The 243,793-nt window shown below is 46.6% G+C and overlaps 6 protein-coding genes across 9 annotated transcripts; 4 read left to right on the top strand and 2 right to left on the bottom strand.

Moving 5' to 3' along the window:
- Positions 1 to 339: 339 nt before the first annotated feature.
- ABRAXAS2 (abraxas 2, BRISC complex subunit) lies at positions 340 to 17,968 on the bottom strand. The gene is made up of 9 exons (XM_030453582.1): positions 17,868 to 17,968; positions 16,883 to 16,973; positions 14,178 to 14,214; positions 11,734 to 11,800; positions 9,083 to 9,273; positions 7,963 to 8,082; positions 7,115 to 7,199; positions 4,185 to 4,299; positions 340 to 2,045 (listed from the first exon to the last, which is right to left on the bottom strand). Exons 1-9 carry the CDS (start codon positions 17,937 to 17,939, stop codon positions 1,585 to 1,587), a joined length of 1,239 nt encoding a protein of 412 aa, XP_030309442.1. The 5' UTR covers positions 17,940 to 17,968; the 3' UTR covers positions 340 to 1,584.
- Positions 17,969 to 18,326: 358 nt separating this feature from the next.
- EEF1AKMT2 (EEF1A lysine methyltransferase 2) lies at positions 18,327 to 27,118 on the top strand. Its single transcript, XM_030453584.1, has 6 exons — positions 18,327 to 18,445; positions 18,744 to 18,809; positions 19,799 to 19,913; positions 24,063 to 24,170; positions 24,980 to 25,196; positions 25,941 to 27,118. The coding sequence occupies exons 1-6, from the start codon at positions 18,330 to 18,332 to the stop codon at positions 26,066 to 26,068; spliced, it is 750 nt and encodes a 249-aa protein (XP_030309444.1). The 5' UTR covers positions 18,327 to 18,329; the 3' UTR covers positions 26,069 to 27,118.
- A 5,174-nt stretch (positions 27,119 to 32,292) lies between these two features.
- On the top strand, positions 32,293 to 71,022 carry FAM53B (family with sequence similarity 53 member B). The gene is given in 7 exon segments (XM_030453583.1): positions 32,293 to 32,344; positions 50,374 to 50,558; positions 53,201 to 53,252; positions 59,348 to 59,482; positions 59,484 to 59,690; positions 59,692 to 60,075; positions 70,413 to 71,022. Coding segments are annotated over 4 exon segments (1,035 nt in total). The 5' UTR covers positions 32,293 to 32,344; positions 50,374 to 50,558; positions 53,201 to 53,252; positions 59,348 to 59,350; the 3' UTR covers positions 70,725 to 71,022.
- Positions 71,023 to 74,929: 3,907 nt separating this feature from the next.
- On the bottom strand, positions 74,930 to 148,616 carry LHPP (phospholysine phosphohistidine inorganic pyrophosphate phosphatase). Of its 2 annotated transcripts, XR_003987719.1 has the most exons (8): positions 148,465 to 148,590; positions 136,729 to 136,916; positions 135,576 to 135,729; positions 132,285 to 132,348; positions 131,155 to 131,247; positions 124,737 to 124,828; positions 75,727 to 76,046; positions 74,930 to 75,146 (listed from the first exon to the last, which is right to left on the bottom strand). XR_003987719.1 is itself a non-coding variant. In XM_008491748.2 (7 exons), the coding sequence occupies exons 1-7, from the start codon at positions 148,578 to 148,580 to the stop codon at positions 75,956 to 75,958; spliced, it is 798 nt and encodes a 265-aa protein (XP_008489970.1). In that variant the 5' UTR covers positions 148,581 to 148,616; the 3' UTR covers positions 74,930 to 75,955. The 2 variants fall into 2 exon arrangements, 1 of the variants encoding a protein (XP_008489970.1); XM_008491748.2 differs by having other exon boundaries at positions 74,930 to 76,046; positions 148,465 to 148,616.
- Positions 148,617 to 152,619: 4,003 nt separating this feature from the next.
- On the top strand, positions 152,620 to 154,419 carry NKX1-2 (NK1 homeobox 2). The gene is made up of 2 exons (XM_030453581.1): positions 152,620 to 152,863; positions 153,830 to 154,419. Exons 1-2 carry the CDS (start codon positions 152,620 to 152,622, stop codon positions 154,417 to 154,419), a joined length of 834 nt encoding a protein of 277 aa, XP_030309441.1.
- A 9,662-nt stretch (positions 154,420 to 164,081) lies between these two features.
- On the top strand, positions 164,082 to 180,375 carry OAT (ornithine aminotransferase). Of its 3 annotated transcripts, none has more exons than XM_030453357.1 (10): positions 164,082 to 164,201; positions 167,147 to 167,373; positions 168,844 to 169,068; positions 169,197 to 169,292; positions 170,147 to 170,274; positions 173,874 to 173,996; positions 176,187 to 176,315; positions 177,064 to 177,177; positions 177,948 to 178,092; positions 179,392 to 180,375. In XM_030453357.1, the coding sequence occupies exons 2-10, from the start codon at positions 167,175 to 167,177 to the stop codon at positions 179,550 to 179,552; spliced, it is 1,320 nt and encodes a 439-aa protein (XP_030309217.1). In that variant the 5' UTR covers positions 164,082 to 164,201; positions 167,147 to 167,174; the 3' UTR covers positions 179,553 to 180,375. The 3 variants fall into 3 exon arrangements, with proteins under 3 accessions (XP_030309217.1, XP_030309219.1, XP_030309218.1); XM_030453359.1 differs by lacking the exon at positions 164,082 to 164,201 and adding an exon at positions 164,979 to 165,097 and having other exon boundaries at positions 179,392 to 180,311; XM_030453358.1 differs by lacking the exon at positions 164,082 to 164,201 and adding an exon at positions 164,979 to 165,112 and having other exon boundaries at positions 179,392 to 180,311.
- The last annotated feature ends 63,418 nt before the right edge of the window (positions 180,376 to 243,793 follow it).

The raw sequence follows: 243,793 nt of genomic DNA, 5'->3' as shown, positions 1-243,793 counted from the left end.
ACTGCCCAGGGGATTGCAACACTTGGAGACAGAATGCATCAAGTGAAGGCTAATGAGAAAAAAGAGTTAAAAAAGACAACAGGAAGGTGGAAGCACTCCAGAGAAAAGTGGGAATTGGAGCACCTCACTGCTTCCCCAAGTCATTCTGCTGAACTGGGCACAGGGAGGGTGAGGCTGATGAACAGACTTCTGCCAACCCATCCACCACACACTGAAATCTTAGTTTTTTTGGAAATCTGATCTATTTCAACTCCTAAGCCACTGCTTTGTTCTTCTGTGTCCAAACCAAAGATGTGATTATTGACACCTCCCAGGGATAAAATGCTTCAGATAACCTCATCTTCAAACGTGTATTTTTCTCACAGATCAGGGATAAAGTCCAAAAACACAGCTTCTTAGTGGCACAATTTCACATATTTTGGGCAACGTTAGAATACAAGCAGTACTTAAATAAAAATAAGTGCATCCAAACATGAAATTCGCTAAATATACCACACTTCATTTCTCCCAAATGGCAGTTTTCTGACAAGAGCTGTAATTCAAATTAAAACAATCATTTACACCTTTCACCCAGAGGAAAAGAGGTAATAAACCCAGGGGACCCTCCAAACAATCTTCTACCCTCTCCCCTATTTATTACATAAAATAACTCATCTAGAAGCGTAAATCCAATATTCAGATGCAAATAAAATGCAAAAAGCAGTCTCTGATGTTTGTAATTTGCAGGCTCCACAGTCCAATCATGATGGAATTTACTACTTCTGTCAGTCATTTAACTCTTGTATGTGCACTTTGTATTTATGATAAAATAACAAAGGAGACAATAAATGAGGCTAGTGTGGCATAAAGTCATTGTAAACCCAGTGAAACCAGAAGAATTATATTTATGACATTCATTTGGATGATTTACCAGTCATCCCAAGGACCCCCCCACCCCTAAAACCCTTTACAGAAAAAAAGGCAACCATCATTTTAAGTGATACACACATTCTGCTAGTAAAAAAAGTTGAAACAAACTCCTTCTCTGCTAACAGAGCATGCTGATAGAAGACCACATCTGTTCCAATCAAGGCTTCTCAGAACTATCAAAATTTCTTTGCTTGCAAAGGCTAATTTGGCTTACCAGAGAAAGCTGTTTTGAAGGCTGCTGATAGATTTAATTCCCTTTCAAAAATTAAAATTCAAGGCATGATAGTGCAAGAGGTAAGTTTTGATTTGAGAACATTATTTGTAGACTACCTGTGCTTAGTTACTACATCCCAATTTATTGTCTTAAAGAAAATACGGCAACAAAAAGCTACAAGATCTCTAGAAATTTCCTTTTGCCTAAATTTACCAGTACACCCATGAACCTCATCAGTATTAGTACAACTTGATTATCCTAATGATTCCATTATAAAACTTGCAAAATGTATCACAAGGTGAATAAACCCTCTAGTGCAAGTCTTCTACTTTTTGTGTGCACAGGAACCCCGTGCAGTTCATTTCCTCCAGGTCAAATCCCCAAAATCTTCTCTGCAACGATGATGAGAAAAAAACAAAACCAAAAAACCAGTGTCACGTGGATTTTCCCCCCTTCCCCTGTTAAATCTGAGATGTTTGAGTGTTCCTGGAGTTGCCATCGGGATGTGCTGCAGGTCGTGAATCCCTTGTCTGTGAGTATTCACTGTCAGATGACTCTGTGGGTTCAAGCAAATTTTCATAATCACTGTCTTCTGATTCATCAACAGTGTCACCAACCACTCTTTGGGAAGATGCTCCATTACCAGAATATTTCAATCCTGCACTTGTGGAAACGTAACTGGAAGAACCTACAGCTTGAGGTCGAGGCATGAAAACATTGCTGTCAAGGAGAGCAGGACCCCCACCAGTACTTTCTGGGTTGGTTGCACTGAAATCAGAGTAGGGAGGGGGAGGATCGGAGACATCTGAGTCTTCAAGCGTGCAGCCTTCCACAGCAAACCCAGTGTAGGACATTCGTGGAACAAACAGAGGTTCCAAGTTATCTGTTGGCATTTGCCTGCTTAAAATTGCTTGCTGCATTCCTACAAAAAGCAAAGAAAATGGGGGTACTTAATGCTGACTCCATAACGTGCGCTGTACGTAGGGAGGCTGCACCACACCGGGCCCAGCCCTTGGCTCTTCTTTCTGTTTCTGGTTTTTGGTATTAAAAGTTCATCCCTGGCCTTGCTTTGGAACTCTTTTTTATTTTATTTTTTCATCTTTTTGCCTCTCAGTCTCCACTACTCATCTTCAGCAAGTCTGGTTTTTCTACTCATGACCATGTGTCACACACTATCCCTAGTTGTCATGTCAAGTCTTGCCTATCACTACATCCTGCCCCTTGAGCTTGCCTGAATTCAACAGTACACCCCTAAATTCCCCTATATTTAACAGTGCATCCCTAAATTCCCCTAAATTTAACAATGCACCCCTAAGTTCCCCTAAATTTAACAGTACATCCCTAAATTTAGCAGTACATCCCTGAATTTCCCTAAATTTAACAGTACATCTCTGAATTCCCCTAAATTCAACAGTACATCCCTAAACTTCCCTAAATTTAACAGCACATCCCTAAACTCCCCTAAATTTCTCAGTACACCCCCAAGTTCCCCTAAATTCAACAGTACACCCCTAAGTTCCCCTAAATTTAACAGTACATCCCTAAACTTCCCTGAATCTCACAGTACATCCACGAAACTCAGTGTTAGTGGAACCTTGTCATCTTCCTGACCCTATTTCAAAAATTAAATGTGTTCAGCAAGCAAATAAACTCCATTTTTGTGCTGTCACCCCCTGCAGCTCAGGATTAACTGGAACACTGAACTCCCCAAAACCAGAGCAAGAAAATTCTCCAATATTGAGACAGCAAGAGAACAGGAGGCCAGCTTCAGTATTTAGCTACTCACATCTAAAAATATTAGAGATACAAGCTGTGTGTTTTCTTGTTTCAGCCCTCTGACATGATTATCTGCTCTGGAATACATTTTCAGCCTGGTATTTGTATTTTACTGGTAGTATCTGGAGGACAGCAATGACTGCTCTGCCTCCTCCTCCAGCTTTTGCCATCTGGGCTGGGATCAGCTCCAGTCCCACTAAATACCCATCCCTACTTCTTGTTAACTCAAGTAGTAGCACTCCCTGGGTTTTTTCATCCACAGGAAACAGGAGGGACTTGTGCCACTTGAATGGTGGCTGAGGCTGGCTCCTCACCTTATCTCTGAGGTTTGGAAAGGGGAGAATCTTAGGGAAGTGTCAGATTAAACCTCACTCTAAAATGCTCCTGATATGGCACTTGAAATAGGCAAATTCCAACAAGACCCTGCATTTGAATAACTTCCTCCACTAGCAGGTACTCCTGAGGAGAGGAATGACTTCAAAATGGACTTTTGGGGGAATATTTAGTATAACATTGAAAAGGAGGAACCTCTATGCTGATCACATTTACCACTAAGTCAATAGTGGTAATAATGAAAGAAATGCTGATTAAATTTGGATTCAGTAATGACAAAGTGGGAGAAGAGGATAAAAATGTGGATGGTCTCCTCTAAATCATGTGGTGAAAAACCTGGGACATCCATGAAAAGCTGCAAGATTATTTTTCATCTAAATAACACTTCAGATGATCCACATCCATGTTCACCACTTAAACACTCATTTTCCTTCAGATGTCTTGTCTGGTGTCCAGCAATATCACTGAACTGCAATTTAATTGTTCTGGGCTTGGAACTGGGGATGGGGTTGGGGAGTGGGAAAGGAAATAAAGATTAAAAAAACCCAACATTAATATTTACTGGCCTGCAAACAGTACTCAGTTTCTATTTAATACCTCAAAAAGGAATCTTACCAATGTTTAGATTTGCTTTTTTCCATTCCTGGCTTTGCTCCACTTTTCCCTTCCTATAACTAATCTTTTCCTGGGTTATTTCCCTTTTGATTCATTACCTTTTTCTTCCTCCTATGTTTAAGTTTGCTAACATTGGATGGCTCCTACAAAAATCCCTATGATTCCACAGTTCAGATATCATGCAATATAAATATCCTATCAACCATCATATGGCTCTTCCCAACAGGTGTTTTCTCCTTTTGCCATGAGCTACCAAGAAAACAACTTAAAATAATAACACAGTCATTTTGTTCTTACCACATTTGCTTCTGAAACAAAAAAATAAAAGGGAACTTACTGATTTCTTGTTCTTTTTCATTTTTCTTTTGAGCGATTTGTCTTTTTAACTTGTTTACATCAGCTTGAAAAGATTCAACGACACGTTCACTCTTTTCTACATCTATACATACTGCCTAGGAGAAAAACATCAGATATGCTAAGATTTGGAAAAAAAGAAAAGAACAAATTTCATGACAACATTAACAAAGCTACTACCTGACAAGAGGCCACTAACAGCACAAAACTAAGAGCAACCTGAATTAATTTTCTTTACTGGCTGTTGCTAATTCCCAACTCCTGCATGACTGCAAAAGCATTTCCAAATAATTTATCATTAAAGAAATGATTTGTAGTAAGACCCAAAGATCGTTCTTCCTACTTGATGAAAGAGATTTTTGTTTGTTTGTTTTGAAATTCTAACTACACTGTTGTTAGCACTACAATATTATAGTAGCATGGGTTTAAAATTTAGCATAAAGGGGGATATTTTTGTAAAAACCAAATTCAAACTGGGATATGAACCAGCTGAGTAAAGAGACAACTGTCCCAAGCTGTTCTCCTGACTGGTACCTCTATGCCATAAACAAGACTCATGGATTTTTCAGCAAGATTTCCCTATGTTGGTTAGGAAATAAAGGTTAAACTTCCACAGAATGATATAAGTTTAAAAACAGGATAATACTGTTCAGGATAAAAACAGTTCAGGATAATACTGACTTCTTTTTTAATCTATACATGTTGCAGTGGACACTATTGACCTCTCCAGAAATTACAATGTTGGTCATTATCACTAAACACAACCAGTGTTGAAGAGTGCACACCTCTAAAAGCACTGTTGAGTCATAAGAAGTCACTTGCTATTTATAGTTTTTCTCCAAAAGGTTACTGTTAGTGATCATACCAAAAACATCAACTATGCTTTCAGTTCTATGCCTAATTTTTAGAAGTTTAGAAAGCTTGAACCCTCTTCTCCCAATTAATTGGGGAATAATGCAAGTACCTGACTCAGCTGCTCTACCAGGAAACTTAATTCCAATCCTGTAGCATTCTCTGTGGAACAGTCACAGTTCCTCCAGTGAGCTAACTCCTAAGTTACTTCTAAACTCTGTAAACAATGTACAGCACCATGATTACAAAACAAAGTCATAGCTTTAAGAGGCAGTAAGACAACCCCCCAGGGATGCTACTCTTTCAATCTTTCCAGACAGCAGGAGCACCAAAGGATGTATGTCCCCTTGGCCAAACCAGAATAACACCAGCAGCTAATGGGCTGGACCACTGACAACAAATGTTGATGTCTCCTGAAGCTGGGAGGAAAGCTCTCTGCCTTCCTGATGGAATCATAGGATTGGCTGGGTTGGAAGGGACCTCAGAGACCATCAAGTCCAACCCTTGATCCACTCCTGCTGCAGTTCCCAGCCCATGGCACTCAGTGCCACATCCAGGCTCTTTTGAAATAGCTCCAGACACGGAGAATCCACTACTTCCCTGGGCAGCCCATTCCAATGTCTGATCACCCTCTCCAGAAAGAAATTCTTTCGAATCTCCAACCTAAACCTCCCCTGGCACAACTTGAGACCCTGCCCTCTTGTCTTGCTGAGAGTTGCCTGGGAAAAGAGCCCAACCCCCCCCTGGCTCCAACCTCCTTTCAGGGAGTTGGAGAGAGTGATGAGGTCTCCCCTGAGCCTCCTCTTCTCCAGCCTCAACACCCCCAGCTCCCTCAGCCTCTCCTCACAGGATCTGTGCTCGAGTCCCTTCACCAGCCCAGTTGCCTCCTTTGGACCTGCTCCAGCACCTCAACCTCCTTCCTGAGCTGAGGGGCCCAGAACTGGACACAGGACTCAAGCTGTGGCCTCACCAGGGCTGAGCACAGGGGCAGAATCCCTTCCCTGGACCTGCTGGCCACGCTGTTCCTGATCCAGGCCAGGATGCCATTGGCCTTCTTGGACACCTGGGCACACTGCTGGCTCCTGTTCAGCTTCCTGGCAATCCAGACTCCCAGGTCCCTTTCTGCCACTCTGTCCCCAGCCTGGAGCTCCCCATGGGGTTGTTGTGGCCAAAGTGCAGGACCCGGCACTTGGAATGTTGAACCTCATCCTGTTGGGATCATCCCAACTCTTCAGTCTGTCCAGGTCCCTCTGCAGAGCCCTCCTGCCTTCCTGATGGAAGTTACCCACACCCTGAGGCAGGTTAGAAAGCAGCAACTTCCCCAGAGAAATAACTCCCCTGAGCAAGCAGGGTCAAGGGATGGTCAGAGAGATGACTGCTTTATTCTCTGCTCCCTGTGCCAAGCAGCAGAGCTAAACCCCAGCAGAGACACAAATCCCTCCAGGGCAGATGGAAAGGGAAAGCCTGGGAATGAGCTGTGAGTCCAGCACAATGAGCAGCTGTGTGTGCTGGAGGCAGCAGAGAACTGCACTTCACATGGGACAAGCTGGGATCTGACAAGCTTACACTGAGTAGATGTGGCACTTGAGGCACTCTCAGCTGCTCTGCCACATTTGGAGCAGGATTCACTCCTGCTCTACACAAAATACTCACAAGTTTTACCTGACAGATGGAGCTCTTTGCTGCATGCTACACACCAAGAGCCAGGAGTCATTTTTAAACTCACCCAGGCAAGCCTTTAAACCTCTGCAGATTCCTACAGCCTTCAGAAAGGCTTTTCTTCAACCCTTAAAAAACAGCTGAAGCCTGCCAGAAATCACTGATTAATTCTTCCTTCCAAAAGACAAAGCATTGATGAGATTCCTATCACCACTTTCACTGCAAATGCACAAACTAACCAGAAACTGACACATTATGAAACAGGGTCAAGGCTTTTTTTCCCCCCAATTAGCAATAAATTGCTTCTGAGCTCTACAGATCTCCATCCCCTGCACTCCTGGTTTAAGCAAAGGACAAACCAAAGCTGCCACACACATATGGATCAATAATAAGTGAAGTTACCTGTACTTTTTCCTGAAGTGCATTATAAACCTGATATATAGCCCTGATGTCTTTCATCACTCCATCTTTGTCAAAAAAATCAGTACTAAAAAGAAGAAAAGCAGAAATTATTAGTTACAAAAGAATTAGTAACAGCAGAAGTCTCATGCCCCTGATGTCTTTGTGTAAAGCCCTCTGCCACTAGAGTTCTAAAATGTAGTTGCTTTTTTTAATTTTTCTTTTTTTAATTTTTCTTTTAATTTTTTCTTTAATTTTTTTAAATTTTTCTTTTTTTAAATTTTTCTTTTTTTAAATTTTTTTAATTTTTCTTTAATTTTTTCTTTTTTTAAATTGTTATTTTTTTCTTTTTAAATTTTTTCTTCAATTTCTTCTTTTTTTAATTTTTTGATTTTTCTTTTTAAATTTTTTCTCTAATTTTTTCTCTAATTTTTTCTCTAAATCTTTTTTTTCTTTAATTCTTTTTTAATTCTTTTTTTAATTTTTTCTTTTTTAATTTTTTCTTTTTTAATTTTTTCTTTTTTAATTTTTTCTTCTTTTAATTTTTTAAATGTATTATCTTTTTACCATACAACCAAGAACCAAAATCCTTTCTGGAAGAATAAAGTTCCATTTGAAAGAGATTCAACTTGTGCAGAAATCTTTCCACTTGTGTAACTTTACTGTTAACAGTCAGAAAACCTACTTTGCATTTAAAGCATTCGATTAAAATTACTTTTAAAAACCCAAGCACACCAGGAACAAACCATTCACCTCCAGAATTAGGTTTTTCTTGCTCAGAATCCATATTTGTACTGTTCTTTAAAGGGTGAAGAACAGAGTTTGGTCACTTGCAAAGGAAAAACACTTACCCATGTTCCTTAATAACTTTGGCATAATTCTGAGAAGTATTTGGCACTGAAGAGACTTTGTATTCCTGCTGACTCGTGTTGCCCAGGTTAGGAATAGTTAGTGACACCCTTTGATTATACCTGCAGAGAAAGGTTAGAGAGATTTATTAATTAGTATTCACAGCATTATTTACAACAGTCTTGGCATTACCCCATCACTCTGAGGATCACAACTCAGCCACTATTAAAGCTTCTGGGTTAAGTTTATTACAAAAGCTGCTGAATATTGGAAGTTGTCTTCAAAATAAAGACAATCAAAAACTTCCTGGGGATGTACCTGCCTTACACCTCTTAAAACCTTTTAATTAGGGATTGAAATTAGCACATACACAAGTAGGGTGAAGCTGCAGGTTGTTATAACAAGCATGGGAGTGACTCCTCTTTTCTCTTAAAATATAAGTTTTGTTGTTGTCTGAAGAGTTAGAAACTGAAAGGAACTTTTGCTCACCCCAAAACTTTAATTTATAAATGACTTGCAGAGAAAAAAGAGCTGTCCTCACTAACAACTGTACACCAAGGCATCATCTGACAAACCCAATGCTTTCTTTACCTGGAACAGCACAAACTTCAAAGAAGAGCAACAATGGAAAATAATGTAAAGAACAGAAATAATAATGAGGAAAAGAGAAATAATGAGGAAAAAGGGAAATAATAATGAAAAAAAGAGAAATAATAATGAAAAAAAGAGAAATAATAATGAAAAAAGAGAAATAATAATGAGGAAAGAGAAATAATAATGAAAAAAAGAGAAATAATAATGAGGAAAGAGAAATAATAATGAAAAAAAGAGAAATAATAATGAGGAAAGAGAAATAATAATGAGAAAAAGAGAAATAATAATGAGGAAAAGAGAAATAATAATGAGGAAAAGAGAAATAATAATGAGGAAAAGAGAAATAATAATGAGGAAAAGAGAAATAATAATGAGGAAAAGAGAAATAATAATGAGGAAAAGAGAAATAATGAGGAAAAGAGAAATAATAATGAGAAAAAAGAAATACTAATGAGAAAAAAGAAATAATAATGAGAAAAAAGAGAAATAATGAGAAAAAGAGATTGTTTCTCTACATAAACTGTTTACCTTCGGTTTGGTCTAAAAAGCACATATTCTAGAGCATGGGTTGAGTTATTTGCTGTGGAAATGAAGCTGAAGAGCAGGAAGACAAGATCAGGCACTCCAAGAATGTGTGTCAGCTGTTTGTGGATGATGTGCTCTCTGTATGACATCTGCTGCTGAGTGTTCCTCCTAAATCTGTACCATCCAATAACGTTCTGTAATCAAGTGCAACAGAAGAAAAAAACAAACCAAACCAAAACACAAGAAACAAAGCATTAAGGGAGAGCCACACGTTTATCTCCTGACAATAAAGTTTCTGATATCATGTGAGTTGGCCAACAGCTTTATTGGGACACAACCAGATTGAATTACTGCAGGCCTGAACCTATTAAATAACCTGAAATAGAGACACCCTGTTCCAACAGGAATATTAATTGCTCAACCTTACTGTGCTACAAACACAGCCCCAGAGCCACTCAGGATCCCACCTCCAACCTACTTCAATTGCTTGATTTTAGCCCCAAACTTTGGAGCATCAGCAAATGAGCAGAGGAGAGCAGATGGGGGTTTTCTTTAGCCTAAATATTTCAACTGCTCATTCCCTTCTCTTGATTTCTGAGACATCCCCAGTGCTTCACAAACATGAGAATTCATGTCTGGGCATGTATGGAGCTGATCTGTTCAGAGCAACACAATTATCTCCTATTTAATTGGGAAAGATTCATATGCACATAGGATTAAACATGCATTAAACTCCTTTCCTTCATGTAAAATAATATTTAAGAGATAAGTGAAGAAAAGAAGACACATAATGTACAATTTAAGAAGAGTCCAAGGAATAAGCATTATCATGCAGTGATGCTTGAAGACTGCATGTGTATATTCAGTGGACAGAGCAGATTCTACATATTCAACAATATGATTCCTGTGTTAAATGAAAAACAATGGAGCATTGTTTTCACCCTTTTAGATTAATCTTTAAAATTATTTAGTCTAAATGTAGTGGAATGTGCTTATTTTCTAACAAAAGAGAATACAAGACAGTCTTGGTTCCTGGACAGTAGTATTTTTTTTTTTAACCTTATGAAACTTGATGTCATGGAATTTGTGGTGCTTTAATCTCATTACACTTGCAAGTTTTAATTTCCCCCATTTTGCCTGTTTTCTCACCACATCTTGCCAGAATCTCCCTGCAAGGTGGGCCCTAACCAAGTAAAATTCAACTGAAAGCTGACAAGGGACAAGTATTTTAGGTTATGGTGTTTAAACCCCTTGCCTCCTGAAGGGGAACTTCATGTGCTGGAGCAGAGTTAGAGGGTTACAGAACCCAGGATCTCAGAGGAGTAACTCACTCCATCAGCAGCAGAAAGCTGTCCAGGTCTGCATATATAAATCTACACAAAGTACCCACACACCGAGTGTAAATCCATTTGTATACACAGAGGTGTTTAATCTGAGAGCATTTGCTGGAAGAAACAGACAAGAAAAAATAACCCTGAAATGATCAGTGTTGCAGAAGCTGCACAGATTCAGGCTCCCTGAAGAACCCTCCTCAACCTCAGCCTTCTCTGTAAGGCAAAGTCCACATCTCAGGTGGGTAAGGTGAGCAGAGAGATTGCAAATCCAATCAGCAATAGAGCAACTAAGGTCACACCCTTGGTATAATGATGATTTTTAGGGATTTTTACTCAGACCAGAGCAGTGGGACTTACTCCTGAGTCACCTCCAGAGGACAGAAACCCCCAAAGCCCCACAAGCCACCAGTGACTTGCAACCAGCAGCTCTACAAGCAGCTGGAAGGACATTGGTTTGCTGATTTATTGGAAAATAAATCAAGCAAGAAAAAAAGATCTTGCTTTAAGCACAACAGGCACAAACCAGACCTGGGGAGCCAATTCATGCACTGGTGACACTTTTCTGCCAGGTCTAACAGGGTCCACACTGTCACAGGTTTAACCAAGCCAATCAGTGTCCTTTTGCCAGAGCACTTCTCTACAAAAGGAACTGCACCTTCAGCTCTGCTCTTCAGGATTTCTGACACACTGAGGCACTGGAGGAGTTATCTGATAATGAGAGACAGTGCACTCACATACAGAATGAGATGAAACACTGAAAAAGCCTGAGTTTTCTTCAAACAGATTTCATCTTCTTAATCCTACTTGTGCTGCTGACAACACTGGCATGAGATAAAAGCTGTGACAACTTGTGACATTACTGGCAGAATGGTTTTCCCAGTTTAAAACTGACAGGGTAAAAATTGCAATTACAAGGCTCTATCGTGACAACTCCTAAAATCAGTTTTAAAATTCTGATTTTCAGACCAGCTCCATTTGTGTTGGTTCCAGCAGCAGAGCACACAACCATTATGCTAGATGTTCAGCACAGGAATTCTGAGTGGCTCAATCCTAGCCCTTCACTTCTGGAGACCTGAACTTAAATCTTCTGAATTTTTTCAGGGAATTTAGACCTTGTCCCCAGCTTAGTCTGAGCACCACAAATCCACCAGTTTCTGTACAGGATAAGCACTGGGACAAAACAATGAAAACATAAGATTTGTGATAGAAAAATCTTTCTTCTCCTTGCCTACTTTTTGTTTGTTTGGTTTTTTTCCCAAATTGCTCTCTCTCATTACAGGCTCTCATGTCTAGAAGAGGAGGAAAAGATGGAAAACTTACTTTTCTTCGGTCTTTAAGGATCCTGTCCAAACTCTCCTCATTAACCTTGCCTGCATAGTCATAAAAGCTTGAACCAAAAAAGGAAGAGAGAAAGGTACACAGAATTCACACACACACATTATACAGCAAGTAAAACATTTGTAAAGTAAAAGTAAAACATACTTTGAGTGTTCTTTGAATAGATGGCATTCTGGGCATTATAAAGCAACTTCTACACTTCACTTTTATCAACATCTTGATTATTTAAGATCTCCTACTCAGGTGCTACACAGAGCACAGCCAGAAGCCTGAGTTTGGCTGCACACCTAACAGACAAGAGGCTGCTGCTCAAGGGAAGCTCTTCAATTAGATGTCCAAGACCAGTTGGTGGGAAAACCCTAACCCCTTTTAAACCACTAGCAACAAAACACAGGATTATTAGTTTTAAACTTGCTTTCTTTGCACACATCAGTTTGATGCCTGGTATTTCACTGCCAGCCCCTGCAACAAGGGGTACACACATAAATGAACTCTGTAATTTTATTTTTACTATTGCTCTGTAAAACCCTGCTTTGATAATAACACCTGCCAAAGAAGAGAGGAAAGAAGGGCCTTTTACATGCAACTACAAATCAATTTCTTGAACTCCAGCCCTGTAATTAGACTCAAGTCACTGAACTCTTGAAGCTGCAACAGTTATACTGAGGTCAGCAAGAACCCAAAGTACCATGATCTCTCTGTATGGCTCTGCTTACAGAGCCTGCCCCAACCCTGACAAGTTGGCATTTTCAGGATAGGACAGATTTCTGAATTTATAAATCTACACAGACAGGTTTATAACTTCAAGTAGATCACACTTCATGATAAAAGGGAAAACGCTTGAAAATAGATTCCCCCTTGACTTATCTGCCAAGTCTTTGGTCTCTTTCAAGAGCTGGTATCACTGACACCCAAAGCAGTGCAGGAAAACACTCTGCTTGAGAGGTCTGTGATCTCAGCTCTTGTGAGGGGGTAAACAAAGCACGACAGAAAAACCTGAGCTCAGGACTTGGCTGGTAAATGAAGGTGGAAATAAGATTTGCTTTAAGAGGCAGTTAATTTGAATATTAGGACTATAACTACTGCTTTGAGGTTCTACATAAAATTTGCATATCTGTTTTAATTCCATGCTCACAACATTTATATATTCTTATCAGAGGTGTACATCTCATTCTCTCTTTTTAATATTTGTAAGGTAATTGTCTTACAAGATGAACAAGTGGTACTTTACAGAAAACTTCATTTGAAAACTGCACAGAGAAAGAGAAATCAACCCTCAAAATCCTCTGGAGCCAAGTGCTATCCTTAGGAGTGCCAGCTTCCAGGAACAGAGTGGATGAGCAATAGGCCTCCCTCAGATTGGCTGCACTTCAGGCAAAAAAATAAGGTAAAATGCCTCAAAAATCAGCATCTGCTCCAACTCGTGGGACAGAGCAACCAACAGCACACTGTAGCACTGCTAAAAACTGGGTAAGCTGCAAGAGCTTTCCCTGAGCTCTGAAGGAAATAAATCCATGCAGTGAAATACAGACTTCTTCCCCTCCCATCATCAGCTCAGTTACTAATGACCAATTTCTGGACTGGAGAGAAGCAGTAAAAGGGATCATTTTGATATACACTGTACAGAGCATCACCAGGAACCAGAAAGTGGCTGGGAGATACTGGGATATTATCTTGATGTGTTGAGCTTCTAGCATTTCAGTCTCTGGGTTCTGAGTACCCTCCCTGCAATTACCAGAGAGCAAGTAACAGCAGCATTTCTCTCTAATGTAAATAATATCAATTATAATAGCTCAGATATTCTGTCTTCTTATTGGCTGGAAAGCTCTAAATAAAGAGGAGATTAATTGGGAATTCCACCTAAAAAGAATTTTCAGACAGGGACTCAGAAGCCATCACTCTGTAACAAGTGAAGGCCATAAAAAAAAGCTGCAAGCAAATAGATGGGAGCCAAACAGAACAGACTAGACCTCAATTTATATTAGATTCAGGAGTACAGGTCAGAACTAGTAAGGTGAAAGCTTCAGAGTGATTAGTTGGTGCAAGGCAAGTACAGAACAACTTGGCAGCCCAGCAAATGGCCAAGGTCAGGACACAGAAGGTGTCTCCTGTGACACCCAAAGCTAAACCTACAAACTTTCAACATTCCTCCTAATAATCAGCCATGATTTGCTCTGGCTGCTTTCCCACCTGAGCTGCAAACTCAGAGAGATGAAGGAATAAGCCAAGCTACCTCCTCACCCCTTTTAACTGAAGGGAAGTGCTACTCCAAGTTTAAACTCAAATTTCCATCCTCCTGGCTGCTGCCACTGACACAGATCCCACTAACACCAGATGAGCAAATGGTGGTACATGTGAACTGCCAACACACTTCTGTGAGCTACAGCCTGCAGACAACACCAGAAGACAACAGAAAATGCTCTTACCTAAAGAGTTTTGAACAAGGCTCGTGGTTATGGATTTCTGCAACAACAAACAGAAAGAGACATATGTCCAGCTGCTCAAGGGAAAGAGAAATTACAGGGGTGTCTTGGAGGAACTTTCCACATCACAGGCACTGTGCAAAGAAACATTTCTGTCAGGCCACACACTGCCCTTGATGTCCCAACACCACCTGATGACACAGCAAGAAGCTTCTCTTCTTCATCTGCCATTTTACACTGGGAATTTTATTTAACAAGCAGCAAGACAGAAGCTTGCTCAGATACACACAGATAGACCTGAAAATAAACACACACTTTTGATACTATTTTATGTTTGTAACAGTCTCAAAAAGGTGTTTCTTTTGGTTTTCCTTCTTGATTCAACTTTCCACACCAGTTTACAAGTATTTATATACAATGTTTATTGCAGCACCAATGAATTAAAAAAAAATAAAGGGATGGGGAAGGCAATTGATGAAATGTTACACACTGGAGTACTTAACCAAGTGAGGTAAATAGAATCTATGATGAAAAAAGGGGCTAAACACCACTCCAAAATGGTGGTTGCAATTTATAATTCAGTTATAAGAAGTATTAAAAAGCCACAGCACTATTTTTTTTATTGAAGAGGTTGTAATAAATGCCCAGATGCCCACTGAAACAGCAAAGGTTGTGATGTAATCTAGGAGAGGAGTGAGAAAAGAGCAAAAACACAAAGCACATTAGAACTAACACATTGCATGACTTGGTTTATACTTTAAAACTTTCCTCTGCTCTGACATTTACCAACTACAGCTCATCCTTTAGTCACATTTGTGTCTGACACTGTGCTTGCTCAGCCTGAGCAACACTTCTGCAGCAACACCACTTCAGCCTCCTGTCTCAGAACCCTTCTGCAGTGTTTAGCAACAATCCTGCTCAGACTCTTCCTTCCTGGGCACTGAGTCACCACCCAACTGCTGCTGCTGGCTGCAACCTCAGCAGAGCCAGGAGCAGATCACACTTCCCAAGAAAAACAGATACAGACATTGAGCCACTGTCAACACCAAGCCCTGGACATCCCTAGGAAGGATAATGCCTGAGAATCCCTGCATTTTCCCTGGAGGGAGCTCCTGGGGATGCTGCTGTTACAGCCACTGACCTGGAATGGCTTAGAAGTGGATCAACCCTTTATTTTCACCCTCAGACTGTGAAAATGAACAGCTGAGCTAAGGCAGTGTGTGTAATTCTCCCAGTTTAGACCAGTTCTTCCCAGCAAACACACTGCCTGAGAGGGCTGAGCAACCATACTTGATTCTTGGGTTATTCTGTTGCTCCCCAGACTCTGTCTTATGAAAACCAGGAAGCCACAAGCCCACTGCTGGGAGTGGATGAGGCAATTCCCCTTCTGACTCTGAGTTCTACACAGTGACTTAGTCTGTCTTCAGACAGATATGGATAATTTATACACAGATGTGGATAATTTATACACATACATACACTGAAACAGCAGTCAGAAATGTTACAAAACTGCCAGTCCCAGCTCCTGGGCTGAAAGAGGAGTTCAGGACTTGATGGCAATGAATAAATGTGGAAAGAAAAATTTGGTAGGCAAAGAAACAAAAAAAATAATCCAGAAAATCTGCAGGGGGGGGAGATTAATTTCACTTTGCAGGGACTGCCTGGAAGCAGGAATGTCAGGAGAGAGTTATCTAAGCAGGGAGGAATTTCTAACCCCACAACCACTTGGTTTATAAAACCAGGCTGAGGCTGCAGCTACCCTGTCCCCAACACCCAGAGCAGCCACCACTGAACCCTCAGCTCTGGGTTTGTCCAAACAGAGCCAGCAGTCAGCTGCCTGCTTGCTGCACACACACAAAACCCTAAACCTTTTCCTTTTTATTTTTTAATTTACACCCCAGATGTTCACACTTTTGGGCTGTTAAAAGTTTAGATGGTTTTTTAACTTCATGTCATACACACACACAAAAAATTACAACCCAGATATGTACAGTTCTGTTGTTAAAAGAAGGTTTGGATGGTTTTTTGGCTTCATGTTACATACAGACACAAAAAAGGCATTTTTTTCAGGGATTTCTGAGCTCCTCTAAGCCTCAGAGCTGAACACATGTAACAGCTTCTCCTCTGTGCACAGCAGTGCCTGCTCTGAGCAGCAACACTTCACTGCAAGAGCTCAGACCTGCTTCCACTTCTCCCAACAAAACCAAACTGTGTTTATCAGCAAACTGCTGGGCAAATGTTTATCAGGAAATCTTGCTGGGACAGCTCATGATGTCCCCAGTGACCAAGCATCCACCCCAAACCTCTCCTGGATTTCCTGAGCCTTTCAGGATCAGTAAATCAAGTCATGCATTTATTTTATTTTGAGTTTGTACTTAGAGAACCACACCAAAACCCCAAAGAGGTCATTTCTCCATCATGACATGCAGATAAATCTCTTCCATGAACAAACTTTTGTTCCACAAATGAAAACGCAAAAAAAAAACAACCCAAAACAACCCAAAACCTCCTTTTGTTTCCTTTCCTCACAACTCAGCCACCAACACACAAAACCTGTGGCAAATGTGGTGCTGAGTGACTGGGCCACCACGTGCTGGTCTCACAAGCCAAGTGATTTTTACTCAAAAAAACTGAAAAGAGGTTTCAGGTTTTGGACTGAAAACCTGAACAGGGCTCTTGACAGAATTCCTCAAAGTTCTGTTACTTACCAATCACTTGGAGAAACTCAGTGTTGCTGATCTGGGAATCACTAATGCTAAAGGTCTCTTCTTGTCTCACCTCTCCCAGCAGAAATCCTTCCTGCAAATTTAAAGAGGAATAAAAAATGCTAAAAGTAGGAAACCATCTGTGACATGTATCCCTTTACTGGAACTTTCTGAGCATTAAACAGAAGAATAAAAGCAAATATTTAGCTTTAAACACCTGTCTGTGCTGCAGTAGGTTAAGAGAAGCTGATTTACCAACATCTTTTTGTGACGTTTAGGGAATAAATGATCCCAAAGTAATATTCTACTGAAAGCTGCCACGGGTAAATCCCAATTTATACAAGTCAGAGATAAAGGTACCAGGAACCCAGTCCCGGGGCACAGGCAGATGGGGGAGGAGGGGGAAGAGGAAGCACGACCCAGAGCCTCCAAGCTAAGGGGAAGTGGAGTTTCCATCTGCAGGGACACGGCGGAGATTGGGCCGGACCCTGAGCAACCCCCGCGCTGATACAGCTCAAAACGTAACTTGAAAAGCCTTTGATCCTCCATCCCCGCCCGAAAGGAGGAGGAAGATGAGAATCAAAGAGGTGGTTTGGGGCCTCGGGGGGGGTCACGCACCCTTTCCCGGCGCAGAAATCAACTGCGAGGAGGAATCTGCCAACAGAACCGCGGGAATTCTGACCCCCCCACACCCCTGCCTCGTCACCGACACTGGGGTCCTAACCAGAGCACCCGCGGGAGCCCCGAAACCTTTTTTTAATTAAAAATTAAAAAGAAATAAAGTGATTAACCCCCCCTGAGGCGTATCCCCCCCCTCAGGCAGCGAGGGGCCGAGCGGGGCCCTCACCCCTCAGGCCTGGGCCTGCCCGGCGGCTGTGGGAGGGGGGGAAGGGAGGGAGGGGAGTCCCGTCCCGTCCCGCCCCCCGGGAGGAGGAGGAGGAGGAAAAGGAGGAGGGGAAGGAGCAGTCGGGGGGTGGGGGGCACCTACGTGGTCGGCGCTGCTGTTGGCGCTGCAGTAGCAGACGGCACTGAAGGTGTAGCCGGAGATGGAGGCCGCCATGACGGAGCCGCCGCCGCCGCCGTTACCACAAGGCCCCGCGCGGACACGCCCGCCCTTCCGCACACTTCCGGTCGGGGCCGCGGAGCCTCTTGGGAAATGTAGTCCAGAGCATCACACACACACACACACACACCACCCGCAGCCGGACCCGCGTGGCTGCTCGCTTAAAGGGCTTCAGCGACACCTCGCTGCTTTAAGTTGCTTATAATAAAAACACCCCGAAACCCAACAAGCTATAAACCCGCTTGCGTTAGCTGAGGGAACGGACCCCACTCCCCGCCTCCACAGGGCAGCGAGAGGGAGTCCTCCACGCGCTAGAGAAGCGGCGGCGGGGGGCGGACTCTCTCTGCGCGCTCAGCTCGATGGTGCTGAAGGACTTCCGGGCCCAGCATGGCGGTGGCTGGGGAGGGCCCGGGGCCCCCCGTGGGTTCGGGTTCAGGTTCTGGTTCGGTCCCGGGGAGCGGGGAGGAGCCCTTCAGCCCCTCGGTGCTGGGCACCAGAGAGCAGTGAGTGGCAGCGAGGCGTTTGGGGAGGGTTTGGGGGGCCCAGGGCGGGGAGCGGCTCCTCCCGGGGAGCCTCGGGTCCGAGCTGGGGCTCAGACCCAGTTTGTTCCCCTCAGCCTGACCTCCCCGGGCAGCTCGGGGCCTGGAGAACGTGTGAACGAGGAATCCGTCACTTAAAATAACCAGGGACACACACGGGGACTCTGCTGCTCGCATCCCCTTTCCTCCCCCCCTCACCTTAATTAAATCTTTACCCGTTGTTAATTGAAGCATCTTGTCCTTCCACCCCCCTGCCTTCTAGCTGGGACGCTGCCTATGAGAGAGAGCTGAAAGCTTTTCAAGAGATCGGAGACGCTGGGGAAATTTGGTAAATAAAAAGATTTCCCCCTCCCCAACCTCGTGTCCCTCCGTGTCGTTTTTCCAAGCAGGAGTTGCCAAAACGCAGCCAGGGGTTGCTGGGGGGGTTCAGTCCTGCAGACAGACACCAGTTCTGCAGCCCAGGTTTCCAAGCTGCCTTTGGATGGCTGTCCCAGCACAGACAGTGAGTTTGCAGCTGCTCTGTGGCTCAGTAATAAATCATAGAATCATAGAATGGGCTGGGTTGGAAGGGACCTCAGAGATCATCAAGTCCAACCCTTGATCCACTCCCGCTGCAGTTCCCAGCCCATGGCACTCAGTGCCACATCCAGGCTCTTTTGAAATATCTCCAGACACGGAGAATCCACTACTTCCCTGGGCAGCCCATTCCAATGCCTGATCACCCTCTCCAGAAAGAAATTCTTTCTAATCTCCAACCTAAACCTCCCCTGGCACAACTTGAGACCCTGCCCTCTTGTCTTGCTGAGAGCTGCCTGGGAAAAGAGCCCAACCCTCCCTGGCTCCAACCTCCTTTCAGGGAGTTGTAGAGAGTGATGAGGTCTCCCCTGAGCCTCCTCTTCTCCAGCCTCAACACCCCCAGCTCCCTCAGCCTCTCCTCATAGGATCTGTGCTCGAGTCCCTTCACCAGCCCAGTTGCCTCCTTTGGACCTGCTCCAGCACCTCAATCTCCTTCCTAAAACCAGCATTTTGCCCCTGAGCTTGGTTTAACTCAGCAAGTTGATGGTGTTGCTGTGTTTTTGTATTACCTCAAGGGCTTCCCCTCCCAGAGTTGGTGTTTTTGGGTGAATTTTAAGGCTGTGATTCAGTTTTTAATTCCCAAAAAAGCAACAGTGGAACCTGAGCTCTGGTGGTTGTTACCCAGGTGCCTCAGGAAGAGCCATTTTGTGAGAGCTGACAGAGAGGGGGTGATGAAACAAACCTGGGGTGCCTCTCACATGTCTTGGCTGCCTTGGTCACCTCAGCCCTTCTTTTTCTTAGGTTTGGAGAAGAAAGTATGGCTCGGATAATCAGATGGCTGGAGAAACAAAAGGTGCCCCTTGACAGCCCTCTCCTTGACATTGGGACTGGGAATGGTCTCTTACTGCTGGAGTTGGTTGGTATCTTGTCAAGTTTGGGGGATTTTTTGGGGTCCAGAAGCACCATTTTGATTGGTTTGAGTTCTCTGGCAGCAGTGGCTGAGAGGCAAAAAGGCAGCAACCAAAATGAACATTTACAGAGTGGGCTGGGTGGAATTTTGGGGTGTTTTGGGTATTTTTTTGTGTGTTTTGTTTTGTTTTGTTTTTTCCAGCACACAGGTTCCTGTGCCTCTGCTTTTATATTTTCCTGTGGTTTAAGAGGAATTATCAGGGGAATTATTATCTCATTGCTGTAGAGGCAAGGCAATGATTGGGGATTTGGGGTGTCACAGCTTCCCCCAGCAGAGCTTTTGGGGTTTTAAATCTGCAGAGCCAGCAGCAGACTGGGGGAGTTGTGCTCAAACCTCTGCTTTCTGGGTGCTGCCTGGACTGTCAGTACCTCAGCATTCCAAATGGATGGAATTCCTCTCAGCCAGCCTGATTATCCTTTATTTCAGCCTAACTTTCCACTTTTCCTCCCATTTTTCTCCCCATTTTTTTGTGGAAAGCACCTGCTGGTAAGGAAATGAAGCTGAGTGACACACACAGCACCCCTGTGTGCAAACCCAGAGCCTTTCCCCATGCTCAGGTCTGATAATTATGCTCATTAGCAATGCAGAAATTGGTTAAACCCCAGTTTTTTATGTAAATTACTTAAAAAGTGGTTAACTCTTCAGGAAGGGAGCCCTCTGGCAGGTGTGTTCTGTCTGAGCTGTCCCAGGGATCCAGGTGTTTGGGAGCTGGGGCATTTTGCCCCTGGGTTTGGTTGGATGTCTGGGAGTTGGTGAAGGAGCTGCCAGAGTTTCTGGTCTGCATTCTCCAGTAGTGGATGGAATGGAAAGGGGTCAAAGTCAGATTTAAAATGGAATTTTTTTGAAGATGGACTTAGATTTAGGGGAGTTTAAAGCCTTTGTAGCACAGAAGTCATCTCAAGAGGAGGAATTGCTCATCTCATGAAAATAAATTAATTTTGAAGCCTAATAATGATGTTTGCTGAATGCAAGGTTAGCCAGCTCTATCACTGAACCATCCAAGAGAAAAACTTTCTTTCCAAGACTTCAGGTTTATCCTGGCACCTCCTGCAAACCTGGAATTGATTTGCATTCTGTAAGGGGAGAGCAGCAGCCTGGGAGCTTTTAAAAACACTGAAACTGCCATAAGCACCCTCCCCCCTGGCATTAAACACCTCCAAGTACTGGGGTTTCTCCTGCAGGAAATGTTCCCAGTCCAGTTCCCATTTGGAAATGCCTCAAAAATCACATTGCTTTTTGTTTCTAAATAATTCAGGATCACACTTGAATCCTAGAATCATAGAATTGGCTGGGTTGGAAGGGACCTCAGAGATCATCAAGTCCAACCCTTGATCCACTCCCCCTGCAGTTCCCAGCCCATGGCACTCAGTGCCACATCCAGGCTCTTTTGAAATATCTCCAGACACGGAGAATCCACTACTTCCCTGGGCAGCCCATTCCAATGCCTGATCACCCTCTCCAGAAAGAAATTCTTTCTCATCTCCAACCTAAACCTCCCCTGGCACAACTTGAGACCCTGCCCTCTTGTCTTGCTGAGAGTTGCCTGGGAAAAGAGCCCAACCCCCCCCTGGCTCCAACCTCCTTTCAGGGAGTTGTAGAGAGTGATGAGGTCTCCCCTGAGCCTCCTCTTCTCCAGCCTCAACACCCCCAGCTCCCTCAGCCTCTCCTCATAGGATCTGTGCTCGAGTCCCTTCACCAGCCCAGTTGCCTCCTTTGGACCTGCTCCAGCACCTCAATCTCCTTCCTGAGCTGAGGGGCCCAGAACTGGACACAGGACTCAAGCTGTGGCCTCACCAGGGCTGAGCACAGGGGCAGAATCCCTTCCCTGGACCTGCTGGCCCCAGGATGCCATTGGCCTTCTTGGCCACCTGGGCACACTGCTGGCTCATGTTCAGCTTCCTGTCAATCCAGACTCCCAGGTCCCTTTCTGCCACTCTGTGCCCAGCCTGGAGCTCCCCATGGGGTTGTTGTGGTCAAAGTGCAGGACCCGGCACTTGAATAGTGGATGGAAAGAAAATTCTCTGTGTGTGTGTGTGTGTTAGGTTCTAGGCTTGGAAAGTCAAGTCATGATTCTTTTGGCAAGTATGGGAAAAAGGAGTGAGAAAATTCCCCTGAAATGCAGCTAAGTCTCAGTGAGGTGTTGGCAGCTCCAGCAGGGAATATTGCACAAAAAAGAAGGCAGAGCAGCTGAAAAATAGGGAAGAAATAAAAGAAAAATAAGAAAAGCTGCTGTGTGAACTGGGCTCACTGGGAGGCAAACCATCCAGCATGCTGCTAAGTGGGAAGACACCTCCTGTATCCAGGGATCTGCCCATCCAGAAGCTCCGAGGGAATGTGGCTGGAGGCTCCTCTCTTTCTGGTTGCTCTGAGGATCTCAGGTACAGAACTGGGACCTCTTGCCAGGGTCCAACCCCTGCAGACTCTGTGAGGCTGCTTTGATGACCTAATTCTGTTGCCATCCCAAAATTCCAGCTTTCCTAAGGAAATGTTGCTGCCTATAGAGCTCTGACCTTCTCTGGTTTTTTGTGGGTTTTTTTTCCTGAGTATCATGGGAGGCAAGAGGGCTGAGAAACTTCTCTGAAGTGAAGAGCATTCAGCAGCAGTGCTGCCAACACTGCAGAATTCCTCCTGCTATTTAATCTGCTTTTCCAAACACCAGCAGCTGCAGCAGGGAGCTTTTAACAACCACCTCCAGGACAGGAGTCCAGTTGCAGGACACAGCCAGGTCATGTTTGGCACTTGGGTGCCTGCTCCTCTCCATATCCCTTGTCAGGCCCTACAGGTTGAGCAGCTTTCGTGTTGTTTATCCTTAAAACTTTCCTCTCTGTGCCCCAGAGACTCCAGGAGTGAATGGGAACTCCCTGCAGTGACTCAAGCTCTTCCTTTCCAAACAGAGGAGCTCTTGTGGGAACTGCTCTTCCACCCTCAAACTCTTCAGCTCAGGCATCTCAGGAAGCTTGGTTTGCTCTGGGGAGGGACGTGGGCAGAAGCCTGAGCAAGAAGCTGTTCTTCATCAAGTGCAGACAAACATGCTCTTTGTGTTCAGCTGAAATGAGGCTGCAATTAACAACAGCTGCCTAGCACTGAGCTGCCATGGGCTGGGGGAAAGGCTGGCTTAAAAAACTTCTCCTAGTTTTCCCCTCCACTGAGGTATCAGCCTTTGGGGACAAGGAGATGCCACAGCTTAATGCTGAGGTAAAATCTGCATTGTTCCAAACCAAACCCAACCCAAGGTTCCTCCCCTGTCTCAGCTGTAGGACCAATAACTCCTCCTGTTGGGTTTGGAGCTACCCAGCCCAGTTGTGATAACCAAATCTGGTGACTTCAAACCAAATCTGGTGACTTCAGCTTCTGTCTCAGAGTGAAAAATGTCACACTGCCCCTCTGCCACCTGCTTTGGAAAGGGATTGTTGGGATCTCAGTCCCTGAGTTTGCTGGCCTGGGTTCTGGGTGCCCACTCCAAAGGGAGATGAAGAGAAAGTCTCTTTTATGTGGTACAGAACCTGCCTGAAAAGTGCTGATGCAAAGACCTGGCAGCATGCAAATAATTGCATTCAAATAGACATTAGCATCAATAATTAGAAAAAGGTAAGGGCTTGCCATGGGTTTTATTGGTAAATATCATGGATTAGGTGTGTTGGCAGTTACAGTTTGGGTTATAAACCAAATAATTGCTCAGTCTCAACCGTTAGGGAACTGCCAGTGAGTTTTCCTTCTTCTTTGGGAGCACCTGGCATGGCACATGTTCTCATCCCTGAAAAGAACCCCTGGTTTTTAGGTTACTTTTGGTGCAGATAAGAGAGCCTGTTCCTCCCTGGGGTCTGGACTTTTCACAGTTCTGCTCAAGTTTTCCACTTGTTGACATAAACCAGCTTCCAGTCAACAGCTCTTTCAAGGAGGTAGTAGGCAAAGTGGAGTTATTTCAGATCACTCCCCCATCTGTTTAACTCTTTTAATGGTAAAAGGAGTAAAAATGAGTAAAAGTGTGTGGGTTCATTAAGAGGAGGAGAGATGAGATGGATTATAGATCAGGAATACACTTGCTGGATAATAAAGTTGCTAGGACACTGCTTAAGGCTCTCTGCTTCTGCCTAGGCAAAGTCTGGCTACACTGACCTCACTGGGATTGATTATTCCCCTTCAGCAATACAACTTTCAGAAAAAATAAGAGAGAAAGAAGGGATTTCTAACATTAAACTCAAGGTAAGTTTTAAGAGAGAGTTTTCTGAGGAAATAGAAAGCAGTTAAACCCAAGGCTGAATGACCCAGAGGATATTCAGATGTGCTGGGTGTGTGACATTAATAACCTCATTTGACACTCATTTGTGAGAGAACTCTTACCCCAATAAATCTGTACTTAGAAGAAGATTTTTGGTCTATTTTTTTCCTGTTTCTAACAGTCGTGAGGGCTAAAAAGATTTCCCTGCTGCTGACAGGGAGCAGAACAGTGATTTGCCACTTGGCAAGTTCTGTATTTTTTCCTACTACATTCTGGCTCTCAGATGTGAAATAAAGGATGAAATCTTGAAGGGACAGAATCCTTACCAGTAGCTGTGTGGCAGGGAAATCCGAGAGGCCTTGCTAGAACCAGGTGACCTCCAGAGGTCCCTTCTGACCTCAGCCATCCTCTGACTGCCTTTCAGTGGGAGTCCTCTCCCTCCTACCCTGTGCTCTGCTCCAGCTCTGGACCTGGGGGAAGTTTTTTGTAGGTTGCTTGGAATCTCTCTGTGGCAGACACTCTGTTCTGTCTCTGTACAGAGCCTAGCACCCAGCAGCTGGGAAACCAGGGATCAAAGTACAAATAATGACTTTAGGAGGATGTTTGAGCTTTAGATGGATTGGTTTGCAGCACATCATGTAATATGCAGAGAAGAAAGAAGCTGAGAGGGCTCTGTAAGTGTGAAAACCCCCTGGGTTACCCTAAGCACACCTATTGTCAGGTTTGAGGCTTTTCCTTGTCAAGTATTAGTTTGCTTGAAGATTGTTTTCACAGTTGGAGGCTTATGGTTTAGGTAGAAGACTTCCTGGCTCCCTCCCCTGAGCTGTCAGGGTTTGAGATCTGCATTGACAAGGGGACTTTTGATGCCATCAGCCTCAACCCAGAGGATGCAGTGGGGAAGAGGCAGCAGTACCTGAGGTCTCTCTGCAGCACACTGAAACCAGAGGGCTTTTTCCTCATAACCTCTTGCAACTGGACCAAGGAGGAGCTGCTGAATGAGTTCAGGGAAGGTAAGAAGCTGGCAGAACCACTGCCTGACTCAGGGGGTTGTTGAAAGATGGGATGAGTAAAAATCCTAATGTCTGTGTTAGCTTCTTGACTTCCTCAGATGAGAACTGGACAAGGTAAAGCACAAGTCAGAAATGCCTCAGCCTCTCTGCCCTCTGCTTTCCTCAGGAATTGCAGCTTCTGGGTTTGCCAGTGCCAAGGGGAGGACAGGATTTATTTAGACTGGAGGAGGAGGAGGATTTCAGGGCAGGGAAAGGAGGGGGCTCAGTACCCAGGTGCCACTTTTTCTCTTCGGGTCCTTCACTGCCTGATCCAGTTCTCACCCATTTGCTTTGAAATCCATTTTCTTACCCATTTTTAAGGGGAACCCAAATCTGTGACCAAGACCTTTCATGCCACCTCCTCAGTGACCTGCTGATCCACTGGAATGGGCAGTTTTTACATGCTGGATGCTGAGGCCTGAAACTCAGTGTGGACCTAAACCAACCTCCCCTTCTGGGGGACTAAAATTACTGGCAAGTTCTCATCTTTTCTGCCATTAAAATTTGTGAGTCAGCCAGCTAAGATTTTTTATTGTCCATTGAAGGGTTTCAGCTCCTATAGCAGGGGTGCACTGCAACAATACAGTCCTATAAACTTCCAGAGTAACTGACTTTGTTTTCCAGGCAAATAAAGAATGGTTTGCAAAGGGTTATCCAAGAGGAGAATAAAATGACTTCCTTCTAATTCTGATTTCTCTCTGGCAGGATTTGACATTCTGGAGGAGCTGCCAACACCCAAGTTTTGCTTTGGAGGAAGAATTGGAAACAGTGTAACAGCATTGGTTTTCCAAAGGAAAAAAGTGAGGCCATCCATCTTGGACAAATTAGATTAGTTGAGAAAAGTCTGAACTTTAAACCTGACAGAAAACCTCAGACACGTGTGTAAATAACTGCTCTTTGAGTACACAGTAAAATATTATGCATGGAACTCTAAGGGACTATAAAACATTGCCCTAGAAACATTTCAGCTTTGCATAACTTGCCCATAAATTTTGTCCTTGCTACAACCTCACTTGTTTTAGGGAAGCTGCAGGTTTGTAAATGAGGGAGAAATAAAGCATTCTTAATACTGAGACTAATATAACAATGCTATTTGTGTTTGGAACACACAGATTATCCTGTATTTAATTCCTGTATTGGTATCAGCAAACAAGAGAGGTAAAGGTATTCCACAAAGCAAAAATCTCTTTTTGTTTTTTTTTGTTGGGCAGTGTAACAGGGAACAAGGGTTTGCTGTGTGAGTGCTGAATCTCTTCTTTTTTTCTTAGGTGAGCATGAATGTAGCTGCTAAGGAGAGAAATGAATATAAAAGCCATAGCACTTGCAGAAAAAAGGCCCAGTGAGTGCTTTAAATTCAGATGTGCAGAGGTTCTCAGACTCAGCATCGTTCTGCCTCCACTGAAATAGCTCAAGCCTTGTCCCACAGAGGGACTGCTGAGTGCTTTTGAAACTTGCCTGAATGTGTGTGCCTGCTTTGTCAGTTATTCTCACTGACCTCATAAATATATAAAGGTGTGATGTTACAGTCTCACTAGCATCTCACATATGCCTCCTTCATTATTAATTTGCTGTAGAGTCATGTCTGAAGAGCCTCCAGTGACCTTGTGTTTCCCACTCAGTGTCTCAGGAGAGATTTTAGCTGCAGGAATCCAAAAGAACTGAAAGCATAACTATCAGTTCCTTCTCCCCTTTTTAAAAGTTTTTTTTTTAAGTTTCCCTTGTCTAAATTTTTTTTTTAAAAAAAAACTTCTGAGTGTGATCATTTTCCTTAATTTCTTTGTCTGCCTTTCTTCTGTATTTTCACAGTTACAATACTACTATTGCTTGAAAGGTAGGAAATGGAGTTTTGCAGGTGACAATAAACTTGTTATTTCAAACATAAAGTGAAATGTGTTTTTTCAAACATCAAGGTGTCTCTATCAGGCAACCAGATTGATGAAGCCTAACTCGGAGCCACTGGGTTTGTGTCCAGGTGTCCAAGGCAAAGCCACGTGTGCAAGCTAGAGAGATAACTGTGAAGCTACAAAGCTGGGCTGACACTTATCCCAGCAGCTTCTTTGGAGTTATTTTTATGTGAGGATGAGTTCTTGAAAAGCTTTTCTGGTACATTAGGCCCAGCAAGCTTTTCTTCATCACTGACACTGCCTTTCGTGTATTTCCACCTTCCAGGAATGCACTGGCAGCACTGTAGCCATTGTAAGGAAAATCTGCCTATATATATATTCTGCTGTGTCCATTCTGCTGGGTTCCAGGGTGTCTGGTAAAAGACTGCCAAAATTTATGTTCTTCATACCAGACAAAGTCTTTAAGTATGGTATTTAGCAACACACAGCAAAATTTTCAGTGTTTTGGCACTGGGATCCCTTCCCTAATCTTGGCACTCCTAAAGGTATAGAACATGACTTGCTGCAACAATAACTGCTTTATTTTATGTGCCCTCTAAGCACTGGAAAAGATTGAATTGTCTCCTGTAAAATATGTGGAGAGCACACAGAAAATAAACAGCCCTGCCTTTGCATTCCCAGCACTCACTGCCTTTTCTGGAGGGCTGAGAGGAGGAGAGGGCTGAGCTGGGGGGTGGTGTTACCTGCCCTGGGCTGGATGGGTGGGATGGGAGGATGTAGAGCATGAGCTGATCCTGAACAATTAATGAACACCTTGGGCTTTCATTGGAAAGGGATGAGGTGTTACAGCCTTAAGACAAAGGAGGAAAAGGAACACCAAGGTGTTTTCTTTGACACCAGTAAGGTAAAAGCCAAACGGTGGCTTAATTTCCATTTGTTAGGTAAGAGTATAGCTTGAAATGAGCCCATTTCTAGGTTACTGGAAATTAAATGGAGTGCTGTCAGGCAAATAAATGATGTAGCTGCAAGGCTGCATATAAATTCTGGATAATCACAAGTGCATAAGCCTGTGCTGGAGAGCCAGAGCTTGTAACCACCAGTCAGGGAACAGAAAGGAACTGAAGCTCAGCACAGTTACTCCAGCAGCCAAGTTTTCATGGACAGTCTCACATGTCAAGCAGAGATGGGAAGAACGTGCACTTAGTGAGTAATCTGAAATGCTGATAGGGCTGGGAACTCAAACCTCTCCCTGGCAGCACAGAGATGTGCATGCCTGGTGTGATAAACCTGCACCCAGCCCAAAACACTGACCAGGAAAAGGCAGGGTAAGGTTTGCTGGTTAGCTTTCCTCTAATGCTTCCCCTAAAAAACCCAAATTTTGGTATTTTGAGGGGAAGAATATGGGCTCTTTTGCCCCCATAATTACCTTCACTGGTTGCTGCCCTACTCTGGGGCACCTGAACTCCATGGCTGGTGCATTTCTGCTTATCCTTAGGGTGCTGCCTGGGGTTTTATGAATGATGAACAACAAATTCTTGGCTTACCTTAAATCCATTCAGACACAATCCTGGCTGACAGAGTGAGCAGCGTGTGAGAGGAGGGTTCCCACCTGCATTTCATGGTCCATTTATTTTATCTGTCACCTGTTTCCATTAGATATCACCTGGAGTGGCCCATGGCTCAGCAGCCAAGGCAGGGAGGGAGGCAAGGAGGCAGCAAGCAAAGCAGGGAGCTGAAACACAAAGCTCTTGGATGTCTGCAGCAAACACCCTGTGAAATAAAAGAAGGATTTTTAGGTTTGGTGCAAATCCCATCCTACCCCAGATGTAGTAAGAACTCTGCTGCTCATTACAATCCTCTCTAATGACTTGTTTAGGGTATCAGGTCTCTTTGATTCAGATACTCTCTGGCCTAGAACATGTTGATCATATTACAGAGACATGCTTGTCCCCTGGATATGAACCATTTGTTAAAAAGTATGTCTGCTTGCTGTTAGATTCTGTGAAATTCAGGATTTCCCCTGCAACTGGAGTGTGGCTTCTGAGCCTGATCTCCCTTTTGTGCTGTTGGAAACCTTCAGTGGAGCCAGAATGTCCCTGTGAGTACGGGGTACCCAGCACATCCTCCTGGCACTGGGATGCTCTGACTCCTTCTTTGGCATTCAGCCAGCCCCTTGCCTGTGCTCCTTGCCTGGCAGGAGAAGCAGAAGGATAAACCCATAAATAACCAGGACTCCTCAGGTGCTCGGGACAGTGCAGGGCTGTAGGGTCACCAGGAGAAGGATGCTGCTGAAATTATTCGCAGCCGCGGCGCGGGTGACTCCAATAACAACAACCAGGAGCAGGCAGTGAAGGATTAGAGCACAGATCCTGTGAGGAGAGGCTGAGGGAGCTGGGGGTGTTGAGGCTGGAGAAGAGGAGGCTCAGGGGAGACCTCATCACTCTCTACAACTCCCTGAAAGGAGGTTGGAGCCAGGGGGGGTTGGGCTCTTTTCCCAGGCAACTCTCAGCAAGACAAGAGGGCAGGGTCTCAAGTTGTGCCAGGGGAGGTTTAGGTTGGAGATGAGAAAGAATTTCTTTCTGGAGAGGGTGATCAGGCATTGGAATGGGCTGCCCAGGGAAGTAGTGGATTCTCCGTGTCTGGAGATATTTCAAAAGAGCCTGGATGTGGCACTGAGTGCCATGGGCTGGGAACTGCAGCGGGAGTGGATCAAGGGTTGGACTTGATGAGCTCTGAGGTCCCTTCCAACCCAGTCGATTCTATGATTCTGTGCCAAAAGCAGGTTGTGACTGAGGAGCTGAATCCTCTGCACTGGGAGGCAAGGGAACTGTGCCTACCCACGGGGCTTAGCTCTGTTACAGCAAAATGTTTCAGTGGCTTAGACCCCAGTGTCACTGCAGAAGGACCATGGGGATCGTTTGCTTTCTTCCTGCCCACAGAGTTTCCATCTCCATGAGGAAGGTAGCAAAGGTGCTGACATCCAAGGCAAAACAACAAGTTCAATCAGCTCAGAATTTAACTGAATGAGTTTTCTGCCAGTAGTGACTCAACTCTCAGGGCCAGCTCTAAAATTATTTCCATCTTTTCCCCTTTTGACAAAGATCTGCTGCATTGTCACTAGGGTAGGGACCTCTCTAGGCCAGCCTCTACTTGCTGAAAATCAACATTACTGAAAATACCACCTGTAGGAAACAGGTTTATGCTTCAGTCATGAGTTTTCACACACCCTTAATGCTCAGCTCCTCTGTCTAAAGCACTGAGGATGAGAGGGAGGACATGCTGACAAAAAAATCACTTGATTCTGGGAAACCAAGCCTGCACAAGGCTACCAGGGGAATGGATTCTGTTCCACTGCAAGCTTTATTTCCAAAATATTCAATTGGGAATCTAGAATAAAACATTTTGAAACTCGATTCCCGAGGTTCTGAACAAGACCTCTGCAAGGGTTTTGCTGTCACAAGTCTCAGCATGTTGTGAGAAAAGCAAATACTGAGTGTGATGGAGGAGCTCAATGCAAATGTCCCTCCACATCACCAAGCCCTTCATTCTGCTCACACCAGCCACTCCTGCCTCGTTTCACCTGTCCTGGAGCCAGTGTTGTTGAGATCAGCCCTTGCTCCTTTGGCAGAAGCTGGTCCCTGGTTACATTTGCTCCATCTCCTTCTGCTTATTCACCTCCTTTCTTCTCTATTACATTTAACACCAGCCAAGAGGGTTCCTCCACATCCATTTGGGATCTTGGGCCACGTGTCAGCAGGGCAGGACACCCAAAGCTCTGTTGACTTCTGCAGCTAAAGCCTTGGGTGCTGTTCAGGAGGCACATTCCTTGACTTGTTCTCACTTGCTGTCCCCAGCAGCCTGCCCGGCCACCCAGCCAGGAGGATCAAATTGAGATTCTAAAGCCTCAGATTTGTTCCTGATGACATCTGTGTTGTCTGCCTCTGCGTGTTCAAAATTAATGTTTAGGCTCCATTTGGTAACGAGCTCTAAATCTTCTTTTCAGCTGCTCTGGAGTTTCCCTGTTCACTGATTATGCTTGGCCTCAGAAGGAGCCCACGTGCTGGGCACAGCTCGGATGGATGGATGGAAAACGTTATTGTTAGAGCAGATTACTTCTGAAGGCCATCTCCCATGGAAACACCAGTTGTTTAGGTTGGAAAAGACCTTTAAGAGCATCAAGTCCAACCATTAGCCCAACAGTGCCAGGGCCACCACTGCCTCATGTCCCTCAGCATCTCCACAGCTTTGAGATCCCTCCAGGGATGGGGACTTCACCACTGCCCTGGGCAGCCTGGGACAGAGCCTGACAACCCTTTTTGGTGAAGAAATTGTTCCTAATATCCAATCTCAACCTCCCTGGGCACGACTTGAGGTCATTTCCTCCATTGTTCTAGCTCGCTACTTGGAAGAAGAGACCACCCAACCTCCTTTGAGGTAGCTGTAGTGAGCATGAAGGTCTCCCCTTACCCTCCTTTTCTCCAGGCTGAACACCCCCAGGTTCCTCAGCAGATTTGTCCTCCAGACCCTTCCCCATCTCCGTGGCCCTTCTTTCCTTAGATGAAGCCACACAGATGTGACTTTGAAACACCCATGGCCACCTTCAGCCTGGCAGCATGCGTCCCACCAAATGCCCCTTCACCAAATAGGGGGAAAACGCAGGAAAACGAAGAAGTGGAATTTTTTTTTTCTTTTTCTTTTTTTCCCCTAATCCCACCAGCACAGCGTCTGTCAGCGTCTCTTTAACACTTGAGGAATACCCGGGGCGGGTGGATATGCCACCAGGAGTCACCCTCGGGCTGGGGAAGGAGGAGCCGTGGCAGGAGGAGGGGGTGCTGCCCCTCGGAGCCCCCTCAGTCAACACCCATGTGCCCAGACTCGAGCATTTTTCTTTTAATTTTTTTAATTTATAATTTCCCCACCCTCCCCTTCCCCTCCTCGCCCTTTTATGTGCGATGTTGAACCCTGGGGATGCCCGCACAGGTCGGGGTTGGATGCAGCCTCCTCACCTCCCCTTATCCTCACCCCTCCGTTGCGCGGGTCCCCTCCGCCACCTCCCTCCGCGGGGCGGAGGCTCCGCAGGTGCGGTGCGGGGCCCGTCCTCCCTCCAGCCCCGCTCAGGAAGTGACAAACGCATTTCCTCCTCCCTCCTTCCCTCCGACCGCCCCGCCCGCACCACGGCGGCGGCGGCGGCGGAGGTTGCGCGGCTCGGAGCGGAGCCCACAGCCGGCCCGGCCGGGCCGCGCCGCCGCCACCACCACCACCACGGTAAGAGCCGGGAAGTGTCCGTGTGTGTGTGACTGTATCTGTGTGACTGTGTGTGACTGTGCGTGTGTGTAAGTGTGTAAAGATCCCCTTGTGCCGTCCTCGGGAAAAAGGGACGGCGGACAAAGGGCGGCGGTTCGCCCAGCCCAGGGGATGGGGGGGAAGCGGAGGGGTTACGGTGGTCCCTCCATCCCATCCCGGCAGCCTGGCATCTCTTCCCTGCCAAGGCTGCATCCCCCCGAAGCCTGGCGTATCCCCCATGGAAGGCTGGTTTATCCCCCCCAAGCATGGAAAGCTGGCATCCCCCCCCACCCCCGGAAGGTTGGCATCCCCTGAAAGGCTCCCCAGCACCCCCCAAGACTGGCACCCCCCAAAAGCTGGCACACACACACGCACACACACCTCGGGGTTCTGCCTTGGTGCCGCCGGGAGCGGTGTCGGGGCTCGGTTGGGCTTCCAAGCTCCGGAGGTGCAGCCGGGATGGCTCCTGAGCTGTGTGCGGGGATGCTGAGTTCTTGTCCCGGGAGAAAAACCACTTGAGGATGGGTTCGGGTCGCCTGCCCGAAGTTTAGCGTGGGGGGTGAGAGAGGTTTCTTCTCCCCCCGCTCAGCTTTCTCTGCCCTCGCCTCGGTAATTTCTTCCTCCGAATGGATCAACACGTGCTTTCCTCCCCTGCCTCCGGGCCGGGAGTGATGTTTGACGGGGCTGAAACTTAGATCGGTACAAAACTCCCCGGGGTTTTGAGGGTTGCATCCCGGGGGAGCAGTGGATGTGGCTGAGCATACCCTGCAGAGATGCTTTCCAGCCCGTCTGGGACTATCACTCGTGCCACCCGGGGTGTCCCTGCCAGGGTTTCACGCCTGGCATGTCCGAGGTAGCTCACGGTGCTGAGTGAGGACCCCCGGGGGTCGTGTGGGGGGGGTGGATTTTCCAGTGAAACTTCTCACTGTGCAAAGTACCCTGACAAGCAGAGCCCTCCTGGGAAGTCTTTTGAGTCTCCTCCCTCCACTCGTTGCCGTTCAAGGTGTCCGGTTCGGGAGGGTTTCACCTAAAGATGTACACAAAGGTTTTTGATCAATAAAGGTTTTTCCCTCAAGAAGGGTTTTCCCGGGGTCGTGCCTCTGTCTCTCTCTGCCGTGTGGTCTCCACAGATGCTGGTGTACCTTGGCAGCACACCCCCACCCCCCCCTTTTCCACCTCCTTAGGAAATCCTCTGGAGTGAAAAGTAAGCATAATTTGTTATGAAATAGGCTGATAGACCAAACTTCAGCTGGCGATTGAAACCAGATGTGCATATTTTCCTTTTGAAGCCTCGAAGTGCAGTAAAAGACTATTTTTGACGGATTAAAAACAAACAACAACAACTAAAAAAAAACCCCACCAACCCTGCTTGCAAACTGTGGAGGTGGGGAGCAGCATCTCCTGATAATGCTGTAAAAAACCAGGGAAGGCTGTGAGTGTCTCTGCCCCTCTCTCACCAATACTGGGTGGCTCTGCCAGGCAGCTGCTGCTGCTGCCTTCCCTCCCATGATCACAAAGAACAGATTCCCCCAGCCTGCCTCTAATGCAGGCAGAAATATTTACCAGGGCTTGGCTGAGGGCTGGGGAAAAAAGAACTAAAAGGAGCCTCCAAACAATGTAGATAATGTTTCTAGAGAAATATTTGGGGTGGGTCACGAAGCAGATTAATTAGAGGGATGGTAAGAAAAAAAAACAACACCTGGATTTCAGAGTGGTTGTGGCTCACTGTAGGTTTGAAGAGAGCTTCTGATTTATTTCTTTGGTTTTAAAAGTCTTCCAGAGCCTGAGGATGCTTGTGGTGGTGGGTGTGTTAGACCCCAGCTCAGGGGTGCAGGATTAGGGCTGTTCACCCTATGTTGGGGGCATTTTTCCCAGGGAAGGACACAGCCTCTTTCAGAAGGGGGAGGAAAAACCCCAGCAGAAAAAAAAAAGCCAACCCAAACTTTGTGCTGTGGAATTGTTCCCTTCTCTCCACTTCAAAGGAGGGAAGGACTCCTCATGGAGCACAGCCCTGTGGATCATGGCCACGGGTGCCAGTGGTTTCACAGCAGAATTCCTGGATCCAGACCTTCTCACTTCCAGGTTAAACCTGGAGGAGGGAGGGAAATTTCTGTGACTTCCAGTTCTGCAGAGGGCCAAGGTCTCCAAGAACATCTTCAGTTGTACAGAGCAGATGGGTCTTGGGGAGGAAGAGCAGTAAGAGCTCAGGATGTTGCATCCGAAACTTTGCATGGAAAAGCAGGGCAAATCAATTCAGGAGATAATTGATTTCTGTGGATGGGATCCAGGTTCTTATATATGGAGATCAAGCAGACTGTGGGACAGAGCCAGCTGATTTTCACTTATGGATAGCTGCATAAATAAATACATGTGCATCAATATGCACACATGCAAATAGGGAAACGATAGAAATCCCCAAGTCTGCTTCAGCTGATTGTGTCTAATAAATTTTATTTTTTACTATCAAAGGTTTGCTTCACTTTGAGCAAAGGCTTAGGCAAAAAGAGACATGCAGCTTTTTGATGAAACATCTGTATTTCTGAGCAGAACAGGCACAAAGGACCATGTCCTGAAGGGGTGTGAAAGAGGGATGAGGTTTATCCAATTTGTCTGTTTTATTGTTACTGGTTGACTTCTGATTTCTCAATTGACAGCTGTGTGGTTTGAGGCTGTTCTTCCTTTTTTTTTTTTTGCTTTCTTTCTTTCTTGTGATGTTGTACAGTTTCTTTTCTTGATCTCCATTGGGATGGAGGTAGTTTGTGCTTCCCTTGTAAAATCCCAGGTGGAAAAGTGGACACCCTAGGTTGAAGGGGCCAATTTTGGTTTTATTCTCCCATATCATGCTGTCTGTAGAATGATTTTGCTGGGAAATAGTTCCAATGAACATTCATTTGTGGCAGAGCAGACTTTGGACCAACGGGCTGGGGCAGGGCAAGGAGCCAGAGATGCTCAGGGCTCTTTGGAGAGCTCAGCTGGAAGTGCTCTGCTCTGCTTCCCACATCCCAGGGGAGGGAGAGGCAAGCATAGCCTTTGCATCAGGTCTACCCTCATCAAAACTAGGGTTGAAATAGTTGAAAATGCCTCCAGAAAGACAAGCCCATGGTTTATTCCCCTGGCTCTGGGGGACAAGGCCAGTAGATGAGCTGGTAATGTTGTTCCTCTATAGCTCCCTCAGCTTTGTGGCTGTCTTTTTCAGGTTCTTTCTTTTTTTTTTTTTTTTTCTCCTTTCTCTCCCAAAATGGGAAGGAGGAAGAAGAGGAAGCAAGCCTGCTGACTCAGGGAAACAGAACAAAAAAAAAACCCAACACCCTGGTGTCTGATGGGTAGCAGAGGGCTGTGACTCTGGGAGGTTTCATGAGCCTGGTCTGAGGAGGTGGGGAAGCCAGGTGGCAAGAGCCAGCTCTTGGCAGCCTCCCCCAGCACATTGCAGGGTACCCTGAGGGGCTGTGCAAAAATATCACCAAAACCAACAGCTCCTCCAGCACGTCTGCTCTCCAGAGAGCTAAATATAAACTAACCCAGTGAAGAGAAGGGAATTTTCCACCCTGCTTCTTCCCTGCTGGGTTGTTCCCACCTGGGAAACCCCAGCCCTCTCCCCATCACTGTGTGACATGAGTGCCACTGCTCCCTTCAGAGATGAGACCTCCTGTAAATTCCTCAAAAGCAGGCAGGACAGCAGCAGCCCTGGAGCTCTGGTTCTGCTCTCAAGGATCTCTATGAGCAGTGTTGGAATGATAAAAAAGGACTTTTCCAAGGTCCCACTCTGTGTCCCCAGCCCAGCTCCTTGTGACCCAGCTGTGTGCTCAGGGCAGCAGTGCAGAACGTGGCTGTGGTACAGTGAACCAGGGAGCACATCCTCAGCCTGGTTTGTTTTTCCAAACTTTTATGAGTTGGCTGCCTTTAGAGTGACCAAAAGAACTCCCAGGGAAGAGCTTATTCCTCAAGAGTGACAACAAACTCTCAGGGAAGAGTTTATTCCTTAAGACCTGCCAAGCTCTGAGAGCACAGGCTGGGGATGCCTTGAGCCTCTTGTTATCAACAGGTGAAGTGGGTGTTAAAAATTAAAAATAAAATGGTCATCAGGCAATTAATTTAGAGCCAGAATTTCCCCTGGCTTCAGGTTGGTTGATCCATGAGTTAGGAAGCATTTCTGTGTTTGAAATGTTAGATATCTCATCTTCTGAATCTAACACAGGCTGTGGAGGGTAAATAAGATTTGATATGGTAGGAGTTTTTTGCTGAAATGCACAAAAAAAAAAAAAAAAAAAAAAAAAATAAGGAGAGTGTGTTGGACTGATCTGGAGGAGCCCCAAAGCCTGCATGAAGCATGGCTGCTTGTGGCACCACAACCTGTGGTCCCCATGTCCCCATACAAGGAGGGGGGGGGGATACCCAGGAGAGTTTGGCTGTGGAATCACCATATTTGAGCAATATTTTAAAAATTGGTTGAGTGAGTGTAAAGAAATCTGTTCTGGTGCATTGAGTTTCTGTATTTCCCCCCCTAAAAAATTGCCCCAGGGAGACTTGGTCGTGGTTTTTGCTTTTAGAGGATTAAATATAGCAGCATCATTGGTGTCACTCTTCTGAAATCCATCTGAAGCATCCCTTGGGCTGTATCATTCCCTGTATTTGTGGATCCTGGCTCTAGCTTTTGCTTCCAGCAGCCAAAGTTCAGGGCTTGGGCTGTGCAGTGGGTATGGGGCTGTAGTGAAAGAAGAATTCTGCTTTGTGGCTGTTTTGTGCTTAGGTCTCATTACATATCCTGGGGGTTGTAAAAAATGCAGTCTGGCAAACTGTGATCCAGCAGCTGGAAAACCTGCTCTCCTCTCCCTCTCTTTGCTCAAAGCTGCCCCTCAAAAGGAAGGATCAAAAATCCTTTTGATGGCAGAAGAGGAGCAGAGCTTGGGGGGGTGATGGAGCAGAATTCTGCTGCTCTTGAGGTGCACCAGCAACTTGCTTTGGTCTGGATTAGGGGAGTTGGGGTAACACATCCCTCATTCTGCTCCTAAACTCAACATCTACCCAGGGATGAGTTAAAGGCCATCATTGCATTTAGGAAATTCCTTTCTCTTTGTCCTTGTCCCTTGTGGCAGCTCTCACAGTGACCCAAGACAAGGCTCTGATGCTCTGATCCTCTGCCTCAGTTGCCCCAATTGTGCATCCGCTGCCATCGCTCTTCTGCACCTCTGGGAAATGTAGGAATTTCTGGTAGGAAAAAGATGTCACTGAAGATGAGTGGTTTTGTCCTGTCCAGGACAGCCTGGCAGCTCAGCGAGGCTGGGTCAGGGTAGAAATTTCTTGTTTCAAGTGGTGTGGGGAAGTCACAACAAGTCAGAGTTTGGTAGTTGGGAGTTTACCTTAATGTTATGGCAAATAATCTCCTGGTGTGCTGGGTGATAGTTGTTGTTGTAAAATGACTTCAAGTATGTAACATTATTAATTCTGTCATGGCACACGTTTTGCCCTAGCTGTTACAAATTAATATTGTATAATATTTTTGGAAAGGACAGGTTTTAATACAGCTAAAGAGATGCCAAAAGCTACAGTTGTGTGGCAAAGCTGAAGCTCATCTGTTACAATTACGAAGATAAAGCATTAAAAATATCCACATTTGGGCTTGTAGCCTCTCTGTTAATTCAGAAAAGGATTATTTCTTTATTGGGCTATCAGTTGTGTTATAATTGAAATAGGATGCAATGGATGGTACTCCTCAGAGCGAAAGCATGGTGGTTAATGAAGATCTACAGTCACTGATGGCTTCATTTAGAACCTCTCAGCCCCATTTTCAGCTGCACATGGTTTATGTTGTTGGTAGATTACTTTTCCTGTGGAGGTTTTGGGTGAATTGTTAAGGATTCTATATTTAATCAAAAAAACCCCAAACAAACAAGTCTCCAGTGTGCTGGATTGTGCTGTCGATGCCCTCCCTGTGCCAGTCTCTTCGTGCTCCCATGATATACCAGGTTGAAAAAGGGTTCTAGTTAGAGCTGGAAGAAGAGCCTGCTCAGCAGAGAGGTTGCTTCCCAGCCCTCTTTCCTTGTCCTTGCACAAGCCACCCTGGGGACCAGGCTGGGACACAGGGATATGGGAGTGCAGCAGCTCTCTGCTCTGTGGATCACTGGTTTTAGTCATTTTCTGAATTCATTCTTGCTGGAGCTCACCTTTTAGAAAAACCATCTAGTGCAGAGGTAAAAAGGCAGCGAGGCTTGAGAACCCACTGCTGTTAGTTTATTGCAATGATTATTGTCCATGCTGCTCAGGATAAAAAAAAATACACTTTATCCTTACTCTGAGTCTGCATAGTTCTGATTTCCTGCAGTGCTGGAATGGTCTGCTCCCTCTGAAGAAATTGCTATGCATCTCCTTCCCCTTCTGAAGGACCTGCCTGGCATCTCCTTCCCTTTCTGAAGGACCTGCTTGGCATCTCCTTCCCTCTCTGAAGGAGGCCAGGTTGTTCCTGAGCAGTCACCTCTCCACCTTCCCCCATCCTTGCTCTGTACCTATGTCTTCAAGCCCCTCAGTTACTCCTGGAATCTTCTCCAGACCTTAATCAGACCTGGCAGAAGGCTCCAGGTGCCCGTAGATGTTGTCATTTGCAGAGGACAGAGGCAGTGCCATCACTTTTCCTCCTGGAGAGCCCAAATTTTTCCATCCCCCTTGCCTTGATGAGCCAGAGAGCAGGGCAGGAGCCTGGGGATGTCTCTGCCATCGAGCTGGCTGTCTTTGGAGCAATCCCTTTTTTTGTGGCATATTTTGACACCTCAGTTAAAAATCTGTGCTGGCTGCTTCTCTCCATTCTGTGTTGTCAAGTTGTTGTTTTCTGTGTTTAGTCTGCCAGGCTTGAGTCACAGAGCTCTGATTTTCCTGTTTCCTTCCCAGAGACTGCCAGAAATATTACAGGGTGTGAGGTGGAAGTCTGCTTGGTGCTGAAGCCAGCAGAGCTGGTTTCTGTTTAGATCTGTTTGAGATGGGTCAGTTGGGTTCTTATCAATAACTGCACCCATTTCTGTCTGCTTTCCTTCCCACTGCTCCCTTTCTCCAGCACGAAGCCCCTGGGAAGAGGTGAGAGCTTTTTTCTGGTGGTTGTTAATCCTGGTTCCTGACTTTTCCATCCTTGGACTGAAGCATCACCCTGATAGGGATGGGTTTCCCAAGTGATTCCCACCCCAGTTCATGCCTGTCCTCCAGGAGCATCAGCCATGAGGCACAAATTTACAACAAAAAGTTGAAGGGGTAAATTATTTGGAGCTGCTGTTTAAGAAAGATCTGTATTTAATGCCTGCTCTTTCATATCATTCCGGGTTGCTCTTGACAAATGTGTCTGTATCATTTTCCTTTTTCCTTTTGATGGGGATAAAATACATATTGAGCATTTTTCCTTTTTCTGCATCATGACTGATGTTCCTGCTGCTTTTTCTGAGTCTGGAGCAATGTTGTCAGTTGGAATTGTTGTCCTTAATGTATTTAAAAATCCCTGTATCTTGTTTTCTGACAGAACCTGATTTTTACATGCATTTGAAGGTGGTGCCCTTATTTTTCATCTTGATTTACAAACTTTAGGATTCATTAATACCTTCACTCACCAGTGTAGCAAGATGTGTTTTTCCATGTGATGAAGGTGGGCATTTTTGCTGCCCTGTTTGTAGTGGGCAATTATTTGTATTCTGACAACATACCTGGGGTGATTGATTCCCTTCCCCAGCTTTGGCAGCATTTAGGTCAGTTCTCCTTGGGATGCCTTTTTGGGAGGGGGCTTCATGGCTCACTTGGTACCAGGACAAACCTCTCTGGCAGATGAGCTTCCCATTTCCACAGCTCCAAGGAGGAATCTCCTTCTTCTCATGATTTTCACCTGCGGGGTGGGAAGAAGGGGGACATATGAAGTGTCCAGATGCTGGAGGCTCATGGGGTAGAAATGCAGCTTATTTTATTTTATTTTATTTTATTTTATTTTATTTTATTTTTTTATGTTTTGCTTTATTTTATTTTATTTTCCCCCTTTTACTGCATGTTCACACTGTCATAAATGAGCTCGAGAAGTCTGGGCAGGATGGTGTTTCTGCCAGCCCAAATAAAAGCAAGGACTGTTTTTATTTCCACTTACTGCTGGATAGGGTTGTTTTGGTTTTTTTTTTCCCCTCTCATCTCTGAGGCAAGCTGCAAAATTCAGGGTTTTACCAGTGCCAGACCATAGTGGGGCTCATCCCACCCTGCTCCAGCTGCCTGGGAATTGGGCATCTCCAAGGGGTGAAGCATCTCAGTGCTGGGAAAACTGTCCTCTGTGGCCATTGCTTCTCCATTGGGGTGATTGCTTGGTGGGATTCCTTGCTTGGGAGCTGCACCCCAGATTTTGGGGGAAATATTTCACTGGGGGGGCCTGGGGGAGCCACTGGGGGAGCGGAACTCGTGCGAGGTTTGTGCTTTACGTGCTGCTGACACCTCGCAGGAGCTGTGAGTGTGTTAGGGCAACAGATTCTGTATTATTCCAGCCTCACCAGCTTCTCCCTCCAATATTAAAAACCCCAGCTGAAAGCCAAGTCCATGAATGACTCCGTGGAAAGGCTGTGGGGCACGTTGCAGCACTGCTTGGCTGGGATTTCAGTGGGTAAACACGGTGAGTGGGTGTTTGCTTTGCCTTCTTCCTCCCAGCAAAAGACTTCCTTTGAGGGAAGGCAAAGCCTCCAGCACTTCCCCATCACAAGCATCCCACCCTTCTGCCCATGGCTTGGTGTTGCCCAGGCCCTTGCTGCATTTCCAGCTCCACGTGCTGCCAGCCTGGGTGGGAATCCCTCAGTTTTCCCAAGCATCAGGGATGCCTTGTGCCCAGGGCTCTGCTGCCCCATGCAGATAATCCTGTGCTCATCCCACCCAGCTGGGATGATGTTGCAGGACATCCTTGGCTTTTGGAGACATCTCTGTTGGCTTGGCCCATGCTCTGCTCCCCTCAAAGCTTCCCAAAATCACTTCCAGCTTTGGCCACATCAGTTTGGATGGGTTGGAAATATCCTTGCTGTGCTGAAAGTGGTGGAAGCAGGGTGGCTGCAGCCTGTCCACTCCTTGCTCTGCTGAATTAGGAGGAGACCCCTCTGCTCCCCACACATTCCCCCATCTCCAGGGCTACCCAAACCAGCTTCTTGGCAGCAGGTGCCCGTAGGGACCATCTTCTGGTGGCAGATTGTTGTGTATTTAATGAACCTGAGGAAAACAAGAAATCTGCAGGCTGCGGGGCGACCCGAGCTTGCAGCCAAATTCACACTAATTCAGACAACTCACAGATGTTTGGCTCCTCGTTCCTTAAAGAGATTTATGTGAGATGCAGGGCTTGGGGATTTTATTTCTGGCATGCCAGGGATCTGAGGTGGCAGCGTGGGCAAAAGGTTTTCCAGCTCTGGAGGAGTCCTTCCTTATCTCCGGGGATGCACCCTCCTGTACCTTCCTTTTGCCAGTGCAATGTTGATGGCAACGACTGGCCAAACAACAGGGAAATGTGTTTTTTGGTTGCTAAGAGAATTAATAAAGGCTCTAGGTTTGTCTTTCGGGAGGCCAGAAGCTCTTTGAAATGTTTGTCTCAGCTGAGGAATGAAACCCCGAGGGATTGCCCAAGAGCAGAAGTTTCTTGGTGTGATGCAAACAGGGGGCTCGTGGGGTTTGCAGGTGATGGTGGGCACGTGTCATGCCATGTGTGGGCTCAGAGACTGGGCACTGAAAGCATTTGAAACTCTTAAAATGTTGTCTTCCTATTTTGAGAGGATAATTTCCATTTTGGAAGGTCCTAAGCACTCGATCTGCTGGGGTTCATGTGATGTTCTGCAGCCTTAGATTACTTATCCATAAAGGTGAAGTGGCAGGAGATGATGTGTGATGAGGTGGGGAATTGCTGCATATATCTGGTATTTCCCTGCTTTAAATCCAGCTATTTCTTCAGAAAGCATCAGCCTCTACTGCTTCTTCAGCTTAGCCTCAAAAAGGGGATAAATGTGACTTGCATGCAGCACCCAGCTCTGTTCAGAGAACAGTGATGGTGTTCTGCTGGTGCTTGGCAACTTTTCCTCAATTACACTGAGAGATGTCCCAGATCTTGCTTCTACTTGGTCTGTGTGGTGTTTTTTTGGTGGTCACTGATGAGCAGAAAGCATCACAGCATTGGGGTACTGAGCTCCCCTTGCTCCAAAACTTCTTCTTGCAGAGACCCCAAGAGCTGTGGAGCAAGCAAGAAAGCTCATGTTGGCCAAGAAGCCCCCTCTGATCCTCAGAGCATTACTGTATGGCTGCTTGTAGGGGGATGTTGTATTGGAGGTAGATATTTTATAAATTATTTGTGATTTTTTATGCTTGAGAAGTGAGTCTGAAAATGCCATGGTGGGGCTGTGTTTGCTGTCTCTGTCTCAGCCATCTGTTTCAGGTTGTGTATGGGGAAAAGAATATTAGGAAGAGACAAGAATTGGGTTTTGTGTCTGTTTACTAGAGCAGCATGCTCTGAGCAGTAATTAAAAGTAAACCTGGACTCTGATGGTTTGTTCAGCATCCCTAGTTGTTGAGATTAAGCAGCCAAAGCAATTCTCCATTCAGCAATTCCTCTGCTTTTGGGAGTGTGGCCAACACTCACAGTGTCTCACAGACCGTTGCAAATTCTTGTAATAAATCTCACAATTGGGGAAGAAAAAGAAAAAAAAAAAAAAGAAAAAAAAAGCAGAGGAAAGGTGAGATGGTTTGTTGAACCAGCAGGATGCTGCTGCTTCAGCTGCTCTTCTCCAGAGACAACCCTTGGTCCAACATGTCCAATATTTCTTGGAAATATTGCTCAAAATTAGAAGCAGTCCCCTAATGAGTGTATCACAGGCTTGCTCAAACAGAACATGCCATTTCTACACTTGCTGGGACAAGGAGCATCCTGTAGGGTACATCTGCACCTCCCCTGGGATGCTGAGCAGAGGTGTTGGGAGTGTCTGTCCTTGAGCCAGTGTGGTGGGATGGGTTCCTGTGGGAACCCCTGGACCAGTCCTGCTGGGGGGAGAAAGAGGATGCTGGGCTCCTGGGGCCCTTGGTGGGTCTGGACTAAGCTGGCCCTGGTGTTGCTCCATGGCAGAGCAATGTTCTGGGGATGTGCCCTCAAACTGGAGTCATCCCTGGGAAGGTCTGATGCTGGTCCTCCCCAGACATGTCTGCGTAGCTGGAATGGGCAATCAGGAGAGAGGAAGAAACCCATATTAATGCTCCAAATGTGCACGTTCTTCTCTTTAGCCACCATGCATGAGTTTTGGGCCTGGGGCCCCTGGTGGGTCTGGGCTAAGCTGGCCCTGGTGTTGCTCCATGGCAGAGCAATGTTCTGGGGACGTGCTCTCAAACTGGAGTGGCTCACAGACCAGGAGCCATCCCTGTGAAGCTCTGATGCTGGTCCTTCCCAAACATGTCTGTATAGCTGGAATGGGCAATCAGAAGAGAGGAAGGAACCCTTATTAATGCTCCAAATGTGCACGTTCTTCTCTTCAGCCACCATGCATGAGTTTTTTGGAGAGTGAGCACATCCCTTTGCACCTCTCCTTGGCACCTCTCTGCTGGAGACCTGCAGTCTCCTTGCCCGTGCCTCTCACTTGCTGGGTGCTGTTTTCCCATGACTAATTTTGTTCTCTTTTTTTCCTTTTCAGTTGCCAGGGAGGAAAAGGCAAACTCACTGCCACCACCATTTCCTTCGAGCTAAGATGTTGAGACAAAACACCTCTGCCCTTACCCTGACTTTTCCATTCTTTTCCTCTGGTCCTGTGTCTGGGAGTCTCTGCCCTGCCACTCCTGTTCCCTAAGAGCACGGGGGCAATAAACCTGATGTGTTTTACTCAACTAGATGGTGTGTAATCTTCCTTAATTGCTCTGATTTCCTTTTTTTTGTGAGAGCTTGCACTCAGCAGAGGTCCAATCCAAAGGTTCAGGGCTCTGTGGGAGCTTGGACTTCAGGCTCTTTTGGGAAGCTGGGGGTGTTCTGAATGTGTGGTTTGGAGCTCAGGGTGCTGGGCACCCTCTGCCTTGCAGGGCTTCAGGTTGAGGCCCTTGGAGCCAGGATTTGGAGTGAAATAATAGCTTTTTATTTGCTTAATAATTAATTTAGGGTTGTGGACCCTGTAGATCTGTTTTTTCCTGGTAGCAAGGGGTGACCTCAGACCTCTGGAAACCTCAGCTTGCATGTGGTGGCTGCACTTTGGATTTTCTGTTCCTCACGTGGCCCCTTGAGGTGGGCACTGGTGTGGTGAACCTCGGGTTCCTTCTGGCCATGGGTTTTGTCAGGGTGGCTGCAGAGGTTGGCTCAGCTCTGCAGCACATGGGTTAGAGCATGTTCTGCTCCTGCATGAAGCTCTTGGTTGTAAAGCAATGAGGTGATGTGGTTCCCAAAGCTGTGCAGACCCTACAGAGCAATGCTCATCTTAAACACAACCTCTTCCTGCTCCCCCTTTCCTCTACCATCTGTTTGACACCTTAAGTGTAGGCAAATCTTCTACTTACCAATGAATGCTGAAGGTTTGTCTGTGTCCTGGAGTCCTGTGTCTAGTTCTGGAGCTGCCTGACACAAGAGAGATGTGGAGCTGTTGGAGTGAGTCCAGAAGAGCCCATGAAGATGCTCAGAGGGCTGGAGCCAGGCTGAGAGAGTTTGGGGTTGTTCAGCCTGCAGAAAAAAAGGTTCCAGGGAGACCTTAGAGCACCTTCCAGTGCCTGAAAGGGCTCCAGGAAAGCTGGGGAGGGACTTGGGACAAGGGAATGGAGGGATGGGACGAGAGGAAATGGATTTGAACTGGAAGAGGGGAGATTTAGATGAGATATTGGGAAGAAATTCCTATCTATGAGGGTGCTGAGCCCCTGTGCCAGGTTTCCCAGAGAAGCTGTGGCTGCCCCATCCCTGGCAGTGTCTCAGCCCAGCTGGGATGGGGCTTGGAGCACCCTGGGCTGTGGGAGGTGTCCCTGACCATGGCAGGGGGATGGAACCAGATGATCTTTAAGGTCCCTTCCAACCCAAACCAGTCTGGGATTCCCTGATCTTGTTAGGCCTGGAAAAGACTACTCTAGCTGAAAGAAGCAGGCAGAAGAAGAGATTTGTTTCTTTTTTAGTTTTGACTGTTACTTTCTGAGTACCTGGAGAATGTGGTGAGCACGAGTCCTTGTTGGGCTGGAGGGGAGCACCATGCAGGGTGTGCTGTCTCCTGCAGCAGAGCTCTTTTCCTCTTTTTTGGCTTCTTGGCAGGACTGTGCTGGCCCCTCAAGAGCTGAGCCCATGGAACAGGAGGAGGTGACTGCAGGCTCTGGGCAGGACAGGGCAGTACTGGAGCCTTTCTGCTCCATGGGTTGGGTTGCCTGGGGCAGCTCTTTCCTTTCCCCTGAGTCCCAGGGGATGATCCTGACGTAGCTGCATCCGTGGAAATTTTGTCCTTTGAAGCCATGTGTGCTGATTTGTGATCCTGTTTACTCAGGACAAGTCCATGGGGCATTTTCAGAGGGTCAAGACTTCTTCTCAGGCAGTGAATGGCATCTTTGACATTTAGTGGAGGTTTTAACCCCATAATTAAAATCAATCCTCACTGGTGACAGGGAAGAGCTGCCCAGGGCTGAGCCACCTCTCAGCCCTCCTGCAGAAAGCAGATTATTTCCCATGTGAGGAAATGGGTTAGGCACAAATTATAGGCTTCAAGGATTTCTTCCAAATTTATATTGCAATAAATCAACAAATTGAAGATGCACCTCTGAGTGTTCTCTAAAGCAGTGATGGGGAAACAGGCTGTGCCATGAGTCCATGAAGCCCCAAATCTCTCCTTAGATGGGGAGGGGGTATGTTTGATTTTTAGTTTGGATAAAAATTGCAACTTGATGCTCTGTAGAATGCCAGAAACACCACAGTTTTTGATTGCAGGAACCAAGTTTTAGCTACTTCCCCAAATTCCTCCCAAGTCACCTCTAGTGTCTTGAGGGCACTGGCTGTGGTGTGTCCAGGACCCCAGCAGTTTGTCTGCAGGGAGAAGTGGGAATCTTCCTAGCAAGAGGGGAATTTCTGGTGAATTGGTGTGAGGGTGGTTAAGCCTTAGAAACATGCTCAGAGTTTGGCCTGAGGGATCAGACTTGGTTCATCAAACATGTTAAATAAACCCCGTGGTGCTGATGGTTCTTTGCTCAGCCTGTTGTTTTCCACTTGAAGGAGGCAAAGTTGGTGGGTTTGGTAGCATTTGCAACTTCTAAACCGGCGTTACCCTCCTGGGATAAACCTGGGGGCAGAAGATGCTCTGAGCTGGGAGACTTGGCTTGCTCCAGCATTGCTTCCCAAAGCACCTCGTGCCTTGTTGTGGCACCAGAGTTGGCTCTCCAGAGCTGCATGGCTTAAGTTTTCAGTGTGGTGATGGTGGGAATGTTTTCCATGGAGCCCAAGGAGTGCTCTTGGCTGCACCACATCACTTTGGACCATGCTGGTGGTGGTGATGGAGCCAAATCTGCAGCTATGCTGAGGATGGAGCCTGGGCTCAGGGCTTTGTCCTGCTGCCACTTTCACAGAATCTGGGAGGGACTTGGAAGTGGCTGGAAATCCCCTGCTCTTGGTTTCCTTCAGAAAGTAAATGTCAGGAATGCTTTCCTTTTCTTCTTGCAGGGATTTAAGGAAACTTCTTGGGCAGCCAGAAGGGTGCCTTAGTCCTACACAGGTTGTTGCCTTTTCTCTGAAGGCTTTGGGCAGCAGAGTTTAAAAGTTCAGCAGGGGCAGATGATTTATATTCCATGAGTGACCCCTCCGTGCTGTCTCTGAGATATGTCAGGATGCAAAGCACAGCTCTGGCTCCTGCCTCCCTTTCTGCCTGGAAGTAGGTTTTGTGTCAGAGGATGTGTCTGAAGTTGGCTCACTTGGAGCTGGATGAGAATTTTCCCTGTCCAGAGGGTGATGGTCCCACAGCAAGGTGGAATCTGGGTGATGCTGGTCCTCAGCTGCCCTTATGAAGAGAACTGCTGGGATTAGAACTGTTTGCCCACAGGGAGCAGCTCCAGGGCTCTGCTCCTTGCTGGTAGCTTCTGAGGAGCATCTTTATTCCTAGTGTTACCTTTCAAGCAGGTTAAGAAAGGATCACCTGACTTATTCTTTTTGCAGTGTGGTTTTTTTCCCAAGCCCAACGCTGTGATGTTGTCCAGAGAACAGCTCTTAACAGAAACCTCTCTCCACCTCTACAGCTGCAAAGGTCCCTGAGGCTTCTGCTGTATTTTGAAGCAATACCCACAGAAAAAGCATGATTTGCTAAAATTTGGGGATTTCCCTGTGTTCATGCTGCTCATGGATGCTCTGTACAACTCAGGAGACTGTGTCCATCCCACTGGCCATGGCCCAAGTCTAAGCTTAGCCTTGATGGAGGGATGGAGGTGGTGCCTTTAGCTGCTTGCAAAGGAGGAAATCCACGTCTTAAAATAATGAATGGTCCCTGAAGAGCATCTTTTTATTAGCATGTGTGTCTGTGAAAGCCTCCAGTCTATAAATACCCAGTAGTTTCCTCCTCAGGGTCAACGGGGAGAACATGTCTGGTCTGCAGAAGGATTTGTGGCTCACAGAGCTTGCTTGCACCAGGAGGACAGGACAGGACAGGACAGGGCAGGACTATGCTGGGTCACACCATGCGTCAGGAGCAGGATGAGGAGCCAAAGATCACTTTCCACTGGAAAATGTCTCCTTTTTATTGCAGTTTCTCGGGGTGGGAGGGGATGGACTCAAAACCAGCCTGAGTGATCCTTCCCAGAGCCTAGACCCAAAAGGCATGCCTGGGGCCCAACGTGGGGTGATGCCAGCTTGCAGCATGGCTGGGGGGTGTCTCGTTATCATTAGGGCTGTGTTAATTGCAGGAGATGCAGTGGAGCAGGGAGAGGGGAGGGGATGTGAGTCTGTCCAGCTCGGGCAGGGAGGCTCTGCCTCTACTTGCTGCTGCTCCTGCCTGCTGGCTGCCACACTCCTGGGTGTGTGTAGGAGCCTGCTGCAGCCCCATTAATCATTACCTTAGGGAAAGAGAATTCTTTGTGAAGAAATCCTAACCCTGGTAACCAGGAGCCATGCTTAGCAGCTTGCTGCTGCTCTGAACCCTCCTTTGATCTTTGCTGCCCACCCCAAGTGTCCTCCCAGAGGCAGTGAGGCCAACCCCATGGCACTCATCCCTGTCCCTGGGTTGGGATCAGGCACAGCTGAGGCTGTGGCAGAGAAAAATCCAAACTTTCTGGGGTTGGAGTCACACTCCTGGTGTAAGCAGGATGCAAGCTGCAACACTTTGTTTGCTTCCAGGGCCTTAGCACAGGGCTCGAGGAGCCTCCTGAGCATAACTTTGGGGATCCCTGTGCTCTAACAGAGGGGTCTGAGCTCTCTCCAGCAGCACTGGGGGGTTTGCAGGTCCATGGTTATAAGGAGAAGTTGCTGTGGGAGCCAGCTGGTCCTTCAACCACCTCATCTTCCCTCTCCTTGCACAAACCCAGGCTGCCCAGGGTACAAAGATGTCATCTGAATGACATCTGAAATGCTTTGCTTTTCTATTTGATCATCTCCGTTGCTTCTGTTGGGTTTCCCAGAGGTTTGTGATGAAGGAGCCACTAAATTGCAGATTGTAAGCCCACCAGTGTCCCATAAGAAAGTAGAGATTGTACCCTGTGTCCTTGGGAACAGTAAATCTTTGGAAAAATGTATTGATTCCCAATCCTGGCTTTGCACTCTGGGTGAACTTTGTCCTCACAAAATAATAGAAGGTGATTTTTCTTTGCCAGCCAGCTGGCCTTCAGATGAGCTCCTCACAACCCCATCACAAGCTCTAATCCAAGCAAACATGGGAAAGATGATTTAGGATCTGGGAAGAGAAGAAGCTGTATCAGTTCCTAATGAGGTTTAATGCTTAGTGTCATATTCTCAGATGTTGTGCTTAAGTATTGCAGTTGGGGTTTGTCTGCCTGTTACCAGATCAGTGGTTTTTAAGCTCTTGGGGTGATGCAAATGGTGGTTTTGTTTGTTTGAATTAACTGCAAGGCAACAAAATAGCAAAACAGGATTAGAGGAGGGATTTGGGGAAACAACTGATTTCTGTAATCAGATTTGAATTGCAATCTGTCTGCTTTACATGGGAGTGAGGTTACTGGGAGAGGATGAGAGGAGGTGAGGCAGAGCTGGGTGGTCAACTCATGGTCAGGTCTCAGTGGTGCTACATGAGCCTGGCCATCAGCTTGATTTTTAATGTGTGCTCCTCATTTTGCAGCTTTTAGCTTGTTAAAATCAAAAGACATTGCATGGCTCTTGGGATTTCAGGGTAGGGAGCCATCTCCTTCCTTGCAAGCAGCTCATTGCCTTGCTTTTCACCCCAAAAGGTTCTTCATGGGTTGAGAATCGGGGAGCAGCTGGGGTGGGATTGGGGCATCCAGGGTATTTCACAGCCTGAGTGATGCTGAGGGGGCTTTTTCTTCAGGACATCTGCTGCCCCGTGGTGTAGGGGCAGAGGGTTCTGTAGGATCAATCCTGGGGCTTTATGAGCCCTTCTCACCAAGTGTTGGTGCTTAGGGATGTGGTTTGGCACTGGCCTTGGTGGAGTTGGGTGGATGGTTGGACTCGATGATCCTGGAGGTCTTTTCCAACCAGAACGATTCCGGGATTCTCAGATATATAGGGGATGGGAGTTCTCTTTTTCAAAGGGAGAATTCAGAGGGAAAAATGACTTATTTATGTAGGTATGTCTGTAGCTATTTATTTATTTATTATCTGCCTGAAACACTTCTGTCCCTCTGGATTGCCTTGTGTACCTTACGTGCTTCCAACAGCCCATCCCACACAACACCTCTGCTCTGATGGGCTGCAGAGGAACAGATTTAAGAGTCTAAAATAAATACTCCCCTCGAGTACCTTTCCATCGAGGTGTTTTGTTTTTTTTTTCTCCAGCAGCACTCACCCCTTGGCCAGCACGCCCACCCTCATCCCACCATCTCCAGGCAAATCCCTTAAAGCTCTTCCTCTTTCTGCCTAACAGGGATTTTTTCTGTGCTTGGAGGTTGCTGCTGAGCCTTTCCTGGAGGAACATGGAGTGAGAGAGGAGCTTCAGCAGACCCTGGCTGCCAGTGCCCTTTGCATGGACCCTGATGGACACGGAGGGAGGACTGCATTACCATGGTGATGATCTTAACCAAAACTGGGCAAAACAAAGGTGCTGACTCTGTAACATGCAGGACTGAGCTGGTGAGCTTTGTGAAACCTTCCTTCAAAACTCTTTTGCTGGTGCAAACTTTATAATAAGTTTTGGTTGGTTCTTTTGGTTTTGTTTTTTTTGGGTTTTTTTGTGTTGTGGGGCTGCATCTTAAATGGTTTATAGCACTGGTTTCTATCAAGCTGCAGTCATATCCAAGAAGAGGGCAATTAGTAAATGATTGGAGTGCTGTGGCTTTTGCATATGTGAATTTCAGTAGGTGTGCAATGGAATAAAGAAGAGAGAAAAATAAAATCATTGCTGTGATTAACAGAGATGAGAAGTTGCTTCACCAAGAGGGAACAGATGCTCATCATTAATAGGAGGATGAGCAAGTGGGGAGCAGGGATTAGGTGGGAGATGGGGAAGGGCAGTGCTGTGGGGCTGAACTCTCTTGCTAGCAACCTGGAGAGGTGCACATCCCCCCAGGCAGAACAAGGAGGCAGTGATAAAAATATTAAAAAATAAAAATCAGGGGCATTAAACAGCCCAAATGATGCTAAAAGAGATGAGTGAGACTGAGTGTACTGATGGTAAAGGGAAAGGAGGGGAGGCTTTTTTTATGGGGGCAGTGTTGGAGCAAGTGAGGGAGCTGGAGGAGGAGGTGTGAGGGGATGGAGAGCTGTCTGAGAAGCCTGGAGCAAGGCTGGTCATGGCTCTCTGCTCCTCTGTCCTCCTGGAGAGGTGCTCATGGTCTGAGAAGAAATGAGACTGCAAGGCTGTTCCTCCCAGGGTGTGCTGAGAGCCTCAGATAAGGGCATGCAGGAACAGGGCAGGAAGCATCTGGCAGGATTAGCCATAAATGGGCATTTGGGGCATAAAAGAAATAAAAATGCCAAAGTTTGCTCAGGATGACCAACTGTCCAGCTGGGTTTCCTGGGCAGATAGCAGAGAGTGCTGGGGCAAAGGCAGGCTGCCCTGGCAGTGTATGGTGGAGGAGAAGGAGGGCAAGCCAGAGGCAGCATTAAATCCTGCCTTAAAAGGATGAAATTTGGGAAGGAAGAATATTGACATATTAGAAAAATATCTTTGCTCTGCTGTTGGCTCCTGCTGAGAAGGAGCATCTCCCATGGCTGCTGCTGGGGTGGCAAGGAGGAAACCTGAGCATCCAACACTGGCTGTGCCTGGGACAGGTGGAGGGGAACTTGGTGTGGAGAAGCAGAGGAGAAGTAGTTTCTTCTACTGCCAGGGAAAGGGATGGGCACCTGGGCTGCCTGATGGAGCTGCAGTGAGAAACTTTGTCCCTGTGTGTTTGCTGAGTGCCTCCAGCAGCTCTGGGGCTGTGCCAGTAGTGCAATGATAGTCCTGCTCTTGCACAACTTGAATTGCTGGGTTGTCCCTGGGCTGTTAAACTGGGGCAGATGTTCACAAGAAGAGTGATCCACCAAAGAAAGCAAGAGTTTTTCTGTTGACTTCATGGGAAAAAGGCAAAAAGCAAATCCTAAAGGGAATAAATGTCTGAGGAGCAGGACAGGAGCACCTACCAACTACCAATTGGTTCCATTCCCAGTTAGGTCTTAAGACAAAACTTACAAAATGGTAATTACACTCCTTTTGAGACCTGTGTCACCTAGAGATGTCCCTTGCCCTCTCTGCTTTTGCAGGCAGTGGCTGGTCTCTAGGGTTGGCACACAGATGGGCACTGGCACAACTGCTGCTGTCCCTGGGCCTTGTCCCACTTTCTTGCTCCACTTTGGCCACTCTTGGGAGACAGCTGCCTGTCCTCACTGTCTCCTGATTAATTCTACCTGCTGTTTCATAAGGTGGGGTTTGACAGGTAGAAACAGCTTGGTTCCACCTAGAAAACTGACACAAAAGAAGGTGACCAGCCCTTACCTTCTCCCCATCGTTGGTTTCTGCCTCTGCATCCCTTTATCTTCAATATTTACCATATTCTGTGTGTGAGGTGGGATCCTGTTGTTGGATTGCTCTGGACAGGCAGGTGCCAGCCTTCAGGATGTTATTTTTACTGCTCTTGGATGAGCAGGCAACGTGGAAAACACGGATCAGGAGAGAAGATGTCAGCGTGGTAGCTTAATGCCAGGTGAAACACAGCGCAGCCGAACAGGGAGGTCGTGCTGGTGCTTCCTTCAGATGATGTAAAGATGATGTCAGATGGGATGGTGTTGCCAGGAAAGACACTTCAGGAGCTGAATATGGATATTTTAGGGGACAATAAAAAAGCCATTAGTATGGAAGTGTGTTTTTGCAGACATAGCTGAAATGGTGTGTAGCTGCGGATGACACATTGATTTATTGCATATAAAGCTGTCCATGCCCATTTTTAGAAGTCTGATGATGTCTCATGCTGTCAAAAAGAAAATTCTTGGGAAAAGAGAGTGTAAAAAAACATCCAGTATTTTTTTTAACACATATAATGATGTCTCTCCCCTGTTTTCAGTGCAAATCAGCACAGTCTGAACGCAGACTCCCCAGAAGTGTTGGGATGAGAACACTTGGCCTTAGAAACACATTATATGTTTAAAAAAACCTAAAATAGCTCCTTTGTACCTGAGCAGGAGGCCTTAATGGCCTTGGATGGGGTTCAGATATTGCTGCTGCTTTTGTGCAGAGTGGTTTCTGGTTCCCCCAGTCAAGTCTGTGAGAAGTGAGTAGTTTTTCTGGTTGTTTGCAGCACACTCCAAAGATGAGTCAAGGACCTACCCTCTTCTCCTGTGGCGTCATGGGTAAGTAACAGAAACCTCTCTCCCTATTTACTCCACCTCTGCTCCTTCTTCCCTTATGGGTGGGAAGATGTCCTGACTGGCTGGATCTCTCCAAAAAATGCTCCCCTGCAGACCCTGGGGTGGGCATCTCAGTGGGGACCACAGTGGTGGCCACCACTCCCATGCTGTCCTCGTTCCCAAAGGTGGTTGTCCTGCCCTCTTGCCATTGCTGAGTGAATTCCTTATCTCTTTTCCCCTTCCCTTTGATTTATTTGCTTATTTTTAGAGCAACTTACACAGCTGAACTTCTAAGCATTTTGGGTCTGAGGCTGCTGTTGGGTATCCAACCCCATGATTATAGCTCTTGACTGCTTGCAAGATGCAAGGAATAAATATCAGGATGATCACTACAAAGTTCTACCACTTGGCACAAAGTGTTTGGAGAGACCTCAAAGAATAGGGAAAATGTCTTAATTTTTGCCTTGGACAATACCCATGGTATAGGGTGTTTAATACCTTTTATGTCAGAGCTTGCTGTCAGATTTTGTGCTGAACAGACACCAAAACTCGTGGGGGATTGGTGCCTCAGCTGATGATCTGAAAACCTGGTAGTGCTGGAGGATGTGCTGTTAAATTGTGTTCTGTAGGGGGGAGGCAGTCACCAGGCAAAGTCTCAAAACCCAATTAAAATTGTAGGTCAGGTTTGAGCCAAACTACTTGCTCTGAAAGCCAATCCTTTGCAGACAAAGAGGCTGCCCCTTTTCTTCATGGACACAGTGCTCATTAGTGTTAATGGGAGCTGAGCACATGCATTGACAGGAGACATTTCCCAAGCTCCCTGATAACTCCAGTCGTTGGGGGGCTGGGGGAAGATGGAAAGCACTGGGATTTTTTCAGATGAAAGTCACCAGCTTCAAAGTCAAGAAGGGGTAGAGGCAGCCCCATTCCCTTTCTCCTGCCTGACAAACAGGAGTGGGGAACAAAGAAACCCAATGAGATGGTTTTGTCTTGTGCTGAGGCACTGGCAGGCTCTTTGGCAGATATGAAGAGTCTCTGCCTAATTGAGAAGCAGTTTGTTGTCAAGAGCTTTCACAAAGCCTTCTGTGTCTTCCTAGAACTGTGCTGCTCTTCCTTGGCTGCCAAATTATCCTCTGTCTCAGGGGACTGGATGTCACCTCCTTGACCACAGTTTGCCACGTTATGGTCTTTATCATGGCCAGTCAAGAGGAGCCAAGCTCTCCAGCATGCAAGTTGGCTTTGCTTTAATTTTTGATGTCTTTCCTGAGCATTCCTCTTAACATCTCCAAACAAGGGAGACATCACAGACCATTCCAGTGTCAAAACTTACTTAGCTCTTTAAATCAGTCCCATCATTGTAATGGGGGAATATTTTAGGTCAAAGGGCCAAGTCCCTGTTGGTGGAAAGCTCTGAGATGAATAACCACAGTGATGTTTGGGCTGGTAGAGGTTGATACTCTTGGTTCCATGGACAATGATGAAGGGGATGGAGGGAAGTTGGCTGAATTTTCTGGGGTTTTTTAGCCTGAAGTTGCTGAGGGTCTTAGTAAAGGATCTGCCCTGTTGCCAGCTCATGGCTGGTCCTGGTGGCCATGGGACAGCAGGGCAGAAGGAAGCCCAGCCTTGGCCAGGCTGCCAGAGAGACCATCACCCAAACCCTGGAGCATCCCATGGAGGTTGGATCAGGAGCATTTATCTCCAGGAAGGAGAAGGAAGAAGTTGGGGTCTGGCTTAGAAGATTCAAGATGAAATGCCTAAAACTGTAAACTCAACAATTTTATTTTGATGGGCCCCTGAAACACCCAGTAATTGTGTGATTGTTGCATAGAGGTTTTTCTACCTTTTTTTCCCCTTTTCTCCCCCCAGTGAAAATACCAATGACTGTGCTAGAGAATGAATGCAACCTATTAGGAAGGTGGGGTATTATTTTTCACCTACTATCTTGAAATTTTTCTGTCTTGGGGTGGACAGCAGAAGGAAATCTACAGTATTTTTAAGATGCTGACAGCTACAGCCTCCTGTTTTCTGTATAAGCAAGAAATTACCTTTGGGGCCAACTGCAGACAGGGTTTTGTTGAGGTTGTGCCATTGCTCTGCTTTCAGGACCAGAGTCCAGGCCTGGTGATTTTTTGCATGTTGTTTTCATTTCCCATCAAAGCACAAGATCCATGCATTGTATTTTAATCTTATTTCTGCAGTGGGAAGGCTCAATGGCACTGCTGTCAGTTAATTGTGACCATTAAATTTGTTCCACATTTAGAAATCCTCTCTAGAACATAAACAAGGGGCAGTGGAAAATGCAGGCTGCTTCTTCCCCTGTGCACAGGGAGCAGGAGACCAAAATTTGACTTGAATAATGTAGGAAAAAAAGGAATTGGATGTGCACCCGTGTGAAGGGAAATGTTTGGGTTAGGATCCAAACAGAATTTATCTGCCAGAAAGGAGAAGAAAAACTGATTGAAACCCATAATTGCATTACAAGTTGCCATAATAAATTATGTATTAATGTAAATTATTTCACGGGAGAAGAACGTAGAGGAAACTTGAGCAGAAGGATCATGCATTATGTATAAAAAGGAACTGTAAAATTATTATAGCAGCACATTTGTGTCGCTGTAGTTAAAGTTGTGTCAGCGTTTTGGTTTTACACCCTTCTCTGTGGTTATGAACGTGGTTGTTAAAATTTACTCTTGTGTCACCAGAGGAGCACATCAGTCGTTTTCAAAGCCTTCAGCCTTCCCAAAGCTGCAAGCTCCTGGTGTATCCATGCACTACTCACTCAAAACCTGGAGCTCATCATTTGGAAACCTGCCTGTGGTGGATCTCCATGGGGCTGTGTAAGAGCTCTCAGGGATGTTTGGAGGGGAACATCCATCTCCTTGATTTTGGGATGTGACTTCAGCCCGTGAGTGCCCTGAACCACTGAGGTTGCACAGAGAAAAGATGGGTGTTGTTAAGGTGGATGTTTCACTAAAAAAGTGAAGGTTTTGCTTCAGGAAGCAGGAATAGTTTGGGTTTTGGGTCCCCCTGAGGCAGGGCTGCCTGTGAGCTCACAGCTGGAACCTGAATTTCTCACTGCTTCACGTGTGGCTTGCAGGAAGGCTCAAGCTCCTGCTGCCCCTGCCAGAGAGGGCAGGATGAGAAACTGATCCTCCCCAGGCTGCTGATAACAACCCTCAGTGTCCTAGGAGCTGGGAAGCTATTTGACAACCAAAGAGATGCCAGGAAATTCACTTGGTGCTGCCTCACCCTTGGAAAGGCAGATTTGTGGATCAAAATGTCTCGAAAGAAATCTGCTGGAAGTGCTCACCGAGTGACTCAAAGTGTTTTGCAGTTTTGAGTGAAAATCCAAAAGGAAGATGCTGTTCCATCCAAGGACAACTACTGGCCAAGAAGGACCTGTTTCACCCAGGGAAGAGCTTCTCGTGCCACACTTCCATCCTGCTCTGGCTGGAAATGTTCTTCTATCACTTTTTCCAATAAGCAAAGGAAGCTCTTCCAGCCAACCTCCTCAGTTGGGAACCAAGAGGTTCTCATGGTGGGTTTTCTCCTGGAACAAATTACTGCCTCAGGGTAAACCAGGCTGAGGTTTGTAATGTAGGAAAATTAATACACACTTAACTGCAGCAGCATTAATGGTTCTGCTGCAATTACCATTGTCAGCGTGCTCAGGATGGGAATCATAGCCTTAAAAAACAGAACACAACCAGCTGCTTTCCCTCAGTAAAGCTTCCCAGGGTCCTTTAATTACACCCCCTTTTCAGCTGGGGGAAGTTTTCTGTTTGTTTGAAGTGGAAAAAACAATTTTTTTGGGTTATCCTGTAGTTTAGGACAAGGTGGAGGGGGAGATGTTGTGCCAGGGTCTCCTCCCTGCCCTGCCAAATAGAGAGGAGTACAAGGGGAAGAGCAGATCACCCCCAGCTGAGAATAATGGTGCAATTACCATTTTCTCTGCAAGGTTTGGAAGATTTATAGCTGTTTGTGCTGAAGCAGGGGGTGAAAGAGGAAGGTGTCCCATATCCTCCTCACCAGGACCTTTTGTACAACGTGACATCTCCGGCTGGAGGATTCTGGCAGCTTGCCATGAAAAAAAATCAGCTTCTATTTCTGTTTCTTTTGCCTGCTGACCTGACCCAAGAAACCTCGCTGCTGGCAGCGTAATAAGGAGGGGAAAATAATAAAGATCTGAGCTGAGATGTAGTTGTTTAGTGCAGATTTCTCACTTTCCATTGTGTTTAGTAAAATGAGGACGGCGACAGTTCAAATGCTGTGTGGTTCTTGAGGGCAGAGCCAGGCTGCTGGCAGCTGGAGCTGTCACAGCAGCAGCTGGATGTGGGGAGAAATGGGAAAACTGGTGGAAGGGACCCCAAATCTCACCTCTGGACATGAAACCAAGCCTTGGTCAGAAGTGTTCTGCACTGTTGCATCTTCCCTCTCAGGCTGGTGCTAACAGCTGTGGGTTGGGTATGGCTTTTAGGTCATCCTCCAGTTGTCTGAGTGGAAAACCCCCTAAAAAATATTGCATGATTTAGATATGATCATATGAAACTTCCCCGCCGTGGTTAGCCTGCAGGGTTTTGCCTCTGCTTGCAGCAGCTGACAGCAAAAACAGTCACCAGAGGTCTGTTGGGTGATGGCTTTTTTCCACTGCAGCAGCACTGTTGTCCTACCATGATTTTCCTCTTGAACACCAACAGCAATTCTGTAGTCACCAGTGGGATTCCTGATTTTTATCTTTTTTAAAAAGTGTGAACCCATAAATTGAGTTGTTCCTCCAAAGAGTTGTGTCCTCCTCCAAAGAAATGCTTCAGCATTATGTTTGTTACAGAAATGCTGTGCTAGGTACAACTGGGAATTCCAAGGCATCCCAAGAGATGCCATGACACCCAGGTGGCCCTGGATCTGGGGAATGGAGGGGAGATGGGCAATGAACCTTACAACAGGGACCTGGGCAGAGCATCCTGCAAAGAGCTACCAGGGGTTTATCATGGATCTGTTCCAGCATCAGCCATCCTAGAGCCTATGATGTGCACCTTATTAAGGTTTCATTAGGATCTTTGGGTCGGTTTGGGAAAGATGTTCAGAGCATTTGTTGAGGGACAGTTTTATTGCTTAATTTTTTAATGTTTGGGATGGCTGAGAGGATAGCCCAAGGGGTGTTGGGATGGCTTTTGTTTCCCTTTGATGACCTGGTTGGTGTTTCCTTGCTATTACAGGCTCCTCAGTGCCTGGGTGCCCTTCCCTTTCTGCCAGAACCCTCCCATCTGCTCTCTCTGAGCTCCTATCTGGTGTTTCATCCCTCTCACCCCAGCTTTCTGCTCTTCATTTCCAGTTGTTGTGAACCTTTCAGACAGCTGTGAAACCCAGGACAAACCACGAGCACCTGAGCCATGATTTAGCACAGAGGCAGTGGCTGTGTTTTATAATGCTTACCTGTGGCACTCTGGGTGTTCCAAGGCATGTTCTTATCTTCTTGGAACTGCTCTGCTCCTGCTGCCATTCTCATTTTGTCTCTCTCTCTCCATCCACCCTGCAGCAATCGTTCTGCTGGCAGTTCAAAAAAACCCCCATATTCCAAGAGTTAATTAATTTGTACTGGGAGCTGCCCTGTATGCTCCTCTTTTTGTTTATGAACGTGGAAAGCGAAGCACAGAATTAATTAATGCTTGTGTGCATGTCTTCCTTCCTTCCTTCCTTCCTTCCTTCCTTCCTTCCTTCCTTCCTTCCTTCCTTCCTTCCCTTCCTTCCTTCCCTTCCTTCCTTCCTTCCTCTTCCTTCCTTCCTTCCTTCCTTCTTCCTTTCCTTCCTCCTCCTTCCTTCCTTCCTTCCTTCCTTCCTTCCTTCCTTCCTTCCTTCCTTCCTTCCCTTCCTTCCTCCTTCCTTCCTTCCCTTCCTTCTTCCTTCCTTCCTTCCTTCCTCCTTCCTTCCTTCCTTCCTTCCTTCCTTCCTCCTTCCCTTCCCTTCCTTCTTCCTTCCTCCCTCCCTCCCTCCCTCCCTCCCTCCCTCCCCTCCCTCCCTCCCTCCCTCCTCCCCCTCTCTCCCCATCTTCTGTCTTTGTCTCTTCTTCCTCTTTATTTCTCTCTCTCTTTCCACATCAGAAAATGAACAGATGGAGAGACCTCAGGCAGAAATGCCCTCTCCAGCTGGAGCAGCGGGCGGCATCATGGGACTGTTAGTCGGACAAGGGCGAGGAGGGCTCTCGTGGCCAAGGGACGCGGCCACCCACCTGCTCGGGTCACCAACCTGATCAAAGACCTCAGCCTCAGCGACCCCCATGGCCACCCCACCGCCCCCCAAGCAAACGCCCAGTGCGTTCCTCTCCTTTTTCTGACGAGATGGTCGGCCTGCGGGACCTCCCTGGAGGCCCTTGGGCTCCCGGGTTTGGAACGCCGGTGGGAGAAGCGGCGGTGCTACAGCGGGGGCAGCGTCCAGCGTTACTCCCAATGGCTTCGCCCCCATGCAGAGGAGCTCCAGCTTCAGCCTCCCCGCCCGATCCAACCTTTTTTCCAGTGACCATCCTGCCCTCCTCAGCCGGCCGGGATGCCAGCCCGGGAAAGGGAAGGGCGGCGGGGGAGAGCGGGCGGACATGCAGAGATCCCTCTCCTGCTCGCACGACCGCTTCTCCTCCTCCTCGGAGTATGGCCCTCCCTCAGCCTGCAGCACCCCGGCTTCCACCCCAGAGCTGGGACGGAGAGCTGGGGGGCTGTCCCGGAGCCGCTCCCAACCCTGTGTCCTCAACGATAAAAAAGTTGGGGTGAAGAGGAGGAGGCCTGAGGAGGTGGTTCAGGAGCAGCGGCCCTCGCTGGACCTCGCCAAGATGACCCAGGTATGAGGCGGCGGAGCTGTCCCGCTGAGGTGAGGGGAGGTGACGTGAGGTGAGGGGCGGTGAGGTGGTTCTGTGACGGAAAATCCGTCAGGTGGGTGTTGGAGCAGCTCTGGTCTGGGGAAAGGATGAGGGATGTGGGGTTGTTCAGCCTGGAGAAGAGAAGGCTGCAATGGGGAGACCTTAGAGCACCTTCCAGTGCCTGAAGGGGCTCCAGGAAAGCTGGGGAGGGGCTTGGGACAAGGGCATGGAGGGATGGGGTGAGGGGGAATGGCTTTAAGCTGAAAGAGAGGAGATATTGGTATGGGATATTAGGAAGAAATTCTTTGGTGTGAGGGTGCTGAGCCCCAGGTTTCCCAGAGAAGCTGTGGCTGCCCCATCCCTGGCAGTGTCTCAGCCCAGGTTGGATGGAGCTGGTGGGAGGTGTCCCTATGGGATAGAAACTAGATGAACTTTAAGGTCCCTTCCAACCCAAACTATTCTGCGATTCTGGTTTTCCTCTCCTTTTCTTATGGATGGCACTGGCAACATCTTAGGACAATGACTGAATTCCTGGAGTTGTGGCTGAGGTTGTCTGCCTGCAACATGGCTGACAGAGGGATTTTAGGGTTCCCAACACTGACCCTGCAGGACTGGATGAGCTTTAGGATCCCTCCCCACCCAAAGCATTCTGGGGTTCTGGAGTCCTCCTGCCAGGGCACACATCTTTCTGTCTGAGTGGCAAACCCCTTCCAGATGGGTTTAATAAATTCCCACATTCCTGTTCTGCACTGACTTTTGTTGTTGTTTCCCCTTGGCACATTTCAGCTGGGCTACATTAAACCCCATGGGTTTGGGTTCAGAAGAGGGGAGCCCTGGGCCTGCCATGAGGAGGTGAAGGCAGCAGCCCTCAGGAGCCATATTCACCCTGCTGTGGGCTTTACTTGCCCTTGGCCTTTGTCATTTTTCCCCTCTGGAGGTGTTAACACCTTTCATTTTCAGTGGCAAACACAGCCAACCCTCCCTCCTCGAGCTGCCATGCAGGACATTCACAGTCCTGACACCTGAGCACCCTGTGTTACTTGGAGACCCTCAAGCATGAGGTTAGATAAAAAGAGTTGTTGGGGTGGTTCCTCCTGTGCAAGATGCCATAAGGGAAGGGTCCCAAAGCTCCACGCTGTGAGGCAGGAACACTGCAGGAACAGGGAAATGGTTTCCTGGGTGCAGCATCTCTCTGGGTGCTGCTGGCACCATCCCTTCCTTGCCCACCAGTCCATACTGGGTGGCTGGGACCACTGCCCAACAACCAACCACCACCACCATCATCAGGGAGCACCATCAACAACCACTTCCCATCCCAAGGCACATCCCATGGAGAGCATCACTGCTTTCCAGGGAGGAAACCCAGCCAGGTCCAGGTGCCCATGGCAGCGTGTGGATTCCTGAGGCAGGGATGGGTTTGGAGCAGCAGAATGGGAAAAAAGCAAATCCTGGAGATGTGTAAGGGCCATTTTTTGGGTTTTTTTTTTTTGGAAGTTATTCCATTCTATAAATCAGCCCTGGCAGGCTGCTCTCCACGTGGGAGGACTGGCACAGAGGGATGAGCAGGATTCTGCAAGTCAGGGTGAGCATTCTTGCCTTTGGTGGGGCGAGCTCTCAGGGTGTGGGGCACAGTCAGCAACACCCCCCTGGGATGGGAATGCTGTGGAAATCAACTAATTCCTGGTGGGCAGTAGGAAATGGGGGATAAGTGTCTTTCAGAAAACTCTGAAATTTTGGGTATTGCCCCAGGCTGCTTTTAATGCCTCTCCAGGGATGAGACAGGGAAGTTGGGTGAGTTCAGAGCTGGAACACAGCTGAGGTGTTGGCATGGCTGCACCTGCCCTGGAGTCTGGGGTAAAAATGGCTCCTGTGCAATGGTCTTTGGGATTCAAAGCAAAGGAAAGCCAGTGGCCAGGCTGGGATTTCCACTAGCCCTCAAAATATTTGCTTTACAGATAGGGAAAGTGAGGCACAGGTTGTATTCTGAGTCTCTGGGAACTGGAGACTGACCCTGGGGTGCTCAGCACCCAGCTCTGGCAGTGGATTGGTTAATTTTTCTCTCCTGCTGGTAACCACTTGTGTTTATAGGCCAGAAACTTGGTACCATAGTCAAAATAAAAATAATTTGACCTGAAAGAAATGTTTTCTTCATACCAGGAGGGATATTTAGGCCAGGGGAGGGACCCGCTCCTGGAAGCAATTACATGGCCACATAACTGGGCTAATTAAGAGTCCTAAATGTTAAAGTTCTGGGAGAGAAACTACTTGAGAAAACACTGCCTTTAGTTCTGCAAAATCCCATTTTTGTCTCTTTTCTCTGAGCTGTGGGAATTGCAGGGAGGGGAGGTGGGCCTGGGTCAGTCCCCTTCCTCTTTACTCCAACTGCACCAAAGCAGAGAGGCTTCAGCTTTGGGCAGAAACCAAACCATGGAGGACGTGGTTATCCTCAAAATAGCAACAAATTTGAAAAGCCACAGGGCTGTGAAAATCCTCCTGCTCTTTTCTAAATGCACCCATGCTCCTCCTTGTGCCTCGTGGCCTCCCAACTGGGCAGGAGCCCAGAGGGTCATCCTTGAGCAAGTGGGTGGCAATGATGCCATTTAATTATCAACCCCTGTCCTGGGGCAGGTGAGGTGCAGAAGGGTGGTTCCTGTCCTTCACCCTAAGCAAGGAGGGTTTGGGTACTGGGGAGCTGCCTGGCATCTCCAGCCCCCCTCATGCCCTTTGAAATGAGGGGCATGACTTCAACCATCTTCTTTTTGAAGTTGCTTTCCAGCTTCAGTTGTTTGGGTTTTTTCCCTCTTCCCACTTGAAGCCCAAGCCCAAGGAGGACAAGATTCACCCTCCCAAATCCCATTATGTGAACCAAGCTCATGGCAGCATCTCCTTCCTTCCTTCCTTGTTTCCTTCCTTCCTTGTTTCCTTCCTTCCTTGTTTCCTTCCTTCCTTCCTTCCTTCCTTCCTTCCTTCCTTCCTTCCTTCCTTCCTTCCTTCCTTCCAGTCCTCAGGGTCCTGCAGCTCCAGACACCATGGTCATACCTGCAGGCTGTGATCTGATATGGTCAGGATCAGATTTTTCCATGAGTTGGGATGTTGCTTACAGAGCTTTTTCTGATGTGCTTGGGCTTAAAGTAATTGGGGGATGAACAGTGTTGGAAGGGGGATAAGAGGTGGCTTGGACCTTTGCTGTCCTCCTAGTTGGGCTTGTTTAGGTGGGAAGGGGTGGTTTCATCCTCTGCAGGACACCAGGGGAAGGTGTCTGGGCATATTAGGTGAGAAAAATTGATTTTTTCCAAAACCTTGAGCCTGGCAGAGATGCTGTGTGGTAGAGAGACAGCTGTTTGCTTTTCCTCAGCCATGGTCTGGTGGGGTTCTTCTCCAAAGGCCACCTTGCTGTGTGGTGACCTGGGGACCTGCCATCTCCCACCTCCACACCTGTTTCTGACTTTTCCAGGTCAGCATTTCCCACAGGATTTGGGGTGCTGGGTGCTGAAACCCCCCATGGCAACCTCAACTCTGGGTTGGGTGACTTGGCTGTGTCATTTATGGGGAGCTGAGCCATGGGCCAACCCTGATGGTGGCATCTGTGTGCTGGCTGAGTAGACTGCTTCCCTTCAGCCAGGTTCTGGGGGACATGACACAGCTGTCAGGATGGTGACAGCCACCCCCAGTGAGAACTTGAGATCTTCTGCAGCACTGGCAGGAGGAGCCCTCCCTATCTCTCATCCATTCTGTTTCCTGCCTGGTAAAATTTTGATATAGTTGTTACTGAGAGATTTTAATTTGTGTTAGCACATTTTCAAACACAGCTCTCCTTCTGGCAGGTTTTTTAAAAAGGAAATAGTTTATACTGATATATTTAAAAATATATTTACACATTTATTTATTGAAGCCCAGCCATGGGCCCTGCAGCACTAACCCCAAGCAGGGGTAGCCCTGGATGGATATTGAGGACCATCTGGTAGGGTTTGGAAAGACAACTTCCCATGGAAAACCAGGCACAAACAACCTTGTGGCCTGTAATTCATAGCTCTGCTGCTGCTAATTGTCAGATGTGGTAGAAGATAGGGGTTCTTATCAGTTGGAAGTGCCCTGGTAGGATCCATGCACTGGAAAGGACTTGGGGGTGGTACCTGTGTCCCATTGCTGATGGCTCCACGAGGTTTTGAATTCTTTGTGCTCCTCTGAAGCATTTGCAGTTTGAAGAGCTCATAACAAATCCTGTACTGCTGATAGGAAAGCCAGTGGCCAGGCTGGGATTTCCACTAGCCCTCAAAATATTTGCTTTACAGATGGGGAAAGTGAGGCACAGGTTGTGCTCTGAGTCTCTGGGAACTGGAGACTGACCCCGGGGTGCTCAGCACCCAGCTCTCTGCTGCTTCTCCTGATGGTGGATGGGGCTTGGAGCAACCTGGACTGGTGAGAAGTGTCCCTGCTCATGGCAGGGGGGTTGGAATTAGGTGATCTTCAAGGTCCCTTCCCACCCAAACCAGTCTGGGATCTTGGGATTCTCCTTCTGAGTTTTCTCTGACATCCATTTGCTTCCCTGCAAGGTACCCATGGGTGCTTGGGGATCCCAGACACCTGGCACACTGCTTCTCCTCCACGAAGGTCCTTACTATGCAGCCTGGCATGTAGGATGTGGGACAGGGAGAAGTTGCTATGGGACAAATTAAAATCCAACAACTCCCTTGCATCTCCCTGGGGTTATGGAGAGCTTTCTGGAGTCATGAATTCACCACAAAGAGCTCTCCAGCCCCTGGAGAAGGCTGGAAGGATGGAGCAGAGTGTACTGAGGGCTGTGGCCAGCAGCTCAGAAGGTGGTGATGATGGAGCACTGGGGGGGTTTGATCAGGAAGAGCTACAGAAAAGACTCTGTGTGTGAAAGCTGCTGGGACAGGAAGGGTGCTGGGGTACAAAGGGAGCAGTCACATTGCTTGGTGGCTGCCATGGACAGATGGTGACATCCATGGGGTGACTTCACTCTCCTCCCAGCAGCACATCTGCTCCACTCATCTGCATCCCAAAACGTGGCTGGGTGGTTCTTCTCTTCTTACCCAAATCAGCTTCAACCTTGGCTGGAGATCCAAAGGAGTGGGGTGTGTAATGGGGCTTTCCTGATGTGTGGTAGCCAGGGCTGTGCCCTGCCTGGTTTTCCCTTTCCAAACTAAGGAATAATGGCAGTTTCTATGAGGATCTGTGCCTGAAGGAACTTATCCAGTCCCAAAGCTGAAGTGAGCAGCCCACCAGCTTGGAAATGTTTCAGGCTGGCCTTGGTGCTGAGTGGGGAGAAGGTTCAAAGCAAAGGAGGGGAGAAGTGGCCTCACCTCTCCAGCCACCCAGCTCTTTCCTCAAGGGGTAAAATTCTCTGCATTTTCACCTAAGAAGATTTTCTGTTCAAATTTTGGCAGCTTTCAGGCTCTCTGGTGAGGGTAGGAGGGGTGGTAGAGATCTCAGCTGGCGTCAGCACCCACTCGACCCGCTGGCAAATACTGCCAAAAGGGAGTGACAGGCCAAAAAACCTGGAGGTTTTAAATTCCAGACGTATCCCAGGAAATAGTTTGCTGTTGATGTAACTTCTGAGACAGATTCCAGCTTCCAAGCCCCAGTGCTTTTTAAATAAACACGAAGGAGAGCCTGCAAAGGTCACTGTGTGGCTTGGTGGGAAAAAGCTTTTGGTTCAGGATCAAAAGAAAATGGTTTGGAGGGCACAGAGGACCTGGGAAGCCAGTTGCTTTTAGCTTTGGTCAGACCATTACACATGCCACCATCATTATTCATTACTCTGGTATTTATTTTTTTTTAAGTTAAAGCCACGAGTAGTTGAAAAAAAATCAAGTCAATATTAGAAATCAGGTTTGTAATGATGTTTACTCCTGGTATGAGCTGTTAATGTGTTGGGTTTTTTTTGTTTGTTTGTTTTCCTGGTTCCCTGGACAAACAAGCCTCTATATTTGTTGAAGTGTAGCAAACCTCACCTTGGCTGGTGTCCCCAAGGCAAGTGGCACTTGTTGGGGTTGCCCAGTGGTGTAAGCCCATGGTGATGGTGTCTTCCTGCCTGTGACACCAGGGAGGATGCTTGTACACTGTGAGGAACTGAAATATTCCTGTTTTCTGAGATGTTTGCACCAGTTTTTCCCTATACTGTACTAAGATGTAAATCTTTTGTCGAGCATCATCGTTGAACCTAAAGAGTTTATCAGGTCCTCAGGTGGGATGTAATCTGGGTGCTCCCCAAAAGGAACAAACCTTTGCTCTTGGGGACCAGCTCATCTCACTGCCAGGAGAAAAGGCTCCATCTCCCTATAAAAGGCTGATGTGTTGGTGCAGCTCTGGAGTGACCATTTCAGGCAAGGACCTTCAGTGTAGTCACAGGACTCTGGTAGGAGGTGATTTATTGGAGCTGGATCTATTTTAGTTCCCCAGCAAGAGCTTTTAATAGCAAGAACGTGTAGCACAATGACATCCATTGTTTTGATTTTACAGTTGAAATGGGACCATCTGCCTCAGTTACAAATTTGGGACTCACCAAACACAATAGGCTGGAAATAAATTCAGCTGTGGAAGCAGAAATGGGCTGGGCCCAGGGATGGGGGCTTTTATGTCATTATATCATTTTTCCAGCATGGGCTGGACTTGTCTGTGTGGATGGGCTCCTCCAGCAGCATCCCTCACCCGTGCAAGGGGGATCCAAGTGCCAAAGGGCCCCGTGGTATCCATGTCCTGGCACCTCCTGCCCCTGGCTCCATCCCCCTGCAGCATCCAAGGGAAGGAGGTTGGGTGTTGCATCCTTGTTCACCCTCACGTGGGAGGACAGGGCTGGAAACACAAACAAAGCTGAGCAGTGTCTGTCCCAAAGACACACAAAATCCAATTGTATCCCCAGGATGGGCATCTGATTCCCCATGTGCTGTTTAACCCTCTGGGGTCTGGGCTCAGACCCTGCACCAACCTGAAGAGCAGTTTTTATAAAGCACAGAGATTCATCCTTGAATTAATGGATATCCTTAGAGGATCCAAGGACTGGAGCCCCTCTCCTGTGAGGACAGGCTGAGAGAGTTGGGATTGTTTGACCTGGAGAAGACAAAGCTCCAGGGAGACCTTAGAGCACCTTCCAGTGCCTGAAGGGGCTCCAGGAAAGCTGAGGAAGGACTCTGGACAAAGGACTGGAGTGATGGGATGAGAGGAAATGGGTTTGAACTGGAAGAGGGGAGATTTAGATGAGATACTGGGAAGAAATTCTTGACTGTGGGGATGGTGCTGAGCCCCTGGCCCAGGTTTCCCAGAGAAGCTGTGGCTGCCCCATCCCTGGCAGTGTTGAATTCCAGGCTGGATGGGGCTTGGGGCAACCTGGGCTGTGGGAGGTGTCCCTGCCCACGGCAGGGGGTTGGAACTGGGTGAGCTTTAAGGTCCCTTCCAAACCAGTCTGGGATCCCCTTCCCATTTGCTGCAAAACCAAACTGGGGACAGAGCTGGAAAGGCTGTGGTGTCCTCAGTCAGTGGAGGGTGTTGCCCCTGAGTGCTGTGTGTGTGTGCCTGGCTCCAGCAACAGCTGCTGCTCTGGTGAAGTTGTGCAGAGCTTTGAACCCCAAGCACAGGAGCATCATCCCTGCACACAGCTCACTGCTCACTGCCTGCTCCCCCCTCTCCCCCTGGCACTGGGTTATTCCCAGCTTTATGGAGTGACTGCAGCCTGGTGTGGGAACAGGAGGTGATGACAGCTTGGGAGGTAGGGAGAGGAGTGCTGACAGCTCCTAGGGTTACACCTTCCCTGGGAAAATTGCAGCAATCACCTGGAGGGCTGGGGGGAAAAGAAATGGTGTTTGTGCAGAAGTCAGGATCACTGTGGGGGCTCACGGTCCTGCTGAGAGGGGTTTTTGAGCAGATCCACCATGCTTGTAGGGATGGGTTTTAGGGAGAAGCTTGTAGCTGGGTGCTGGATGAAGGGGAGGAGTTTTATGGAGTGATGTTGCTGAGGGATTTCTCCAGCTCGCTCCCTTGCAGGGCAGCCAGATCATCCAGATGATCCTGAAGGTGTCTGCTAACCCAAACCAGTCCGTTGCAGGGCAGCCAGATCATCCAGATGATCTTGAAGGTCTCTTCTCACCCAAACCAGTCTGTTCTGTGATTCCCCAGCCTGCTGGATCCGTGCAGGTTCAGGGAGAGTTGGGGGGAGATAAAGCAGCAGCTTGGATGGTCAGAAAGTTGTTGTGGTTGTGGGCAGAATGTTCTGGGTGGAAGGCACATTACTGCTGCTCACTGGGAGAAGTCAGGATGACCACAAAGATCTTCCACCTATGTCAGGGCCAGGAGGGTGCCTGGATTCCCAGTTTCCTTGAGACCAAGAGGAGTTGGGATGCCTGAGTGCTGAAGGAGAAGGTTGTGGAGAGGCTGGGAGGAGGCCCGGGGCTGCCTGGCCACGGGGAACAAGCTCTGTATTGTGCCACCAAAACTGCTCTTTTGGCCAACATCAACAGAGGACTTGACTGCCCAGTTTTGCAAGCTCAGCACTTCAGCACACTCTAAATTCACCCCATAAATAAAAAATTAAAAAAAATGGAGCAAAAAAGCCTCCTGATGGATGGAGAACAGAGGCTGCATTGATGATGATGATGATGATGGTGGCTGATCCACCGCAGCTCTGCGGTGATGCTGCCTGGGTTCTCACCATCCTGGGGGGACCCTTTCCCCCACGGTGTCCCTCCCAGCACCCATCCCTGCTGCTGGGAAAGTGAGGTGTGGGATTTGGCAGCAGGCAGTGCCTGTGAGAACTTGCTTCTCCAGCTGAGCTCCTGCAAACCTGCGTCAGAGGGAGTGCCTGCACCCAGCCCCAGCACGTGGCTCTCCTCCTCCAGCCACCTCCTCCGGAGGGTTTTTCCATCCTCATGAAGGGAAGATAAAAATATTCCCCTGGAACCACTCAAGGCTGCAGGTGGGAAACGTTGGGTGGCAGCATGTGTGGGTTGGAGCAGGGAAAATTGCTGCTGTTGGCTTCATCCTCCTGCTCAAGTCCAAGAAAATGCAAAAGTTCCCTGGAACAAAACATTCGTGGCTGTTCTCTGAGATGTGTCCCAGCCTGGGAACACTTTTAGTTTGGCTGAAAGGAGTGTGCTGTGGGCCTGTTGAGTTGTTCTCCAGGTTGCATCCTCCTTCATTCATCATTACCAGCATTGTCCATCTCCTTCTCTAAAGTGCTGTAGAGCATCTTCCATCCTTGCAGGATGCTCTGGTCCAATCAAGTCATGGAGGGGGATTCTCAGAAGTGCCAGAGCTTTGTTTGTAGAAGAATTTTGCACTTCTGAGAGGACTGTTGACTTTCTGCAGGCTTGGGCTTTCAAGTGCCTAAATTGCTGTTGGAAATATGCTTGCAAAGTGTTGTAAGTACTTAGAAAATATTTCTCCTGTGTCCTCGGGCCTTCTCCAAGTGCAGTGGTAATTACAAGTTGTCCATTAACCACCATGTGCAGATCTCTGCTTGAAGCTGTGATGTGGTCAGCACCTAGAGGACAGACCACATGGAGAGGCACAGCTTGTGTTTCAGCAACAGGATGAGGTGGGGACTGGGAGCAGTTGGGTTTTTAAAGACAAATAGCTGTTTTTTTTCACAGGGGCTGGTGGGGTTTTGGAAGGTTTCAGAGACTAAAGGCTGTGTGAAATGTAGCCCTCCAGCTTGGGCAGTGGCCACCTCCTCCTTGGCCAGCAGGAACTTCTCCTGTCAGACACAGTAGTGGCCTTTGTGCCATCTCCTGCAATGACCCGTTTTACCAGGGTGTGTCTTCCTAACAGCTCTTCTAAATTTGCCCTGAAAGAGGGGAGGTTTAGATGAGGTCTTAGGAGGAAATTCTTTGCTGTGAGGGTGCTGAGCCCCCGTCCCAGGTTTCCCAGAGAAGCTGTGGCTGCCCCATCCCTGGCAGTGTCTCAGCCCAGGCTGGATGGGGCTTGGAGCACCCTGGGCTGTGGGAGGTGTCCCTGACCATGGCAGGGGGGTGGCACTGGATGAGCTTTAAGGTCCCTTCCAACCCAACCCAGACTGGAATTCTGTGAGTTTTAGCAAACAGCTCTGTCCTGCCTTCCATGTGAGGTGGAGGTGGTGGTGGGAACACTCTGGAAGGGGGTGTGGGGGTGTTTTTGATGCCATCACCCACTGCGGGAGCTGCACGGATGGGAGGTGGGGATCTGCAGCAGCTGCCAGTGGAATGTTTCTGCTTGCTGCTTGTCAAGCTGACAGGCTGGGGGGGAGGTCAGGAGACCTCTTGGTGTAGCTTTTCCCTCCTCTCCCCCTCCCCACATCTCTCTCAGCTGCCTCTCTCCCTTTACAGAACCGCCAGACCTTCAACAGCCTCACCTGCCTTAGCTCCGGGGCTGTCCCCGGCCCCCACCCATGGACCTCCACCCCCTGCTCCCCAGAGGTGATGCCTGGCAGGACCCCCGCCTGCACCCCAGTACCGGACCCACCGGGTTCTCGGGCCCAGGAACGCCAGCCCGGCCGGGATGAGCTCTCCTGTGAGGAGGAGGAGGAAGGAGGTGGGAAGGAGGAGGATGGGACGGCGTGGCGGAGCGGGGGGACGGGCACCGAGAGCCTCTTCCAGCTGGATGGTGAGATAGACATCGAGCAGATCGAGAACAACTGAGGAGGGAGTGGATCCTCTCACCCCAGGTTTTGGATGGAGGGGTGTGTGTGTGTGTGTGTCCTGCCCACTGCTCTCACAGCTGGAGGGGGACGAAGCAGCTTTGCCAAAATTCCGTCAGGTATTCCCAGCAATCCGTGTGCATGCGCGTTGTAAACCTTGAAATCCTTTGTGAACTACTGTAGCCAGAGCTCAGCTGGTGGGAGGGAAGTGGGGCTGCCAGGCTGCCCCCTGGGTCCTGCCTGCCCTTCTTTATGTGGGGATGCATGAGGAGAACCCATCACCCATGGGACTGGAAAAATTTTTTTGAGGAAAAAAAAAACCCACCAAAATTCTGAGATGAAACAAGCTGGGGGTTGGGCAGTAGCTCCCATGCTCCAGCACCCACCTGGCTCCCCATATCCAGGGGGAAATGACAAGTGAAGTGCTGTGCTTCAATGGAATAATGGTAAGAGCTGGATTTTTCCTTTTTTTTTTGTTGTTTTCTTGGTTTTGATTTTCCTTTTCCTGACGAGGAACCAAAGGGACCCCCTTGTCCTGCACAGCTCCAGAACGGGGCAGCACCCACAGCAGCACTCAGCGGGTGCTCCTTGAGGATCCTCAAATCTGCCCTATTTTTTTTTTCTTTCCAACCCTTTCTCTCAGCCCCAATTGGGCTCGGTACCGCCCTCCCTCGGGTTCCCAGCACCCAGTCTGGACCGGGGTCAGGCTGTTCACCCGTTTACCAGCAGCTCTGCCCTCTCTGCTACCCGGGGCACAGCTGCCACCCTCTTATTTTATTTTGGGTTTTTTTGGCTCTGCCTTACTGTGAAGGGGCTGCAGGCCCAAGGCACGCCGTGGGGTTACTTGACAAAAATAATAAAAACCAAACCCCAGGTAGCAGCACTGAAAGCTTTTCCTGTGCCTTTTCTTAAGCACAGATAAAGTGGTGACCATTACATTTGTACAATAAGAACTCTTTTTGGTAGAAATAAGCTGTCCACTTACTAGCAGGTTTAGAAGGACACGTATATTTTCTTTTCCTCCCTCTTGCTTTTACTTTTTTTTTTTGTTTCAAGCTCTAGGAAAGCTGTATGAGTAGCTCCTGACATCTTCTGCAGGTTCTCTCAAGCTCAGGGTTTACTCCCTGAGCTCTGCAAAGGCGAGAAAGGGAAAGAAAAAAAAAAAAAAGTCAGTGATGGCAACAGCAACTGAAGATGATGTTTTTAGCAGGGTTTGGTACCTCCCTTGGCAAAGCTTTAGGAGTCTGTAACTCAGAAAGGGCTGAGAGCCACCTGTACAGCTTTTATTCATCATTTCTGGTTATGTTGTTGCACTTTTTCCTGCAGTGGTTTGGGATGCGTGTGGCGTCTCCCATGGCAGTGGAACCCCTCAGCTGTTATATAGCTTTACCCCTGTCCTGGCACCCCAGTGGCCACCTCAGCTCCCTCCAGCCTGGGTGCTGGCAGGCAAAGCCAGCCCCAAATATCTGGGAAAGGGACAACAGGGATGTCTTTTCATTTTGGAGAACCCTCCAGCTCTTCTTGATGCATCGCTTAAGAGAAGATCCATCCTGGCTTCATTTTTAGCTCTCCTCTAGTGGGGGGCACTGCCTGAACCAGACATTTTTTGAGGGGGGTCCATCCAGGGCAGTGTTTGCCCCCCCTGCTCCAGGTCTCAGCTTTGAGTCTTCCTGATAATCCCTTCTCCACCCCCCCAACACCTCCCAGCTCTCAGAGCACTCACTCCCGCTGGCCACAGCCCCCTCCAGACTGACTGAAACCCAGGAAAATTCACCCAAATCCATGTCCAGCTCCTGATGCAGCCCTCCAGGGTGGGATGGGGCTGATCACCAGGGCTGTAATTCCTAAGGGCTTCTGTTTTCTTTCCAAGGGCTGCTGTCAGTGCCATGCCAACCCCCCCGGGCAGGCAGGTGGCCACTGGCCCACTCCCCAGCTCTCCTCGCCGTAGCCGTAGCGTTGAGTTTACACACAGCACAACCCGTTTGCCTTACTACAGATGCTTCTCCAAGGAGTCATGGCCTTACACTGGGCACGTTAGCATAGCTGCAGACCACAGTTAGCCACGGTTCTGAGGCCATGGTGGGGTTCTGTTGGGTTTTTGGTTGTTGGGTTGTTGTATGATTTCATGTACTTACTCCTCAGTTAAGAAAGCCTTACTTTAAAAAAGATTTTCTTCCCCTCCTCTCTCTCTCTCTCTCTCTCTCTCTTAGAGGTAAAACATTTGTGGGTTTATATATATATATAAATATATATATAAATAAAGTAATTAAAAATATTAAATATAATATAGTATGTGCCTCAGATTCAGGGGACATCCTGTTGATTGTAAAGTCAGAAGCTGTGTTGCTCCCTGGCAGCAGGAGATCTCTGCCCTGTGGCTGCAGCAGGGAGGGTGTCCCTGCTCTTGGTGTGCAAAGGACTTTACCTGCTACACAGATGCTTTGGTTAAGAAAAAGTCCTGCCAGCTGCCAGAATGTGATATTAAAGTCATATGCAGCCAAGGGATGTTACTCCTTGCTAGGTAGCTAAACCAGGCTCAGTGTTGTGAAGGGACTCGGTGGTTGGTCCTAGCCCTGAGCTGTGCCAGCAGCCTGAAAAAAAAAAAAAAAAAAAGAAAGGATTTTAATAGGAAAAGTCTCAGCAGACACACGGGGAGTTTGCTGTCTGTTTGCAGATGCAGCTCTTTGAGCCCACTCTGTGAAAGACTGCGTTGCAAAAAGACAAAAGGAAGTATTTGTAAAATAGATTGTAATTTTTCCACGTTCTAGCATAGCCTGTTTGGCCAAATACAGTTGTGTTTTTCAAGTGCATTGTTTTTAAAAGCTCCTGGCCAAACAGACTGGCGTAGGATGGCCTAGGATTGTAGCAGTGCTTTACGGCGTTTCTATGGGTTTGATGTTCAAGAAATCAAAAGGATGGCCAAAAATGGATAAAAAAAAAACAACAAAAAAATAAAATAAAATAAAAATTAAAAAAAAAAACAAACCAGAGACAGCCTTCTGAAGCTATGACCTGTAGTAGCCCCGTGTCTCGCTGGCAATTGCACAAGCGCCGCGGGACGCGCGTGTCCCCGGGGAGGGGCTGCCCGAGGTGCCCCCCACCCGTGCAGGCTGCCCCCTGGTCCCCCCCTCCATGACTTGATTGCACTAGAGCAGCTCAGTCTCAGGAAATTGCTTGTTACTTTTACTGTGTAAATAAAGCTTCCTGGTTCCCTAACCCCCCACCCGTGTCTGGCCTCTCTGTGCTCTCCCTGTGGCTGCGGGATCCAGGTCGGGGGGGGGGGGGGGATGTGGAGGGGTTGGGGACACTGCTGCCACCCCTTGGGGACACAGCCTGGTTGTGGCACCCCTCAGGGTTTTTGGATGGGGAAGAGTGGGGTGTGGGTGCAGGAGCCCTACGTGCTTCCTGGAGGGGATCTGGCTGTACCTCTTTGGTGTCTCCATGGGTGCTGGAGGTGTCAGGGGGTCCCAGGAATGGGCTGGGAAAGCCCTTTGGCTGGGATCCTAAGTCACAATGTCACTGTTGGAGATTCCAGCCTTGGGTTGTAGGAGAAAAACGGGTGTTTTGTGCTGGACACATGCAGGCAGATGTGATGCTTCTCCCTGTAGTGGGGGGACATCTCCTGTGGCCTCCCTAGCCTGACCCTGGCAGGTATTTACCTGTCATGCAGCCAAAGAGGTAACAGCAAAGCACCAATCAACATCCAAGTGGCACCTTATGCTTTGTGCTTGAGGACAAAATCCCACCCTTAAAAGTCCAACTGAAACCTGAGCAAGGCAGGAGTCCCCAGCAGAGCAGGGGGACACAGGGGGGTGGGGGTTTAAAATAAATTTTTGGGGAAATGGGGTGATATCTCCCTACAGCCATGGTGAACCAGAAAGGAAACCGTCTGCGTTTCCTCGAGTGAGCAACAGTTTAAAAAAGTTTCATGACAGATGGCAGGATGTTTATCTGCCATAACTTAATCAGATTGAAGCGATAGGCTTAGTGTGCCAGAACAAAAAAGAAGAATTAGAGGATAAAAAAGAAATTCACAGTGATCCAGCACAGCCCTGACATCCCACCAGGGTTTACAGCACCTCTGCCTGTGCACGGATGCACACAGTGCTGTAGACTTTGGCTGAACTGCTACCCAGAGGAGGAAAAGATACAAAACCAGACATCCCCTCCCCCCCCCCAAAAAAGTAAAATATTGCACTAAGGTTATTTTCCCAGATGTGGTTTGTTTTATTAGAATTTAATTCCCAGCCCATTTTCCCCAAGGGGTGCTGTGGTAGCTCTGAAAAAGAAGGGTTTCCAACACTCAAAGGCTGCTCCAGGACCATGGAACATCACTTAGGTGTCCCTCAGGACTGGGGTAAGCTTCAGCTAGGGAAGGGGTAGGAAACCCACGTGTGTCCCCAGCCACACTGCCTACAAGACCCTTCATGGAGAGAAGGGAAAGTCCATCAGTCCCACTACCCCTCACCTGCTTATTCCATCCAGGAAAAAAGCATTCTGAGTCCTCAGAGCATCCATCCCTGCCAGCACTGATGTGACAACACAGTGACAGCTCTTCCAACTCTGCAGAATGAGGTTTATTCCTGGCAGGATGGGGCCAAAACCCCATGATGTGCTGCAGCATCACTGGATTCCCAAGCCTTAACCAGAGGAGGTGCCAGGCAGGGGCTGAACGTGGCAGAAACGTGGTCACCAGCTTAACAAGGGTACAGATCCAGCCCCCCTCCCCAGGGGTTTTGTGCCCCCCACAGCCAGAGGCACACACAAGACCCCACAGAGGGTTTGGTGGCCACCATCACCTCTCAAGAACACCCCCCATGCCACCTCATGCACCCCAAAAGGCACAGAAAGGGTGAGTTAAACAGCAAAGGAGTAGCAGCTCCCCCCCAGTTTCCCACCCAGGGCTGGGCAAAGGGTTAAAGGGGGTACAGCCCCCTCCTCAGGGTGGGACAGACCTTAAGACAGACAAGGCTCAGCCCTACTTTTAGATGAACTGATGTCACCTGTGCTGTTTGGGGCAGGCCACCAAGGGGATGATGTTCAAGCAGGGCTGCAGGTTGGATGCTCCCTTGGTGAGTTCTGTGGATCAGGTCAGTCCCAGCACATCACAGGGTGAGGAAGGCAGAATTCAGCATCCTGGGCAAAGCTGGGAGAGGATGAAGTGTCCTCCTGAGGGGCTGCAGGTGAGGCTTTCCCCTCCTTCCTCTTCCTCCTCCTCCTCCATGCTCTGCTTTACAGCTGCTGCAGGATGATGTCAACAGCTTCAGCCAGGTTGGTGACATAGGCATCGGGTGTCACCTGGGGGTGGTTTTCATCAGAAGGCCTGGGAAGGAGACAGAAGGGAATGGCTGAGCAGGGACAGGCTCCAGACCAGGTCTCATGTCCCCCATCCTGCTGCTGCCTTCAGAGCCCAGGGCAGGTGAGCTGGGGTCTCACATTCCTCCTTTTTCTACTTTTTCCCTCTCCACCTCCCCCAGACCAAAGCCTTTCCATGGTGCTCTGGTGGATCCCAGGTGGATCTTGTGCAACTGGGCTGGGGGAAACTTTGCAAAGCCTCCTGTGGAAGCCAATTATTCACTAATTAATCCAAATTAATTCACTGCCTTTGCCAGGGCACTTCTTCATTCAGGCAACAGCAGTACCAGGCAGGGAGCACTGGAAGGGTTTTTCCTGTTCAAGCCCTACAAAACTCAGCAAAGAATCATGGAATCATTTTGGCTGGGAAAGAAAGACCTTCAAGATCATCAAGGCCTATTGTTAAAATATTTATAAATAATTATTCTGCCACGTTTTTTCTCTAGAAATAGGCTAAGGAACAGAGGAGTTCAGGTCGGACCTGGAGACATGGAATGTCCATGGAGCTTCAGTGAGAGGGAAGGCTCTGCCTTTGTAGGATCCTCTGTAGGATCACCATCTTCCTGGGGATCTAACAGTGGTGGTTTCAGACATGACCACAAAAAGGGTCAGACTCCACCACAAGTCACTGCCCCGAGATGCTTGAAGCCATTTTTCCCAGTGATTTAATTAGAGGTCCTGGCCTAACGAGGCACAGATGCTCAGCACTGTTTTCCTGATTCAGCAGCTCTGCTGGGGGGGAAGGAGGGGCAGATGTGGGAGGCAGAATTTTTCCAAACCTTGTCGTCCTGTTATGGTTTTTGGGCTGAGAAACCCAACAGCTGCTGCAGAGCAAACATATGTATTTAATACACTTAATGGCTTTCCTATGGGAAAGGGATGAGAGTCCTGATGGCCACCTCCCACCTTTCACTCCCTATAAAGGACAAACCTTGATTTAACATGAGATGCACAGGAGGCAGAGAAACTATTATTTATTGTTACTTCTGACATCCAGGATTGGGTGAGCACTTGTCTGTACAAGCACCAGATTATTCAGTTTCCAGCACTAAAGCTCCCCAAGGCTATTTCCTTTTTTCCTCATCTTTTCAGCAATGCTCTTCATGTCCAAGTGCAGGAGCTCCTTGCAAAAGACCCCCTGAGATGCTGCCTGAGATCCTACTGGCAGCAAAATTCCATTATTCAGTTAGGAAAACTAAAAGCCACTGATATTCAGCTTGCCTTGGGTCACCTACAAAGCCACCAGGAAGGTGGCTCCATGAAATGGCCTCTACATTGGTGCTGGCTGTCATAAAAGCATTTTGTTTATTTATGTGAAAGGTGGAAAGTTATTCCATGGGTTTGTCTTTAATTATCTATCTTGTTACAGAGCTAGGCTGCAATTAGTGCAGTAATTATGATGGGGTTTTTTAGGTTTTCCCCCAACTGAAAAATTTAGATTACTAAAGCAAGCTAAGCTATCCAACAGAGAAAAAAACCTTCAGATATAAAGCAAGTCAAAACCCAGTATGTGTCCATCCCTTGGGTGGTGGTTATTGCTGATTTAACCAAGAGGCTTTTATGAATACAGAAAAACCTTCAGGGGGTGGTGGTAAAATATCCATTTCTTGGCAATAATCCTTAAGTGGGGTTCAGAAAAAAGAAGGGATGAACAAAACTTTCCATTTTACAGCCTGAAAAATGTTTCCTTCCCAGCTTATACGTTAGGAGCAAAGTTTAAGAACTGCTTGAAAGGAACACTTCTACAAGGAAATTTCAATTCCACAGCACTCTTTGGTCTATTAAAAGCATTTTGTAACTGATATCTGTGCTGACTCTACAGAAAGCCACCTGTAACTCAGCTCCTACGTGCCAGTTGTCCAGGAAATACACTTGCTGTGTGCTGGGGAAGGAGTGGGTATGGTGTGTGTACTGCAGTAAAAAACCTCAGCAATTGGGGTATTTTTACCTTTTCTCCAAATAATTCACGAGGACAACACCCAGACTGGCCAGCAAACACCTCCAGTGAGGTTAAAACCCATCTTTGCTCCATGAGATCTGAAAATTCACCCCTGTGTGATTCCCTGCTATCCCATGGGAACCCTGGGGTGGCCAAGGCTTCGTGTTGACCTCCTGCACCTCTGGTTTTCATCCGAGCCTGACTATTGCTCTTCTGCTGTGCTGGGAACCCTAAAATCCCTCTGTCAGCCATGCTGCAGGCAGACAACCTCAGCCACAACTCCAGGAATTCAGTCATTGTCCTAAGATGTTGCCAGTGGCATCCATAAGAAACGGAGAGGAAAAGCAGAATCGCAGAATAGTTTGGGTTGGAAGGGACCTAAAGTTCATCTAGTTTCTATCCCATAGGGACACCTCCCACCAGCTCCATCCAACCTGGGCTGAGACACTGCCAGGGATGGGGCAGCCACAGCTTCTCTGGGAAACCTGGGCCAGGGGCTCAGCACCCTCACACCACAGAATTTCTTCCTAATATCACATATCAATATCTCCTCCCTTTCAGCTTAAAGCCATTCCCCCTCACCCCATCCCTCCATTCCCTTGTCCAAAGTCCCTCCCCAGCTTTCCTGGAGCCCCTTCAGGCACTGGAAGGTGCTCTAAGGTCTCCCTGGAGCCTTTTCTTCTCCAGGCTGAACAACCCCAACACTCCCAGCCTGGCTCCATCCCTCCCCAGAGATGATGCAGCACATCCCTGTGTTCAGCAGGTGCCTCCCCTCCCTGGCCCAGCTCCAGCCAGGACCCTCTGATGAGAGGAGCATCCCTGTGACACCATGCTGTCCCCACAGCAGCCATCCCTCCCCTTGGGCTGGGAGTGTGCCCATGGCACATTTATTGGAGTTTTAAGACATGTCATATGCCTTGGATTAAAGAAAATGGTCTGAACTCTGTAGGAAAGCAGAGAACTGGATGAAAACCCACTTCCCTGCTTTCTTGCCTTTTCCTAGGGCCCTGCCAAGGAGCTTTCATTCCTGCCAGTGCCACTCTGAGAGCTGTTTCATGTGGCCTCTCCCTTTGTCTCACAGAAGTCTTTGTAACTTCCCCCAGCTGCCCCCCAAGAGCCAAGGGATGGTTTCCCCCCACCCCTTGCTCAGCGTTTCTCTTTTAAGCATCTCTCAGAAGGACCCTGCAAGTAATAATCCCCAACACTAATGCCAAGAAGCAAACGCTCCAAAAGCAGCCAAACAATTCAGGAGCCCAAGTCCGGGTGCCAGAAATGAGGTAGGAACAAGAATTCTGCTATAAAACCTCCAGGCAAAGCCAAAAGGATGGAGGATGAGCCCTTCTTCTGCCGTTGGGAGGGAGCAGGGGCCGTGGCACCACTCCAGCCTCTCCCCTGGAGGGTTTGGGCTTTTTCCCAGGAGAAATTCCCAGTTACTGAGAGCTTTAAGTTACCTTCAGTGGAGCACTGAGCTCTGGAGCTTGGCCCTGATGGCCTGGAGGCTGCTTGAGGGTGTGTCAGAACCTGGATAGAGCCACCAGGTTCAGGTGGAGCAGACCTGCATTGAGTTAAATTGAAGATAAACCCCTGATTTTTTTTTTTTTTTATGTGGGACTCTGGTTGCAGAGAAGAACATAAATCAAAATGACAGAAAATTATATTCTGTAGCTGAATATTGAGCTGTCAGCAGTCTTGGCCAGTGCACAGACTTGCCTGTGAAAAAAACCTACAGCATCTCTCCAGTAAAGCTTGGACTCCTTGGAGCAGTTGAACATCACAGCCTGAGTGTGGACCACAAGGAATGTTTTCCAGCCCAAGTTGGGCCATGAGAGTCTCCTGTTCTGTCTGGGAAACGTGGCACTTCATTTCTGCATCCTCCCTTCATTCCTACATCCTCTCTTCATTCCTACATCCTCTCTTCATTCCTACATCCTCCCTTCATTTCTCCATCCTCCCTTCATTTCTCCATCCTCCCTCCATTCCTACATCCTCCCTTCATTCCTACATCCTCCCTTCATTCCTACATCCTCTCTTCATTCCTACATCCTCCCTTCATTTCTCCATCCTCCCTTCATTTCTCCATCCTCTCTTCATGGCACCTTGCTGGTAGATGAGGCAGGCAGGGAAAGAAGTGGCTTAAGACAGGGACCTTCTGAAATCCAGGGTGTCCCATCGTGGTCCCTACTGTGTTGTAGGGAACCCATAATGTGTGGCAGCCCCTCTGTGCAGAGGGCAGTGTTAGGAAAAGGTGTTCTTCAAAAGAAAAAGCCACCCAAAACGAGGAGTGCAGCACAACCCATGAAAGGTATGAACTATCTTTAGCATGATGCAATCTAGAGAGATGTCTTGAGGCTGGGGAGTTACTCCTGTCCATCAAATCCTCCTTGGGAGATGACAAAACATCCTCCTCTCCCAGGGACTATTGATCACTGCTCATCTGAAGTAAGAAAGAAGCAGGAAGAAATGCAGGGCCAGGGATGGGGAGACGTGATGCTGGGTGCTGCCACCAGGACAGGGGTTACTGCTGGCTGAAAGCTCTCCTGATTACACCAGAGCACGAGACTTCACTGAACTGCCTGCCTTCCCTCACCTCCAAACCCCCTCGTGCAAAAAGGCACTGGCACCTCAAGCTGCCTTGGACAAATATTTAAACAAGCAGAGCACTGGTGTTCAGGCATCTGGGCAGCAATTTTCCTTGTCAGAACTGCAGAGCTCTCTCATCTTGTGAAGCAAAAGCAGCTCAGCAGGGGCCAGGAGGTAAATGCAGCATGAGGGTGGCAGACAAGGAGCAGCACACATGTGCCTGTTCTGGTTCCCAAACTTGGTTCTCAACCTGCTTGTCCCTAAGCAGAGGTGGCCTGGGGACTGCTGGTGTTGCAGGAAGAGCTGGAATCTAATGGACATCAGGATGGGGTCACTCAACCCCCATGGGGCTGTGGTCAAAGGCATCATGTGGGCTCTGAGCTGGGACCTGCTGTGCTCCCATCCATCCCTGAATCCAAAGGTTAAGCCACTATGGCTCAAAATCCAGCTCTGCTCCATGCTTGGGATGATGGATACTTGATTGGAGCCCTCAGAGAAGCCTCAGGTGGGATGGGGAAGGTCACTGCATTTGTGATTGCCACCCTCAGCCTCACAGAACCCTTTTCCATTGGGCTCATGCAGGCAGGACAGGTAGTGGCAATATTTGTGCAGCAGACTCTGGGGGGCCAGCGAGAGGAAACTGATGAACTTCTGAGAACACAAAATGCTTCTGTCTCTGCAGAGGTGCACATTCACCCCTTGGTCACCTTGGTTCCCCTTGGCATGCTGGCCCAGGCTCATTCCACACAGAGTTTCTGAGCAAGGCTGGTCACCTGGACCTCTTCAGGAAACTCCTCCTCAGGACAGAGAGGTCCCTCTGAGGGGAAATGGAAGTAGATTCATCCCATGTTCATCCCATCTTCTTAGATACAAGTCCAAATAGGAAATATTCTCTTGAAGAGATGATCTATTGTTTTTTCCCTACTGACTCTGTGTAAAATAGGTGACAAGCTCATATCCCAGATCCAGTTCTTCCCAGCCAGGGTCAGGTGTAGAGAGTCTGGTCTAAATTTTAGCTCAAGTTTAGGTAAAATGAAAGGAGATAAATCCTACCCCTTGCACTACTGCAGCCTGCAAGCACAGGGGGGTAACAAACCATCAGTGCCAGATGGTTTTTGTCTAAGTGCCCCAGGGGTGAGCTGGGGGTGAGCTGGACATATGGATGCACCTACAGCTACCATGCAAAGCCAGCACCTCTGCTTTCAAGGCCAGCAAATCTCCCTCTCCAAAGTTAAATGCACTTTAGCTGCCTGCTGAGAGAACCTGAGAACTGCCCCTGTTTTGCCAAACTATCCAGGCTGACAGGGTGTTTGCAAGCACCCTGAGACTCAGCTCTGCCTGCTTGGATTAATTATTGATGACCTGCACAGCTCTGCCAAATGACCTTACTCAATTTAGTGGAAAATAATTTCAAGCAGCCCTGAGAAAGCATTGGGACACAAATATTTTCTTTGTGCATCTATGCAAACAGATGTGCATCTTAGAAGCAACTGATGCATTAGGTATAATTTAAACCCCTTAACCTAAGGGAGCACTTCAGTGCTTTCCTTTAATACATTGCTTACAAAATCCATATGAAACGTGTAAAAAATGAATGCTTGGCTTCTGCCTTTGCAAAGCATGGCAGGGAAATTTAATTCCTAGAACTCTGGTGGATCCAGGTACCAGTAAGAAAGGAGCTTTCCAGATTATAAAGGAAAGAAGTCTTAATTTCAGGCTTTAAAGACTGTTGGGGGAAGCTTAATTGAAAAAATAGCAAGCCAAAGTTGCACAGATACTGTAAATCTCTAAGACCCAGCATTCAGAGACTGTTTCTCACCAACCAAGAATGTGAGCTAACCTAAGGAGAATAATATTTGTCTTCAGATGGTGCTCACTGCATCAGCCTCAACTTTAAATGAGAATGAAACTCTGAGATACCTGTGCCACTCCCAGGAAACCCAAGCAGACAGACACACAGCCAGCTCTCCTTCCAAAGGGCAGGAACAGCCAATTCTTGCACATGTTGGGAACCAGCACCTCCCTGCTCCAAAACCTTTCTCATCTCAAAAAAAAAAAAAAAAAAAAAAAATCACCTACAGTGGAAAATGAAGCCATGCTCTACATCTTTGGCTCCAAAGTTGCTCAGAACAGGAGAAGGCAGCAAGCCCAGCACAGCAGGACCTCTCCAGGGGGTCTCTGCCTGACTTCTCCTCCTCCCAGACCAGACAGGAATATTACATCCAACCTCACTAAGCTCCTGTGTGTCAGGAACCCACCTGTTTCTGAACATGTTCATGCTATTAACTCATGTAACCAAAGGGAAGACATTTCTGGTCTGGCTGGCAAGAGACTCAGAGCATTATTTATGCCTTCTGAAAGAGCCACCTGAGCATGCAAAGCCCACCCAAACAACTCAGGGATACTCCTCAGAAACTCCTGGCCCTTCCAAAGCAGAAACTTTGCTACAGTTATTCCAAATTACAGCTCATTTGCTTAAGCCACTCCACAAATGAGATTTTCATAATCTTTTTGGAAGTTTGCATACTGTGAGTGTTTGCCAACCTTTGCTTCCATGACTGCAGTGCCCAAGAGATGAAAGTTCATTTGCCTAAGAAATTCCTTCACCAGCACCTGCACACCTATAGATGTATCCATACAGCACCTTTTGAACTAAAAGAAGGAGCTTTTGGACAAAGGATTATCCTTTATTATCTGTACAGCACCTACAGCAACACAGCCTTCACTTGGTGACTCTAAACTTCTACAACAGTATAATTTTCTTCCTTTAAATCCCTGATTTCCATGGATTATTCTGAACTCTTTCCAGCCTTTACTGGTGGCTGTTAGGAAAGATGGGATTGCATGAGGAAGGAAAACTTCACTGTGCACATCACCCAGACAGCAGCTCTGAGGGGTCCTCTGGCATCTGAATCCCCAGAGGTGGGAGATTCTTCTAAAGCTGCTTCTTTTTCAGAGCCTGTGTCAGCAGCCCAAAGTCAGGGAGCCCATCAGCAGCTTTGTTTCAGCCAGGAGGAAGCCAGCTCTGCCTGGCAGCTGAGAGGGGAATGAAGCAAACCTCGTGCCATGTGCCTGTGCCTCTGGGTTACTGCATGGGGCTGTTGGGAAGCTCCTAAATCCAACACAAAGAGATCCAGTCCTGGAGAGACCAGTGATAGGAAGCTCACATTGGATCCCTTTTCTTTTTTCAATTGGCACTAGAAACCTTAAGCTGGGCTCCCTCCCTTTGGAAAATGCAGGATGTCCTCTGATTACATCCACAAAGATGGGAAAGTGTTCAGAGAATGATGACATGGACCCTGCTCCTTCCAAGCATCCCAAGCCCTTCGGAAGAGGAAACGTGCAACAGGGCTGTCCTGGAAACAGCTTCACTGCAGCCTCCTGGGGAGCCAGCAGGGATGGCTCTGGAGTCTTCCTCCTCCTCCTGGCTTTCATCCACCTGGACCCTGCATCAGGCAGGACACAGAGGGGGGGGGGGGAAGAGCTGAGGGAAGCAAGCAAGCACATTTTTCAAGGTGTCAAACCACATCAACATTTGCGCTTAAGAATGGATTATGGAAAGTATGCTAAGCTAACATTGTTAGTGTAAGGATTAAATCCCCAGCACTCCTGGCACTCAGCCCTCTGCTTGGACCAGCAGAGCAGTGCAAGGTTTATACCCACTTCCTTCCAGCTTTGAGTTACAGCTCCTCAGCTGAAGGCTGCTGCTGTGTCCAACTCGCTTCGTGCAGACTCAGCACAAACCCTTGGCCCTGCTGAAGTCTTCCAAGAGTGCTGTCAAATGCCTAGCTCCAGTCAAGTCAGCAGGGATGTTGCTCTACATTGCCAAATAAATAATCCTAGATTTGAAACAACTGATTGAGGTAAGTAAAGCATTTGGGACGTGTGGCTCTGCAGAGGTAAAGTCTGTGTCCTGCACTGGGCTTGCACAGCCTCCAGCATCATCTTCCCCGTTAGTCCCTGGCTGCCAATTGCATAAATAGAATGGCTAATAAATACTGTGGCCACTTCCAAACACCTCCTTTAAATTAAACTGTGTGGGATTGACTAGACAGTTCCCATTGCAGTTTATCCACATGTGCAAACCACAGCCTGAACCCACAAAATGATCAGGACTCCAACATCACCAGTTCTGTACCGCACCCGGCACGCTCAGAGCACCGGGCACCACCCTGACACTGCTTTGTTTTCAGAGCCTGCCACACTCTTCCTCCAGAGCTAAGATGGTTTCTGAGATAGCTCTTCATGAGCTCCAAGACTCAGAAACCAATGATCAGACTGTGCAAGGTGGCCAGAAGAGCTGTGAGCCAAAGGAGGGCTCAGAGGGGGTGGCACCTCCACCACCAGAGCAGTGCCCGAGGCAAGATCTTCCCACTGCAGGTATCTGACCTCTCCCAAGAGAAAGGAGAGGAATTTGCAAGTCATGGGAGAGCACAGAACTGCATTTCTAATGATGGCCTCAAAGCACCGGTGAGGATATTGCAGCAGCTCAGTTCACATTGCTGTACAACCTCCTCAGGGACAGGACTTGGTGTTTTTTAGCACCGGACGGAACTTGGTACATTTCTTAAACATTGAATCAATAAAACAGAATGGCAGTTATAAAAGAGAGGAGATAAAACAAAACAAAATACATATAAACAAGAAGAGTGGCTTTAAGACTGCTTCACCTTCTTGAAATCTGCAGTTTTTGCTTTTATCTGAGCTCTTCTGTTGAGACGAGCTTCCTCCCTTCAGAGCAGCTTCAGATGAAGAGGAATGCTTTAGAGACTGAAAGGCCAACAATTCTGGTTTTAGCTGGGGACCAGCTGCTTCTGTAACCTCAACTGGCACGAACTAAAGTTTATTTACATAGCGTGCTTGATACCTTTGAGAAAATCTACTCCTTACAATACCTCAAAGGGTCACTTTGTACTGGAGGTGGAACAGCCAAGAGGACTGTATTCTCTGCACACATTGCTGAATTCTTGCAGGGCATTTCAGGGTGGAGATATTTGTCTATCAAGTGGAAAACAACCCAACAAACCCAACCCCTTTCAAACTGGGTTCAAGACAGCACAGAGAAATCTCTGGAGGGCTACTCAATCCTTTTGGCTGCTTTTCCAAGCCTACGACGAAGCAGTAGCTTGAAATGTGGGTTTGGTGTATGTGCTTTGTGGGTATAAAAATAAAATCAAGAAATTTGTGAAGCAAACCACTCATGCCCTTGTGTGCAAAGGACTTTGCTAGATCATAAAGAGAGAGACTTCATCTTCATTAAGTAAAACATTACAGGAGATGTTCTAACTTACACTACTACACATTAATGCTCAGCAATGTAAGGGGTTTAATTGCCTGTTGTTTTCCCACCATAAATTACTACCTGCAGCTAATGGAAAACCTTCTTCCAGACCTGCTTGTGCACCTGACTCCCATTTCATACATTCGTAGAATCATAGAATCATAGAACTGGCTGGGTTGGAAGGGACCTCAGAGATCATCAAGTCCAACCCTTGATCCACTCCTGCTGCAGTTCCCAGCCCATGGCACTCAGTGCCACATCCAGGCTCTTTGGAAAGATCTCCAGACACAGAGAATCCACTACTTCCCTGGGCAGCCCATTCCAATGCCTGATCACCCTCTCCAGAAAGAAATTCTTTCTCATCTCCAACCTAAACTTCCCCTGGCACAACTTGAGACCCTGCCCTCTTGTCTTGCTGAGAGTTGCCTAGGAAAAGAGCCCAACCCCCCCCTGGCTCCAACCTCCTTTCAGGGGGTTGTAGAGAGTGATTCCTGCTGGATGGAAACACCAATGCAGCCTGGAGTTGCCCAAAGTCCATACAAATGGAGATGTCTGCAGGAACCAATGAGCATTTAAGAATATTACAGGTGTTTCTCATGAGCTCTTTGAGTAACTCACAACATATGCAATACTCTGCAGGTTTTATGAGTCCATATATCTGAATTTAATACAGGTTGAAGATGTCCTGTAGTGTCCTAGTACAACAGTGGGAGAGGACATGAACCCTCCTTGGTTGCAGCTGAACAATATCCAGATCCAAAATACACACGTGAACATTTTTCACTCCTAAACACAAGGTGTTTCCTCCAACCTTCCAACCCCACCCGTGTCTCCTTTCTACATCCTCTTGAATTTTTCAGTCTCACTTTAAAAATAGAGAAGAAGAAGATGTGTGTGTGCCCACAGAGCAGCTACAACCTGGTGCCCATGGGGAGGCATGGAGGGGAAAGGAGCTTTTTCTCCTTAAAGTCCAAACCCTGATTGGAACAAAGTCCACTGGGCAGCTTGGCTGCTCTCTGAAGTCTCCTGTGGGTCACAAGAGTGGGTAAATTCCAAGGAAGAGAGTTAACTCCAACTTCAGCCAAGCTGAAGAGGAAGAAAAAGCACAGAAAAACCACTGGCTCGGCATCCTTCTGCTGCAAAACCTAACAAAATATTGATTCAGCTTCCAAAGAGGAGGCTAAAATCCACAGGCTGTGCAAATCCTAAAACCCACAGGGCTGGCAGCTGCCACCAGCATGACCCTTCGTGGTGGTTACACTTCAAGAAGTCATTTTCCAACCTTCCCTGATGGGGATCTACAACATCAAGGTAAAACCAAAGTGAAAACATCTATACCTTAAGATAGCCCCTTCAAGGTCACCAGGGGGATAAGCTGAGTTTTCTCCAACATTTAAGAGGGTCCCTTGATACTTTGGGTATCCTGGTGGACAAGTATTTTCCTCTGCACCTGCCTTCATTCTATTGCTATCAAACCTCCTTTTTAAAATACTTTTACCTTTTTTTGGCCCCATTTAACATCACAAAAACCAACTCCAGGCTGATTTGGACTTCAGGCTTCCACAACTGTGCTGCTCTCAGCATGGAGACAATATTTATTTGCCTCTTCTCCCTCAGGCAGCATTGGGTTGCTGTTCCTGGGTGCCCCATGGGTGTGTATTTGCTCCATGCCTGTACTCAGAGCCCTGGATTTCTGGATCATTTACATTTGATATGGACTCTTGATAAGATTTGGTTGGTAGTTACCTGAACTTGATTATTCATTAATACTGAGTAAGAGGAGACAAGATCCTGAGGCACCAGGGGCAAGGACATCCAGGCTGGTGCTTGCTGGTTCTCACCTGATGGAGCCCACAGGGTTTAACACCCACGAGTGAAATGTGGAATAAAACTGAGCTGGCTTCCAAACAGCTTAAAAATCATAACAAAGATTAGCCTTAAAACCTTCACAAACAAGCAAGCAAAACCCCCCTACACTTCTCAGTCGAGGCGTTCATCCTACCTACCCAGTAGCCACCACCATGCATTGTTTCACAGGAGGAATAAAACATTATTTTAGCTGTCCCACAGATATCTGTAGAGTGCTGATTGCTCTGGCATGCTGTCAGGGGCAGGCTTCAGAGCCTGGCAACAGCTTCACCCAGGGTAACAAGGCAGGTCACTTGGAGGAGAATGAAAATGTACCACTGGAGAGATGCAGAAAGGCAAAGGGAGGACTTGGGGAGCTGAGTTTCACTACCCCGAATCTGGGAAATATTATTGAGATATAAACCTGAAACTACAAGGGTATCCCAACCACTTTCCCCAGTGATTAATTAAAGCATCCTCCTCCCACCCACAGGCTCAGAAAAAAAAAAAAAAATCTGGCTGGAAATTAAGGAGCAGCAAGTGTTTACCCCAGGCAAGCCATGCAGCAAGAAAAGCTGCATGGGGATCCTCCTGGAGCTCCCCAATAACTCAGGGGGGGATAAACGTCTTGGTTATAAAGCATGAGCCTCTCCAGTCTTATTGACAGAGGCAGAAAGTGTTGGAGCAGGGGAGCTGCTGAATCCAGCCCCTGATTAGCAATTAAAACCTTGAAGAGAAGCGAGCCTCTGGGCAGCAGTGCTCTCCCCATTGATTCCCAGTAAAACTTCTCACATAAATTACCCATCCCCGTGATTTTAATGCTTGGGTATGCCCTTGACAAAGGAGCCCTCACAGGGCTCTGCACATCACAAACCTGGCAGGAGCCCAGAGGGGTGAAGATAGATCTGTGTGTGTGTGTCCCAAACCCTCACCCCACACACGTCCTCCCTTGGGGACAAACCCCTGGGGTCACCCACACAGCCCCAGTGCTCCAATGTCACATTGGGAGCCTTGAATCCCACCACCTGCAAACACCTCCTGGTTTTACAAGGATGGAAAACACACAGGGACCCACTCGTGGGTGCCTCCCAGCTCCACAGCTTGGCCTTGTGCTATGGGCTGGGGTCCAGCCTCATGCACCCCCAGGGAGCAGCACCCACCCGGGTGGGAGATGCTGTGATTTATGCTGGAGGGTGGAGGTCGAGATGGGAATAGGGTGCTCTCTACCTAAAAGAAGGGATTACAGAAAAAAAAAAAAAAAAAAAAAAAAAAAAAAATAAAAAAAATCACATCACCCCCCCATCTCCCTAATTAAAAGCTGCATGACTCCCAGGAGGGTCAGAGCCAAGTGATCAATCCTCCCCACAGAAAGTAGCCCCAGAGATGTTTGCAGAACACGTCTGAGGCCACCAAGGGCTTTGTTTCCCTTGCCACCTCCTTCCCCCAGCATCAAAAGCTGCTCTTGAAAAGCCCTGGTCCTTGGAGGGGAGCCCTGGTTTTTATCAGATGGCAATGATGAGTCCATCCTGAAATCATTTAATAGTTCTCATTAAATGCATTGCTGGAGAGCAGGGCTGATTTATGAAGGGAAGGCCGTGCTGTGTATAAATAAGCTGCACTTTGCTTGTAACACAGCTGGTGGAGAAAATTAATGTTTTGTTTTCCATAACCTTTGTACTCCCCTTCCCTCCTCTACTACGGCAAAGCTCAGGGTGTGTAACTCCAGCGTGCTCAGGGACAGGACATGGAGCTGACTGCCTCACCCTGGCAGCAGAGAGGTGGCTGCCCAGACACAGCCCTGCTCTCCTGCCTCCCCAGAACCCCCCTCCTTCCCTGGGGAGATCCCTCCCAAACCCCAAAGTGCATCCCAGCAGACTTGCCTCTGATGCATCTGTGCTGGAAGCGTGGCTGGAACAGCGTTATCCTGGGAAGTCCAGGTCCAAGAAGCAGTGATATATTTAGCACTGCTGCATAACTTTCCATCCTTAAAAGCCCAGTTTTCCTTTTCCTTTTGTGCCCAGGGAATAGGACAAAAGCCACACAAACCAGATGAACAGAGCAGAGGAAACATGAGCCCCTTGCGCCACAGGACAAGTGGCCAGAGACACTTTTTTTAATGCTTATATTAACCATGGCACCTAATCCTCTGCAAACACTTCATCAGTTGCATAATGTCCTTTTTTCAAAAGACCTTTTATTCCCAGCACAAGGTGTGCACTGTGCATGAGCACAGGGGACAACTACACTTTCAGGGCAGACAGATGTCGAGGCGGCTTAGGAGAGGGTGGATTTGGACAAGGACAGAGAGAAGGGCTCTGCAATCATCTGGTTCACATCTGGAATTTACAGGCATGCTAATTTTATAACCCTCTCCTTAGGGTTTTGAAGCCAGGCAATATTCTCCCCTCGCTTCCCAGCCTAAGCAAGAAACAGCTTCATGCATCTGACAGCTTCAGGTGCTCCTGAGACTGCTCACCAAGTCGTAAAAAAAAGGTAGTGGGAAGCTAGCAGAACCAGGGAGGTGTGTACAGGCACTTGCATTGCTCAGGTATTAAAACATCAAGTCTGAAAATCAAAGAGGAAGACTCGTTTCAGTTTATTTCTGCTCACAGCAAGTCCCTTTATGCCTCATTCAGAGACCTTTCTGGCTGTTTTTATGGTATATATGAGCCTCTTTTCATAAAAGCCACTTGCTGCTGGCTTTATGGGTGTCTTTTCTGCTTGAAACCAAGAAACCATTTTTCACATGTACATAATACATGAGGCTATAAAATCACTGCAAGGAGAGATCCTCAGGCACCAGCAGACAAAGCACTGAGACAGCTGAGAACAAAACAATGTGGAAATCACCTCCAACCACAGCAGGAAATGTGGAAAAGATTAATCTCTTTTCAAACTAATAATATTTGGACATTTCCACAGACACAGCCCCAGCATGGTCACAGCTGTGTACATATCCCAGGCCCTGACTTTCTGTGTGGACTCACAATCTGCCTAAATCCAGAGCTTCACTATCTTTACCAGGCTTACTGTAGCCACATAGTTGGAATCTAAACTCCAAGGAAATGAAGAGCATTTCTCTGGGAGGCAGCACAGGTTTTGGCAACTGCTGCTGAGCTTTAAACATGTGAAAATAATTGCTCATGCACAACAAAACTGGAATCAGAGGAGAATTTTCCCCAGGTTGGAGAGCAGTATCTGTCTCCAGCATCCCAAGAGGCAGGCTCAAGTCTCAATATTCCCTGTGCAGATGTCAGCACCATCCCCAAAACATCAGTACATGCAGACACATAGATTATCAGCATCTACGTTACTCATTTTGAATGTCTGTTTCTCTGTAGGTGAAGAAAAATTCCTCTCCAATTATCTTCCTTTAAAATGATACATAAAGCAGGAAGGCAACTTATTTCAATAGGAAAAAAAAATGTCTTGGACTGATTTCTAGGGTATATTTATTCATAAGACAGATTTTTGCTAGGCTTAGTGATGCATTAAGATGTATCTGACCTAATGACTCTGGCTCTTCTCTTCTGCTAGTTCCTGTCTCAATAATTAAGAGGGATTTAATTATTTCTTGGAATTTAGTTATGCAAAAAAAATATCAATTTTGCAGAGGTCATTAACTCCAGGGTTTCTGCTGCCTCCAAGGCTGATAGAGAGCTCAAGAAGCTCCACATCTCATTTTTCCTGGTATGAACCTGTGCTTCATTTTATTGCAATTTGGGTTGGTGAGAGAAGCTGGGAAGGAGTGGGGGACACACAGAACAGACTCCAGCCTCTGACCTGGCCTGGTGTGTGACCTCAGGAATGTCCCTTCCCCTCTCTGGGTAATGTTTTCCCCAGCTGTGACATGAGAATAACAATAGTGAGTTCCTTTGTGTGAGCTCTGTGAAACTTCACTATGAAAAAGGCAGATGCAGAAGAGGGAGGTGTGCCCAGTCCCTTCCAGATTAAGAGGGGATAAAATCCAGTGATGGAGGAATCTGTGTCCAAACCTAAGTCACAAACTGCCTGGGATGGGGTCCTGTTCAGCTGGGAATCATCAAGAGGTTTTGGTACTGGCTTCAAGAACATCAGAGCTTCATCTACATTGCAAGGTCCCATCTATAAACTGGAAATAATGGGATTTCTGTCTTTCCATGCTCTCTCCCCAGTGCAGATCTTCAAGCACAGGCCGTGTCTTACCTAAACTGTTAAACTCAGCTTTGGGAGGAACCTGGAGGAATTACTCAGAGGCAAGGAAATAATCCTATGAGCAGTAAGAATGAGAGAGCAGGAAGGAGAAGTTGTTTGGGAATCTGAGCCCTTTGGCTCTGGGGGGCACTCAGTGCAGGCACAGCAACTCCAGGGATAAATCTGTCCATAAAGTCTGGGCCAAATTCTGGTCCCTACCATCCGTGAGCTGTGCCTCTGACTGGAGTGGGAACTGGTCCCAGACAGCTGAGAGCAGGATTTATCTCTCTGTGTGTAATGTCTTGCACATAAATAAAAGGGGGAGGAAGAGACCTCTTAGATAATCATCACAGAAAGGATCTTGGCTTTTCTAACATCAATGCCAAGAATGTAACTGATAAAAAACCCTCTACAGCTGACCTCTGCCTCCTGATTGGATTTCTGCCAGCAGAAATTGGGAATTTTGAGTTCTTTGCTTGTATGCAAGGAGCATGCTCTGAGCATCACCTAATTGGACCCTGAGTCCCCCTTTCCCACCTCGACATCATCTGCATCTACTCTGAGGGCTCCAATGTGCTTCAGAGATGCCTGAAGCATCAGGATTATGCTCACACAAACCACACTCCTTCCTTCTGCTTCATCTCCTCCTGTGCAAATCCCTGGGGCAGGAAGAAATCAGTTACTTGCCCCTGGCCAGTTGGATGGGAGCAGCTACTCCTGAGAGTAAGTACTTACAGTCATTGCCCCCAAGGAACTGAGCTGGTGCCAGGAATTAAAGGTAGCCAGACGTTCCTTGCTTACTGTAAATATTTTGCAGCCAGTAATTAAAGTCTATTTCACTCCTCCACCCTGGAAAAAGCTCTCTGGATGATAGTCCAGGATGTGATGATGAAAGTCTCTCTTGCACTTGTAAGTACACTTTGTACACCTGGAGAGGGATGGAGTGAGACTGCTCCATCCCCAGGACCCCCAAATTGTCTTTCCTGGTCAAAACTGTCCCCTTTCTCAGTGGAAATGGGGAACAAAAATAAGGGATCCCTGATGGAGGCAATCCCTGAGCTTTCTCTTATGCCACAAAGCTCCTGCACACCCCAGTCCTGCCCAAACTCTCCCGACCTTGTTTCTGTTACAGAGTGAGGATTGGAGAAGTGGATCAGGTTTCCCACATGGAATGCCCTGAGCATTTTGTCCTACCAGACAGAGAAGACTGGCAGAGTGACCCCAGATTTCCACACCTCTTCCTTCTGAGTAGGAACACAGTTTTTTCCCTGGTGTTTTCTGCCTGCAGCTTCACCTGGTTCAGGCTTTAACTGAGTGAGAAGACACAGCAAGGAACTGCAAGGCAAAGCAAAGGAGAGCAATGGGATGGGGATACGGAAGATCCTCAGCCTCCTTCAGCAGCAACAGTGTCCCACTTGGTACATCAAAACCCAAATTCTGAGGAGCCACCACCACCTGTGTCTTCCCTTGTCTCACAGATAGGAGGAGATGAGGCTAAGGGAAACTCAGTAGCTCTGGTTTGCTCCCAGGCGTAACTCAGTCAGGTTAACTGAGGATACTGGGCCAACTGGTGGTTCTCATCAGGCAGACTAAGAAGTAAGCAATGGCCAGTAAGGCAGCATATGGAGCATGGAAGGACAGACCAAGATTTGGCAGGGGTTATGGAAAAAAATGCAGATTCTTGTTGATCATTTAGAGGTAGAGAGAAGCAGGAGGCATGAAAGCTCTCAGGATGCCCACAAACACTCCTACAACCCACCCTGGCATCTCCTCGGGACTTGAAAGAATTCTGCAAAGCAAAAAAAAATGCTGTGGTCAGCTGTGAGTGGGCTCCTGGCTGAAGAGCTAGCAAAGAAACCCCCTCTGTGTTCAGGCTGGAATGAAGAAAATTCAAAGACAAATATGTGAAAGTAGCACTTGAGTTCCCCAGGGAGCAGCAGAACAAACGACTGCCAACACGGTGACTTCTGGGGGGGCAAACACGTGCCCAAAGGAGAGCCAAGTGATGCCACCAACCCAAGGATGGCCACCAAAGCCTGAAATGGACCACAAGCTCAGAGATGACAACGCTCTGTACCACGTGAAGAAGAGCAGGGCCAGAACTCCATCGCTTTTCCCATCTTGATTTATTCCTGCTTCCTCAGCTGTGAAACAGCTTAACTCCACTCACCTACAGCAGAAAGGTTTCATCTGCCACGTATCTCATCAACTGGGCTGCAAGGAGGAGGAGGAGGAGCTGGCCCCGTGGTCAGGGACAGCAGACTTGGTAAAGGAGGAGCAGCATCCTGGGGTGAAGCCATCCAGGAGCAATCTATCATCTGGATGGGAGTGTGGAGGATACAAGTGTGGGCTGGAAGTCAACTATTGTGTGGATGCACCTACAGAGGGACATTTGGTGGAAGAAGGGTAATGAGGAAAACAGGAAGCCTGAGCCTGTTTGTCCAAGGACAGTGATAATAATAGGGACTATCTTTATAGCATACAATGGATGTTCCTGCAAGGCTGTCACGTGCCACAGGGAGGAACATCTGGAGAAATCCCTTCCTGTGGATACCTGGGAGGGTGAGGAACCCTCATCCCATCAGGTATGAGGTGAACACCCGGATGGAGAAGCAAAGTTGAGGACAAGAGGGAGTGGGGAGAGCCAGGAGCCAGTTTTGGCAGAGGTGCTGCCCGAGATATCAGGAAGGTCACTTCCCTTCCATGCCTCCCAGGGGAAAAACTCTTTGTCAAACAACATTCAGGGAATGACCACTGATCCCTTCCAGAAGTTCTGAGTGATGGATCAGTACCAAGAACTATCATGAAGAATTCAGTCTGTGCAGGACCTGGTGTTGGTTACAGAACCTCCAAGAGCAGGAGCTCTTTAACATGACATTTTTGCCAAGGATAAAGCTAAGCTGCTGCAGTACTGAGCTCCTTGGGTAAAGCCCATGCTTGGGTGCCCTGCAGAAACCTGCTCCTTTCCTTGTTGAGTTCCAGCCCATCAGCTCCCATGGTCCCACTTGTTCCCTGGGAGGCTGAAGGTATTTCCAGCCCTGGTCTGTGTCAACCTGAGCACTGGAAGAAAAAAAGAAACTTGACCATTGTGCAGCAGCCAGAGGTGCAAAACTGCAGTGAAAACTTGTGGATACTGAAGGCAGGCCCAGCCCTGAGCAATCTGTTTTGTTTGGAGACACCCTGGCAGTGGCTGCAGAAAGAATACATGGCCACTAATGTGGAACGTGTTTGGGGAGAGTAATAAAGGACCTGAGCAGGAAAGTCTGCCCACTGAGCTGTCTTCCCTCTTTCAGCAGCCTCCAAATCACTTTCTGGTTGATGACATTGAAGATGAGAGCAGGACCAAACTGGTGGGCTGGGAGGTGTGGAGGTTTTACCTGTTCCCAGAAAGCAGATGCCAAAAATAAAAAGGATGGGTGGGAAAATGACCTTCAGCACCAGGATTCAGAAACATCAGCAGAGCTGTGACCAGGTCCAAGCTGGTGCTTGCTGGGTTTGATTTAATCCCCTAAAATTGGTGGTTTCTAACCCCTGGGTATCCTGCCACAGCAGCATTTTTGGATTCTGTGAAACACTGGGATCCCCTTCAAGCATCCTATGCGCTGGCTGGCCAGCACACAAGGGAAGGGTTAAGGTAACCACAGTCCTATTTACCCTGCACATTAGAGAGGGATAGTTTGCTGTGAACATGCTGATCAATATCTCCCAGCTGCCAGTTTAATCAGGATTAAGTGAGCAGCTATTATTTTTGCTCTTTTCCAACAACATTTAGCCACCGTGTGAAAATGTTTTGCCTATCACAAACAAATGAACCTGGATATCATCTAGCCCAGACGTTTCAAAGGGACTGAAAAAATGAAAACCCCAAACCAAAACACTAACAAGAATGGCCAAGACCAATAATAATCTGGCTTTAATTAAAAAGTTTTTCAGCAAATGGCTCACAGGAGGAGGACGAAGCTGCAGCAGGGGTGTTTGCTCAGAGCCCAAGCTCACGGAGATGGGTGTTGAGATGAAAGGAGGGACACCTCCAAAGCCACCTTTGAAGTGGCAAACACAGCACCATGGAGGAGCAGCAAGGAGGTCCCCAATGCCCCTTCCAAGCCCACAGTGGTTCCAAGACCAATGTCAGAGCAGTGTCTGAGGGCTGAGACACCTCCTCAGCCTGCAGAGATACGGGCGGATGCAGAGATGCCACCACGGCAGGAGAGCTTGGACTCCTCAGCGTGCAGTTTTACTGCTTCCCAGGCAAACCCTCCACCCTCCTCAGCAAATTGCAGTTTTGCAGCTCACCCACAGGCACTGAATATTCCTCTAGGTGCAAAGTGCTTCACTTCTGAAAGTTGCCCACCTCAGGTGAGAGGTGGCCAGCACCCGGCACCGCGTGCGGCTACACATAAAAAACCCTTTGGGATAATTCAGTTTGGATGAAACACCCCAGCTAGAGATGACAGATGCTTGCAGATCTATGTACAAACAACCATGGCACACCAGCTTCTGCTCTTTTGCCCTCTTTGCCCTGAAAAGTCTCTTGTTCTCCTCCACAGGGTGACTCACGGAGGAAGAGGACACGTCCCAGGAAGATGGGAAGCAGGACACACAGAAGCCCAGCTCTGAGCTCTGTTAAAGCTCTTTCTCTTGGCTGTTCTGCCCATCACAAAGGCACCAGAAGTTCTCCAAAGAAAAGACAACAGACAGGGCTAGACATTCTTTCCAAGCTTCCTCTGAAATCACACTTGGCAGAGCTGCCCCAGCCTGCTGGAAGTGCAGGGAAACGTGCATGGCAAGAGCTGCTCTCAGGTTGGAGCTCTCTGGGTTTTTCTAAGCCATCTGGGCTCTAATTTAGCTTGCAGAATAAGGCCCTGTGAGTCCCACATGAAAAGTCAGGTCCTAAAGAAAGGTTCATCTTGGGGTCACTGGCAGAGCAGGGGCTGAAGAACGTGCTCATTAAATCCTCCTGTTAACAACTGCAGGGAAGGCCTTTTTGCCACCCCAAAGGAAAATGCACCCCATCCTTTCCCATTCCCCTGATTCCCTGAGTCCACTGCCTCATCCAGCTGGAAAATTTCTGCTGCTATATCCCATCTGCTGGAAAAGAAGCCACGGACCACGGACCCAGTGCAGGCAGAGCTCAGGCAGCTGATGAGTTTCCCAGTGCTGGGTTACACAACCCTTCCCCTTGCCAGCATAGAAAGGTGGTGTCTGAAACCCTACATCCATCCCTGACCTCCAGGTTCCACCTGGATTAAGTTCCCCACCACCATACCCAAGTGGTGATGGTGACCCTGGTGCAAACCCCATCCACTGCAAACCCCTCATCCTTTATGTCTGTGGGATGCTATGGACCCCCCTCTCTCTCTCTCATGTTCTTCATGTGGAACCAGAGAGGTCCTTGAAGAAGGGGAAAAAAATCTGGCCATAACTCACCAGCTGGTGGGAATTCTGTCCTCTCAGACATGCTACATAAGCCACAAAGCCATGGTCATAGGGTGGGGGAACTCTTTTCAGAGCAAACCCCCAACACTTTTGGTTGCAGAGCTCTGCTCCCTTCCCCTCTTGTCCCCACAACCCAGCTGGGAATTGCAAAGTGACACATCCAGCTCTGATTAATGGCTGTGTGGCACTGGGCCTCCACCCTCCCCACTTATGTCAGGAACTCTGTCAAGAGCAATTAAACTGAAGAGCTACCCCTCCAATCGGGCCAAATCAAGGCATATTTGGGCCAGAAAAGCAGCAAATTGAAGGAGGCTGCACTGGAGCAGAGCAGCTTCAGATAGCACTGAAGACACAGCCAACCCCAACAGGGAGGGAGAAAGGTTTTTGGTGCCAGGTAGGACCTTGGATAAAATTCTGTTCTTCTTCCAAGGCTGGATATCATCCAGGGGACAGCAGCTACCCAGCACTGCCCTGGGAATGTTAAAATAAGATTTTGCACTCTCTCTTTAAAGATCTTAGAGAGTTTTACAAACATTAGGGAACTAAATCTCCTGGTGCTCCCAGGGTACAATACAACCCAGCTGGGATAACCACTGAGGCAGGTTTAAATGTCTCAAGGACTCTTTCATTTGTTTTACTGAAAGGGAAACTGAGGCCCCGAGGGAACCGAGCCAACGTTTCCTAATTTGAATGCCTGATGTTAGGCAACTCATCAGCATGAAGAAATCATTTACAATTTTTACAATTTTTTTTTTTTCTCTCTCAGATTAAAGTATTACAAGGTTGATCCCCAACCAGACAGCCTGGTTGGCTGCATTATGTTTCAGCCCTTGGATTTTTCCCCACAAAAACACACTGCAGCAATTCAATCGGATGCCTGCTCGTGCTTATACACACAGGGACCTGAAAATGGCAACACCAAACAAGTATTTCCCACAAAACCAAGAATTCCCTGGGAATATTAGAGCTGTTATATAAAATATATACTTACTACTGCATAATTTAAAAAGCCTCTGCAACTTTAATGCATATTGCCCTTGATCATGTGGAAGCAAGAAAGAACAAAATCATTAGGAGCTAAATTATTCTAGTAGCCTATTATCACAGTGTAATCTTATTAAAGAAAATTCATGCTGGTATAGCCTCTTATCTTCTCCACTTACAGAAGAGCCATGTGGTGTATTTCTGAGTGCACAGAGATAATAAAATTACAGTGAATTATGCAGCCTGCATATGGAAAAAAGGAGCATAATTCTACCCCTTCGTGGAGGGATGCTGCTTTTTCTCAGGGAGGTGAAACCAGCACTACCCAGTCACTAAATATAAAGGGATTATTCATTATTTTCTGCAGACAGCCACTCTGGAGGAGACCAAGGGGTTGCCACTCCAAAGGGCACAGTTTGCTGCCACGGCTCGGCCAACAGTCGGTGCCACTCCTTGTGCCATGGGCTGTACCTGGACACCCAAACACAGGACCTGGAGAACTGTACCACCACCAGTTGTTGTGTCCCTTGATACCCCTGCACTCATGTTGTTGTCCCTCTGGTGATCCTTTGCCCACACTGGGGGACCCAAGTGGATGAAGTATTTTGGTGCCTCATCCCTGTGATGGATCCTGGATCTGCTTGGCTGGGGGCACTGATGGAATTCAGAGCCCTCATGAAGGTGGCCACCTGGGCAGGGAAGGGTGGCCACTGCCCTGGCTTCCCTGTGGCTCAGGGTTTGGTTGTGTCCCTGTGAGCTTTGGCTCCAGGATGCTGGAGTGAAGCAGGGGGTGGAAATCCTACCTGAGAGAACGGGATAATGATGAGGACAAAGGATGCTCCAGGAGTAATAGAAGGCCAAAAGAGCAGACAGAGAGGCAACAGGTCTGGTCCTACCACTCCACTTTCCACCCAAAAACCCATTGCACATCTGGCCATCATGGTCTGGACCAGCCCACCATGATGCTCTCACAGCCCTGTTCTACTCTTCCAGCTGTTTGGGGAGAGGATGAAGCACACCATGAAGCCCTCTGGGCTTTGGGGTCTTTGGGCCACTGCCCTGGCTTCCCTGTGGCTCAGGGTTTGGTTGTGTCCCTGTGAGTTTTGGCTCCAGGATGCTGGAGTGAAGCAGGGCGTGGAAATCCCACCTGAGAGAACGGGATAATGATGAGGACAAAGGATGCTCCAGGAGTAACAGAAGGCCAAAAGAGCAGACAGAGAGGCAACAGGTCTGGTCCTACCACTCCACTTTCCACCCAAAAACCCATTGTGCACATCTGGCTAGAGCTGAGCACCATCATGGTCTGGACCAGCTCACCTCAATGCTCTCACAGCCCTGTTCTGCTCTTGCAGCTGTTTGGGGAGAGGATGGAGCACAGCATGAAGCCCTCTGGGTTTTGGGGTCTTTGGGCAGCTGCTGTCTGTCCTAAGCAGCCTTTACAGATAAAGTTTAACTGGTTGGGAGTCAGGGACCCCCAACACAGAGCTTGTAACCTGATTTACTCATCAGCAGGGGAAGGGAGAAAGGCCTTGCTTCCCTCATCACCTGCTGTGGGGGACAAGCACACAATTAAAAGTTTTCTGGAAATGTTAATTACAATGGACTTACTTACCTAATGACCAATTGATCTTTTGATTGCATTAAGTTAAGAAGTGGAATGAACTTAACTGAGGTATGGATTACAATCTTGCTCTAATTAAAACAAAAATGTGCAATATCTATTAGCCATCAGAAAGAGGTTTAATGGCTGTTTGGGGTCAAACTGATGAAAATATTCATGTGTTGTCCAAAGCCTGCAGCACTTCATTAGCTTCTTCACCCAAGTGAAATTTATGTTCCTCTAAATGATGCTCCCAGATAAGATTTTCCTGTGCACTCAGAAATAGCTGGAAGATAAATCTGGCCTGTTACTCCCATGCCACCCCTCCTAGGCACTCCAGATGGAAATCCTAATAACCTCAGTCCCCTCCAATCCAGCAGCCTGGGGAGGAGATGAGGAGAGATTGTATTTCTCAACCCCCCAGTGCATCTGCGTTTTGTGTGTCACTGCAGTAAGAGCTCTGCCATTTCCTGCCCTCCTCTTGGGCACAAAGCACAGGGTGGGGAGGTCTTCATTACCCTGCAAGATGCTGATGGGGAGCAAACAACACTTTTTGGTACCAGCAACCATGGGAAGAAGGTGTGCAGTGTTCACACATCTGAGGTGGCCAAGCAAAGAGCTGATCAGAAAAGCAAAGCAGAGCTCCAGGGATGAAATTCCAGGAGTCCTGGAGGTCAGGACTGGGAGGGAAGGGCTCACATCTCTTGTCAGTGCCATGCTACAGCTCTGCCTCTCACCTTTGCAGTGCTGGGAGGAACTGACCTACTTACACCCAAATTTTTAGTGCCAAATGAAGAGGGGATTGGAAACAGGATATTCTTCCTGGAAAGTGTTGGGCTGAATTTCTTCCACTTCTTTGGCAGTACCTGTTTCTGCACTTCTTTAAGACAAAACACACAGCCCTCTCCTTTTTTTCTGGATGCTGCCCAAGGCAGGAGAATGCTGTTAGCTGTAGGTGATGTCTCCACCGAGTTTCTACATCTGCAAAGTCAGAAAGCCACCACTCCTGAGGTCTCTCCAACCACCAAAAACCTATTTTAAAATCTTCCCTTTTTTTTTCCAGCCATGACCTTTGTCTGTCTTCAGTATCCCTTCCTGCAAGAGCTTTGCTTCTAAACCACTGGGAGATGCTTGGAAGGAAGAATGGGAGATGCATCTCTGAAAAGGGGAACAAGGTCCCAAAACTTGGGGACAACTTGATCCCCAAGACTTGGACAGCCAAAGCACCACCAGGCTGGTGCATCATTGGTTTAAATTTAGGATCAGGGCTTGATTTTTTGAGAAATACCTGGTGTTACTGCTCCTAGCATCACCAGGGTGTTGGAAACCAGGCTGCTTCCTCCAGCAGAAGAACGATGGGCTGGAGGGTGAGGGATGAGAGCTGCTCCCTAACCTGCCTTTGTGTGGACAGACTGTGGAAAAACTGGAAAAATGCAGCTCCCTTCAGGTCTCCTGGCCCAGGAGGAGGGGGAGAGAAGCTTTGTAAGAGCAGCAGCTGCTCAAAGACAGGGCTGGGGAGGGAAATGTGTGAGCTCAGGAAGAGCTTGTGGTTATGAGTCAAGGTGTCACAAAGCGAGGTGACACTTAGACCACTCTGTACCCAAGGCTTCCTGCCATCAAAATGCCTCTCTCAGGTCACACTTGAAGCAAACAGTGCTCACCACAGGCATGCAGTGATGCCTCCAGCACACGAGGGAGATGTGTGAGACTTGTTGCAACAAGTCTGATGGTGCAAAACCCTCTGATCTTGGTGCCACAGCACCTACAACACCTTACCCATAACCACGCACAGACAGCTTCCCCCAGATGGTGATACAGCAGCTCACTGGCATTTTTGTGACTGCTCTGGTCACCTATTTCAACCCAAACCACTGCCTGGGATCAGCAGAGCCCTTCTCAGCCCCCCTGTCACCACCTGAGCTCCCCACCCCTGTGAACTTTTCAGTGCTGCAATAATCTCATTTTAGACAGCCTTAACTGGCCGTGTTAACCCAGTTAGTAGCTGGTGTTTACCCAGTCTGTGGAGTCATTAGTTGTGTGAACCTGGGTGTGCCCTGCACTGACTGAGGGAGGAGAGTTTACACTGGAATTTGGAAGCTGATTTCAAAATCCTCCTGGCCTGGGTTTCAAGTCCATGCTATGAATTCACATGCAAGACAAGGGAGGGTTTGAGCCCAGTCAGGGCTGCAGTGCAACCATTGCCTCTGAGAAAAGAGATACCCAACTATCCAAGCAGAGAGGGGAATACTACAGGGAGGAAACCTAATTATTTGCTTATTAGGTTGCCAAAAGCTGGAGGGACAGAAGATGCTCTGAGGTGAACACATTAGCATAAGATAACATCCTTTATGTTGGCAGCCCCAGAAGGGAGTCAGCCTGAAGCCAGATGTAGCCATGTCCATACCAAAACACCCTGCAGGTTCATGGAGAAATAAAGAGGAGTTTAAGGAGCAGATGATTCAATTTAATTCAAGGACAGAAGATGCCCATGAAGAAGAGGTCCCAGCCCCACTAGTCCAGCTTTGACTTGGAAATGCAATTGGGAGAGGCATGGTGGGGAAAAAGCCACAAGAGGGGATGCAAACATGGGGGACAGGCTGGGGACACCAGTGCCACCAGGATGGGAGGAAGGCTGATGGTGAGGGTATGAAGCAGTGGTTGCTCTGCCTTGTAATGGAGCAAACAAACACACCCAAGACTTTTAGCTAAAGAAAGCTGCTGGGAATTTCTCCCCCCAGTCAGCCCATCAGACAACCTCCCTTTGCTGGGCTCCTTGAGATGCAGAAGGAGAAGCCACAAATGCATCTGGGGACACAAACATTGCCAAAGAACTCTGGGCAGAGCTGGGGAAGGCAACAGGCAAGTGACTGCACACTGTAGCTGAGCACCCTGAAGAGAGGTGATATGATTTACTGAGAAAACTGAGCTCCACGTTCCTCCCAAAGCCCCAGATTTTGCTCCTGAGGTTTCTGTGCCATAAATCCCTCCCACCATTGGACTGACACGTGGAGATAAGGAGAGGTGAAGTGGGGTGAAGAAAAAGATAACACAGATGCTACTTCACCAGCCCCAGCTAATTTCTCTCCAGTTCTGCTTCTAGATAAAGAGCCTTCCACTGTTTTGGGTTTGTTTTTTGGTTTTTTTTTTTTTTGTATGAGAACAGTAATTCAAAAGGGCTGTAATCCACAGCCTGGAACATAGATCCTCAAGGAGCACAGCAGGGAGCAGGGATGTCTGCTCAACAACTCTGCTACCAGACTAAATCTCTTCCCTGAGACCTTTCCTGGCTCGGGGCAGACAAGAGGACAAAATGATTCTGAGGGAAGCCCTGACTTGCTAATTGCATTTGGTACCAGCAATAGATGAGGCTGAGAACTGAGCAGGGGCAGACACATTTATTCTGCAGGATGGGTGTTTCAGGGAATGCTGAACTCTGCAGAGATTCAGCAAATCTTTCCTTTTTCAACAAGATACTTGAACTTGCCCTTATCTCAAGGGACAAGATTAAGCCTTTTGTTAGAGCTGACCAAATGCTTAAGTGCTTCACTGAAAACAGATTAGCTGAAAAAATATCTTAAAGTGTTTAACAGAACTGCAGCAGAATGCTTTCACAGCCCCATAAACTAGATAGTAAAAAAACAATCATACATGAAGAATAAAACATGGAAAATTAAATCCACTTCAGCTGGGATAACACTGAACCTGGGCACGTGCACAACCCCAAAAAGCAAGTTCAGCTATCTCACAAGCTAAAATGAGCTGCTCTTTCCTAAGAGTGTCAACTACCTGTGAAAGAGGCCTGTGAGCTGATGTTTCCTCTACTCAAACGATGAAATTAAATGCTATTTTTTAAAAATTCATATGAAGCTAAGAGAGCAGGATAAGCCCAGCCCCTTACAAGGAACCTCTGACATTTCACACTGCAAGAAGGGAGGTGTCACCTCTCTGAGCACAGCCCTGTCCTCACACATCCTTGTGCACTGGATGTTCCCCCATCCACTGCCCCTCACTGAACATCCCTGCCACAAAACTTTGGGCTAAATCTCTGCAAAATCTGAAACACAAAGGAGGTTGGCTCAGATAAGGCTGTAAAGCAGCATCCTCCCAGGGTCCAGAGCTCCAGCCAGGTAAGGAGCTGCCTTCACTGACACAAGCAGGTGGATTTTCCCTTTCTCTGAAACCAGCAGCCAAGCCTATGAAACATGAGAGGTGTCAGCCTGTGAGACAGCAGCTGAGTCGTTTTGTGAACCAAAAAAAAAACCAAACCAAACCAAACCAAACCAAACCAAACCAAACCAGCCTCTCCTGCTGCCCTTCTGTAGCCTCAGCTCAAACCCAAGCCCTTCTGGCCTTTCTTTTCATCTGCACATGGGTGATGTGGAAACCAGACATGGAGAACTCCAAGTGGAGCTGCTGTTGGATGGTTTCCCTCTGCCTTTTCCAGAGCCTGGGCTCCTTTTAGCTTTTCCCAGCAGACACACATTGCCCTGTGCCTGGGACAAGACTTCTGCCCCAGTGATGGAGAGGATCCCCCTCACCCTGCTCCCAGCTCTCTTGTTAACCAGAAAGCAGGATTTTGTTGCATGACTATAAATGGTGACTTGCAGAGGCCAGGAAGGAGTATTTATTTGTTTCCTTCATTCCTCAGCCCATGCAAAGCCAAATTCTGCCTGTCTCCTGGGACTACATGCAAGAGCTGAGGGCTGTGGACTGCTCACTGGGGTGAAGTCCCCCAGGTAATGTCAAGTGGGTCATTTGCTTGTGCAAATAAACCTTCCTCGAGCTACAAATGAAAAATATGGTTGGGACAGAGGGTTTTCCATTGCACAGCAGCATCCTGAAAAACTGCCCACCCGACCCTGCTGAACCCAACCAGTGTGAGTGAGACTTCAGGTGCTTGCATGGCTTTCTGCAACATGTCATAAAGTGCCATCAGGATTGGTCCCTGCTCACTGCACTGCTCATCCTGGAGGGTGATGTGTTCTTCCCACCCAAGATCTGTGCCAGGGAAGCTGCCAGGAGGTCCCTGCAGCCCTGAAGGTCCCCCCAAGGCACCAGCACCCAGTAAAAGGTCCCACCAGGGCCAAGAGGACATCTAAGAGTGCAATGTGACCACCCTGAACTGGCCTGGCTCAGCTTTCTCTTTGCCATCTCAAAGCCCTCTGGAAGGCTTAATCCTGTTTTCAGCTCTAATCCATGAAACAAATACATTCTCTCTATGCAGATTTGTTGCTTGTTTTGTTTTGTTTTGTTTTTTTTCTGAGCTCCAGCAAAGCTCTGTGTCAATTCTCTCTCTGTTGGGCAAGATTTTTGCAGTGCCCTTACTCTAAACACAGATCCTGGGTCAGACAAACCCTCTGCCCTCCAGCAGGCAGGTTTGGCAACTGACTCCAGGAAAACACACCAAAAAATGACTTTTGGACTTCTGGACCATGCTCTGCCTGTCTTGACCAGTGCAGCAGCCACCAGACCTTCTCAAGGATATGCAGCATCACCCCTTGATTCTCCATCCTGGAGCACTTTGTTATCTCCCCAGGGTGAGAAACTCCAATAACATCCATGACCACGCAACAACCCATGGTCTGGTGAAAATGAAAAGGGAAGACAGTCCATGAGGAGTCTTTTTCTAGTTGCTCAAAGCAGAAGTCTCCAGAAAAAAGTTAGGAATCACCTCAGTCCCTTCTCTACTGTGCTTCCAGCTTGGGTTCAGTCCTGGCTGGAAATGTCTGCAAGAGGCCAGAGTTTGGCAACAGAATCAGTTCCAGTTCAAAGCCAGAAGCAGTAATTGCAGCTGGGGGGTCAGAGCACAGGGTTATGCTATGATTCTTAGAGTTAAAAATCACTGGGCTCCACGTTTATAAATAAAAATCACATGTATGTTCCCTCCTCTCAACCTTCATGTAGCCACCTGCTCCTCCTGCTAACGTAGGGAACCTGAGTTTGGAAACACACCCAAAGAAAAGAGAAATCCTAATGGTGAGTCAGTGATCAGATTTGCTCTGTGATGTCTCAGCTTTGGTGCAGTGAAGTCTCCTGGTGTGCTAAAGCTGCTGATCACAGGAATTCCTACAGGTGGGAGTCAAGAAGAAGGATTTCTTCCCATCCAGCAGATCAGTAATTACCAGGTCTATTCATGGTTTAGAAAGAAAGAGAGAAAAAGATGATGAAATGCCCTCAATCTTCCTACTATGCAGGGCACTGCATATGCAAAAACTCTGTTATATACACACAAAAGGTAAACTGAATTCAGACAGGAAAACCTGCACCTAAAGGCCTGACATTTATTTTTTGGTCACACATTTTCAATGAACTTTTCAGGTGGAAAGGCTCAAACATGAGTGAAAAGGCAGGGAGCCCCAGACACCCCACTCCTGCCATGGGGCATGGGGCAGGGCTGTTAAGGGTGAATAAGAAAGAAAAGCAACATATAGTTTGCTTTTTCAAGGCTCAGCTGATTTAAGGAACTTGTGGGGTTGTTTGTTGTTTGTTTTTTTTCAAGGAAATGACTTCTCCAGTTGCTGTTGGGCATGGGACTTCAGGGACACAGAAGAACTGACTGTCTTTGATGCCATCTACTGGAAAGGTGGCCCCATGACCTGATGCTCTGCTGATGACCAGAAAATGATGGCTTGGAGTTAGGTGGCCTGGCCAAAACCATGGCCCCCAGGACTGACAGATGCAGTGTGACTTCCAACAGGGCAACTGAGGTTTTCAGAAAGGTGGTGAAAGCCCAGAGATGTCCAGGAGAACCAGGCAGCAAGGCAGAGGCCAAGGAATGAGCAGTGCCATGGGAAAAGCAATGAAGGAGGAGTCCCCTGGCTGTCAACTTCAATCCCCAGGAGATGATGGATCTTCTGGGAGGGGAGAGGAGGGGTAGAGCATCCATTTAAGGGAGGAAAAGCTTCCTTCACTTCCAGCTACAGCCCTGTGCAGGTACCAGTCTCAGAAACAGGATTAAGCTTCACATGAGAAGTGAGAGCTGGACAGTGTCTGGAATCTCTGGGATTTTCCCATCAGGATGGAACAAACTTCAGCAAGTCACTGCATGACCCTGGGGGTTTGCCTCCCCATCCATGTGCCTCTCAGTGCACAGGGTTATTATTAGAGGAAAAGCAAGTCTGATCTCTCTGCTTATTTCCCATTTCAGCTTTTCTAATGCTGACACTTCCCCCTAACATCCCAGTCAGATGCCACACTCTGCAACAGCCCTGACACTGCCTTCAGTACCCAAATTGCTGGAAGATTCCTTATGCAAACACTCTGCAAGACACAGAAACAACACTGGCTGCTTTTTTGAGTTCTAGCTATTTTAGGAAGGCATTAAATACCATATTTCATCTCCTGGGGGGATTATCTGGGAGGGTGAAGGGTTGTGCCTTTTCTTTAAAAATCCCAGTAGACAGGACCAAGACTGGCCTGAGGTTATTATTATTTTTTTTTTTCCTCTCCCAGTAATTATGATTTCAGATAGAAAATCCCTGCCAAGTGTCCCAACTACATGGCATGTGCTGGCTCCAGATGTTGGAAAGCAGACATGGCAATCTCAGCCTAAAGGACACTTGTGCCACACTTGTCTTCTTGTCCCCAACAAGCCTGGCAACACAACAGCAGCAACGTGGCCTTCTGGAGACAGTGGCTTCTCTGCTCTGTAAGAGGATGGACACTTGAGGGAATAGATCTCCTTCTCCTGTGGTTTTACACTCCTAGTGCTGTGCTTTTGGCAAGGTTCTCTTCCCTGTGAAAGATCCAGAAAATAAAGAGAGGAAAAGAACAAGCTCCCCAGTGAAGGCAGGAAAAGTGATGGCAAACAACATGCAGTTGAACCACAACCTGCAAACTCTGAATAGATAAAAGAAGAAACTTTTCTCCTATCTCCCAGAATTACATGAAGCTTCCATGCTATTTGTAGGGGCAGCAGGCTGGGTAAGACAGAGGGAAAGCATCAGCAGAACTTCATATTTTCATGTTGCCTGTATCTCCAGTCCAATAAATACCCAATCCAACCAGCTGGCCTGGGCATCACTGGGCCAATACCTTGTTCTTTATCACTAGTGAATACTTGTGCACAGCTTGCACACACAGCAGAACCAAGAGGTTCCAAAGGGAGTGATAAACATGCCTGAGAAAGTCACTATTTGGAAATAAAAAACCCTGAAAACCACCCGGATTGTTAGGAACTTACTTAGGATTTGTGGAAATGGTGTGATTCCAAATCTGGGACCCACCTTCTGGAAAACACCAATGGCTGGGATGGGGGGGACTCATTCCACAGGGCAGCTCCCCCCTGAGTGCTCCAAAAGGGACATCAGAGGGAAAAGCATCCCCAGGGTAGTGGAAGGAGCCCACCAGGACCCCCAGCACATTCCCAGGCTTTGGCTGGGATCTGCACAACAGCCCCAACACATGGAATTGCCTCTTGCCCCTGAGCACAGAAGGAAGCACAAGAAGAAAGCAAGGCAGGCAAAAAAAAAAAAAAAAAATAAAGAAACAAATAAATATAAACAGGAATCTGGGGTAAAGAGACAAAGAAGAAGCAAAAAAAAAAAGGAGGAAAATCAAAGTATGAGCAAAGAGTGACTGCACTAAAGGGGAAGAGCTGATAGAGGGAAATAGAAGCAGATTTAGTGTGTTCTGTTCACAGGGCCACACGTATCTTTGTTTAACAGGTTATGCTGCCTCCAGCATTCCCTGGGTGTCTGCCAGGGATCTGGGCTGCTTCTCCACACAAACAAATGGGATTGATTAAATTCTATTGCACTCTCCAGGATTTCTATAGGCACACGTCCTCTGTGTTTACAATGCAGAGATCTGGCCCAGTTCCTCCTAGAATAACTAACACAAAAACCCAAGGTTTTTACAGCCTGGTCAATCTTCTAGGAGTTTCCTCCAAAGACAGCAGCTCCTGGATTTGCTTGGCAATTAGCCCCTGGATCAGGTGAGTTTGCCCTCCAATCCAGTACAAAAATACTCAGGCAAGACTGTGACACTGGGGGTTGCTTTTTCCTTCTTCTTTTTTTTTTTTTCTTTTCTTCTTTTTCATCCCTTTCTTCTTTTTCCTTCTTTTCTTTTTCCTTCTTCTTTTTCCTTCATTTTCATCGACCAGGCTGCCTTGGAGAGGAATGGTTGGTCCTGGAGCTAGAGAGCACGGAAAAGCTCAGGCAGAAGGGAAGAGGATGCTGCCAATGAATCCCTTAAATCAGTAATTTCATGGCCCCACTGTTGGCATTCCCTTTGCAAAGGGCTGTGGGATGAGGTTTCCCTCCAGCCACTCTCCATGAGCCTGTGGGCTTTTCTGTCTAGAAAACATCAGTGCAGAGGAGCTGGAACAAGCACTGCAGCTTTTCTGGATGTTCTTCCTTGATATCTTTCTCTTGGATAAAACCCACCTGAATAAAAACCCACCCAGCTGGATATGGGGGATGTTTGCTGGGGGTGTAGCAGGGCCCTGGAGCACCAGCTGGGCTGCTCCAGCCCCAGAACCCTGGGATGGTTTGGTTTGCTTTTCCCCCAGATCTCTCCCTACACCTTTCCCTCAAGCTCATCCCACAGCCTCAGCTCTCAGATCAAGTCAGGAGGGCCAGGACAGCTCCTGCTCAGGCTTCTCCTGGAAAGGGATCCCTGTGAGATGTCCCCTCACCATCCCAAGGGTTAGGCAGCAAGGAGATCCTTGCTCAGCAACTTCACCCTGTGCAGCACAGGAGCTGGGAAGAGGGAGAGAAGGGTGGGAGAAGTGCACTCATGGGAGTGATGCCAGCATCACAGAGGGGATGAAGAGAAGTTTTGGATCATCCTGGTTTGCCCAGAGATGATTTCTGCCCCCCAGGACAAGGAGACACAATGCTGGGAGCTGCCTAAGAGCAGGCAGGCAGCATCATGGCAGTGCCAGGAGGCAGCTGGAGCTGCTGGCACTCGTGTGCACCCTCACTGACCCTGGCAGAAGCAGCACCCACACTGGGGTCAGGAGAGAGGTTTCCCCACCTCAGAGCCCTCAGCAACCAGGAGTGGGGTTGCTCATGAAGCCCCCACCCTGTGTGACAGTGCTGTGACCCCTGGCCAGGCAGGGACAGCTGCTGGGACAGGACTGGGGAGAAGGACCTGGGAGCTACAAAAGTTCCTTATCCCTTCCCATCAAATCCAGTTGCTCTTTCTGATCCAGGAAGCATCTGTCTGGATGAAAATGACACTCTGGGTTATTATTCTTCTTCTGCATGGGTAAGTTTTCAAGGTTTATATGGCAAACCCCACTGCTTCCTCCTCATTGTCTATTTTCTTTTTGGTAACAGGCTGTGCTTTGGCAGGGATAAAGCCCTTGAGAATGGCCATATTAGTACAGAAATGTGTGGGAGGAGGGTGCCAGAAGAAGCAATTTTGAGCTAAATACACACTGCAGCTTCAGCAGAGGGTCCAAAGCACTGATGAAAGACAAGGAGGTCACTCCATCCCCTCCCTCTGCCACCATCCTATTTAACATCATCTGTGACATGCTTCCCAAAACTTTCCAAGAGCCTCCTTGAGCAATTCCAGAGGAAGTCTGTGTGTAGGCAACATGAACAGAGACATGGTGCTGAGACTGGTGCTGAAAGGGTTTTGTAGCTGAAAGCAACCCCAGGTCAGGATTTCAAGAACTCCTCTGCCTCTTGTGACTGGGGTGTGCAATGTTTCCAAACCAGTAAGTTAAAAAAAAACAACAACCCATGAAGAAAGTGATGCATGTGGGATTTGCAAGCCCTTTTCCAGATCTTTGGGATGGGAAAAGCTCCCACAGGATTCAGCTGCAGAGGGACCAGACCTGCACATGGTACAGATGGCAATTCCCTCATCCACAGCAGCACCAGGGCTGGGAGCAGGAGCCAGAAGCCTCTCCTAAACCTGCCTCCCATTGCCAGATCCCCAGCTGCTGGAATTTTTGCCCATGCTGCAGCAGGAATCTGGTGAGATCCAAAGCCCTCAGGAAGCTGCTTTGATTCCCTGACCCCTGGAGCAGCTCTCAGGTTCAAGGAGCTGCCTCCAGAAGAGATAAATACGGAGCAGAGCTGGCACTGAGGGCACCACCTCTCCTCAGGACATGTGGCAGAGGGGACATTTTTTGTTGCTGTCTCACCATTTTCCTAAGAACATGCCAAGATTTCTTCCTCCCCTTTGCTCAGACCAACTGTTCCACAGCTCCCAGGCTGAGAAGTACTGATGTTCCCTAATAAATCAGCAATCCCACATCACTCCACACCTGACCCAGACTCTTCAGGATGGGGATGTAAGCAAAAATCTGAAACAGCCATCAAGAGGAGGGGCAGGCAGGGGACACAGGACATTAAAGACACTGCTTTAGCAACCAAAGCTTCCTGAAACACCCCCAAACACACACTCAATCCCTTCTTCCCCTCCTCCTTCCTCAGTTTTCCAAGCTGTCTGGAGCTTGTGGCCTTCCTGGTGACACTGCAGGAGTCCTGGTGACAAGGCAGCCTGATTTAATGTGCATTCTGCTTTCAAGAGTGGGCTTTGGGAAAACGTAGGAGATCTGATATTAGAGTTTGTGCCCTGGAGGGAAATTGCTTTTAAAATTTTATTACTGAGAATTTGGCTTGTGTCTTTGAAGCACTGAGGCTTCCAATGCTACTGAACCCCTTGGACCAAAACTCTGCCTCGGAAGGAGTCAAAGGCTGGGAACCACGGGGGGAGTGGATCAAGGGTTGGACTTGATGATCTCTGAGGTCCCTTCCAACCCAGCCAATTCTATGATTCTATGAAAGGCAATTTTCTTTCTGTCTTCTCTGGATGAACACATTCATCTTTTAGGGATTGTTGTTTGGGTTTTCTGTCTGTGCTTATACCAAGCCTAAAATCCCACAGTGCTTTAGAGTTGAATGGGAAATGAGGGTTATGGGTTTCTGCTCCTGCAAGGCATGCAGGACTGGGAATGACAGCTGCTTTCATGGTAAGAAAAGGAGAAATATTCAGCCAAAAGGCAGCACAGCTCATAAACTCACAAATGCAGACAGGCTCAGCAATTATGAACTTGCTACAAAAAACATCAGCAAGTTATTAAACCCCAGGTCCAGGCATTTTCTCCTAATATTAAATGATGGAAGCAAAAGGGCTTCCAGGCTCATAGTTCTGCTCCCTTGCCTGTCTTATTTCCATGGATTCTGGATAACCTCTCCTCTTCTTTTAACAAACCCTGTATTGTCCCAAAGGGATTTTCTCTCCTCCTGCTGCTATTTCAGCTTCTAGTTCAGGTTTTGACAGGACTCTGCAAGGACAGGTGATAACCATGGCTTGTCATCAGGAAACTGCAGCCAGCTCTCCAGCTCAAAGATGCATTTGCTACTATGACCTTCCATGCAGAGGGAATTTCTGAATAAATATTATGTGCAGGGGAAAAAAAAAAAAATCCTTAAGTGCAGGGAAAATAAGACAGATACACCAGAAAAAGGACAAAAAGAGGCAGCTCCTGAAGAGGTGATGGAAGGAGCTTTTTTCCCTTCCCTTCTCTCTCTGCCTGGGCTGGCCACGTATTTCTCACCTGCACAGCAAGTGGAAGGAGATGATTTGGAGAGATTCTGGTGGATTTTTGGTCCCTGTGCTCCCATCCTCATCCCCAGTTCCCACGGCCTCCAAGCAGTGACACTGAAAATAACCAGAGCAGCCCAAGGGCCACGGAGATGAACTCCTAAGTATTTAGATTATTAAACTGCACCTCCATAAATCTCTCTGATCCTCTGCCACAGGAGAGGGTCTGGGGTGTTAAATAAATAGTAAATTTCAGAGGATTTGGTAAAATCAGGATTGTTGTTACTTTTCCATTCCAAGAAGACTGATCTTGGTTATAATTATCCCAGCTACATCCCCTCTTTTCTCATACACTGATAAATGAAGCATTTGCTCTCACAAATGCCTCTCCTTGCCCTGATGTATGCAAATGTGTTCCAGATGGATGGAGAAACCTTTTTCTTTTTTTTTTTTTTCTTTTTTTTCTTTTTTTTTTAACACTTGGTAAGCTATTTCCAGGCAGCCAGTGGGCCAGAGCACCAGCAGGTGTAAAGCAGCAGAGCTCTGCCAATTTACTCCACTCCTTAGAGCAGGTGAGAACCTATTCCCCTGCTTTCTCAGCTTCAAATAACATCTTGCATATAGGTGATCTTCCTTGAGAAGTGTCCCATAAATGAGTGATGTAAGAAAACAAAAACCCAGCAGACAAACACAAAGAGAGTAATTGCACAAATCACTTAGGGCAGGCAAGGCAGCTCCTGCCTGCCAGCTCCTGGAAAAAGCCACTTTAATTAGGCTGATTTAAATGCAGACAGGTTTGGTTGTGTTGTGTTTTGCTCTTCTTTTAATTTCAACCAAGGTCTTTGTACCAACCAGAGTTGACCTCCAAGAGTCCTCATCCAAAACCTGTCCTTTTCCTCCACTTATAGAGCAAGGAGAGAGGGAAGAGCAAGCAGAGGAGAGCCCAAAGGAACCCTGCACTTCCAATGCTTGATGAAGGGAGCCAGGGATGCTGTCAAGATGGAAAAGGTCAGTGCAGCCCTCTGGAGGAATAAATCCCCCCCCTGCCTTGCTGTCCTTTTCCCCCTCTGATCCCATTTTCCTTGCCTGGGAGCTGTGTCCCTTCCCAACATCTGTTCCCATGAGATGCTCAAGCACTTTCACATGGAGGATGCAAACAAGAGACCCTCTGGCCAGCATCAGTTTTAACCTCTCTGCCTCCCATCCCTGTCAGCACAGACAAGGCAGGATCTCAGAGCTCCTCTCTGGAAATAAAATGGATTAATGCTTGTTTTTAACTGCCAGAAAGACACAGTAGAAAAAGCCACGTGGGTAGCAGTGACTGGCAAGGGGAAGAAGTTGCTTTCTAAGCCCCAGCACATTTCAGGCTGCTCTGTGCAAGGGGGAGATGAGGACTGGTCATGGGGAAGGAGGTGTAAGTATTTCATTAAGGATGGCTCCCCAGGAAGCTGAATGGTCCTGGAATGGTCTTCCAGCACCTATTATTATTTGACATTTTTAATCTGAATATTATTTGACAGCTTGTGCTACCTGCACATCACCTTGTGTCCACCAGCACCTCTGGCCACCACCTCCCAGCCCCCAAACCTGCTCCCTCTTCCCAGCAAAGTCCTCTGCACCCATGTGCTGTATGTCAAACCAGAAGATGACTGTCTCAGGACATGATTCCAAAGCCTTAAAAACTTGTGTGCATAAAAAAATACAGCTTTGTGCAGAACTACTGTATTGTGAAGCCCTGAGACTGTTGTGAGCAGGGTGATCAGTCATGCCAAAAACTGCAGGAAGAGGCTTTGCAAAGCAAAAGCCAACTCCCCACCTCTCTACATACTTTAAAGATGACAAGCAAGTCAAGTGTTTGCTCCAACATCTCAACCAGCAAGCAAAACTAAGGAGCTCTGTCTGCAGGAATAAAAGGCAGCTCTTCTAGTGTGTGCCTTGCTTGCCTTTGTGTCAGCTCCATTAATTCCCCATGAAATGATGGCTCTGTGACACAGCAGCTGCCCTCCAGCAGGACTCCCATTCACTGCTGCCCCACAGGAGATTTATTCCAGCTGTTTAGGTTTAGGTCCTTACCTTTCCCATGATCAGTCCAGTGAGGCTGCACTGAATAAAAAGTAGCGGGGATCACAAGTTTCCCAGTCTAACTGCAAATAAAGATTCATCTCTCAGACAAAAAGGCTTCAACCTTTCCCCTGAAAAATGAGCAAAACGTGGAAAAACTGTGCAAGCTCCTCTCTACTTAATTTTAGAAGAGGATGCCAACTCCTGACCCTGCCTGGGCTATCATCTGCCTTCCTTGGGCTCAGCTGATGCCAATGAAACACCTTGGCAACCTCAACCAGATCATTTCCCAGCAGACAACCAGAAACATCCTGGTGCTGAGTCAGAAAAACCCTGCCCAGAGGCTGCTGCTGAGTGAAAAGCAGCTCACCTGGGGCTGCTGCTGGGGTAGGTGGCTCTGAGCTGGCTTGTCTGCAGGAAAAGTTTCACTGCTGGGATGATCCAAGAACATCAAAACCCCCAAAGAAAGGCTGGGCATGCCTGAACACTCCTCAGTTTGCAGCCAAATCAATTGGTTTCATATTAGATGAGACATGGCTATGGGAAAACTCTTCCCCTCTTCTCATTCTTGGGTTAAAAATGCCCAGCACTATGCATGAAATCAGCTCTTGCCACAGTGTTTACACAGCAACAGCAGTTTTTTCAGCTTCATTTGGGACTCAAGAGACCAAAGACTGCCCAGAGTTGTGCTCTGGGCATCTCTGCTCTAACAGCATCATAAATATGTGATGAGAATTTAAAAGGCAGAAGGAAAACAGATCATGGAGCCACCCTGTCTAAATATCACACCCAGTTCTCACCCTCTGAAAAGAGCTCCAGATTCCAGTGTGGCCTCTTCAATGCCAAGGTAAAGGTGTTGTCTTTAGAGGATGAGCACAGGAGTGGCCTGGAAGTATCCAGAAGGAAAAACCCATCAAGTTTCAGAAGGAAAAGTGCCTACTGCACTGATAACAGCCCAGCATTTTTGGAAAGAAGACAATGAAGCTTAGCACAGAAAGACAAGGAAACTTGGTTCAAGCAATCTGAAATCAGAACAACACCACCAAGGTCATCCCTGCCACTTGAGCATAGATTTTGATCCAATTCCAGAAGGTCAGCCTGCACAAAGCTGCTGTTAAGCATCACAGCTGAAACCAAGGGAGGTCCTTCAGTTCCTGGACACCTCGGATGCTTCCATGGCCACCAGGAGCAGTATCCCTGCATTTCCAAGGCTAAATCAGGCAGATTCAAACCATAACTGTGACTCATTGCGTGGTCTGATGCTCACAACCTTGACTGTAACTCAGTACCTTTCAGCACACCTAAAACCACCCCAAAATTGTCATCTTTAGGGAACATGCTCTGCCTGAATGGGACCTTTCCTGCTCCAACCATCTCCCCTCAAATTATACACAATGTGTTCTCTTTCCAACATCCACGTCCTTCTCCATTTTGGGGTCTTGTCTTCCCCATTCCCTCCTTCCCTGATCCATGGCCACCGTGGATGTGCTGCCTGCTCACCCATAGCCACACACATTTAACACTCCTGCCCAGAAAGCAACAAATTTGGAAGCTTTTCCAACTTCCCCTCCAGATGATGTCACCCTGGGCGGGTGCCAAGCTGGGGAGTGAGAATCCTTCACTTCAGGGTCAGACATCCTCCTATTTTTAGGCTTGATTTCAGTGTCAGGCAGCCAGCAGCCCAGCTGAACACTTCATGTTATTCAGCTGCAAAGCCCTGCTGGGGTCTGAACAAAGCTCAGCTGGGTGGCAGGTGAAGGGGCTCTGCAGCACAGGACATCCCTCTGAAGGCCACCAGCAGCTGCTCTGCTTGACATGGTGCTTCAGCAGCTCACACCAAGATAAAAAAGCCCACTCCAGGCTCCCTCCCATCCTCCCCTAAGTGCAGCTGTAATCCCATAACCAGGGTCTGAATCCGATCTCACGCTGCAGGGAGCTGTGTCCTGCCTTGTGTAGCCCTCTGGAAATCTGCACTGAGAAACCCATCTCCTCCAGTACAAACTGGGAACAGGCAGGCTCCCAGGGGATGGGGAAGGAGGCCCTGCAGATGCATTGTGCAAAGCACAGGGTGTTGTGCAGCCTCTGAGCTAACGCACACTCGGAGCTGTGCAATAAAATGCACACAGTGGGGTAAGCACCATGCAACAAACCTGGCCAAGAAACCCTTCCATAATGACTGGAGGGAGTCCCTGAAGGTGCCACAGAAGTTGTGTTCACACAGGAATACGTCTATGGAGTGGGAACACCATTTAGCAGAGTATCACTGGCCCAGGTTTCCCAGAGAAGCTGTGGCTGCCCCATCCCTGGCAGTGTCTCAGCCCAGCTGGGATTTTCTTGGAGCAACCTGGGCTCTGGGAGGTGTCCCTGCCCATGGTGTTTTCTAAGCCAAACCAGTCTGGATTCCATCAGCTGATCTCACAGGCCCATTTTAGACCTAAGTCAGAGGAGAGTCAAGAAGGGGAAAGCTTTTGAGATGCTCACCCCAGAGGGACAGCGTGTGCAGTGGGTGCAGCTGGCAGGCAGTGGGTCTCCCCAGCCCTGCTCCCCACAGCCCTGAGACTCATCCTTGCTTTTAAGGAGGACGAGGGCTCAAGCTGAAAGCCCTGGCAGAGGACACAGACCCCATGCACTAACCCTTCGTGGGGTTTTACAGCTGCCTGTGAACACGCAGGGAAACCGAGGAGGCAACGTGGACGCTGTCGACAGTGACTGAAACCCCCAGATGAGTGAGAATTGTCATTGTTTCAGGGCTAAGTGTGAACCTGACTCATGTCCCAGCACCAGCAGCAAGCTGTCCCTATTCCCTTTTCTCACATGAAGCTTGCCCATGAACACTGACACGCAGAAGACCCAAAGCTGGCACTGCTGGCTGCTTTATTTTTAACACCAAGCAAGCCACATCATGCTTCCCAAAGGGGATAAAAAGCAGCCACCAGCCCAAGCCTGGCAGGGACAGGAGGGACAGCAGTCCCTGTGTCCAGCACCACAGCTCCCCAGCATGTTTATGGTGTGAGCAAGAGAGGCCAAGGCAGCAGATTAAATTTCAGACAGATAGGAAACCATTTGCTCCGAGGGAGTTACATCAGCAGCTGACTTGGCCTGCCTCTCTCTTGTTTGCTTCTCTCTGCTTTGGAAAACAACACTCTGCTTTGGTTTTATCAATCAGAGCAGCCTGTCCTTCTGCTGAGAAGACTCCATCCACCAAGTGAGCTGGGATGACATTTAACCACAGGAGGAAAAAAAAAATAAAAAAGATGCAGAGAAGAGGAACCCCTGTTTTAAAAAAGGAAATCTCCAGTGAAACCACAATTACCCATTTGTCCCAGCTCTGCCACTTCTGCAGCACATTTCAACACACTCATTAGCATTTTTTATGGAAATAAAGTAGTTAGCCATTGGTATGGCATTCATCATGGCTGTCAAGTGTTGGACAAACTCATACAGCTCAGCATTCTGCAAGTGACAAGTGTTGAAAAACAGTGCTGGGCTCTGCTGGCTCCCAGGACTGCTTTGCTGTTGAATTCTACTGCAGGAATTATGCTGGCACTGAGAAGAAGTCTCTGAAGATAAAAAATAGGCAAGGAGCTGCTTTCTGTCTTGTCTCATAGACTGGGAGGGAGGCTGGGGGTCTGGCAGGAGCCAGAGGTGGTCTGTGAGCCTGCAGGTCCCCTGGGACAGGGAGCTGAGGGGAGGGCAGGGGGGTCTGCAGGGACAGTGGGTGCTGTGCAGGAGGTGAACACCCTCTGGAGAAACCCTGGAGAGTCCCTGAGCTGTCTCCTTGCAGGCAGTGCAGACACCACCACCTGAGGTTATAAGTGATGTTATCTTCAGGGAGGAGAGAAACACAGATGCCTTGGACCAGCCACAGGCTCTGGGGTTACTTGGGAAGATGCAGGAATGAACACGACTGTGTCAGGTGGAGAAAAGCTGCCAGCTCAGCCTGGCATGAATAAAAGAAGAAAAAAAAATGGCCATTAACTTTGGATGCCTTTCAGAGAGGCTCTGGAAGTGGTTTAGTCCCATGGACCTCACCTGAGCCAGGTGCCCTCCCAGCTCCCACTGCCTCTTGCTTCTGGTGGCTGACACTGGGGCCACCTCCTGCTCCTCCTCCTGTAGCCCTTTATTTATTTATTTACTTATTTGTTATTTTAGCAGCTTCAGAGGAGGAGAAATGGAAACCTTTCAGGCAGCTGTCTCTGCTCCTGCGCGTGTTGTGGGGATGCAAAGCAAGAGGGGAAGCAAAACTGCAGCAGCAGAGGTTGATGTGGTCACTACCAGCCTGATCTGCAGAATAATGCAAACTGCTTTCTTCCAAGGGGTTTAGGATGGGATGAGACCAGGGCTGAAGATGAGAGTCAGGCATTAGGCAGATAGAGAGAAGGACTGGCAGGACTGTGGGGTAATCCTGTATTTCCTCACTGACCTGATCCATTCCTCTCTTATTCACCCTTGCCCCTATTCTCATCACAGACTGATCTCTTTTGGGATATTCAGACTGATTTTTTCAGAGCAGCAATGAGCATATGTACAGCACTCACCATGGCTCTGGCTGGAGCACATTCTGCCCCCTCAAGGTTCCTTATGGTACCAGCAAATAAATTAATATGCTACTAAAAAGCAAATAAACTCCCATTTCTCTTTGGGACTGAAGAGAGTTAAATTTATAGATTAGCTACAACATAGCAGAACTCTCTATCCCTTCTTGCTCCTGTTGTAAGTGTTTATAGCTGAGTGATAATCTGCATTTAGAATGAAACAGAATAGTTCAGCTGGAAGGGACCTAAAACAGTCATGTAGTTCAACTGGTATTTCTAATATAAATCAGTAACTTCACTGGGAAGCAAACACTTAGCTATGCTCAGTTAAGGAAAGTGAAATACTCAAGACACACCAAAGATGATTCTTTAGAGTCAGAGGATTAAATCTCCTGCTTCCCAAGTTCACCACTTGTAGCTCAACAACTTGTATTTCCACTGCAATTTATTTTATGTTGGGATTGGTGATACCCTGAAAAGTGGATGGTTGGATTGTACCAGCACACCATGGCAGCAAGAAATTAAACCTTCTCATAGGCCAAAGCACCAGGCACTAAAATTGTTATTTCTGTGTCTGGATATTTGAATATATTGGGAAAACTTAATGCTGTCATCAGGTGATTATGTGAGTGTGTCTCCTTTGAACCTCCTCTACAAAGCCTGTTCAAAGATTACAGTTACCAAATTGTGGCCAAGAAATTGATGAACACGTGTGAAGAAGATCCTCACGTGGACAGAAAACTGTGATTTGGATGTGCAATAAATAGTGAGTAAGGCTGTGCCTTAAGATTGACTGCAACCAGCTAAAATGAGAACCAACTTGCTGACACTAGGTTTTAATAAGCATTTCTGAAGCTATTAACTAATGTGAATTATAACACAACTTTTTACAATAGAAATATGGTTTGGGAGTCTTTCCACTTAATATTTGAAACAGGCTTAATTATCAGGACCAGGAGGCCATTGAAATGTCTCTGATTCTGTTTCAGCACAAAGGGAGTGTCTCTGTCAGTCCTCACTACACACTTCTGGTATGTTCCATCAAGACCCAGGAGATGTGAACAAACCAATAAAATTGTTCTTCTTGGCTGGGGTTAGTAACACAGTGAGCAAGAAAGTGAGGGTGGGGGGATGCTGCTTCCCTGCAGAGCAGTAGGATGTGACTATTCCCTTGCAGAAGATGTCATGAGGGTTCATGTCCCATGACAGTGACAGCTGTGAATTTATTAATGGGTGGGAACTTTAAGAATAATTTTATAAATTCATTGAGGAAGTTATTACAAAGACCCACCCTGTTTTTCTCAATCCTTAATCAGCTGACAATGGCAGCCTGCAAGACCTTCCTTCTGTCACAACTTTTGTCTTGGCCACATCTGGATTTTTCTCTTGGCAAGCTGATTTTCTAGAAATCTATACAAATTCTGTCTTTTGTCTTCAGTCAGATAAGAGGAAAAGATCACAAGCCACTTTATTATTCTCAGAGGATAATTATGAAGTGGGGAAACTGAAAAATGGCTACATGAAGTAACTTGACCTGAAGAACAGTGGCAGAGCTGGAGAGAGATGGATGCTCTGGTGGAACCCTGGCCTTTTATCCTCCATCCCTGGGTGATCCTTTATGTCCATAACAAAGGAGCTCAGGGATGTTGCTGTATCAGCCATGGGATGGAGATAAATCCCCAATGAAATGAAGAAAACCTCATGTGGATACTCAGGTTTTCTTACAAAGCAAAGCCTGCAAATCACAGCAAGGAGAAAGGGGTAGGTAGGGAGTTTTTCTTGCCATCACCTGCAATTTGATGAGCTGACACACCTGAAAGCTGATTCCAATTTTGAAGAGAGACAGCTGGAAGAGCCACAAAGTAATTTCTCTCTGCTCTGACTTGCATGAAACGAAAGAGGAACAAGGGCATTATGCAGCATTGCAGAATCAATAGTTATTGTGGAAATTATTGGTTTGATGTCAAGGCCAATTAGCTGCAAGTGGAATTAGCACATACCCTGTGCAAGTTCTTCCCAGCTGGGAAAGGTGTTGGCTGTGAAGGGCCTCCACACACACACACACACACACACACACACACACACACACACACACAGGTGTGACACAGAAACTTGGTAATCAGCATCAGATTTCCCAATGCTGGAAAACCCCACACCAGTTTCTTCTCTTGGCACACAAGTCTGCAGCAATGGCTTCATCTGTCCTGTAAAAGGGACAAAGTGAGAGAAGGGACAATCCTATGGACCAGACTGACCCTCTGTATTTGGATTTTACACCAAATAAAGGCTACACTTGGCCAACCCAACCACTCAGCCCATGCTGGAGAGCCATGCTGAGACCAACTCAGAACATCACCTTCTCTCCACACCTTTCCCCTGCAGCCATGACTTGTGCCAACAGAAGTTTTATTCCATGTTGCAGCTGGGATTTATGACATTCCATGGACTGATCTACACCATGCCTGGTTGAAAAGAGCTCAACATTTGAGATGAAATCCTGATGGAGGATTAAGTGCTTTAGAGAAGACAAGCACAGATGCAGGAGTGAGGAGCATGCAAAGCTTGTCATACTAAAGGAAATCTACAGCTACATCTCTACAGTTTTTCATACATTTTCGTTTTAATGCACAAAAGAAGTGAGACAAAGGAGCTGATTTTCAGGACCTCTGTGCACAGTGGTGTAAAACAATGTTTTTGCAGCTTACCCCACACTTTGAACCCACCCTGGGAGCAGCCAGCACTGCAGAAACCCTTGCAGATGTCAGCTGGAGGTTGCCTGCCCTACAGAAAACCTCTCCACCCCTGCCTGCTGCTGAAATCTCCATCAGCAGATCCACAGATTCTTCCCATAAAAAGCTTTCAGGGCCAAAGGGGACTTTTCCTTCTAGGTTATTAAAGCAAGTAAAATGCACCAAGTTGCTCTGCAGCCTGTGATTGCTGAAGTGCCTTTGAAACACCAACAAGCAGGACAGTAAACCATGATTCAAGCCATCTTTCCTGCTGGGATGCATAAACCTTTGGTGGGACACAGGCTTCAAAGATGTTCCTACAAACTGCACTGACCCCTGAAAGAAGAGACAGAGAAGGAGGAGAGAAGGTGACAATCTCTGCCAGGAAGGGACAGCATTTAGGTGAGACCAGAGGGGTCCAACAGAGCTGCTTGGATGAGCAGCAGAACAACATGCAGAATGTCTTCACTGGTATAACTTGTGCAAATAATGTCATTTCCACAGAAAATGCTGTGAAATGCACCTGCAGCAGTTCCTGGGGGTAGTTCCTCTTTTCTTTGTTATTTGATTCTCAAATCAGCTGAAGCAAGGCAGCACCCTTAGGGTGGCAATGGAAAAAATTGTTCATGGGTGAAGAAACCCAGAGAGAACTCATCTGGGGTGATCACCCATGTCCTGAGCTGCAGGATGGACTCTCAGAACTGAAACCTTTGGAAATCCCACTGCAACAAACCCAACAACCTGAGCCTTTTGTGCTTTCCTTCTGCAAAAGCAGCCTCAAGCCTCGAGGACCCGAAGCTGTGGCTAAGGCTGAGGTGATGGTGCCATCCAGAGGTCCTTGGGTGTAGAACAACAAGAGAGGATGTGTGCATCATTTTATACTTGAAACCAGCCATGGAATAATTAAATTTGCTGTTATTCCTCATTTCATTCATTTGTTTGGGTTTGGCTGAGGTTTTGATTTTTTTCCCCATCTCTCTCAATATTCACTGCTTCAATTTTCCACGTGTACAAAAATCAGTCATTCTCAAAACCAGCTACAGCTCTGACCTCTCTTGGCAAACAGGAGTTACTTCACTTGACTCACAATTGCTAACACCAGGACTGGCTTAATCTCAAGAGACACTCATCTGTGTTTCACTCCCACACCATCAGATTTGGTTTCAGGTAACAACCACCACAGGCTGCAACAGGAAATGGAACAGTGGAAAACAATCTTGTTCCCCATCTAGAACAGCTGAGGACTCCCTTTCAACTCTGAAACTGTGACTCAGACTTGATAGAAGAAAATGTTTTTTCCAGCATCGGATTCTACCTATTTTTATGTGTGTGTGTATAGAGTTTATGTCAGTCACCTTAATAATGTGGATGCAGCATCACCTGGGACCTTCCTTGGGATGTCACAGGAGACGTTTGTTGAGTAGCAAAGGTGTAATTCACCCTTGTGAGCAGAGCTGTTTCCCTCCCTGACACCTGGATCCGTGTGTCATTAAGATGTAGATTCACAAAAAGGTCCCCTTAATATCAGAATAAATTCAGCCATTAAATCCTTGTTTTCTCCTTTAGGAAATTAATGGGATGACACAGGTTACAGACAACTCCAAGAGCACAAAGTATATAGCTGCTTTTTAAATCTTTGGGGTTTTTTGTGCTTTATTCAACTAGATAACTGATTTTGAGATGTAATATCTTAAAGGTGCAAAAATACCCCAAATGCAACACACTTATACCTGTCTTTTTTTTTTTTTTTTCATAAAGCATCACTTGCTGGCCCACTAGAACTGAGGCACTGGGTATTACTCTATCACCTTACATAAACCAAAAGCAGAACTGAGAAACAGCCTGACTTGAAAGCTAACAAAACAGCTTTTCATTTAACCTATGGAAAGCACCATTCTCACTTGCTGTATCCCTTCCAAAAAGCAGGTCCTTCTTTTACAGTCTCACGATCTGAAAATCAAGGAATAGATGGTGCTGCTGGACCATGCCCAGTGCCATGAGGCTTGGTCAGGTTGAAGAGGTGAAGGTTCAGGGGAGCTTTAGAGTGTTATGGAACCCAAATGTTAAATGTAGGGACCAACATCTGCTCTGCCTCAGGAGCTGACCTCAAACCTAACCTGGCCTGAGCATCAGATGATGGCTTCATTTTGCTTCATTTTCCACCAAGCAACCCTGCACCATGCCCTGGTTGTAAGTGCTCTCAGGTCACCTCTCTGCAGCTCTTGGCTCAGGGAAAGCAGACATGGAGACACCTCCATGGAGAAGGTTTTGGAAGGTCATTTGGAAGAGGTGAGTGAGGCTGGAAAAGCTCCCTGGAAAGACAGGAAGCAGAGAAACAGCTCTTGCATCCCAGGCATCTGAGTGTTGAATACGTGTCTGGGGGAAATAGCAGACATATGGAGTCCATCACAAAGCTGTGAGATATGACCCTCAGAGAGCACTGAATTGACAGTCTCATTTTATCATCTTAACCCTGCTAGAAGTTTCAGACATGTCTTCTATCAAGTGTAGAACACTTCCACGCAGCAGCAAAACAAAAATAAAGAAGCAAAACCCAAGAAACACACCAGTTCTGTGCACTGGGATGAAAAAATTACAGCAGTAATTCAACAGAAAATATTTCTTTAAGAGATCAAAGACACTATGTCCTCCCCTTCCTGCCACTTTTATACACAAAAATGCTCTCTGCAAATCCAAACTACTGCACAAGGTGTTTGTTCAGACAAGTAGAGGGGTATCCTGATGATAAATTTGTGCCATCAACAGCAAAAAGATCTGCAAAAGCAGGAGAAAAAAAACCTGCCCTTGCCCATTGACTCTGAACGCAAACCAGCTTCCAAAGCACAACTCCATTTCTTCCAGAAATTAAGATGTTGCAAGAAAATTAGAGCACGGTGTGGCAAAGAGAGAAGGGCAAAAATCATTATTTCCACTTATTTCACCTTTTTTTCCATGATTCCTGCAGGGTGTAGGTTGTGCACTGACCTGTACTTCCCTGTCCGCACCTGCAGAGCTCTCATCCCGCAGCGCTGGGCCCCGCCGACATCATTCAGGATATCATCTCCAATCATGATGGCCTGTCAGAACCAGGAAATACAGAAACATTGGCATTGAGTGGATTTTATTTCCCGCATACATCACACTCCTCTGACATCACAAATAGCTTGATTTGGGGTTTAATGCTGCCATCAGACAAATTAAACGAGACAACGTTGTCATCGCATTGATTACAAGTCACCCTCCCTTGAATGTAATTCATGCTGGGGCTCCTCGAGCAATGTGCTGGTGCAGTAAACATCTGCACAACTTGTAATCAATCCCAAAAAATCGAAGAATCAAAGTGATTTGGCACAGTTCAGAGGAAATGCTGAATTTTATGAAGTTAGTCCTACTCCGTTCCTAATGATGCATTTATGTTGTGCTCCAAGTGGTTTTAAGCTTAACTTCTAAACATTGCCTAAAAATTGTTCTTCTAAAAGCCAGCCAAAAGATTAAGCTTGTGATCCTACCCCACACTCTGGCTGATACAGAAATTTGGGAAATTACTAGAGAATCTAATTGATGTCTTTTGGCACAACGTGATATGGATGAGCACGGTTTGCGTTACACCCAGCTCAAGTCTACGCCAATGTTAATAAACTCAACTGAGTAGATCCAAAAAATAACTGAGAAAAGACCTTCAGGCTGTGCTAAAATTTGTCTGAGTGTCTGATGAAAACGTGCAGCACACTTGCTCACCTCAGAGCCCCTGTCAGTGTTAAAGATCTCTGTTAAATTGAAGCGTATCAGCCATGGGGTCTTATTAACAACTGCATCTTCAAAATTTCAAGTGCTTACTATACCCTGCATTAAAAAGTTTTACACTTCAAAGTTAAAAATGGTTGGTGGGGACTCATGTCATAGTTTGAACAAAAAACAGCATCTACACAAAGCAGTAATCTCTAAAAAATAAGCAAAAAACCAGCTTTCAACCTTCCAACCTTACACTGGAGAGAATGGAGGCAGCACCTAACACCAGGGAAACACACCAGCCTTGAAAATATATATTCATGTTCATCATGAAGTAGCTCCATCTTTAGCTACTTGATCTTCATCTTGTTTGCCTCCAACTCCCTGAGGGGGAAAAAGGCTGTGGGGAAGGAAGGAACCCTGGAAAATCCATGGGGGCACCCCAGGAGCAGACCTGCTCCCTAGCAGTAATTACAGCACTGGGTTCCCAAAAGCCTAAAAATTAATTTCCCCTTCTGAAAATGGGAACAAAAAGGACAGGACTTGTCAACCCACCAAGCAGTCCCTGTATTTTCTCCTGTCCAGGCAAGTTTTCCTGCAAGACACTCAGCAGCTCTGGAAGTGCAGGTGCAGCTGAGCAGTGATGCCTGTCCAGGCCAGCTTGTGGCACAGGCATACAAAAAATGTACTCCAGCCCCTGGGGATTGCACAGATTTACTATCAGTGAAGGGCAATAATCACTAGAGGAGGAGCAATTATTCCCAAATCATTTAGGATTTAAAAAATCATTGGCAAGAAGATAGAGGTCAAAAGGTGCCCTGCCGAGGGAAATAAAAAAACTCTACCTGTCAAACCTGGGTTTAACTTCCTCCCTGACTGCAATATGGTAAGAAGAGAGAGAAAGATTTAAAACTGAAAGGTCACTTATCCACTGAAAGCAAGAATTAGGAGATCCCTGTTCATGCTCAGATTTCACACAGGGATCATGCTGTTAATCTGGTCAATTATTCCATGGAAGTTACTTTTGTTTTTTAGATTGGCTAAAAATTTACTAAAAAGAAAGGCAAAAGGCAGTGAGACAGTCTCTCTGGTTTTAAGGCAAATCATCACAGAATTCAGGCTGTAATTTCTATTCCCTAAACCTGAAAGCTGGGGGGAGATGGAGTGTGTAGCTGTACACATGCAATGATCACAGAACAGTTTGGGTTGGAAGATCACCCAGCTCCAATCCCTTAGTAAAAAAAACACAGTGAAAGTTGAGTGAAGTTACTGCACCTGAAGAGTGCCCATCAAACTCAAGCCAGATAGGCTGGCATAATGGAGGAGATGACCATGACCTTCAAGAATTTTTGGGTGAGAAGGCATCATACAATCCCCACTGGATAAGATCACTGTCATGGTCAGGAACCTCACTGGTTCCTCACCAAGAAGCCTTCAGAGGTGCTAGTAGGGTGGTGAACAGAAACCTAAACCTCCCCTGGCACAACTTGAGACCCTGCCCTCTTGTCTTGCTGAGAGTTGCCTGGGAAAAGAGCCCAACCCCCCCTGGCTCCAACCTCCTTTCAGGGAGTTGGAGAGAGTGATGAGGTCTCCCCTGAGCCTCCTCTTCTCCAGCCTCAACACCCCCAGCTCCCTCAGCCTCTCCTCATAGGATCTGTGCTCGAGTCCCTTCACCAGCCCAGTTGCCTCCTTTGGACCTGCTCCAGCACCTCAATCTCCTTCCTGAGCTGAGGGGCCCAGAACTGGACACAGGACTCAAGCTGTGGCCTCAACAGAGCTGAGCACAGGGGCAGAATCCCTTCCCTGGACCTGCTGGCCACGCTGTTCCTGAACCCAGTGAATGCTCCTAGAGTCAAACAGATTTATGCCTAACTTAAGCTAAATGTGCCAGGGATGTAAGTAAATAAAGCTTACACACAATCTTGATTAACTTATTAACTCCTTAAGAAATACAATGTATTTACTTTTCTCCCTATTCTCCTAGGCCTGGTAATCTCCAAGGCTTCAGGATCCCATAGTACTTTTAATTAAAAGTTTATACCTTGGAACTACTAGCTCTGCAAGCACCAAAGTGCATCTCACGTCCAGCAGGACAGGTGACACAAAAGGTGACACCCAACCCCCAGGGCAGGTTTCCACAGGCTCCAAGGTTTCAGCAGGATTTGCAGCCTGAAATTTCACTTGGCCACTCGACTCCTCTTTCTGAGATGGCAAATCTTGGTGGGGGGGACAGCAGGAGGGTGGTAAATCCCTTGTGCCAGTCTGGGGGTGACCTGTGCCTGCTCTCACGCATCACTAAATCCCAGCTGAGCTTTGCAGGTGGCAGAAATGGGAACTGGTTAACTACTGGTGCTTTATGCACTCCGGTGTGACCTGCTGGAACTCCCATTAATGCAGGACAATTTGCTACACAGAGAACTTTTTTTTTATGATTATATAAAACCAGCAGAACCTTAACATTATTGAGGGTTTTATTGTAAAGCTGTAAAAATCATCCACTGTTACAGCTGCCTTAAAACCTGTGAATCAGGCATTTCAGTAACCTTTAAGAAGTGTTATTCTTTGTCATATTACTGAATCATAAGATAGGTCTGGCTACCTCTAAGAGGTTTAAATTTCCAATCTATTAAAGTAATACTGGCAATCTGTTATTTCTAGGCCATTGAGGAAAGGTTAAAATGAAAATGGGGCTGTGGGGAGTTCTTTCTGTTCTAAGTGCAGGTTGAAAACATCTCAGCAGCAGAAGGCAAAGTCAGGGTCTCAGTCAGAAGGGAAAGGACTGGTGATAACTTTATTGATTAAAGCAGCTTGAGAAATGTAAGATTTGCCAGTGTCTAGCATTAGTGGGGTGAGACAGCTTTATCTGAAAGGTATTTTTCATTAAAAGTCAGGTGAAAGAAAATTGTAAGATGTTTTCAGAAGCACAGCTCATTTCAAATGCTGGAATTCATTGTATGGATCAAACCCATTCCACGGGTGGGATGAATTCCTGGCAAACATTTTGCAGGAGTAAAGGCAACTAAAACCAGCCCTTGTCATGTCATGACAAAAGCAGAGAAATACAGCTCATTCAGGAGCCAGAATTACACCTAATAAATACAGTGAGGTACTAAGGAACTCACTGAACTGTATATACTGAGTTTTTATGACTATATAGGATTAACTAAAACAATTTGCAAATCATCTTCAAAAGAACATTGAAGTTATAAGGTCAAGCACTCAAAAGTTGGGAAAATATGTCAGAAATAGATTGCTCCTCCTCTGCATGTGTCTGAGCCAGGTTTTAAGGCCAGCACCACAGAGTGCCTTTCTGCAGGGTGTTTCCTGGGTTCCTCCTTCAGTAGGCACAGAGTCCCTCCACCTCAAATCTCAGTACAAAAAATTATACCTACAGACCAGACATAGGACTACAACAAATTGATGGAATTTATCATTAGGAACTATACAGCAAAAAAATCTGTGTCAAAACACAAAGTGAGTCACTAGGAGCACTAGGAGAATCCCCAGCCAAGACCAGAGAGTAAGGAGTAGACTCTGCTGAGGACTATTATTATATTATATATTATAAATTATATTATTATTATTATTATTTTATTACTGATTTTCTGTACCCAAACCAAATCCTCCTGAAGCTGATGGGAACCACTCACCCAGGATCTCCCTATGGGACTGTTTTTTGCTAGCTTGGTGAAGCTTGAAATCAAGTTTTATTCCCTGAAGCACCATTTTTGAGACAGGATCTCTGGGGTCCTGTTTCACCCCTGCAATGTTACCCACTACACAAGGAGAGAAAAAAAAAACAAACAAACCCTCTTCTGCCTGCTATTTGTTTCACCCAAACCTTATTGCCTCTGACTTAAACAGTTATCCAAGGGCTGAGCTCTGAGGTTTGGCTTTTTCTTCTGTTTTTTTGTTTTATTGGGTTTTTTTGCTTGATTCTTTTTGGTTTTTGTTTTTTTTTTTCCCAGCTACTTTCCCTTAAATGTCATTCTGCCAATCCTGAAATGGATTTTTGGGTTTTCTTTGGGTACAGCTGTGGCTGTACCTGGGATATTGTGGTTCAGGACTGAAAAAAGCATCACAGTGGGGTAGAGGGACCAAACCAAGAGGGAGCTGAACAGTTTCAGCAGGAAACAACAACTGGAATGATAACAGGAGTGGAGGTAACTGGAAGAAGAAAATATTCAGGAAAGCAAACAGTGATTTTGGCTGCTACTTGGAATAAAACTAATTTAAAAGGGAAGCACCCAGATGGATCTCAGGAAAAGCTGCCTGCAAGACCTATTCAGCTGTCAACACTACCCTGGGGTTCTTACAGAACTCCAGTTGTTTGGCTCACTCAAAACTGGAAAACCATTAATAAAATGGAAGCAGGGAACACTCCTGCACAGGGCAGGAGATGGATTAGCCTACGAGGTCTTTTCCATCTCCCCACTCTATCATAAAGTAAAACCCAAGCACATACTGATTTACAGGGTCATAATTTCATCTCCAGGCTCTAGGGACCTACAAGCCACCCCAAACTTCACTCCTGTTGTTTATAATGTCACCCAAACCCTCTGATGGAATTATTAGGTTGTAATTCCCTGCTGTCTGGGAGGCATCTCATACTCATCCTTATGTCCTGTGTGACACCACAACAAATCAACAAGAAGGATCTGGGCACAGCTACAGAGAGGGTAGAAAATGGGCTGTGCAAGCAGGGAGCAGACATTCAGGATGTGTCTGGAAAACACGATGAATGCAATAACAGCAGAGGAGTTTTTGGGTCAGTCAGTGCTTCCCATTCACCTGAATTAGTTAATATCCTACTTCTGCCTTTCCCTTTTACTGAAAAAAAAAATAATAGTGAGGGTGACACCAAAAAATGTGACATTTTGGCTGCCATTCCTCCACTCTGCAGCCTCCAGTTGCCAAGTGGACTGCCAGGCACTGGGCACCTCTCATCTTGTGAGGCACAAGCATCTTCCTCAGAAAACTGAATTTTTATTCTCTTGTTTCTTTGTTTTATTTTTTTTCTTTCCCTTATCCTCCAAATAAAGGGATTTCACAAGAGAAGTCCATGCTCTTCCAAACGATATGGTTGGGGAGGAAGGTGAACAAGAAAGCACAACCCAACAGGACAAGGAGAAAGCAGAGCAGAGAATGGAGGGATGGATGGAAGAGTCCAGATTGGGGAGAGGTGAGGATGGCACAGGTCAGAGCAAAAAAAAAAAGAGAGGAATGAGAAGGGAAACAAGAAGTCAAAAAGAACTATCAGGAAAGCAAAGAGTAATGGGATGCTTTCTAGATGGGTAACAAGGATGTACAGGGCAGAAGAAATTCAACAGGTCCTCATGCCATTTGCTCTCTTCACTCTCAGTCCTCTTTTGTCTATTTGTGTGATAAAATGGGTAAATGGGAGTTTTTTCCCCTCTGAAACATTTTTTCAACAATTTGTCTTTTCTTTTTTAAATAACTCATAAGAATATCCTGAACAGGAGTATTTCTTTGCACCATATATAATACATTGAGTCTGGGGAAAAGTATTTACCATCTCCTCCTGGCCACATGCCTTTCAACCCCTTCTATAATTATCAGTGAAAGACAGTAAATAATAAAAAAAATAATTAAAAAAGCATCAGTGGGCACAACTATATGGCACAGCCAGTGGTCACAGCATCAGAAACCTTACCTGCTGGGGTGGAACTCCCAGTTCTGCTAAGGCTGATTCAAAAAATGCTTTTGCTGGTTTTCCCACTACCTCAGCTTCAACATCACAGGCATACTGGAAAAAAAAACCAGAAGAGGGGTGGACAGACAAAAAGCTGATTAGAAAGGACTTCTTCAACTCTATAACTTACAGAAAGTATGTGATTATTGGGTTTTGCCCATAAAATAATACAGCAAGTAAGGGGGTGAAGCTGAATATCAGAGATTTTGGATTATTAATGTTCTCTGGCAGGAGAAAGTCCTCCCAAAACATCTCAAATTACACCTTTTGCATTCTCCATCATGAGAGCAGATCTCAGACTCAGCTTCACTGTCACTCATTTTTTTAAGAGCACCACTCTTAAAGATATTCTTAAGGAAATACCCATCCTAGGAAATGATCACAAGTACTGGAGGACCCTAAAGACATAGAGAGTTTCTTCAACCACTTGGCATATTTCTAAAGATGCAAGTTTTCTTTAACTAAATGCTATGCAGGACAAGGTGCTTCTGCATTTCTCCACTACCCTACTTTGCTTTATTCTCTGCATTCACTATTTATGCTTTTTTAAATTCTCTGCAAGCCTATAAAAGGGAGAACACTTAGGCTGGCTCATATGTTGGGTTCCAGTTCTGCACAAACTTAATTAAGATTACAATCAGGACTGCACTTAAGTATCTTGCTAAATATACTAATATTTACTAATATATGTATACTAATATATTAAATATGGCCTTTTGCTATAAACTCTTAGGGGCAAGGGCTGTGTTAACAACACTCCAAACATAAACTGGGTTTTTCCTTTTTCCCAGTATCTTGCAGACAGCATTCCATGTTTTTTTTTTCTTTTCTGACTGCTTCTCTCAAGAGACACACTTCCAATAAAGCAGCCACAATAGTAAAAGTTCACATTTTAAAGAGAATTTTAAAAACCTGAATGAAGCCAGAAAACAAATCAATCCACCTGTCTTAAGGCTGCAGCAAAAGAGTTTCAATCTGTGGAAACTTCCTCCACCAAGGTGAGTAATTACAGAAGATGACCTGTATTTATACAAGTTACTCTTTTAACAAGGTGCACAGAGTGAGTAAGCATAATGCAAGCTATAAAATACCTCTAATGCCTTCATATATGCTCCAACATCAAGTTTCAGACCATCAGTTTCTTTATAGTAGCGTCTGGAAATGAAAGTGATAAAGTTCCAGTGAAATGAAAACGTTGGCAGTTAAACACAAAGAAACCACATTTTATTATTTCTGCCCCTACACAGATGTCCATATGGCTGCAACAAAAAGTCAAGTCATCAGAAACTCTGGGACCTTAATTTAACACTGGGAATTAAGGAAAGGACAGGCTCAGCACTGTGCAATGCCTGGGGAAAAGATCTCAGGCTGGATGCCCATCTGGCAGCTGGGACACAACTCCACTGGTTCAAAGGGATTTGAACTCCTATCAAGGATGATTTTACTGCATTTTACTGCACAGAGTCCCAGCTGCTCACAAAGAACAAGAGTTACTTTGCTCTTCCTTTAATCAGCAGCAGACACAGGATGGGAGCTGGCACAGAGCAGCACCTGAATATCAGAATGTCTGGGAGGGGACCACAACCAGTTGAGCATCACTGCTTGTCCCACGTGAGGAAAGCCAAGGCACTGTGTAGCAGGACACAGCAAGCTCTCCAAGCTAAGTTTTATCCCTTCTAAAAATGGTCCTGTTGCTACAGAGCTCATAAAATTAGGATGCTCATCCCAGTGCTCCTCCAGAATAGAAATTCAAACTAACACAGGGCTTCCAAGCTTTCCTGCTCAGAGCAAAGACAGCTTTCTACATGAAAGGGAAAAAAGGTAGGATGAGCAGTCAGCTAAGATTTTATGCCTTCTCCTTCCTGCCATTTTCAATTATTCAGCACAGCCTCCCTTTAGAATGACCACTTGACCTTTGCTAGAACAGCCATTAACCTTCCATAGTCCAGTGTAAACAGCTTAATTTTCTGACAGTGGCATGACAGAAGAAATTACAAAGCCAATTCCCACTCTCAGCCCCAAACAGATGCTAAATGTAAATCACTCCATTTTCAGGAGGAGGGCATTCTGCTTCAGTGACTCCAACACTTCAGTTTTCTATAGAATGAACTAAAACTTCAACCAAAATCAACCCACTCACCCAAGGCCCAACTAATGGCACTGATTCTGTGTTAAAAACCAACTGGTTTATGGCTGGGTTTTGTATATGGCCCTTTGCAATGAGACTTCTCTAAATTTCTCTTTGAGTCAGAGAACTAATACCAGGGTAATGAATTCTGAACTTTTTTTTACATTGCCTAAATCATCAATCTTAGAAAAAAAAATTAAAAATGCTCATGGTCAAAACTGAGCCCAGAATATCCCAAAGTCTAAATTTTAAAATGAAAAATAACAAAAATAAACCAAGTAATAAAACCAAATAATAAGAATAAATCAAATAAGAGCAGGGCTGCTTTAGAGCTGTCTGCATCAATGAATGAACAGATCAATAAACACTTCCACGTGCATTTTTGCATGGCTCTCATTGCAAACCTTACATAAAGGTTGATTTTAGACTTCATTTGGAAAGGTAACATCCTAACACAAAACTCCTCTATTTCCTGTACATCAGCAATCCTGCTCTTGGCTCAACATTCTCTCCTTATCCTGACTGAGAAAGCAGCAAGGATTTTTTTGCTCGTGTTGTAGGATCAGAGGATGTCAGGTCCAACAACACAATGGATTTAACTGCTTCCTCCCACTGACAAGTCCTGCCCAGCTGGATCAATAACCCACAAACTAAGAAGGCTTTTCAAAGCCATTATGGTCTATTGAACCACAGGAAAAAGTTGTCACTACAGTTTCCTCAAGCTAAACATGCAGAGGCTTTTCTTAAGCCCATACATTGCACAACAGATAAGAATAACTCCAGGAAGGCCACTGGGATTTGTTATTATTCAGCTCTGGAATTATTAACCTCGTGTTTAAAATCTCAGAATACACCTAAATAAATTGGTTTTAGAATTAGAATTCACTGACTGGGTTTTCTATGCATGTGGAAGTAAGAGGTCAAAAGTTTCCTTTAATATCCATAGAATAATTAATAATTATCTTCTGATATTCTATCATAACAATTGACCTGGTACTTCAAAAATATGGTTTTGTTTGCAAATCTTTGCCATACACACCAGCCCAGCCTTGATTGGTAGGGTTTTGTACTAGCTTATAAAAACTTTTGCCTTCTTATTCCTCCTGTATAGGAATTCCCAAGCCACCAGCATGAAAATGCTCTCTCATGCAGGACATTTCCATACGTATGGATCAACACACAGATGCTAAATCAACTTTCAGCCAAGGCAAGGAGTCATTTCTGTCACCCAGGCCATCAGCCCCAGCCAGCATCACATCTCAACCACTAGAAATGTGGGAAGGATTTGAACCTGGAGGAGGAAACCTGGCTGATTGTTGGCTGAAACACTGAATTTTTGGACCACCTGATCCACCACACACCATTAGCAATTCCAGGATGCTGGCAGATCAAACTGCATCACAAACTTACACAAACAGCCCTTTATCCAAGCACAGCCTGTTGGATTTTTGTATTTGATTTGGGTTTCTTTCACTATTAAAAATCATTTTTTCATCTCTGAGGTCTTGTAAAGGCAGAGACAAAAAGACAAGCAGTGCCTGCCATCTTGCTGGCCCCTTCCAATACTCACCCACACAAAATCTAAACTCCCCCAGATTTCTGTGGGGTTTTGAAGAGGCTCTCACACTTCCTTCTGGAGAAACAAAGGATGTTTTCCTAGGGGATTATGAAACAACAGCCATTGAACCCTCCCCCTGCCACCTGCAAACATGTGGATTGTGTCAAGGTCTGAACCCTGACTTTTTCTCCTCTGAGCAGCTACAACTTGATTAAACACACCCACACAAGGGGCTCATCTGCACTGCCAACTGAAAAAAGGGTCACTGACAGCTGAAATGAAAGGGATGGGTCTGAGGACTTCCAAACTGGAGGGTTTGGCATGGTGAGTTCAGTGGCTTCCAATGCCCTCTGCAACCCTACATCAGCACAGGGCTCAGTTGTGGCTCCTGGGCAGCATCACTACCACCTTTTTATAGAGAGATGTTGCAGTGCAACCACCTCAGTTTCCCCCTGTGCCCATGGAAAGGCTCCAAGGAAAGGACTCAGGACAGGAGACCAAGTTACGTGACTGAATTACCCACTGGAAACTCTTCACTGACAGGTATCTGAGCAGATCAGCCTCCCAGTCCAGATTCACTACTTAAAAGTTGGCAGTGTGGATGTCCCCACTGTTACCTGACCTCCACGAAGCACAAAGACACTGGAGGAAATTAAAAAATGTAGAAAGTTGTGGAAGAAACAGTGCTGAACTCACCCTCTCCCAAGGGAGATCAAAACAGGCTTCTCCAACCCCATCAGAACTCTGAAAGCTTCATTGAGGTTTGCATAAGTGAAGTTTTCTGCTGCATCTCCTAGAACCACACAGTTTGGGTTTCCTTTATCAATCTCATCAAATTCAGGGAGAAGATCTACAGGAGGAAAGAAAAAAAAAATCCAGAAACCCCTTAACATTTCTGATTCATTCAGAAATGAATCTGAATGAATTCACACAGAACACAGGAAAAAAAAATTAAGAAATACAAGTCTGAATCATCTGGTTTTTCCTGACTGGATCCTTCTATTCATCTGTCCTATAACAAAGAGCAAAATAAACCATTTCCTACCCTGGCCACCCATGACTTAGTGGCTCATTATACCCAAGCACCAGGACCAGAGGCAAACTCCTGGGTAGTTGAATGAAATGTGTAACAGTGAGGGCAGGATCCACCCACATCCTACAGGAGAAAAACCTTTAAACTTCAAATCTCTGTCATGACAACAAAGACAACTTAACCCCAGACTGACTTAGGCTGGAAGGGACCTGGGATGCTTCTCATCCAACCTGACCTTGAGCAGGTCCAGGGAGGGGGCAGCCACAGCTTCCCTGGGCACTCTGTTCCTGAGTCTCAGCACCCTCCTATTAAAGTCCTTCTTCCTAACACCCAGTCTAAACCTATTTTCCTTCAGTTTCAATCCATTTCCCTTTGTCCTATCTCTGGACACTCTTATGAAAATCTCCAGCCTCCCTGTAGGTTCCCTTCAGGTACTGGAAGGCAGATCTAAGGTATCCCTGGACTCTTCTCTTCTTCGGGCTGAACAATCCCAGCTCCTCCATCCTCTCCTGTTAACGTCCTGCAGAAGCCCTCCCCTACCTCCTAATGTCTGTGGTTGAGCAGCAGACTCCTCTGTGCCCTTTCTGACCCCAAATCCAACCCTCTGCCTTCCCTTCAACACTGCCATAAGTGACACAAGTGACACCTTGCCCAGACTACCCCCCGAGGTCTATCCCACAGTCTCGCGCTAAGGAAAAGCCCTGTAGGACAACAGCAGCTGGGAGGAGCATTTCCCCACAGGTGCTATGTTGGCCACATCCCTTTGGGCTGTGTCCCAAGGTGTCCCTGGATCTGCTGCAGCTCTTCCTTCCTCACCATCATGGACGAGCAAGTGTGGTCTGAGGCTGCGTTCCTTCAGGAGGCGGCAGGCAGCTGGTGCTGGGGCAGTCACTTCAGCCACAGAGATGTCAAAGCCCATGCCCTGGAGCTTCTTCACAAAATTCTCCCTGGTGGCTTGGGTTTCATTTGTGCAGAACTGGAGCTTCAGCCCGGATGCTTTGATCCTGTTGAGTTCAAAACAGCAAAGGGGTGAGAACCAGAGATGGAAAATGAGCTCCGCGCAGAGGGTTTGCTGCTCCACTTGGACAAGTGCAATAAAAATGTAAAGTTTATGTTACCAAGCAGGATCCCTTTTCTGTGAGCAAGACACACCTAAAATGATTGATTCTGGCCAGTCCAGTTGCAGTTTTCAAGTGCAGATCCCCTGCCATAGCCCATAACTCTAACTCCAGAGCAAAGCTGACCATGGCAGCAGAGGTGGTGTCCACCATCCCGTGGGTACCACAGTCTGGGAGACACACACACTCCCTCCACACCTCAAAAACTCCCAAACTGAGTTCCTTTTCTTTGGATTGCTCTCTGGATGTAGACCCAAGATGACCTGAAAGCACTGCTCAGCCAGGAGGTGCAGAACCTGTGTGTGAGATGACTGGGAATCCACGTTTTAACTTGGATTTCCACCTTTCCACTCCCTGCTCACCTGCTGCAGGGATCTGCTGGAGGAAACAGCTCCAGGTAAGAGCCAGAGAGTTGTAATAATCCCTGTACCAACACTGGGGTGGTTTAAGTTACATTTATCACTTATTCTCTCATAAAACACCAGTGCTGTTACTTGGTGGGTAATTCTGAGAAATACAGTACTTCAACTGATTCATTAATAAATGTTTACATGTAAATGGCTTCTTGGGGAAAAAAAAAGCATGGTCCCAAGTGCCTACAGCCAAGGACATGGTTTCCTTGAAGTAATAATCTGCAATCCTGTGCTCTGCCTCTGAGCAGCTTTGTTTCCTGACTTCAAGCTGTGGTCACCTTCTAGGGATGTGACAAAAAGGACTCCTCTCCCAGGATGAGTTGTCAGCTCTCTGGAGAACCAAAGCATTTCAACATAACCATGGAAAATGAGAAGGTATCATGATTTAAAAATAAAAGAATTGCCAAGAGGACTGTCACTCAGCCCCTCACAGAAATTAAAATGCCTAATTTTTGTCACTTTAGAGTGAATTTGTACATAACTCTCCTAGAGGACCTAAGCTAACAGAGGTTTAGAAACCTAGGTAATATTTGGGCTATGTTTATAAGTCATATTAAAATATTATTACATTTCTTTGTATTAGGATAAAAAAGAGACTTTTCTATTAAGAAAACCCTTGCACTAGAGACAGCAAAATGTGGTGAGTTCCTTTCCTAACACAGATAACCTCAGCTGGCTGCCATAAACCCCAAAGGCACCTCAAGGTGATGCACCTGACCATGAACTTTCCACCAAAGGATTCTCAGAAACCTGGTCCTGACCCAGAGAGCCCCTTCCACTCTTTAAAACTGCACTGTCTTTTCCAATGCTGCAGGTGATTCATTTCTTTCTTCTTATTTGTCTTTCCTAATCATAGGTATGTGAATTATCAATTACAGTTAGTGGTTAATTGCCCTTCATAAAGATAGCTTTTCTATTTTAAATTAGGCAGTTAATATATTGTAACTAATAGCATCCACTTGTACATTATAAATATATCTTCATTGATTGGAGCAGTGAATGTGAGATTCACTCACAAGTTAATGAAGCAATTGAGTGAAGAAGTGCAGGGTGTACCCAGGGAATAATTATTGTTAATGGATTATGATGTGACCTTCTCAGAACAATGAGCAATTGGTGTGACAGTGGGATGACAGTATCCCACATCTGTTATTCCAAACACGGGCTCAGACATTGTTAAACAGCAAAGCAGGGTAATTTGGAGGCAAAACAAACTTGAGCAGAGCGTGTCCTGGTTAAAAAGAAAAGGAAAAAAAATTCTGATTCTAAATGCAAAGTCTATCTGCACACTTTCAGGGAAATAATCTGGTGATTTGGCACTGCCTGGAAGCAGATATTTGGTGAGTAAGAATTTATTCTTTCCCTTCCTAAAGGTCAATGAAATGAAGCCAGGGAAAACAGGAACCATCTTGCAGAGCCAAACAAATGTGCCCTCCCAGGTCAGACTTGGCTTTTTCTGCACCACACACTGGAGTTCTCAGAACTTGACGTGAAAAGTCTGGACACATCCTGCACTGCTTCATGCCTTCATGCCCAGCTGCAATTACCACCTCAAAAAAACAAGCTCAGTAAATGCTGATTAGGATCAGGTGAAGGCTACAAAGAGGCCAAGCTGGCCAGAAAATGGGAGTCTTCAAACATGAAAAGACCTCTCAAAAGTATCCTGGAGCACTGAAGAAACATCAAGAATCCCAGAGAAGATTAATTTCTACAGAAAACAAAACAACCAAACTGTTTTCATTGAAAAGCCACTTTTTCCTCCAAAGTTAGCATCTCCAAAAAACCCCCTCTCCTAGCTTTCCACCAAATCCTTGTCCAGCCCAGTCACACTCACTGGGATGAGCATGAGGATACACACACTAGGACCAACCCACCCTTCAGTGGCCAGCACAGGGACCATGGGCAGAGCCTGCAAGCCAGCACCCATCACCAAACAGATGTTAACTCAGAGCTTAAATAATTAGGGGGAGCTTTTAACAACAGGGAATACCCTGGCTCTGTTCATCTTTACAGCAAAACTCTCCTTCAATTTAAATCCTGGTTCTGCTCGTGTTTACAGCAAAACTCTCCTTCAATTTAAATCCTGGTTCTGCTCATATTTAAAGCAAAATTCTCCTTCAGTTTTCATGGGGTTTGCACCAGGAGGACCAAAGAGATGCCCGAGATGCTTTGCCCAGTGAGTCACTGGGTAAGAGTGAAGCACTGCTGAGAAACTTCCCAGCTCCATGGGAAACCTCAAGCTCCCAAGCTCACCCAGCCACCAGCATCCACATTTTAAGCAGCACATGCAGAGCAAGTCACTGCAGTTTCTAGTGCCAGCAAACAGGGGGGAAGTTAGGAGAAGAAAAAAAGAACAAAACTTGTGATGTGAGGCATTGTAAAATAAAGAGCAATGGATGAGATACCTGCAAGTGGAGAAGAATGAAGCAAGAGCTGATGGAATACACCCACATTTTATCAAGATCTCCAGAGTATTACAGATTTGTTGGCACCTACACTGTGCAGGCAGCCCCAGGAAACCTGGTGAGGGCTCCAGCCAACATCCAAAGAGTGCAGCTGTGATAAAATCCCAGCAGGAGCAGGAATCAATCCTGATTTGAGCAGAATTCAGGCACTGGGGCAGGCAGCACTCTGCTCCATGCTGCAGGGACTCTGTGTGGGGCTGGTGGCTGAGGACATCCCAAAGCCACCACGTTATCCTCTGTGGGAACCATCAGCAGGCTCATCCCCAGACAAATCCAAATTTCCTGAAGCAAACGAACAACTCGGAAAAGACACTTCCAAGCCCCAGATTGTAAGCAGAGGGATGAGCACTGAACTCACACGCCAACTGGTGGGTGAGGAGCCTTCTGACCCTCACCAGAGGAGGGACTGAAACCCACTCCAGACTGAAACCACCACTCAGTACCCCTGTACTCAGCCCTGGTGAGGCCACAGCTTGAGTCCTGTGTCCAGTTCTGAGCCCCTCAGCTCAGGAAGGAGATTGAGGTGCTGGAGCAGGTCCAAAGGAGGCAACTGGGCTGGTGAAGGGACTCGAGCACAGATCCTGTGAGGAGAGGCTGAGGGAGCTGGGGGTGTTGAGGCTGGAGAAGAGGAGGCTCAGGGGAGACCTCATCACTCTCTACAACTCCCTGAAAGGAGGTTGGAGCCAGGGGGGGATTGGGCTCTTTTGCCAGACGACTTTCAACAAGACAAGAGGGCAGGGTCTCAAGTTGTGGCAGGGGAGGTTTAGGTTGGAGATTAGAAAGAATTTCTTTCTGGAGAGGGTGATCAGGCATTGGAATGGGCTGCCCAGGGAAGTAGTGGATTCTCCGTGTCTGGAGATATTTCAAAAGAGCCTGGATGTGGCACTGAGTGCCATGGGCTGGGAACTGCAGCGGGAGTGGATCAAGGGTTGGACTTGATGATCTCTGAGGTCCCTTCTAACCCAGCCAATTCTATGATTCTATGATTCAAGTCACCCAAACCATCCCTAAATCTACAACTGGGACACCCAGTCAGCTGTGAGCACATTCAGAGAGGAGAGATGGAAATGAGGTTTTTCATTTCAGGCCTGAGCTTGCCCCTCAGACTTCAGCAGCTCTTTGAACTGACCTTTACCTCGTTCTGTGGAGCAGGACAGGATGCTGAGTGACAATGTCCCAGGATGCAATTACCGGGCGTCAGATGAGCCGGTCCCTTACAAATCACCTCGAACTTTACACATCTGCTGGCTGTCAGCATCTGCCAGGTTCACTCACCCGAAAATAATGAAAAAAACCCTCTCATTATTGTTCCATAACAGGTAAAGTGTTAGGACAATTATTAGACATCCTGACTGACCTTGTGCAGACTTAACCAACTGCCCCTGCCAACCTTTATGGGCAGCCTTTGGGCAGATAGAACACACACACACACAAAAATAAAATAAAATTGTTCTTGCAGATGATGTAAAGGTTGCCACACCAGCAGGAAAAGAAATGGCCCAGGAATCTAGGCTGGAAGCCATCAGTCCTTCTTGAGTTCACATTGTCCTGCACGTGGCAGAAGCAACTCAGGACTCGGTATAACGCTCACCTTCAGACTTCCCATCTTTGACCACTCTTCTTTGCAAAGGTTTTTCCTAACACGGGAGGAAAAGGAGAGTTCTGTACAGGGGGGACAGAAAGCAAAACCCTGGAAGAGGCAGCAAGCCTGAGCTTGGAGATTGTCCAACACCAACTTCAAAGGGGTTTGAATGAGCTCTGGTTATGAGATTTCCAGAGCGGGCTTTGTATCCTGATTTTGGTTTTTCAGAGAGGGGCTTTTCTGTTGTTGTTTAGGGGTTTTTTTTGTTTGTCCTCTTGTTTTTTTTTAATTTAAAATAAAATCATAGAATCATAGAATTGGCTGGGTTGGAAGGGACCTCCAACCTAAATCACCCCTGGCACAACTTGAGACCCTGCCCTCTTGTCTTGCTGAGAGTTGCCTGGGAAAAGAGCCCAACCCCCCCCTGGCTCCAACCTCCTTTCAGGGAGTTGGAGAGAGTGATGAGGTCTCCCCTGAGCCTCCTCTTCTCCAGCCTCAACACCCCCAGCTCCCTCAGCCTCTCCTCACAGGATCTGTGCTCGAGTCCCTTCACCAGCCCAGTTGCCTCCTTTGGACCTGCTCCAGCACCTCAATCTCCTTCCTGAGCTGAGGGGCTCAGAACTGGACACAGGACTCAAGCTGTGGCCTCACCAGGGCTGAGCACAGGGGCAGAATCCCTTCCCTGGACCTGCTGGCCATGCTGTTCCTGATCCAGCCCAGGATGCCATTGGCCTTCTTGGCCACCTGGGCACACTGCTGGCTCATGTTCAGCTTCCTGGCAATCCAGACTCCCAGGTCCCTTTCTGCCACTCTGTCCCCAGCCTGGAGCTCCCCATGGGGTTGTTGTGGCCAAAGTGCAGGACCCGGCACTTGGCCGTGTTGAACCTCATCCCATTGGAATCAGCCCAACTCTCCAGTCTGTCCAGGTCCCTCTGCAGAGCCCTCCTGCCTTCCAGCTGATCCACACTCCCCCCCATCTTAGTGTCATCTGCAAACTTGCTGATGATGGACTCAATTCCCTTTTTGGCCCTGTTCCCCCTTGCATTCTTAGGCAGAATCTGATCTCTACATCTGCTACCTCATGAGCACAATTTCCTCTCCAGACCCATATGGCTCAGCTTTCTCTTCTATAGGGACATGGATAATTTGGGTGGAATCCAAAGGATGGGTTGCAAAAGGGATTAAAAAACAGGAGGGTATTACCTTTGAAGAGGAATGAAGTGAGATTAATAGACACACATGAAGGAGCCACAAGAAAAGAGGCCAATGCTATTTAAGAGCAGGGAAGGATGAAATAAGAATGGGTACTTTTATAAATCTGAAGACTCTGGAAGTACCACATTGAGACACTGTTTGATAGGAAAAACTGAAAAAAAAAATCACTAAATAGTAGTTCTAGGTAAACTTTAAAAACCTACCAACACCTTGATTAAGGTATTCCAACCATATGGAATTTTTCAGAGGTAGAGATAAATACTGGAAGTTGCACATCAAAACACACACCAAGTCTGTCTTGTCCTGGACTCTCCACAAAAGCTCCCACCAAGGCATCTAGCTGGATACCAGAATTACTGAGCAAATTACTGAGATTACCATAAATCCCATTCCACCTGCCTGAACAGAAAAGTAGACAACAGATTTGTCTACAGATTTAATGAAAATATTGAAGTGGATCACCACCAGAAAGGAAGCACCAAGAGTAACATAAGAAAAATCTTTTTTGTCCATCACATTCAGACATTAAATCTCTGAGGATTACCAAATTAGTTTGAAGTGTTAAACCCTGCAGTCCCTGAGCTAAACCACACTGGAGGGACTGAATTAGGGGTTTTTCAGCTTTTCTTGTAGGGCTCACAGATTCCTCTATCACAGCAAACCAACAACGAGGATGATGCAAACATCAGGGAGTACTTTGAAACAAAAGTAAACTCTGGTAGAGCTGAAATACTTGCTAACTCTCCACTTGAGAGCTGTCAAAGAGAAAAACTTGAATCTGGGGAATTCAGTTAGCATGAACAGCTCTGGGGTGTATTTATTGGCACCAAGTAAAACATTTTTATGGACAATATAATGAATCATATCCCAATCACTTTCATTCTGGGCTGAAAGCAGCTGGGGTTTTGGTTTGTTAGTTTGGTTTGGTTCTTTCTTTTTCCTCTCCTCTGAAGTTACTAAGTATTCCAATAAAATTTCAGTCAAAACCACGTTATCACTGTCAAGTTATTTTCTATCCAAACACCACCTGTTTGTAAAGAATGAACTATTTCCCAGAAAGTACATTGCCAAAAATTCACATTTAGCCTATTTTCTACAGAAAGAATTCACTTTTGTGTGCTTAGCTTACTCACTTTAGAAAGCAGATTATTATTTAATTGCATTACCTCAAAGACCAAGCTGTGTTCCAGCAAACACAGTGGGATTTTATTCTGCAAGCAACTGACAGCTACTTCCAGTGCATCACTTGCAAAAGACAGCACAGAATCTGAAAGGTGACCCTGATGAGGATTTACCAAAAAAAAAACAGATTTGATTCTAAATTTCCAGACTGAGTTCACCAAACTCAAAAGATCGGGGGGAAAAAAATGACTGCTCTAGTGGGAACCTGAGCCAAATCTCAAGTTCTAAAGCACTGGATGAGGCAAAGTGCTGCTCATCCACTCCAGGGATTTATCAGGAGTGGACAAACGAGTACCGTTAGGTAGTAGGTATCACTGTGGTATCTTTTATTACTCTTTATTGGTAAATATTTGCATTGCAAATAATCGTGCTGATGGACAGTAAGTAGTTTGAGACCCTAAAGGTTAATGATGTTTAAATTCCACAGTGTAAGCACTTGCTCATGCAATTTGTGTAGACAGCACTTGATGTACTCACAACTTCAGGGACACGGATCCTTTTAAAATAATAATGAGCACTGCTGATGAGGAAAGCAAACAAGAGTTAGGAAGGTCCAGTGCCCTCAGCAAACTGAGGCCAGAGCTGATGCTACAGCCCCGAGCAGAGCTGTGATGAGGGAGGATCAATTCCTGGATCTCTCTCTGGCTCTGCTTCGGGACCATGCAGAACTGCTTCACCTTTTTGTCTCTCTGCTGCTTCAGCTGGGGTCACAGAGGAGCTTCTCCCCCTTTTTTTGTGGCACACAGGCTTTCAGATGGCTCTTTGGAAACTCCCAAATGCCCCACTCCTCACACCCCCCCTTGCGCCAAATTGCTTTACGGTTCCAGTTCCCCTTGTTCTCCTCTCCTTCTTAGACTCTCCAGGTATTTTACTTCCACAGGAGTGTCCAGCTGCTCCCCAGCCTCCCTGCTCCCCAGGTTTCCGCTGCTCTTTTAAAGGGCTGGGTGGAAAGTTGTGCTAACAGATGCACTATCCCTGCCAAACAACAGGATGTTGTAAATGTCCAGCCCCTGCCTGCTTTTCATATGGATATGCTAATGGGGCACACTATCAGCACACAGCTGTAAATGCAAATAACAGGGCACAGCCTGAGCATCTTTTATTGGATGTTAAACCACCTTCTGCCTTGTAAGAGACCAGTTCCCTGCTATTTGGGAGATAAAAAGGGAATAGGTCACCTCCTGTCAATGCTGTGTAAATCAATTAAGACAATAACAGGAGTACAGGGGCACTCTTTAAGGTTGGCTCCAGGAGAAGCCTTTAAGTCACCGATGGGCTTTCTGATCTTGTCCATGGGCTTTCTGATCTGCTCCCCAGAGTCTGCCAGTTAAACAGACACACTGGGAAGAGATCTCTTTTATTTAACTCTGCTATGAGGATCTTTAAAAAAAAAAAAAAAAATCAAACGTCTGCCAGGGGAAACTGATCGATCAAGAAATGTTACAGGGCCAAATTATCTTACCAAGCTGCTACTGGATTTTCTCCAATATCCTCACTTAAAGTTAACACTAATGGTCCCTGGAGGTTTTAATGCACCCTGTCTTATGGGTTAAACCAAGGATGCCAGAGCCCTCAGGAATATGGGTGCCTGTTTCCCATAGTGCAGCTGAGGATCAGGAAGGACCCAGATTCACCTTGTCCTTCCTTAGGCCCAGAGCTCTGCTCTGTACAACAAATACTTGGGGGGTTCACCCCTTCTGGCCTCTGATCCAGCAGCTCCCTTCCAGGGCACACTGAACCCTAAGATATTTCAGAGGTGACATTTATATTTATATTTAATTTATATTTAGCAATAACTAATCCCAGCTGTAACACTGAGTGTTTCATCACAAGTTAAACCAACTTGGACAACAACTACTGATGCTTTCCTCAGGAGGGTCTTTAAGGCACAGAGAAGTGTGTTAGTGAATGTCATCCTGGTCAGGATGTTTCAGTGCCTATATCAGCCTCTTTGGTCACTTTTTTTCCTCCCCTTCAGTGTACTGCTAGCTAAAAACAAACAAAAAACAGAACCACCTCCCTGCAGCCATCATAAACACAAAAAGGGCCAAATTCTGCTGAGGAAATTACATTGCAAGTCTCACAAGTACTAACTCTAATAACTGCATAGCAGCATTTGACTGAAAACAAGAAAAAGAATGCAGCAAATATAGCTTTATAGAGGAGCTGAAATGGCTTCAGTCATATGAAATCCAGAGCAAGAGAAAATGTTTACTTATGCTTTTTTTCTTTTTTTTTTTGGTGTGTGCTGTATGATGTTACACAAAGTTAATTGCTGTAACCATGTGGGAGATGATGGAGCAAGACAATCTGAAGAGAACAGGTCAGCTCTCATATTAGGAGAGTCCATATCTTAGTAGGAATTATCAGAATGGGACTTAAGGCTCCTATTGGACATATATATGCACCAAGAGATTTTAGATGGATCTCTCAGCAAAAGATAATATCGATTTCAATTAGTGATAGAGGTCCTTGCTATCTGCAATTATGACTCTTTAATTGATACAAAAATGAATTAATTAGAAAAAAAGGAGCCACTTTCAGCTTTAATCCATCTGCCTGAAACCACTGAGCTATGCTGTGACGCAGATACAAATATTAATGACCAACTGGCAATAGGATAATGAGTCAATAAAGATTTTAAATGGTGTGAGCTAGCACCATTACCAACCTAATAGGCAGATAAATATGGCTACTTGACTTTACCCAAGGAAAATTATTATTCTTAACCACTTACACTGAATGACCTCAACAAAATATTTTGGGTTTTTTTTTAAATTTCCTTTGTGCCACTTCTCCATGCTCACTTTTGCTGTCCCCAGTTCCCACAGCTATGACCACTGCTTCTCCATTGCTGGCTGAAAACCTGTAGAGCTCACACACACTGACACCCATCATATTCCCATCATGTTCCCTTGGATACCAGCCTCGTGCATGGAGCTGCAGAGAAGCCCCAGAGTTACTGGAAGCAGTTCCAGTATTTCAAGATAAAACCCATAATACCAGAGATTTAGCCCAGAGTTTTGTGGTTGTTTCACAGGTGTATTTCTGACAGTGCCACAAATTAAATTGCAGTTTGTTCCCTCCATATGGGAGGTTTCAGGAAATTCAGTGACAAAAGTTATTGAGTAACAGCCTGGAACTTGGCTGAAAAGAAAGTTAGAAAACTTAGAATCAACAAACAATATGACAAAAACACATGGCAAGCTGCAATGCAGGAATTATTGAATATGTCCTGGGTTTTTAAAGGAATTATCTCAACTCCAACGTTCGATTTGTAGCTGTTGTTATTTATATTTGACACTTTATGTGCCCACTATAAGTGCTTCAAGATATACAAACGCAGTTATAATAAAATAATAAATAAATAAATAAGCTACCAAAGACTTTTTTATGACCTTGTCCATGGGGTTTCTGATCTGCTCCCCAGCATCTGCCTATCTAGGTCTTCTCCAGTGCTGCCTTCTCCATGGTGGTCCTACCAACATTTCAGCACATATTTAACTTGACCTCTTCTGATTAATTAATTTTAGTCATTCCCAGCTGGAATAAATCATTTGTCCCAGGTGTGTCTGTGCTGGGTGTCCTCAGGGGCCAGAAGCCACAGAGGTAACAGCCAAGCAGGATGCCAATGTCTGACACAGGTTCAGTGTTCTGATGTTCTAATTCCAAGTGGGGTACAGACTGCAGCCCTCACTGGATGAAACAAACCTGGATTTTCTGCCTTGGGTCAGTGAAACATCACATGGAGTCAAAAGGCTTTCCTGGAAACCCAGGACCTCCTCCAGCAACCCCCCAAATCAATATCTGTCCTTACACAAAGGTGACCCTGCAGCCACTGCTCTCCTCTGGCTCAGCAGGGCCAATACAGACATGCTGACTAGTTAACCTAGTTAATGACAACTAGTTAAGTTAAAGAAATGAAATCACAGAGTTTAGCAGAGGTTCCTTAGCTTGTGTTCACTGGATTGCATTCCCCAGCCCAAAGCCAGGCAGGTCACAGCCTGGGGGTGCTGGGGAGCTCCTCACCACTTTGCTTTAATGTCACCTATAGCCTGGGCAACCTCTGGCTGCAGCCCTGAGGTTTTCCATTGCTGGAGAAATGGGGAATTTCCGCTGGGCTGCAAGAAGTCCCAGCTCATTGGAACAGCAGAGCTAATCAATATACAGAAGAACCACACCAGCGCAAGCAAGATTTTTAAGATTATTACCATAGCAATGCACATAGCTCCTTTTAACCACCCGCTCTTGATGTCCATGAAAAGATGAAAAGGAAAAACCCCAAACCAGCGCCATGTGATCTCTCTGGGATGCTCCGGGGGAGCGGCTCTGCCACCCCCTCAGCCCCCTTCCCCTTCAAGAATCTTAAAACCCCCCCAAAGCGAACCTAAAACTCCCCGTTTGCCGTCTTGTCCCGCTCAGCTTTGGGGGCTGCACAGCCTTTCAAACCCTTCACCATCACTCCCCCTCAGGCCCACACTGGGGGTACCGAATCCTCACCGCCATCTTGCGGGGTGTCCCCCCCCCACATACACAGCCCCTCCTCTTCCCTTTCCAGAGGGATGTCCCGAACCCACCTGCGTACCGCCTCCACCGACCCGGCGATGGGCACTCCTCCATCCCCACCGCTGTCGTACAGGACGCCGCTGACATCCAGCAACAACCCCCGCACCGCCCGTGCCCAGGACGCCATTTCCTTCCTTCCTTCTCCCCTTCCCTTCCCCTCCCCAAACTCCGCTCCGCACCGCCCCGCCGCGGGGGCTGCCGGGGAGTGTGGTCTGAGGAGCTCCGCTGCCTTCCCCACCACCTCTTCTCTCGTTTAGTGATGGTTTGGTTGGGTTTTTGTGTTGTTTTTTTTAAACACCTGCGTAGGGCAAGTTGGGTTTCCCCTGAGCCCCTCCGCCCGCCCCAAACCCAACTGCTGCGTCCCGACCCAAGCACCCAGCAGCAGGACCCAAGTTCTGCCCTCACTCACAAGTATCTGCCCCTGGTGCTGCCTGATGCCAGCAGCCCAGCACACGGCACCAGACATGAAAAGCCACGAAAAATCTCCATCCCTGGAGGTTTTTAGGAAGAGACTGAAGGTGGCACCCAGTGCCATAGTCCGGGATCCACGGGGGGAGTGGATCCAGAGTTGGAGTTGGTGGTCTCAGAGGTCCTATCCAACCCAGCTGATTCTGTGATTCCATGATTGATTCTATGATTCTGGCCCAGATTGTGCCAGGGCCCTTTCCCTGAAGCTCCCTCAGGCACCGCATTCCCTGGGAAGGAAGAACCTCCATGCTCTGAAGCACCCACCTCACCTGAGCCAGGTGCTGGAAATAAAGGTTCTCTGAAAAATTAACACTGCTTTTGTTATCCCTGGATAAGGGATATCCCTGGAAGGGCTGCAGACACTCAGAGGTACCTTCACAGGGGCATCCTAGGTCTGGATTTGGGTCAGGCTTTTCCAAAGTGACAACAAGCTCGTTGTGTTTTCCATCTTGAGGTTTCCCTCAGGACAATAGAGTGGTGGGATGACCCCTGGTGTGAGGGCACAGTCCCCTGGCACCCCAGAGCTTGGCTTTGCCCTCAGCACACACCACCCCGGGGGGTTCTGCAGGTCCCGAGGAGCTGAAGCCAGGATTAGACCCTTGGGGCAGCAGAAGAAGCAGAAGCCTGATGAGACCCTGGTCAGCTCAGCCCAAAGGAGGGGTTCTTCAGCTTGGAGCTGATTTTTTGGAAGCTCGTTTTGGGAGCTCTGAGGTGACCTTAGAGCAACCTTCCAATATCTGAAGGGGGTCTGCAAGAAAGCTGGGGGAGTGTTTTTTACATGGGTGTGTAGGGAGGCGACAAGGGAAAATGGTTTCAGACTTGAAGAGGGAAGATTTAGATTTGACATGAGGATGAAATTCTTTAATTTGAGGGTGGTGAGACACTGGAACAGTTTTCCCAATGAAGCTGTGGCTGCCCCATCCCTGGAGGTGTTCAAGCCCAGGTTGGATGGGGCTTGGAGCAACCTGGGCTGGTGTGAGGTGTCCCTGCCCATGCAGGGGGGTTGGAACTGGATGAGCTTTAAGGTCTCTTCCAACCCAAACCATTCTATGGTTCTATAAAACCTTGACATCTTGCCCTGCCTCTGGTATCTTCTCGTGCATGCCCAGTGCTTCATACACAGAAAAAAAACCACTGGTTAGTCATGTGAAGAACTGAACTGATCCCCTGCCTTTTACAATCATGGATAAGATTTTATCTGCTGTGTTCCAGCTTTACAGATAATATCATTTTCTCCCTCAATAAAGTCCAAATACTTACTTACTGCTAATACTGTCAATACCATGCTGCGAGTCCCAGAATATCTAAGGAGCTGTGGTGGAATTATAGTCCACTTTGTTTTCAGAAAAGCAGAGGAACCTTGGCAGCATTGATTTGCATCAAGGCTTCTCCTTCAAGATAATATCCAAACCGTGAAATTCATTAAATAGACCCAGAAATGGATCAGGTTATTTAAAACAACATCACTAATGGCCCAGCATCCCAGCTGTCTCCACCGATAGTGAACATTGTCTTGGATAGTGTTATCAGTCCAGGACACCCGCTATGAATATTGATCTGTGGTTTGTTACAGCCATCACTTGCCGTCAGGACAGGTCAGGGTTGAAACCCACCTAGCATCAAAGCAATTTAAAGGCAGCACTCGGCCTGAATTTTAATGCTTGAGCTGGCAAGGGGACCAACTTCAAACAGACTGATCCGTGAACGTCTGCTTTCTCGTGGGTGCTTTCCTGTGGACGTGTGTGTGCTCGTGTTTGGAGGGGAATGGGCATGCACGGGTTAAACTGGTGATACCTGAAGGTGTCTCTTAGCTCACCAATTAATCCCAGCACTACAAATTACCTCCTCAGCTCCTGCAGACACAACTCCAACAAAAGTATTTGTAGTGTGGCATATATCAGATTAAATTTTTTTTCATCTCATAACAACTCAAACAAAAGTATTGTAGTCTTGCATATATCATATAGATTTTTTTTTTCCTTTCAAACATAAAAAAATCTGCTCTGCTGAGGTTTGCCAACACCCTACAGTAATGATCCATGAGCCAATTTGCCATATGGCAATACCTATGATTTTAGGTTTTAAACTAGTTATTCCGTGCCACAGAATCTTGTTTTAAAAGCACTAATAAGATATGCATTAGGATTTTATATCCATTTTCTTGATTTGATTTCTCTCCTGAAGCAAGCTGTCCAGCACCTGCACCCTTCCTCCTTCTTCTGCACTTCAAGGAACTTCAGCTACATAAGCAATACTTAACCAGCACACAGCAGTGTTTTCCAGCTCACCAACATCTTAACTTTCATACCAGGTTGCACCCCCAAAATTCAGCTTTTTTGCTCTGTAGCTTTAGTGTGTGAAGTGCTCAGGACAGAGCTTCCTTCTCTTCCACACCTTGTGACCCACTCAAGCAACCAGTGCCAAATGGGCCCTTGGGTGCTGCCAGCAGGTAGCTGATAATGACAATTCCTTGTCATCACAGCACACCTTCTTCTCACCTCCTTGCTCTGCTGTTACCTTTGCCATGGCAAATAGAAAACCCACTTTTTCTGAGGCTGAAACACCTGTAAAGAGGGAGAGAACTGTGCTCTGCACCTCTTCCTAGGAATAAAACCAGGTGGAGCAGTGGATTCCCACCAACAGCTGCCTTCCCTGGCCTCATGCCCTTCTGTCTACACCCCAGCTGGATTCCCAGGACCAACAAAACTCAGAATGTCTAAGGAGAGGGGAAAGCATCCTCCTGAGCAGACACAGACCCACAGAAACACTTGGCTGGCAAGTTTGTAACAAGCACAGCTGGCTAGAAGTGGTCATGGTGGCCATGGGGCTGGTGCAGGGTGGAGAGCACTGACCTGCTGCTGCCTACCCTGTCCCAGCTGTAGGTGTGCCTCAGTTTCCCTGCCTATGAAGTGGGAACAGTGGGAACAGCATGGATGGAGCCCTTGGGGGAAGAGCCTGAACCAAAGTCACGCTGTGCTGACCCAAAATAAGAAGCTGTGTGGACATGTGAACCAAACAGCAGCTTCACCTCTGGAACAGCCGCCTCTGGCAGCAGGAATGCTCCGAGCCTGGAGCCTGCTCTGCGCAGTGGGGGGATGCAGGAGCCGTCCCCCCCCCTTCGCTGGTCCCTCTGAGACGTGATGCTCGCCCTGCTAGACCCTCAGAAACCCAGAGGACCTGCAGGTGTGTCAGCAGAGCCGGAGGGGACACACACCGGGGGACAGCAGCCGTCTTGTGCAGTCTCCTCCATTGCACCGACGCATCTCCCGGTGTGGTGCCCAAGGCTTCCCGGCCTCCCCCCATCCCACCTCTCCGCGCATCCCCCCTCCCCAATCCGGGGCCAGGTAACGGGAAAGCCTCATCTCCGGGAGGTTGGGATGAAGGGATGGAGCCGGCGCGGCGGGCGGCGGGGAGGGGGCTGGGGGGCGGTGTGCCAATGGCTGCGCTGCCCCCTCCTCTGCCCCCACCCCGCCGCCGGCCCCTCCGCCCTTCCCGACCGACCCTCCTCCTCCTCCCCGCTCCTCACTCCGAGCCTCCAGCGCCGAGGCGTGCGGCTCGGGAGGCGGCCCGGATCCGCACTCCCCGGCTCCACATCCCTCCCGGCTCCGCATCCCCCCGGCTCCGCACCCCCCCGGCTCCGCATCCCGGCGCTGAGAGCCATCAGGTCTCCGTGAAGCGTTGGAAGGTGGGGAGGGGGAATGCCGGAATGCCCGGACCGCGGGGCCAAGGCGGCCCCCATCCATCATAAAATCTCCTTCTCCATCTTAGACATCCTGGATCCCCAGAAATTCAGCAAGAGACGCGAAGCGGCCGAGGGGAGCTGGGGTTCGGCCGTCCCCGGCACGGGCGAGCGGGAGAAAAGTTTGGGAAGAGTTGAAGTAGGAAAAGACGCTGCTGCTGCTGCTTCTCCCGGCAGCGGGAGGAATAAACTAGAGGCACATGGTAGGAACGCGCTCGAGTTTCTCCGGCCGGTGCTGGCAGGGCGAGCAGGTGGAAGCGGCGGCAGAGGGGGCTCCCCGGCCCCCCATTCCCTCGGGGTGCCCTCCCCCAAGGTGGAAGAGGCAGCGCGGGGGACGGGGGGAGGCTGGAGATGTATTTGAAGTCTCGGTGATGCCAAGGGAAAAGTTCTCGGCGTGTGTATCCCCCCGCCCCCATCCCGCTGCCGGTGTGCGGATGGACTGGGCATCCCAGGGCGGGCCGCTTCCCCATCCCGGCTCCAAACGGGCCGCGGCTCTCGGCAAAGCACCGCACCGGGGATTTTACCCCTTTTCCGTGGGGTGGGAGGGATCGGCTGCCCCCGGCCCCCCCCAGGCCTGCAGCGGGACGGCCGGCTGGGTAATTGTTCAGCCCGTCCCCACCGGAGGATGCCTTAGCTCCCGGTGATCGATATCCTATTACCGACTCCCGCCTATCTCCTGCCCGCAGCTTGCAGGTGCCCACTTCAAACCTCCTTCCCCCGGCCTGATCCTAATATTGTTCGATTAAAACTTACCTTTAATAGATGACATCTATCGATCTGGCCCTCGCAAATCTGAAACTCCATTAGCGAGGGGATGGGGAAAGAGGGAGGGGGGAGGGGATTTATTTCGCTTCAGAAGGGGACTTTAATATCTTCTTTTTTAATTGGTAAGAAATCCATATCGACGCCTCCTTCTCCACCCCTCACCTCCCCCCCTTCCTCTTTTCCCCTCGGCAGAGGCGATGGCACCGAGGGGCTCTCGCAAAGCGGGCGGGTTTTTTCCCCCTCTTCCCTTTTATTTTATTTTAACGGTTTGCCGTTATTTTATCACACTGGGAGGGGGGGGATCGAGGAGAAGAGCCGGGTTCGGAGGGCTGGCAGGCGGCTGGGTGAGGGGCGGGAGGAGGGACCCCGGCCTCCCCCTGACCGACGCTGCCATCTCCCCCCAGATGCGGAGAACAACCCCGAGGCAGCGGGACAGGACCGCGACGAGGAAGGTCCTCCCGGGGACAGCACCGGCACCGGGTCAGAGACCGAAGCCGGGTCCCAGCCCGCCTCCCGCTCGCTCGGTACCGAGGAACCGGGCTCTCCCCGGGGCTCCCGGAGGCGGCGGGCCGAGACGGGCTGCGGCAAGCCCCGTCGGGCTCGGACGGCTTTTACCTATGAGCAGCTGGTGGCCCTGGAGAACAAGTTCCGAGCCACGCGGTACCTGTCGGTCTGCGAGCGCCTCAGCCTGGCCCTCTCCCTCAGCCTCACCGAGACGCAGGTGAAGATCTGGTTCCAGAACCGTCGCACCAAATGGAAGAAACAACACCCGGGAGCGGACGGGGCGGCCGCCGCTCCATCCCCGGCGGCGGCAGCGGGGAGCGGCAGCCCCAGCCCGCCGGGTCCCGGAGCTTTGCCCTTCCAGACTTTCCCTTCTTACGCCGCCGCCAACGTCCTCGTCCCGTCCGCCGCCCCCTTCCCGCTGGGCAGCGGCCCCTTCGCCCCCTTCCTCGGCCCCGCGTACCTCGGCCCCTTCTACGCCCCGCACCTCTGAGAGGGCAGAGCCGCGGGACCTGGCGGAGAGACCCCTCCGACCCCCCCCGAGAGCCCTGCGCCCCAAGCTGGGCACCACATCTTCACTGCTGGGGGTTGCATGGCGATTGGAAGCATAAGAAAGGTGATTTTTTTCCCCCTAGTCGTCGCAGCAGCATGTTTAAGGTACATACTTTGACCAAGAGACAAAAAAACACAGCAAACCAACAAAAAAAACCACCAAAAAACACCCAAACCAACCACTATAAGCACTGGATTTTATTAGCATGTTTGAGATGTAATTACAGGCACTGGAGATGGGAAAACTCACTCTCTTGACACATGCCTGACACTAATTCCCTCCAGATTCTTCTCAAAGTTCCTTTTTCAAACACTCCTCGCTGTTGTTCGGCTTGCCAGTGCATGCCTCAAACCTGGAGAGCCCGGGAGCTGTGGCACTTGTTCCTGCTGCTGTTATCCTGCTGCTGGGGATGGAGCACGAAGCTGCTGTAAATCCCAGGGATGCTCACCAGCAAAAACCTCCCCAGCCTCTGCTTTTGCTCCTGGGACTTGGTCTTACCCTGTCTGACCAACTTTTTATTATGATTTCTGACTCCTGACCTGCAAACTGCAAGCTGTGCACTTGGTGGCCTGCCTGGAAGAGAGTTTTTCTTCTTGTCTGAGAAGGTTTAGGAAGCTGCAGCTCCGTGTCATCAGGTGATGAGCAGAGAACCTGCTTGGTCAGTGGAAAGTCTTCAATTGCTGCTAACTTACATGGCCCCCCTGCCTTTCTTCTCAGTTCTTTCCTAGTGACTTCAAAGGTTTTGGATGAGATGTCTAAAGATCATTCTTTTTTGCAGAGAAGAGTTCTTGTAATAACACAGCATTAGTGCCAAATGAGGCAGAAAAGAAAACATAAATCAGAGAGAATGGTTACATTATTCATTTTGTTAAAAATGGGGCATTTATAGTAGAAAATAAGTAAAAAAAAAAAGAGAATTTCCAGCATGCCAAGACCTATTTTCCATACCAGAGAAACATATGCTTTTTCTTTTTTTTTTTGCTGTTTGGAGCATTTGTTAGCTAGGAAAATCACATTTCATCTTCATCGTTACAAGCACCAGCATGAAAAGGAATTGTAGCTGGGGGCTTATCCATCCCTGAACGGATGGGAAGTAATTGGTTTCAAAAAAGAATAAAAATCTGTCCTATGCAGTTTCACCAATTATTATAACACTGTTCAAGACTGTATCCCCTTTACACATTGGCTCTCCAACCAAAAAACTAAGCTCATAAATCCTATCTAGCTCTTCTTGTGTTGGTCTAAATAAAAAGCTGTTTGTTTTGTTTTGTTTTTCCCTTTATTTATATTTTTTTTAATTATTCCACGTTGAATTGTTTTTATCTGTATTTGCATCAATCAGTGTTTGCTTCCTGGACTTCTTCCCCACTGGGTGTGGGTCCCAGCAGTGCCCTGTGCTGCGTGGGGGTGATGGTGGGTGGTACCCCCCTTTTCCAGGCTGGCTGCAAGGAGAGGCTTCACAGGACCCCCCTCTCTTACAGACATCACCTTCCTGATTAAAACTCCTCTCAGCTCAAGTCCCTCAGGAAGATAAAGGCATTCCACAGGCTCATCTAGTCTGTTTTCCCTGCTTCAGCTTAGGACCAACTGGACCTAAAACCTCTTGACTTGTCTGTGGCTTTCTGCTGGTTGTCATCACTGTGCACAAACTGGTTCTTGGTTTTATTTGGCTGTCACTCTCTCTGAGAACCTGAAGCAGTTGGTCAGCTGCAGTGTGCTGAAATCTCTGGTGGAAAAAAAAAGAAAACAAAAAAAAGCTTGGTGCTGTCATTTGTCATCTGATTACTTGTTTTCCTGAAGAAGTGTAAATTGTAGCAAAAAAATAGGGAATGGTACAAACCCAAATAACTGAAATAGTATAAATTGTCTCCTCCTCTGTTGCTGTTCATGAAGCTTTCCAAGGCTCTGTGGTTTGCCAGCAATTTTGCCTTTGGCAGAACTACTCGAGGTTTATAGGAAATTTGAAGGCTTGATTCCTAGAGAATGCCAGCCCCTTTCCCAACACTCCCTTTAGTCACTTCCACAGCCTTGGATTTACAATATTTACAATTAATTCCAGAAAACATGACATCCTCTGTTTCCCCTTTGTGCAGCCTTGGGAGGGGGAGGTATAGAAATGGGAGTGCAGGTTTTCTGCCACTGATCCCAAGCCACCAAAGTCTTTTTGGCTAAATACTTCCAAGCCTTTTGGACAGACACATCCCCTCCTGCTTGGTCGAGGGGGTGGCTGCTTGAGTGGGTGACCTCTTTGGTTTCTAGTTAGGGATGGGGTGAGTGGCCATACAGAACATCTGTAATTCCAAGCAGTCCTGGAAATAGCAGTTTCAAACACTGCAGCATCCAGATGATGCTATTTGCACTGCTAACACTTTTGGAAATGCCCTGCTGAGTGTCCATTATCTTTAACAATCCTGGGTTGCAAGCACAGACAAAAATGGACTTTATTCACAGCTGAATATAAATGTTAAAGAGAATCACAAGTCAGCCTCACGTGTTAAAAAAAAAAAACACACAACCCAAATCAACAAATATTTAAATAAATAAATGCATCTCTTTTCAATTAAAGAGAGTTTTCAACTCAAATGCTCCAAGAAGAGCAGGGAAGTTAGTACCCACCTCATTCCCACCATGTTGTCCATGATAACAGTGCCTGCAGTGCACCCAGAGCTGAGTTTCAGCCTGCTCCCACTTCCATTATTCTGGGCCATGCAACCCCAGGTGGAGCTTTCCTTCCATCCTCACTTCATTCCTTCTCCAGAACACAAAGTGGCAGCTGGGGCAGTGGTTCTGGACCCTCACCTCCAGGGTGGCAAGAGCTCAGACAGCCAGAAAGCACAGGTTGTGCTTCAGCTGTAGGAAGAGAAAGCTCCTGATTCATACAGGTCTGGATAAAAAACCTTAATCCTTAACCTACCTCTGGATAAAACCCCTTAATTCTTGTTTTGTACCCTCTCTCTTCACAGGAACTACTAGTGGTCCATGAACCACAAAAACTCTGGAAATAAACTTTATTTAATAGTATAATTAGGGAAGTACATGGGGAAACACCAGGATGGCACAGTTAGGGAAATGTTAAAAATGTCAGTTTAGCTGTATTAAAAAAACCCAACAGCCTGGTACAGTTGGGTTTGCAAAGTCAAGAGTACACTGAGCAAGTAAGTACATCCAGGAGTAAAAGACAGAATACATGCATCTAAATATCAGTGACCAAGAATTTTCCCTTGGAAACCAACATGATTTGTTGTTTAACACATAAATGGAAAATTAAACCAAAGACTTTTTCTTCCCTCCCACATTCCCTCCTTCCAACCTTCTCCCCCCAGTATTATTTGCTAGAATAACTGTAATAAAATAAATGCTATCTACACACAGGGGTTCCTGAGCTGAGAATAGAATGCACTGGTTTCTACCTGTGGAGCTTTTCCTTCTGGAGATCAAGCAGGAGCATTTAGAGAGAGGCAGTGATGGTCCAAGGCAAGGAGCAGGCAGATGGAGAGCTCAAGAGCCCTTCTACTGCTCCCTGAACTTTTCCTTCAGAAGAAAGAGGAATGTTTATTTTTGTCATTGCTGTGGAGTGCATCAGTCCCATCTCCTGATGGCAGCACAGGTGTCAGCCAGGAAGGTCTGCAGTAGGAAATGCCATGAAGTGTTTCAAAATTAAGTTACTGTGGGCTGGATTCCAGCCATCAGATTTTCCTCTTCCTCTTCCTCTTCCCCTTCCCCTTCCCTTCCCTTCCCCTCCCTTTCCCTTTCCCTTTCCCTTTCCCTTTCCCTTTCCCTTTCCCTTTCCCTTTCCCTTTCCCTTTCCCTTTCCCTTTCCCTTTCCCTTTCCCTTTCCCTTTCCCTTTCCCTTTCCCTTTCCCTTTCCCTTTCCCTTTCCCTTTCCCTTTCCCTTTCCCTTTCCCTTTCCCTTTCCCTTTCCCTTTCCCTTTCCCTTTCCCTTCTCTTCTCTTCTCTTCTCTTCTCTTCTCTTCTCTTCTCTTCTCTTCTCTTCTCTTCTCTTCTCTTCTCTTCTCTTCCCTCTCCTCTCCTCTCCTCTCCTCTCCTCTCCTCTCCTCTCCTCTCCTCTCCTCTCCTCTCCTCTCCTCTCCTCTCCTCTCCTCTCCTCTCCTCTCCTCTCCTCTCACCCCAGACACCACCTGTAGCAGTTTTACCACTTCAGTGCCACATTCAGAACCCCCATGAGAGGCAAGGTACCCACGTGTCAAGGTTGGACTGGATGATCTTGGAGGTCTCCTCCAACCTAAACCATTCTGTGTTTATCAGAAGCCTCACAAAATGGAGCAGCTGATCTCTGAAGTGGTCACTCAGTGGTCAGGTGAGTCAGGAATGACTGAGCAGTGTTGCTTTGCTCCCACATACCTGTTATGAGTGAGATCAAAGTCTGATTTCCAGCAGCTTTACAGCTCCCAGGTAGACCAGACGTCTGGCAAAATATTTGGTGGGTGAGATCCTCCTGAAGAAAAACTGATAACAGGGTTCTTGCATCACCAGACCTGAACACATTTTTTTTTTGTTTGTTTTCTAGTGTGGCCCCGTGGCAGCTGAAGTCACCTCAAATTCCAGCACTTTCTTGACATGGAAAAACTCAGGGTCTGGACCCCATTTCTGATGGTGTACACAGTAGAAGTTTCTGGGAAGATAATGATGCATGCAAATAATTTATGAGCTGCACACTGCAGGTTTGCTTTAGCCTCTTGGTTGGCATCTTTGTTGTTCTACTCACAGGAGCTCTTTTGTGGTTCCTGACTCACAATATGTGTAACAACCCTGCCTTTGCTCACTACTGTAGCACAACCATTAAAGCTCAATTCCCCTTAGATTTTTCCTCTCAAACACTGTTCCCAAGTTAGCTTCTTTCTCAAGCTGATCATCTCAGCAGGTCCAGGGAAGGGATTCTGCCCCTGTTCTCAGCCCTGGTGAGGCCACAGCTTGAGTCCTGTGTCCAGTTCTGGGCCCCTCAGCTCAGGAAAGAGATTGAGGTGCTGGAGCAGGTCCAAAGGAGGCAACTGGGCTGGTGAAGGGACTCGAGCACAGATCCTATGAGAAGAGGCTGAGGGAGCTGGGGGTGTTGAGGCTGGAGAAGAGGAGGCTCAGGGGAGACCTCATCACTCTCTACAACTCCCTGAAAGGAGGTTGGAGCCAGGGGGGGGGTTGGGCTCTTTTCCCAGGCAACTCTCAGCAAGACAAGAGGGCAGGGTCTCAAGTTGTGCCAGGGGAGGTTTAGGTTGGAGATGAGAAAGAATTTCTTTCTGGAGAGGGTGATCAGGCATTGGAATGGGCTGCCCACGGAAGTAGTGGATTCTCTGTGTCTGGAGATATTTCAAAAGAGCCTGGATGTGGCACTGAGTGCCATGGGCTGGGAACTGCAGTGGGAGTGGATCAAGGGTTGGACTTGATGATCTCTGAGGTCCCTTCCAACCCAGCCCATTCTATGATTCTATGATCCTATGATCTCGTTTTCTAGGTTCTGTGTAATGCCACACATCAAATGTAATTAAAAAATGTGGCATTCCATGGGGGTTAGGCACATGGGAACACTGCAGAGGTATTCAAGATCCATGGTTTTTCCCTGAGCAGCCTCTGAAAGACCTTCAGAGATACCAGCTCCATGGACAAGATCAATACAAATAACAGCTTTTACTCCTTTCTACACACACTGATTTGCTGGGGTAGTTTTCACCATGGAAGTGTATTTCACTGCTATTATTTCAAGAAAGAAGCCTTAGACATTGATTATATTTTAAAAGAGAGGATATACAGATACACAGCCTTTGCCAAATGGGAATCTTAAAAGCTGTCAGGTTTAGAATCTGGGGATCTTTAAGCACCCCACATAACAAGTGGAGAATCAGCTGAGTTGGAGCCTTATTTCAGGTTAGGTCAGTTCTGATGAGGTCCCAACACCCAATGCCTGTGCTGACACCTCCTGTTTGGTGTTTGTGGGTGCCCACCAGTCTGACAGCTTTTCTTGTCACTCACTCCCTTCCTTTGAATTGACCTGAAAGTCATGGGTGGCTTTCCTAGAGGTGGGAAGAGGGCTGGGACAGCCTTTTTGCCAGCTCTGGAGACTTGTGTTGGTTTTAGCTAATTATGAATCTGAACCTTGGATGAACTCCCCAGCCAAGCTGCTGACTGCTCTGGTTCTGCCTCTGAGCTGAGGAACTCTTCTTGTGAGCAGGGTAAGAAGCAACCCTGACATCAAAGGCTCAGCCACCTCTGCCCTGTGCCCAGACATCACTTTGGGCACTCACTGCATCAGACCTGACCCAGTTTTCATGCCAATAAAGGGCACTGCAACCCTGCTCCTGCACCAGGGCCTCCAGCATCTCCCAGGAGCAGCAGAGGAATCCCAGGAGCACACAAGGAGGAGGTCAGGACTGTGGTTCCCTTGTGCTGGCCCTACCTCTAAATAACCACAGTATTAATGGGATGCAATTCCTCAGTCTCCTCACATGCCTAATTCCCCACCACTTCACTGAGCATTCCTGCCAGAGACAGAGCTGAAGAATTGCTCCTAACAACTGGCATGACTTAACTTGTTCCTTCTTATAATATGATGGTTTTCTTACATGTCACACTGTATTTTCTGGGTAAGCAGAATGAATATAATAACCCTCTTTCCTCAAGTAGGTCAAGATTTTCTTCTTTTCTGCAGGGCAAATGACTGTAAATGTGAAGATTTCATGTCTTTTGTTTCCCATGTTTCAGTCACTGTCACGTGGAGCCTTTCAGGTAGCTGCAGGTGACTTAATATTCCACATTAAGCTTCTGCTTTCCTTTTTTAAAAAAATCACAGCTTTTAAATACCCCTTCTAGCTGAGAGCAACAGCTCCAAGATCTGTGGTAGTGTCTGTCCCTGTGCACAATGTGAACAACTTAAAATTCCAACTTGTTAGCACTTGAAGAAGAAAAGTCAGGGTTTTCTGTGTCTTGACCATAACTGCTGAAAATAAAGGAGGAAAGAAAGGGAGCCACAAAAGGGCTGCACTGTTGCTGTATAAAATGTGATCACTCTCTCTGGAGTGTTGAATGACCACATTGCAGCTGAGACTTATTTCATACTCCTCATTTTTTAAGTCTCAAAACCAGCTCACAGCAGCTATCAAAAATACATTTATGTGTAGCATCAAGACACTCCTTACTATGTTTGCATTTGAGAACATAGACCTCTTTTTAAATTATTTCTTCTCCTTGCAGGACCCAAAAGAAAGCAAGCCCTTTCTTGCTTGAGGGTTTTTTGTTTGTTTTTGAAACTCTGCATTTCAGCCCCAAATCTGCAGTGTTTACTTGGGCACATGCTGGCTGTTTTTCCTGGAGGAAAATCCAGGCTGGATGCCTGGCTTCTGAAATCACCTCTCAGGGCAGGATGGCTCTGGCTCCACATAGCAGAGCCTGAACCCAAGATTCAGCCCTTCAACAACTGATCTTGGTTGCCCTTAGTTTAATTTTTCAGGTAATTGCAGATGGGATACTTATTTTCCTCACAAGCTGTGCTCTGTGTGATCCTCTGGACAAGTTCTGTCCTTTCTACATTTTTCTGTTTCCTCTGAAAAAGTGGTGGCTGGGTGGAGCTAAACCAGCTGGAAGTGTCCTTGAGACAAACAGAATCTCACAGCAGGTAAAAAGCTGCTCTGGAGCTGAGTGAGAATTCAGCCCACAAAAGATGAAGAGAATGTAGCTCCAAGTATCCCATTTTTGTGGCTAAACAGGTAGGAGACATCACTAGTATGACTTCAGCAAACTGAGAAGCTATCTACCACAATAATTAAATACCAAAGTTAAAAAAAAATAAAAGGAAGCTCAAACCTGTATTTCTTGCCCAGGAAAATCCCACTGAGCTCATTCATAGATTGCCACTCCTGGCCCATGTCCACCCAGGCTGTTTTTTCCTTACATCAGAGATGAACTGGGACCAAATATAACACCCAAAACAGAAGGGTCAGTGCTTATTATCAGCCTTCACATTTCAGGCCTTTCACAAAACAAAAAAATAGATCCTACCCTTAGTTAGAAATAAAGGGGTTTCAGTAGCTCCCAGATAATAACTGGACTCAACTTGGCACAGCCCAACCATGTATTTGTTCCACAGGCACCACTGTGCAATGTCCTTTCCAGTTTAGCACCCAGGGCACAGCCTTTTGGTGCTTTATTCCTTCAGCTTTGGCAGCAGATGTAAGGCACACATTGGCAGCATCAGCCTAATAAGAGACATTAATATATTAGCATTAATATATTAGCTCTGTGGGTGTTCATAAAGAGCACAGTGTCATCTGCTCTGCTCCCAACCCTTTTATGCATCAAGCTGACTGCACACTGGGAAGGTTTTCTCTGAGGACACTGATCTCCAAATGCATAAGCAGTGCCACATCCAAAGTTTGAGCAATTTGCTTAGAAGATATGACAAGATTCAGGAGTATTTTCAAGCGTGTGGGGAAGATATGCAAATTCTCTGTGCTGTCAACCTAGGATGCTGTGTTTTCCTTGTGGAAAAAATAAATTATTTTCCAGCATTGATAAGGTTGTTGGGCCAGCTCATGAGTAAAAAGAGGCACCCAGAAGCGTTGCTGCTGATTTTTTGGGTGTATTTTCCCCCCTTCCTAGTGATGTGGGTAAGATAAAAAGTGAAATACTCTCAGTGTTTGCCTTTTGGATGAGAACTGGTGGGGATGCCTCAACCCCACCTCATGCTTCCTTGTGAATATCCAGATTTTCTGGTTAAAAACCTGCTGTCCAAGTGTAATTCAGCCTGAGGAAAGGTCAGGGTTGTGCTGGTTACAGCCTGGTCCTCCTCACCTCCCTGCTCCCAGCTCCAGCTCCAGCTGGGAGCACCCCAGGGCCTCTCTCACACCTCTCTGTGTCTCCAGAAGGCAGGAGCAGATCCGAACTCCAGCGATGCCATCCCACGGGTGAGACCATTCCACGGAGGAACCACGGAGCTGAATTCTACACACAGGGCTGCACAGCTGGCACAGGAGCCCTGTGAGGAATCAATCCATGAGAGAACGCCGTGAATCCCTATTATTTTTATATATATTTTATTTTTTGGGTAAGCTTCAGACTGGCTCCCCACATCCCCACCTCTCCTAAAACTCCCAGCACCAAGGACCCACAGCCACCTCCGCCCTCCATGGAGGCCACGGGACAGCATTCCCAGTACCTACCCATTTTATTATTTTATTTTTTTTTTACAGCCATTTCCCAGAAGGAGCAAAAGTGCGGCCGAGGGCGGGCTGCTGCCACGCAGGACAGCCGCGGGGCTCGACCCGCTGAACCGGCTTCGGCCCGGACAGGGGAGGGCGTTGATACAGCTGCAAAAATTGTCCCCCCGGTCCCGACCCGGTCCCGACCCGGTCCCGACCCGGTCCCGACCCGGTCCCGACCCGGTCCCGAGGGAAGCGCTGAGGCTGAGGCGAGAGCGGGGCGGTGCTGAGGGAAGCGAGCCAAAGCCCGGAGGGCGGGGCTTGATGGAGAGGCTCCATTTTGATTGGTTGAGCGGCGGGGTGTGCCGCCGAAGGGGAGCGTTATGACCAATGGGAGAAGGGGGCATGGGCGGCGGAGGCGATCCCCTTGCGGAGGCAGCCAATCGGCGGCGAGGGGCGGGGCGAGACGGGGAGCGGTGACAGCAGCGGCGGGGCCCCCCCCGCCTTTTCGCCGCGGGCTCCGGGCCGGGAAGCAGCAGCAGCAGCAGCAGAGGCGGCAGCGGAGGCGGTGACCGGCGGGTACAGAGCGATGGGGACAGCCAGGACGGGCCTTGGGGGAGCTTCTTGCCTCCGACGGGATCGCCTTGCCCCGGGTTTTCTCCCGCGGCTGTGAGGGCGCGGCCCCGCCCCGCGGGCAAGGCCTCAGCCAGGCCCCGTTGCCAAGGCAACGGGAGGGGTCGGGCTGCCCCGCACGGCGGCTGCTTCTCGGGATAAGGGGAGGTGGAGGGATACGGAACCGCAAAAGGGGATGGAGTCCCTGAGAGGCCGGGGCTCGGTCACCGTCTGCCCTCGTTGTGCGGGGAGCCGGGGCTGGGACAGCCGCTCCCCGGGGGCTCTGGAGGCCGAGAGGCGCCTTCCCCTCTGTGCCCCTCCGTGGTGGTGGCCCGAGGGTGGCATCTGTGCCTTGGGATGGTAAGAAGGTTCCTGGGTTTTATCCCTGGGATTCTGGGTCACTCTTCTCTGCCAGTCTCGGTCCTGAGCCGTTTCTGATGTGGGAAGGTGGTTTGGCACGTCCAGACTGGCATCCCTCCTGCTGTAGTTTGTCCTCTTGTCCTCTTCCTCCCCTTCGTGTTCAGGTGGCACAGGGTGGCAGGGTTCTTGTGTGCTCTATCAGCAGGACCCTGAGTGGTTTTCATCTGTATGACAATATCCCCCATTTACCTCGGGGTCTGTTTCAGTGTATGCCAGGAACTGGCTCCCTATAACCACTGAGTTTAGCTGTGGGGTCTGCAGGGACAGTGCTCTGGGCTTGCTTAGCAGCTGAGTGAAGTTATTCAAATCTGTTTCACAGCTGTGCTTTGAGTAGCTCTTCTATGCTGATGCAAGACCTTTTCCACTGGGGAAAAAGCCCTGCCTTCTGATTCCAGCACTGCATGCTGCAGGGCATGGTCATATTTCTCACTTCCTCAAGGCTGGTAATAAGCTTTCAGGTTTGAGTTTGTTTGTTTTGTCTTTGTGGCTTTTTTTTTTTCCCTGCTCCTTTCTGAAATTTCTGTTCACCTTGTCTTGCTCATCAAAACCAAGTTTTTCTTCATCTTATAACTCCAGATCCATCCATAATTCCCAGCTTCACTCAGCCCTATTCCATGTAACCTCCCATGCCTCAGTTAACATGATGTCTCCTCAGTAGCATAATTTGCAGGACATTTCTCCTCATGGATGGCTTTTAAAAGCTTCTAGTGAAGATATTCCAGCTTGAAAGAAGTAAAAGAAGACCCTCAAACTAGGGGTTTGTAATTCTTCATGCAGAAAAGTAGGAGAGTTTCATTTCTTTACAGCTTTCATTTCTGGAATGTCTGGAAAGTTTCCAGCAACACAGAAGCTCGTGATAGAATTAGCTGCTCTGCCATGAGGTGTGTCAGGGGACAGGGTATCAAAAACTCAGTGAATTGGAGGAGTTCAGCAAGCTGTAATCTCGAGTGATGCAGCTGAGCTGAGTTTCTGTGAAAAGCTGTTCTCAAACAGAGAAGGATTTTGTCTTTTTTACTTGCAAAATCTTGGAATAATGGTCTTGAAAATTATCAACACCAGTGACTAATTTTTAACAGCATTGATGATAGCTGGCAAAATGCCCAGAGTTAAGAAGTTTTCCATCACCTTTTGCTGGAACAAGATCCAAAGGACTTGTGTGGCCCGGGTGGTTTCAGTGGTGTTGCTGAGAAGTGAGGAGCAGCAGTGAAACATCTGAGGAGTCTGTGGAAAGAAATGCCTCTCTGTTTAAGGTGTCCCATCCCCTCTGCAGACCTTTTCCAAAAGAAATGAAAAACAAATCCATGACTTAATACTTCTGCCTCTGCAAGCAGCTTGAGATGAGAGCAGCACCTCTGTGTAAACCATCCCTGCCTCCCCCTGTTGGTATTTCAGGGGTATATTTTAAGTTTTGCTTTTCTTGTGTTGAGGTTACTCAGCTTTTTGGAGTAGGTTACAAAGGAGGCTGCACCTGGTGATCAGAGTACTTGTCATTGCAGTCTGTGTCCTTTCTTTTTGGTCCTTTTATACATGGGATGTTCTGCAAAGTCAGGGCTGGAGAACTCTTGCTAAAGCCCTCGTGTGGCTTTCTGCTGTCCCCACTTTTCTGTGCTCTCAGGAAAGTTTGTTCCAGCTGCTTTGGAAATCCCAGCTCAGTTTCCCTGCTCAGGAGTATTGCAGAGCTTTGTGTTGACTGAGGTGAAGCCACAGGGAGGAAACACAAGTGCATTTGTCTCACAAAATTCTACCTTCAGCTTTTCCTTAGATTTTTAGCAGAATTTGTACATTCAGGGGAAATTTTGACTAAAAGAAGACAGGGTTCTATAAGGATCATTAACATGGTATAGTGTTACTGTTAATGTTTATTTTTTTAATGGTCTTAAAATGCTACTAACAGTGAAAGCTTCCTGTGGGGCTGGCAACATTATATAAAGAATGCAATTTATACAAAAAGTCACAGATTTTGCTTCTTAAAGCTGACCTCAGTTAAAACTACCCAAATCTGATAATATTCTTTAACTAACATCATTTGGGTCAGGTGCTTCTTTCTGGTTTTGTATTATTTGCTTTCTGATTTTGTGGTAAGATTTGTCTTCTGGACATCTTTGTGAGAGGAAAGGTAATTTAATAGCACCAGAAGTTTGATAAGTTTATTGTAGTTTATATGAATTTATCTAGACATGCTAGGCACAATGAAAGAAGAGCCCTTAGAGGAAAAATTGTGTGACTAGTTCAGAGACTTGGCAAGTCACACATTTGAATTTTCTATTCATTACTGTGAATATATGCTAAAATAGGAAAAAACCACTTATTTGAGGTTAAAACCATATTCATTTCTACTTCTTGTATACAGGCTCCTTGACTGAATTGCAGAGTTGAGTAATCTGTAATCTTGGCAGGAAAACCACTTCATTTGTGTCATGCATTTCTTCTGAAGTATTCTTAGTGCTCATGATTAACTTTTTTTTTGCTTTTTTTGCTTTTTCCTCCCCTAGATCTGCAGCAGCTTCCCTGAAGTCAGCCATGTTCTCCAAGCTCACCCACCCTCAGAGCCTTGCTGCTCTCTGTCGAGGTGCTCAGGCTTCCCTGAGTTCTGCTGCCTCAGTTGCTCCAAAGAAAACCCTTCAGGGCTCTGCCTCCTCTGAATACATATTTGAACGTGAGGCTAAATATGGTGCCCACAACTACCACCCCCTGCCTGTGGCTCTGGAAAGAGGAAAAGGTATTTTATTTAGGTTTCCCTGGGTGTGTGTTTTTACATGGAATCATGACATAGTGATCTTGACCCAAGTAATTTCTGAACCTCTGGGATTTTGTTTTTTCTTTGGGGGGTGGGGTTGAGATAATTGATGAAATAAAGACTAATTTGCTGGTCAGAGAACTAGATTGGTATTTATAAGGCTACCTGATAAAATTGTCCTCTCTCTAAAATGATTTATCTGGAAGAGTACTAAGTTCTGATTATCTTAATAATTCAGAGTAACTCAGTAAGAAAATTCCAAGCAACTTTGCTTCTTCTGTTACCTTTTGTGCAGAGGTTTAATGTTAATGTGACCATGAAAAGGTGCACTGAAGCCCTATTTAAGTCCACCTGTACTGTTGCTGTGTTGTTTAATTTACATTTATTCTGATCTCTGAGGATGTTGGAGGGTCCTTTGTGCTCTGCAGATTTAATTCTATGAGTTTATATTGAAACCAGCATAGTGATCCTCTAGTTTTTCTACATCAGTTTGACATAATGTCAGTCTCTCAAGTTTTGAGACTATTTGGGTTTACTTGGTTTTGTTCTTTCTTTTATGACCTACAGTTCTTTTCAGTTCTCTTACAACATTATTCTTCTCCATCTACTTCTTAGAACCCAAAGGAGGGATTTGAAGGGGCAGTATTATTCTCATATTACTTACAAACTTAGTGGAATGGCAGGTTTATATGAGAAGTGCTTCTTCATTCCTCCTTGGGCATTTATTTGTGCTGTACCCTCCTTGCCACCTGATTATTTCCAAATCATTGGGTCTTCCAGGTGTTCCCTAAGGAGCAGTGAGAATAGCATTTATATCTGACCATGTTGTGTTGTAGAGGTTACCTTTTGTGGAAAGGTTTAATGTTAATGTGACCATGAAAAGGTGCACTGAAGCCCTATTTAAGTCCATCTCTACTGTTGCTGTGTTGTTTAATTTACATTTATTCTGATCTCTGATGATGTTGGAGGGTCCTTTGTGCTCTGCAGACTTAATTCTATGAGTTTATATTGAAACCAGCATAGTGATCCTCTAGTTTTTCTACATCAGTTTGACATCGTGTCAGTCTCTCAAGTTTTGAGACTATTTGGGTTTACTTGGTTTTGTTCTTTCTTTTATGACCTACAGTTCTTTTCAGTTCTCTTACAACATTATTCTTCTCCATCTGCTTCTTAGAACCCAAAGGAGGGATTTGAAGGGGCAGTATTATTCTCATATTACTTACAAACTCAGTGGAATGGCAGGTTTATATGAGAAGTGCTTCTTCATTCCTCCTTGGGCATTTATTTGTGCTGTACCCTCCTTGCCACCTGATTATTTCCAAATTATTGGGTCTTCCAGGTGTTCCCTAAGGAATAGTGAGAATACCATTTATATCTAACCATGTTGTGTTGTAGCTCTTAGCTTTTACCTTTTAGTACCTTTGTGCATTGACCACACCTTTGTTTTCCTAGGTGTTTATGTGTGGGATGTTGAAGGTAGAAAGTATTTTGACTTTCTGAGTGCTTACAGTGCTGTTAATCAAGGCCACTGTCACCCAAAGATAGTGGATGCTCTGAAAGCTCAGTCTGAAAAGCTGACCCTCACATCCAGAGCATTCTACAATGATGTCCTTGGGGAATATGAGGAGCTTGTTGCCAAAATGTTCAATTATAACAAAGTTCTTCCCATGAACACAGGTAAAAAAAAAATAAATTACATTTTTATTTCTATTTTATTTATTGTCTGTGAGATTCAACGGTTTTGGTACTGCACCAATGGTCTGTCTCATGGACATGGGTGGTAATGCTGTTTCTTGATGCTTTAGGAGTGGAAGCTGGAGAAACTGCCTGTAAATTGGCTCGGAAATGGGCATACACTGTGAAAGGAGTTCCAAAATACAAAGCCAAAATTATTTTTGCAGGTATGTAAAGTGTCTTTTCCAAGGTGAGGGATCAGTGAGGAAGAGAGCTCCAGACCTTGGCTGTAGCACTCTGTTTTTCTTCTATGGCTGAGGTGATTACTTTGCAGTATTTTTATTGTTTCACTCTTCACTGTATCAGGTCTGCTGAAGGTCTCTAACCTGTGACATTTTAATAGTTTATGCTAGTTTATAGTTAGTTTATATGTTAGTTTATAGTTTAATAGTTTATTTTAACAGGTTATGTTGTTATATATCTGCAGTTGATACATATCTGATAACCCCTTAAGGTTGACTGACTGCTTCCTTCTATATTGTGAAGTTCAGTCTTAAATATGTCCTGTTGACTTAGTATTTTGTGGATCCTTTGGGCTATTTTCTTTTAAACTTAAATAGTTACAATAAATTCTAGCTGTGCTTTGTCAGGAGCTGCTGGTAATGTCTGGTTTTGCAAGGATGAATTTAAGTCCAGAAAGGAACCCATGGTTAATAAGGTGCTTCATAAAGCTTTAGAAACAATAGGTGAATATATAAACTGGAATTTATTTGTACTACTTAACCCTTTTAGTTGTCAAAAATTAACAAGTGCTTGAAGTCACATGGAAAGTGCTTTCAGCCCTCCATGTTTTTGTAACCACTGCTTAGGTGTTAAAGTGCAGAATCTTTTTATTCCTAACTGGTTGTTTTTTATATTTGTTTCCTCTGAATAAATTCCTTGAATTGCTGCCACCCCTCTCATAGGTTGCACATTTGGGTTGAGCCTGCTTCCCTCTTAGACTTTCCCTGCTAGTGGTTTTCTTCTGCAGAATTTAGCATTAAACACAACTCTTTTTTTTGTTTTTAATTTTTTTTTTCAGCTGGCAACTTCTGGGGCAGAACCATGTCTGCTATCTCCAGCTCTACTGACCCATCCAGCTATGATGGGTTTGGACCCTTTATGCCAGGCTTTGAACTGATTCCATACAATGACCTACCAGCCCTTGAGGTATTTGGCAATTTTAGTTCTTTTCTGAGCAATCATTTCACAGGGTCTCTTTGGTAAATAGCAAGGCAGGAAGGTCAGAGGTTTATCCTTTGAAATAGCTGCTTTGGCATGGAGATACATGTATCTAGATGTAGATCAAGACTATATTTGTTATGATTATGGATAGATGTGTGTAGATTCTGCTTTGGTTTGGATTTTCAGCTTTACTTGAGGATGTAAAAGGAAAACCACTCAATCAGTTTTGTTTCCCACATCACTAAGATGTTTAAGGTATAAAAAGAGGGTAGGAAATAAACTGTAAGGGAATTTAGAGCAATAGAAAACATTCCAAAGTCAGGACTTGTGTTCTGAAACCCCTAACTTTACCTACTTTCCTCAGAAGTGCTGTGCGTTCTCCAATGACCAGATGAGTGGGATGCACTGGAGTTGCAAACGAGTCTTTCCAGTTTCACAACATCCTTAAAACCATGCTAGGCTGGTCTTTTGCTTAAGCTACTGGTGATTCTGCTATTTCCCATGTTTTCTGAGGTGCATCTTGTCCAGCTGTTGGAGAGGGTTAATCTTATTTAGACTAAAATTTGCCAACCTTATAATGTGGGACTGGGTATTAAAGGGTAGATGGTGCTTGATGGCATCCATAGGGTGCTGGGCTTGGGACTTGGGAGACAAGAGGGTTCCAGCCAAACACAGATAGTCCTGAAGCACTAGGAACATTCCCATTGCTACTTCTCCATCCCCTGGATCCATTGTCTCCAGGAGTGAAAAGCTGATTAATCCTCTGTGCCTTTTGGGGCTGCTTAGTGCAAGTGACTCGTGGGCAGAGTTTGGAAGGTTTAGACAACAGGGATGCTTGGCCTCCTAGGAGGTTGACTAGAGGTAACAAAGGTCTTTCAGTGGATTAGAGTCCCAGTGTGGAAAAACTTACTCGGATTTGAGGCTGTGTAAGGCTGCCTGCCTATTGTGAAAGGTCTGTAAGCATTTAGTGGCTTTCAGGGAACCTTCTGCTGGTGGCCTCAGGTGAGGCCAATCAATGAGGTGATGAGGGAGTGGCACCCAGCACTGCCAAGGGATAGAAAGGGCATCAAAGAGCTGCCCCACCTTCTGCTGGTGGCCTCAGGTGAGGCCAATCAGCCAGGTGATAAGGGGGTGGCACCCAGCACTGCCCAGAGGGATATAAAGGGCTGCCAAGAGCTGCCCCACCTTCTTTTGGTGGCCTCAGGTGAGGCCAATCATGAGGTGATAAGGAGGTGGCACCCAGCACTGCCCAGACGGCTAGAAAGGGCTGTGAGGAGCGCCAGTGACCTGGAACGCGGTGAACAGTAGCAGGCAAAGAGGAACAGGGCACAGCAGTTCCTGAGGCAGTAACAGGAGCAGAGAAACAGGAACGTGGCACAGCAGTTCCTGAGGCAGTAACAGGAGCAGAGAAACAGGAACGTGGCACAGCAGTTCCTGAGGCAGTAACAGGAGCAGAGAAACAGGAACTTGGCACAGCAGTTCCTGAGGCAGTAACAGGAGCAGGGAAACAGGTACGTGGCAGGGCAGTTCGTGAGGCAGTTCGCGCAGGCAGGGCGAGCAGGAGGGGCACAGCCACTTCCCAGCTTTCTTGAAGGAGCAATGGTCTCCAAAAAAGCAAAACCTGGTGCTGTTAAGATGCAGGGTGTATCCACACAGATGGAACCCCTCAGAGGGACAGCAAGAGGGGTGTAGCTGTTCAGGCCTCTGGCTGTGTGGAGTGTCTGAGCCTGGTGTTAGCACCAGAGGATGGTGTGAGTGGGGTCTGAGTGCGATGTGAGCAGGGGAATGACTTGCTGTGCCTTGCTGGCAGAGCTCAAGTAGGAAGTAGAGAGACTAAAAAGTATTAGGGACAGTGAAAGGGAAATTGACTGGTGGAGTCACACCCTTTCTAACCCAAAAGAAGTCCAGAAGGAGACAGTGAAGCCCTGTCCCTGCTGCTATCAGGCAGTTGGAGCAAACCAGGTGAAGGGGAGGGAATGGAAACAGGTCCCTCATCGGAGAGGCAAAAGAATCCCCTCCCAACCCCCACCATCCCCCCGGGTGCCCTTCGAGAACAGAGATGAGGCCCTGGGCTCAGAGAATCAGGCAGAGGACAGACAAGAGGAAGATCTGTCTGGAAGGTCTCCTGTTTGCCCCCCATCTACCAGACGGGTTACAACTACAGCTACAAATTAAAAAAGAAGGGGAGTTGGAGTTGGTGACTCCCTTCTGAGGGGAACTGAGGGCCCTATATGTCGACCGGACCCATCCCACAGGGAGCTCTGCTGCCTTCCTGGGGCCTGGGTGAGGGATATTAGTAGGAGACTCCCCCAGCTAATTCAGCCCTCTGATTATTATACACTGTTGGTAGTCCAGTCTGGCAGTGATGACATTAATGGAAGAAGTCCTAAGACAATTAAAAGGGACTTCAAGGCACTGGGTTGTTTAGTTGATGGGTCAGGAGCACAGGTGGTGTTCTCCTCAATTCCTGCAGTAGCAGAGATGAATGAGGAGAGGAGCAGGAAAACCTATCATATCAATAGGTGGCTAAGGGATTGGTGCCACCAGCAGAACCTTGGGTTTTTATGAGCATGGGCCAAAGCTATTCTCTTCCAACCAGATGGGCTTCATCTATATAGCAAGGGCAAAAGGACTCTAGCCTATAAGTTGGCAGGGCTGATAAGGAGGGCTTTAAACAAGGTTTGAAGGGAGGTGGGGTTGAAACTGGGCTCTCCAGAAAGGAGTCCAAGGGTGGACAGCCCAAGTTAAGAGCCAAATCAACAGCCCAGCTGAAGTGCATGTACACCAGTGCACACAGCATAGGCAACAAACAGGAGGAGCTGGGAGCCATTGTGCAGCAGGAAAGCTATGACAGAAATGTGGTAGGATGACTCCCATGACTGGAGTGCTGCCATGGGTGGCTACAGGCTCTTCAGAAGGGACAGGCAGGGTAGGAGAGGTGGAGGGGGAGCTCTATATGTTAGAGAGACTCTTGACTCTGTAGTAGTGGAGTAAGGGTTGGACTTGATGATCTCAGAGGTCCTTTCCAACCTGTCCGATTCTATGAATGTGCTTTGAACGTGCTCCAGGGCCCTGAAACTGAGATCCATGGCCCTCAAACTGATAACTGAATTCCTCCTGTTTATGGGGCAATACTGAGAAAAGCTGTAGTAAGTTCATGCTGGGAATCATTACATCTCTCGAGTCTCATGGATTTCTAAACCTTTCAGAATGTGGCTGTGGACTTTGCTTTAAGGTGACAAAATTCTCCTGGAGAGCCTCCGTTCATTTTTGCTTGAGTGGAATGTTGAGCAATTGTTTGTCTTGTATGGGGTAATGCAAAACTGAGTGTATTTCTGAGGTCGTTTCTGATCTGATCCCATAATCTGCTTGTCTGGGTTTGCAATTTTTAATTGCTTCTGGGTCAGGAATGAAATGGCACTCAGGGATAACTGCCTGACATGAATAGTGTTCTCATCACTTCAGGCAGAACACCATGCTTAGAGCTGGGCTCTGTATGTGTCCATCTCCATACTTTCTAAATGTGACCTGACTAAAAATATGGGTTTTTTTCTTTCTTTCTTTTTGTCTCTCCATTTTTACAGCGGGCCCTTCAAGATCCCAACGTTGCAGCTTTCATGGTTGAACCAATCCAGGGTGAAGCAGGTGTGGTTGTCCCTGACACAGGTTATCTCACAGGAGTGAGGGACCTCTGCACAAAACACAATGTGAGTAACCAGGTGGCTTGAACATTACACACTGAGTTTACTGGCATATCTTGTAAGGTCATCCTTGAATGCAAGGTTGAAAGCTTCATGTACTATTTAATCATTTCCTTTGCTTTCAGTGGAACAGGGTAGAGATACTTCTATTTCCTGACAATACCTTATCAGGAAGTACTTCTTAGCAGTGTAAGTTTTTCACTGTTTCTTATTGCTTTCAGTGATTTAACTTCCTAATGAATGTTCTTGAAGCTTCATTTATTTTAAATTAACTTCTTTTAATTTCTTTTTCATCTTAAAAGCTTCATGGGCCAGGAGCTTAGGAGCTTGTTACTGGTGTGGTTCTACCATGGCTATAAAGGGACCTTGTTGCTGTTACTACCAAGAGTTAGTAACAGTAATGAGACTCAGAATGAAACACTGAAGAGAATGGTCATCTGGTTATGAATATTTTTTTAAAGTCTTACAGTTTTGCTTTTACAGCATTTTCTCAGCTGTTTCATACCACATTCCTGACTCCTGAATATTAGGTCCTGCCTGAATTCTACTAAGAAACACTTAACTTTGAAAATGGTGTGGAGTTTGTATTCTGTATTAGTGCAGATTTGCATTTGGTGTCTGTGGAAAGATGTTCCATGTCCTTCAGTTGTCTTTGGGTACTTCTGCATCTCACAAGTGGGCTTCTGTGTTGCCATATTCCAGGACCAGTTTGCTCTCCCACAGGCCCAGGCCATGTTTTTTGTGAGTGTGTGTCAGGGTTTAACCCTGGCCCGGCAATTAAACCGAATAACAGACGCTCTCTATTAATCTCTCTCTCTCCTTGATAGAGAAGGAGAGAGAATAAGGGAGAGAGACTGATGGGTTGGAAACTAAACCACACAACTTTAATGAAAACAGTGATGGTAAATAGGGAAAAATTACTAAATATATACAAATATACAGGAAAATGGAAACCACATTCCTCCCCCCTCTCCCCCAATAACTCTCACGTCACCACCGAGGCTGCAGGGCAGCCCTGGGAAAGTCCAGGCTGGAATCCTGGGGTCAGCAACAGTCAGGAACCGGAGGCAGGAACACACAGATATGGGCTGGCACGGATCAGGACCACAGGCAGACGAACGGACAGGATCCTTCTAGGATGCCGGGTGAAGGAGGGGAAGCAGGAAATCAGGAAAAGATCTGGCTTGGCCCACGTGATGCCTCAAATTATACTGAGTGTGACGTATATGGGATGGAATCCTCTGTTTGGTCAATTCTGGCATCTATCTTGTCTGTTCCTCCCCAAAGGAGGGCTCAGGTGGGGCCTCTGTGTCCTCCTGGACGGTAAAATATTTTCCTCAGAGCTGAGGAAAGCAGTGTCCTTGGCCCTGCATACCAGTCTCTAGCAGTAACTATAAACATCAAGTGTTATCAGTCCTAGAAGCACATACACTGTCTGAGAAACTTGCTGTTAATTTCAGCAAATGCAACTACTTACAAGGGACTTAGCTAAAAGCAAAAGTACAGAAACAGAAAACCACCTTTATCCTGGCCCAAACCAGGACAGTGTGAAAAAACAACAAAAAATGTCTGCTAATTTACAGGTTTTTATGCCCTCTGTGCTGCCTGCCTGACTTAAAAATCAGTGGTCTCAGCTCCAGTTAGAATTCTGATTCTTAATTTGAAAGTGCTACCCATAAATCCTTTTATACCCTTGGGTGAAGGTATTGACATATAATTAATAAAGTTGCCTTCATAATTGGTTTGATAATTGCCTCAAAAAGTAAGAGTGACTTTACGAAGATCAGCTTGGGACAACAGCACATCTTAGGAAAACAAGATTTAAAATTGGGGTTTAGTTCTCAGAATTATTTAGACACATGGAGATCAGACTGCAAAACCTGCAGAGTTGCTAAGGTGGCATTTCTCAGAAGCTTCCAGAAACTGGTGTATGAATGCTGCACTGGGAGTAAAGGTAATCTAAGCCTCACTTTTTGGAAACCCCACTCATTGTTAAATTAGAAGTAGAGTTTGGTTGGAATAATCCAGCCCTGTGTGAGTTACTCCTTACATAGAAAAAAACGTGCTAAAAAGATGGGGGTGGAGAGAGGACAGCATGTTCCCATTTCATGAAGGACGTGTGTCTCCAGGAGGTGTAGAGGAGGTAAAGGAATTCTCTTATGTGTGGATTTTTCCTCTTTTTTTGTCTCTACAAAGGTTCTCTTTATTGCTGATGAAATCCAGACTGGTTTAGCCAGAACAGGGAAGATGCTTGCTGTTGACCATGAAAATGTGAGGCCTGATATAATTCTTCTTGGAAAGGCCCTTTCTGGTGGTTTGTATCCTGTGAGTATCCGTGCAGTGATTAATGGTTTTAAAATAATTAACACTGACAATCTAAATAGTTTTTAGGTATTTTGGCCCTTGAATTGAATATATTTTTTTTTTCTATCTGTTTTCTTCACTTTGGTCTTGTCCTGTCTGGAAAATAAGTGGCCAGCCTTTCATTCTAGAATTACTGGTTACTCTTTTGTACTCTCTCTGGAGACCAATTTATCCCACTCTTGCTGTGATGGATATTTTAGATGAATTCTCTAAAGGGAAAACCAAAACAAACCCAACTAATGTCTTTAACATATATTATAAAGCTATTTCTGTACAACTGACATTATTTCACTTGTTTGGCATCCCACATGACTGATTTTATCCTCTTTGGAGTGACTTAAATTCCTGCTGATTAGGCTGGGGGTTACAACCTGCCTGGAGCTTATTTTGGCCCATTGAAGCTATTTCTGAGTTGTTAAACAGAGTATTGAAGCCTGAACTCTGGAAATTATACTCAGTTTGGAGAAATGCCCCTCAGCTGTAGTTAGATGTTAGATGTTACAGCATAGCTGAGTGTATTTAAGGGATTAAGCTGATTAAGGTGATTTTCAGATGTGCTTCAGAGTTGGGAATGTAAAAATCATTTATCACCAGGCACTGAAATTTATCCTTTCCTGGGCCCTGGAGGAAAGTTTGCTTCAGACAGGTTTTAGTTCACTGTTCTAAAGTTGTGTGGCCATGAACTGTTTGTCCTTCCTCCCCTCCTTAGGTCTCTGCAGTTCTCTGTGATGATGAAATTATGCTGACCATTAAGCCTGGTGAACATGGATCTACATATGGAGGGAACCCACTGGCTTGTCGAGTTGCCATGGCAGCACTGGAGGTTTGTGTGCTCTAAACAAACATTCAGATCCCAAAGGAAAAAGGGTGGCATGCTGACCCCATGATCTCTGCTTCAATAAATGATACAATTTGTTATGCTAGAAGTTGAAATCTAGCTTTAAATAAGACTCAGCACTAGCAATGGTTGTTTGCATTGATCACCAAATTCTAAAGCCTTTTGCTGAAAGTGTGTCCTAATCCTGTGTATTTTATGGTCTTAATGTTGTAAATGACCAAAATAGAGTTTGTCTAGGGGAAGTTTCAACTTCTGCAAGTTTGGTACAATTATTTCACTAATTTCACAAAGACATTTTAAAACTGGCTTGTTTTCCTACACCATACTGCAGAGGCTGTTGCTCTGTGAGCCTGGTAACACAGATATGCTACAGGAGCTCAAGTAGAAGACAGTAAAATATTCTGTTTAGAGTCCATAGTTTAATTATTCTGTGACTGCAGAATTAACTACAAGTCTGTCAACCTCATCATTACCCATATGTGGACCTGGGCAGATCAAGAGTCTTCAGAGTTTTACCATTTACTTGTAGATAACAGCAAATAGAAAGCAATTAATTTAGAATAAAATGCCAAAGAGTCTTTTTTGCTGTAAAAATGAATAAGTAAAGACTTAACACTGCTCTGCCTGGGTGTGCAGCCTTTGCAGTGACACTTTGGATGCATCAGCTTTTCTATCTCAGCAACTGCAATGTCATAAAATGTACCTAAAATTAATGCAGTGTCCTTTGGCTGACTGTAGCTCTGACTTTCCTTTAGGTAATTGAAGAGGAAGAGTTGGCTAAAAATGCAGAAATAATGGGTAACATACTAAGAAATGAGCTCATGAAGACCCCATCTAATATTGTAACTTCTGTGAGAGGAAAAGGACTACTAAATGCCATTGTAATTCGGGAAACCAAAGGTAAGGAGATGTAACTGCACAATCATAGCATGAAAAAAAATGTATTTTAACTGGAATTGAAAGTAATTTAGTGATTAGGGGATTGGCTTAGAAGGCATCTTATTTGGGTTCAGATCTGTAGTAATGTAGTACTACTGGAAACTTATTCATATGACTGTTCCCTATTAAAACCCAGGGATATTTAACTAAGTCTGAACAATTTTTTAAAGTATTGGAGTTATTTATGATGTGATAATGCTCAAACCTGACGGTGAAACAGTCTCCCAAGAAATACCCTTTTGTTTCCTCACCTCCAGAAACCTGGCCACACCACTGGCCAAGCTACTTTCTGTCAGCTTGTAGAAGGATTGGCTGAGGTTGGTTGTTCCAGGATAATTAGAAGGGGACAGTGAATGCTGGAGGGTACAAGGAAGGAAAAAACTAATGACTGAAAACAGATTTCTAGGGATTAACACCTTGAATTAACCCAACAGTCATCTTAAAAGCCAGAGCAGACAATAATTGTCATTTCCTAAGGCATTCATGTGAGGCACTGGAATCCAGGCACAAACATAGCCTGGTCTGAAGCCCTGTCACAGTGTTCTCTTTCCTCTCCTGTGCATGGTTCACTTTTTAAACTTCATCCAAGTGAAGCATTCAGCTGTGAAGATGCAAAACTTGGTGAGTTGGAGGCAAACTTTGAGTCTTGTCAGACAAATTGCAGTTTTGCAGCAGTCTTGCCTGTTTAGTGCAAATCTGGGGGAGCTGCTCCTGTGTGTGACCACTGTAATAGACTCATAGAATGTCAGGGGTTGGAAGGGACCTCTGGAGATCACCCAGTCCATCTCCCTGCCACAGCAGGATCACCTAGGGCAGGACACACAGGAACACATCCAGGTGGGGTTGGAAATTCTCCAGAGAAGGAGACTCCAGAACCTCTCTGGGCAGCCTGGGCCGGGGCTCCCTCACACACGCAGTCAAGAAGTTTCTCCTCACGTTGAGGTGGAACTTCCTGTGTTTCAGCTTAAACCCATTATTTCTTGTCCTGTTACTGGGCACTACCAAAAAGAGTGGACTCATCTTCTTGACACCTGAAAGGAACCCAAAATGAACCTGAAAGGAACCCAAAATCAACCCAAAAGGAACTAAAAATGAACACAAATGATCTTTGGGTTCATCTTTGTACCACCGGATGGTGAGGAGTTTACAACCTGGCCCTGTTGTAACCATGTTCAACAACTGTGCTGCTTTTCCTGCACTAATTTGTCTTTTTATTAAATTATTATTTTATTTTTCTTTTATTTTCCCCTTGGATTGCAGACTATGATGCCTGGAAGGTGTGTTTGAGGCTCCGGGACAATGGGCTTCTGGCCAAACCGACGCACGGGGACATCATTCGGCTGGCACCCCCCCTGGTGATCAAGGAGGATGAAATCAGAGAGTGCATTGAAATCATTCACAAAACCATCCTGTCTTTCTGAACACAGAGCTTTTGAAAGTCTTCCTGCTGACTGACCCAAGGTGGTGTGCTGAAATCTGTGTGGTGAAGGCCTGCTCTTTGAAGGAAGCATCTCTCATCCTTTTTATCTCAGAAGACTTAACTCCTAAGCTGTAGCTGTGTCTTGAAAGTAGAATGGCTCTGAAGAAAAAAAATGATTTTAAAGAGCTTCCAATCTGGGAATACTTGGAGATAAAGTAGTGAGGTTCTGCTCTTCTAGTTGTGTACCTACTCAACAGGGAAGTCAAAATGTTTGAGGGGAGGTGTCTGTAGAAATCTGCTAATTGTTGGAAGTCTTAGCCAAAGTCTAAAGTCTAATTTATATATATATTAGTAAGGGTGGTCTTGCACTCTCAAATGACTCTCCAAAATACCACCTTTGGCTTTTTTTGTCCCTAGATAAGTGTCTGTAGGATGCAAGCACTTGTCATTATGGCTGAATTTCTGTTTCTCATTTGTAGCTAGGAAAACCTTCAAATGCTGAAGGTTTGACAGAGTGGGTGTTGTGCTGGTGAGCCTGAAAAGCATTGAGCTCTGTTCTGTATGTCAAATATTTTGATTGTATGACAAGAGATGCTGTTTTCAAGCCTGGTCCCAGTGTTTGGCTTTGCAATCTTGTAAACCAGATCAAAGCATATAGATCTGCTTTTACCCTTATCAAACTTTTGATAATCTGGATGCTGATATTGAAACCTGCCTTGCATTAAAAAAAAAAAATAATAAATATATTCATGTGCAACTATAATCCACAGTTGTATTCATAAAGAGTAAAACTTGCAGCTGCCTCTGCCCAAAGCCACAGCAAACGTTGCCTTTGCAGGCTGTGTGTTTTTATCCATTTCTAGATGGAAGCTTCTGTGGGTTTTTATAGGGTGAGTGCTTCTGCACTTTGGGCCTTTGGATGCTGCTAAAATGGTGTTCTCTATGCAGTGTGGAGTTGGCTGCTGTTCTTGCCCTAGGTTGTTTGTTTTTCTCCATGTTTCTTCACTGAGCTGGTTTTAGCTGAGCCTAAACCCTCATTAATCACTGTTAATGCAAAATATTCCCTTTGCCAAGCATAGGGGTTAAATGCAGTCACATGTTTGTAATTGGAAGTGGCAAATAATCCTGTGGTATTTGTGAAGGCAACTTAGTTTATGGGAATAAAGCAGTCTGCTGGTTAGTAGGGTCACAGGACTGTTTACCTTGTTTTGGGTGAGACAAAAGGAGTTGTCATCTGCTGAGGATGAAAGGCTTGATTGTTGCAAGGGGTAATGTGTCACTGGGACTGTTAGGAAGAAGAAGAAAATGCAGAAAAGTGCTGCCTAAAGAAGTTTGGCATTTCTGAAAGCTCTGCTTATGGACTCAGATTGGAAAGGAGTGAAAAAATTGAAAGAAACCATCAAGTCAACAGCACTTGCTGGAGTTCCTTCATACACCAAAAGGTAACCCCCAAAATATCCTTAGCAGCCAAAAAGGCTGGCAGGGACCCAAGGAGATTATTAGACCTTTTCCCCTCCCCATCTTTCAGCTGTCATTGCTTAGTTATTTACCTCAAAGAGCTGAAGGACAGAAGACTCCAGGCTTCTTCTAGTGCTTCCCTGTCCTTACTATCAGCAAATCTGCTACTGTATTCTCCTTGCTCTCTTTCTGCCCATTTAGTGTCTGCCAGGCCATGGAGAACAGGTTATTTTCCTTCTATGCAGCAGCCTTTTGCAAACCTAAAGTTTGTTATTATTTCTGTTTCAGGCATTGCTCCTTCTCTAGGTAAAATTCATATTTTTTTTCCCCAAGAGGAAATGTTCTCCTGGGATTCACTGCTCCACCTGTGCCCTCACTGGTGCTGAGCAGAGCTGGACTCCTTCACATGGCTTGGATTCTGTGCTGTAGTTTGGATTTTCTTGCAGCAAATGTGATATTTTTACCTCTTAGGCTGTCTTCCTGGACTCTCCTCTGTGCAAATCATTTTGAAGAACAACTTTGAGGCTGTTTGGCCCCAGTTTTTGTTTGTGTAATAGGCAAGAATTACATGCAGGTCAAATGTTGACTTCCATCCTCTGTTACTGAGAATAATTCTTTGGTTTCTGGTGATCATTTTGAGCAATAATGTTGTCCAGCCCACTTTATGGTTGCAGTTTTGCTAGGCCAAGACTTCTCAGAGCTTGAGAGGTTTTTGTTTTTTTTTCCTGTTTTCTGCAGCTGACTGATTTCTGGGCTTTTTATTCATCTTATGGTTGCTTCACGAATCCAGTTTCTTTGCAAGCTTCTGAAAAACAAGGTATGTCTGGCCTTCCTGAAGACAAGTCAAAAACTATCATCCTAAATTGCCTTTATTTAATAATGTAATTGAAGAGTTTTCTGTTTTAACCTGAAAGCTCTTTGCCCCTGCATTTATTCCTATAGGCTCAGCTACCTGTGTGAGGAAGGTAGGTGCACAGTCCCTGCCTAAACAGCTCAGAAACCTCAGCTGTGAGGAGTTTATTGAATGCTTGGTTTAATGGCAGAAGAAGTCCAGAATTCAGGAGCAAAGAGAGGAACCCAGAGGCTGAGCCTGTCACCAGGTAACCTCCACTTCACCAACAATAAAAAAACATCTCAGCAGTTGTCAGGGGGGGGGCAGCAGGAATGGCCAAAGGCTTAAACCTCCCAAACCCAAATGTAGCTGCTTGTATGATTCATGTGCTTCTGAATTAGCCTCTGATTTTGGTGTCTGGGATTTTAATTAGCCTTATAAGTTTCCCTCAGGGCTTTTATTTAAAAAAAAAATAAAAAAGTTGATGACTAAAGTGCCCTTACCCACTCAGTGCCAGAAATTCAGTGCTTTGGGGTTTGTACTTGTCCCACATATTGCTCAAGTGTATTTATCTCTGCCAACTGCTGGTCCTGAGAAGAGTTTAATTAGAAGGAGGCCAAACTGAAAATAATTTACAAATCAGTGTAATCTATACTCTGCAATGTGCAAGCAAAGTACATAAGACATCCCATAAAAGATTATGAAATGGGGTTTTTGTGGTGGGTTTTTTTTTGTGGATTTTTTTTTTTGTGGGGGTTTTTTAATGTGTCTTTTGGTGGGGTTTTTTGTTTTTTTTTTTTTTTTTTTTTTATCATGACTGTGTAGGAGGTGAATAAGTGAGAAAAGCAAGCTCAGAGAATGCCCTTTCTCTACCTCCCAGTATTGCTCAAGTGCTTTTCATACTTTGTATTAGAGATTGTGTGAGAGATGAGAGTGTGAAAATGGCATTTCTCTGGGGATGCTTTTGGCTGGTGTAATTGAAATTTATTTTTAAAATGGTACTTGAAAGAGATCTCTATTACCTATCCAGAGGGTTTAGGTTTCTTTAAGAGGAGCTATAACACAGCAATAAAATCTTCTAAAAGTATGTGGGGGTGTATCCAAAATGGAACTTTAAGCATTTTCCTGCAAAGCCTTAATCTGTCTCCATCACATTGCCTTCACTTTTGTGAAGAAGCCTCTGATGTTTCCTTTGCATCAGGTATAGGGAAAGCTCTTCTGAGTGAATAATAACTCTGCCTTCAGTGCTCTGCAAGCACCAGGAGGTGATCTGAGCACCCAAGAGCCAGGGCAGCATCCCTGGGATACAGTCCTTGGCTTCAGCTTTGCAGGAATAATGATGCCCAATTGTGCTGGGCACCCCTGCACTTTGACAAGAGAAGTGTGTGTGATTTTTTTTTTTTTGGCAGGAAATCATGGAATATGGATACTAACATAAAAATATTGCTTTGTGTCAGGATACATTTAAACCAAGGTTTAAAGGCACTGTGTGAAACACTGAGAGGTAAAAGCAACACAGTGGGGAGAGAGGAAAACATGGAATGGAGGTTTTCATTTATTTTATTTTATTTGTAATGCAGGTTTTATTTTATTTTATTTGTAATGCAGGTTTTCATTTATTTTACTTTATTTGTCCTTTTCTCTCAAGTCATAAGCTTTGCTTTTGCTCATGGCATTGTTCTTTCTCTGGGCTTCTTTTCAGCTGCAAAACCATAAATTTATGGCACCAATCAGTATTTTCTAAAGTTAAAACCTACCAAAATAGATTACTTAATTAATAGGACCCAAATGCCTTGTTGGTCATGACCTGTTGAAGAGCTGCACATCTTGGGTGGGACCTGTTAGAAGTTTCCATGATGAAGCAATCTGTGCTTTGTTTTTCTTCTAACAGCAGTTTTAGTGGATCAGTTAAGTAGAAAACCAGACCTTAGTTGTGTCTTTTTTTTTTTTTTTCCATGTAGCTTGTTCTCTTCTTCTATTTTCCATCTTCCTGTCACCAGATGGAGCCAGAAGCTCAGATTTAAGCTAGGAGTTTGCTGCTAAAGGTGGAGGTTTTAGAGTTGGTGAGTCCTGAGGGCTTCTTTTGGGCTTTCCTAATGCAAAGATGTGACACAAACTTGGGTCTCATCTCTCGGTGTAACTTCTCTGTGCACTAAACTTGTTTGAAGGGGGTTGCAGAAAAGAATTCCTCTATCTCCAGTGGGACAAATGCTCACTAATTCCTAGCTGGCAGCCTGTGAGTGACAGGGATGCAGGGACAGATGAGAAGAGAGAGAAAAAGAAAAAGCTCTTTTCCTTCTCACAGCACCAAAATAGAGCAAATCAGAAAGTGGAGGTTTGAGACTTTAGAATTTTAAATATTTCCTTAAACTTGGGAGTTGCTTTCCCTGAACTTCCCTCTGGTGCTTCTCTCCAGAGTGAGAGGCTCAACCAGGTGGAGCTGCTGTATTTCTGCTGAAAAATGAGGAATTTTGCTCAGTGTTCACCCAGCCCTTGGCAGGAAAAGCAGAGAATAAAACCAGGTGCCCTCACTATTAAGTAGTTAAAAATCCCTATTATTACCTTGCTGGAAAGCTCACAAAACTGCTGGGTGTCCCACCATGTGGAAGGGGTTTTGGCATCTCCACCAAAAGCCTGAGAACTTTTCACCCCCAGCCTGCAGCTTTGTCAGGTGACCATAAGGAATCCTGTTGGGTTTTGTTGTCTCTCCCTCCTTGATGCTCCCTGTCCATCTGCTCAGGCTTGTTTGGAGAAATCTGAGCAAAGACTCTGCTGTCTGGAAAATCCCCTGGGCTGTTACAGGCATTAGTCCAAGTAAATAAGGGTTGAAAAGCAACCTCCTACTCATTCCTGTTTGAAATCCTATTAATCTGCTAGGATTTAGGCTGCAGAGAGAGCCCCTCAAGGGTATTGACCCTCTGCACAACATGTAAACCAAAGCTCTGGACCTTGGATGAACTTTTTGCTGGCCCTACAACCCTGCTGGAGGAGTCTCCTTGACACTCAGAAACCATCTTGAGGTCTTCAAGGAAGAAGAAGCCCAGGATTCTGCTGCTCACCCCACTGGGTCTCCTGGTTGTGGCAGGAGCACCTCTATTCCAGTATTGTTTTGTAGTTTTTCATCTTTCCCCCCAGTAACAAGCCCCCACCATTAAATATGAATTATTTGGTGGTTTAGGAGAGTTTTTGAATGATCTGTGAACAGCACAGCTTCTCCAAAAGGGACTTTCCTTCCTTTCCACCCTGATGGAGGCAGGAGGAAAAGCCTCCTGAGGCCATCACAGAGCACCTGGAATCAAACATCACCCTCTGACACCATTTAGGTGGCAGCTTCTACCTTCTCTGGTGACAAATGCTCATCTTCTTGACCAACAAGGCTAAGGACCAGCCAGCTCTGTCATCACAGGTGGGAGCAGGAGCAGCTGTATAGATGCAGGCAGAAAAAAAAATAAATTTCCATACTCTGTGTCAGTTTTAACACAGAGACCTTGGTCAGGACTGAACAGCCAGCACCAATGACCTGGGGTAGTGAGTTCTGTCCATATGGTGGGGGGGTGAAGCCTTGTTGGAGCAGAGGGTTGTGAGAAGCATCCTTTGTTCAAGGTTATGGTACTGACATGGTCAGGAAGCCATGGGAGGAGTACCCAGCTCTGTTGCCATTTTTTCTTCAGAAAAAGCCCCCAAAATTCTGAGTTTTGGCCACTGGCTTTAGCCTAAGGAGTGAGACAGGGAACCATTTGAGTGGTCCCTTCCTCTTGAGGGGCTCCATAGGAGTTAAAACTTCATTTATCTTATCCAGGGAGGAAAGGGGTTGATGGAGAATCCCAGTCACTGCTGAGGAACAGCACCCAGCTCCATGCAGGATGAGTCCCACAGCCCTGCTGCTGAGCACAGCACTTTCCCCTTCTATGAGACAAGAATAACTTCTGTGCTTTCCTTCTCCCACCACTTTTGGCTGACCACAGGTTCTTGAGACACCAAGTGAGCATCTCTGGAGGTGCCCAGGGTGGTGAATTCTTCTCTGCCACCTAAGCAATGCCCTCACATGAGTAATCCCCAGGTAAACCATGCCCACATAGGGCTGCAAACTCATCTTGTAAGGGGAAAAGAAATAAGGCATAGGGAAAATGATGCTGTTGGATGAAAAGAATGAGACCTCTCTGTGTCCCTGCAGCTTGGCTGACTCTCTCCTTGGGGGAGGCTGTGGTTGCAGATGGCCCAGAGCCAGGGAAGCAGGACATTTGGAGGGAAGCAGGACATTTTGTGGTGTCTGGCCTGCAAGGGATGCCAGGCAGCTGGAATGCAAACCCTGAGCTCTGACCTTGCTGATCTACTCCCTGCTCTCCCCTGCAGCTCCTCCTCCTCAAGGTTAAGGGCAGTGTGAGAAAGGGACTGCTGTCTGCATCCAGCAGAGCAAAAAGCTGTGTTTGGAGCTCCCAGCTCTGAAGTTAAGCACAAAAATGATACCAAGATTCCAGACAACTGGGGCAGGCAATATCTGCACCATTAAAGACACAAGGTTGGGTGCAGGGTGGCCTCTCCAAGCTGAGATGCTTCTTGTTAGAGAAGGAGCTGATGGGAGACTATGCTTTTGCAGGGCCCTGATCTTTGTGGCACCATGGAGAGGAACTGGGATCATGCACTGGGGCTTTCTGAGCTCTGACACCTCCATTCAGGTCCACAGGGCTGAGCCAGAGCTCATGGTTGGGCAACCTGGACAAGTTTTGTCCCTGGGGTGCAGAGCCCCCTGTGAGCCCATGGGTGCTTTCAGCTTTTTGGATGTTTTTATTTGATGGGTGAGGAATTCACCCATCAGCTTTTTTTTCCAGGAAAATCTCCAGGTGTTTCTGATGGTCCTCAAAATGGATGCTCACTGTGGCCTGGAGCCCTCCTGGGGAGGACACTGGGTGAGGGTGGGATGCTCAGAGAGGGATGGGGATGGCTTTTTTCCCCAAGTGGAAAGTCACCAGTTTGTAATTCACATGCTATGGGAACAAGTGGGAACATTTTGGTTTAATTGAGTCCTCTGCCCACACTATTCTTCTGCAGGCAAGTGGGTGGCCACATGCTGATCCAATCATGACTAAATTAAAACCAAAAAAAGAAAAAAAGAGGGCAGACAACCATGGTGGTGCCTGGACACTGCTTTCCCAGGCAGCACAACTTCTCTGGGATCATTCTGGCTGTGCCCATCAAACCATGCTGGCTTCTCTTTGTGCCTAGAGTAAGAGAGATCTCAATCCAAAAATGAAGATTAAATTGCTGGATGGAGGAGGAACCAGACCTGGGGAGATCCCCAGCACCTTCAGAGGAATGGTGGTGCCTCCCTGGCCTCTTGAGAGTCTCCTTTTCTCTTGACAGAGCTAAGATGTAGGAGAACATGCTTCCATATTTTAAGAGAAACCTGGAAGGAGATCAATATTTATCTAAAGAGCAAAAAAACCCCAACCCAGTGAGGATGTAACAATGTGGAATAGCTGGGTGGGAGGCAGCAGTGCTGGCTGGGGTTGCCCAAAACTGCTGGAGAAGTTTTAGGGAAGCAAAGTGGTGACAGTGGCAGCAGGTCCCAGAGCTCCTTCCAGCCCAGCTTTCCAGGCTTGTGCTGTCTCCCTAAATCCAAGAAGCCTCAACTATTGCTTCCCTTCTGCCCCAGGAGGCCTGGGCCATCATCTTCCACCCCAAATCCTTGCTCTTATCACCCAGGTCTTGAAGCACACTTTATTTTCCTCTTCAAGGTTTAGCACATGCCCTCTCACTCTTCACTTAAGCCTAAATAATCCAGATATCAAATTCTTTCCCCCAGTGTTTTGTCTTCAAGCTCAGGGCTTCTGCTCCTCTCTCTGGTGCTCCCTCCCTTGCTCTGCCCCCCATAACCTTCAAATGAAGATTTTCCCCACAGCTCACCTTCAAGCAGGCTTTTCTGCTTGTTTAGATTGGATGCCAGGAGCATTTTTCTACAACAAATTAAGGAAAAAAATGTGTTTTGAGCCTCTCTGACACAGTTGGAAGGAGTTGTCTTAAAATCTGCATCCCTCAGAGAGCCCATCAGCAGCAGAGCTGAGGTAATGGGCATGATTAAATACTGAGGTCATGTGTGAAAGCAGTGGGAACAGGGAGCTTTCAGGTTAGCTCCAGTTACAGAATTCTTCCCAAGGAGATTCAGTGTGATCCCCAAGATTTTCCATGAGGAAGTGTGGATAAAACAATGAACATGGTGCAGATTTTGCTGCCTACCAAGTGGTGACAGGGAGATTGGGACAGAGGATTGAGAACCTGGAGCTGATGTTCTGCTCTTCACTTGTGTTTTGTCTTTCTCCAGGACAACTGGACTTTCCCAGGATGTTTTTCCTTCCCATCACTCTTTCTGTGCCTTATTCATGATATTCTTTAAGCCTCACTTAAGTGAACGTTTCTCTCATTAGAACTCCATCACCTTTAATCTCTAAGAGGTGTAATTATACCCCTAAATGCCTCAGCAGAGGAACTGTAATCAAAGTTCATTCATATGAGTCCAGGCACATTGCAAGCAGCTCTGAAATACTGACTCACCTCCTTCTACCTGCCAACACACACCCCTTGCAATTTTAATGCCTGAAGTTGTTTTTCTTTTTTTTGTTTTCCTTTATTTTTGTTAACTTGTAAAAGCTTGGCTTAGAAAACCTCCTCAGATAATATTCATCTTTGGCAGCTTGGATGGCATCAATCAGCCCACATGCTGCCTTGAGTTGGGAGGGAACTGGTCTGGGTCTGCAGGGCTTCCAGCTCATCTTCTTCATCTCAGCATCCTCCTCCTCATCCTCCTCCTCATCTCCCTCCCCAGCAGCAGCAGAGTGGTGCAGTGGGAGCGTGCTGGCCCCATACCCCAGAGGTTGATGGATGGAACCCATCCCCTGCTAAGTGCTGCTTTTGGGGGGCCAGGGAGATGCTCAGAGGGTTGGAGCAGCTCTGCCAGGGAGGAGTTGGGGGTGTTCAGCCTGTAGAAGGATCCAGGGAGTCCTTAGAGCACCTTCTAGTGCCTGAAGGGGTTCCAGGAAAGCTGGGAAGGGACTTTAGACAAGGGCCTGGAGGGATGGGATGAGGGGGAAATGTTTTGAACTGAAAGAGGGGAGATTTAGGTGAGATCTTAAGAAGAAATTCTTCATTGTTAGGGTGCTGAGCCCCTGGCCCAGCTTTCCCAGAGAAGCTGTGGCTGCCCCATCCCTGGCAGTGTCTCAGCCCAGGTTGGATGGGGCTTGGAGCACCCTGGGCTGTGGGAGGTGTCCCTGGGCATGACAGGGGGGTGGCACTGGATGAGCTTTAAATTCTTTTCCAATCCAAACCAGTTTGGGACTCTAGGATATTATTTCACTGATCATTTCCAGCCCCACATCTGACTAAAAGCCACCCTGGCTGGTAGCTCACTCCATCACCCATTTTTACCAACCTCTTTATTTACTATTTTACCCTCAGGGCACTTCAGACATCCTTGAGGACATCTGGGAAGTGTTGGCTGTGTTTCCCACACCTGGCTGCTTCTCAGGGGCTGTTTTTCCAGATAAATTCAAGGCAAGTTTTGTCCCAGAGGCAGGGGGGATGATGCAGTTCTGCTGAGAAATCCCAAAACCCCCACTGAACATTCCTGGTGCTTTATTTCCCAGCTCCAGCAGGTGAGGGCACCACGTTTCTCTCTGGTTTCCATCCCACCTAGTGCAATTTTCCTTCCAAATTCATGTTAGGCCCAGGGTGAGGGATTATTCCAGCCTTGCTCATCAGTTTAGGAACTTTGTGTTTGATGCCACCTGATCACATTTCATTAAGCAACAAACTGCTGGACCTCGTGTTGCTGAGCCAAGCAGAGGGAATTCAGAGCAGTACATCAGACTGACTTCTACCCCATTGCCTGATACCTTCTTCTTTTAAATCAAATTGACTCCCAATATCCTTAACATTATTTACCTTATCTAAAGTGTAACCCAGCTCGTGACTAAAGGCTTTGAGTCAGGCTGGTTTTTTAAGGACAGGAAAAACATGGCCTTTAAAGCAGACTGATAAAAAACAAGTTGTTTTTTTTTTTTTTTTTTCAGAGCAGGAGGCATCAGTAAATCCCAGGGGTGGGATGGGAGGGCAAGCAGTTGCCTTGGCCAAAAGTTTTGCTCCAAACTTCCCCTGGAGACGAGCTGGACTATCCCAGCATCCCCTCCCTGCCATTATTCCAGAATCCACCCATGGCACAGGTTGTTGATGTGCCTGAGGCTTGCAGGTTTGGCCTCAACACAGCTCCAGGGGCTGTGCCAGCTGCTTTCTCCCCAGGTGCCTGGGAGCAGTTGGTATTTACAGACCTAGCAAACAAACAAGAAGAGATTCATGGGCTCATGTCAAGCCTGCCCCTGCCAAAGACAGGCAGCAAATTGTCTGGAAACCAGAGTGAAGCATCCTGAAGATAATGTGTGTCTGGTGATAAATTAATTGCAATTCCAAGTGAGTTGGGTTTCCTTTACAAATCCCAAAGCAAGCAAGAGGCACTGTATTGAAGCAGATGGTATCTTGTCAGTCAAGGAGGAACAAAGCTTGCAGGGATCCAAACCTGGCTGAAGGAAAACCTCTGCCACGGGCTGGAGGTGAGTGATGGATGCTGAGATGATCATTAAAAACTGGTGATGTTTTTATTGCCTGCTATGGCTGTCTCTTTGTCTCCCTCTGCTTCTCTTCAGTGGAAACCATGAAGGGTTTTTTTTTTTCCTTGGTGATGGGTGAGAGGTTTCAGTGGATAAATAGATTTTTACCCCCACTCCCAATCCATCAGTCAGCCTGCACATCTTCTGAGTCTCTTAGGTCTCCTTTGCTTTTACTAAAACATGTCCAAAATCCCCAGAAATGCACCCCAAGTGTCAGTGCTTGTCTGCAGCAATTTCCAACCCATTCCCTGTGGGATTTCTCATCATCATCATCAAACCATGAGCCCCTGGGGGAGCCCATGGTCCAGCAGAACCTCAGCTCCACCTCATGAAGGCACCCTTGGTATCAGGGAGCAGGTTTTTCCTCTTGTATAACATTAATTAATGTTGCAGTGATAAAACATTCCCTGTTCTAACCTCACAAGCTGCCTTCTGGAGCATCTCTCCCAGAGTAACCTCTCCCTCCCCTTTAGGTGTTAGCAGTCTGTTAAACTCAAACTAAATTTATTCCATTCAGGGACTTTTGAATGATCTTGTTTTGCTTTCTGAAGGAAAATTTAAAAAGGGAGAAAAATCATTTTTTTTTCAATGTTTCTTTTTTCTTTTTTTTTTTTCTTCTACCATATGAAATGAAATCCCCTCCTAAAAATTAATTTCAAGGTGCTTTCAGGTAATACCCAAGGATTTTAAGAGTCACGTATAAATCAAGCTAGCTGCAGTTTTCAGATTGTGGATGGAATTGTGGATGGATTGCTTGGCCTGGGAAAATCCAAGAGGAAACAAGAGCAGATGTGGGGATGGGGGAACCCCCCCCAGCCCTGCACCACAGAGCTGCCTTCTTTCTGCTTTGCAAAGGAGCAAGAAGGAAGCTGAGCACTGAAGATTGGAACATCCTCTGGAGCAGAGGCTTGATGGTTCTTTCCCATTGTGCAGCTGCAGGGCCACAGGGAGTAAAAGTGAACATTTCAGGAAGGTTTCAGGGCTGCATCTTCACCCTGCAGGTGTCTGTCCCTTCAGCCACCCCTGTGATGCAGAGATGGGGATCCCACCAGCAAAGAAATGGCACCAGATGTGGGGGGACACGATCTCCAGACTGAAAACCATCCAGGCACAGCCAGGAGAATTTAATCCTTTTCCCATGAGAATCCTCCTGTGTTCCTGGTGACCCCAACAGCTGGCAGGAGGATGGAGATAACTGCCAAACCATCATCCTTGGACCTCCACCTCGTTCTCATGTACCTATTGAGAAGCTCAGAGTCAGTAGGGTGCAAAGCCAGGAATTTCAGGAAAAATTTCTGATCCATCATCCAACCCAATGTCCTTTTTTAAAAACAAAGCCATGTGAAAGGAGTCTGAAAACCAAGTGTGTGAATCCTGTGATTCACTCCTTCCTGGCTCTCTTTTTTAATTTCTTGTCTCCATCTCTGGGACTTGCTGCTCTAGTTCCCCCCTTCCTAAGCCTTTATTACCTTTATTCATTTTAATTAAGTTCCCCCTTGGATTCAGAAGCTTAATAAGGTTTAAAGAAAGGAAGCCAGCTTGCCCAGCATCCCCCAGCTTAGCCCTTCATGGTTGTGGTTCCTCTCCTGCTCTGAGTCCCCAGAGCTTCTCCTGCTCTCAGGCTATGGATGTGGACAGGAGCTGGGGGGCTGCAGAGGGGCATCAAGGGGGTGTTTTTCTTCCAGGATCATTGGTAGTGACCACTTGTGGGGTACAGCCCTGTGGGGTGACCACCCTGTGTGCTCTGAAACGTGACAAAGCTGACCTGACACCCACTCAGGACCCCCACTAAATCAGCAACATTCCTGGCTCTGAGCTTCACACTGACACTGGGTGATGGGAAACAGTGATGGGTGATGGGGGGAGGATGATGCTGTGGCCACTTTCACTTCCAGGGCTGGTTCTTCCCATGGCAGCCTCCCTGCTCAGCATCCTACCTGCCTCAGGCACCAAAGAGTTGATCCCCAGGGGGGAAAATTCCTGCTGTACATAGGGAGATCTTCAGGTACCTTATTAATTTTAACTCTTTCGAGCCCTGGGCTGGTGGTGACGGAGCATGAAGCTCTCCAGAGCTGTCACTTCCACCTCCTTATTGCTTGGCTGTCCTGTGATCACACTCTCTTCCTACCCAAACAGCCCTGGGTCATGTTTAGCATCTCTGGATCTTATTCCACATCTCCTTAGCTGTAAATACCTCATTCCAGAGCTCCTTACACTCCAACCAACAAACGAATACATTTGCAAACTCAAACAGGCAGCAAGCTGATGTTGCTGGCAGTACTTTTCCATGCTCCTCTCACCAGGCAGGTCCTAACCAAACCATGTGTGGAGGAGTTGGGTTGGCTCTGGAAATAATAAGTTTGGTCTTGAGATTCTCTTCTGCTGCCTTGCTCTAAATGTGCACCCAGCAGTTTTGTTGTGTACAATTATTTGTTCTTACTGCACGCCCATGTTTCATCCACCCAGGCACCTCCTTCTCTGTGTTTTCCCCTCTGTGTTGCCTTTTTAGTAACCTGACTTCAGAGTAAGTTTCTGGACAAGCTGTAGGAGTTTGGGGGTAATCAGCTTGCAGCTTCCCAATGGGACATCTCACTGGGAATCTTGGATATCTGGGCAGGGCTGTGCCCTGCAGCCCCCAGCAGAAAGATGCTACTGCTGCTTTTTCACCCCCCAGTGATCCTCAGCTGATGGAAATGGCCTAAAAAGCTGTTTTGGATTGAAATTAGTGGGTACTTGGGTCTTAGGGACTCTCTGAAAGGCAGGAGATGGATTGGGGAGTTGGAAAAGGGCAAGAAAGCCTGGCCCAAGATAGCAGAACCAGTGATGCATGTAGGCACTGTTAGTGTATGGGCCATACCCAGAGGACCAAAACCACCTTCTGTGACCCTGACATTAACCCACCAGTCATATTTTCCATGCTTAAAAATCATCTTTAAAAATGCCACTTGTGTGCTGGACACACAGAGTACCCACTCTTGCCTTCCACGTAGTTTCTTTTAATTCCTCTGTATTTATCTTGGCCACTGCAAGGAAAAATCCCTTCCCTGGTGCAGCCTCATTTCCCCTGCACTCCCTCTCTCCTCCCACATGAGCACAAAACACAGCAGCACTTGTAAAATCCTCCACCATCCCCTCCCAGGGCAGTGGCCAAGTTGTGAGGACTCACCATGGGGGTCACATCCCCACTTTCATATCCAATTTCTGCTTGAATCCAGGAGCCAGGCTCCTGAAGGGTCTTAAATCCATGCTGAGTTTGCCATGGGAGAATCTGGAGGGTTTTCCTGAAAACAACCTGAGGAAAAAAATCTGAGCACAGGAGGAATAAAATGCAGAAAGGGTTTTGCTGGCTGTTTGTGGCAGTTAGGTAAATGTGATGTGACTGAATCTGAGTGTAAAAACCAAAAAAATCAAGATAATGTGAAAAAAATACCTCAAGTGAAGCAGCTTTCCTCTTCCTGCCTCATCGGAGGAAGAAATGGGAAAAAGACCAAACCTCCATCTCTAGTCCCTGCATAGTTCACCCCTTTTCAATAAATGGGGGAGGAAAAAACCCCACAAAAAATAGAGTTAAAAAAGAATAAACACTTCTGCCCTCTCAAGTGTTATTTGCTGAAGTTGAGCACCGGGTTGTGAATCTCCTGGCTCAGAGGTTTGGCTCTGGGGGGTGTTTTGGGGCTGTCTAACAGGGTGGATAATGAGTCCCAAGTGGGATATTGGCTGGAGAAATTATGTAAATGTGTTTGCTGCAAATCATAAGGAGGGTTTAAAAAATGGGCAACCTCCCCCTTCCTGCTGTCTATAAAGTGTTGTGGGGTTTTTTTTTTCCTTTGAGCCTGTGAATTTTTAGCTAAAATTGAAACAATTCATTCAACACTACACTTCACTTTCAGGTTCCCTGATTGCCTCCTCTGGGGAAGCAATAAATAACATTTTTCCCAATTATTTGCAGGTTTTTTCTAGATTACAAAAATAAAAGGGATTATTCCCAGCCTTGATCTATCAATTGTTGTTGGATCTCTCAGAAAGTCACTGGCACTCTGCTCAGGGCACGTTGGGATCAGGAATTCTGTTCACAGGCAACAAGGGCAGCCAAAAATGAGCAGTCAAGAAAAAACAGGGGCTGAAAAAAAAAATCCTAGTTTGCTCTTTGCTTCCAGTGACCTGACAGATGATGGGAACAGTTTTTGCTCAGTGACATGTAAGTTTTGAAATCCCAAATGAAAAGAGCTATGAAAATATTTGGATTAAAAAGAACTGTTGGCCCATCAGATAGGAGATGAGGGCTTTGTGCTCCTAAATGGGTGATGTGAGGCTCCACAGCTCCAGGAGCTCAGTGTCATGCAAGGGTAAATCATGTTTGACTAACCTCATAGCCTTCTATGAGGAAATTACTAGGTGGATAGATGATGGAAGAGCGGTAGATGTGGTTTATCTTGATTTCAGTAAAGCATTTGACACCGTCTCTCACAGCATCCTTGTAGATAAGTTGATCAATTATGGGTTTGGTGATCAGGTAGTGAGGTGGATCAGGAACTGGTTGAAAGGAAGGAGTCAGAGAGTTGTAGTCAGTGGGGCAGAATCTGGTTGGAGGTGTGTGACTAGTGGAGTCCCTCAGGGGTCGGTACTGGGACCGGTGTTGTTCAATATCTTCATCAACGACTTGGATGAGGGTATAGAATGTACCCTCAGCAAGTTTGCTGATGACACTAAGCTGGGAGGAGTGGCTGACACACCAGAAGGCTGTGCTGCCATTCAGAGAGACTTAGACAGGCTGGAGAGTTGGGCAGGGAGAAACATGATGAAATTCAACAAGGGGAAGTGTAGAGTTTTGCATTTGGGGAAGAACAACACGATGTCCCAGTATAGGTTGGGGGCTGACCTGCTGGAGAGCAGTGTAGGTGAAAGAGACCTGGGGGTCCTGGTTGACAAGAAGATGACCATGAGCCAGCAATGTGCCCTTGTGGCCAAGAAGGCCAATGGCATCCTGGGGTGCATTAGAAAGGGTGTGGTTAGTAGGTCAAGAGAGGTTCTCCTCCCCCTCTATTCTGCATTGGTGAGGCCGCACCTGGAGTATTGTGTCCAGTTCTGGGCCCCTCAGTTCAAGGACAGGGAAGTGCTTGAAAGAGTCCAGCGCAGAGCTACTAAGATGATTAAGGGAGTGGAACATCTCCCTTATGAGGAAAGGCTGAGGGAGCTGGGTCTCTTTAGTTTGGAGAAAAGGAGACTGAGGGGTGACCTCATCAATGTTTTCAAATATGTAAGGGGTGAGTGTCAGGGAGATGGAGTTAGGCTTTTCTCAGTGGTGACCAGTGATAGGACAAGGGGTAATGGGTGTAAATTGGAGCACAGGAGGTTCAAGTTGAACATCTGGAAAATTTTTTTTCCTGTAAGGGTGACAGAGCCCTGGAACAGGCTGCCCAGGGGGGTCGTGGAGTCTCCTTCACTGGAGACATTCAAAACCCGCCTGGACACGTTCCTATGCGAAGTGCTCTAGGTGGCCCTGCTCTGGCAGGGGGGGTTGGACTAGATGATCTTTCGAGGTCCCTTCCAACCCCTGGGATCCTATGATTCTATGATTCTATGTTATTCTTCCATTTTTAAAAGATTATTCATTAATTTTTAATTTTTTTTTAACCCAAACCATTGGCAATAGCAACCCTCACTTGCGTGGCTCCTGCATCTCTCAGTCTTGAAATGAAAATCAGTGTTAAATTAATTCTCAGAGATTTGTCCCCCATCAGAAGCAGAATTTCATTACACCTTTTCCAGGGTAAAATGCCCTGCAATTCTCTGATGAGTGTAATCACACAGCAATTTGTAGGAGCCTGTAAATATCCCAGTGCCTCGTGGTATTTATTAGTGAAATTTATAAAATTGCAGAATAATTAAAGGGTAAGTTCCCTGATATTTGTGCTCAGTCACTCAATAAAATGACTTGAACAGCTGTTTTGACATAATGTTCACTTTATTTACAAAGAAATTGTTATGCTGGAACAGCTGTGAAACTGCTTTTAACGTTGCTTGTCTGTACATCTATTCATAGCTAGGACACAAAGGTAAATGCTGTTTATCCAAATTTATTTATTTTTTTATAAGCTACAGAGTTTTAGAAGTATGTTCACAGGGATCTGGGCAGTCAAAGCACTTGCTGCTGGGAATTCTGTGGTTCTCCCTGAGACTCCTCTATAGGATGAAAAAAAAAAAAGGTCTGTAAAGGTCTTTTAAGGCCAGAGAAAGTTGCCCATTAAATAAGAAAAAGTTCCTTGCCTTACACATAAAAAAGTGCAAAGCAGGGGTGTACTTCGTGTCAGATTTAGTTACCTCTCCATTAGGCTGGAGAAATCTGTAATTTCAGTAAAAACTCCTTGATGTCAGTACCAGGAGGGGGAAAGAAGGCACCATCTCCATCCCTTTAGGATGGATATTATCCTTGCCTCTCCCCTCACCAAGCCCCACGTTTCCTATCCCATCCTTTCAGATTCCTGAGGCTGTGGGATCCTTTTTGGGTGCTGGCTGAGATGCTGGAGGTTCAGCTCACTTCCTAGGTGTCCCCAGAATAAATGCCCAAGAAAATGGAATTTAATAGATGAAGGGGAGATGAATGTAGCAGCAAATGGGCAGAGGAAGATCTCAGCTCCCTCATCAATACTTTTCAATCCATCTGAGAAAGATACCACTTCTAATGCCCCCAGGTCACCAAAATCACCCATCAGATATGTAATCCCCCAGCTGGCAGCAAGGCAAATGATTTCTCTGTTGGTTTTTATAACTTTAATTCCCACTGAACAGGATCTGGAGGCATTTCTCACCCTGCTATGTGACTGGTGACACAGAAGGTCCCCACAGAAAGCCAAACCCCAATGGTTTCAGGGGGCATGGAACTGATGTGCAGGGCTGGCTGGCAGCTTTTTTGTCTTTAAAAAAACCCCATTTTTTTTACCAGATGCTCCTCTGAGACTGTGGAATCTTCTCCTGTGTAGTTGAAGTAACACTGAGCTTGTACCAGCAACCTTAAATTTTCCAAGGGATTGGAGCCTGTAACAGAGCTCAAATAAAGAAATAAATGGATAAAATCAGCTTCCCTCTTGTTGAAGCAACAGAGCAGAACAGATTGCAATGCTGAACAGCTGTGCAGGTTTGTAAAACTGCTGATTCATGGCTTAAGGTACAATTACCAAATTACTGAGTTCTTCATTAATTCAGGCTCCCAGTTCACCCATGCTCTGCCTTAACCCTGGCCAGAGGACTCTGATGTCCAACAGCTGCTCAGGGATTTTTTTTTTCAGGTCTTGCAGACTAGAAGGGAGAAGCAGACACATTCCAGCACCCCACGGCCACCAGAAAGGTGGCACCAGAAGTGCCCCTTCCATCAGCAATGTTAATGTGGCCCTGGGGAGGAATCTGAGCAGCCAGGGCCTATTTTCTGCCTGTGCTGGGGCTGTAGCTGCCTTTCCTGGCCCAGCTTTGTGTGCTTTGTCAGGTGTATCCTGCAAAAGTTCCTGGATGAATCAGTGGCCCAGCTGCTGCCATTGGATGCACCAACCCTACAGCTGCAGGTGGGACTCAGAGTATTCAGCTCAGGACTTGAGGGGGGATTTTTTTGAGTCTCCTTCCCCTTCTGAAGCTGTCTGAACACTGGTGTCCCTTCCCTTCTTGTGGAAAAGACAATTCCATGCTCTACTCCTACCAAGATGGAGGTCAAGTGATGCTGAGCAAAGCTGGAGATGGAAGGAGGCTGTGGCCAGGTGGGTGTTGGTCTCTTTTCCTTAGTAAAAAGCAACAGAAAAAGAAGAAGTGGATTCAAGTTGTGCCAGGAGAGGTTTAGATTGGATATTGGGAATGATTTCCTCACCAAAAGGGTTGTCAGACCCTGCCCCAGGGCAGTGGTGGAGTCCCCATCCCTGGAGGGATCTCAAAGCTGTGGAGATGCTGAGGGCCATGGGGCAGTGGTGGCCTTGGCACTGCTGGGATAAGGGTTGGCTTTGATGATCCAAATTCTCTCTGGATGGGGCAGTGCCTGCTGGGTGTGTTCCTTGCTCTCTTCCACCTGCACACCCTGTGAGAAGGGAATTCCTCACTCATTCCATAACTCCCCATCTTCCTCCCCTGCAGGCAGGGCCAGCAATGCACCTCCTGGGAAGTGGGTTTAGGGGTGTTCATGGAAATATTTCCAGGGGTATTTCCCCAAAATAAAAAAAAGTTTGTTTTTTTTTTTTTCCTCCCCTCTTTTATTGCACATTTTGACTCCTCAGCACTATGCTGGCCCCCTTCCTGCTGGCCTCATGAGCACAGCCCCCCCTTAGCTGCTGGGAACAGAGGGATAGAAATGTCCTTTTGCATCAGGAGTGAGAGGGAATTGACCTTGCTGGGTGCACTCGGCAGCAGCATCACATCTTTCCTGCAGGGGTAAAACCTGTGAGATGCTTGTGAGGCAGGGGAACCTTCATGTTATTGAAAGACTTCTTCTCTCCTTTCTCTCTCCTTTCTCCTCTCCTTCTTTCTCCTCTCCTTCTTTCTCCTCTCCTTCTTTCTCCTCTCCTTCTTTCTCCTCTCCTTCTTTCTCCTCTCCTTCTTTCTCCTCTCCTTCTTTCTCCTCTCCTTCTTTCTCCTCTCCTTCTTTCTCCTCTCCTTCTTTCTCCTCTCCTTCTTTCTCCTCTCCTTCTTTCTCCTCTCCTTCTTTCTCCTCTCCTTCTTTCTCCTCTCCTTCTTTCTCCTCTCCTTCTTTCTCCTCTCCTTCTTTCTCCTCTCCTTCTTTCTCCTCTTCTCTTCTTCCCACACATTCCTCAAACAGATATGACAGCAAGGGGCTGGATTCTCCCCTGGTTGAGCTGTCACAGTTGACTCAATAAAGATATTTTTATTTATAGCAGCTGGGAGACAGACAAGATTTTTTTCAAACTTAAACCCCCCAAAAGTCTGAGTCTGATCTTCCCTATCCTTTATTGTTCCAGTGAAACCAGACAGGGTTTTATTTTTTCCAAGAACTTTATGCTTTTCTTTTACCTATGTTCCAGAGTTTTGGGGACAACTCTGTCTTTATCTCTCCCCAAGGACCAGTCTGTTGTGTGCCCTGGTAATTCAAACAAATCAAATTAACACATTTCCTATTAGAAAACACTCCAAGTGTTTGGGAGAAAAAGTGATTTTGGGGTTGCAAAGGAGACAATCACCAGCCTGAAAATATGAAACAGCAAATATGGTTGCTTTAGAGCAAATAATTAATGTCATAAAGCCAAGGGGAAACACTCAGCTATCTCATAAATGTGACCAGGGATGAACTTGCAGAATTTACCAGCCAGCCTCCCAAAATAAAAGCCATTTGAGGGGATGTTTTACATCTTGAACTCATGGAAATTATGCAAGGCAGCATTAATTCTTGGAGAAATGTTCAAAGCAGCTGAAAGGTGAGAGAGGAAAAGAGCATATGGGGTGTAATTAACTTCAGGAATTTCAACAGAGGAGAGGAATGGAGGTAACTCCACCCTCAGCAGCACAACCAGCAGAGCAAGCAGCCAGGAAGCCAGATGCTGTGGCAATAGCAAAATATCTTCCACCCCTTGGCATTTGACTCCTAAAATTGCCAAGGACAATGGAAAAAAAAAATAAATTGTGTGTGGGAAGTAGCAGCACAGGATCCAGAAAGCAATTGCATGCGAGGAGAGATGAGTGTAAAAAAAGCAGCTTTTTTCTTTTTTTTTTTTTGGTCTTTTTCTATTTTTTATTTTATTTTTTTTTTTTTGGATAGCTGCCCACCCAAGGAAAAAGGCAGAGGAGCTCTGGTGTAAGGGAAATGACATCCAAATGTTTGTTCATCTGTTTGGGTGCTTTAGGGCTGAGGTGCACAGGGTTGCTGTGATGCTGTCACCCACTGGTTTGGTGGCACTCAGGAGGCACCACATGGCAAAGAAAAAGCAACTAAAAGCCAACGTGGAGTTTCTTTTTGCTTGTTTGGGATTTTTAATTTTATTTTTTGCAATTTTTTTTAGGAATGTAAGCACAATTTTTCCTAGAAAAGCCCCACTTTTCTCTTCTTGGGCACATGCTGACACCCAGGGGTTGCTGGTTTTGGGGGAGGTTGGGGATATCAGTCAGGAAAACTCAACCATCCAGAGAAGTTTAGTTACCAAGTTGGGTTCCACCTATTTAAAAAAAAAACAAACCTCTTTGTCTGAATCTGCAGAGAGAGCTTTACATGTGTGCTGCCATGAGAAAGCCAAGTGTAAATCCCTTGCTCTCCAAGATAAAACTATAATTATTATTTTTTTTTCAAGTATCTATCCCCAAAGACAGCTTGGTCTGAGGTTTGGAAGAGTCTGTTTTCTGAAGCTGTGGGAGAGCCTTTTTCATGCAGCTACAGCTGCTCCTTCTCTGCTTGCATCTTTTGAAATAAAAGAGCAATCCAAGCCCAAACCTTCGTGGCTTTCCCTGTGCCAAAGGGAAACTCTCTTGTCCTCCTGCTCTTTTCAAGATGGGGATTTGGTTGTTCTGTTAACTCCTGAAGAGCCCAAAGCCTTGGGGGGACAGATGCCAGGTCTGGGTGTCCCCAGCAGCACCTGAGTAATGGGTGGGGATGGAGCCACCTTGCCCAGCATCACTCCAGAGAGATTTGGTCCAGGAGATGAACCAAAAGACTAAAAAAAATAAATAAATATCCTGGTGGCTCTTTGCAGCTAAATTTAAAGATATCCCTGGTTAAATCCCAGCTTTGCAAGAGGATGCCTACTGCCCAGGTGCAGCTGGGGGATTTGGCTGTCAGAAATGATAAAACCTTAGCATGCTTCTCCTGGGTTTTATAATCCCAGTGGAGTCCCCTGGTTTTAATTACTCCCCTGCATCAATCCAAAAAATGGCTATGTTTGTTTTTATGGACAAAAAGCCTGGCAAGGAGACTTCCCACTGGGAAAGCTGGAGCAGGACCATGTCTGCAAAGCCCCTGGGATGGAATCCAGGGTGGGGGTTGCCTGCTGTGTCCTGTAGTGAAATGAGGCAACCAGGTGCCACTAATTGCCAGGGAGTGAGCATGAGCTTGTGTTAAGACCACCTGTGCCTAATTAGGGCCGGCCCCCACTGCGCATGAGCAGGATTAGGGGGCCAATCCTAATTAGGCACAGGTGGGCTTGACACAAGCTCATGCTCACTCCCTGGCAATTAGTGGCACCTGATTGCCTCATTTCACTACAGTGTCCAGTTTCCATCCCCCCCAGCCATGTGGGGCTTGGCATTCCAACCACCAGGAGAAGCTTCTCTGCTGCTTCCCTGACCAAATCCCAACCCCAAATCCCAACCTGTCATTCCAAACACCAGGAGAAGCTTCTCTGCTGCTTCCCTGACCAAATCCCAACCCTAAATCCCAACCTGTCATTCCAAACACCAGGAGAAGCTTCTCTGCTGCTTCCCTGACCAAATCCCAACCCCAAATCCCAACCTGTCATTCCAAACACCAGGAGAAGCTTCTCTGCTGCTTCCCTGACCAAATCCCAACCCTAAATCCCAACCTGGCTATCCAAACACCAGGAGAAGCTTCTCTGCTGCTTCCCTGACCAAATCCTAACCAAATCCCAACCCCAAATCCCAACCTGGCTGTCCAACCACCAGGAGAAGCTTCTTGGCTGCTTCCCTGACTAAATCCCAACCCCAAATCCCAAGCTGGCTATCCAAACACCAGGAAAAGCTTCTCTGCTGCTTCCCTGACCAAATCCCAACCCCAAATCCCAACCTGGCTATCCAAACACCAGGAGAAGCTTCTCTGCTGCTTTCCTGACCAAATCCCAACCCAAGGCAGGACAGAGAAGATGTGGCTAATGTAATCACAGAGCCTCTGACCCATCCCAGCCTGGGGGCTGCTTTCTGGGTGAATTTCAGCCAGGTTTTGGTGATCAAAGCACAGTGAGGGGTTATCTTTGTAGCTAGAAGAGAGATGGATCCATGGAGTTTCTTCTTCCAGCTGGGAAGTGGGAGGAGGATGGGAAGCACCCTGCTCACTGCAGCAGAGCTCCTCTGAGCCCAGGGATTGGGGATCCTGGGCTGTGAAATTCAACACTTTGCTGGAAACTCAGAATTAGGAAGGCACCCACAGGTAGGAAAAAAAGGGATAAATAAATAAATGAGACAGTCCTTTTACTGACAGAATTTTTCCACTCTTGACCTGTGTCCACAAAAATGACTGGAAAGCAGCTGGGGATGTAAATTGGAGATGTTTGGTGTCTTGTTTGCCCTGGATATTTCCTGCCTTTTGCTGCTCTTTCCCACCCTGAGTGAACATTTTTTGGCAAAGGCAAAACTAAAATATGTACTTGAAAATTAGCATTAGGTACATGGCCCTTCAATCTCCCTCTTTTATTTTTTTTTTCCCCATGTAAGGGGATCTGTATAAATGAATGTAGGAAAAATAACACTCTCATTCATTTTCTGAAATATTTACCTGGATTAACAGGGTTGCTGCTAGAAATTATATCAAGCAAGAAGAGCAGCAGTACCAACACATCTCTGAAGTGTTGCTCTCCCACCTTCTGGCAGGGAACATGGTTTAAGCTGAGATTCAAAGCACTATCTGATGATTTTGCATGAAGCTTCCATTTTTATATTTTCCCCTGAGCATAATGTAATATTCTGTAAATTGCCACTCCCTGGAGACTTTTATGATCATTTCAAAGTACTCAAGCCAGTGGTACCTGACATGGTTACTTAGATATCTTCCTTGTGACTAAGGTGATGCCAAGGCAAGCTGAAAGATGTACCCAGTGCAATTAAAATTCAAAATTTACAGTGATGGGCCCATTAAAAATTCTCTTTTCTCCTTAATTTCAAGCAAGCAACAGCTTGGCATGTGGTTAGCCTGTTTTCCAAGCAGGTTTTCAAAGGAGAGAAAGATGAGCTTCATAAATGCCAATACAAATAGGATGTGTGTTTCTAGGGATGGTCTCCTGGAAACCCATTATTCCAGCAGCAGCAAAACCACAGAGTGGTCAGGGGTTGGGAGGGATCTCTGGGCATCATCCAGTCCAAGCCCAGTGCCAGGGCAGGTGTCCCCAGAGCAGGTTGCACAGGATGGTGTCCAGGTGGGTTTTGAATGTCTCCAGGGAGAAAATTCCTGGTGGGAGTAAATAGTTCTTACTGGGTGTAGGAAGAGGGCATAAAGCTGGATGTAAAGGGCCAGGAGGACCCCAGGTTTGTCCTGGGATTCTTTCCCTGGTGTAATTACAGTGGGAGGATTGCAGGAGCCCAGAGAAGTGAAAGACAAGGTGGTTGTGTCCTCAGTGGCATTCCAGAGATTTACTGGGGAAAAAACCCACTAAGGAAGAGTGTAAAAAATAAACTGGTGCTGAATAATAGAGCTGGTGGACTCAAAGGTTGGTGTCCCCAGCAACCTGGCAAATGTCCCTGCTCTGTTCCTGTGCAGCTGTTTCCTTGCTGGCATTTGAGCTGTCACCCCATGGGGATGAGGATGAGGATTCAGCTGCAGCCCCAACCACATCTGTGTTTCCTCTTCAGAGCCTGGAGCCTCTCTGCTCCCTGATGCAGGACCTGTCAGTGGCTTTGCTCGGTGCATCAAGGAAGAAAAATGGTGTTTACAGTCCCTCAGGATGGGAAAGTGAGGGTTTAAATCATTTTGTTTCTCCTAACTCTGCTGATTTCCCCAGCGCGGGTGAAAGGAAACACAGCATCAAATATTAATAAGATCAAGGTTTCAGATTGTGCTTGCTCTCCGTGTGCTCCTCAAAGAATGGGACACTTTCCTCTTGATCATCACTTCCAGAACAGCTGTAGCCTGCACAGACCACATAGGAATTATTCCAACAGGAATATTCTGCCTGACACCTCCACATCTTTCCTATTAGGATGCCAGGAAGCACATTAATGGGAGGTAGCCCTGCCTGGGGTGTATAAATATGTAGTGCAACAGAAATGTTTGCTATTTCCAAACAAATATTGAAATTTGGTCCCCAAAAAGGTTGGCAGTGGTGGAGTCACCACACCTGGAGGGATTTCAAAGCCTTGGAGATGCTGAGGGACACGGGGTAGGGGTGGTCTTGGCACTGCTGGTTGGACTTAAAGACCTTTTGCAACCTAAACGATTCTGGGATGCCAAGGTAACACCTGGTGCTTGGAAATGTTAAACTGAACTGGAAACATCCTAAATAAGACTTCTGAAGCAGGTCTCTTGGCAGTTTGGGGCTGTGCCAAAATGAGGGTGGACAGAAGCTTGGGTCAGAGTAAAGGAGAAGCATGGAAGCAGAAAGGAGCTGGAGAAGGAAGGCTGGTGAGAAGGAAAAGATGAGGTTTTCTGAGGAGGGCAGAAGCTGCTGGACCTGAGCTTGTTTATGGCCTGATTTGTGCCGTGAAGTGAGGTCTGTGAGAAAGCAGCTCCAGGTCACACCAGGACACCCTCTGCTTGGCCCTGGGGCTGCCCCTCTGCCCATCCCCAAATACATCAGCACAGCCTCAGAGGAAATAGCTGCCCAGGTCCTCAGCCAAGAAGAAAACCTTTCAGTTCATGCCTGCGAGATCCAGGTTGCAATATGTGATGAGCTGATGGTTTTTTGGACTCCTTTTAAGATTTATGGTGTGTACTGAACTCGTTTCATCACTGCAGAGATTACGTGGCTGTGGTTTTCTACTGCATTTAGCTCAGAAACTGTGGTGTTGACTGATGGAGTATGCAGGCTGGTAACCAGGGAAGATGTTGTAAGAAAACACAGATGTCCAGCAAAATTTTTTGCCTTGAAAGGGGTCGAGCACTTTGTTAAGGATCAGAAGAATTGGTAACTTTTGCAGAAACCTGATAGCCCCTGGGGAGAAACTTGGAAAGCCTCATAAAAAGGAAAAGAGGAGGAAATAGGAGGGAAAAGCAATGTGTGCCCCTGTGCTGTGCAGGAAACCCATCTTCTGCACTTGTAAATGGCCTCAGATAAATCACCTGTATTTCCTGCCCAGGTTCTGGCCAGCTGTGGAAAGGACAGAAATAAGCTGCTCTCCACCAAAGTCCTTTGGAAGGAATTAGTCATTTCCACTTGGAATAACAAGAACAAAATGGGAAAACAAATGAAAAGGAGGTTGTAGGGCCAGAGCCTGTGGGATTGTGTGGTTTCTTCTAAGCCAGGCAAAAAGGATAAGGATGGTTCTCACCTCCTGCAGCTCCATGAGGTGGAGGGGACCATCTGGGTTACATCCCAGACATGTCCAAGGAGCTTGGTGCTCCAGAACCCCCTCAGCTCCTGCAGGACAGATGGGCAGAAGCAGCTGCTCCTGGCCCAGGTTGCCCCAGACATATTGATCTCTGTATTGGAGCACAGAACTGAAGTAGAGATGAGTTGTGATCCCCCATGGGCACACAACCCTCCAGGAAACTCAAAACACCATTTTTTTTCTGAGTTGTCCTCAGCTCATCGTGGTGCTGAGCTCCTCCAGAGTAAGGAAAGTTGGTGGCTCATTGCCACATAGTTCTGTTTTTTGGCATCATCAGCACGAAAGGAATTCTTCTGACACCCTGGGAAGCCAGGAACCTCACCCTCCTGAAGATCTGTTTGCTCAAGTGGAAGAAATATGTGGTTTGGGGTTGAAGGGACCTTAAAGATCACCCAATCCCATGCCACCTGCATGGCAGGGACACCTCCCAGTGACCAATGTGGAGCTGTGGCCAATGCACAAAATCCATAATCCTCTAAGAAACCAGAAATCCTTTCAGAATCTACTCCTTTTTAGCATGTTTGCCCTAAAGCAGCTGGTAAAGTCGTCTGCCCCAGCTTCAAAGCAGATAAAGTGGGTAGTTTGGGGGGCAAAAAGTAAAAGTGCTGGTTGTAAGCCAAGCAGGCTGGAATATTAGGAGATGGGCAGTATCCGGAACAGCGTGGCCAGCAGGTCCAGGGAAGGGATTCTGCCCCTATACTCAGTCCTGGGGAGGCCACAGCTTGAGTCCTATGTCCAGTTCTGGGCTCCTCAGCTCAGGAAGGAGATTGAGGTGCTGGAGCAGGTCCAAAGGAGGCAACTGGGCTGGGGAAGGGACTCGAGCACAGATCCTATGAGGAGAGGCTGAGGGAGCTGGGGGTGTTGAGGCTGGAGAAGAGGAGGCTCAGGGGAGACCTCATCACTCTCTACAACTCCCTGAAAGGAGGTTGGAGCCAGGGGGGGGTTGGGCTCTTTTCCCAGGCAACTCTCAGCAAGACAAGAGGGCAGGGTCTCAAGTTGTGCCAGGGGAGGTTTAGGTTGGAGATTAGAAAGAATTTCTTTCTGGAGAGGGTGATCAGGCATTGGAATGGGCTGCCCAGGGAAGTAGTGGATTCTCCGTGTCTGGAGATATTTCAAAAGAGCCTGGATGTGGCACTGAGTGCCATGGGCTGGGAACTGCAGCAGGAGTGGATCAAGGGTTGGACTTGATGATCTCTGAGGTCCCTTCCAACCCAGCCAGTTCTATGATTCTATGATTCTATGTGGAAGGAGGGATGCTGGATAAAATTTCTGTATGGTCACAGGAGAAAGCTTGTTTTATTTTGCTGCCTGATTGACAAGAAATTTGGTTGGCTTCAAAGGAATTTATGGGAGTGATAGAAAGAAAACCATCAGTTCAGTTCAAAACCACACATCCCACTTTCCAGGGTAATGGTGGAACAAAACCCATCCTGACCATCTGCAGGGAAACTGGAGCTGGACTGGGAGCACTGGGTCACAAAGTAGGACTCATTAGAAGCAGAGATACTGCAGGGTTTTTTTAGCTATGCTTGCACAAATGATCCTGACTGCTTTGCCTTTGATTTGGGTTCCAGTCATGTTTGGAGGAGCTTTCACACTGTATTGGAGAGAGGTGATGAGCTGCAACCTAAACAGAACCATAAAATGTCAGCAAACCACTGAATCCCAGATGCTCTTCTTAGATTCTTTGCTCTTAATGAAGATGTTCTGGAAAATTAAGAAAAAGCCTCTGCTCAAGCCACCTGTTGAAGGTAATGCAGTTTATTAGGTGGGTCATGGAAAATGTTGTTGATCCAGAGGCTTTACTGGAGTGGAAACTCTTGCAGAGAAATTATACCAATAATTTTGGATTTAGGAAGCAAAAGCCATAGCAATTATGAGAATCTAACGAATGAGGATCTCAACATAATTAAATTAATGTCCTGATTGTGGTGAAATGTCACATTACCATTTCATTGAGATTCAGATTTCCTAATGATGCAAGTGCCAGGCAGAGAGGTGTTCCAGTTCCAGGGTACTTGTAGGAAAAAGCAAAACACTGCAGAGGAATTTGCTTTTTTATCCTCACCCACCTCTCTCCCTGGGCAGAGCCCAAAATTACACGTTTGAATACCCACATCTTTTCCCTGAGGGTGATTTGGATTTGATCTTTGACACCAGACAAGTCATTAAGCTCCCTCTGCAAGCTGAGCTATTCCAACACATTACACTGTCCAACTGTCTCCTGGGCAGAAATGCAATTTTTAAACAGTCTTTTAGAAGAAGTTGGAGAAAAAGGCAGTATATGGTTCATTAGAGCTGGAAAGTTACCTAAATGCCTTGTTCCCTCTTTGGATTTTTTTAATATCAGGAATTTTTTCTGGCAACCAGGGTGGAGGAGGAATAGTTTTGACCATTTCAGTAATTTCTAAGGAACCTCTTGCATGGTGAGGTTAAGCCCTGCAGTGAGTGACAACTAAACAAGCATCTCTAAATCCATCTGAAGGTGGAAGAAAAAAGACTTCAAGGTGAATATAATCCTTGCTTTGATATTCATATGTTTCTTCACTGGGATCTTTCAGGATTAGATCTGATGCCCATAATAATTCTAACAGGCTTTGAAAAAAAGACATTGGCTTTTTTAGAGCCAATGTGACACATCTTTGTCACACAATCCTGTCTCTGCCCCCGTTTTCCTCTGCACAAGTTGAATGCTATCAAATTTCAAATGGATGTTTTTCCCTGTGCACCCATTTCAGCATTAAAACTAGTGATAGGATTGTGGGATTAGAATGGTTAGGGTTGGAAAATGGAAATGGAAAAATGGTTTGGGTTGGAAAAAGATCATTCAAGTCATCTTGTTCAACCCCCTTGCAGTGAGCAGGGACATCACACAGCACCTGCAGGATGGACAGGGGATCAGACCCAGCCAGCACGGGGTTAGGAAGGGCAGGTCCTGTCTGACCAACCTGAGCTCCTTTTATGATCGGGTGAGGGCCTGGTGGATGAGGGGAAGGCTGTGGATGTGCTCTACCTGGACTTCAGCAAGGCCTTTGACACCGTCTCCCACAGCATCCTCCTGAGAAAGCTGGCTGCCCACAGCTTGGACAGGAGCACCCTGTGCTGGGTTAGGAACTGGCTGGAGGGCCGGGCCTAGAGAGTGGTGCTGAACGGGGCTGCATCAAAATGGCGGCCGGTCACTAGTGGTGTCCCCCAGGGATCAGTGCTGGGCCCAGTTCTGTTCAATATCTTCATTGATGATTTAGATGAGGGGATTGAGTCCATCATCAGCAAGTTTGCTGATGACACCAAGCTGGGGAGAAGTGTTGATCAGCTGGAAGGCAGGAGGGCTCTGCAGAGGGACCTGGACAGACTGGAGAGCTGGGCCGATTCCAACGGGATGAGGTTCAACAAGGCCAAGTGCCGGGTCCTGCACTTTGGCCACAACAACCCCATGCAGCGCTACAGGCTGGGCACAGAGTGGTTGGAGAGCAGCCAGGCAGAAAGGGACCTGGGAGTCTGCATTGACAAGAAGCTGAACATGAGCCAGCAGTGTGCCCAGGTGGCCAAGAAGGCCAATGGCATCCTGGGCTGGATCAGGAACAGTGTGGCCAGCAGGTCCAGGGAAGGGATTCTGCCCCTGTGCTCAGCCCTGGTGAGGCCACAGCTTGAGTCCTGTGTCCAGGTCTGGGCCCCTCAGCTCAGGAAGGAGATTGAGGTGCTGGAGCAGGTCCAAAGGAGGCAACTGGGCTGGTGAAGGGACTCGAGCACAGATCCTATGAGGAGAGGCTGAGGGAGCTGGGGGTGTTGAGGCTGGAGAAGAGGAGGCTCAGGGGAGACCTCATCACTCTCTCCAACTCCCTGAAAGGAGGTTGGAGCCAGGGGGGGGTTGGGCTCTTTTCCCAGGCAACTCTCAGCAAGACAAGAGGGCATGGTCTTAAATTGTGCTGGGGGAAGTTCAGATTGGATATTAGAAAGAATTTTTTCACGGAAAGGGTGATCAGACATTGGAACGGGCTGCCTGGGGAGGTGGTGGACTCTTCGTCCCTGGAGACATTTAAAAAGCGACTCGATATGGCACTCAGTGCCATGGTCTAGTGACTGTGGCGGTAGTTGATCAAGGGTTGGACTTGATGATCTCTGAGGTCCCTTCCAACCCAGCCTATTCTATGATTCTATGATCTTCAACTAGGTCAGGATGCTCAGAGTAACCCAAGGCCAAGGAGTAACCAACCCTTCAACCCCATTCAGAGCCCTTGCACAACATGGATAAAATGCTCTGGTGAAAGTCCCACGAGCCTCAGCACTTCTGTGACAAAAGTTTGAGGGTCCCATTGCTCTGTGCTGACCCAGGTTGTCCCCAGAAGCTGTGGCTGCCCCATCCCTGGCAGTGTCTCAGCCCAGGTTGGATGGGGCTTGGAGCACCCTGGGCTGTGGGAGGTGTCCCTGACCATGGCAGGGGGTGGATCCAGGTGATCTTTAAGGTCTTTTCCAATCCTTCCAACTGGGATTCTGCTTTCAGACACAGGCAGACATTCCCATTGCTCTCAGCATCCACTCAGCCAGCTTCTGCAGAATTTTCCTTTAAACTTCTTTCAAAATCCTCTGCTTCTGCAAGCTCCATCTCCTTCAGTCTTCAGCAGGGTTTCAGGGGAGGAGGAAAATCTGGGGGAGAAGCTGGCAGTAAAAAGAGAGCACAGACAGTCTGTCTGCTTGGGGAAAGGGGGAGAAGTAGAGGGGGAAGCAGCAAGAATGATGCTATCTCTCTCTCATCAAAGCTTCAAGTATTGGAAAAGAGTTTCTGGGTTCTGCAGTGTTCCTGTGACACCCCAGCACCAGAGCTGCTGCAGGAGCTCCAGGTTCTCAGCTCCTGCTTGCTGGTGGGAACATTTCTGGACTTTGTCAAACCACAGCATCTGCACCCACTTCCCAGCATGTCCTTTATCCAGTCCCAGATGCCATTTCCTTACAAGCAGCCCTTCCAGAAGCTCATTCAAGAAGATGCAGTGGGGAAGGGAAGGTTCCAGCCAAGCAGTGCTTGACCTTTGTAGCTGAACAAAGGAGTCAGCTGGGGTTTGGGGGGTTTTTTTTTTGGTTGTTTTTTTTTTTTTTTTAATATCTTCGTTTGAGTTCACAACTTGGAAGCCCATTTCCCTTTCTGAAACTAATTCTTCCTGCAGGGAACCTCACTCCAAAGCTTTTGTTCGGGTTGCAGGGATAAAGGGGAGGTACCTAAGTGTCTAATTGCCACCAATTTCACCAGGAGCTGCCCTAAATATACCCTGGAGGATACATATCAAAGGGAGACAGTTTGAAAGGGGATTGCTTTCCATCTGAGTTGATAATCTCCTTGGTTCCTGCCAGCTTTTTTTTGTTTTGTTTTGTTTTGTTTTGCAGAAGGCTTAATTCTTACATTTTTCTTGCTTGAGCAGCTGAAACGCAGAGGGGAGGTGAAACTGGACTGCAAGGCTGGTGAAAAAAAAAAACCCTGCAATTTTAATTATTAATTAACAACTTCTGAATCCTAGAAAAGGAAGGGTCTGTGTGAGGGACATCTGCTGTTACCCATGGGTTCAGAAAAGCCCTGCAGATATCTACCACCTGGCTCAGCATCCTCGGAAAGAATTTGCTCTTGGCTTTTGCTGCCTCTCAGCCCATCTTGTTTCAGCCTTCCCAACACATCAGCCAGATTTTCAAAGCCTCTTGGATTAATTTCTTCTGTTAAGACAGAAGAAATGAAAATATGGCATGAAAAATAGCACAGAATTCCAGTGATCACCCTGCAGCATTTAGCAAGCACCACAGCTTGGTGTTTGCCTTTCTCCATAGCAGATTCTGAACCCATCTGGTACCAGAACCTCATGGCCTGGAGTTGTTCAGCTCTAGGTACAGCAAAAGCAGAGAGGGAGGCAGAACAAATATGGTTTGAGCTGACACATCTACAGAAGTAGATGTTACCCATGTTATCCAAGCTGCTCTGAGGATGCTGCAGCTCCATAAAGACCCATAAGGACACATTTCCAGCCCAGCTCCTGCAGTGGGAGATGCTGCTCCAAGTAGTAATTTATTTATTAAAAAAACCCCAAACACTCAAAGATAAATCAGTTATGGCAAGCCTTATAACTCTAATTAACCCAGAGTGATGACCTTCTTTGTGCCCCAGCTTAAAGCCCCTTCCAGCCCTGCTCACACCTCTCAAGGGTTGGACTCGATGATCTCTGAGGTCCCTTCCAACCCAGCCAATTCTATGATTCTATGATTTATGATTCTATGATTCTCTACATCAAATGGCCCAGAAGGCACCAGTGACAAACTGGTGTTGGCTGCTTTGTGCTGAGCTGCTCCTGCTCCAGATTCACAGCTAAAACTTTGGAAGCAAATGGAATAATGGGGACATTTTACATTGTGTGGCTGAGATCCACCTTCTGGTGGCAATAAAAACAATTAAAAGTCAGAATTACCAGCCTGACTTGGTAATTCATTAGCCCAGTAAAGTCAGGCAGTCTATAATTCATTTTTAATATAGAATAAACCACACCTACACACAAATTATTCCATATCCCCTCAATGAGCCTTGAGTAAGCTTGGGTTTTGTGGCAAAAAGGGTGAGGGCAGGAACCAGCACATGCAGCAAAGTCAGGGAGAAAAGACCTGAAAAAAAGTAATTTTCAGGCAGATGTCAGAGTCCCCTCCCATCTTGCCTATTTCCAGTAATTATGTGCAATTTCTTAGATGCTGGCCAAGGAAGGGTGGCAGAATCAGCTCCTCAAATCAATATGCTCATGTTGCCCACTGTTAAAATTCACCAAAATATCTACAACTTAAATAAATCTGTTTCCTGAACTAGCTTAACATTATATTCACTGCAAGTTCCCAGCCAGGGTGCTGGTTTACCTGCTTTTTGTTGCTGTAATTCAGTCAGGGTCCTTCTGCAATGATTTTTACAAGGTGATCTTTATTGATATTAATATTTTAATTTTTAATTTTTAATATTTTAATATTTTTAATTTTTAATATTTTTTATTTATATTTTTAATATTTTAATTTTAATTATTTTATTTTAATAAAATATTAATATTAAAATAGTAATATAAAATATTAAATATTTTCCCTAGCTCCAGCTCCTACCATTTTTTCCCACTCATGCCTGGGATGAAATACTCCTTTTTTATGCACATGAAGTTGAAACAACTTTTCTAAGGAACATTTGGAACCTTCACAAGCATCCTTTATTATTATGGTTTGGGGTTTTTTTTTAATTTTTGTTTCATTTATTACTTTTTTTTTAGGAGCAATTCTCAGAATAGTTTTGTATACACTGAATATTTTCAGGAGGACAAAACTCAATGGGCTGAACTTGGCTGCCTGAACATGGTTAAACCCCTAGAGCTGCTTTGGAGATAATTTGGACTTTTATGACCAGGAGTGGGATTACTGAAATGGGATAAAATATCCTTAGTGCCTGGCTAAAATGCTTCCTGAAGGATTTTAGCCTTAAGATAGTCAGTTTAGGGAAACAACAGACCAAAAGATCATATTTTCTGACTGACTATGAGTTGGCCCAGCCCTGTCTGATGGAGCCAGGCTACAAATACCTTTCATGAGCAGGCAGTTTTGCAGAGGATTCTGTTCCAGTGGGATTCCTTGTGCTAATGACTTTCCAAGATGAGTAAAGTATCATCCCCTTATTCCTGTGAAATATAAATTAAAAAAAAAAAAATCATCCCTTCCAGTGGCTGGGGAACAAGAAGAGAGACTAAAATGTAAAGTGGTTTTAAGGCACAATAAAAAAAAAGAAAAAAAAAAAGAAAATATACCTAACTTTCAGTTGAGAAAACGTAAGAGGCAGAGAATGTAGCAGCTCTGTTTTCCCAGGGGGAGAAGAAAACCCCTTTTTTAGAGAATTTAGTGCTGGGCTTTTCAAATTGGTCAAGTTTCTCTGGGAGACAGGAATTCCTGGCAGGGAAAGAGTATCTGATTCTTCACCTTCTCTGGAAACTGAGCTGAGATTGTTGGGTTTTATTTTTTTTTTATTTTTTTTTTTCCATGGTTCCTGTCCCTGCGTTATTGACCTGGATATTCCTTCTTGTCTAGAAGGGCTGGAAAAAAAGGCAAAAATAAAGGTTTTTGTTCATCTAGCTAAAATGAAAGATAAAAAACAAGAAGGCCTTTGGGTTTCCAGAGAATTACACATTTCTGATATGTTAAAATTATTAAAATTTCCATGTCTGGCAGCTGGAGTTGAGCGAGTTCAGGCGATGTTTATTTCCTTTGAAGAGCCTTCTCTTCCCTTGTATTTTTTTTTTTTAACGATGGTGAAAGAGTAAATCAGAGAAGTACAACAGCAAAGGTCTCTTTTTTCTCTCTCTCTCCCAGTTTTTTGACTTTGAAACTCTGCAGCCCCTTTGAAGGGGCTGTGGGCAAAGTGCTGGCACAGCAAAGTCCTTGTGGCCCCTGCTATGGAGATGGTGAATTAATGGAGAAGCAAAGGCATTCCTACAGGAGAAGGTACAAGTTTATGGTGTTTGTCAAATTTCATCTGTAACCCCATCACTGGGCCATGGGAAAGCTGGTAAACCTCCTCAGCCTGGGGTGCTTTCAGGGTAGGAGGAGGAAAAGGGGAAGCAAAGAGCAGGAGGTCTGTGATAACTCCTGAGATCGCCAGGGTGAGATGTGTCCAGTTCTGGAGCTTCCCTGGAGTAGGATCTGAGGAGGCCATGAAGATGCTCAGAGAGGTGGAGTCCTTCTGGAGTCAGGGTGAGAGCTGGGGTTGTTCAGCCTGGAGATGAGAAAGCTCCAGGGAGACCTTAGAGCACCTTCCAGTGCCTGAAGAGGCTACAGAAAAGCTGGAGAGGGATTTTTGACAAGGGCATGGAGTGATAGCACGAGGGGGAATGTTTTCAAGCTGAAAGAGAAGAGATTTAGATGAGATATTTGGAAGAAATTGTTTGGTGTGAGGGTGCTGAGCCCCACGTTTCCCAGAGAAGCTGTGGCTGCCCCATCCCTGGCAGTGTCTCAGCCCAGGTTGGATGGGGCTTGGAGCACCCTGGGCTGTGGGAGGTGTCCCTGTCCATGGAGGAGTTGGGACTGGATGAGCTTTAAGGTCCCTTCCAAACCCTGTTTTCTGTTCCATCCTGTTTTCTGTTCCACAGAAGGAAGGCTTTGAAAAGTTGAGCTTTATATTCCCTCTTAATTCCCACCAAATGGCAAGACCTTACCACAAGGTGTAACCCTTTCTTGTTGCCTGGATCTCTGCTTTATTTCTGACAAAGTCTATGGCTTTTAAACTAAATGAAAAAAAAAAAAAACCAGTTCTGTTTTTGTCACTTCCCAAAGGAAGGTGTGTAATACCCAGGAGCTCCATCTCACACTGCTGGTCAGAGGATCCACCCTGAACTTGTAGTAACTTGATGCCTGACATGAAATGAAGCTGTTATTAAAGGCTTCAAAGCATCCAGCTCTCTACTGGGCCTCCTGTAAAAAATCCTGCCCAATTTCTGCTCATCTTTTTTTAAAAGCCCACCCGTCCTATGACAGGATCCAAATGGATTTAACTGCTGCTGTGGTTGTTGGGTTCAAACCTAGCAAACTCCCCATTAAATATTGATCTGGCTTGTCAAGCTCTAGCGTCAATTACTGCAGGGCTGGCACATGGAATTAAAAGCATCTATAACCCTTGTGTGGAAAGGGCTTTGTCTTTCTGGCTTAAGAATAACATTTTTTTTTTCCCATGACATGTTCCTGACTCCTGTCCTCCCAGTCTCCATTCACAGGTGGTTGTTTGCCAGCACAGGTAAAGCTCAGAGCTAATGAAATAACAGCAGGAATTGGTACCCAGATGGACCCCCCTGATAAATATCAAGTTGTTCCCTTTTGGAGCTGATGGGGAGAATCATAGAATCATAGAATCGACTGGATTGGAAGGGACCTCAGAGATCATCAAGTCCAACCCTTGATCCACTCCTGCTGCAGTTCCCAGCCCATGGCACTCAGTGCCACATCCAGGCTCTTTGGAAAGATCTCCAGACACGGAGAATCCACTACTTCCCTGGGCAGCCCATTCCAATGCCTGATCACTCTCTCCAGAAAGAAATTCTTTCTAATCTCCAACCTAAACCTCCCCTGGCACAACTTGAGACCCTGCCCTCTTGTCTTGCTGAGAGTTGCCTGGGAAAAGAGCCCAACCCCCCCCTGGCTCCAACCTCCTTTCAGGGAGTTGGAGAGAGTGATGAGGTCTCCCCTGAGCCGCCTCTTCTCCAGCCTCAACACCCCCAGCTCCCTCAGCCTCTCCTCACAGGATCTGTGCTCGAGTCCCTTCCCCAGCCCAGTTGCCTCCTCTGGACCTGCTCCAGCACCTCAATCTCCTTCCTGAGCTGAGGGGCCCAGAACTGGACACAGGACTCAAGCTGTGGCCTCACCAGGGCTGAGCACAGGGGCAGAATCCCTTCCCTGGACCTGCTGGCCACGCTCTTCCTGAGCCAGCCCAGGATGCCATTGGCCTTCTTGGCCACCTGGGCACACTGCTGGCTCCTGTTCAGCTTCCTGGCAATCCAGACTCCCAGGTCCCTTTCTGCCACTCTGTGCCCAGCCTGGAGCTCCCCATGGGGTTGTTGTGGCCAAAGTGCAGGACCCGGCACTTGGCCGTGTTGAACCTCATCCCGTTGGAATCAGCCCAACTCTCCAGTCTGTCCAGGTCCCTCTGCAGAGCCCTCCTGCCTTCCAGCTGATCCACACTCCCCCCCAGCTTGGTGTCATCTGTGAATTTGCTGATGATGGACTCAATCCCCTCATCTAAATCATCAATGAAGATACTGAACAGCACTGGGCCCAACACTGATCCCTGGGGGACACCACTAGTGACCGGCCGCCATTTTGATGCAGCCCCGTTCAGCACCACTCTCTGGGCCCGTTCCAGCCAGTTCCTAACCCAGCATTCTCAGACTGGGAATGACTGTGTCACTATTTTTTCTCCTCACTGTGAAAAGTTTGGGGCTTGTAAGGATATCTTTGCTTTTCATCCATTCCAGCTGTGACATGTATTTGATAGGTAGAAAGAGGAATGATGGCCCATCAGGGCTGGGAGATGAATCTGCTGATATTTCCCTGGTGTCACAGGATTCAGCTGAAGGCTGGGAAAATGACTCTGGCAGGGAATCCTAAAATCCTAGGCTGGGGGAATATGTTTTTGTAATTGGGTTTTTTGATGAAGAAAGGATAAGTAAAGGATAAAGCAGTATTTCTTTTCTGAGTGATCCAAGAAATATTAGCTCACCAGTTTGAGGAATCTATGAAAAATCACCTTGTGGTTATTAGGGCTGGGAGTTACAGTGAATTACAGAATCCTTGGAGCAATATTTCTGAGAACTTTTATATAGACACTGAAAAACAGGGAAATAATACTTCACAGGGGACTTGTGGGTTTGCAAACGAAAGCAAGACTTGCTTTTAGCAACAGGAGTGCATAAAGGAGCTGAGTCTTCACTCCAACCTCAGTGGATGCTGCAATCCACAAAGTCATGCTCACATTCTACCTCTCTTCAGGCTGCTGCTCCAAAAGCGCACATTTCATTTATCCCCCAAAATGAGGACAAAATAGCTTGGGCAGGGAGCAGCCAAGCTCTTTTTTCCCCATTTTGTCTGCTGTTTTATGGCTGGTTGGGAATTTCTCTGCCTTCCATGTTGTTTTTTTTTTCATGGCACCTTTTTCAAGCCATCCTATGGTGGCACCAAGTGAGTGTGTTTATGAAGCATTAAGATTAAAGAGAAATGAGAAGGTGTGAGGCTGGAGAGAAACTGCTGGGTGTAACCCACAGTATTGATTTTTTCCCTTCTAGATGAAGTAAATCAGTGAAATTCTGGTCTTTAGAGCCTCACATGGAGCTGCTAACCCTTGGCAGAAAAGGAAGCAAGCAGCCCAAGGATGTTACATGGGTACACCCAACAGGGAGGTGCACCTGACAAAGTCTTTATATCAAATACATCCAAATGAATAAAGCTGCAATAAAATTCTCACAGGTTTCTGAGGGAAAACCCACGGCCATGTGCAGAAAAGATTTTGAGGAAAATGTCTCAATTTCATTTATCTGGCTTAGTAGAAAGGAAACATTGGTCCCTTGATCTCCCCAAAGCATGTACCTGAAGTGAGGATGTTAAAGTGAACTCATCAGACCCTTTCCTTTCATACCTGGCCTGGAAGCTCCATTAATAAAGAGTTTTCTGCCTGGCTGGTGAGGTCTGGGAGCAGCCTGCAAAAGATGCCAAAGGTTTCTTCTTGAGACCTGGTCAGCAAAACCCCTTGAGTGGTCACCCAGGGGATGTCTTTGGAGAGGGCTGAGCCAGAGCAGATCCTGGCCTCAGCTCAGCATCAGCCAGGAGGACTCAGCCAGAGAAATAGAGAGGTCAGGGGAGTCCAGCATGATGGAAATTCCTGATGAATGACTCCAGCATGACCTATGAGTAAGCATCTGACCTGCCTGGCAGGGCAGCTGAGTCCAGGGTTAGCAGAGCAGCCCAAATGCATGGCTGCTGAAGCAGAGACCTCCCAGAAGCTGCTTATCCTATGCCTAGGATCCTATGTTTGAAAATTCCATCCTCTGCCAAAAGCTGCTCCAAGAGGTCATTGGGGTTGGAGGTGCCAAGGGACATGGACACAGCATTATGAGGTGGTCAGTGATGCACAAAGAATGGTGTATAAATAACTTAGTGCTGATAAACTAAACCCACCACCTAAGTCTGAGTAGCCAGCTGGGTTTGAATACAGAATTAATAGCTGAGTATAATGGTAAAAATTAATTTCCCTTGATAAACCACACAGAAACATCTTTAGTGCCTCAATTCTACACTTCACAGCAGACTTTTGAAGGAGACCACTCAGTGCTGTTTGCAACAGAAAAGACTTCAAGCAAACCAGCTGAACAGTCTTTTGTCATCTTCAGACATTAAGACTTTTCAACTAAAATCTTCATTTTTCCTGAAGAGTTCAGCATGTGCACTGCAAACAGCACTGCTCCAGTCTTTGCCTACGTTTCAGCCTTTGGAATTACTTTTTCTCCTTCACTATGGGGAAGCCTTTGTGTGCTTGTGTGGTACCTTCTTCCTACTGCCTCTTCCCAAGAGCCAACACTGCCTTGGACACTTTAGAAAACTGGGAAAAACAACTCCCAAAAGGTTCTTTGTTTGGGCAGCAGATGGGGGAAGCTGGGGAGGTCAATGAGCCACAAGCATCCTTCTCAGGGGAAACAGAGGGGGTGCTACTTCCTATTAATTGACCCCAAATTTAGGGGAAATAAAGTCAGTAGCAGTCATTGCACCTTCCTGGAACACTTCCAACCCCAACCACTGAGCTGGCCCAGCTTGGCTGGGGCTGGGTTCAGCCTGGCTCTTGGCAGTGAAATAGAAAGGATGGAAGGTTTCAGAGTTTTGCCATTTCAAGAACAACATGGAAGAGCTTGGTGAGCAAAAGTCAAGCAACACAGGTAGCTCAGAGATGTTCTGGAGGTTCCATCTTTGGTAGCATTCCAGCCCAGGTTGGATGGGGCTTGGAACAACCTGGGCTGGTGGGAGGTGTCCCTGACCATGGCAGGGGGTTGAAACAAAATGATCTTAAAGGTTTTTTCCTACCCAAACCAGTCTGGGATTGTGTGACTCTACCCCAGGAGATCTGTCCCCAGGGATGTCTGGCTGTGGAGCATCTTCTGGGAGGGTAGGCAGGAAAATGGAGTGCAAGGAAGCATTTCCATGACTGGAAATGTCAGTTTCCAGTCAATTTGTCAATTTGGTCACTTTCCCCATCTCTGCCTGGTCCCACATGACTCAGGACTGTGGATTTAGGAGTCACTTGCCCAGGTGAGGTGCCAAGCAGCCAGATATCCATCGGGGAGACCTCTCCCAGGCAGCAGCTGAGCAGCCTTGGTCCCTTCAGAAGCAGTTCTGCTCTTGGGAAAGCAGGGATGCCAAGATGGGATTAGTGAAAACACTTTTGCCCTTTAACAAGCTGGATTAAAAATAATAAGTCCCATCAGGAGGCTGAGTTTAATTGCTGGGACTCTGCTAGCAGGAGGTGTGTCCAGAAGAGACGTGTTCCTTCCACCTCCCTCACAAACTGGAGGAGAAAAAGGGGCTGATGATTCAGTTTTGCCTTTTTGATTCAACCTAATGACTAAATCCTGCAAAGATAATTGGTGTTATGGCCATTTGTGCTGGCAGCTGTACTCCAGTACTTTTAAAAATCATTATCTGTTAAGACATTTGCAAATACACAGCGAGCCTGGCAATGCCTCATTAAAGCACTGAAGAAGAGAGTCATAAATTTTATTGCCTCAGCATAGCAGGTTGAAGGCATAATGGTACAGCTCTCTTCTGAATGTATAAATTCCCTTATTGCTTCTGTAAAAATCTCATGTTTTTCTGGACAAGCTCTTGAGAAGGGCATAAAAATGAATAATGCCATCAGCATTCAAAGAGAGAAGCCTGACCTGCTTTTTTTTTTTTTTCTTATTTAAGAAAAGTATCTTCTCTAACCATGCAGAGAATGTATTATAAGATGTAACCATACCAAAACATCAGAAAAATACTATTCCTGCAGCAATTTTAGGCCCATAAACTTAGGTGTGATTCTTCCCTTCCAGCCCACTGTTTCTCCTGGCTCCCATTAATTTTTTTTTCAGGGTCTCTACCCAAACTTCTTGAGGTCAGAGGAGAGATTATCACTGGTTTCCTTCAGTTTTGCATCAAATCCTTGATCAGGACATCTCAGCTTTTATGAGATTTCCTAGTGGGTTAGAATAATCACATTGCTATTAGCTTAGAAAAATAGATTGTTATTAAATGGAGCAGAAACATAGAAATTCAGATGATATCATCCTAAATTCCAGGGACAGACCTCTGCTCTATCTTCAAGAGCTTGCTGTTTGCTGGTGTAAATTTGAACATATAAAAAAGAAACATCAGTAAGAGCTGAATCCTGTGAACTTTCCAGAACTTTAACAGTGGTTCTGGGAGACAAACAAATCCCCCAGAATGAGTCAGCCTTGGTTTATTCCACATGAACCCAGGACTGGGCTCTAGATAAATGAATGTGGAGAAATATTATTTCCCCTAATGAAACCCCCAGGAGCTGGGATCACTTTCTCACCATGATTCCTGCTGTTCTTCCCTGTGGGGAGGGATTTTTCAGGCTGTATATTCTCCTGGGGGTGCCTCTTTGTGCAGAGCTGTATTTCCATCTGTATCCAGGGGAAAATAAATCCCCTTTGGATAGCTTCTTGGAGGGATTTAGGATTGAGCCACCTATTCTACAGGACCAGAGATGGTTGCATCAAATGATGTGGATGCTGGAATACTGATGCTGTCAGGGGGAAGGAGACACAGCAGGGACACAAAGGTGACACTGTCAATAGAAATCCAGATTTACCAATCCAGATTTACCATCCTTGTCCCCAGTGATTTAATATGATATTTATTGTTCCCTCTGAGCTGCTGCAGACATACAGGCTGCATTTCAAGGGCTGAACATTTCCAGGCAGGTAAAAATACCACTTGCTCACAAATTGTTCCAAACTTCCACAGGCTTTTTTGGGAGAGGGATTGCCAGGTGTGATCCTCAGGGGCTTTCCTAACCCTGCAGGACTAAGGTATTCCTGCTCCCAGCTGGTAACTGGAGCTGGGATAACATCTGCTGGGGTGGAGGGAGAAGGAAAGGGGGGTTTGGTATCCCTCAGCCTCCAAAAACTTCTCAGCTGTGCCAGAAATGGCAGAGCCAAAGGTGAGCTGGTACCCAGCCATCAGCTGACCCCCACACCACCTCTCCCATCCTCCTTCATCTCCTTGCTACCCCAGCTGAGAACTCTTTTAAAACCCCAGAAATTAAGCAAACACATTACAGGACTTGTCATTTGAAAGGCATGATAAAAATCTCAAAAAAAAAAAAAAGAAATCCAGACAAGGAATCATAGGAAAATCTGACCAATAGATGAGAGACCTTTGAGTGGTTCGATGGCTGAAGCTGTCCAGGGGCGTTGACACATTTTTTTTCCCCAGGATACTGGAAAAACCCTACTCTGGGATAGTTCTGCTTTGTCGAGTGTTTGGAGAATTGCTTTGGCCTTGCAGAAGCTGAGGGTGGAGCTGGGCATGAAGCCTGGTTCTTGGTCAAACCCTGGCTTTGATCTCAATGATGGAGAGTCCAGCACCTCTCACCATAATTTAGCATCTGCCCCAAGTATTTAAGCTGCAGACTTTCCCTCCCCTTCCTTTTTCCACTCTTTAGGGTTTTTTTCCTTCTCCTCTTGGATTCCATCATAGTTTTTGGAGGTTGACCTCTGAGCAATGTTGGCAGCTGTGGATGCCAATGTTGACATCCCAGCCCACAAACCTCCGTAAAGATTAGGAGCTAATAATTGGCCTGACCCCAATACCATCATCTCAAAAGTCTTAATGTATTTAAAAACACAACTGGCATCTTCCTAAGGGTTGCCCAGCCCTTTGCTAAACCCCAGACCTGGCACTGCTACTTCTCACCCCCAGTGGGCAGGTGAGGAGGGAAAAATCTTGGCTTTGTTCCCCAGAGTGTGGAGCAGCTTCATGAAATACGCCAAGGGAAGGCAGCTGGCCCAGGGTAATTCCTCTCTGGAGCAAGAAGCCATTCAAATCAAGACTCAGATCCTAGTTCTTGCCTTGTTGAGGATGCTACCCAGATGTGGGCTTGGTGAGGGGACAGCCCAGAGAACATCAGCATCAGGTCAAGCCTCTCCTTACTGAAACACCAAACCCCAAGGGCAGCCAGGACAAAATCTCCATGAAATAATTTTAGGATTAAAACCAGGCAAGAACTTTCTACCCAGTTTCAGTTTAGACTTGGAAATGAATATATTGTCCCCACCTGTGCAGTTATGGGATATTGCTGCAGAAGAGGCTGCTGTTTATCAAACCACAGGCATTGCTGCAGCAGGACCTTTATTTCTGTTCAACTGTTCCACCTAGAAGATGGAGTTACAGGACACAGGAGAAATCTACAGCAGGATATTGAAATAATTGGATAATTTCACCAGCACCCTGTGCTGATCTCCCAGTTTTCATTATGTCCCTATTACAGCAGCACATTTACTCCAGGTCTTCCCCAGAGACTTCTGGAAAACTTCCCTTGTGTGGTCCTCCAGCCTCAGAATACTTTGAGTATGAGAAGCTGCCACCAAAAAAACCCCATGTGAGTAAAGTAGGAGCAGAGCAGATGTACTGCATGGCCCAACAGTGATGGGCAGAGGTTTGGACCTGGGATCTATAGGAAGTGATGGAGTCCCCATCCCTGGAGGGATCTCAGAGCTGAGGGACATGGGGCAGTGGTGGCCTTGGCACTGCTTGGTTCATGGTTGGACTTGATGCTCTTAAAGGTCTTTTCCAACCTAAATAAATCTATGATACCACTTTGAGCTGACATTCTGAGGACTTTATAGCAGTGGGAAGTGAGTAGCTCCAAATATTTTGTAAATTGACCCTCCAGGCCAGAGAAGCCAAAGGTAATTTAATTTCAAGCTAAACAGGGAGGTCAAAATGTTCTGGTTGTCATGTGAAGGATTGAGAAAAAGCCTGGGCTTGTCAGGGTTCAGCCTTGAGATGCAAGACAGGCTCCTTGGATCCATACCAAGGAAGACTCTTCTTGTTTATGTTGGTGTAAATGACAGCAGCATCTGACCAAAACCAAGAGGCTCATCCACTCTTTAACAACCTCAGGCATAGTGCTTATCAGTTTTCATTAACATGAAAAATGAAGCCAAAAAGGCAGAGCACAGTTTGTTCCATTTTCTCTCTTAATAGGATGCACTTTGTTATTTTCTGGATCATTCACCCTTGGTTCAGTTGAAGTTTAATTTAAGACAGAATAATCAGCTTTTTAACTATAGAATCCCTTGTCTCCCACTGCTCCCTTGACACGGTGCCTGCTCAGGTAGAAGGAGCATTTCTGGGTAATGGATTCAAGTAGCACCAGGGGAGGTTCAGATGGTATGGAACTAAAAATTTCTTCACCAAAAGAGTAGTGAAGCATTGGAAGAGGTGGTGGAGTTGGAGTCACCATCCCTGGGGGTATTCAAAAAAGGGGCAGAGATGTGGTGATCTGGTGCTTGAGGTGGTGCAGGACTGATGGTGGAACTCCATCATCTTGAAAGTCCTTCCAACCATGCTGAGTCTGTGATTCTCCTTGGTGTCAAGGTGAAGCTGGTGGTGACCTTCAGGAGTGTCCTGCTGATCCAGCCCAGGGACACTTGGTGACATGTCCCAGATTCATTAGGATGTCATAAATGCTGCCCTGGGTGGTCAGGACAGAGGCAAAGAGAGAAGTGAAGAACATCCCCATCTTCATTACATTTCCACCATCCAACTCTTTTCAAGGAAGGGCCAAAGGAAACCTCCTGGTGGAACCAATTGGAGGCTGAAAAGACATCTTGTGATCAACAACTTTTAAGCAGAGCAGAGCACAAGTAGCACATACAGAAGGGGGAACTCTAAGTATACTTGAAGGGCAGTCCCCACACAGGTAATGCTCTGAAAAAACCCAACTCTTGGTTTAAATTCAGATATTCCTGAACTGACCCCAGCAAACCCCAGCAAAAAATGTCATTTTCTTCCCTTCTGTGCATATACCCTGCAGAGGGAAAGCAGCCAACCCTGATGAGGCAAAAATATGAAAATGGGAACATGAGTACTTGGCCAAAGCTGAAACATTAAAGAATTCTTTAAAAAAAATTAAAAATTAAAGAAAATAAAAAAAATTAAAGAAGTCCTAATCTAGAGGATGAGAGAATTATTTTACTTTACAGAGTATCACAGTGCATTCTGTACCATGAGCTCTCCAGGTGGCAGAAATTTTTGGTTTTCACCTTAAATTTTCAGTCTTTATGAAATGGTGATGGGAATGGAGATGAGACAGAGATGATGAGTGCTGGGATTCTTCCCTGGGGCCTGAGGAGAGAGAGAAATTCTTTGCATGTTTAACTCTGCAAACTTCACCAAGGATGGTGCTGGCCTTTCAGGGCTATTGTCTTGGTACAATATGGTTTTATAGTTTTATGAATGAGCTATTTCTGTAGCTTCTATGGATGATCTTCAGCTGGTGGCAAACAATAGAGAGCAAGGAGGTTCTGTTCCATGGGGTTACAGATCAGACATTTGAGGGCCCCATGAGCCCATCAAAGATAAAGTCCATTGTCTTTAGATTTGAATAGAAGGAATGTTCTAATTTGAAATAATAAAAAAAAAATATTTGTTTGATACCCTGAAGGATCTTACCCACTGCCCTGTTTTGAGGAAGACAGGTAGCTTCAGTTTCTGCTTCCTGGGAACTCTGTGCCATCAAATCACATCAAATCACATCAAATCACAGATCATCAAATCACTATATTCAGGAAAACAAACTCTTGGCTGCTTCCAGCATCTTCTCACAGGGCTCTGATTGAGCTTGGCTTGATTTTCTCGTAGCAGGATTGGATCTTTACTGGAGCAGGACCTCAGTTTTCACCATTCCCACCTCTATATTGCAAAGTTTCTATTTAGTGCAATAGAAGTTTGCTTCTAGAGGGTGGACACATCAATAGCAGAAATATATTTAGATGCTCACCAGGAGATCTGTATAGATTAAACCACACATAGCATTCTTCATCATTACACAGAAAAGAAATTGCATTTGGAAAGCTGTTTTTCCCCTTATTATTTCCCATTTGTTTGCATGTAATTTTTTTTTTCCCCTCATCTTTATGCCTTCTTGGGTGGTAAACAATGGATATTGTCCCTGAACTTGTGACACTGGCATTGGTCAGGTTCCTAGAAGACAATTATGAACACCTTCTTTGATCTCCTGCACAACACAGTCTAAAGAACCCAAGTCAATAATTCTGTCTTCAGCTCATAAAACAGACTTGAAGGATCATCTGTGTCTCAGGGAGTTATTGTCTTGCTGCATTGAAACACAGACCTCAAAAAATGGAGCCTCCACCACACTTTCCTTTCTCAGAGACTTTAAATTAAAAAAAAAAAATAAATGGTGACCCATCAACCTCTAAACCTTCAGCAGCACTGGCATAGACAACAAGAGGGAAAAGAATCATTAGGATAGGAAAAAAGTGACTTTTAAGTTAAAATATGATTGCTGTAAGATGATCAACTGACCCTTTTACATTTAATCAGCCTCTCTGCCTGAACCTGGGCAGTTAGAAGTGTCCTCACATCACCCTTTTGACTCAATGACATTTCTGGTTTCCATTAGGCTGGGCTGGAAGACCTCACAGCAGGAGAAAATCTGGCTGTCCTGTAGCATCATCTGTGGTAACAGCGTCTGAGAAAGCAACTTGACATCACTTTCTGCAGTGGGACAGTGGGTAACGAGGAGAATAGAAAGAAAGGATTTAAAGGTTGTGGGAAGGCAACATTTTCCATCTTTGGGAAGAGCCATTTGTTCCCTGTTTCCCTTCCAGACTCTGGGCTTTTTGGCTGGGGAGGACTGAGCACTCTCTTTCCTCTGGCAGAGGAGATGCAGTGAAGCCTCTCCCTTAGCTTCCTGCCCCTCAAAGGGGGTCAAAAATTGGTTTATTTCTCTCCAAGGGTGACAAAAATATACACTGTGAACGTGGCTCTTCTCTAAGCCAACATCTTGTCCTCCAGCCACCCCAAGCAAGCTCCTAACACTCCCTGCTCCAACCACAGTGCCTTGGGCTGCTCCCAAATCACCCTCCTGGCCTGAAGCAGGAAAAGGTTCTTAGCTTTTTTGTTTGGGTTTGCAGGCAGAAAAGGGCCATGGCTCTGCTAAACCCTGCACCTGGCTGGCAGGAGGCAGGGGAACCTCCACCTTGGACATGGACCTCTCTGCACCTCCTGCTCACTGGCATGGTTGAAAAAGCATGAAATCTCCCCAGGATTATTTTATTTGTGGATGCTGAGAGCAAGAATAGGCAAAACTCTGACTTCTGGGCTAGGAAATACCACCAGACCTCCATGGGATACAGCAGGAATCCTCTTGCTCCTGATACATCCATGTATCTTCCCAGCTGTGAGTATGGCCTTGTTTGCTGCCTGGTTTTTTTTTGGTTTTTTCCTTTTTTTTTTTTTTTTCCATAACCATAGATGTTTAGCAGTCTGTTAAAATTAATGAGAATAATTAGGCTGGTGGATCTGGAGGAACGAAATAGAAAATAATGTTGGTTCAGCACCCTGGGGACACTGTTCTGGTGGCCGAGAGACTGGAAGACATCATCTTTAACAATGAAAAAGGAGCTGATGAGTCATTCCAGCTATGAAAGGGATTAAAATATTTTGAAGCAGAAGAGTAGTTATTAATAAAGTGCAGGAAATGATGGGGAGTTATTGCACTTTGAGCAAAAAGACCAACACGACTTCCTCCCACATAGTTCTTACTTTGATGATGCTCTTCCCTCCCTCTTAAATCTTATTTTTATTCCTCACAGCTCCCTTTCAAAACTTGTTTACAGACGTGGCCATCATGTTATCCTTTCTCTGGGTGGATACTCATCTACTTCTCAGGCCCTGAAGCCGGCCAAGATTTGGGAAAAAAAAAGTCTCCACTCTTTGTTTCTTGGATATTCCCATGTCTTGGGAACATGACCCAAAAATTCAGCACTCACTGTGAGTGGCCCAGACCTCCTGAATCCTTCTGGGGCTTCATCCTTCCCAACTATCTTATCAAGGCAGGATTATTAACCCACGTTTTATATCCATATAAATAAAACAGTAATTCCTCTCATTGCAGACAGGGAAGGAGTTCAGCTGCAGAGCACAGCCCCAGAGTTCTTCTGACTGCAAGATTATCATTGGGGTAAAACCAGTCAGAATTAGTCAACTCCTCCCCCAGCCAAACCCTGTTCTGACACCTCTATAACCCATTGCCTGCAGAGATGCCACCTGGCAGCAAGGCCAGGACATTTTTCTTTAAAATTGACATTTTTTTGGAAGATAAATATAACATCTTGCATTATTTCAGGATTCATATTGCACGCTGACTTTTACAATTAATGTTGTTTTATTTTTTTCCTGTAAATATCACAGTTCCACCTTATTTTTCTCTCGAGAAGCTTAGGAATTGACTTGAACTCCTTGAAAGTATTTTGGCTGCTTTCCCAAGAAACTCAAACCAATCCATCCACATCAAGCCAAACCCTGCTGAAGCTCAGAGCCTTGTTAGCTCGGGTGGCTTTTGACAGGAAGGGATTTTGCCCAGAAACTTTGCATCAATGCTCTTTTTAAACTCACTGGTGCTCCAAATCAAAATGTTTAAACTGCCCTCACTTAATCTATAAGGTTTTGTGCAGCTCTGGTTTTCTGGCTGCTTGGGTAACTTTGTTCTGATTTATTCTGCTTCCTTCTTCTCATTGCCAGGAACAGGATCCTGCCGTGGGGAACAAGCCCAAACCTCAAGTTTAATTTTAGTTTGTGAGGCTTTACTTTTGTGATGGGCACAGATCAGAATTCCCCTCGGTTAGCAGCACAGATTTATTGGTATAAATACTATGAAGCAGGAAAACACGAGGCAAAAATGTCCTTTTTCATCTTAAGAACATAATGCTAAATGGCTGGAATGTGCCAAAATGGGAAAAAAAACCCCAAACCAATTATTTTTTGATGCACTTGATCCACATCTACTGCAGTGTGGGGAAGAAACTACCCAGAAAGAGCCACAAAATGGAGTTTTATTTCAGAGGAAATAAACCAAGCCCAAATTCTTATTATTCTCCTTTTTTTAGGAGCTGATGATTGCATTATCATCATACTCCAATCATTTTATAAGAAAAAAACCAAATCAACCTCCATCCAGTTGCATTCTGTCTGATCTGAAAGGTGAAGCTCAATATCCCTATTTAACACCCATTTTGTCTATCTCCACCTCTCAGTTTTAACATTTGTGACCCAAGCTTCTATTTCCTCTTTGGTTTTCTCCTGAAGAGTGAGCTGGAGCTTTGTTTCATTTTGGCTTTCTTCCCTGCTGCTGAGATTGTGTTATTTCTTGATCAGCTGTTATGGCAATGATTTTCTGCAATGCTTCTCTTTCTTCTTTTGGAAATTGTACATCTGCTCTTGGCATCTGTTCCATATCCTCTATGAACATAGAAGCAGGGAATTAATGGGATTTTTTTTTTTTAACTTGCAGAGGCTGGATCTATTGTCTAGAAATTATTGGCTTTGCCTTAGAAAGCCCCTGGCCTCCTTCACTGACATTTTACTCATATGGGAAACACTTCCTATTGCTCATCATCTGCTGGAATCATATTTTATTCCATAGCCTTATTTTCCTTGTAAGTTCTTTGGAGTCTTGAATTTCATTCAGTAACCACTGCAGCCTTTTTCTCTTATCTACTTTATTGCTCCTGGTTATTTTTTGCTCCTCATTGGTTTTGCACACCCATATTTATTCTCTTAGTGTGTATTTAATGACATCCACAGCCTCTGTGGCTACTAGAAACTGACTTCAACACTCTGGCTTTTCTACCCTGGGTCATTTCTATCTCATCATTCCAGAGAATTCCTTTGCATCTCCTCAGCTTCAAGGCTAGCACCTAATTTTTGGCATAGAATCATAGAATCATAGAACTGGCTGGGTTGGAAGGGACCTCAGAGATCATCGAGTCCAACCCTTGATCCACTCCTGCTGCAGTTCCCAGCCCATGGCACTGAGTGCCACATCCAGGCTCTTTGGAAATATCTCCAGACACGGAGAATCCACTACTTCCCTGGGCAGCCCATTCCAATGTCTGATCACCCTCTCCAGAAAGAAATTCTTTCTAATCTCCAACCTAAACCTCCCCTGGCACAACTTGAGACCCTTTGTGCCCTCTTGTCTTGCTGAGAGTTGCCTGGGAAAAGAGCCCAACCCCCCCCTGGCTCCAACCTCCTTTCAGGGAGTTGGAGAGAGTGATGAGGTCTCCCCTGAGCCTCCTCTTCTCCAGCCTCAACACCCCCAGCTCCCTCAGCCTCTCCTCATAGGATCTGTGCTCGAGTCCCTTCACCAGCCCAGTTGCCTCCTTTGGACCTGCTCCAGCACCTCGATCTCCTTCCTGAGCTGAGGGGCCCAGAACTGGACACAGGACTCAAGCTGTGGCCTCACCAGGGCTGAGCACAGGGGCAGAATCCCTTCCCTGGACCTGCTGGCCACGCTGTTCCTGATCCAGGCCAGGATGCCATTGGCCTTCTTGGCCACCTGGGCACACTGCTGGCTCCTCTTCAGCTTCCTGTCAATCCAGACTCCCAGGTCCCTTTCTGCCACTCTGTGCCCAGCCTGGAGCTCCCCATGGGGTTGTTGTGGCCAAAGTGCAGGACCCGGCACTTGGCCGTGTTGAACCTCATCCCCTTGGGATCAGCCCAATTATCATTTATCCTTCCCCACAAACTGCTTCTGCTGAAGAGTTTTCATCTCCAGTGAAATATTTTGCTCTTGATAACTCCAAATCGAATGGAGAATCCCTTCCTCCATGCAATGTTTTGCTTCAGATTTTGCATTATAAAAAAAAAAAAAGAAAAAAGCTGTAAGCACCTCAGCAAAGTGCTTGACTAATGCATTTATTGCTCCAGCTCGTTTGTATCTGCAAAGTTAACATCTTTCATCTTGAAGCATTATTACACACTGTTGGCCAGTAAAGTGAAAATGGACAAACAGGCAGCCTGGTTTATAATAGTTCTTTAAACAGACATTTTTATGCTTCACTGAAGAATTACCAACAGCCACTCACTGGAGAGTGCCAAGGACTTGTAAAGATAAACAATTCTAATGCATGCACACTGGGAATGGCAGCACAAAGCAGGACAAGTGTTCAGGAAACCTTCAGGGGTTATGGGATGCAGAGCTGCTCTGCAGCTGGGCACAGCAGCCCTGCAAAGCTCAGGGTGAGGAAAGGGCACTGAGCTTCTGGGGGGAACTTCAGGAGCAATTAAACCCCAGCTAAACTTATTTTTTATATTTTTTTTTTTTTTTTGAGCAGACAGGGAGCAGTTGGAGTGAGTCCAGAGGATGCTCAGAGAGCTGGAGCCCTTCTGGCGCCTGGGTGAGAGTTGGGGTTGTTCAGCCTGGAGATGAGAAAGCTCCAGGGAGACCTTAGGGCACCTTCCAGTGCCTGAAGAGGCTACAAAAAATCTGGAGGGGGATTTTTGACAAGGGCATGGAGTGATAGCACAGTTTTCAAGCTGAAAGAGAAGAGATTTAGATGAGATGTTAGGAGGAAATTGTTTGGTGTGAGGGTGCTGAGCCCCTGGCCCAGGTTTCCCAGAGAAGCTGTGGCTGCCCCATCCCTGGCAGTGTCTCAGCCCAGGTTGGATGGGGCTTGGAGCAACCTGGGCTGTGGGAAGTGTTTCACTCCATGGCTGTGGAGTTGGAATGAGATCTTTCAGGTCTCTTCCAGCCCAAACCAGTCTGGGATTCCATGGATACAAAGAGCTACCTGGAGACTCAAGCATCAGCATATTTTGGGTCTCTTCTTCTGGCCCTTCTGCCAAGCTTGAGAGGAAGGAGAACATGTCCCTCTTCCAGCATCTCAGAAAAAAAAAACAAACAAAAAAAAAGTCAAGTAGAAAGTTTATCTTACCTCCTACAAGTGACCAAGAGAAGCTCTGAAGCAGGAGACTGGTACAAATCAACAAATCCTGAGGAACTGTTCATGGATTAACCACAGTAAGGAGTGTTAAACTTTGAGCTCACTCTTCCTCTGTCATTTCTTGCTGCTCAGCTTAATACACCATCTCAGAACATTTTCATTTCTTGTATTCCCAGCAAAACAATTTCCAAAAGTTTTACTTTTGGAAAGAATCAAAGCTTTCATAAAGCTCTCAGCCTGAAGGTAGTTCAAGAGCAGCCTAAAAAAAAGGACATCAAACACCTTAAAAAATGGTTAGGCAAGAGGCCAACTCTGGAATGGACCTTAAAATCTTTATTAGTTAAATGAGAGCAGGATTCACTTTTCTTTTTAAAAAAAATTCACACAGAGAGGGTATTTTGGGGCCATTTTTGCTCCTTAGATCACTCTGAAACTCCAGACCCTACTCTACATATTCACTCCATGGGCTGTTTGCTGAGACCATTTTTAAAGAATAAAATCAGTAGGATTTAACCACACGTAAATAGTTGTAGAGCTGTGTTGATCTAAGTTTTCCTGATTTGTACCCAAAGTGGTCTACTTCTTGCTCAGGTTTTTGGTGGATCATTTATTCTCCCTTTGGAATATATTGAATAAAATGGAATGGCATCAGAGAACTCCTGTTACAGGGAAAGCTTTGCCAAACTGGCTACTACTGCCAGTTCCCCTGAATTTCACATATCCCCATTATCCTTTGGGATAATGGAACAGCTCCAGCAGAGCTATCACACTGATGCTAAAAAAGTTTTTTTTATAATAAATGGAAAGAGCTGGAACTCCTCATCCTCCTGGAGTAAGCTGTTCATGGAAAAGAAACATCTCCTTTGGGGGAAAAGCAAGAAGAGAGCTGGGAATGCCAGGAAGCTTGTGCTGGGAAATCAGCCACACGCCTGTGAATGGGTTTTCCACTGATATTTTCATGCAAAATAAATAATAATAATAAAAAAAATAAATCCTGAGCACAGCATGCAAACATTCAGTTGGATGACACAAATAATCAAAGGGAAAAAAAAAATAAAAAAATAAAGCAGTGACAGTTTGTTGGCAGATGGGAAAAGACTGGGAAGTTAATGGTCTTGGGGAGGGCTGCCCTGTGCAGCAGTAAAACACATCTGGTTGGACTTGTGTTGTAAAATGAACAATGTAATAATTGTGAGCTGAGCTGTCTCTAGATTCTCTTACTGAAAAACTGTCAAATAAAATCTATAGTTTAAATGAGATTAAACTGGGCCATTTCCTTCCAGTAAGGAAATCCATGGCAGGACAAGCTGTAGCCCAGCCTGACAATACTGAGTGGGATTTTATGAGCCACAGAGGGAAAAAAAAACCCTTTGCATCTTCCAGAAATTAGCAGAAAAAGGGTTTTCTGTTACATAAACGCCTCTTGCACTGATCACAGATCAAACCCCTCACTCTTTGGGGCACTGTGCTTCACTGCTGGATTTTTACCTTCTACTCAGTGCAAATACAGATGTTTTCTGCATCTACAGTTTTAAAGCTTTCAGACTAGAATGCAAATTAAACACTCCTATTCTTTTAACGTGCTTCTCTGTGGCCATGTACAGAAGAACTTGATCAATTATACTGATGAAAAACTGGTCCTTGGAGTGTGGCTGCTGCAAAACTTGCTGTTTATAATATGGATGATGTTGTTAACTTGCTGAGGCAGCTGCAAACAGAAATTAATGATTAATTTCAGCACGTGATCCAGGAGACAAGAAGAAATTGGGTGTGGAGAGAAATTATTGGTACAGCTTATGGAGGCCATGGCTTACCCAGTCGTTGCCATAAGAGAAAAAACTCACTACTGGACTGAGGATGGACAAGCAGCTAAATATTGGGTTTTGTGGCCAGCTGAGGCTTCCAGGGACTGCCAGGTCACTACAGGGACACAAATGAGTTAGAGCAGTCTTTTCATGCCCATTTAACCTACTCTCCCAGTTTTTTCCTTGGTGGTCAAGCTGAACATGAGCCAGCAGTGTGCCCAGGTGGCCAAGAAGGCCAATGGCATCCTGGCCTGGATCAGGAACAGCGTGGCCAGCAGGTCCAGGGAAGGGATTCTGCCCCTGTACTCAGCTCTGGTGAGGCCACAGCTTGAGTCCTGTGTCCAGTTCTGGGCCCTTCAGCTCAGGAAGGAGATTGAGGTGCTGGAGCAGGTCCAAAGGAGGCAACTGGGCTGGGGAAGGGACTCGAGCACAGATCCTATGAGGAGAGGCTGAGGGAGCTGGGGGTGTTGAGGCTGGAGAAGAGGAGGCTCAGGGGAGACCTCATCACTCTTTCCAACTCCCTGAAAGGAGGTTGGAGCCAGGGGGGGGTTGGGCTCTTTTCCCAGGCAACTCTCAGCAAGACAAGAGGGCAGGGTCTCAAGTTGTGCCAGGGGAGGTTTAGGTTGGAGATGAGAAAGAATTTCTTTCTGGAGAGGGTGATCAGGCATTGGAATGGGCTGCCCAGGGAAGTAGTGGATTCTCCGTGTCTGGAGATATTTCCAAAGAGCCTGGATGTGGCACTGAGTGCCATGGGCTGGGAACCACAGGGGGAGTGGATCAAGGGTTGGACTTGATGATCTCTGAGGTCCCTTCCAACCCAGCCCATTCTATGATTCTATGATGTGTGGATGCAGCATCACCCAAACTGTGTCTGCCCCTCTCCATCCCTCAAGATGAATTGATACCCAGGTAAGGAAAAGCCACCTGTGATCTGGAGAGATGGTGCCACCTAGGAACAAACCCCCCAGAGAGTGTGATGGCCTCCATTATGTCATTATTCTCATTTTATTTTTTTTTTTTTTTTTTACAGCCTTAGGAGTGCTCTGCATTACCTTTGCTGGGCTGTTCCCATAACTCTGCCAACTTGCTCCTTCTAAGTCAGCCATTGATTCAGTGGAAACAAAACCATGAGAAAGAAAACATTAAAAAAACCATTTAGCATCTCATGAGCTGCTCTCTTGGAGCCACCACGGTTTTAATTTTTTTCAGGAAGGGGAGGATTTTCTCAACCCAGCAACATCACCCAACACAAACCAGGTTTCTTATGGTACAGATAAGCATAGGAGACCTTGCTTTTTAAACAAAATGCTTTACAGCTTTCTCTGGTGCAACCAGGGAATGAAAAGGGGGGATTTAACACTGCCTCCTATTCTGGAAGTGTTTGCATTGATGTAGTTGTGAGATGCAGGGAGACCATGGAAAGGTTTGGGTTGGAAGGGACCTTAATGATGATCAAGATTCAAGCCCCACAAACTGCAGCCACCAGGAGGGTGAAGACAGCTCTGCTCTTACTTAATTCTATTATTTTGTGTGTTAGTTCATGGCAGCAAAGTCTTTGCAGAGAGTGGGACAACATGGGAAAGGAATTAGTAGAAGAAATGCTGCACACCAGCCCCAGGGAGCTGGGAGAGCTTGGGGAAAGCTGCAGGGAATATTTGGGTTTCTTTCAATGTGTGTTTTTGGAGCAGGTGTTTTCTGTGAGTCTCTAAAGCAGATCTGCAGCTTCTGTCTGTCTGCTGAATAAGCCTCTTTATTATTTTTTTTTTATTTCAATCACTGAAGTTCTGAGTAAACACAACACAGAAATCATCAGCTGTTTAATCTGCATTTGAGAAGAAAAAATGATCTGCATAAATGGTCCAAATCAGCAATAATTTAGCATTCTAGGCATGTATGGAGCCATAAAACCCACACTGTGTCTACTACACAATATTATACCCAGGAGGCTTTTTAGATTTTTAGTTATGATGGAAACTACAAGTCCCAGCCTATACCAGCAAAAAGACAAAACCAAACATAAAAAAAAAAGGTTGGACTCTAGCCAGAGGGTTGAAGTTTTCAGAAGTGAAATATTGCATGACAAAGGCATCAAGTTTTTATTACAGCTTTCAAGAAGCCAAAAAAACCCCCAAACATCTCGTGACCTGAGTCCTCTCGCAGTCCCTGTGCTAAACTTTTAAACCTGCTCTCTCCTGAAGTTTTACAACTGAGTAGTTTGAAAGCCAGAGAATGATTTTTCATGGACTGCTGGGGCAGCAGCCACTTATTTGAGCAGTTTAATGTTTCTCACTAACCTGGGTTTAGTTGTGTGGTTAAACAGAGATCTGGTAGCAAAATGCAACACTTGGTCCTGTAATTAGCAACTCCCCTCAACAACCAGTGTTAAATCCTGACATTTCTTAACTTTGCTGCCTAAGCTCAGTTAGGGTATTGCAATTTATCTGCTTTGCACTGCCTGAGCATCCCCAGGTGTCCAGAGGAAGGGTTTGAACTGCTGGGACCATTCCTCTTCCCTGCACTTCAAGCCCAGGCTGGGAGAAGTCTCAGCACCCAGCCCAGAGGAGCTCAGAACCAACCTGGGCTTTGCCAGAGAGCAGCAGACAGGAAGGACAAGAACAACCATGGATAATCTCAGCTCGTTTTGGTTCTCTGCTGCTTCTCTATCAGGGCTCAGGCAATCCCACCCAAATCCTGATGGGAAGCCTGGGCAGCCCTTTGGACACCAGGAAGGGAAAAGGGAAATCTTGTCCCACCCCTGGCACCACCAGCAGAGGTAGAGCCCATCCAGGAGATCCTAGCCCACAGTGGTGTAAAATAAGGGATAAAATATATATATATAAAAGATAAGACTCTGCTTACCAACCCATCACTGCTGCCCAGTCTCCCTCTCCTCCACCTCTCAACTTTCTGAAGGAAAACAGCTTGTACTGATCTGCTGCTGCTCATCTGAATGAGTCAAAGCCTCTTCACATCTTTAACAGGATCTGGGAGGTGGGAAGGTCAGAAGAAACAACCCAGCACAGCAGCTTGGATTAGATTTGATGTTAAGACATGACACTCTTTTGCTTCTATTCTCAATGCTGCCAGGAGCTTCATTAGGCTGTCTCCAGCAATACCAACATAGAGTTTTTTGTAGAACAGAACAGCCAACATGGATCAGATATTAGGGAAAAATTCTTTACTGAAGGAGTGGTCAAGCATTGGACCAAGGTGTCCAGGGAAGTGATGGAGTCACCATCCCTGAAGATGGAAAAAATGTATGGACATGGTGCTTCAGGACATGGTGTAGTTGGGGATGTTGGGTTGATGTTTGGACTTGGTTTTAAAGCCCTTTTCTACACTTAATGATTCTGTGATTCCATAACAGGCCCCAAATCAGAAAGGGAGGGTACTTGACCTCTCCAGTGAATTTCATTTTGTTACTTGGCTCCTTGCTCCCTCTGATTTTCTCTCCCTTTGGTGTCCTTCACAGATGCTTCTTCTCCTTGGGATGACAGTGTCCACAGGTAGCCTGTCCTGAGGATGCTCCCCCAGCTTTCAGGAGAAAATGTAATTATCATCCTATTCCTCAGCTGCTCCTCACAGCCCATTAATTTGCCCCCACCCCCTTTTGCCAAAGCTTTTCAGAAGGAAATCTAAAAATGGCTTTTGAAAGAACCCAATGAGCACCACCTGGTCCCACTTCAAGGGTACTCAGCTGAGACACAGAGACATAAATTAGCAGAGGTGGGCAACATTAATTAGCTGAAACTCAAATGCAGCTGCAGGGGGGGGTCTAGAAGCTTGGCACAAAACCCCACCAGGTGATACCTTTCCCTGAGACAAGCATCACAGGGAACAAAACTCTGGGGAATTTGGGAAGCGTGTACCAGAGAAAGTTTAGGACAAGAATTACATCCTGTAAAAAAAGAGGGAGAAAGCAGGTAGGGGTGGAGGAAGGTGGAGGAAGGTGGAGGAAGGTGGAGGAAGGTGGAGGAAGGTGGAGGAAGGTGGAGGAAGGTGGAGGAAGGTGGAGGAAGGTGGAGGAAGGTGGAGGAAGGTGGAGGAAGGTGGAGGAAGGTGGAGGAAGGTGGAGGAAGGTGGAGGAAGGTGGAGGAAGGTGGAGGAAGGTGGAGGAAGGTGGAGGATTCTCCCCCTCAAAGCCCTACCACCTCATGAGCATCTTGTGGGGGCTTTTCTAGAAAAGTCTCCACCCCCATTTCCCACCATGCTCCAAGCTGGTAGCTGTATAAATGCCAACAAGCACCTCCTGGGGCTAAATGCTTCTCAGCCCTTGTGGCTGTGGGTTGGTGTGTGGTGTGGATGCTGGTGTTAACTGGAGATGAAGCTCTCAGACTGGTTGGAAGCAGAGCTCCTGCTGCAGCTTTCCTCAGGTAGGTTCCAAAAAAAGCCCCAAGATTCCTTATGTTTGCTGGACCTGGGATGGGGCTAAAGGATGTGTCAGACATTACCTGGGGTTGGGGGGTGTGTTTTTAATTAACTCCTTCTGCAACATTGCTTCACTTGCTCTCAGCAAGAAGTATTATTTAATAATCGACTTCTGGAGTAAGGAGGAGCCTTTTTTAGGCATTGCATCTGATTAAAGGAATTCTTGGGAAAGCAGCAGGAGTACCCAGTATGTAATTAAAACTTTCCTGTTTATATGGAAAAACCACTATGAGACTGATGCTGCAAGAAGATGAAGACTTGAAAGGGCAGAACTTGGGCTTTCAAGTCCTGTTAAAGCACATGAGTCAGCTTTGGGAAGGGGATTAAAGTAAAGTTGTGCTTGGGGAGCAGACTTATTTTGTGGTACTCATTTTTCCCTGTTTTCTGGCTGCCTGATGTCTTTGCCTGGGGGGATCTAGGAAGGGAAGAAAACTAAAAACTCTCTGCAGAAGTTTCTCTGTTGTGGGCAGGGATGTGAGAGCTCCATGGCAAGGTGGCTCTGGTGGCAAGGTGCTCAATTTCAGCAAGATGCTCCTGACTTCTGCACATTCTCCCAATTTCTATGCCCTGAGAGCTTTGCTTGTGATCCCCTAAGCACCCAGGGGCTGAGATAAGGTGTTCTTGGTCTGAATTTATTGGGGTGGAGAGGGCAAAAGGAATTTCATGGGGAGCCTTGAAAAAAGAGACTCTGCTGAAAGTTTCCTGTGCTGTTTTTCTGGTATTTTATTTTAATGGAGAGTCGTTTTCTAGATGGTTTATGAAGTTTCTGTTCTTTTAAAGGTTATAGGCAGTATAATATGTAATGCCAGCTGTTCACTGCCTAGGTCAAGATTCTTTCAACAACAGTCAGAGCAGAAAGGAAATCTGAGTTACTTTATTGATCTCTGATGGGGAAGCAAAGCCAAACTCAGGAGCAAAAAAAATTCTGCAGACTACAACCTCTGTAATGTCTGCAGCAATAGAACAGGGACTTGAACTTGAATCTGGAGATGAATTTCTCCAGTCACACCTCATTTAATGCATTCAAGGTGGCAGCAGCCACTTTAGGCTGACCTCTGCTGTGCAGCAGGATGTGGAGAGATCCCATCATCCCTGGACATGGAGAAGGAACCTCTCATTCCAGCATTAGGTTTAGTTGGCCCTCTCCTTGATAAAGAGAAAAAAAAGGCATCTAAAGGGACAATCAGAGGAATGAGGGCTTTGGGATGTTTGGTATCACTGGGTCCTCTCCTGGGTGCTGTCTGAGGAGAACCAGCACCACCAGGAGAAAAAGGAGGAGTCTTTCTTATGGGACGGAGGTTTTCTTTTTTTTTTTCTGTTTCCCTGGGATGGAGGTTTTGTTTCTAAGCAGAGGAAGATGTCCAGAGTAGGTGTGAGAAACCAGCAACTTGTGAAAGGCCAGAGAGAAACTCCCTGGGAAAAGAGGAAACTGTGTCAGAGAAAAGGGATGGGATTAGAAGATAGAGATGACTTATAGATGGTTCCTCTTCTGGAGTCTTCCTCTTCTGAAGGAAGGCTCTATTCTATTCTTCTATTCTAGGAGGAAGCTCAGGGTTAGGAGGCATTGTGAAAGATCTCTTGCTCAAGATGTAAGCCTTCCAGTGACACAAGTGTTAAGTGTAATGTTTTTAGAACTGAAAGCAGAGGCATCTTTATCTCAGAGCCAGCCACCAAATCTCATTTCTTCTCCTGGTGCTGGATTTTTATCTCCAGCCAGCATGCAGCTGGGTATTTGGCTTTCTTGCTGCAAGCTGTGGGGTTTGTGTTCTCTTCCAACCAGGTACATCATTCCCCAGGGAGGTATTTGTGTGTTTTGATTCCACCAGTCTTCAGTTCAAACAATTTCTGGTGAAACCACCAAGCCCCCGGTGAGACAAGGGCAGGGAATGGGTAAAGCTGTTTTCTTGGAATAGACAAGGTCTGGGAGCAAATCACAGCTAGGATTGTGGTGATGTGAGCAAGAAAAAGACATGTTATCATTTTTTTTTTTTAGAGGTTTCATTGCTGGGTGTAGGGATGCAGGGCTGTTTGGTGTTATTCACAGAGAAAACGCCAAGGGGAGATGAGTGATGCTGCACTCAGCCCTGAAATTGTACTCAAGAATGAATCAATTCTGGGCTACAAAGTGAAAGAAAAGTCTATAATAGTTATGCAGTGTCGAGCTGATGCCCTTGAAAGTGCAGATCCCAGTGCTGGGGATTGGTGGGCCAGAGACTTCAGGGCAGATGTATTGCTGGCAGCCAGCTGGGAACAGGCACCTCCACTGCCTACCAGAGAAAAAGCTGCTTTCCCTGAGGAACTCAGGGTTATTTATCTCTCTCAAGTTGCAATCAAATACAGAGGCAACTGCCAAGGGAAAAATCAGCAGTTTTCATTTTTTTTTTTTTAGCCTAAGATGTTGCTAATAAAATACAGTTTAAGTCTGACCTTAGGTGGCTATGAAGAATTCTGTTTATTTTTCTGAAAAATGGTTTGATACTTTTTCAGGAGTCTATAAATCTGAGCTCCTCTCTTCAGCCTGTTTGGCCACCAATCTGATGGAGTAGCAGCCCCATCCCTGGATATATTCAAGGGCAGGTTGGGCAAGGCTTTGAGCAACCTGATCCAGTTGGAAAGGTCCCTGCTTACTGCAGGGGGTTGGGACCAGGTGATCTTTGAAGGCTCCTTCCAACTTGAACCATTCTGTATTCCTGGTATTATGCATAATGGCAGAATTTGGGACAACATTGCTGGAAAAAGGTCTCCAGAAGGGAAAAAATGAAATATAAAAATTTCCTCTGATTTCTAAGCTGGGTGGGTTTTGGGGGGCTGTGTTTTAATGGGAATCAGTAGGAATAATTCTGTTCCTAGAGATGCAGCACACATCTGAGTTGGGACATGCCTGGGGACCTTTAGATTTGATTTTGAAGGTGTCAGACCTGGAGTTGGGTGCTCACCAAGAAATGACAGTGGGTCCTGCTGGCTTTAACTCCTGTCACCCAGTGGTTTCTTTCATTTCTGTACCTGAATTTTCCTTTCTACCAAGGTTTCTGTTTCTCAGCTGTAGCTGAAGAGGCAGGAGGGGGGCTGGAATCAGGGTGGGATTCAGTGGAAAAAAAAGAGCTGGTGGGCTCCCTCTTGCCTTGATGGAAGAGTTCATCCAGATGTGCTCAGAACATAGAATCATAGAATTAGCCGGGTTGGAAGGGACCTCCGAGATCATCAAGTCCAACCCTTGACCCACCGGAGCAGTTGCTAGACCATGGCACTGAGTGCCACATCCAGTCTTTTTTTAAATGTCTCCAGGGACGGAGAATCTACCACCTCACCGGGCAGTCCATTCCATAACCTAATCACCCTCTCCGTGAAGAAATTCTTTCTAATATCTAACCTAAACCTCCCCTGGCACAACTTAAGACTGTGTCCTCTTGTCTTGATGAAGGTCGTCTGTGAAAAGAGTCCAGTTCCCACCTCGCTACAGCCTCCTTTCAGGTAGTTGTAGAGAGCAATGAGGTCTCCCCTGAGCCTCCTCTTCTTCAGGCTGAACAGCCCCAGCTCTCTCAGCCTCTCCTCATAGGGCCTGTGCTCGAGTCCCTTCACCAGCCTGGTTGCCCTCCTTTGGACCTGTTCCAGGACCTCTACATCCTTCTTAAACTGAGGGGCCCAGAACTGGACACAGGACTCGAGGTGTGGCCTCACCAGCGCTGAGTACAGGGGAAGAATCACCTCCCTGGACCTGCTGGTGACGCTGTTTCTGATACAGGCCAGGATGCCATTGGCCTTCTTGGCCACCTGGGCACACTGCTGGCTCATGTTCAGCTTCCTGGCAATCCAGACTCCCAGGTCCCTTTCTGCCTGGCTGCTCTCCAGCCACTCTGTCCCCAGCCTGTAGCGCTGCATGGGGTTGTTGTGGCCAAAGTGCAGGACCCGGCACTTGGCCGTGTTGAACCTCATCCCGTTGGAATCGGCCCAGCTCTCCAGTCTGTCCAGGTCTCTCTGCAGAGCCCTCCTGCCTTCGAGTTGGTCCACACTTCCTCCCAGCTTGGTGTCATCTGTGAATTTGCTGATGATGGACTCAATCCCTTCGTCTAAATCATCAATGAAGATATTGAACAGAACTGGGCCCAACACTGATCCCTGGGGGACACCACTAGTGATCGGCCGCCATTTTGATGCAGCCCCGTTCAGCACCACTCTCTGGGCCCGGCCCTCCAGCCAGTTCCTAACCCAGCACAGGGTGCTCCTGTCCAAGCCACGGGCTGACAGCTTCTTCAGGAGGATGCTGTGGGAGACGGCGTCAAAGGCTTTGCTGAAGTCCAGGTAGACATTTCCATGGCTTCTTTGTTTTGGGATATTTTCTGTGGGAGGTGGGAAAGGATGGCTTTGTATGGTGACTCTGGTAGAGAAGGGGTTTAACCCTACCATCGATGATCTCTGAGGTCCCTTCCAACCCAGCCTATTCTATGATTCTATGATACCAAATCCAGGTGCTAATTAAAAGGTCAAGGAAAAAATTCTGCTGCCTCTTCTTCCAAAAACCCAACCAGGGCTTCTGCCCCCAAGCTTGGGATGTGCTCAGCAGGCAGGAATCCAGCTACCTGGGCTGTTGAATCCCTGCTCCATGCCCTGGTGTTCAGCCAGCAGAGCTGAATCCATGTCAGAGCTGGTGTTTGCATTGTGTTTTCAGACATTTAATTATTCCCATCTATTTTAGGAGCTGTCAGCACACTCCTGCATGCCTGGCCCCTGAAGCTGCTGCAGAGCAGCCTCTCCTTGGGTCAATGTAAAGAGATGTATTATCTGATGAAGTGCTGCTGGGGATTTAGAAGCTGCAGTGGGACTAAGAGCAGAGATCCATCAATATTGATCCTCACAGTTTTTCCTGGGTTTAAGAGAAGTGTGAGTAATAAAGGTTTCAGTGGTGCTGGAGCTGGCCTGGCCTTTTCCCTGAGAGAAATTGAAGTGAGGGTAATTAATGCTGTGGGCATGGGCATTAATTCTTGACCAGTGAGATGGACACTAACAGGAGGATAGAGCCCTGCCCATCATGTATTGCCCTGAGAGTGCCTCTGTATATTTGGCTGTCATGGAGCTTGAATTATCAGCTGTAGTTCTGACACTGATATTTTTCTAAAGCTCATTAGGTCCTGAGTTCAGAGGAGGCTCCAAAAGTAATCCAGAGGCTTGGAGCACCTCTGCTGTGGAGAGAAAAAAGTTCCAGGGGGACCTCAGTACCTCCCAGCACCTGAAGGGGCTCCAGGAGAGCTGGGGAGGGATTCGGGACAAGGGCAGGGAGGGATGGGAAGAGATGGAACAGTTCTGAACTGAAAGAGGGGAGATTTAGATGAGATATTGGGAAGAAATTTTTATCTGAGGGTGCTGAGCCCCTGTGCCAGGTTTCCCAGAGAAGCTGTGGCTGCCCCATCCCTGGCAGTGTCTCAGCCCAGGTTGGATGGGGGATGGAACCAAGTGTCCTTTAGGGTCCCTTCCAACCCAAACCATTCTGTGGTTCATGGATTAAACACAAAGTGGTGGTAAAGACACTCGTGTGGCATTCAGGGCTTTGTCTGCTGCTCATGGCCCACTCACAAGAAGTGTTTTTGTGCCAATGTTTGTTTTTTTTTTCTCTCCAGCTGTGCAATAGGAGCTCTCAAGGCTCCTGAGTGCTGCATGCAATAAAGAGCTGTATTAAAAAGGAAAAATACTGCAGCCTCAGTCTTCCCAGGGAACACAGCACTCGATGGTTCCTGCAGTGCTTGGTGGTGGAGGGGGGGAGTTAATCCAGGAATCCTCTTTCTGTCTTTACACTTTACTTCTCTTTGTCCCTGGGGTTTGTGACATCCCAGCTTCTCTCTGCATTGAACTGGGGGAATAGTGGTGTGTTCTGTGGCCACTGGCCTGGGCTGAACTCTGCTTTGGGCAGGGTCCCCCCTCAGAGGCAGGTACAAATGTAATGCAAATGATCAGCTGAGCTTTGGTGGCTTTTTGCATAAAAAAAAAAAAAAAAAAACTGGGAGGAGAATTGGGCATCCTATGGTGGTGACAGGCTCCCTCTTCTCCATGTCTCCCTTTTTGAGACAATAAAAGCTTGTTTGTGTCTTTTAAAAATAATAATAAAACCCCCCTCTATAGTTTACAGCCTCATCTGCATGCCAGCTTGTGTGGCTGCAATAGTCTGAACACTTTATTTATTCCAGAGACTTAATCTGAAACTGTTCTGATTTGTTGTGACTGCCCTGAAAAATACCCTGCTTTGAGTGGGTATAAAGTGGCTCTGTTGCCTCTTTAAACCACTAAACCTTGTACCTGCAGCTGCCCAGACAAAGCCCCTGGGATGTTAA

This window comes from Calypte anna, chromosome 6, assembly GCF_003957555.1.
Source record: "Calypte anna isolate BGI_N300 chromosome 6, bCalAnn1_v1.p, whole genome shotgun sequence".
NCBI classification, from domain to species: domain Eukaryota; kingdom Metazoa; phylum Chordata; class Aves; order Apodiformes; family Trochilidae; genus Calypte; species Calypte anna.
This window is presented reverse-complemented; position numbering and strand designations above follow the sequence as displayed.

Bases quoted from the DNA above. Each gene is read 5' to 3' on its own strand.
- ABRAXAS2 (XM_030453582.1), bottom strand. From the start codon at position 17,939: ATGGCGGCCTCCATCTCCGGCTACACCTTCAGTGCCGTCTGCTACTGC. The intron at 14,215-16,882 runs GTAAGTAACAGA...TTGTTGTTGCAG, and splicing joins TGAGTTTCTCCAAGTGATTG to AAATCCATAACCACGAGCCT. The intron at 11,801-14,177 runs GTAAGAGCATTT...TTTTGGTTCAAG, and splicing joins CCTTGTTCAAAACTCTTTAG to CTTTTATGACTATGCAGGCA.
- EEF1AKMT2 (XM_030453584.1), top strand. From the start codon at position 18,330: ATGGCGGTGGCTGGGGAGGGCCCGGGGCCCCCCGTGGGTTCGGGTTCA. The intron at 19,914-24,062 runs GTTGGTATCTTG...GCTTCTGCCTAG, and splicing joins GTCTCTTACTGCTGGAGTTG to GCAAAGTCTGGCTACACTGA. The intron at 24,171-24,979 runs GTAAGTTTTAAG...CTTATGGTTTAG, and splicing joins TTTCTAACATTAAACTCAAG to GTAGAAGACTTCCTGGCTCC.
- LHPP (XM_008491748.2), bottom strand. From the start codon at position 148,580: ATGGCGTCCTGGGCACGGGCGGTGCGGGGGTTGTTGCTGGATGTCAGC. The intron at 124,829-131,154 runs GTAAGGTTTCTG...TGGTTCTGACAG, and splicing joins TGGGAGTTCCACCCCAGCAG to GCCATCATGATTGGAGATGA. The intron at 76,047-124,736 runs GTCAGTGCACAA...TCTCCTTCCCAG, and splicing joins GTGCGGACAGGGAAGTACAG to GCCTTCTGATGAAAACCACC.
- NKX1-2 (XM_030453581.1), top strand. From the start codon at position 152,620: ATGCCGGAATGCCCGGACCGCGGGGCCAAGGCGGCCCCCATCCATCAT. The intron at 152,864-153,829 runs GTAGGAACGCGC...ATCTCCCCCCAG, and splicing joins GAATAAACTAGAGGCACATG to ATGCGGAGAACAACCCCGAG.
- OAT (XM_030453357.1), top strand. From the start codon at position 167,175: ATGTTCTCCAAGCTCACCCACCCTCAGAGCCTTGCTGCTCTCTGTCGA. The intron at 167,374-168,843 runs GTATTTTATTTA...TTGTTTTCCTAG, and splicing joins GGCTCTGGAAAGAGGAAAAG to GTGTTTATGTGTGGGATGTT. The intron at 178,093-179,391 runs GTAAGGAGATGT...CTTGGATTGCAG, and splicing joins TGTAATTCGGGAAACCAAAG to ACTATGATGCCTGGAAGGTG.